The following is a 287,307-nucleotide window of genomic DNA, read 5'->3' as shown; positions in this document are numbered from 1 at the left end:
ACAGCTTTGGAAAATATCGATCTGTTCTGCTCCACTGAATTTTTTAAAAAGCATTTGAAGAGCTGTAGTTCTTCCACGCAAGGTAGTGAGACAGAAAGAAACTGGACTGAAGCATTTGCATCATTTGACCATGATTAATGGCTTCATATAGTTTATCTGATGGGGCTGGGGGGAAATACGTCAAATGAAAGGATTTGTCGTACAATGGGTGTCAGAAATCAAGCCTTCCCCTGGATTCTTAAAGAAGCTTGCAAGATACCAGCAGTACAGCTGTTGAAGAAATAACAGCAGATAAAGTAAACAGCAGAGCTGCTTAGAGATTATGGGAGCATTAGAAGGCTTTCAACTTTTGGCTGAAAACATACCTTTAATGATGCAATTTCCTGCACAGAAAAATGCATCGCATTTGTCATTGGCAACAGCAGAAGGGCTGACTCCAAAGTTTGGGATGGGGAGGCCTATTCAGAGGAAATGCAGCCCAGCTGATTTTCCTGGGAAAACCCGCCATTTAATGCTGACTAGGAGCAAACGTCCATTCACAGAAAAAGCAATTGACTGGCCCTTTTTGCTGTGATTAGAATGGGATTGGCAAATGACTGTATTTATGCTGCTTTTATTCTTATTCTTATTCTTATTCTTATTTATACCCCGCCCATCATCTATTCATAAGTTTTCCTTCTTTGTGTGGAACTTTCTTCAGTAAATAGAAGTCTTCCCCAAAAGCGACAAAATATCAAACATTAAAAACTGCCTTCAGATGTCTTCTAAAAGTCAGAGAGTTGTTTATTTCCTTGACATCTGATGGGAGGGTGCCACTACTGAGAAGATCCTCTGCCTGGTTCCCTGTAACCTCACTTCTTGCAGTGGGGGAACCACCTAAAGGCCCTCAGTGTTGGACCTCAGTGCTGAAGGATGGGGGCTTCAGGTAAACTGGGCCAAGGCCGTTTAGGGCTTTAAAGGTCAGCACCAACACTTTGAATTGTGCTTGGAAATGTACTGGGAGCCAATGTAGGTCTTTCAGGACCGGTGTTATGTGGTCTCGGTGGCCACTCTCAGTCACCAGTCTAGCTGCCACATTCTGGATTAGTTGTAGTTTCCAGGTCACCTTCAAAGGTGCACCACTTTTTTTCTTGATATTCTCTCTGTCTCTATCTCTCTCTGTCTCTGTCTCTGTCTCTTTCTTTCTCTCTCTCTACACACACACACACACACACACACACACACACACACACACACACAAAATAAAGAAGCATGAACTCAGTGGGACTTACTTCTAAGTATCCATGCATATGAATATGCTGAAATTGCAAATCGATAAAACAAGTAAGTCTCTGGGCAGGACACTAAGTGGCCAAAGTGTGCAAGGGAAGCTTTGTAGGCACCACAAAAAGAAAAAGATGAGCCCCTTCATGTGTTACTTGTATTAGGGAAGAGAAACTGTTGGGCAGAAATTCTACCAAAATGCACACATGTGGGAGAATAAGAGGGAAATGTCAGGGGCTCTAGCAGAGACATCCCCACCCACGCAAGTGAAGAACCAACTAGCCTGGAAACATCGTTTCAAATACTGCTTACACAAAGGGAATCCATTAGGTCATTTTTAAAAAGGGAACTGCGATGTCATTATTGAATATTGAATAATATTGAAAGAACGTGTTGCTTAACATGAAGATCTGGTGTACTGCTTCCTCAACAGGGCCATCTAACAACTTGCCTAAATGAGCAGAGCTAGCTCCAGGACCTGAGGCAATAGCATATGCTGGGATAGGGAAGAAGCATTTAGCTCACTGTCACTTACTGAAAGGAAGAGCGAGAGAAAACACAGCAGGGAGGTCAGCACTGGGCAAATGCAGTGGCAAGAGTGCCATACTAGCTCAGTGGTGGACCTTGAGGTCTCAGATTTCAGTAGCACGCCCCTCAAGTCTCCCAAGAAAATTAGGACACCTTGGTTTTTTGTGCGAGAGCATGGTGGCCATTTTGGGCGTCACAATCTCACACCACCATCTTGTCCTGAAAAAAGCACTTTTCCCAGGGCCACGATCCCATGTGGCACCCTCAAACGTGCATTTTTGGGTGGCAGGCCTTTAAAAAGCATGTATTTTGAGGCCGCAATTTCATGTGAGTCACTCACACAGGAATGCAGCCCCGTAAGACAGTGGCCTGGTTTTTTGCTTCACCATGTTGGAGGGTATGTACTCAGTTGTCCTAGCAGACACCTAAGCTAAGTAAAAAAGAAAATTATGAATCCATATCTAATTGGCTTCAACAGAGCTCCTTACACTCACACTTATGGAAATCCAATGCTTCATAAGTGTCACTGAGGACAATAGTTTGGCATAGATGATCTTCCTAATTTAGTATGATTATCAAACTGGAAAGAGCTCACTTTAACTAATTAAGCATGGGTGAATCAGCAGGGAGTGTATTTAAAATACAAGGAGATGTGCTCACACAACACACTGTGCCTTTTTCTACAGTGTTAATGGTTTCAGTGTTGCCTTTTAATATAAGACTCGTGAACCAAAACCCATTTTAGTGACTACTTTACGATGATGGTGGCAGGGAAACAATTAGACTTTCACCAGTGGTGTGTAGTCAGTAGGGGGACTAGGCTAGTCTCCTAAATGTTTTTGGTAAATTAGCATATTAAAGTATTAAAGCCTGGTGCCTCGTTCTCAAAGCCCAGGAAGCTTTTGCCTCGCTTCGGGAAGGAGGTGAAATGCTCATGGCAGGATGGCAGGACCTCACGCACGGGATGTTGCCCCCGCCCATCGCCCTTGCAAGTTGGCGCCTCTGACCCTAACTGGTCCCCTACGCACACAAAAATTCACTGCACACCACTGAATTCCACCGCCATTTCATATTCTCAGTATCTCCAACACAGCTGTTCCAAGTTACATGGGGACGTTCACATGTCCCTGGGAGGGACTGTGACTAGTTCGCAAAGCATTTTGTAGATTAAATTGCTTGCATCTTTTCCAAGTTGAACTGGTTGTCTGAGGTTACTGTGGAGGCATCTACTGCACCATCTTATCAGGTTGTTATGGATGCCTTTCAGTTTGTTCAGCCTTAGGATGTGGACACAGGAGCTCTGGAGGAACAAGACTGACCACATGCACCTGCAACTCCTGGCATTCTTCCCTAATTAAAAAATTACATGTTGCTATCTAAATATATGGTAGTTGTTAGTGCCTCTCTGCAAGATGGCCATAGTCTATTTATACTAAAGAAGGGATCTTTTTTTAAGGGGGGGCGGTATTTTAGCAAATAGTGTTTGCTATTCCACTCTTGTGTGAAGTATGAAGGTGCATGGTAGCAACCTCCTCAATGCTTTCCTGGAGAAAGTCAGTTACCGTATTTTTCGCTCTATAAGATGCACCAGACCACAAGATGCACCTAGTTTTTGGAGGAGGAAAACAAGAAAAAAAATATTCTGAATCTCAAAAGCCAGAACAGCAAGAGGGATCGCTGTGCAGTGAAAGCAGCAATCCCTCTTGCTGTTCTGGCTTCTGGGATAGCTGCACAGCCTGCATTCACTCCATAAGACGCACAAACATTTCCCCTTACTTTTTAGGAGGGGAAAAGTGAGTCTTATAGAGCAAAAAATACGGTATATTAATTCCTTTCATTCTTGCTTTCAGCATGGTTCAGAAACTGCCTTGGCTGCCCTAGCAGATAACTTATACTAGAAGACAGATTGGGAAGCAGCAATAAATCAGACATCAGACATCTCTTCTTCTCTTGTGAAAGTGACCACATATGAGCTACATATGCATTAGCTTCCTTACACTTGACATTCAATGTGGATCGGGTAAAAACAGGGCTTGGACAAATGGGGCGTTGTGGCACAACTGATCAGCTGATCAGTGGTGCCCACAAAGTCTTCCATGCAGCACTTCCCATCACTGACAATCAACAATGTTGGGAAGTGCTGCATTTCCACCATTGTCCAGGGCCAGTCCTCCCATGTAGCGGCATGAAGCAATTTGCTTTAGGCAGCACTTTAAATGGGGGTGGGTGAGAGAGATGAAAGCAGGAACTGATGTCTGAATGTTGCAGCAGACTTTTCCCTAGCAGGGAGCAAGCACCATTTGGACTCCATTTTGCTCTGCAAAATGTCTCGGACTGACACTTCCATTCTCTTAGGACACTACATCTTCCTGCTCCCTTACAGCCCCTTTCTTTCCATATCCAACTCATGCCAATACCTTGATCAGTGCAACTGTAGCTCTACAGCAATTGGGTGTTTGGCTGCACTGATTCTGCAACAGAATGGCATTATTATCATTGCCATTAGTCTTGTTTTGTTTTGTTTTGTTTTGTTTTGTTTTGTTTTGTTTTGTTTTGTTTTGTTTTGTTTAACAAAAAGCAAACTCAAAGCAGCTTACAATTGAAAAGTGCACAGGTACAAATGCCCTCACACCAGATCCTTTCTGACATTTTCCTTAACAAGCAAACTTTCCAGGGTTTCCTTTTTTACATATTTTTAAAGCAAACCATAGTAAGTAGATTCAAACCCGTTTTCTGATTTACCTATATCACACTATATTATGTGGCTATGAAACAACCCCTGGCTCTGTTTCCTTTTGCATATTTCCTTTATGGGCCTGTCAATCGAAACTACCTCATGGCCTTAATAAACAGAGAGAGGGTTTGGAAAGCATGTAATGTTCAGGTGACTCACCTGAAGAGGCGGCTACAGTAAATCTACGCATGGCAATTAATTGCTCATGCAAATTGCAAGATGGTAAGGTTAAAGAGTTCGTGTGTGCTAAAGCATGAAGAGAAGATTTATAGAGAAAAGTGGAGTATTTGTTCGTGTGTATAAATTTAAACATGAAACATGCAGTTCAGTTATGTGCCAAACTCCACCCACAGATTATAAAACCTAAATGCACCCTGAAAAGCAACTTTTGGGAATTTAACTAAAGCATTCCTTTCAAAGAAAAATATGTACCTGGAACCACTAAGCTGTTTGACATTCACAGGTCATCACTTGAAGTTGCAACTGTCAAATGATGAACATGCATGTACAGACATTGAATACTGGGAAGCAGATGCTTCTATGCACCATTTTCAGTCCCAAGTGGTGAAGCAAGAAAACTGCTAGCACATTTGCAAAGCTAAGCAGGGTCTGGTATGGTTTCAAATTGGATGGGGAACCACAAGTTGAGATTCCTGCAGTGCAAAGGGTTGATTGAACTTGATGACCCTCAGGGACCCTTCCAACTCTACAATTATATGATTCTAACTTCCATGTTTTGGTACAAATCAAGCCCCTACAGCACGGGAATAGAAATGTACTGGCTTCAATCATCCAAAACTGCCATTTCACTGAGTGGCAGTCAGGGGTGAGGCCAATGGATGCAATCCTAATCTGCTATATACATATTGCCTATCTCCCTTTTTGGTTGACTGAACACTATTATGGCTGAATAAATATTGAAGTTTTATTGTGTGAGTTGTTTCTTTAAATGTTGCAGTGGATGGATTTAAAAATGAGGCCCATGCATGTCCAAAAAATATGAATGAAATGTGAAAGGAAAGTTGTTGCCTGTTTGTCCACAGACTTTGCTTTTGATTGGAGAGATCCTGTGCACATCTGTTACTCTTCCAGACCAAGAATGATCCCATCTAAAAGCTCATATGGAGATCAAGATGAAGTTATTTTACCTTAAAGCTTCAGCAACAGAGCTGCTCCAGTGCAGATCTACACAAAACAGAAGTGTAACTTGTTTAGGACCACATTGAACTTCCTTTTACTGGGAACCATGACAGACTCATGTCACAGAATGTATTCAACTTTTCACATTTTAGTTCATGAGACTTTAATTAATCTTAAAACATGTTATTTCACTTTCCTAAAATCCATCCACAGTTTGTATTCAACTAGCTTTTATTCAGAGAATACCCACTGAAATTAATAAAAATAAAAGCCTAACAGAACTTCTCCAGCTTTTATTTACAAAATTATAGACAATCATTAATTTAGGACAGTCATAATGTGCTTTGGCATAATACACAATATTGTCTTTACATGGAAAGGCAATATTTGCAGTAACAAGTGCTAACAATATCTGAAAGATAAACATGCATGTATTAAAAATTATGGCACATGACAGACGTTTACATTTATTAGCATGTCAGATAAGAGTTATCTGGAGCCACTGCTCTATACTTTTCCCAGATGCACACGCAATCTTTTTTAGATTTGCCCAGAGGGAGAAGGTCAATAGAGAACAATTGAGTATGTGTGAAAGTCTGTCTGTCTCTAACTAACCCATGTAGCCGTAGAATTAATGAGAACAAAGGGCTGAGTCAGGCGTGCATCATTATTTGTGCATTTATTTAACAGATTTCTAACCCACCTCTCCTAACACACTTACCATCCAACTTCAAAGCTTCCTGCTCGAAGCAGGGATAGAAGAGTATGGCTGGTGTGCCCAGCTCTTTAGCCCATCCATTGGGGTAGAGGTGCCAACTTGTTCAGAGGTCTAAGGGGGCCGATGGCGCACGTGTGACATCGGGATGTGGCACGAGGCACATAAGAAGGAGCCAGGGGGTGGCGCCAAATGCAGTGGCAGCATGGCCTCAATGCAGTGGCGTAGCGTGGGTTGTCAGCACCCGGGGCAAGGCAAGTAATTTGCGCCCCCTAACCCGTGGATTTGCGCCCCCTAACCCGTGGATTTGCGCCCCCTAACCTGTGGATTTGCCCTAACCCCAGATGTTGCGCCCGGTGCAGCCGGCCCCCCCTGCACTCCCCACGCTACGCCACTGCCTCAATGGCTGGTGGCTCCTCCTCTCTCTCGCTTGACTTCCTCTTCCTGCCACCGCCACCAGTTGGGGGCTGCTTTTCCCATCTTTCCCTTACACAGCAGGGGGAAGAGGAGGAGCTGCTGGCCACTGAAGCTGCACTGCACCACTCTTGGCTCCATAATCGGCCTCCTCTTCCTCCTCCTGACATTAACCAGGAACAGCTTCCTCTCTCAGTATAAGGCAGCTCCCTATGTTCCATGGAGCGAAGCTTTTTTTCAGCCAGAACCAGACGGAACTCAGTTCCGGCACCTCTCAGGTGGGCACCATCGCCATCAAAAGAGAACAAGAGAGGTGTTCATGGTGAGTTCCGGCGCCTCTTTTTCTAGAAAAATAGCACTGAGTTTAAGAACTCTTGAGGAGGTCACTTCTGGGGGAGTGCAAATTACAAATTATGGTAGGGATACAAATGGCACAGTGTGGAACTGAAATATGCCACATTCTGGTTTCCTCAAGGACAGCCACACAGAGTTTATGCAGAATAATATTGATCCTTTTTGATATTCTGTTACATGTGATCAGTGTGTCATGGGCCACAAGTAGGCTGTAGCTTTCACATCCTGAAACACAACACCTACATGGCTCCGTGACATGCAATGTTTTTGTGTAAGGTCCCCTGAGTAGAGTAGCTTGACAGATGCTTTTCAAACATGGAATATTCACAAGCCAATAGCGGCATAGCCTAGATTTCTCCTTTGCCTTCTGCAGACCCTCCAAGTGTCCCTGTTTTCCAGGGATGTTCCTGATTTAGAGAAGCCGTACTGGTTTCTGATTTCATCCCAGAATGTCCTGCTTTTCCTTAGGATGTCCCTATTTTCATTGGAGAAGTGTTGGAGGGTATGGTAGGATGTCCCTGTTTTCATGGGAGAAATATTTGAGGGTATGGAGTTATCTGACCCCTAAGTCATCTGAAGACAATCCTGTATAGTGAAGGGTTTTTTTTTTAATGTTTAATGTTTTATTATGTTTTTTATATGGTGGAAGCTGCCTTGAGTGGCTGAGTTCCGAATGTGTGGTGTGTAAATGGTAAAATTATCATGATGGAATGGGATGTCCCTATTTTCATCAGACAAATGTTGGAGGGCATGCTTCCAATGAAATCTGCCCTTGAACAGTGTAGTCAGATAATCTATGTGTTCTTTGGGGCGGGAGAGAGGAGACTCAAATCAAGGATCAAAGGGAGGAAGCTCTCCTGCTGCTATTACATCATAATGAGTACGAGAACCTTGCATGATTGACCACAATGAACTACAGTTCTGTAAATCCTTTAGCTGCATGTTAAAGAAACAGAGGATGTGGTCAGGAGGTGGAGAGGGAACTGAAATAGAACAGAAGAACTGGGGCCTTGATTGCTCACTTGAGATGATAAACCTGTGTGAGAGGTGAAAACTTTTGGTAATTACGGGTTGGTGGTGTTCATTTAAGCTCTGAAACCTGGAGGTGATGGGGGGGCGTCGAAAATAGTTTGAAAATTTTCACCCAGGCAGGGGATTTATGTGACAGCAGCTGATGCTAGTGGTGTCCTCTGTCTTTTTCTATATTAAACGAAGCCTTTACTTACAATTTACTTTGGGATCTGCATAGCCATACACAAGCTGTTTTCTATAAAACAATTTTCTATAAAACTCTTACAGGATAGGCTGATAGGATGGGACTCTAATAACCTTACCTGACAATCACGAAGGGGTTCTTTTTTATTAAATGCACCCAGGGGAGGAATCAGTGGAGAGTACATTTCCCTTTCCTAATCCTCTTGCTACAGCAATTAAGTAAACAGTCCCATATCTAGAGAGCTACCAGATTGTCACTATTTTTTGAGTGGGGTTGAAACATGTATCAGCAAATTCAGAATGCACAATTATAATTGAGCATTATTGCATAACAAATATGCTTCCCCAAACGATTGGACTTTTTGAGATAAGGAAAGTGCGGGATACCACTTGCAATGTCACCTATCTTCTCTGCAAACAAATCAGAATAAATGCTCATTAAGTAGCCAACTGTTGTCTAATCTTCCTGCAAATAAATCAGAGCAAATGTTCAATAAACAGATCATGTGGAATCACTCAGAGCCTTGCATATTCCGAGCATGTATGAGACAAGAGGAAGAAAGGAGAGGACAAAGAGCAGAAGGCCAAACTCCATTGCAACGTCACTGCAATATGAGCTCTCAGAGCTATCAGTGTCACACAGCTCCTGAAAGAAATGATTGATTGCATCCTAGAGATTGTAAATCTAGAGCTTTGTGGCTGTATTGGGTGCTATCGGGATTTCTGCTTGAAGTGTTAGATTAATAGGAGGCAATTGCTTGATCAAGGATGATACAGGGTGTTATTTCAAAACATGGTGTTTTCACTTTGGACTCAGGAAATTAATATAAATAAGGGTTCAACTACAGGCAATGAACCTGATGCCACTGTATAAATCACTTGGCCAATCAACTGGAAATGGGCAAAACAAAAAGGCTTTGAACAGGGCATCTAAGATAAAGAGAATGTGCCAGGGGAGGCAATTCCATAGATGAAGTCCAATCACAGAAAAGGAACAATCCCTAGCAGGCATCACTTCACCATCTCCACACCATATATTTAAAGCACATGACTTCTCCCAAAGAATCCTGGGAACTGTAGTTTGTTGAGGGTGTTAGGAATTATAGCTCTGTCAGAGATAAACTACAATTCCCAGGTTTCTTTGAGGAAAACCATGTGCTTTAAATATATGGTGTGGGTGTGACTTCACACTTAATGATGGAGGGTCTCAGCAGAAGAACTTAACATATGTCTGTGTGGACATAATGCCATGCTAAGAACTCTAGAAATCTGGCAGCTTGAGAATTAGACTACAAGTAGGAAATTATGGTTGTAACTCCATTTTAGCAAGCTTCCCTGCCCCTGGGGACTTCGTTACCTTTCAACCTCAGTTCTCCGTGTATAGAGAACCCGGAAGATTAGCCTCGCTCAGACTTTGTAAGTATGAATGAGATAAGAACGGCAATAAAGTTCAGGTACTAAAACGTTTGCTTTTATTTGTAATGATCACCTTGCGTGAGAGCAAGGCAAAATGGAGGGATACACAAAGCACGCCTCGGAGGGCAAAACAAGCTGAGCCTCGTTGCAGAGAACTTTTGGCGTTTAGGTTGCTTTCCTCATGGCACTGCTGGCAAAGCGAGCTCCACCAAAAAACGATCCCACGGCGGTGGAGAAAGAGATCCAAAGCGAAGAAAAACTTCCCTCGGCCCTTTCCTCATCGCACGCACAACATGCCAAGGCAGAGAAAGGCATTGGGCTACATCCAAGCTTTGCATACTTCACCCATCTCCTCTGTTCTCTGGCCAGCACTCCACCTTAGTGACTCACTGTGCCAGTCTATGCTGCTTCACAACCTCCTTTCTTCCACCTCCGCATGCAATAGAAGAGTGATTCATAGGCGTTTTGGCATACGTGAAGAGTCTTTGGGTTTTGATCTGATGGGCCACCAAATGGAGAACGTGATTGAAATATACCAGGCGTATAGTGCAAGGGGGCACAATTTATGCATTTGTTGAGTAAGAACTCTCATTGTGTTAATTAACGTACTGATGGTAATACAGTAATGGGTTTTAGAACATTCAAGGCACTTCCTGCGACACATTATCTTGGTAAACCTTACAAGAACTCTAACAAAGAAATAAATCAGTATTGTAGTTGGGGACTAAGGCACACAAGTTAGTAAAGTGAGGGTTTTTATTTTTCTAGTGGGGTAGGCTGTATTCCTGAGTCCCTTCTAATTTCCGAATCCAACAAGGATTCAAGTGTTGAACTAGCCAGGCAAGTTTCGTGATAATGGCCTAAGTAGGAGCCAATGATTAAGGTAACAAAGGAAGTGGCTGTGTGCAGGAGACAAATGGGTGGGCCTTCCTCAACTCTCTGGTAGTTAGAAAGACAAAAGCCAGAGTCAAGATGTGTGAGCTAGAAGCTAGACGCTGGAAGAAGGCTGGGCAGCTGGGAGACAGAGCCGTGCCTGATTTCTTTTGGAAAGTAAGGCTGTGGCTATGGGAAAAGCAAGACCCTCTTGGAGTGTTAATGGTGTGAGCCGCTACAGCATAGGCTCAGGTTGTATATATGTGTAAATAAACCATATATAAAAGACACCACAGTCTCTGCTTTCCCTCCTTCCAAGGAAATTGAACCCTGGGTAGGCACCTGGATCCCTTGGAAACTTGCACCACTCAGAGATTGTGGTGGCATGCAACATTATCTCTTTCAAAATTTGATTCTGGAAGAACATAAAATGCTGCAGGCAATGGAATTGTATTTACTTAGAGAATAAGCCTACCAGAGTTCTGATCATTGCCTTAGCCTTGAGGAAGCATCTTAAGAGGAAACAGTTTTGTTCATAGTCAGCCTTTGAGCTCTTCGCCAAAGATGATGTCAACTGTTTAGAAAACTGAAATGAGGCCACCACACATTCAAAGAGATTGTGTGATGTTTGTCATTCTGGGCAACATTTGTAGCCGTTATCTACTCCTGCAAATAAATAAGTTTCAACAGTTATGTCGGAAATGGTCTGTTTTCTTTCACTCATTTAAAGATGTAGTTGTTACAAAAGACAACTTTTAAGCCATACTGAATAAATCAATGATAATATGAGTGCCATTACTGTATCACCTTGCCAAAGATTTCCAAATGGTCTTCAGAGAAGGCTTTGAAGAGATTTTAAAAGTCCATAGGCTTAGGTGATAGCTAAATATGTAAATATGTAATTCATGCCAAGTCTCTTGATTTTGACAAGTTCAATCACAGGGATACTTTGAATTCTACTTTGTGTATTTCTTGTTGAATATGTAGACCTGGGCTGATGAACCTCTGCTCCTCAACGTGCTGCTGGACTTCAAGTCTGATCATTATTGACCATCTGTCATGCTGGCTGGGACTGGTGGGAGCTGGAGTCCAAAGACCGCTGGAAGGCAGCAAATTAGCCAACTGTGATATAGTTAATGTTGGTCTTCAAATAAAAGAGTATGTAAAAGTTGGAGACATGCTATTTTGAGGGAAGATTTAAATTGTGGTGTATGCAACAAAACCATGAGCATTCCACATCATAAAGCAGCAAAAATGGGTAACTTGTGGCATGCCAGATGTTGCTGGAGTCTGCTTCCATCAGCCCCACCCACATGGACAATGGTCAAGGATGATGAGAGATGTAACCCAACAACATTTGGAATGCCATAGGTTCCATTCCTGACATAAAGGCTTCATCTTCTAAGCAGTTGGACAAGCACTGAAATATGATGTGGAGATTAGAATCAAAGGGAGGAGACAGTCTGCAAGAGTACAAGTTGTAGAAGATATTGTTTCTCCTGAGGATCCAGACACTGACGATTAATGGAGCATAACTCCAAGACCCTTGTCCATAATCCACATGGGCCCTGAACTGAGCCATGCCTGTTGCAACTCTCAACACTTTTAAAAAGAAACTTGACCTTTTGCAGTTAGGAAAGTAATGGGGAACTGTATTGAGAAGTGCAGAATGAATGAACAAATGATTAAAGGGAATACATCGAAACACCCCACAAGCAAATTAGGATGAATGTTAACCTAATCAGAACAAATGCTCAATAAATATTGTATATAATATAACCTCCATGTAAGTTGCGTGCAAACAAATCAGGTTGAACACTCAATAAATAGGTCATTTGGAGGAGTCATAAACTAATCCAACTGCATTTAAGTTTTGCCTTTTAGGTACCACTGAAGCAATAGCATCAGTGGGTGTTGGTTCCTCTTGCTTTCTAAGTTAATTAAGCTATCACTTCGTTTGATCATAGCTCATGTGCCATGTTCTTTAGCTGCAATCCTTAGCATACTTGCTTATTTGAAAGTTAAGACACTGAAATCAATGGAAAATCAATGGGACTTCAGAGTAACCTTATTAAGTGATAGGGTGTAACACAGGGATTTATTGAGTATTATAGATGCTAACTACAAAGACTTGGATAAGATCAGCTGTACCATACTCTGATGGGCCATATAAAGAATAATCATGAGAGAAGATAATAGCAGATAATGACTGTTCCAACAGAGGAATTGACCAATCTAAAGAGAAGAGTGGGAGAAGAAATTGACTGGGGTGGCAAGCGCTAGGAAAACTGCCAGTTAATTAAAGAGCTGTAAGTGGCTATAATTAAGGATGACAAGAAGGGGAGAGGTAATTTGCAGGCAGTAAACTAGGCCATAACTAGCAAAGAGCCTGGGGGCCCTTTAAATGAAATATGACATCAACACGAACATTGAATCAACCAAAACAGATGCCATCAATTTTACATGTTCACGGATCTTTAGCATAGCTACATCTTTAGCAATGGACATTAATTATTTTCCTGTGGTGCTTTAGACATAGGAATTGATTTCTAATGAGAATTTATTTCCCATTAGAGTAGATAACCACACTCAAAGTACCCTTGGCATATACATAAAAGTATTTTCCTTTATGCTTTACCAAATACATTGGCTCTCGCAAAACGAATAGGCTCAAACTAGGGTGGTATCCAAGTGGACGTTTTGAAATCAGTAGATAAGTTACTTAAGTCCATGAGGACAAGTGGGTTTACCACGAATATGACTACCATTTGGATATCACTCCTAAAACTTTCGTTTAAGCTTTAGGGGTGACTGAACTTCCAATTAAAGCCTGCAGCTCTCACATTAATCTTTTCCATGTGAGATGTAAAAATATGGGAAGGACTTGAAGTAATATTCCCAGATTGTGAAATTATAGTGCAAAAGTGATTTCATGATTCAAAATCAAAACAATCATGTGAATTTTAGAGCTATCAACCTATTAAAAAGAATTATGATCAATCATTTCCATTTTAGTCAATCAATGTTGAAGTGTTTAAAATAATAATTGTAAGACAAATAAAATTAACTTACAATTTTAATAAAAATATTCTCACTCGTTGTTAGAAGGAAATGTCATCCTTAATATTTCCTTTCTAAGCTTCCTATTACATTAGCACCCTAGAACCAAAACCATAAAGTATGCTTATTTCTAGTTCCTCTAGATATGCCAATACCAGAAAAGAACTATTAATTTTCTGACTTTTCAGTCAGTTCCCAGAATGCTTTGAGTATGAGACAGAATGTAGGACGGGTTGTCAAAATTTTAACTTGCGCCCGCAGCATTTTAACTCAAAGTGCACACTTACATGTTCCCAAATTTTGCCTCAGAGTGCCATTTCACGTGCTAATGCATTGTGGGCAGAGGCCACATTTACACCATACAGTTAAAGCACTCTTATACTACTTTAAACATTCATTGCTTCCCTCAAAGAATCTTGGGGACTGTAGCTTGTTGAGAGTTGTTAGGAGACCCCTATTCCCCACATATAGCTATGGTTCTCAAAGTAGCTTAACCAGTCCTTTTTTATTGGGGGGTAGATGACAGGGGTACGCATACCCCTAAACATTTTATGAATTTAGGTTTGGCCTCACTGAGGGGCAGAATTTCAATATGAGTAGAAAAACGAGAGTGCCGCTAAACATTTTTTTCAGAGGAAAAAAAAGCACTGAACTGAACTTAACAACCAATCCCTCTTCCCGGGGAATTCTGAGACCCATAGCTCTGTGAGGGGGATAGGGGTCTCCTAAGAATTGTAAGCACCCTTAACTATTGTTCCCAGGATTCTTTGGAGGAAGCCTTGACTGTTCAAACTCATATAAGAGTGATTTAGATGTATGGTGCAGATATGGTGTGTGTGCAGAAAGGTGCTTCCTCCATACTTGTCCCACACAAGCTTCATTGGGCAAGGCGGGTGATGTGGAAATTCTGTGGTGGCGGTGGTGGGAATACCTGTGAGAATTGCCGGAACACCCATGTCTCTGTGGAGCTCTTTTGCCCTCTGTGAGGGAATACAAGCACTGGGTCCACCCATGGTTTTTTCCGCTGCCATGAGCTTAGGAACACATAATAGTTCTGCCTCTGCTGGAGTTCAACTGGGGTCTGCTCCTGGCCCATTCTTCACCCTACCTTCTGGTCCTCCAAAACACTATGATCTTCAGTTTGGGGAATTCAATCCTGACAGTATTTTCTACCACTGATTAAAACGGGCCTGCCTTTGGCTTTCCGGTTCCGGTCTTCCTTAAGGGAGGCAGCTCCCACGACAGCAGATTGTTGGCGAAGGAAAAACAAGGATGATTAAGGGTCATTATCCTTGCTAGTCCCAGCCCTCCAGGGACAGGGGGCAATGGGCTTCACTTGCGGTTCATCTCGATACCTGGCTTTCGCTCCAGCATGAAATGTGGGAGGCAGGGAGGCGCTGAGTGCAAAAGCACTTCGCCTACTGATAACCCTCCTATGCCGCCACTAAGAAGCAGAGGTACTCCTGTTAATTAGAGCTTAATTTGGACTAATGTACAGGCACGTGCTAGAAAAGATGAGATCACAAGCTGCGGAATGGATCCAACTGCAAGGTTGTTAAGGTTTGAACTTGAGAGAAGACTTAATTCAGTGTAAAAGATGTGGGGGGGAGCCTACTGTTTCTCTATACAAGGTTTTTTTCTTTACATTTATGATTCAGCAACCTTCCCTGGAATGTTAGTTCAATTTATGTATGTGCAAGTGAGGAAAGAGGGCACAGGATTGCAGATACAGATTTTATACATTAAATGGAACTTGTGTGTGCAAAAAAAAAAAAAAAGGAAAAAGGGAGAGATACTTTATTTTGCAAAAGACATATATACAGTGGTTACATACGCTTCAGGTTACATACGCTTCAGCTTACACACTCCGCTAACCCAGAAATAGTGCTTCAGGTTAAGAACTTTGCTTCAGGATGAGAACAGAAATCGTGCTCCAACGGCGGCACAGCAGCAGGAGGCCCCATTAGCTAAAGTGGTGCTTCAGGTTAAGAACAGTTTCAGGACCTCCGGAACAAATTAAGTACTTAACCCGAGGTACCACTGTATATATTTGTTCACATCTATTACTATTACTACACAATGGAATAAACAGCAGTGCCTGTAGAATTTCCAGGTGGCCTGCCATTTGGTCACTGACATCCAATCTGCACAATTTTTCTTCAGGCCATGTCCTGATGCTCATAATTTGGGAAATTGTCATATTATTATTTATTACATTTCTTACCCACCCAGAGGACAGGCAAGAAATCTAATAAATAAGATCAAAAGCTGCTGTTTCCTTATAGGGCTCAGCCTGCTCTGCCACACCTGAAGACATCAGAATCTGAAACAATTTACCAGAATAATATTATGAACAAGGTATGGAACTATAACAGGTAGATAGACAGCTCTAACAAGGTTCCACTGTGAAAAACTATTCAAATTGTGCTTTCGCATCCATATCATACATTTAAAGCACTTATCCCGGGGGGCCCAAGCATGGAATCCTGGGAACTCTAGTTTGTTAAGAATGCTGGGAATTGTAGTTCTGCAAGGGGAACTGCTTGCAGGTTTCCCACAGACATCTGGTTGGCCATTGTGAAAATGGAACACTAAACAAGATGGACCATTAGCATGATCCAGAAGGCTCTTCTTAGGTTCTTTTGTTCAAGTATTTTAGTTTAACTGGGACATAGGTCAGAAGTGAATTAAGCCTACAGAAATAAAGATTAAAGGGAGGCATAATAAGAGTGTAAATATTTAAACAGTTGCTTTCCAGATGAAATGTTTTGTGCTCTGTTGCCACAAAGAATAGGGTAAGAGGTTTTTATTATAGGAAAGTATCTTTATGTTAGACATTAGGGAAACTTTTAAATCCTATTTTATCCTTAGACAATGGGACAAAGGGTCATTGTAGCATTTTCTTCATGGGAAGGTTTTCCCAGAAAGGTCAGCTGGATACATATTCCGGTATTGGTGTGGTAAATATTTTTTCAGGGATCTGACAATGCTTAACGATAACTTCCTGTGTATGATGAGAAAAATGCTGCATGGTAAGAATAGCCAAATGGTAGGAAGGTGCCTCTTTGGTGGAAGAGGGACCGAAGTCTCCAGCCTGAGATCAAAACAATGGACCTGTGCAATAGTATAAAACAGTTGTCGCACTGCCAGTTAAATGGCACTAAAGGAGCTTCTCTAGTTATTGAAACAGTGCAAAGCTGTTGTAAATTGATATGATTGAAATATGTTCATCAAACTGAACAACTGTATATGTACTTACCGCTTTTGCAGAATTCATCCTGTTAATCATGCAAAGAGACAAATGTCTGCATATATACAATAACTCTGCCGACTAGCCGGCAGGAATCATGCTTGGCAACCATGGGTTTTTAAGATTTTGTGAAGCATTGACTACATATTTTCAAGAGACATCCTCAAGGACTACAATTTTGGAATTTAAGAAGGGGAAGGTGGGGGAACACTGAGACTCTCAAGGTCCTGTTCTGTACCAATTCCTAAATGTTCTGTTCATCTACCAGATTATAGACAACCTTTGTTATCACTTGGAAAAGGAAAAGTTATTTGTTCAATGTTATGTCAAAAAGCCCAGATTATTGAACTTGTACCTTTAAGAAGGCCTGGATATCAGCAAAACAGTCAGCCAAATCATGAGACGCCAATGCTATTGATTAAACAACTTTATTCCAAAATGTGTATCAGATATTACAAGAATAAGCTCTGCTTTGGAGATAACATTGCTCCAATTATTTGTCTACAAGACATACTTGGTCAAACAATATGATCAGAATAACTATGGAAAAGATATGCAATGCAGAATAGTCACTCAGGAAACAGTAAATGTACAGAGGGAGTAGACTTAAAAGCATGCTGCATAATTGTATAAGCAAATAACTATATAAATGTATTTAATATGTTTTATCTACATTATCTGAAATACTAATTTGAAAATTGTCAACAACAACAAAAATAGTTACTACCATTCTTAAAACATTAATACTTGACTGCCTACGATACCTATGAGGTAAAAACAATACAATAGAATTAAATTTCTGCAAAGCCCTGAGAAATACTTTTCTCAATTCAAAAACAGAGAGACAAATTCAGCATATGAACTTAAGACAAACCCTGATGGATCTTCCCAAGGGTTCATGTAGTCCAGCACCCTATTTCTAACCATCGTCAGACATATGCCTCTGGGAATGTCATATGCAGGGCATGAAGCAATGATACCCACACCCTGTTTCTTTCCAGGCAACTGACATTCTGAAGATGAGGTTTCCACCTCCCATCATCCCTGACCACTGGACATGGTGTCTGCAAAGGCTGATGGGACATTTTTATTGAGCTATCCATCACAATGCCAAGACTTCCTTTACAATTTACTCTGAGGTGAGCTAGTTTAGATCCCATCAGGGTATATGTGAAATGGGATCTTTTTTTGCCCAAGTGTAAATCACTTGACAATTACACTGAATCTCATTTGTCATTTTCTTGCCTGTTTGGAGCTCTTTATTCAAACTAATTTGGTGTCATTTGCCAACCCAATTACTAATATACTCAAGAACACGCTTAATCCCTTATCTGAAATGCACAGATGAAGAACCAACTTTAACCTCTCTATAAATGCTTCTTATTAAGTTAGAAACTCTGAAATAACTCTGAAATAAGAAGTGGAAAATATATAATGGTGTGAAAATCAAATGTTATTCCAATTAAATGTAAAGAGAATAACTTAAAATGGGGGGGGCAGTCCAAAATGTTTTCTTTTCTTTTTTTAGTTTTCATAAACTGTTGCTGGAAAACTGGAGATGATAAATGTTCCCTTCATAAATTAGTCTGCAAGGTGACTACACAGGTATTAACTGCCTCAACAAAAACATACCTATAAAAGCCATTAAATGCTTATAAAAACTTTACTGAATTCTACACAGAATTCTCAAATTTAAAAGATAAAAAATTGTTTTTTCCTGTATCAAACTGCAACAAACTATTACAATTCGAAAATCACAAAGCATCCTATACATAGTACTGCATAAAATAAAACACGTATGATATAAATGTTTACTTGCAAAATGTTATGTTAGTATTCTTAAAAAGCTTATGTTTCATGTAATGAACAACAGCTCTAGAGTGTTTAAGTTTCTTTTTGAAAAGTAACAATTATTCTTGCCTGATATTTGTTACACTACTGTTGTAAAGTCAGTTAAATGGACCAGCTCAGACTGATCCAAACTACCTGGGTATGAAACATTCCCATCTGGTTCAGAAGTGTTGCCATTAACCCACTATATAATAGTAAACAAGATATTTTTGTTTCATAGAAACAACTAACATTTGCCTCCACTGGACAAATGGTCTATTTACAGTAACATCGGCTGCCTAACTGACAGCGAGCATAGGTCATCGTTCACTCATGGAGCTTAATAGACTGGTGATCTCTGCTGAGTCGTTTTTCCTTTCAAGACCCGTCTTATCTGAAGAACGAAAGAGAAGCAATGGGTTATCAACGTTCACCAATTCTGACGTTATGAAAAAATACATTACAGTTCCAAATGCATCTACTAACACCTAACTCTCATTGAACGTGAGGAGACTTAACTTCCAAGGAAACCTGCCTAGTACAGTGGTACCTCTGGATGCGAACGGGATCCATTCCAGAGCCCCGTTCACATCCTGAAGCAAACATAAGACGCGTCTGTGTGGGTCGCGTTTCGCCGCTTCCGCGCATGACATCATTTTTAGCGTCTGCGCATGCGCGAGCGGTGAAACCCAGAAGTAACGCGCTCTATTACTTCCAGGTCGCCGCGGAGCGCAACCCGAAAATATTTAAGCTGAAGCGTATTCACCACTGTACCAGGCTGACAGTTACACATCAACTGAAATTAACAAAGCTATCTATCCAACTAGGTTTCCAGATAAATTCTGATAGTATAAAAGCCAGATTTCATCACCACAGCTGTACAGTCAGTCAAGTCAACAGGATTGCGATAGTTTAGCTGTTTACTGACCTGCCCATGACGCAGTTTCTAAGAAACGTACAGGGCATCAAGGATTATTCAGGTAAAGGATTATTAAGGTAAATAATCAACCCAAGCTCAAAAGACTGATGTTTACATCCGTAGCTTTACAGACTGGAATAGCTCAGTCAGTAGAGCATGAGACTCTTAATCTAAAGGTCACGGGTTTGAGCCCCACACTGGACAAAAGATTCCTGCACTACAGGGGGTTGGACTAGATGACCCTCATACTCCCTTCCAACTACGCGATTCTATGATTCTATGTGAATAATTATGTTGATACCACACATATTTTAATTTTTAGTTGCTCAACATCTTTTTAGCAGTCTGCTAAAATTACCCATGCTCTGTAACTTGAAAGAAAAAAATGTTCACTTTCAAAAGTTGCATATTTGGCGTTTAGGGAAATAAGCAACAGAACTCAATAATTAGAAAGTTTCAGATTTTAATATGAACCTACCTAATTTGCAGTGTGCAAATTGAAACACGGTTATCCTTTGAAATTCATAAAATGCATGCATTGGCGAAAAAAATATATAAATATATATTATACCAGGAAAAGTTCATTGCACAAATGTTCATATTAGGAGAAATTTGCACTAAAATGGTGATGAGTTTTGATGCAGATTTTTATTTTTGTAAGGCAAACAGATATGGAAATGTGACAACTGAACTTAAGACTGGGAGGAAAAAGAGAAACTGAAAGATGCCAAAACTGACAGAGCTGTCCATCCTGATTACCACCCACTACACTTCAAAAGAGCTCCAGCTAGTTGGATCTCTTACCTCAACTCCTACAGGGCCATCAGGTACTAGGTGAACCGGCTGCTCATTTTCCAAGTTCCTGGCACTGGGATCAGCTCCCTTCCGCATCAGCAAGCGAACTGCATCCAGCTGACTCACCCGATGCTGCAAGCTGGCAGCTACATGGAGTGCGGTATTACCATTATACGCCTGGATGAGGTATGAAAGAAACACCATTATTCTTTTTTTAAAATGTATACGCAGGATGCTTTGTTCCTTCAAGCAGCTACATGCTGAATTAGACATAGTGCTTTATGCTCTACTGCTGGCTCAACAGTAACATACCTTGGCATTGATAAAGGAAAGGCAAGTAGGCAACTCTAAAAACAAACGAAGGAGTTCCACATTTGCTTCTTCCGCTGCTAAGTGAAGGGCAGAACGACCACTTTTACGATCCTGTCCAAGGGGATGGGGAGAAGCCCAGTTAATTTTGCACAATAAGCACTGAACCACTTACAAAATGCCAAAAATAATAATAAATTGCATGAAAACATAAACTGCCCTACATAGTTTCTTTTATTTGTCCCTACAACTTCGGAGGTCGCCACTAATATTTCCATTTTACAGACAGGAGATGAATCTAGGGGATAACAGGGGCACCTAACGATTCAAGGCTGGGGTGGTCTTTGAAGTTTGGAACCTTTATTTCCTCTTGTCCGAGTCTAACAGTGGTATCTATTGGGACACAATGACTCTAGAATAATTAAGACCAAGTAATTCAAGCTTCGACTCCCAAGAGAACCTAGCTTTCAGTCTACTGCTGGATTTATCAGTGTTTGCACAACCCAGCAAGAGTCACCCATGATGAAATCCCAATTAAATTAATGAGACGCAAAACAATTCAAGCATGTTTACTCAGAAATAAGCCCCAGTGATTTCAATGTGGTTTACTTCCAAGTATGCTTAGAATTGCTGCTTCAGTTCAATGTTAGTTCCATTAAATTTAGTGGAATGTATACCCCCATCCTACAGACATGTCTACTGGCAAGGGCTGATAATAGTCCAAAACATCTGGAGGCTGAGGAAGACTGTCTGAAGCTGGTGCAGATCAACTGTTAAATGTGACACTGAAACAGATGCTAAAAAATAGTATGTGACTCAACTCACTGACACAAATCTGGGCTTGTTATCATGATTTTCTTGCCGTACTTACTCTGGCTTCAACAGAGGCCCGCATCTCAATGAGAAATTTGATGGTGTCTGCCAACCTCTTGCCTTTCAACCTTAATTCCTGGACCTCAGGAGTGTGAGGTGACTGCTGGCTCTCTATGTCATGTACCACCGCATTATGGGCCACCACTGCACAGTGCAATGCTGTCAAACCTAATAATGAAACACAACAAGTGAGCAATTTTTAAAAACAACAACAACACTGTTTTGAATGACTCCCTTCTCCAATGACTGACTCAGAAACTTTAGTCAACCCAAATACCAGTAAGCCAGGTTTCAACTGCTGTTTGTTTGTTTTCAATGCAAACCCTTAAAGGATTTTTAACCTGTTTCCTACATCACTTTAGAGAAAGAACTAAGGTAAAGTTGCTTGGCAACTGGAAGATGTAAAATTAAGTATACATATTTTTGAAAAGCCTTTCCATGTTTAGATACCCTTAACAAAAATATAGTTCAGGTTTAGAAGATACCGCTGTCCCAAATAAGAAAAGAATAAAAGATATCCACAGGTTTCAATGGGTAGTTATGATTTTTTATTCCTCTCCTGGCAGTGGCACACCAAATTTTTGACTTAAGTTACATGGGGCAGTCATCCTGCTACCATCATGTCCAGCTGCCTTGCATTCTCAACGCAGTGGAGCAGGCTCTGATTTGTATATCGATGAACTGGAGAGCATCAAGTGTAGGATGAAATATGAATGAGTATTTCACCAGCTTAAAAGTATTTAGTAGAGGCCCTGATTGCCTTCCCCTGCTCCAAATGTTGCTTTGCATTTTTCTATTTTGAAGTGGATGTCAATAATAAAATATTCCTGTAACATATTCCATATGAAATCCAAGGGCCGAAGCAGCAGCAGCAACAACAAATTCAGCATGTTTTTATTAGGTTCTTTGCCTAACACAACACAGAAAAGGGACTCTTGGCTACTCACCATCATAATTTGTTGCCTCCCAGTCTACGTATTGGTTGCTCACAATGGCTCCTTTCTCAATTGCCTGTAGGTGCGAAATGAGAGCATACGTTAATCCTGTACAACTACGCACAATGGTAACTGAAACCTCCACATATTATTCTAGATTATTTAGATTATTTTAACCAATATTATTCACTCACTAAATCTACTGAGATGGCGTTCCACAGTCATGCAGAATATTAGAACTAAGGCTCACAGATTTTTAAAAAATATTCAGTCTTTTTGTAAACGGTATTAGTTATAGTGAAGCCTAAATCTTTCTTAGCATTCTGCAGAAACAGCTACCTCCAATTAAATTTCTTGAATGCTCTTTCTTTGCTCAATTTCCTTACTTTTGGGGTGTGGACAGAACTGTGCTACAGAATCCACATAGTATTACCACACACAGTCACTTCTAGGGGTAAAAACTACCCTTCTGCGTTCAGCTACACTCCTCCTATTGTGGGGAGAACAGGATGTGGTGAGAACTTAGCTGCCGTGTGAGTTGGGGAGTGGCATGTTCCACAGGTCATAACATGTAATGGAATACTAGCTCCTTAGCAGTCATTTACAAGATTCCAAAGCATTAGTATTAGTATAACCCCCAAGTACTAGAGGCACCAAAGGAAAGGCATATTTTTTTTGGATCTTTACTGTACATGCTACATGTCAGGAGAAAGGGAGATAGTTGGAAGATTCAGCTCTGGCCGCTTACCTGAAGGACTTGTGCATGCCCCTTTTCAGCGCACACATGCAAAGGCGTCCTACCCCAGCAATCTGTTGTATTCACTTGCGCCCCAAGGCTAACCAAGTCCTGTACAATGAGGTGCTGGTTTGCAGCCACAGCCACCTGCAGGGCACTCTATAAGAATGAAAAACAAGATGTTTGCCAAAATCCTACCAGAAAATAGCAATCACCAAAGTAGAATGAAATATTCCCAATAAGCTACAACCATTTCAGAGTGCAGCTTGCCCACTGTACTTCTAAGGCCACCGTTATAAATTAGCCGCCATGTTAACCTTCGACGTTAATATTAACAGGCATTCAAAGGTGTTTTGCATTAAGTCTTGGAGTCGTGCAGTGGGAGCCAGTTACGCTGAGAGCCTCACCTGGCCATTGTGTTCTTTAATATCCAGCATGTGTAGGGCTACCATCTTTCTTGCCAACACATAGGAAACTGCTCGGCGCCCCTGGGCAACTGCAATGTGGAGAAACCTGTGGGGAATAAATACTGTGTTTGTTTCCTTTTTAATACTGAAAAAGCACATGTGTTTAAGGTGTTATGAAAATCCCTTCCCTTAAAAATATCCCAAACCCCAAACAACTTATGGAACTTGTAGACTGCAAGGGATACCACAAATCATTACACTGTTGAATGCACACCTCAATTTAATCCCATTTTGAAGGGCAGCCATAGAAGTCTGTGTGACATATTATTTTTAATGCACAATACAATAATTGACAATTAACGAGAGAGGTGTCTTATTGCAAGCATATTATCTCCATTTTAGTACTGGTTAACAATATGAACAATACTCACGTGTCACCATCAGCATCTTTGGCAAGAATTTGATCTTGAGAGATGTTGGCCAGTTTGCTTTCTTCCTGTTCCACTTGCCACTGGAAGAAGGATTTGCCCAGCTGTGCTGTGTTCCTGGCGATACCCTGATGTTGCACAGACATATTTGAAGTAGCCAATGGTAAGCCATGTTCTTCAAGAGCGCCACAGAAATTACTGGGTAGCTGACTGAAATTCTGAGGGTGGCTGCTGACATCAGTTTGCTGAGGAAGTGCTTGAGGGAGGGGGGCAGAGATGTCCGACCCTTCTGAATCACTTAAGAGAGAAGCAAAGCTTTGAGTAGGGCAGTACTGCAGTTCTTGGCTTTCAAAAACATGCTGATAGTCAGAGGACTGGCTGCTAGTGGAGTGTGGCCTGCAATCCATAATTGGATTGTAATGCTGAGACAAGTTCTGGGTCTGTGTGGAAGAAAACTGATAATTCTGGGGTAGCTCCATCATCTGTGAGGGGCTGCTTGCTTGAAATGCTTGGTACCTTTGAGGAGGTGACAAAGCTTGTGCTCCAACCATCTCTTGATACTGTTCCCCTGGAGAGTTAGGATCAGTCATGGTGTGAAGCCAGCTCACTTGCACTGTGTTCAAAGAAACTGGGCAGGATTCATTCTTAATATTCATAATGTTCTGCAGCATATCACAACTGCTGTCTTGTTTGGGATCATTCATATGGGCGTCCTCCATGTTGCTATCCATCGATGTTGGTGTCTGTGGAGGTGTCTGTAAAATAAGAGCATGCAGATTTTGAATGATCCTGCGCAGGTGAGAAATGTGTCTCAATGTGAGCAATGACTATAAAAATACATACCAGGAGGTGAGGTTGGAAAGGAGCTGTTCTTTTATAACAGGATACATCTGAAAAGGAGTCCTGAGCTTTTCTTTTTCGACCATTAGTTAATATGTTCTTCAACTCTAATGAAATAAAGGGGGGAAAATGCTAAGTTTCAGTTTGTACCCTGCTTTTCAAGTATGCTTTTCTAAATACTAACACATCTAAAGTACTTAAAGGATATAAGTAAAACACAGTACCTGTGTATGGGTCATAATTTGGTAATCCTCCTTGTACCTGTTTTTTAAAATTAAAAAATGGAATTATTTATACTATAGTGAAAACATTCTCTCCAAATCTTAAGGCAGCTCTAATGACAAGAGGAACCATGCTAACTTTTTCTAATGTTATATTAATTAAGTTCTAAAATCACATTAAAATGTTCTGAAAAAATCAGTACACTCTAGATATTTTCGGGAATGTTTTCAGAAGAAGCCCATCAGATGCAGACTGCAATCCTTTACAACTTTACCTGGAAGTAAGACCCATGGAACTCAATGAGCTGAGTAGATATGCATAGGACTGCACTGTCCTAAAACTCCATTATTAGTTACAGCTTTTACAATGTATTCTGCTTCATCCAAACAAAGCCAAGCAAACTCACTAGGAGTTTCAACCAGCTATGTTATCTACTACTCCAGTATGGTACAGGATAATTTTAACAAAAGAAAATGTGGCGGGAAAATAGCTTTTACAGTTAATCTTCCAAGCATTTCAACATATTACTCATAAATGTGAAAAATTTGCATGTGTGCAGGCAATTTCTGAAAATATTGTTATTCAAACTGATCTCTGATTCTTACTTTGTTTGGAAAGCATTACCTCTGTGAACGAGCCAGTAATATCACAAAAGTATATGCATTTTCAGAATCTTAAATATTTCCAGATGATGTTGTTTTGTCATTATAGCTTAATCATACAGTTATATATTTGCAAGACAATTCAAGGAATGTATGAATAAGTTTGTAGAACTTGCGAATTCTAAAATCCGTAGCACCTGCAGACACATGCTTAAACTGGTACACAGAACTGCTGTATCAAGAGGACCCTAAATAATGAAATTTTTATATTGCTGTTTTCTAAAGCTTTTTTCTTATATATCAATAATGAATTTACTGTGCAACTGCTAGTCCTTATGTAGCTAAAACAGCACAAGCCATAACAACAACAACAACAACAACAACAACAACAAGCAGCATTTATATGCTGACTTTCTCCCAAGGCTGATTTACAATTTTAAAGGACTAAAACAAATGATATAAAAGGGGTAAAGTTCTCAGGGAAAACAGAACACAGAATCGCTGATTATGAAAATAAGAATTGCCATTTTAGATCAGACCAAAGCTTTACCAAGCAGAACACTTGCTCTCCAACAGACTATACACTGCAGAAAGTGCTAGTTTTATGATTCCAGCATCTGCCATACTTCTTTGAAATTATGAAAATTCCATTATTAGCTATCAAATCTCATATTCACTGACAAATCGAGGTGCAACAAATTTCTTTTTTTCAAAGGCAGGCAAGTTAGCTGCCGTGAATTACCCTACCTAACAGGAATGAATTCCATATGCTAATTATGCCCTGTATACAGTTGTACGCTACTGATATTTTAAAAGATGAGAGACTGTGCCATTTATGATTCTGAATAAAATTATTTTAAAAGAAAAGTAATGTTCCGCACCTTTAATTCATCTGCACCATGGTCTGAGGACATCTGCTTGCTGTTTCTAAGGTGCAGCAACAGCTCTTTCACCGAGTTTTTCACACGAACACCTTGAAAAGGTCCTCTTTGTTGCTTTCCTCCCCCCATACGTTGCTCAACTGTTGAGACACAAACAATGAGAAATAAAATAAAAACACTGATAACAATTAAACAGAATATTGAGTTTTTTAAGAGAGGGTGGATTTGTACATAATTTTAGCCAAGAAACATAGCTAATCCTAAATTAATTACACAAAACCTTAAAAGTATGTACAAAGGATATTTTGTCAACTTTGTTGACAAAAGAAACTTCTCTCCCCCCCCCCCCCCAATTTGAAAGGAAGGTTAGAAGCGGGAAGACACCAGTCCCATATAAAGGATATGTTAGCATTAACATGGCTTTACGTGAATGAATTTTCAGAATTACTTGTGCCTGTCACCTCCATAATGAATCCACTTGTCCAAGAAAATGTGCAACCAAAGAGATGAACTGCAAATATTACATTCATTCTCTTATGTCATCATTCCTTTTAACATAGTCTACTCTGAAGGTGAAAAAACAGAAGTGAAAAGAGGAAACAACAATGTACTGTAATACTATCCAAGAGAGAAGTTGTGACTTCATTTTAAAAAGTACAAACCCTTCCAAGTTTATATATAGAAGCACTGAGGTTTACACTACATTTAAATAATCTGAAAAACCAATTGCTGGAGAACTGGAATTTCTGTCTAGAAAAAAAAACCCAACCCAATTTATGGGCAAATGATTTCCTCTTTACAGGTATGCCTAGTTAAAGCAATTAATTGCCCTTCATTAAATTGCCTTATATTGTATCCTTCAAGACAGAACTGGTGTCTACTTGAGAAAATATTGTGAAAGCAATAAAAAACAAAACAAAATATTTCAATTAATGAGCTACTTCAGATTATTACTTGTAGAAAATACAAACCAATGTAAAATAAAAAAAAATATAGTACAACAATCGTTTTCTTATGGAAAAAGATCAAACTGGCCAGAGAAATAAAATCATCACACTATTTTAATATTATGAAGATACACACAACCGATATTGTTTTGCTACCTTTTAAGATAATTCCTGAAAGAAAGAAAATTTGTGGAAGCAACTTCAGCACTAAAAACACCATGAAATAAAGACAACTGAGGTTCTTAACGGTGTACCATTTCAACTGCACCAGGTGCATAAAAAAACAAAAGCCATTTCAGCTATAAGAAGCACTATTTGGAAATAAAAAATATTACATTGTTTAAATAAATTGTGCCTCTCTGCCTATTTATATTTGGTATAGATAGCTTTGTCCTTGTTCACACCACACAACATGTTGTACAAAAAATAAAAGTGAAATCTTTCTACATAATGAATTGTGTTAGCAAATCAATACAAAACTTTCAACTTTCATGAAGTGTTGTAAGATTCAAAAGCCCGATTATGAGTCATTTCATTTCAGAAAAGTTACCAGACTTAGCCATTTTCTTTTCCAGTTAAATTGGGAGAACCACACTAATCTATTTTATCTTCCAGTACCTGCAATTTTAATTGAACTTTATTTGCAAATCACACTAATGTGCTTAACAAATTATTTGATTTCTCCCTCAGCAATACGGCAAATATTATTGAGATTTAAACAACTATAACGAAAAGTCAATACAAGCCAGAATTTTGCAAATTTGCACTTCCTGAACACAAACACACACGAGAAATAATTGACAGAAGATTCTAACTCACTGGAAAGGGTCAATAGGATAAACTCCCAACATTAATTGGCGTGACTGTAGTATCCTGCTTACACACTGCTTAATTCTACCTAAAAGCTTAAGGACATTTCATACCTGGAAATGCTGGTGAATTCCAAACTAACTGATATAAGGCGCCTTAACTACAATTTTTCAGTTTCTTCACGAAATGGATACAAACTGCTGGCACTTCAGCAGCCTGCTGTGTTGTGCACTTGGGGAAAGAGGGAAAGAGTGCTTTTTGAGGCGGCTTTTACAACTGCATCACTCAGATATTGCAAACGGGTTGATGGCAACAAGTTTCTTTCATTTATTGGGATATTCCATGCAAAGGGTGAATCTAGACCAATGGGGGGGGGAGTTGCATTTTGATGCCCATGCACTCAAAAATGAGCGGGACTGATCTCACAATAAGCACCCAAAGCAACTTCCACAACCTTCATAAAACCCTTTCACCAACAGAGCAGCACTGGGGGATGTGCAGGTGCAAAGTGTATTGCAACTTGAGATAGGAAACTCAAGGTGACTTTGGACATATGTTTACCATACTGTACTAAAAATCCACAGACCTTTTTCATTATGGAGCCGAGAACACATTCAATGCACTTGGTGGAGGCTAGGCTGGTTTACAGTAATGGTCACTTCCCACGTTATACTTGGGCATACTGAAATACTTGTGTGTATTTCACCTTTTCAGCCACTGATGTGCTTTCTCTTTGTGGGTGTGTCTGTGTGCACACTCGCGTGCAAAGCGCTCCCCTTGCCTACCAATAACAAACAACTCTGCACTAACTTGCAAATCGGCATGAGGCACTTTGAGCTGTGCGGCTGCATATGTTCATAGCTGTCAATCTTCCCTTTTTTTCTTGGAAATTCCCTTATTCCAGTGCCATTTCCCGCTGCTATCCTGGATTGTTAGATATCCCGTAGACTGTCCCCGGGACAGGTGAGGCTGCTGATCCCTTATTTTCAAATCTGAAAGTTGACAGCTATGGCATATGTTGCAGCAACATACAAACAGGAACCCATGCAGTTCGGAAGGGCGAATTAGTGCCTAACCAAAGAAGCCATCCTTTTCAACAACGCTGAGAGTAAAGCTACACGGTGGCAGGGAAAAGAACTCAGAAGAAAGCCCCCTGAAGGAGACTATGATCCTGGGTTTCCAGACAGGCGTGCACTGCAGGATCCGAGCTCATACAATCATAGAACTGTATAGTTGGAATGACCCTGGAACCCGAGGGCCATCTAGTCCAACCCCCTGCAATGCTGGAAACTCAACTGTTCCAAGTTTTCCAAAGCGGCCACGCAACGCAATTGGCATCAACATCTATACAGTTTTGAGGGTGGAATTGTATTTTTTTTGTAACAGTCTTTGTTTTATTGGGACCTGGTGCGATATGCATGCATACGCATACGCATACATACAAACTCTCGTCCGTCATTTAATCCGGATTCACCCTTTCCAAGAAATATTTGTCAATCTTTAAAAGAGCATGCTGTTGCCAGAGTCCCGTGGGTGGTACCTGAACGACCCTTCTGGGATTTTAAGTGCCGCCGGGACCGACCCCCCGCCCCCCGTCGTCTCTCACTGACAGCAGCAGCCCCCTTATCCTCTCCTTGCCCAAAACCTATCCAAACAACCGAAGTGCCGCGGAGCGTGAGCGCGCTCTCACCGCCCAGAGCGGCTTGCCAAGGCGCAAAGGAGACTTTATATACCACATTAAAAAAAAAGAAAGGAAAAGCGGCGGAACACTAAACGCGACGGGCCGGCGACACCACCCTCCGAACGGCCCCCTCGCCTCAGACCGCTTCGTAGAAGAAGCGGCGTAGAAATCCCTCCGCCCCGAGGTTTTGTTTTTGAGGCTGCGCGCGCGACGGATGTATGAAATCTGTATACCTTCCCCGGCTGAGCGCGCGCCGCGCCGGGAATAGCGCCTCGCGCCGAAGTCGCCGCCGCCTCCGCCGCCTCCGCTACTATGGCCCGAGTCGGACCCCGGGGACCCCGGCGAGGAGTGCGTGGGCGAGCAGCTCCCCTCGCTGGAGTGGGGAGAAGCTCCGTAAAAAAAGGCCAGGTTAAAAGGGCTGCTGATGGAACCGTCGACGCCGCCGCCGTCCGGCAGCTCGTCGCGGCTGCTGTCCACAATCATGAGGGCTGGTGTCGCGCGGATGGCGAGGAAGAGGCAGGCGGCTGCTTGGGCTCAGCCGGTGCGCTGACGGGGACGGGAAAGGGCTCGGCAGGCGGAGGCGGTTGCGAGGGCTCTTATAGCGCCTCCACGCCCCGGCGACGAGGCGGGGGGAGGAGGCGGGGCGGGGCGCGGCTGCGCCTCTGCAAGCGGCACTTCCAGTAAGTAGGTCGCCGGCCTCTGTCAACAGCCCTCCCGGCTCTCTCGTGACTCGCCGCCTGACTGCATGGCAGGAGGGGAGGGCTCAGGAGTTGCCTCCAAGCAACCCGAAGGAGCCTCGCCCGCCGTGGCGCGCCATTGGGCACCTGGCGGCGGCTGCTGCAGAGGGAGCATGGAAAGGGAACGGTTTGGAGGATTTACCCGGCGCTCAGAGAGAGGCGGCTTGCCGCCGCTTCGTCTTCATCGTCGCCGTATTCCGCTGGGGAGATGGGCCACTGGGGAAGACCTCGGCAGCTAGGGTGGTCTCTCTTCACATATACCCTGTGCGTGACCAGGCGGCCAGGCGGACGCAACTCTGTCCGATGAAGTTGGTGGTGATACCTGTGTCCCTGTTGCTCCAGTTAAAATTTTCTTAAACCAAGAGATATGACCGAGACGTATGAAAATTAAGCGTGGCTGCTTCTGCCTCTAGATCAGTGGTGGCCAAACTTGGCCCTCCAGCTGTTTTTGGACTACAACTCCCATCATCCCTAGCCAACAGGACCAGTGGTCAGGGATGATGGGAATTGTAGTCCCAAAACAGCTGGATGGCCAAGTTTGGCCACCACTGCTCTAGATCCGTGCTAACATTTGGGAGTGTTCCTACAAAGCTGAACAGTGGGAAATTAAGGACAAAGAATGTACCTCTCGTAGTCGAACTATGGAATTTATTTCCGCAAGATGGATGGCAATGAGATTAGCCATCCCATTTGCATTGGTATGGTCTGAGCTGGGAATTAATCTGTCTTCATAGAAGGCGTGACTACTTCCACTTGTCTGCAATTCCTACCTGCATTTATTGTTAATAATAATAATAATAATAAATTAGCACTATTAACCCAAGCAATCCCATTCAGATGATGAAACTCCACCACAGCTCTCACTCTCAATCCTTAGCTTGGTTATCTGTTATCACCCTGTTTCCAAATATATTATGGCATAAACCAGGCTTCTCCAACTTGGTGGCCTCCAGATATTGTTGGCCTACAACTCCCATCAATCCCAACCATCAAGGCCAAAGGCCATGGGTGATGGGATTTGAAGTCCAGGAACGTCTTGAGGGCCACAGGCTCCCCATCCCTGACATGCCATAATTAAAAGGGTACAAGATTGCCCCTTTAGCGAAGGTAACAAAAAAAGCCTCCACCATTACAAGCTTCCAAACGCTATACCTTATAAATAAATATTCAGTTTATTAAGCTAATAAATTGAAACATGATGTACATGTTCTATCTAATGAGGGTTATGAATGTTCCTCACTGATAAAATATAAATTGCCAAAGGTACACCAAATTTTAAAATGCTGAAAACTGATACATTATCCCTTTTATACAGGCATGCATTTTCCTAAATTTTGTTTAAAACAAACAAACTGCATATATATATTATTCAAGGTTGTTGAATAAGGCACGTTTTCATTGGTTTGCTAAAGTTCTGGGCAGCATTCTAAAGGTTAGCAAGATCTTCCTGCTTCACAGTTGTGCATTATTCATTTTAGCAACTAAAATAAAACTATGTTCATGCAGTTTAAATTTTGAAGCAAGAATTTTGCCACTGCATGAACATTTGTGGAGGGGACAACCTAGTGGATACTATGTGCAACACCTTTTCCATATGGGGAATATAGAGTACCTGGGACCATCAAATATTCTTTGCATTGTCCTGGTCCTCTCTCCTTATGCAGTATCTGAGCCTTACTATATTATTAGATGAATCCTTCTGTGAGTTGGCCCATGTGTGTTTGTTGTTTCCATCAGTGGCTGGCAGACGCATTAAACACTGGGAAGGATCCCTCTTCTAGCACTTTTAATCATCGTTATGCTGGTTCACCACATTTTTTAAAAGAAGTGTTTTGTTTTCCATTACAACGATAATAAACCAACAGTTTTAAGAAACACTGGAGTACTAGTATTCTTACCACATTACCCAATTTCCTCTCTGATTTCGCACTTCCGCTGCAAGACATTAAAACATTGCCAAATCTACAGCTCTATGTCTCCCCATGCAGCAAAAGCAGGATTGATGCTGGAGTACTTTATGTACTTTATGAAAAGCACCCAAGAATCTCTGAATTTGTCCTTCACTCTAGGTCCTCTGCTAAAACTGTGGTGTTCCATAAGTTTCTCTAGTAACAAGAGCTGCGAGACCTTGGGAAACCAATCCTTATACGTACTGATATTTCTACCCAAGCAGCAACCAATACAAACATAATAAGATTCTTATGTGCTTGTTCCCCTTTGGAGTTTCTGAAAGCAACAGCAGAGCTTGTGTTGTATCCTGAACTTGTGGGATTTCACAACATCATTGCTGATCAGAGGCTGTTGTTGCAGCATAGGTGGTCTTCTGGAAACCAGAGAAAGAGCAAGATGGAACCGTCTTACTCCACTGTGGGGATTTTTAAACATGGATGTGTTTCTGAAGAAGTGATTCTACTTTGTGCATTCTGGTGTGCTGCTGTCATAGAAAGGCCTTTAGTAGCCTTTCCAGGAACAAGAATTGTTTAACATTCCTTCATAAGGTCTACACAAGCCAAGATTTCTTTTACTTGTGCACTGCTCTCTCAGACTCCTACAGCTGAGAATTTATTTGAAGGGAATGAAGAGGCAAGACAGTCCCTCCTCCAGGAGAGCCTAAAGTGATCACCTAATTAACATATCCTACAGTCACATGCAGAAACCCCTCTAAAATGTAAAACTCTTCATCTGGACAGAAAAAATGTAAATGAAGTCTAAAAAAATTGAGTAGGAGGGAATATCCTGAAATGAATGCTCCATTTCTTGCTACAGTTACGAATAGAAATTCGTGTGGCATGGACATCTTCAGCAGAACTATAAGTAGTACTCAAATACCACTGAAGTGCTACCAAATGAAGACCAGTGTATCACAGAAACAGGCTCTTCCACCCTGAAGTCCTAAACACCCCAACTCAAACCCACCAGTATGCTCAACATTTACTTCACAATTCAAATCTATTGAGGCCAAACTTCTGTTATTGAGTTTTTTTGTGGGGAGGATGAGCCAAAGTCATTGAGCTCTTGGGGGGGACCATCAGCCAAAGTTGTTGAGGTTTTTTTGACGGGGGGAGATAGGGGTCTTGCGATCGACCAGTAGATCACGAGATACTCTGGGTAAAAAGCAGCACTGTAGTAGTAGTATCAATATCAGTAGTAGTAGTATCAGTTGAAATTACACATAGTATCTGTGCACATAGCTTACTGTGTCAAATAGTATGCTCTTTTTCTGTTTTCCTTTCGTTCCATAAATTCATAAACTTGAAACACAAAATGGAGGAGTTTTTAAAAGTGAAAGTGTTTTCCAAGTGTGAGGAAACTAAACAGTCATGCTCTAAAGGTTTTAATCTGCATCATGATTTGTCAGTTAATTGCACAACTTTTTGAGCTTTGAAACTGATGGCACTAAGCAGAGAATCCCCCCCACACACACACCAAAACTTTAGGTATTGTCATTGACATTCCAGATCTATGGGCCTCTATATGGAAATTTTTTCAAGCTAAATGACAACTTTCTGAAGGAAATCCTCCAGCTGTCCCATTTTGACAAGGAACACCAGCTTAATTAAATAGTACTGGTGATTCGGTCATGCAGACACACAGACAGCATAGTCCAGCCAAAGATAGGAATATTAAAGTTCCGTGATTTCCAAGGTAGAGTTAAAAGAACTTTTAAATCTCATTAACTTTGAGGTATACATAAATGTGGATCGTGGAATGCAGTGTCTTGGTAATTTGATTGTTCTGTCAGTGCAAGCTTGCCAGACAGAACAGTCTCCCCTCTTGTCCCATTGCATGATGTTCTGACACTACACAGTGGATGGGGGGGGGGGGTCTGACTTCCCCACCACTCCCGGAAATAGCACACAGCACTTGCCTGGAGGAAAGGCAGAGAGGTTTAAAGCTCTCTTCTTGCAAGGTCCACTTTGGGTTTTCAGCTTCCTCCTACCTCTGACCAGCTGCCTTATAGAAGGTGGGCTGGCTGTACAGTGGTGCCTTGGTTCTCAAACACCTTGGTACTCAAACAACTTGGAACCCAAACAACTTGGAACCCAAACACTGCAAACCCTGAAGTAAGTGTACCACTTCGCAAACTTTTTTCGGAAGTCGAACGTGCTCCATTTTGAGGGCTACGCTTCCAATTTGAGTGCCACACTTCCATTTTGAGTGTTACGCTGAGGTGAGGTCTGTCTGTTTTTGCTATTTATTTTGCGTTTTTGTGGCTCTTTTTTTGTGACTCTGTGGAACCCAGTTCAGCTACTGATTGATTGATTGATTGATTGATTGTGTGACTGCAGTACATTGTTTACTGCTTTCATTTTAGGGATCAATGGTCTCGTTAGATAGTAAAATTCATGTTAAATTGCTGTTTTAGGGTTTGTTTTTAAAGGTCTGGAACAGATTAATCCATTTTGTATTACTTTCTATGGGAAAGTGCACCTTGGTTTTGGAACGCTTTGGTTTTGGAACAGACTTCCAGAACGGATTAAGTTTTAGAACCAAGGTACCAGAGTGACTGCCCAGAGTAGCTGGGGAAACCCAGCCAGATGGGTGAGATATAAATAAATTATTATTATTATTATTATTATTATTATTATTATTATTATTATTATTATTACCACTGTACATGGTTTTTGCTTATATGCATAACTCTTGCAACCAAACCCTCACATAAAATGTGATTAATCTCTACTTAAAAACAGAGTCACATCAGAGGAAGTACAGATCAAAACAATGGAAGGATAGAGATCTACTCCCAAGACCAAAGTGCACATCTGGGGATACAAGCCAAGTGATTCTATCAGTATCATAATTCCAAACTTTTGCTTCCCCCCCCCCTTTCATTTTGATGTTTTAATCTAGTAACCTTAACACCCATTGGGAATGGATCAACCAATTCTCTTTTTCCAGTTTAAGGAGATGAGAAGCTAGGTTGTCCCCCCTGCCACCTGCTTCTTGGACAAAACCTATTTCCTCTTCAACAGTTGGGCCTAGTGGACATTAGCAAGGTTTCCAAAGCACTTCTGAATTTGCTTTATTAATCAGGTTCTTAACATGATGTGAGATGAGTGGGAGGGATTACAGGGCTGGGCAAGTCAGAGTAGGTGACTCAACCTTAGATTGAAAAGGTGGAGATCCGTCTCCACGTGGTTTGCCAAAATAATATGGCCCTACAGTGTTTCATCAGAACTCTAATAGGATTGTTTTACCTGATTATTCTACCAGAAATCTCAGCTACCATCTAAATTTTAAAGCTCTCCGGGATTTCTTCCTTTCTTTCTCCTAATGCCACTGCTAGCACCAAATAAGTTGTTATGTACTAGATTCTAAAATACTTTATTTCATTGTGGATGGCACATAAGCAAATATATTCCTGCTGTGTGTGAATGCTTGTGTGGTTAATTACAAAAAAATTAGTTATGGATATCATCATAAACTGGAATTTTGCTGTTTTTCCCATCCCTATGTAACATGTAGTTATTCCCACTGAGTCATTCAGAGGAATGGAACTGTAGTAGTTGAAGCATGAGCTGGAAGTCCCCAGTTGAAATCACAGCATGTACTCATTCATTGGTGCCTAGCCAAAGACCAGTTTCCCAGCCTTAACACTTCATTTTGCCATCAAGATAAACGGGTGGCGCTGTGGTCCAAACCACTGAGCTTCTTGGGCTTGCCGATCAGAAGGTCGGTAGTTCGAATCTGGGGTGAGGTCCTGCTGCTCTGTCCCAGCTCCTGCTAACCTAGCAATTTGAAAGCACACCAGCACAAGTAAATAAATAGGTACCACTGCAGCAGGAAGGTAAATGGCGTTTCCATGTGCTGTGACTTCTGTCATGGTGTTCTATTGTGCCTGTTTAGTCATGCTAGCCACATGACCTGGAAAGCTGTCTGGACAAACGCCGGCTCCCTTAGCCTGAAAGCGAGACGAGTGCTGCAACCCCATAGTCGCCTTTGACTGGACTTAACCATCCAGGAGTCCTTTACCTTACCTTTACCTTTACCTTTACCTCTGCCATCTGTACTATGGACATGAGTTAATGATCCTGGCCACTATAGCAAGGTTGCTGTGAGGAATACTCAGATAATATATATGAAACACATGTAGCTTCTAGAAAAAGTTCTGTATAAATACCAGACATTGTTATCTAAAGGAACTGAGTGATATTATTTCATTGAGCGTCCTGCAAATATCCAAACAGCATTGCATGTGCTGGTTATGAGGTGGGCGGGGGGGGGTTCTCTTTGGCCAGGGTTGTTGCTGTTGTTTTTTAATCAAAGCCTTCTTCAGGCAGCCAAATAGCATGTCATCATATGAGAGGAGCCAAGGGACAAGCACAGTAGTATAACTATTCCACTCACCCCAAGATTCTGATTTTAAAACCCTGATGTGGTTCTCATGTGCAGGGAGCCTCTGTGAGTACAGGAGCCCGCCCCCCCCCCACTTCAGTATTCAGTAGGTCCCCCACCATGAATTGGGTGGCTTAAATGGTGATGAAGGGGGAGCACACTCATCTACCCACACACCCCTCTTAAGGCATTAACAGAATGCCTGGTGCTTAGCTGCTAATCTGTCCAGCTCTGTATGCTGGTTTGCCAAAGAGGAATTAATTAAAGCCACACATTGAGCCAAAGTGTTGTAGTGGATAAAGCAATGGGGCTTTGCCCAGGGAGAACTGCTGAGTTTAAATCCAAACTTAGCAAGGAAGTTCCCAGATGACAACAGGCCAGTCCCTGTCTCTCAGCCCCGACCTGCCAAATAGGGCAGAGGTATGATGTTTATGTCACACAAAACTTCTTCAAGAAAGGAAAACAATATAAACAGATTTTTGTTCAAATCAGTCCTCGGAGCTTTTTGCACATTTCACTAGCTATAAGTGTGGCTGGCAAAAAACATACAGCAGTCACTAATCATTCTTGTTTAAAAAGGAATAACTATGACCAACTGAGGCCTAGAAAACAAAGGCTGTCATATTGTGCAGTTATGTGCCTGTGGGTCCTATGAAAGTGTCGTAACTGTGCTGCTCATATCACAAATGCAGCCCATTAGCATGAATGGGGAGAGTATTGTTGCTTTCATGCCCTGCTTATCAGGAACCCATAAACATTTGGTTAGCCACTGTGAAAACAGGATGCTGGAGTAGATGAGGATTTGATGTGATCCAGCAGGGCTCTTCTTAATGGAACTTAGGGTTGTATCCAGTGTCGGCTTTGGAAGCAGAAAGTACTTGCACTTGTGCAAGGTGGAGCATCCTTTTTTTACCAATCCTAGCCCCTGCTACAGCCTTCTGCGCATACTGTTTTGGAGGGTCTCCCAACCATCAGGGGGTTGCAATGGATGAAAGCCAGGTGCCCAGCCCTGTATGCATACAAAGCACAAAACCACCTTTGATACAAGCAGATATCCACAAAAACTGGTAAAGAAAAGAAATCATCTGCACAAGAGAAAGTGAAACTTAAAATCACTATAGCTGTGCCTCTCAAGTTAACCATTCATTTCTTGTATTACAAAATAACTTTTAAAAGTGCCAATTAAACATTTTTTGACCATCAACATTTTATAGATTCTCTAAGGCCAGGAGAAAATTCCCAGAGCGGAAAAACCTGGCATTAATAGATCACCGTACATAACGCAGCAAGGAATCAAAGGTGACAGTTGTTTGTGGAAATGATTAATGATTAATCAAGGCCATAACTTAAAAGGACATTTGCCTGTAAATTTTAAGTCTTACTGAAATGGGAGCATCACAAAAATGACCATGCTTGCAATACACATTTGTCCAATAAAAAATGGCACCTTTTCAATTTCGTGAGCAGAACAGCATAGGAGGTTCCCATGATCACCACTGTACACTTTAGTGCTCGTCCAGGTGTGAGGGAGAGCACAGAAGAGAAAGAGAGCTTGAGACAGTTGTGCAGGTGATGCTGTTCATGCTAAACCATTGTTTGATATGTAAATGGAGAAGGGACCAGTAACTGTGAAACAGCAATGCTGTGTGGCCCCTAGGGTTTAGGTTCTTAGAAAAGTGTCCATGCAGAAGCAGCTGAGCAGCCTGATCAGATTTGTTTTTATTTAATAAAACAATTGTGTGTGCTTACATCCAGATAGGATGTAACTAAAACGTGTCATCACAGCCAAATCTGCAGTTTTCAGGAATGGGTGTAACTGGCACATAAGTCTAATTTGGGCAAAGATGCATTGGATAACAGCCATTAGCTGAACAGCCAAGGATAATGTTCAGTCCAGAAAACTACAAACTTGTGTTTCTATGGGGACTGTTATAGCTCAGATGTCAACAGGATTTTCTCTCTGTGCCTGCTGCAGAAGGAATGTCGAGAGCAGAAATGCCCCTTCATAGACCTTGACCTCGTCAGCAGAAATAGACTCTTCACACTGCTCAACAAGATAGGATGCTCAGCTTGTGTGCTGAGCATGCTGCTTTATGGAAGTAAGACCGAGGCAACTTACACCTGCCAGGAACAACACCTCAATGCCTTCCGTATGTCCTGCATCAAGACAGTCTCAAAGATGTGCTCGTCCAAGCCCACATTCCCAGCATGTCTCCAGCGATTATTATGCTGGCTTGGTCATGTACATAGAATGGATGGTGATGAAGAAGAAGATGCTGATATGGCAGGATCCCCAAGAATGTGGGTGGAGAGGCAAAGTTCAACTATTTCTCTCTTTGCCGGGTTCCCAGTAAAATACCCCTTTGAAGTTATTATTTTCATTTCAAGGGAAGCTCCCATTGGTGCCAATGGAAGCTTCACTTGAATTGCAGATAGCCTTGAAGAGGGAGGGGTTTCCTCAAGAACCTGGCAAAGAGAAAAATAGAGAAACAACTGTCTCTCCTTACCACCCACTATGGAGATAGTTCAGATTGTTATTCATACGACTCCCAAAAATATATGTACATTAACAAAGATCCACATAGTTAAAGCTATGGTTTTCCCAGTAGTGATGTATTGAAGTGAGAGCTGGACCATAAAGAAGGCTGATCGCCAAAGAATTGATGCTTTTGAATTATGGTGCTGGAGGAGACTCTTGAGAGTCCCATGGACTGCAAGAAGATCAAACCTTTCCATTCTTAAGGAAATCAGCCCTGAGTGCTCACTCCAATACTTTGGCCACCTCATGAGAAGAGAAGACTCCCTGGAAAAGACCCTGATGTTGAGAAAGATGGAAGGCACAAGGAGAAGGGGACGACAGAGGACGAGATGGTTGGACAGTGTTCTCGAAGCTACCAACATGAGTTTGACCAAACTGCGGGAGGCAGTGGAAGACAGGAGTGCCTGGCGTGCTCTGGTCCATGGGGTCACGAAGAGTCGGACACGACTAAATGACTAAACAACAACAACAAACTGCATCTAGAGGACTAACATCACATCTAGCTGCAACACAAGTAGCTGCATAGGATTGCAACCTTGGTGTCAAAGAGGCACAGCAGAAGGATAAAAGTTAACTTTACTCAGTCTGCCCCTTTGAACAGCATGTGCTGCATTTCCTCTCCTCAATGAAGGTTGTCATAGAATCAAAGAACTGTTGATTTGGAAGAGACCCCAAGGGCCATCTAGTCCAACCCTCTGCAATGCAATAATTTCAACTGAAGCATCCATGACATCTGGCTATCCAACCTCTACTTTAAAAATTCAAATGAAGAAGAATCCATCACCTTCTAAAGAAGTCTGTTCCAATGTTGAAACGCTCTTAGTGTCAGAAAGTTCTTCCAGATGTTTAGTCAGAATGCCCCTTGGTTTCTTTGGCTTGGTTGGAAGCCATTGGTTCGGGTCCTACCCTTTGAAGCAGGAGAAAACAAACTTGCTCCATCTTCCATGTGACAGCCCTTTAGATATTTGAAGATGACTATCACTGAACTAACAGAAAAAGAGCTAAATAAATTAACTGATAAGACTCTTTTATTGACACCATACAGGAAGCTGGTTGCAAGAACATTCTCAAAGTAGACCGTTTATAATTAGCAAACATTGCATTATCTACACAAATATTTGCTGTACCAAAGTGATTGCCACTGATGTCAATCCGCTCTCCCCTGCTCCACAAACAGGAGTAAAGTAACATTGTAGAAGTCCAGGTTAATTTAGAACAAAAGCAGCTGCCCTATCCTTATCACTAGAGAATGGCCTCAGTGCCGACTAATAATAAAAGTGATGTTGTTGATTTGTTGTTTCCGTTCTTTGCCTTTCCTCCTTTGAGAACTTAAGGCAGCTAACATGAAAAATTCACACACACAAATGAAACCACAGCACAAAACACCATACAGTATAAGGTAAAATATAAGAGCCAACTTTAAATTATGCATGTTGACTCTCCCTTTATGATCAAAAGGCTTGCTGGAACAAATGAATCTTAAGGTGTAGCATGAGTGAAAATAATGTGGAGGAACGTGTCCGTGATCTCAACAGGGAGGGATTTCCAAAGTCAGGGTGTCACCATTATGAAGGCCTTGCCTTGTATAGCAGCTCCCATGCTGTGTTGACCGGGTGTCAACTTCACTTCTTAAAATCCAAGTTGGTTGGTACTGGGGAAGGCACTCCTTCAGGTAATTGTGTCCTCCTGAGCCATTTGCAGCCTTGTAGATCAGTACCAACATCTTGAATTGGGCCTGGTAGCTCGCTGGCAGCCAGTGCATTGCTTTCAGGACTGGTGTTCTGGGGTTCCATTTAGATGACCTATTCAGAAATTGGGCAGCAGCATTCTGTACTGCTGCCGCTTCCAGGCAGTATTCAAAGAAAGTTCCCCATAGAGTGAATTGCAATAATCCAATCAGGAAGTTATCAGAGCATACACTACTGCAACCAAGTTATCCCAGTCCAAGACTGGTTTTAGCAGATGAACCAGCAGAAGCTGGATATAGACTTCTTGCCACTGAGGCCACATGCACTTCCTGTGGCAATTTGAAATCTAGGAGTACTCCTAGACTATGCACCTGTTCTCCGAGGGAAACTGCCTCCCTGTTATTAATATGTCATATATCTAATTCTAAGACCTGGGAATCACTAACCCATAAAGCTGCTACCTTTATTAGGATTCAGCTTCTGTTTAAGGACCTTGATCCTGCCAATCACTCCCTCCAGACAGCAGCTGAGGACTTGCACAGGCTCTCCTGAATCGGACGGTGTGGAGCAAGAGAGTTGAGCATAATACACATACTGGTAATGCCACACTTTGAATTACCAGATGACACCTCCCAGTGGTTTCATGTGGATATCAAATAACATGGGAGACAGGATAGAACCTTCTATAACTGTTATAGGGCCTAGTGCTCTTTTCATCTCTCTTCCAAAAAAGTGAGGATAGTTTTTTTATTGGAATTAGCATCCATTGGCTAGTGAGATTGCCAGTATGAAATACAAAAAGTCCTTTTTTGCACATCAAATACTAATTTTTGTTCTGTCACAAGTTCTCATGGACTTGAGCTACAAAACCCAATGCAAGAAGAGAACAGATGGGACTCTCCCACAGGGGTAACATGGGCAACAATATGGGGGCAATTTGCCCTATCAGGGAGAACAGGCTATTTAAGCCCACTCCACCCCCCACACTCCCCTCTTCTCATTGAGGTTAATGTTGGCCAATGGAACCATGGTGTACATGTCAGGTTCATATACCCAAACAGCACACATTGAGGAGGAAGGAGTTTCTTTGAGCCTTGCTGCATAATCTCAAGTGTGTGGCTGGCAGTTGGCTTAGGAGATGGGATAGTTGAAATCATCCCATCAATCCACCTAACCACCCAGACCTCATCAGTTTTGGTTAATTTGGTTTAATTGCCCTGATTGGGAGATTCTTTCGTTGTTATATTTTAATAAATATAACCTGTTACTCTTCTTTATTGTCTCAAGTCTTCTCGCGTGTGTTGGCGATAAAACTACTAGACTTTAAAGTGTCCCAAGATGCTTTTGGGGATTTTTGTCGTCATCAATACTACTACTCTGTGGAACTTTGAAATATGAATATGATGGTGATCCTTTTTCTGTACGGCTTGATTTTACAAGGATGGCGCCATATATCAAACTGCAGTTTTGTAGGTAGCATTTCTAGAGGACAGTTTAAGGATGTTTTCTAAGGGAAGAGCACAGCAACAGTTGCAAGCAAGAGGCCCCAAGGAGACCTAGCATATCTCCTCAGTTCATCCCTACTGTAGGAGCAAATAAGTAACCCCACATCAAATCCATTGCTATAGAAGAAGAAGAAGAAGAAGAAGAAGAAGAAGAAGAAGAAGAAGAAGAAGAAGAAGAAGAAGAAGAAGATCAGCTTTTAAAATGAATTCCAATTCAGTTTGAGGGAAGCCACCAGTTGCCCTAGCAAACACTGTAATACATGCTAATGGTCACATCTGCCTCAAGCCACCTGCCTAGGGCAGCCAAAACTATTGCAACAACCGGAACAGATTCATGCCAACAGCAGGCTTCCTTCTAGGAAGGAGAATCGAATCAGTAAATGATAAGCAACAAATCAACACCCACATGATTCATAGCATGTCTGGGAAAAGAATGGAGAGGCTTTGAGGGCATTCACCTATGTGTAATGTGCTTCCAATGATAAACTAACATTACCGGGTCTACATGGCATCTACCCAAGTGTTCTAATGTGAAATGACTGATATGGAACTTATCCCTAGAGTTGTCCTCCATGCCTAAGAATTAGAAAGGGGCTAATGTAAAACCAATTTTTTTAAAAAAAGGAACCCAGGAAATTATAAGCCACAAACCTAAATGGTTTTTAAACAGTTTAGAGATTCGTGGAGTATAAGTCTGTCTATGGCTACTAGCCATGATGGCTGTGAATTACCTCCAGTACTGAGGGAGTTTGTCTCCAAATACCGGTGCAAGAGGGGTGAGTGCTGCTGGACTTAAATACGGCTTGTGGGCTTCCCAAAGACATCTGGCTGGCTACTGTGAGAACAGAATGGTGGAACAGATGGCTTTAGCCTAATCCATCAGGCTCTTCTTATGGTATTCAGAGGCATATGGCATTAGGCCATCATAAAGCTGGCTGTGATTCTGCACAAGTGTCACGGGGGGGGGGGGCAGTGATTGTGAAGGGACTGTTCTGTCATGATAGCAGTGTTTCATTGCAACCATGTCTTGGCTCTGGGGCTTTTTCCAGTGCCACTTTCTATCCTGCATGATGTGAAATAGCACCAACACAGAAGACCTTTGGGCAGGGACACGATGAATTTCCCTCACCATTAAATAACCATGGTGAATCTCTAATGTCTAGGCTTGATGACATTAGAACTCAACTTTGAGTTCTGGTATCTAACCTGCATGGATGAAGACATCCTCTGGGGCATAAAGGGACTGTGGAATATGGGCAAAAAAATGACCTACTGTGCTGTTCTAGACAAAATGGCGGGCCCATCTTTGTGCCATCTACCAGCCTTCTGAGTTGACCTCAAGGCGTGTCACACAAATATATTGAATTGGTGTAAGATTGGAAGTTTGTACAGAATAGAGTTAATGGAGCAGAAGATACTGCTGGCTACTCCCTTAAAAGTTCTGGGAAAGTTGTCAGGCACATTTTTTGTTCAGGAAATTACAGGTGATGTCTGTCTCTATGGGAGCTGACTGTTGACTGATAAATGGCCCAGGAAGGCTAAGAGAAGATTGAAGAAGATGACTTATCCTTGTTCCCTTTAATCAGGGCAAGGAGGAAAGCTGGCCAATTTTCTGCAGATTCCAAGTGTGACACAGACTAAGAGAAAAAGCAGATTTTTTTTCCTGGCTCTTTAAGCCAGCAACATTTTGAGGTACTGGCTACCTTCCACCAGAGATCTGATATGAGGCAGTGGATTTGGCTGTTCGTTGGAATATTTAATCTACTCAATATGTATATTTGAAAATAAACTCAAATATTATACAACACTATAAGTCTCCAGTGATCTCCTCCCCCTAAAAAACAATCCTGGGTGAGTACTGCACCCCAGAAATTTGTTGTTGAGAGTGAGCATAACAATATGCACTAAGGACTAAGTCTCCCAGGACTCACTGGGACTTGCTTCTGAATAAACACAGGGTTGCACTGGCAGACATTTACAGATAGCCCCCTTGGCCCTCCAAACTAAAATGGCTACTCATCAGGAAGAGCAGGCCAATTCTGTCTCCATGTCTATTCTGGCAGCACTGTTACAGGACCTAATATCACCCACAACATCAGGGGTTCGTGCAACTGTAGAAATGGACTGTAGTCCACAAAAACGTATGCCATACAACATTAGTCATCAGTCTTCTAGGTGCCACAAGTGTCTCTGTTGTTTATGTTGATAAAACTGCATTTATAATGGAGATTTTGTGATGTATTGAACTATTGTATATTTGCTTGGAAAACTTTTTATGATACCCCAGGCTTATCGTTTAAGAAATTAAAATAATTTCCTAGTTAAAAAGCTAGTTTCCCCATGGCAACATCAACACTTCCCTAAACAATGCAATGACTGGATCTTTGTTTCTCTTTTTCGTTTTGGGAAATCAGGAAGTTTCATTGTCAATTACAGCATTTTGATGCAAACAGTACAACGCCATAGCAGAACAGCTGATTTATTTCATCTTTACAGAGCTTTGTATGGCACATCATACTGTGTATGACATTTCATCTCAATAAGAGCATTATTGGTATGCATCTGTCTCAAGAGACAATGGAGTGCGCCTCCAGGGGTGAGGTCAAACAGCTGCGTTAGCAACACCAAAATGACCTCCCAGGGGTGCAAGCCTGGGTGGTGTCTATGGAGGTCCTGGGCTGCCCAGACAACAAGTCCCCCCTCTACGACTCCCTGATGTGGTCCAAAGGAAAGCAGAGCAATATGTTTGGCACCAGCTTGGCTGCAGGAGTTGCCAGAAAGAGGCAAACAAGTCACCATCTAACTGTCCAGATTTGTGTAGGATTTACTCCTTAGCCTTTTCTTCTCCTGAAGATATCCCACAAGGCAGCAGATGTTTAGGATCAGAGTTTTCCTTCTCTTAGATGGGCTACTTTCCCAAGTTGGAGAACCCTATCTGCCCTCACTTTCCCTCTATAGCACATGCAGAAACCGCCTTCTTGACCATTGGACCCACAATTGGTCTCGTCTGCTCATTCTGCTGGAGCCTGACTTTGCATGCAGAGGAAGACCCTAACTTACCAAGTGTTTGAGACATATCATTGAGCTATGGGGACAATCAGAGCATTAGTTTCAGAGAAATTTACCCCCCCCCCCAAAAAAAAACCCCTCCAAAATTATCTTAATAAACACCCCCACCACCTTTGCCCACTGTGTCTTTTCTGCCAAAAATGAAGTTGCTTTTCCTTCTCCTACACACCAAACTGAGTTAAAATCTTTTAACTCCATCTTGAGCTATCATGTCCACATGACACACATTTTTAGAACTATCAAAATGCCAGGCCATTTTATCCTCTTCAAAATAACATCTTATTCAACAAGAAATCAATACATTACTTTTTATTATTTCATGTGCATGGAATTACTCAAGAGCCTAATGTGCATGAACTAACATATGTTCATTAGAAGCAAAAAAAAAAAAAAACCAAAACAAAACCAAAACAAAACAGGAAAAGACATTGATTTAATCTCCTGGGCGATAATAGACAAGACTGCTCAAGCATGCCATGTCAAATGCCAGCTCTTCTCAAAATCCATGCCAGGTTTTCCTTTAAGACTATGGGTTTATTTTAGTCTGTGTGCAATACACTGTAACATTATTACCTCACAGCCCATTCATCTCCTGCAATGAAATGAAACCTCAAATTTACATGTAATGAGAAAAAACAAAACTTCCTCCTCTTTCTTCTCCTCTCATTGCAAGGAAGGTGACAGTGGGAGGAAAATCTCCCTAAGTACACCATGTAATTCAATTGTAATAATATCCCCATGCAGATTACACAGTGAAGTTTAAACTAGTGGCTGTTTAAACTACACTCCAAGGAGGCTAATCAGGAGTTCTTCACAGACAAGATCAAGAGTGTTGAACAAGTTCTTCTGAAAAACATTCATGCCTTAGGATTGCCAGGTCATCTGCAGCTCAGACCCTGAGACTCAAAGGACACATCTACCACCTCATTCTGCTTAACTGCAGGAGTTCTCTGCACCCTGATGAGCTAGTATTTGTGGTTTTTGCAAGTTTACTGCCACCAAGCCATTCCATCCACAGACTGGGCCAGTCCTAGACTAAAAGGTACCCGGGGAAAGAAACAGATTTGGTGTGCCTTTCTGAATACCTTCTTTCAATGCATTTGTTGCCTGTTTAATAAATTTGATGCACCATTTGTAGACATCATTTATCATTGACAATAAATTTGCAAAACAAAAAAAATTCCTTCCAGTAGCACCTTAAAGACCAACTAAGTTAGTTCTTGGTATGAGCTTTCGTGTGCATGCAGATACCTGAAGAAGTGTGCATGCACACGAAAGTTCATACCAAGAACTAACTTAGTTGGTCTTTAAGGTGCTACTGGAAGGATTTTTTTTTTGTTTTGACTATGGCAGACCAACATGGCTACCTATCTGTAATAAATTTGCAGGAAAGGATCTGATCACAGATGACTCACACAGGTTTTTTTTAATGTGCACAGATGTACATTTCTCATGGATTGAAACAAAAAAGAGTTGTAATGAAATCATGACCATGCAGGTTTGTGTTGCCAGCTTTATAACAGTGATTATGAACTGTCTGTATTATTGTTTCAGCATTGAGTGCACTCCTACAGCTAATGCTTAAAGCTGCATTCACACAATGTTAGCCACAATCCATACTGATCCTGCAGTTTCTTGACAAATACTGCTATTTCCCCCCTCAAACCAGGTTCACTCCGATTAGAAAACTTGGATGCAGTGTAAGCAGCAAAGTGAACATACCCAGCAGCCATCACACAGGCACAGAGTACAGTTTAATGAGTAGAAGTTTGTGGGGCTGCAGAGGTAGGGAAACAAAAATGTCCTGTGCATCAGGTAGAGAAATCCCTGTCCCCTATCTGATGTGAAATGACTCCATGCAAATGCAACCTGCAATGAAAGGGGGGGGGGGTCACCTCGCTGCACTAATAGGCCACTATTAGTAGCCACTAATAGGAACCCTTCGTTTCTGTTTGAAAATGATTCTGTCCATGGGTTGCATTGTTACATGCCACCCAAATCTCCAAGCAGTGCAAGATTTCAGGGGTCCAGGCACTTACCCAGGATTCATGCTTTCCTTGGAAATGAGGCACAGTGGAGACTGTGGTATCTTTATGATATAGGGTTTATTTACACACACACACATATATAACCTGAGCCTAGTATAGAGAGGTTCCTTTCATTACACTCTGTGTGGGTCCTGTTTGTCGCATGGAGTCGAACTGTCAGCCCACATTGTGTTGTGACCATCTCCACCCCTCCCGGTTCTCCATCCTGCTGTGTTTAACAGACCAAAACAATTTTCCTCCAGCCCACATCAGGCAAACTTCAATCCTAAAACTAAACTCTCCTTGTCTCTGCCAACTATCTCCTTCTGAGCTCAGGCAGGGGCTGCTCCCAAGAGCCATCTAGTTTAATGGCCCATCATCCTGCCATTTGTTAGGTCAGCAACTTGGCCATTACTAAGTAATGACCTCATGAAGAAGCTGGTCTGTGTTATTTCTGACACCAAGAATTCAGAGGTATGCTTAAATTCTAATGCTTTATTGAATCCAGAGATTTAGCGGAGTCTGACCCCCCCCTCCAAAAAACCCAACAACCTCATAACAATATGCTTGATATCAGGCACATCCCCACATAGCGCAACACAACCAAGGCCACAATTCTGCTACAATCTAAAAACAGGACATAACCAGCATGCAGAACAAATAACTCAATTGTCAATCACAAATATAGGGCTGGTACAACCAAAGGACCCACACAAACACAAACAATGGATAAGATAATCACTCACTTTTTCCCTACTTCCCTACTACAACCAGTGTGGTACAGTATAGTGGTGTGTGGTGGGGAGTGAGACACCATGTCAATGACCTTGAGCTCTTTGGAAGAAAGATTGGATATAAATGTAAAAAATTAAACAAAACAAAACCATACATAACATACACCCTTTCCCCTGCGATCTTTCTCTCAGTGCAAGATGATGGAGGGGAAAACAACACAAAAACACTGTTGATGTGTCCTCAACTTCTAAGGTTTCCAAAGGCATTTAGCTGGCCATTTTTCCAAACAAAGCCTTGACTAGCTGGTGACATGACATATGATGTCTCCAATTTCAAAAAATTTGCGAAAGACAAGAAAATGTGTATGAAATAAAGCAGGCACATTATGATTTTCAATACTGATTTTCACTTTTCTCTTATTGATTCTAAATGTGCAGCAAAGAAGTTCAAGAATTAAACGCAATCAAGAATTCATTTCTTGAAACTGAACTATTATCTCGAATTCATTTCTTAAAACTGAACTGAACTCATCAAACAGCAGAAAATAAGTTAGGTAGCAATCCTATAGGCATTTACCTGGGAGTAAGTCCCACTGAACTCAATTGGGCTTTTTTCTAAACAGGTATAGGATTGCATTATTTGACTTTGTTCCTAGATTGACTACACTGGATTGACTACACTGTAGTCAATGCACTGCTATTTTTAAACCCCACAAAAAGCAATGGGAATGCTCAGTTTAAAATTTAGGTTCAGAGGAATGAAATGAATCTCAGCAGGAAATGCAGCACATCGTTTCTGCTGAAGTAATATAAAGCTGAGAATAAAATCAACATTCAATAATCCTTTGTTGAATATAGTGCTGGTCAGAATGGTAATACAAAAGCCCATAAGCAGTTAATTATTTTCTTCTAGAATAACTAAAGTTATACACAAAGTAGTTTTCAAAACTGGAAAATTTTAACTTTGTTACTATTTCTCAAAACCTCTGACATTTTAAGTTGATTTCAGTGACAGCCTGCTGTCTCCCTTTGTACAGTAAAGAGGATTTTTCGTGTTCTGAATATGTTTATTGGTTTGGTAAAAGAAGGAGAAGCAAAAAAGAAATTGAAAGCGAAAGACACAGAGTAACCCTCTCATTCATATTCATAAGACATATATAAAAGAAAGCACACAGAAAAACAGACCCTTTCTTTGGAGAGATAGCAAAGCATGACAACTTACTGATGGCAACAGAGACCACCAAATTTCTATCAGCTCTATCTATATTCTGTCCAAATTCCTATCAGCTCTATAACTCACCCCATGGTGCCGATGCCAGCTCTGCAGCTGCAACAAAACTCAGAACTCTCTGATTTTGCCACTCCACCCCATGCCATACTGATTCTTACTACAGGGAAGCAAGTATGAGCTCAAGCTTCCTGGTTTGTCTCTCTCCAAGCAAAACAGGAATGGCAAGTTGGTTATGTTGGTGTCAGCAGAAGCAAAGTCAACTTTCTCCAGGACCCTCTCAGCATTAAGCATTGTGTGGACTGGGATGCAGGAGGAAGATGGCACCTACTCCCCCAAGCTCCAGTATCTCTCTCCAATAAGGATAGCTCACAGGAACCCAGAGATGGAAGTGGGCCCTCAACCCATTAACTGGTCCAGTGGTGTGCTTGCCCATGTGCAGTATATAGACTTTTCTCCCCTGTTGCTATCCTGGGGTGCTAGTAGAGTTATGGTGTGGCACAGTCTTTGCTAGCCTGATGGAAGCTGCAGTATAAAACATCTGGAGGGTACCAGCTTCCTGAAGACTGGTGTGACAAGAGCCAGCAGAACAGTTCCCAGAATTCTCTGAAACAGAGGCTCCAAGGTAGCAAACAAGTTCATACAGAAAGTGTCTTCTGAGCCCTGTAAATTAGCTAGTGGGTTATTACGTGGATGTTTGTGTTATCAACGTAGATTTAGGGTGGTCACTGTAATCATTTACATTTTACATACATTTAAGCTTTCCACATGATTATTAGAGCCTGTGTTTGTTGCATCCATTTCCTCCTGACCTCACTTCTTGCCTGTGTGTGTGTGTGTGTGTATTTATTTACAGATAGAGATTTATTTCAAACACACACACCTGCCAGCTTAGGATAACACTTCCTGCGTCTGATCTGATAATATGGACTCTAGAATACAAAAGCTTGTGCCACAATAAACATGTTTGCTTTAAAACAACCACACTCCATGTTGGGTTTGTTTTAAGCCAGAAGTAGCTGCTTGTCCACACTACCTTGCCATCTCAACTGTCCATCATTCCCATTCATACTTAGAGACCCTAATCCAGCTCCATTGACTGACACTGAAGTTCCTGTCAGTTCAAGACGACTTGTCAGTCAGGACCAACTCATCTAATGATTTTTACTGGCAGTTAAGCACAACTAATTCTATTTGGAGCCAGCAGGTGCGCATGTGCAGCCAGCCACATCTCTCTCTGTGTGTGTGTGTGTGTGTGTGTGTGTGTGTGTGTGTTTCCTTAAAAGTTGGCTTTCAATAACCAGAGAGGCAACAAACCCCCTTTCCCCTCCCTGCCCCACAAACCTCAGATTTCCCACGCGCAAATAAAAGAATAATGAAATTGCATAGTTGGAAGGGACCCCGAAGGCCATCTGGTCCAACAGGAATAATGATAACAACATGAAATAAGTTTCCAAAGCTTAAACCAGGCTTGCTGTTTGTTTGTTGACAGAACCTCTGTGTTTTTAACAGAACGAACGAACGAATGAATCTTTATTTGCGTCAGCCATCAGCCATAGCAATAAAACAGCAATACGATATACAAAGAATAGAAATAAAAAGTCAATTATATAAAATACATTTTAGGGTTTTGAATCAATAGACAAATAGTGGATCTTATTCTGATTGCCCCAGCTAAAAACCTTGCAACCTTTGCTGTCACCTGCTCATCTTGAACTGCCAAGAGAAAGGACACTGTGGTAGTGGTTGGGCGACCCGGAATGGACAATAAAAGTGTTTTAGATAGAAATTCAGCTGGTGAAAACCTCCATGCCAAGTCTGTCTGCCATGCACCTTTAAGGAAGCCTCTTCCTCTCTCCCCCACACCCCAATAGAAATGGCTCTTGGGTGAAAAGCACACGGTTTCGCCTTTTTAGAGGATAAGGAAACATACATATTTATATACCTTCATGTCTCGGGAGTGAAGCTAGGGTTCAGGGAACGAGCTAGATGGTTTTCCCGGCTGCTTAACGGGTCCTCAGCTGCTTATGTGCTCCGTCTCTATGGCAAAGCGAACATTTCCCTCGGAGGCTTAAAATTTCTGCCGGCAGAAGCTCCCCCCGCCCCAAACCCGTCACCGCCACGCGCTGCCTCTCCAGCCAAAAGGGAAAGTTTCACAACGAAGCTCGAGGTCTTCGGGGATTCTTCCCTCCCCTCCCCCACCCCCCGCACGCCCCGATATCATTATCGCCGTGATTCAGTCCTGAGTTGCCTGGTTGGTGTTGCAATGGTTAAAAGGGGGAGGGGTGAAAGGGGAATGTCGTGACGTGGGAGAGGAAGTCGGGGTGGAGGGACGAGAGTTGCAGCTCGGACTTTTTCGGCATGGAGGAAATTCCCTCGCTGGGCGAGCCGGTCACCGGGACGTTCCCCACCCCGCTGAGTTGCCGGAAAACCCGGACCGGTGCCCGGACGACGGAGAGGACTAGTAGTCAAGGCTCCAGGGGTGCTTTTGTTGTTGTCCTCAATGCAAATAGCGCTGCACACCGTTCGTTAAGGGCAGTCAAAAGATCTGTTTGTTTTTAGAGACCTGCACGAAGTTCTTTATGAAAACCGGAGTCCTTTCGCTTTCCGTTTTGGATGGACTTTTGCTTTCTGTGGGAATGGTAACTTTCCTAGGCCAGGCATGTGTGTGTGTGTCAGCAAGGATCCACTGTGTCTTTAGGAATGTTTAGTCTCTCCTCTCCAGCCAAGGTTGTCAACATGGTCAATAGGCTGGTCAGAGTGAGCAAAATAAAGAGAAGCGAGGGCATTTACTGGTTTTGAGAATATGCTTCCAGAGCAAGGAGTAAATATCCTGTAAATATTCTGTTTGATTTTTGAAACTAAAATAAAGTAACTCTGACTTTGGCAGTGACAAAACCTGGCCCAACAGGAAATAAAGTTGTGATCATTTTCTTCAGGGAAATTGCCTCTATCTATCTATCTTATCTATCTAAAGCAATGTTTCCCAACCTTGGGTTTCCAGCTGTTTTTGGACTACAACTCTCATCACCCCCTAGCTAGGAAGACCAGTGGTCAGGGATGATGGGAACTATAGTCCGAAAACAGCTGGAGACTCAAGGTTGGGAAACACAGATCTAAAGCCACCTACATGTAGTGTGGTCAAGTATTGCTTTGGAGTACCTTGTGACAAATGGTGCTCTCTCATTCATACCTTTACACTTCTGTATAAAATTTAGCACATCTCTACGACCCACTGGGCTTTTGATTTAAGGAGTCCCCCTCTCTCCTTTAAGGGTTCGTAACACTGAGAAGCCTTGTACAGAAGCGGACAGATAGCCAGCCAGGACTGGAGATGAGGACGTGGCAGGAGAAATAATGGAACCAATTCCCTCAGATTATAGCAGGAAAGACCAGTGCACTATGAAGTTACTACCAAAACAGGAAGAGGGACAGGTGTGGATGGGCCCAGTTCCTGTACCACAAGACTCAGGCCCAGCCCTACTCGTCCGCTGACTGAGAGGACTGACGGTCATCCCCAATCTCAGTACGGCAGCAATGATGTCCTGGGGTGCTTTGCTCACTTCTCTTAACTGGACAGTGACATGCGGGCAACCATAAAGGCCCTTCACGTCACAGGGCTCAGATAAACAGCGCAAGAAACACGAGCCCTTTCTTAAAAGTTCAGCCGTTGAAGGCACCTGCATGGCTTAGGGGAGCTGACTCATTTTGAGTTGGTGGATATCACTAATCTATCTCCAACTTAGCTCTCTAGATTCCAGAGCAGTTACCAAGCAGGATGTTCTGCCCCAGGGAGGCCAGGTCTGCCTGCATTTCCATCTGCAGTTCTGTAGCTCTGGGAAGATATTCATGAGCGCTGGATTGGAGCCAGTAGGTTTGAATGGATGAAAATGTCTGATGAGTGTGCTAGAGAGCCGGGGAAATGGATACACTCATTTAATTTTATTTATTAAGTATATTTATATCTCACCTTATCCATCACATGTCATTTCAAGATGGGTTTAAGCAGTAGTCAGTGATGGGGAAAGGATTGGCATATTAGACTCGCTCAACCAAGCACTTGCCAGTGACTGAAATCTTCAACCAGTTTACATTAAAGCTAGAGTTAAAAGTATGAAGATTTTCAGCAACATGGTTTTCAAAGCATACTGGATAAAATACCCATGGCAACTGGGGTATACGTGTGCATAATCACACTTACGTCAGGGTGTACCATACCAGCTTGAGAAAGCAGCCACAGAATTTTACAGCCTACTAGCATCTACACAGGCTTGCATACATCTCCTGAGCCTGTTTTTGCAGAAACGAGCACCAACGCCAGGTGCCAGAGGCAGAGGCATGAATTCATTGCGGATCCTCTTCCCCGGGACTTCCCTCCGCCTCCTGCCTCAGCACTGCCTACAGCAGATACTGTGGGCATGAAGCAAGCATGTGTGAACCTCTGCCCTCTCCTGTCTGAGTAAGCGGAAAGATGCCCAAGATTGCTGCTACCCCTTCACAAAGATGATCGTTTTGAAACTTTCCACGTAGCCAGGAAATGCTGAGTGGGTGAAGCCTTCCCGTTCTCTCGAGAGATGCTGTATAATTACCTCATCAGATTGTGTCGATGCACAACACCGCCGGCCTTAATCGCTTTAAGCTACTTGTTCCAAGGAGCAGATACATTTCATCATTTGCAGTCCAGTCCTATGCAGCTAGGTGTGCCTGTCCACTGAAGTCAGCTGCCTTAGGGATGCCTTGCTCTACACAGGATTAAAATGTTCAAGACAATCCTGCACACATTGTTGTGGGAGTAAAGGAAATACAGAAAGGATTAAACTAAAAGATTACATTACACATGTTAAAGGCAGATCCTGAAATAAGTGCATTTGCGATGGCCACCAATTTGGATGGCTTTAAAGGGGGATTAGACCAATTCAGGGAGGATAAGACTATCAATGACTATTTGCCACGATGGCTGCCTCCATGGTAAGAGGCAGCAATGCTTCTGAATACCAGTTGCTAGAAACCACAGGATGGATAGGGCTCTTATGCTCATGTCCTGCTTGTGAGCTTTCCATTGGCTTCTGGTTGGCCGCTGTGAGAACAGGATGCAGGACTAGACGGACCATTGGCCTGATCCATCAGGATCTCCTTACATTCTTACGAGCCAGGAAGGCTCTAAAATGACTACCCATTGAGTATTGATCAATACAGTGACTGGGAAGAATATGTGTTGGGGGACTGTGAATCAAATTCTGAGAGCAGAACACAATGCGCCCAGTTGGGCAGTTCCAAACCATTAAAGGCTCCTCCAGGTGATCTGTTTATTGAGCATTCATCACATGCTTGCACAAGGTTTGATTGAATATGGTTGTGATTGACTATTCATTCTGATACTTCTTCTGGGAAGTTGCATAACAATGAGCATTTGTTATGCTCAAGCATGCTGACTTGCTTGTGGGCTGTTGATATATCTCCCCATTAATCTTTCGTTCATTCCACACTTGAATGCATTTCGCTGTTCCTTTCCAAACCATAAAAAAGTCTAGTAAAAACAAACAACTGAGCTAAAGCAACAGGGCACTTTAATCCACTTTCATTGTGCAAACCTAAATATGTTGGTATGCACTTGAATCCCTCCTGCAAAAAACCTGACGGTCTGGAGGCACCCTAAAATTCCATAACCTATCAAAACAGTCATTTTGTTGTATGCATTTGCCCTGGCATATCCAGATGCACCAAAGGTAACGCACAACAGAACCTTGCTTTTAAATGCGTTGAGAAAACTGGCTATCATGTTAGCTTTTGTATGCATTGGATTTCAAAGATGAAGTGGGCAAGTAGTGTTCTCCTTTTCTCCTCCCATCAGCCCCAGCCAGTATAGGCAATGGGAGCTGACATCTCAACAACACCTGAGGAAGCACAGGTTGCCCAGCCTGCCTTTATCTGTGGTGGAGTAGCAACAGTCCACAGTGTCAAATGATACAGCCCTTGCCTCAGCTGTCTGGTTGCATAGCTTAGCCTTGGTGCTCTCATTGGCATTTTAGCTGTCAGCCTTCAAACTCAGATCCCTGCCTCATGTTCTGTGAAGTTAAAATGCTAGGGAGAGGACATAGCTTAGGGGTCTTGCAGATACCTTATATGCAGAAGGTCCCAGGTATCTCTGATTCAAAGGAGCTTTAGGAGCAGGGATGGGAAGGCCTCTGTCTGAAGAGCTGCTGTCAGTTGTAATAGTAGGCAATAGTATTGTGCTCACTCAATGGACCGATGATGTGGCTCCATGTGTTATGTTTTACTGAGTACTAAGGCCCACCAATTTCAGTGCAACTCACACCCAAGAAGGTGGCGCTGTGGGTTAAACCACAGAGCCTAGGACTTGCCGATCAGAAGGTCCGCGGTTTGAATCCCTGTGATGGGGTGAGCTCCCATTGCTCAGTCCCTGCTCCTGCCCACCTAGCAGTTCGAAAGCACGTCAAAGTGCAAGTAGATAAATATGTACCGCTCCGGCGGGAAGGTAAACGGCATTTCCGTGCGCTGCTCTGGTTCGCCAGAAGCGGCTTAGTCATGCTGGCCACATGATCCGGAAGCTGTAAACTGGCTCCCTTGGCCAATAAAGCAAGATGAGCGCCGCAACCCCAGAGTCAGCCATGACTAGACCTAATGGTCAGGGGTCCCTTTACCTTTACCATACCCAAGGTAAGTGTCCATAGGATTGCAGTCTTAAAAAAAAACTTCACTCTGCTCCACGGGTAGCCAATATGGTGCCCTCCATATATTGCTGGACTCCCAACTCCCATCAGTCCCAGCTAGCATGGCCAATGGCCAGGGATGATTGGGACTTGTAGTCCACCCACATCTGAAGGGCACCATGTTAACTGCTCTACTCTGTGCTAAGCAGGAGGCAGAGTCGCAGCACAAGGTGGCAGAACTATTTGGAATGATGCTTTCTACGGAGCAAGGAAAGTTCTTGAGAAAGAACTGAGGGGAAAGAGCACACTCAAAGTCATGAAAGCAGCACAGTGGCAGAGCCATAACTCCTCGATCCAACTCCACCTGAGTGCTTGCAGCAGTGGAAAACTCTTCCTTATTTCAAGTGGTAAGAATTCGTTAAGTATGACAAAGTACCTGACCTGTAAGACAAAAGCACCTTTCATACGTAGCTGCAAAATTTGGCAAGAGTGGTGCTAACGTTGCTAATCTTTCTGGATTTCTCTCCTGCCTGTCAATGTGTGAGTATAAGAGTTACCCATTTATGCCTCCTAATTGACGCTTTTAAAAATCCTTCATACTTCATGTCTGTGAACGGCTGCTTCAAAATTACTTATACTTTCTCCTTTCACACTTCCGGCGCCAAGAGAAACATAATGAAAATAGCGCAAGAGCTTTTGTGTGAAAAGCACCAGTCAGGAAAAAATGACAGAAACTGGGAGGGGGGGGGGAGAGAAGACCAGCAGCTAATTTCTCTTCGTAAAGCTGAACCAGGCAGAAAGAAAGGGCATGCAAAAGACAAGGATGATTCACGCTAATGAAGAAATTTAGAACAGAGATAGTTGGGATTAGATGAGTGGGTGCGAGGGCGATGTTCTGCCGAGTTCAGACATGCAAAACTTTCTCCTTGGCGCTAACTACTTAAAGCCGATTTAAGCTCAACCAGATATGAACGAGCCCTAAAAATGAATGCATAATACTGTGTATTCATGTCGGTGGTTCAAATCCAAAATAGAAGGAGGAAAGGGAACATTGTTTGACCTGTGATGATAATATTGCTGCAGTTATTAGGAGAACCACACAACAAATGTTGCTGGAATAGACTGCTTGCTTTTTAACAAGGTTAATCTCGGATTTATCCACTCATGGGCATCCCAGGTTTGCTTGCTGTAAATCTTAAATCTCTTGGGAGCCCTCACCCCCCCACACACACACCCCTCATAAGCAGAAATACTACTCTCGGTAGTGCACTGAATGTAGTACTGCCAGCCTAAGATCAATCAATAAAAGACCTACAGTAACATAACTGGTTTGTGATTCATGAGACTCATGACTCATGAAAGTTTTTCTCACAGGTGGAGAGGGTGCTGTTGCACTCATGTTCCGCTTGCGGGCTTCCCATGAGCATCTAGTTGGTTGTTGTAAAGAACAGGAAACTGGATTAGATGGGCTGTGGGCCTGAACCAGCAGTCCTCTTAGGTTTCTATTTCACCTGTTAATAATACTCTGTCAGACTTTTTATTACTTGTGTGTGGCCCCTGATTTATTTTTGGACCCTCCACATCATCTGCAAAAGAGGATACACATCTGCATAAGACATGCTGTATGCATTGATTGATTGATTGAAGATTGGATCCTCTTTTGTTAATAGAGTGGAGGGTCCAATCCACATATTGCGTACTGAGCATTGGAAGTTCTGTTGACACACCTGATGGGGAAAAGTTAAGAACCTCCCCCCTCCCGCCCCCTTGCCATACAAACATACAAATTTCAGATTCAGTAGCTTCCTTTTGTAAAACAAAAGTGGTCTTCAGAAAGAATCAGAGCAACATGTAATGGGTTAGAACTTGACTAACTACGCATCTTTACTCATAATTAAGCCCCAATGAGTTCAATGGGACTTACAAGTATGCATGTATATCATTACAACCTAAGGCGACTGAACATAAATCACCTTGTGAAAAGTTCCTGCTGAAATCAATATTGTCTGGATTCAGTCTGATCCGAGGAAGGATTCTTTTTTTTAAAAAAAAATATTCATTAGAATTTTACAAAATGGAAAACGAAAAAATAAAAATACAAAATAAAAATAGTTAAAAAACAATTCCATCTTTCAATCACTTATCTTTCATTTGCTTGTTTCCCGGACCTCCTCACACCTCCCTTTCTGTATTCCCGTTCAATTTGTTAGTTCAGCAAATCCTTTCCCTCTTTGTTTATCTTAATCTTTAATCTTAAAATAATGTAACATTAAATTTTTGCGTGTTAATAATCCATTTTTCCCTACTCCTTATAGCCTTATAGTGTACCGTTCTTCGGTCAAGGGTATACGATAGCTGCGCTCCCCTGCTAGAACCTCCAAACAAGGATTCTTAAAATATTCTAGAGGAGTAGCAGCATTACGCAGCAGCAACAACAACAACAACAACAAGCCTTGAAGCTCCCTAAAGACTAAGAAATGTGTTATAGGATAAACTTTCATAGACTACAGTCCATTTCATCAAACATATACAGCGTTATCCTCATTGATCAGCCTGTATAACTTGTGTTTGCAAATGTCAGGATTGACAGGGAGGTGTAAATTGGAAATACTATATCCTTCAAACTTTGGCCACTTCCTTTCATCACTGACCGATTGCTGGGTGACTCTTAAATGAACATAGGTTTGATTTTATCTATACAGTACAAAAATGTTGTCAAGAAAGCACCAAGAAATAAAAAAAGATTGCCATACCATACCATCTAGTGGCTAATGTTAGGTATTGCAAGTACTTTTGAGATACTTTTTTCCCCTCCTCCTTGCTTGGAACTCTCTGAAGGGGGAACTATAATGTCTAGAATTCTTCAAGGGAAATCCATTGAAGGACCACAATACCTCAAGGACTGCCTCTTTCCATATGAACCTAGCCAGACCCTGAGATCATCTTCTGAGGCCCTCCTCTGTGTGCCTCCTCCACGAAAGGTCTGGAGGGTGGCAACACAAGAACAGGCCTTCTCTGCAGTGGCTCCCCATCTGGCGAATGCTCTCCCCAGGGAAGTTTGCCTGGCACCTTCATTATACACCTTTAGGCTCCAGGCAAAAACGTTCCTTTTAAACCAGGCCTTTGGTTGATCTGATTTACATCCTATGGCCATTTAAAATCCTTTTTTTGGGGGGGGGGTATTGTTTCTATTTTGATTATGTATTTTGCGGTTTTATATTTTGATTTTATTTTGTGAACTGCCTTGAGACCTCTGGGTATAGGGCAGTATATTAAGCAAACAAAAAAAACCAATAAATAAATCTGAATGTGGTTTGAAGATATAGTGTGCGTGCAACCTGTATAGAACTTCCTGGAGGCTTTTCCTGTCAGTTCATAGCTGTCAACTTTTCCCTTTTTTTAAGGGAAATCCTATTCAGAATAAGGGGATTTCCCTTAAAAAAGGGAAAACGTTGACAGCTATGTGTCAGTTCCTTTAATCATCATTTTTCATTCATGCGTATCTTCTTTTGTACTATCTTAAAAGGTAAAGGTACCCCTGCCTGTACGGGCCAGTCTTGACAGACTCTAGGGTTGTGCGCCCATCTCACTCTATAGGCCGGGGGCCAGCGCTGTCCGGAGACACTTCCGGGTCACGTGGCCAGCGTGACAAGCTGCATCTGGCGAGCCAGCGCAGCACACGGAAACGCCGTTAACCTTCCCGCTAGAAAGCGGTCCCTATTTATCTACTTGCACCCGGGGGTGCTTTCAAACTGCTAGGTTGGCAGGCGCTGGGACCGAGCAACGGGAGCGCACCCTGCCGCGGGGATTCGAACCGCCGACCTTCTGATCAGCAAGTCCTAGGCACTGAGGCTTTTACCCACAGCGCCACCCGCATCCCCTTGTACTATCTTAGAGCCACATAAAATTGTGTCTCAGCAGGCTGCATGGTGCACAGATGCACAGCAACAAAGAAGAATGTGCAATCATTGTTATCACCATCACCACAAGCCAGGTAGAAAACAAGCATATCTGGGTATGAGCATCATATATTGTGCTGGAGGATGGAGAAAAGCAGGAGGGCACAGGCGAAACCAAACATAAACATGGGAAATTTGAGGACAAACAGCACTTGAATAAATGTACAGTGGTACCTCAGGTTAAGTACTTAATTCGTTCCGGAGGTCCGTACTTAGCCTGAAACTGTTCTTAACCTGAAGCACCACTTTAGCTAATGGGGCCTCCTGCTGCTGCCGCGCTGTCAGAGCACGATTTCTGTTCTCAACCTGAAGCAAAGTTCTTAACCTGAAGACCATTTCTGGGTTAGCGGAGTCTGTAACCTGAAGCGTATGTAACCCGAGGTACCACTGTAATGGTTTAAGTTAGTGGTTTTCAATCAGTGTGTTGTGGTACCCTGGGTTGCCTTGAATAATGGTCAGGGCTGCCACAGGTAACACTGGCCTGTATCCTTTCCTTCCCTCCCTCCTCTGATGCCTTTTTCCATGTCTGCTACCCAAAAGCTTGCACAGCTGTTTGTTGCAGCAGCCCTGGCTGCAAGCTCAGCTGTCAAATGGTGCCTGTGGGGCTGGTCAGGGGATGCTGGTTGCCAGCAGCTGAGGTGGCTTCAGAATAAACAAGCAAATGGGTGAGGGAGCCCAGCCAGCCAGCCCTCCAGCCCTTGCTGTTGGGAATGGAGAGATAAATCCCAGGTTCCTGTGGGGCAGTGTGAGGTGGGACCTCTCTTTGGGGCAGGGGGTGCAGCTCAGAGACCAGGGGTGGCACCAGTGGCTGCCTAGAGGACTCCCAAGGAGAATGGAGAGGAGAGGGGACTGAGGGAACACTCCCCAAGGGAGGGTGTTCGAAAAAGCTGAGAGGCTGCCAGCTTGGCAGGCAAGGGACAACATAACTGGGCTCCTGAGCCCCACAAGGGAGCTGCAGAAAGAACGGAGTTGGTCAAGGAAGTCGTGGACCCAAAAAGGCTGAAAACCTCTGGTTTAAATGATTGTAATAATATAAGAATTTATTATTTATACCCCGCGCATCTGGCTGGGCTTCCCCAGCCACTCTGGGTGGCTTCCAACAAAATATTAAAACACCGTAATACATTAAACATTAAAAGCTTCCCTAAACAGGGCTGCCTTCAGATGTCTTCTAAAAGTCTGGTAGTTGTTGTTCTCTTTGACATCTAGTGGGTGGCGTTCCACAGGGAGGGCGCCACTACCGTGAAGGCCCTCTGCCTGGTTCCTTGTAACTTGGCTTCTCGCAGTGAGGGAACCAACAGAAGGCCCTCGGCGCTGGACCTCAGTGTCTGGGTAGAACGATGGGGTGGAGACGCTCCTTCAGATATACCGTATTACACGGTATCAGATTAAAATGTCCAAGAGTATTCAGGGCCAAACCCTTGGTTACAAAATTGGAAGGCAATGATTGGATCGCTCTGCCACTTTTGAAATTTGCATCACTCACCTTTCCGGTTACGGGAATCACTTTCAGCAAATGATCAAACTTTCAAAACAAGTTAATTGCTAGGGACTGTGGCGTTCTGCATCCTGGTAATCGATGGAGAGGAGAACAAGGTGTGTCTCTTGCAATATTAAGCATTGTAAAATTATGGTAGTGTGAATCTGGAGAGGTAGTAAAGATTGCAGGTAATTGCTTGATATCCACATTGCAGCTGGATCTTAAACTATGCCCAAAGCAATACTGACAGTTTTCTTTTAAAAAAGGGGTTCCATTTTTACAGCAAACCTTGTAAAGTAAATCTACATGTTAAGAGAAAAAAATAATAGCCTTCCGATTTCAACCTTTTAATTCTTTGCCTGCATAACTTATGTTCATTTGTGTACATTTTTTTAACTGCTAGATTGTTCTTATATCTCATTTCAAAAGAATATTCAGACTGCTAACATTGACCCCAGTTCAAGATATTGTCATTCATTTGGACATCTGATTTCTGTGTCTAGGCCTTTGGCTGGAGAACTAATGAATAGGCAAAAAATCTAGTTGTTTTCTCTTTAAGAGCCTAGAATCTCTACTCAGACTTCTGAAGTGGGGTGGCCACATCAAAACTGCATAGGACTCCTACAAAGTTTGTTTTTTTAATATCTTTAAAGTATTTATAATCTGCTTTTGTAGACTGAGGTGGCCAACAGAAATATAGCAATAAAATTCATATAAGGGATATAAGGCAGTGGTTCCCAGTTGTTTAAGTACTGCAGACTTATTTCTGGGTCACTATTTGGTTATTACAGTATTTTACAAAAAGGGAAGCTCTACCTCCAGATTTTACAGTATCATGATATGGCGTCTTCTAGTTAATTTTTCATGGATGCTGTCCAGATTACTGTTTACAGGTTATTTGGAGAAGTGGGGTCAACTGTGTGCATGTTTGATACTTTCCCATTTGGGCTGTTTCAATGCTTCATGCTAGATTTTTAATTTTTCCTTTATCACCTTGTGAGACTCAGACTCCACTCTCCCATTTTAGATATTTCCTCTCTATTACTACCTGAACTAATTTTCCATTTGGCTCCTCCTGGATTCATCTTTCTTGCTTTCCACCCTAAATCCACAGAAACCTGTTCATCGGATCCCAGCTTTCGATTGATAGCTATAATTCTTTCCCTCACCTGTTTAATCATTAAATTAAATTGCTGAATAGGTAGGAAACTCCCATGATTTTTTTTTAAAAAAACAGTTTAGACTAGTGAGAATTTTAGAGAAATGATGCAATTTAGGGATCAGAAATAAATGTGCTCTATTGGAAGTTATCAAACTGGTTCTGTTAGCTAATTGTTCTTGTGTGAATTTCTGCTGCCTTGTATCTCCTTTGTATTATATTGTCCTTCAGATTAATTTTCAATTGTTTCTTTATTTACAGGATTTTTTCCACATTTCCATAGCTACCCATATGTTGTCTCAAATTCTTTTTTACAATTTATTTTTATGCTGCCATTTTATATTTCACTTGTACATTCCTTTCATTCCTACTAGTTCAGTTATTACTGAGTATATATGTTTTCACTGGATCCTTGCTGTGATTTAAAATTTATATTTCCTTTGAGCCAACTCTGGTTTTTTCTAGTTTCTACTTAGAAATGGAATTTTCTGAAAATCTTGATCTTGACAAAATGCAGATACTTTTTACTGGTTCTGCTAAAAGTAAAAATCATTACTGCATCTTATACATTTAATATACACATATTATATGTTTATACTGTACACTCCAAGTTTCCTAAAGTGATCAGCAGAGAAACAGATACATACATCAATGCATAAAGTTGTATAAAAATACAGTATAGGTAAAGGTAAAGGTACCCCTGCCCGTACGGGCCAGTCTTGCCAGACTCTAGGGTTGTGCGCTCATCTCACTCTATAGGCCGGGAGCCAGCGCTGTCCGGAGACACTTCCGGGTCACGTGGCCAGCGTGACAAGCTGCATCTGGCGAGCCAGCGCAGCACACGGAACGCCGTTTACCTTCCCGCTGGTAAGCGGTCCCTATTTATCTACTTGCACCCGAAGGTGCTTTCGAACTGCTAGGTTGGCAGGTGCTGGGACCGAACAACAGGAGCACACCCCGCCGCGGGGATTCGAACCGCCGACCTTTCGATTGGCAAGTCCTAGACGCTGAGGCTTTAACCCACAGCGCCACCTGCGTCCTAAAAATACAGTATACTTGTATATTAATTTATAAAATTATGCTACGGAAATAGAGCAACTAATGGGACTTGACTCCTTTATAAGTACATTGTACATAGTTTTTGCATATAATAAATCAGGCTTCCTTTTTTAAAATAAAAAAAGGTTGCCAATGCACCTGTGTGCTCAATGCAAGTGTCTGGCTGATGTGAGGAAAACATGATTTGGTTGGAATTGCCAAATTTTATGTATAAATGTGTTCCAAGTTATTACCACTAGCTGTCCTGACTAAGCTCAATAAGTCTACATTTAAGAACCTATTTTTAGCATGGAATTCCTTACTGTTGTCAGTCAACAACAACCAAAATTGGCATTTCGGTCCTGAATACATTTGCCAGCACCCAGCCAGAAACATTGTAAGCCATGTTCAAAGTCTGGCCCGCAGGCCAATTGCGGCCCAGTTTAAAATGGCCCCACAGGCAATTTGGAGAAATCAATCTGTTGCGGCCCCTGAGCGCCTGCTGCTCTGCTTGCTCTCCCCTGGAGCCAACGCTCCACCAAGGAAGGTTAGAGGCGGGCAAGGCGGGCTGCGATTGGTGCATCTCCGGCAGTGGCGCTGCATGATTGGTCGCTTGGCCGATGCTGCTCTTGCAGTGGGTGCTTTTAAAATGTGTTGCGGAAGGGGGTGGGACGATTGGGTTGCTCTTGTTTTTATTTCTATTTTCATTATGTGTTGTGTTTTTATGCTGCAAAACACCCAGTCGTGTGCATATTTATAGTATTCAAATGTTCTTCCTGCCCCATGTGTTTGTGTGTGTACACACACACACACACACACACATACACAACTATTCATATCTTCCTTCCTTTCAGAAGTTTGAAAGCCCTTGTGAGGTAGTGGTTAAAGGCCTGGGGGGAGAACCAGCTTCAAATGGCCACTCTTACTTAAAACTCACTGCTGTGGTTTAGGGGGAAGTCACTTTTTCCCGGTCTAACCCACCTCACAGGGCTGCTGTGAGAGTTAAAGTGAAGGCAGGGGAGAAGAACCACATAGACTGCCTTGAGCTCCTTGGAGACAGGTGGGACAAAAATGGAAAGATGGGTGGATGGATAACGCTGGGATAGCAGACTTTATTTCATAACCCCATCTTCCTGAACATGAAGTCCCATAGATTTCTGAAAGCCTACATTTGCATTTCTTGCAAACTTGTGGGTTCAATAGCTATTTCCTCATATGTATTTTGGGAGCTGTAGCTGTTTGGTGCAATAGGTGCTAGCACATGGTACCTTTGGTTGTTCTAACACAGATAACATCTGGTTTCGTTGTGCCATCAGGGAAAATAGCAGTCCTATCCATGCAGCCTCCTCAAGCTGTCGACTGTGGAAAAGATCTATGCTCTGACAAATCAACTCCTGAGACCTTCTTCTTTCATTTGCAGGGCAAATATTTTCTACCTGGTGGGAATGAGCTGGCCAAATCTGTTGGCAAATGTTTTATTGAGGATTCATTTGAGCTTGGGCGAACACACTTGGACCAAAACCTCTGGCACTGCGCTCACATGATCTCTTCCCTTCTGGCCAATTTTTAAAATGGCGACTGTAAATAAGAGAAGGAAAGTTGACAGTGAGGGCTGCTGCTTCCAGGACAGGTGGAAAGTGGAATATTTCTTCACTGAAGTACGGAATCACTGTTGTCTGATATGCCAAGAGACTGTGGCTGTTTATAAAGAATTTAACAAGAACCGTGTGAGGACAAGACTTAGCGACTTTCACCTGTGTGACATTTTGCGAATCAAAACCACTACCTTTGAACCAGACCTAGCCTATGTGCTGCAGTCCAAATCTCTGTTTCACCCTTCACACTAGTGCAGGCAAGTTTTGTTTTGTTTTGAATTGAGATGAATACATTGTCAAATCTCAGTTAATGTCAGTTGGTCTAAATCAGGTATAAATATATTTGGACACAATATGTGTATCTGGTGCTATGTTGCTGTTCATATTTTTTGAACTTAAAAGTTGACAGACAACCTTTATTACCAATAATATGTAATCCACTTTACAATCTTCCTGACATATATTTCAGCTTCCTGGTTTTGTTTTTTTATCTGGCCTTCAGATATGAAAACATAGACAACTGGTTTAACACCTGTTTAGATTTGTCATCCATGTGACGAAATGAAAAGTATGTCGTGTGCAATGAACTTTGCATAAAATAGTTAATTTGTATTTGATTTACTTTGCATATAATTTGCATTTAATTTTAATGGTTCAAAGAACGTCAAGCAAAATGGTCGGCCCTCACACATGTTCACTTCATCAAATCTGGCCCCCTTTGAAAAAAGTTTGGGCACCGCTGATTGGAAGGTGTCATAGTAAACAGCTAATCATGTCCCAAGTTTCCTAGATGCCTGACCACTCAGTTGCATTTTACTTGTACTGTAGTAGTAAAGTCTTGGTCCAAACACCAGCCTATGTGGATGCATGAATCTGTTAGTCAGAGTGTGAGATGAAATGTTGGGAAATTGTAAATAGATGCCACTTGTCAGTATCAGAAGTAGGATGAACAAACAACAGAAACATCAGAGGTGACAAATCCAACAGTCAAGTCCTTCCCTTCTTTATAGTCTGCCATCCTTTATGTACTGCCATCCTTTCAGCTGGCCATGAAAAGAAAGAGGTGGCGATAGATTTGGTGATTTTAAAAAGCTGTCACAGTAACAGCACCAAACATACACACAAGAAGGGATTGTGGATAGAGAAATAGTTTAATTGCAGGTATTGGTGCAGACTTATTTAATATCAACAGAAACAGGTTCCGAGTAAACGAAATTCAGTTTCTTTATGGTTCAACGGGTAAGATGTTCTGTGCCTACTTTACACACAACAGTTTTTAAAGGACTGGATAATTTCTGTACATTCTTTGTGGGCTTGCAGGAGCTTAGACAACTGGTAGACATGCTTGTTTCCCAAATGTCTTTTAGCCTCCTTCCCATCTCTTATGCCTGATGCCATGCCTTCTTCTGATGAAACCTCTATCTCCTGCAAGACAGGTTCCCTTGAACCATCCCACCCCTTACTCAAACCACCTTTACTTTCCTGCCCCTCCATCTCTCCCCTGGCCTACTGCCAATACATCTTTGGCTTCATCCAAATCCATGTCTTGCTCCAGCTACTGTAATCTACAAGTCCCCTCTAGGTGAGGACCATGTCAAGTCTGCCTTCTGTACCCAGGCACATCACTGAAGTGAACCAAAATGTTAAATAGCAACAGTTTATCTTCAAAACAGCTCTTACAGACTTTTATTTAAAAAGGAAAAAAATCAGGAATCAATGACATTTCAGACTTGTTTGTTGCGATCTCAAGCATCATTTTTTGCTACCTGCAGTTCAGATGTCAGCTACCGAAAAGCCCCTTGAAAACATGCAGTTCACAGAGAAAGCTAATCAGTCTTAAGATCTTAAAACTTCTACCAGTGTAGGTGACATTTATATTTTTCCCTTGGAAAGTATTGAATAACTAAGGAGGTAGCCACCGAGCCATACAAAATGTTTAATTTATTAAAACACTCCAACTATTAGTAAAGTGGGTGTCCTGCATGCAGATGTCTTGGGCACCAAAACAGGGGGAGATAAAGAGATGGGGTGGTAGGGGTGTGCACCGGGGAAATGGTTACTTTTCTTCTTTTAGATTTACAAATATTTTGGTAATTCCTTTCTTTTGTAAAACTTTCATTAGTATTCAGTTAATTTGGATTTAGTTCCTCCCTTTTTTCATATTTCAATTATGATTATTTTTTTGAAATAATTGTCTTCAGATTCAATCCCCAGCATCTCCAGTTAAAAGAATTTCAAGCAGCAGAGCTAGCAAATATGGAGGTAAATGTGCATTAAGGGCATGCACACACTTCTTCATGCCACGCAGAGTTAAACTATGGAACTCAATCCTGCAGGGGGCAGTGGCGGCCACCAACTTAGATGGATTATACAAATTCAGTAAGGCTATCAATGTGTACTAGTCGCAATTGCTATGCTCTGCCTTCGCAGTTGGAGGCAAGTACCACTTGTCAGCTGCTGCAAACCACTGGAGGGGAGAGTGCTCTTGTGCTCAAATCCTGCTTGCTAGTTTCCAACAAGCAACTGCTCACCCTCTGAGAGAACAGGATGCTGGACTAGATGGGCCATTGGCCTTACCCAGAAGGCTCTTCTTATGTATGTTGTGCATTCAGTGCAGGATGTAAGCACCTTTGGGGAGTGCTGGACAAATGACATCACCCCATGTTGTCCCTGCTCCACACTATTTGTCCAATTAAAGCCCATTCTGCTGGACCCTCTCTTTGGAAAGATTGCAGTATATATATATTGTTTTGCAAAAACTCAGCGGAACCACTAACTGAATGGAAGGCAATGGAGGACACTATTGTGTACTAGTTTGAAAATAAGCCCACCTGTGTGTACAGACATCCCTCGTAGTAGCTGCTGGTTTAGATGCTGTTATTGTGCGTAGGTGTGTGTACACTGTAAAAACAACTCCTGCCCATTTCAGAGGCTGCCTGTGTACATAGCCTAAATCAAACTATCTAGGGCAGTATTGTGTGACTTGAAGCAGTTCTCTCTTAAGGTCTCAGGAAAGGTTTTCTTCCAGCTCTCCTACGTGAGAAAAACTCTGCTGGAGCTAGCCAAATGGCCATTTAGTCCATCACCCTGTTCTCACAGTGGCCAACCAGTTTGTTGTTTTCCTGTTTTTGGCAGGTCCATATCTATATATACCTGTAAGTTGCCTTGAGTCCCATCAGGGGTATGAATAAATTTATAACAATAGTAATACAGGGGGACCCACAAGCTAGACATTCACGGCATTCTTTTAACCAGTATATCTGAAGGAGCATCTCCACCCCCATCGTTTTACCCGGACACTGAGGTCCAGCACCGAGGGCCTTCTGGCAGTTCCCTCACTGTGAGAAGCCAAGTTACAGGGAACCAGGCAGAGGGCCTTCTCGGTAGTGGCGCCCTCCCTGTGGAATGCCCTCCCACCAGATGTCAAAGAGAACAACAACTACCAGACTTTTAGAAGACATCTGAAGGCAGCTCTGTTTAGGGAAGCTTTTAATGTTTGATGTATTGCAGTGTTTTAGTATTTTTTTGGAAGCCGCCCGGAGTGGCTGGGGAAGCCCAGCCAGATGGGCGGGGTATAAATAATAAATTATTATTATTATTATGAAAACGTTGACAACTGAACCTGGAATTTTCAGTATCTCGAACTTGTGCTCTGGCATTGTGCTGTGGCTTCTCTCCCTAGCTCCAAGCTGAAGGAGGCGGCTGCTGCTGCGAATACTTTCATTATCTTACCAGATGGTGGCAGAACATTTATTGTAGTGAGAATGGCAAGTGGAGTTGTGGACACCTTCATTCTCAGGTGTGCATTGTAAAGAGGTATCCACACATATAGTCTTACTTTTTTTAAAATTAAAACAACCAGTCCCCAGACATTCCAAGTATGAATTATGTATGCTACAGTGCAGGCTTGGAGAATCAGATGCAGGTTAGGGACACCCCAAATCAGCAACAACCAACTAGTGCAGAACGTGTCCGTAAGTGAACTACAGAAACAGAGACCACAATTGATTATGGATTCCTTTTACGAGGCTGTAGTGCGTTTCCACCGGACACACAAAAGACAAGAAAGCATCTAACTGGTTTTTGACAATAACATCTTCTGGGTGCAATTTGTGTGGCAAATGGTGTGCCAGCGACATCTCCCAAGCATCCACAAAGTGCACTCCAATTCCTGAGAACATCTTCCTCATGATTGTGTCAAGCTGATACGAATACCAGTCGCTGTTGAAAAGGCTAACCTCCGGCCCCAGCTCCTGAACGTTGGCGGTTTTGATGACTATCCGTGTCTTGGGACTCCGATCCAGAAGCCGAACGATGGACTTGCGAATGTTCCTCAGTCTCCTGATGTACACTTCTACAGGGAAAGTGCTGAAGTGAGACCAAATAGTTATGGCTATCACAGTGTTCCTCCCGCCTACAATGCGATTCAGTTCGTTGGCAATGTAATGCAGCTCACTGCTAAACACGGTGGAGAAGCGAATAGGGGGCCCGTGGCAGCGGAAGTTTAGTAGGATGTTATGCACCGAGTCCACAGCCATGAAGGGCCCAACATTTTTAGGGCTGCCAAGGTTTAATTCCACGAGATCTGAAACAAACAAGCAAACAAAAAAGGGTTACCGAGTGACTGCCTGTTGCAACTCTCTGAAGAGGAAAACAATAATTGTTAGGGTCCTCTATATAACATTCACACAGGACAGGAAAAAAAGGAAACACACAAGACTTTTCATGAGTATCAGTTCCAACCATTTCAACTGGCACAGCTTGGAGGATCAATATAAAGCCAAGAAGAAGCATCAGGGTCAAACGCTTCTCCTCTTACCCATCCCAGTGCACTTTGGCAAGAAGATAATGCCTTGTATTGAGTCAGAATTGCCCTAATGTCAGCTAATAAAAGCAAGAAAATAAGCAAGGTGTGAGGAAGGAGAAAAGAGTCGCGTGGAGCAGCGTTCAGCCTGACTCACTCCCAGCTTCATGAAGCCTGCAGTAATGAACTGGGCCCAAATCTTAAAACAGTGTTTGACAAAGATACTCAACTAGAAACACCTTCTTTGCAGAAGGGAAAGTCTGTTACATTAATTGAACCATCTAAACAGCTATCCCTCATTAAAACAGTCCACTTTGGCCCTTTACTCAGCGTTGGTGCCTCTCTTTTGTTCCCCTTATTTGATCTGCCACCAAATCATTACCTTTTCTTGCTATACACTGTTTCTAAACATCTACCCCTTCCTTTTGCTACAACACAAAATCACTCCCTCTTCATCCCCCACCTTTATTACCGGCTCTTTCCTCCCGCCTTTCCTGCGCTACTCCTGAGCTATCCTATCTCTGTCCACAGCTCTGCAACCAAGGTAATTTGACTTCTTTTCTTGTCAATCGAACCCAGGGCTGGAGCACAACGTTTTGCTGCCTGATGAAAAGGACAAAATGGCACATGCAAGCACTCGCCACCCGGTCAATATAAAAAAACAACTGATTGGACTTGCAAGTGAATCTTACTTCAAAACTGGCAACAGTATTGTACCCTCCATTCTACCTGAAGCAGCAGCTTACTTTAGGGGCCCAAGACAGGCTTACACAGTTCTGTCCTCCCAGAGGGGAGCAACTGGGGGCTCAGGAGGAATAGCCGACAACTACCCTATCAACTGCTGCCTGCGGGAGGTGCCTGACTTTGCCTAATGGTAGAGTTGCCCTGCTCAGGTCATCCAATTCGCCTTCTTCCACATCCAACGCTGTCATCCCATCGCTTTCTACACCCTTAACAAACAACTCCTTCAGAAATCTTTCCATGCCCTTGCATCACCTCTCAACTTCTCCTTTGCAAATCACACACAGAAAGACACGCATATTCCCTATTAGATCATCCAGTAATGTTGCAGAACTCTATTCTTTTTCATCGCTGCTCAAATATCCATCTCTTCTACAGTGGTGCCTCGCAAGACGAAAATAATCCGTTCCGCGAGTCTCTTCGTCTAGCGGTTTTTTCGTCTAGCGAAGCAACCCTATTAGCGGATTAGCGCTATTAGCGGCTATTAAAGGCTTAGCGGCTTAGCGGCTAAAAGGCTATTAGCGGCTTAGAAAAAGGGGGGGGGAGCGAAAAAAAAATCACAAGACTCGCAAGACGTTTTCGTCTTGCGAAGCAAGCCTATAGGGAAAATCGTCTTGCGAAGCAACTCAAAAACGGAAAACCCTTTCGTCTAGCGGGTTTGTCGTCTTGCGAGGCATTCGTTTTGCGGGGCACCACTGTATAAGACTTTTGGCTCAATCCTGGATTCCTCACTACCAATGCAAGCATGTATTTGTATGTATTTGTATGTGTGTATTTGTATGTATTTGTATGTGTGTATTTGCACGTGTCCATCCTATTATTACTGTTTCTCCTATTTTTTCCTTTTCTTTAGCAATAGCTCTCCCACTACTATTAACATATGCCGTAAGAAAGAGAAGGGCACTTTATTTCCTAAAAAGAAGCATTTTGGTGAGGGAGGGGTGAGGCTTGAAAGAGTAATCCTGAGGCACATGAAAAGGGCATTCTTAGCCAACTCTTAGGGTGACACAGAATTAAGAGAGATTTAAAGTAAATGCCAAAACTTTGCAGTTGTAGCTCTTCCAAATCCCAGAAACACAATCAGCGAAATTAAAATCACTTACAAAGTGATGACCGATATCCCACAATCTCTACATCAAGAGTATTAGCATTAACATTTTCTCATATTTCTGTATGTATATCTGAAACACCTGCAAAGGCAAGGCAAAAATAGTGACCTGGAACAAATGTTGTCAGATATTCAAACCACTGCCTGATTGTAGAGTCTCCAAACAAGTGGATAAGTTTCCCTTGTAAACATTCGGTAATATCTGATGACTTGTTAAAATGCCGAATCCACTGTGTTCTTGCTCGCCATTCATCTTCATAATAGTAACCAGAAGGAAATACATCAGGGCTTTGAGATCTTTCCAGATTGTCCATCTCTGAAAGAGAATTTTGAATTGCTAGTTAGAAATGAAAAGTTGTGTGTTATAATTATATAAGTAAATCAAATAGGAGCATAACATCAAGCCTGCTAAAATGCTGGTAATTAAGTTCATGAAGTTTGAAAACATTTAATAACTGAGATTTAATAAGCACACTGTACTAAGTTTCCATATTTTGCAAAGCAATCAATGACATTCACTTTGGTAGACAAATCCTTTTATCTGCAGGTGAATTCCCCCCAAAAATTCAGAGACCCAAGGCTTTTCCAGGCACGTGTGTGTGCAAGAGAGAGAATAGGCTGTTATTACTTGCCTATCATGGAGACTCTAGATATCTTTCTTCAAGAAAGTATTTTTGTTGTAGGTAGATTGCATTTCCCCAGCAATCAATGGCCACAGTCGAATGGAAACTTAAAGCACACAGCACTCACTTTCCTGTTGGATTGTGATCGATATTTTGTTGCTAGGATAATCCAGTATTCCTTTCCACCTGCATGCCTAATGCAAATCATGGTTGTGGGGAGTGAAAAGGCAACTACAGTGGTACCTTGGTTCATGCACTTAATCCATTCTGGAAGTCTGTTCTTAATCCGAAACTGTTCTTAAACCAAGGCGCACTTTCCCTAATGAGGCCTCGCGCTGTGGGAAAATGATTGCTTGTACATGAGAGCATGAGCAAAGTTCTTATTGTTACAGGGTGATTTCATAGCTAGAAGCATCCTTGGAGCATGAACAGCGCGTGAACAGCTCGTGCTGTCCTATAATTGGCTAACGTGGCATGGCCTGATCGCGTGCGTGGTCTAGTGCGAAGGTCCTTATCTGCTTGCTAGAACAAATTGTTGGCTTGTACTTTGTATCTTTCTGATTTCACACAATAAAAGCTGTGCTGCTTTAGCCCTAAGAGCAGCCATATTTCGGAACCTATTAAGGTGTGAGACTGATTTTTCTTTGGATGCCGAGCTGCAACTCGACAATTGGTGCCCCGTGTGAGTGACTTCGGATTTCACGTTGCTTCTCATCGTTCAGCGCTCACCACGCGTCTTTCATCCGCTTCGGATCCCGGTGAGTGCTCCCTTGCTACCCCGTGTGACTGCCTTCGGACTTCACAATGTTTTTCATTATTCAGCACTCACCAACACGTCGTTCATCCACGTAGTGGATCCCTGGTGAGTGCTCCCGTGTGATTTCTTTCGGACTTCATGCTGTTTTGCAACGTTCAGCCTCACCTCGCCCGGCAGGGCTGCAGACGCGTCGTTCATCCACGTAGTGGATCCCCGGTGAGAGCTCCCGTGTGAATGTGATTCTGGACTACGTTACGGACTTATCAGCACTTACCTCGCCCGGCAAGGGCTTCAGGCGCCATTCATCCTTCCGAGGATCCCTGGTAAGTTGCTCCCTGCTCTTTTTGCAACTCTTGCAATCATGGGAAAGTCTCTCTCTGCACCACAGAAAAATTTTTTTTAAAGACCTTAAATTCCTTTTGGCCAGTAACAACCTTGCTGTTTGGAAAGCTGACCTTAAGTCCCTTATAAAAGCCCTGGACACTCACTGTCCCTGGTTCCCCCAGGACGGAAATTGGGAGTTAGACGATTGGAAAAAAATTGGACACTTCTTTCAAAATCATCCTCAGATTGATGTCAAGGTTTTGCATGCCTGGGGTAACGTCTACAAAGCTATGTCGTGCTTAACTCCTTCAAACATTCTTCTGGCTGCTGCAACAGCTTCTTCGCCCGCCCTCCAAGCTCCCGCTTTGCCTGCCTCAAACCTACCTCCTAAACCGCCGGACATTCTCCCTTCGCCTCCTCCTGTCTCTCCCCTGCATTCTTCAAATTCTGCAGCACCCCCCGCTCTTCCACCTCCTCCGCCCAAGGCATTTGGCACTGCTTCTACCACTCCACTTCAAGAATCTCTCCGTGCCGCCGCTCCGTTGTTGGCTTTTGATTCTACAACTCCTAATCTTTTTCCTGTGAATGTTCCTGCCGCCCCAGGGGGAGGCCCAGCCCGGCACGAACAGTTTGATTTGAGATTCATAAAGGAACTGTATTCTTCTGTCAAGGACAATGGCCCTGCACCCCCAGCCCCCATTATGCTGAACCAAACTGATGTTCTTGATGGCTTAACTGGCGAAGGCAATTTTCTTACTATTGCCCAACAGTTGGCCCTTGATTCCATGTATTGGACAGCTACTACTGCTGCCGCCCAAGAAGCCCTGTCCTCTGTTCCTGATGACAAGAATGAGCGCGGTGGCAGCATCAGACAAGGTCCTACAAAGCCCTATGGACAATTTGTCGATCGCTTGGATAACACTCTTAAGCGGCAAGTTCAGGACGTAGCAGCCCAAGAACTGATTGTCCGCCAGCTTGCGTTTGAGGACTGTAAGCAAACGCTGCGCCCTTTGATGACAACGCCAAATATAGCCATTGCAGATGTGCTTAAAGCCTGCCAGTCAGTGGACACTGAGACACATAAAGCTTGCCTGCTAGCCACAGCTTTGTCTTCCACCGTGTCCCAGACTCCTGCAAAGGATAAAACCTGCTTTGGATGTGGCAAAGTGGACTATTTTCGTGCGCAGTGCAGATCTACCGCACAGCAATGTCACTCCAGCACAAAGTGCCCCATCTTTGATACAGGCCAGGACTTGTCAATTTTCTGAAGCACATCTTAGATTGGTCACCCTGGTTATTTGGCAAAAAGAATTTTACGCCTGCTGAACTTCATTTCTGGAAGGAAGAAATATTGCAGCGTCCTTTAGTGTCTTACAGGTTGCTTCCAGATCCACAGTGGAAGGGTCCAACTCCCTTGATTTCCTGAGGACCTCCCACTTAATCTCAACCTGCATTGCAGTTGGAGACATCGCCATATTGATGTGCCCTGGATAACGTCACCTTCCATAGCTGTTCCAGTGTTTCCTGGCACGTTGAAAGGCCATCTTCAACCCTATCGCGTTGGCCCCCCTTCCCCCTGGGAAGCCACCGTTTCTACCACTTATCGTTACAGTTTTGCCGCCTCTTGTTTGGGAAATGATCCTGGCTTTGAAGGATGCCCTCGCCGGACCGGCATCGCTTGGATTTTACCCCACAGATCTCTTCTTCTTTTTCTCCCCCCTCAGGATTCCTGCCCTATGATGTATTCCCCTGAGCATGTACAGAAAGCTGTTTTGGAACTATTGTGGACTCTTGGCAGGGGAGGGGGTGAGGGGATTTCAGTGTGTTCCAGTTGTTTCATTCTTGTGCTTTGGCATGGTTCCCGGACAGAAAGCAAGTTGCAATATGGTTCTTTAGCAAGGTCTGCGAGGACAATGGGCTCCTGTATCTGCAGAAATGGCTGTGTGGCTTCTCCTGGATTGTGGTTTTTACATGCCAATAATCGAGCCACGAAATATCACGCAGGTTGCTCGGAAACAGCTATTGGAATAATTTACCATTCTCACCCTTATTGCCCCCCCGAGCAACCAATATGGCATCGTCCTGAGTGGCCCCACAATTCCACTTCACACGGATGGAGCCTCTCCGTGAACTTTGTGAAACGCCGCTTTCGTCGTGCTGCCTTTTTGCAGAAGGCCAGGAGGCCTGAACCTTATCATCAGATTTGGACTAACAATACTTACGTTAGAGACATTAATCATTTTGCTTCTATGCTTAACCTTTCTGATTGTTGGATGTGTATGCATATTCCTCCTCAATCAAAAAGATCTGGCATTTTATTACATGGTATTCCTATAAATGCTTCATATAAGATTAGCAATAATATGAAGGACAATCGCATAAGTTTACCTCCTGTATTTCTATCGCTTGTAGAATTAGCTCCTTATTGTTTTCATTTTAATCACAGTAGCAAAAAATTTTTAGGTCATTATCCATATTGTAATTGGACACATGAATACATTAATGGATCTTCTTGTTTTCTTAATGTTACAACCATGAGTGGCAGACCAAAGGTTTTAATTAATAATGTCCCAACTTACATGACCTATGAACAACAAGCTGCGTGTAGAGACTTTTATGTTTGGTTCGACTGGATGAGAAAGAGCAGCAGAACTACATGTTTGCTTCAATCTGATTTATGGTTATTTTGTGGCACACGTGCCTACAAAGAAATCCCCTCTGCCTTTTCTGGTACCTGCACGTTAGGTATAGTAGTACCCTTGGTATATAAAATAGATAAGCTCCCAGCGGTCCGCTTGCGTAACAGAAGGGAAGTACTATCACCTATTTCTCAATATACAGGGACAGCCATCTCTAGGTCCCTTCTGCCTTCTTTAGGTGCAGCCATGAATTACCGTGATTTGCATAAATTGGCAAACTGGACAGAAAATTTGTTTAATTCCACCATTTTGGCTTTAAAAATGATTAACAAAGAAATATCAGAAATAAGAAATGTAGTTCTTCAACATCATTATGCTTTAGATGTGATCCTTGCTTCTAAAGGTGGAATTTGTGCCTTAATTCATTCTCATTGCTGCATGTATATAACTGATCAATCGACCAATATCTCTGCTACTATTGATCATATGGAACAAATGATAGCCCATAATCCTTTGAATCCACCTGAAGGTTTTGATCCATGGGAGTGGTTGTCTTCTTGGCTACCTAATGGATTATGGTTAAGAAAAATATTATTGATTGTAATTGCATGTATTGCTGGCTTCATTATAGTGTGTTGTTGCATTCAATGCATACCCTCTTTGATTTCCCAATGCACTGCATGGTGGTACCGACCACGGCCCACCACAGGGGTTACAAGAGGAATTTATGTTGCAAAGTGTAGACGCTTAGGCAATGAAGTGTACGATTTGGACTAATGGTCCCTCTTTTCCTCTAATAATATAAACAAGAAAAGGGGATATGTGGGGAAATGATTGCTTGTACATGAGAGCATGAGCAAAGTTCTTATTGTTACAGGGTGATTTCATAGCTAGAAGCATCCTTGGAGCATGAACAGCGCGTGAACAGCTCGTGCTGTCCTATAATTGGCTAACGTGGCATGGCCTGATCGCGTGCGTGGTCTAGTGCGAAGGTCCTTATCTGCTTGCTAGAACAAATTGTTGGCTTGTACTTTGTATCTTTCTGATTTCACACAATAAAAGCTGTGCTGCTTTAGCCCTAAGAGCAGCCATATTTCGGAACCTATTAAGGTGTGAGACTGATTTTTCTTTGGATGCCGAGCTGCAACTCGACATCGCGCCACCAGTGCCCTTCCACCATTGGATTCCATTCTTAGACTGAGGTAAAGTTCTCAAATCGGGACACTATTTCCGGTTTTGCAGTTTATAAACCGAATCGTTCTTAAACCGGACTGTTCTTAAACCGAGGTACCACTGTACTGGCTCATACCCATTGAGATCATTTGTAAGGAGCTACATACTTTCCTCATGACCGGTACCATTTTGTGACTTTTTACAAAAATAACGGATTCTTAAATTTACGTAGGTGCACCACAAAATCACGGGAACTTAACATGACGTCTGAGCAAATCCATATGACTGGCTGAGTTGGTGTTTATCTAATTTAATTTGGCAGTTACTGAGTGCTTGCGTTTAACAATGTTGTCAATAATGTATGCTTGGCAGTCCTTGGTTCAAAACTCATTTCAGCCACAAAGTCATGATTCACTCAGCCTCCTCATCAGCAGTGTAAGGGTAACAATACGGACCTACAGTACAGGATTGTTGGAAGAATTACCAAGATAATGTACACGATGCACTTTTCAATGTAAAGTGATATGTTACTGCCACTAATAAAAATTCTCCCACAGCTTCTGATCAGCAATACATTGCCACACTGAATCAAACTGTCACTTGCCGGATGCATTCGCAGTTTCCTCTGATTAAATCTAACATGTGCAAAAGACTTTTGTGGTGTAAAATAAATTAAGGCTTTTTGTGGTTTGAAACAAAGTCTTTCAAATGTTTAACTTTACCTGCATGCCTTAAGGGCCTTACGAGCACAGTATCAGGGCCACTGGAGGATATTGGCACTTTGATATTCACATCACTAAATAAACAAAAACAAAACAAAACGAAATTCAGTGATAAAAAGTCACATTTGCCTAAGGTCAAATACCCAAGGCCAAACTGGTACATCACTGTCATAGTTATAACACTCCTCTTTTGATTTTAGCTCTGCATGTCAATGTAGATTCCCCAGCTATTATTAGTTCAGGCACACAGTGTCCCCAGAAGTCTCTTATTTGCAAGTGGGTGGGTGTATGTGGACTACAAAGCAGAATACAGGGATCCCTCCCTCCCCCTCCAGCCTCTTTCCCTATTCCTCAAACTTCATCTTATTACACTTTGAGGAACACAGGTGGTGAATTACAGGTTTGTGAAATGTGTTATTGAATTTAATGTGACTGCTTTTTAAAAATAAAAAAAGAGAGAGGCATTCAGGATTGGGGTCATGGAAGGCTAGGAGGGAGAGTTTAACCATTTCCCATCTTGCTGTGGTCTTGACAAAAAATCCCCCACCCCAGTTTTTAAAAGTTGCTATTTACACTTGGAGGGAAGCTGCAACTGGTATAAATGGAATCTTCACTCCTGATGCAAAAGGGAGGATTGCAGCAAGAGGATGAAACAGGTAAAATTCCTCTCCCTGTTTGTTGTGGACCTGATCCCAACTTGGCTTTTTTAAAAACAGTTCTGGCACATTAAATTATTGCAGTCGACATATGTAGGAAATCCCTACATAGAGATGCACATCCACAGTCAAAAGAGGGCTTAACTGTGCCATTAATATACCAATGGTAACTCTTCTTTGCAAAATGTATATATTACTAGGGGTTATGGCCAGAACATATACAGTCAAACCTCAGTTCTTGAATGGCTGTTTTTTAATGTTTCAGCTCCTGAATACCAAAAACCTGGAAGTAAACCCGGAACCCGAACGTCCGACGCGGCTTCCGCTTGAGTGCAAGAAGCTCTTGCAACCAAACCAATCAGAAGCCGCGACCGGGTTGTTGAACGTTTTGGAAGTTGAACCGTCTTCCGGAATGGATTACTTTTGGCAACCGAGGTTTGACTGTACATATTGACATACATATACATATTGGTCCCAATATACATATTGGACAGAAGTCCCAAGGTAAGGGGTCCCTGAAAACTATGGACCTTTCCTCAACAATACAAGTATTTTAAAATGAAATGAAAATATCAGAGAACCAACATAAAGCAGTCCCAAACAGAAGCAACAGTGGGGTATGAGAGAGCATGTACCTTTGGAAAAGGCGACTCTCTTCTGAGGTCAGAAGGCCCTTTTGATACCCCCCTTTGTAATGGCTGATCCTCGTGGCACAAGAGAGCTTTCTTGGCTTGTAGCAAAACCATGGCTCACCGGTGTAAAGATCCGTAAAGTTACACACCGGCATATCTCCTGGCAAACAGACATTGCACACAGTCGCTTCTGAAATTCTCCCTGATTTGAATAGGCTTTTAAAATAGACCCTGTCTGGTCTCTCTTCTCGTAAACGCTGAAGTACTTGGATCCCTTCGCTAGGGTGGACCAGCGCCACAGATACTGTGACCTCCCCTGGCCAGAGTAAAGTGAAAAAAATTCTGTAAGATCCATTCTGGTAATCTACAACTCTTCCTGTGGCTCCAGCCTTCAGGTGAGCGGAGTGGATTCTTGTCTGAAGGTAGTCCCCACCGTAACGCTTTGGCTTGCCTTCATAGTCTTTCATGTGGACCAGCACCTCCAGCTGATCGCCAACCTTGAAATGTGTACGGGTGTTCAGGATCACAAAGTTGCTATGGGAGGGGTCAGTGCTCCTCACAAATGGGGTTTTGTCCTCCGGAGGTTTGGGCCACTGTACAGCAGCAAATAAGGACTCCTCTTCCCCTTGTTCTCTCTTGGACAAGACTTGGCGCTCATATCCACAGTACAGCTTTCTGGGTATTTTAGTCATCTGTAACGATGGCTGTTGGTCATCATCTTCTACCAACCACTTTAAACCTGCTTCGTTCAGATTCTGCAATAGAAGGAAGCTATTAGAAGCAGGCCTATTCACAGCACAGATAAAGAGATGTGAAGTGTTCTTTCTAACAGCGTTTATATACCACTCATGGGCTACACAAGCAGTTTGCAGCCAACGAAAAGCATGATAAGAAAGATCCCCCAAACAGCAAAATGTAACAAGCTTCCTCATACAGAGAGTCAGACCCTTGAGCTGTCAAGCTCAGCATGGTGTACAATGACTTGTCAGCAGGGCTAGAGTATTTCAGATCAGGAGGTATTTCCCAGCAGTACCAGCAGTACCTGGAGCTGCTGTGGACTGAATTTGGGACCTTCCCATTAAACTGCAAGAATACATGGGGTTGCATGATGCAGATGTGCATGAGAAAGTATTCCATTGTGATGCCCTGGAATGTCCTGCCCCTCATAGGCGCCTGGCAGGCAACCATGTTGAGGGTAGTTCAGTATCTGACCTGTTTGTTGGCATTATTGAAGATTTTATGCTGAACATGGTTATTATGGGTTGTATTCAGTGTTAGTCCTACGTAAAGAAGACACATTGCAATTAATGTAAGTGAATTGCTTAGGTTCGTTAAAATTCAGTAGGTTTACTCTAAGTAAAATTTAGGGATACTTCCCTTGTGTTTTTGTGGATTTGGGTGTTCCTTTATTATTGTATACTACCCTATGGTTGACCAACACAGAGGAGTTCATAAATATTTTAATAAATAAAAAATAGTGTAGAAAGTTCTGCCCAAGATGAGGCTCTAATACAGTAGAATTTTCAAATGGAAGCAATACTGGGAGTTCAGCTGGATGGTTTTTTAATGATAATAAAACTCTGCATGAGATGCTTGTTTTAACTATTTGTAAGCCTTTTTAAAAAACAAAAACAGGAGGGGCCCAAGAAGAAGGCCCCAACTCATTTAGGGCTTTCAAAGTTAAGGGGAAGATATTGAATTGACAAAGTAGTATATAAGCAACCAGTGCAAACCCTTCAGAATCAACATACTGTAATAGGATTTCACCTGGTTAAATCAGTGAAGACCCTGACAGCTGTATTCCACATAAGCTGCAGCTTCCAAACCATCTCCAAGCAAATTTCCCATGGAAGGTGACTAGAACACAGATTACATGCCTATCTATCACTGTCCAGGAATGGCTGCGGCTGGCAAAACAGCTGGAACTCCAAGCCACTGAGGCCACCAGAGCCTCTGGTGATAAAGCTGGATCAAGGTGTGTTTTTTTAAAGAAGTGGACTAATATTATATTCGAAAATCACTGATGCCTGGGGCAATCCCAGCAACAATAAATACGACCACACTCTGCCATGCATTTCCCAGTGATATGTTGCACATGTTGGTTGCACATGCAAGTCAGTTTGTGCTGCTACCTGTGTACCAGAGTTTAAAGGACAGCTCTCTACTACAGACAGATGTAAAATTAAGGTATGAAAGAGCACATTCCAAAATGAACACATTCCAGGTTCTTTTTGGGTATAGGTCTAAATCCTTCTTCCATCTTTTAACACAGGGCTGAGGAACCCCCCCCCCCCCCCGCTGAGGGCCACATTCCTGTCATACACATTCCTCCCACCCTATCCCCACCCTTCCATGCTATTTTATTGGTATGCCCTTTTCACGATGTACCTAAGAATAAAATATGGTGCAGTCACATGTATATAATCTGGCATGGGGAAAGCTCTGGTGAACAGGAAGAATGCTGCCCAACTTACTTGCCCTGCCCCAGGAGGAGGTGAGTCACTCACCTCTAATTCGTAAAAGTTGTGTAGTAAAGCCAGAATCGCCAACACTGCCAGAATGAGGCACAAAATCTGTATTTTGGAAAAATTGGGCCACATGATCCCTTCATCTCTCTCTCACCCACGTAAGATGCTGCCATGTTGCCCATATCCCACAGGCGCCAGTGTCATTGTTACTCAGTATTACACAGGAAATCTCATCCGGAGGTTTCTGCTGCATTTCCTCTTCCTGCAAATGTATTTTTAAAAGCTTCCAGTTAGATCTTAAAATACAGCTAAAGTAATAAAAAATGGGTTTCCCACATGACATTTAGGAGTGTTAGAAGCATAAATTAAGCAATTAAAAATAATTTTAAAAAGGAACCAGAAAGAAAAACAGATAATGGCATGGCAAATCCTCATTATATCTCAGCTGAGGCAGAATGGTTGTTTAGCATTACAGATACCTTTTCAATGCTGCTTTTGGCTACACCAATAGTAAAACAAACAGATAATAAGCCTTGCACCAGAATTTGTTATCTGTAACCTATCCCCAGTGAAATTTATTCATTTACCTCAGGGGTGTCAAACTCAAATTCATCAGGGGCCGCATCAGCAGTTTGGTCACCCTCAAGGGGCCGGTTGTATCTGTAGGACTATGTGTCCACTCTTTATTATCATAAATTATTGTCACTGCATTCAATTATTACTGTTTTTTGTAATAATGTAAGTAATAACTAGCTCTGAAAGCAGAAACATAGTCAGAATAATGGCAAGTAGATATTCAAATGTACAATTATTGTACAATTTATTGGAAAATGATTTTTGGTAACAGACAGTAATTTATTTATTTTTTAAACATACAAATATTGCTAAACAATTTTAAACAACTCTTGTTGAGACATTTCATTCTGAATCTGCTACCCAGAGCCAGGCAGAGGATGATGGCAGGTGGGTGTCCTGCCCGCCACCAACATAAATCCATGACGTCGTGGATCACCCTTGAGTTTAGAATCGCTCCCCAAGCCCTCCTCCCCGCCCCAACCGCCTCCAGCCCGCCTGCCGATGGCGGGGAGCCCCGATGGTTCCCTCTCCGCCCGCCCGGAGCCCCGGCAGCCTTACGTGAACCCCGCCTCAGCAGGAGCAGCGGCGGCGGCAGCAGAGCCACCGAGCTTTGTGCTGGCGGCGGCGGCAACAACGGGAGGGGGCCTGCCAGTGGCTCGGATTGCGCCCGCCCGCATCCCAGGTGGACCTCTCTCCCTCCGCAGTATACGGACACAATACCAGAAGACCTATTTTTATTTCCTCCTTTTCTTCACTCTTTTCATAGTTTTCCCTCAGCCCAATGCCTATTATTTCAAGCTCCCTCTACACCTCAGCCTTCTTCTCATCCTTCTTCCCTGCACTTCCCAACTGCCTGACATCCCCATTTCTTCTTTTCCACCTCCCTGCTGATAGCTTCTCTTGTCCTTAAGCCCTATGTGAAGATGTGTTAAGACTCAAACTAACATTTCACTTCCCTTTCTGTAGCGAAACAGGCAATAAACTAATTGCTGAGTTTGCCAGAGCAGTTAGAATATCTGTGAGCATTCTAGAACGTCAGCACAGCTCAGCTAATGGATGGCCAACAGCACGCAATTCTTAGCCTTTCAGCATCACTTTGAAATCTCCTGTTTCAAGAAAGCTACATGAATTTCAAGATCCTAGATTTAATTTAGGAAACATCCTAATGCTAAAGTAAATTATTCTTTTTCCTCTCTCGGTTCTTTCTGAACACTACAGTTGGTAATGCAGCCCAACACATACAATATATTGCTAGCTAGGCAATATAGAATCTACTCAGCGGAAGATGGTTGTGAAATTCTATTTAAGAATACACTGAAATAAACAAATTAAAAGAGAGAGAGACTTACTCTGAATAAACTTTGCAGTTTTAAGACTCAGTCGGTGCTTGCATTGTACGGCACTGAATATTTAACAATGATCATCCGAAGGCTGCTGCTTCCATTGACCTTTGCCTTCTTTCAGGGTCTGTAAATTGATTCAATTATTCCTGTTTATGCTCCAGAAAACTATTCCAGGGACACATTATGAAACAAGCTGCATTTTGTTAACTATTCCAGTAAGGATGGGTTTCTGTTAATGTGCTTTCACTTCATTCCATTATGTAAGAGAATGAATTCTAATTAGCTAGCGAATCCTAATAACACAGTAAGCACTTAGAAAATTAATGCTATGAAGCAGAACATGGCCACACAGATACATATTTAAAAATAATCTGTGCTCCTGCAGTGCAGAGACCACGTGTTAATCATTGCACAGATTATATAAAGGGATTACAGAGATCATATGAAATTCTAAAAGATGACTCCACATTATAAGGGGGAACACATGCTTGAGAATAGATTAATAAGAGTAAAAGGGAAAATCCTACTGTTTTATTTGTATGAATAAACAAGCTGCAAGGTCCAAGAAGGGTGGTCATTTCAGATCCAGGCACTCTTGGTTATAGAGATGTGTTCAGCCTGCTGTGCAAGAACAAAAACAACGGTAGCCAGGAACAGCACGCCACTACAGGTGCTATTTGTTCCATCTGCAGCTGGCTTTCTTCTTCTTCCCTCCTGCAAAACACATAATGCCTTGCTTCAGATTTATGTCAAATAGTGCAAGGCCAGTCTGTATTAAAGACCACTTAGTGGAATCTTTCCACAGGGGCCTCCTGCACTCAGACAACATGACCTACTTTCTACTATCATCGAGAGGCAGATAGGGTTTTCACTGTGGCAAAACCCTTTTATTGGAACATGCTCCCTCCTCTGCCCCCACCCTTTAAAACATGTCTGGTTTATTTAGAGCAGTGGTTTCCACATACGAACAGCCTGTGTCCCACATGAACATTTATGAGGATGGCTCACTTAATTTTTTCTTTCTTCTGCCTGTTGTAGCAATTGTAATGCACTGTGTTAGATGTTCTGTTGTTTTTAATTGCATTTTTACAAATCACAAGTAGCCAGGAGCATCTAACTGCCAACCACAATTTGGGAACCCCAGATTTGGAGCCAATCAGTAAACCTAACTTTCCCATGGGTGGGTTTCAAATTAGCAAGTGATACTAAACACTCCACCCTCAAAGGCCTCAAGTCTCAAAGCAAAATTCCAATTCTCAAAGTGCTTGTTTGGGGGGGGGGGGGGAGAGAAGCCAAGACTTTTCCTTGGAGGCGGATTCAGAAACCTCCAACTTGCTACGTCCCCTTGAACTCTGAAGTTACTAGGCTAGTAACTGTATGTGGATTTTCATATTCTACCATGGTTCTGATCTAGTTGTGTGTGAATACTGAGAACCACATACAGATATTTCCTTATGGCTACTCCATGGAGTAATCCCACTGACTACTTAAGTTCATAAATTTCCATGGATCCAACCCCTAGTAACTTTCTAAGTTCCAACCAGCAAACTACCATCAGTACGGAACTAGCAGAGAGAAATTAAAAACAATCTTTTCGGCGGGTTTCTTTTCTGAATTGCCTATAGTTTTGGATGCCTTTAACTCTGTGGGAATCCAAATGGGATAGTTCTGCATGTTCAATAACAACTCTGCATGCCTAAAATGCCAGTTAAATTAGCAGTCTGAAGAACGAGGCTGAAGCTAGAAAGAGCCCCATATAAAGTGTTTGGAGTGGGGTCCTCAGACCTGCTCTTGGGATATAGCATTCTAAGAGCTCTATCTAAATGCAGTTCCTAATTTGGAGTAGAAATAAATAATTAGGATCTGCTAGCAGGAAAAAACAACAACTCTTCAGTGAACCCCCGAGCCATAAATTCTAGTCAGAATTTGCAAGATCCAGTGTAAAAAGGGGTGGCCAAACCTACCCAGGCCAGCAAGTTTGTGAAAACAACTTCAAATGATTCCATAGCTGGACCCCACATGCTTTACTATTCTTACTCAGATACTATAGGTTCTTCATCATAGGTTCTATTCAATCACCATAAGCCATAAACTATGGCTTACCATGACATGCAAAGACAGTATGTGCCAGCTATGAAAAATGCAAGTTCCCTGTGAGAGATCATTAGCAAAGGGATCAAAAACTGCCTTTATCCAAATCTATGGTGCGACCACACTTGGAATACCATTTACAGTTCTGGTAGCTGTATTTCAAAAAGAGATATTGCAGAATTTTAAAAGATGCAGCCAAACTGATAAGGGAGTGGAGCGAGTGGGAAAAGGGTAGGGTAGAGTAGGGTATGGGACATAATAAAGGTGTAGAAAATTACTCAAGGTATGGAGATAGTAGATAAACATGAGGTTTTCTCCCTTTCTTATAATACTAGAATCTGGGATCATCCAATGAAGCTGAAAAGTGAGGGATTCAGGACAGCCAAAATGAAGTACACACACACAGTTATACCATGGCATTCACTACCACAAGATCTGGTGATGGCCCCTAGTTTAGGTGGTTTTAAAGGGGGCTGGACAAGCTCATGAAGGCTATCAGCAACTCCTCACCATCATAGCTATACTACCTCCACATGGGTGGTGCTGTGGTCTAAACCAGTGTTTCCCAACCTTGGGCCTCCAGCTGTTTTTGAACTACAATTCCCATCATCCCTGACCACTGGTCTTGCTAGCTAGGGATGATGGGAGTTGTAGTCCAAAAACAGCTGGAGGCCCAAGGTTGGGAAACACTGGTCTAAACTACTGAGCCTCTTGGGCTTGCTGATCAGGAGGTTGGTAGTTTGAATCCCCGCGACGGAGTGAGCTCCCGTTGCTCTGTCCCAGCTCCTGCCAACCCAGCAGTTTGAAAGCACACCAGTGCAAGTAAATAAGAAGGTAAACAGCAGGAAGGTAAACATCGTTTCTGTGCACTCTGGCACTCCTCACAGTGTCTAGTTGTGCCAGAAGCAGTTTAGTCAGGCTGGCCACGTGACCTGAAAAGCTGTCTGTGGACAAACGCCAGCTCCCTCGGCCTGAAAGCGAGATGAGTGCCACACCCCATAGTCACCTTTGACTGGACTTAACCCTCATGGGGTCCTTTACCTTCTTCTTTTTTTACTACCTCCAGCACCAGAGACACCATGGCTCTGAATACTAATTGCTGTGGAAGGACAGCTATAGCCCTCATACTCTGCTTGGTGAACCTCTCATAGGCATCTGAGTGACAGCTGTGGGAAAGAGACACTGGGATAGATCAAGCAAGATTCTCTCAGGGTCTGCCTTAGCCAGGATTTAGCTGCAGAAGAAGCTGATATAAAATGAAGAGTACTATAGCCCCCAAAACTTTAGAATCCTCTTTACAATCTTTGTGTATCCACCTGGGGACATTAAAAAAACAGGGTCTGCAACAAGGATACACATACCCTCTGTATCCCACCACCACCACAGCTTTATGGGTTACAGCTGCTAGGAGGGGGTAGCACAGAGAAAGAGCTAAAGACCCCAGGACTACAAGTTCAGAGCCCCCAAAAGACCTACATTAAAGGGCAAAACAGAAAGGTATGATCCAATAAGAGATTCCCATGGAAGGTGCCCTAGACCATTCAAGAACTTGTGAAGGAATGGATCAAATTCCAGAAGCTGTACAAAAAACCCTTCGCACGTCAACAAGATCTAAAACAGAAAAGGTGAACTCAGGGGAAAGAAAGAACCTGCAGTCATATATTGCTGAACCTTCAGTTATCAGGTTCAAATCCCAGCTCAGCCATGAAGCTTTAGCAAAGTCATTGCATCAATTCCTTTTCTTCTTTATTTTAATGCATTGCAAGTTCCTACTATTTTAGATGTTATCTGGAAATGTCAGTAAGACAATAACAAGGGAGGGGGAGTGAAGCACTATCTTGCAGGAATGACGCGAGGGTAAAAAAAAAAAAGAAGATGATCTATTTGCTATATAAAGCTGACACCTTGGGATAAAGCTTTCAAGAAATCCTAACGCTGCAGCCCGACTAACGGTCCCGCCCGAAGTGATAAAGTGCCTCCTTCCCTTCCCGCGCCGCTGGGCCGAATATGTTATACCGACGCTGGATCCAAGCTTCTCCCATGCAGGGACTCCATTCCCCTCCAAGCTCAGTCAACGAGCAGAAACCGACCCTCCTTAGCAAGCGAAGGAACCCCTCGGAGAGCATACGCAGAGCGCTCTTCCCTCGTGAAATAAAGAGCCCCGAGCAAGAGGGGCTTCGGGGTCACAGCAGGTCTTGAGTCCTTCGCGGGCCCCCCATCCCTTTTAAGCGCTGCGCCCCCAAATAGGAAAAGCCCCCCGCGCCGGGGCGACTCGGCTCCCCACTCACCAGGGCCCTCGTGCCTCGCGGCGACCCAGCCCCTCCGACCCTCCCGAGCGACGGAAGGCGACTGCGAGGGAAGCCTCCCCTCCCGCGTCGCCCACCTCCTCTTTCGGGTGCTCAGCAGCCGCCCATTGGCTGCCCTCCGCTCGGAGGAGGGTTTGGCGGGCGAGACCACCGCGGAAAGGGGAATTCCTCACGAAGCGCCGGCGCCGCCTCCGCCCGCTGCTTCGCGGGGGTCGCTTGCAGATAGCGGCGCGCTCCCCTCCTCGCGCCCGGGAGGAAAGTCGTCCGCCCAGCCCCGACCGCGGCGGGCGGCGAGGTTCCTTTCGCTGGCTTGGCGCGCTGCCCGCCTTGCCTCGGCTCCTGTGCGCGCGCAGGGAGACTGGCATCTGGCGAGCAGCAGCGTCTCTTATCTTTGCTGCATCCTCGCTGTTGCGGGGCGGTGCACTCCCCGCACTGCGGTCTGGCCTCGGCGCCTGTCTCCTGCCTGGCCTGCTGCGGTTCTTTCGCACCCCGCTCGCTGCGTTGCTTTGCTCCTCCAGGGCAAGGGCCTGGGGCTCGGGGTGGGTTGGTTTTATGGGAGAATCTGGGGCGGGGTCCCTTCGACGCCGTCAGGTCACTAGGAAGCAACGTGACGAGCGGAAAGCGCTCGCAATTTGGGAGCAGCGAAGCGAAGTGCGCTAAGCACACTCCCCGTTAGAATTAAATTAAATGTACGAGACTGCTGCTTCCTGTAATTTAAAAGCGCTGTTAAAATTGAATTGTATTTTAATCGGATTATATTTGCCCAGAGTTGGGCTAGAGGAGCCAGGTACAAAAGGAGAGCAATTCGTTATTCTTAGAATCACATTGTAGAGTTGGAAGACAAATTGGAGTGGATCTGGAGCAGATTTTTGAGGCTGCACAGAGAGCTTGCAAGGGTGGGGGAAAGTTCCATTGTCTTAGCATCTGTCTCTTGCATTAGTGGAACAGCAGCTTGGATACAACCTTTATTCGTTTTAGAGCAGTGTTTGACCACGTGCTCTCAAGATTGCAGGCTTGTATCCAATGCTGTACTGTACAAGCAGAGTTCCATAGCATGGCTTCAACCTTCCTCTCCTCGCTTGCCCCCAATATCTCCAAAGGGTCCCCCAACACAATGGAATAGATTTTGGAGGATGTCTGTTGTACAAGTGGAACAGCAGAGGTGGATATAACCTACTTTGTTTATGACTGACCTATGATTACCAATAGGCCATATTCTCAGATTCTCTCCTTCACCAGTTGTACTACTAGCTTCCTTCCTGCTGCTGTGCATCACAATTCCCTTTTCCTCCTTTACAATTATAGTAATTCACAAGAAAGCAGAGCAGCTGCAGAACTAGAAAAAAGTTGCTCTTCCTGTTTCATCTCCCAGTTCTCAGTCTGACATCCTGCAACAAACACCACACTGATACAACCAGCCTCGTAATTAAGTGAACCAGCTAATGCAAAGATGGCATTTGACTTTATTAAAGTTTAACTCAGGCTTTTACATATTTGACAGCTGTTCATATAAATGTAACACATCTTTTAAGGATGCAGTGATAGAAAAGGAACCAGATTGTTATGTAAATTTGAGTACTTTTAACACTTACTCTTCCTTCCCCATGACAAAACAAGAAGTTTTGTGATCCTGTTTAGTCTACATAATGCCACAATTTTTCTGCATATATATATTCCAAAGGACCCATAACCCTGCAGACTAGTCCCCCTGCCCCAAATGCTCATAATTAGCTTTTATGCTCTATGTAAGCAAAACATACTGGTATAAATTGTTCAGTATGGCAAAGCTCTGAAAGTTTACACACTGGTATATACTGTGAATGTCTTTACATGCTAAAAGCCTTTTCATTGTTACATGTCGACATCAACATACAAGCAAAATTAAATCTAAATGTATTTAATACAGTTAACTGAAAAGTGTTTGTGCATATGATTTTCAAGCTCCACTGTCAGATAAACTATCAAAATTCTGAGGATTCTCTGAAAATGTGATTTTCTGTGGCATCAGCTCTCTTACAAAATGTACCTTACATTTTGCACCTACAAAATGTATTGTCTTCCTCAGGATGCTTTTGAACAGCCTGTTGCAACCCAGTCTGGTCAGGCATTTCACCAGATTACAAGCAGAGAAAGAGTTCTCATGTTTCAAGCTGGACACGGCCAACCCATTTCACTGTCAATGAGACCGTTAGATTGCATCCAGACAATACTCCATTGTAGCATGAAAGCACTCCAGAGTAACTATTGGGCAGCCAGTGAGGCACTTGTCAAAATGTCATGACACAGGCCAGACTTTAGTAAGTGATCACAATAGCTTTGGGCAGCAACCAGTGCTGTCCATGTCCAAGCAGAACGGACTTCAAGCCATTATGTGGGGCTTACTTTTTTCTCTCTTCCCCCCCTGCAGTTCCCCCGAAAGTCCCCCCCCCCCAACCTGCTCCAGAGGTTTGGAGGTCCTCTGGGACAGATCAGGTGGGCATATGGGAAGAGAAAGCTGTATTTTACAAGCAAAGCCTGCTGAAGCGGCATTTGATTTCACCTTTGCTTTTCAGATACATGCTTTGTTAATTTAACATTCTCTTTTGAGAGAGGGGTCATTCCAGCACATCTCATGGAATTTTTTTGGACATAGAAGGAAATAGTTTAAAAATTCTAGGTATACTACAATGTTCTGTGAGAATTTTTACTTAACTGAGGCAAGGTTGCAACACTCCAAGCTTCTAAAGTGTTGAGTCATTGAACACTTGCAGCTTTCTAATGGAAGACACATTTCATTAAGCCAGCTGGAAGGCAGATGTGCTTTATTCCTTTATTCATTATAATATGCAGATATTATAATTCACAAAGATAGCTAAAAAAATGTTCAAAATTAAGCTAACTGATTTAAAAGGGTGAAGTTCAAGTGCATGCTTAAAATTATCCCATTAAAACTAAGGGGACCTAAAATACATAACTATTTGAATTGTGCCTAGTGTTTTTAGACCTCTCTCTCTCTTGCACAAAACAGGCATTTAGCCAATTAACTACTTGCCTGCAGCCCTTCTTAAGTGATGCATTGGTCCTGTGCCTACAGGAATTAATTTAATCTAATGACCTACAATCAAAACAGACAATATAAATTCCTATGGGGGGGTTATAAAATGAAAAGCAGTTATGTGGCTGTGATGTCAGTTCAAGACCCCTTAAGCAAATGCTCAAATGAAATCTATTAGATCTTACATTGCATTGCGTATCACTCCATTCTTGCATTCTAAAATACATGATGGTACACCTTGAACCGATAGGCATTTACTTTTATAAAATGTCTATCCATATGTATGTGGCAAAATAATTCCTCCATTTTTGAAGTTGACATCATTTTTCAGACAGCCACATTTGACATCATTTTTCAGACAGCAGGAGTGGCATACTGGATCCTGACCTCACCCACGGGCCACTCTGACACGTCAGCACAGCTGTGCACCAGTCAGTCACCAGTCATCATGACGACATCAGATGACATCATCAAAGTTATTGATTTGAATCCAAACCACGCCTACAAACAGACAAAGTGGGACTGTCTGTTGGCACCCATCACCTGATTAGGACTGTCCGCTTACCAAGGAACAATTGGGAATGTTCTCAAGTGTTCCTACCATCAGAAGTGGATCAGGTAGGTGTGGTTTTGTGGGAGGGAACAGCCTCATAGGCCAAATTAGGGGGCCATACCAGGCCTCCTTAGGCTCACAAGCCAGAGGTTCCCCACCACTATGCACAATCTTTGTTTAGGAATTAAACAATATTGCTTGGGTAGTGGTGGTACAAATCACTATCTCATCTGAATTCTTCCAAGTCTTATGAATAAAAATACCTATTTACCACTCATGGCCGTAACTATTCATAATAATTTTGAAAACCTGTCAAGGAGTTCACACCTGTAGAAACCAGTAAGCTCTGTGTGGGGAGAAGAGCTGTCAATCTCTTGACAGTTGCAACTGGAAAAGGGAGAGTTTCCAAGTCTCCATTAATGCAGGAAACTCCTAGATCCCATGTAGCCAATTCCCCTTCAGCAGTGAACAATTCCAACCACTGGTTTCTTACGTCCCAACCACCAATGTCTTAGGTCCCAGCTAGGGTGCAGATAATGATTTGAACCAAGACACCTCCTAAGATAAAGTGGCAAACCCTAAACTTCAGATGTTGCAGCACCAAGACATGCTTGTGCTAAAATAGCTATAGTATCCTATAAACAGTTAATAACCATGGTCATATAACCCTCACATGTTAAAAAGAATGTCTCAGCCACCTTTATTTAAGAAATTCCCCAGAATGTGCACTGGTGAAAGAGGAACAATTCTGTTATTTTGACCTTCGGAATGCACTGCTAGAAGCACTGCAACTTCCTTTCCAAGAATACTGTAGCCCTTGAAAGCTCCTAGCAAGCTCTGTGGTATCATACAGAAACTCCCCATCATGGCAAATCCTCTTAGATAAAAGACCCCTATGATAAAGGACTCTCTGATAAATGGACCTCAAGCAGCCATGTTTCTAAACTGATATTCAACTATTTCATCTTTCTTTTCTTTTTTTTAAAAAAGATGACTTATAAATGAAAAAAGGCTGGCGAATAAAATATCCAAGCTATGGCTTAGTACCTGAGTTTAAGCATACATTTTCAAACTGTTGGTCAAAATACTTAAAAATTATTGACAGTGAATGTCTTAACCTTGTATAGCCATCAGATTATAAGTACTCAATGTAACTATTTCAATTACTCCCATTGGTTTATTAAAATGAAGATAATAACACACATGTATGCTTAGTATTTTGGGGAAAGAGAACTGCTTAGTTCACGTAGTAAGGTAATAAGAAAAGTAGTTAGAGTTTTCAAAATTATATTTCATAAAAACCTGTTCAGATCACATAAAAAGTTAAGTGCATCATGTCCACTGTAGTGAAACATACTTATTACAGATTAACACAGTGTCAGTCAGAGGTTAGATTATTAGCAAAACTATTCACAACCTAAGATGCTTTAACAGCACAGGAGCACAAGTCTCCAAAAATGTATAAAAATCTCATACAAACAACAATAACAAAAACATATTAATGTGGCTTTTCTAACGGAATACCTGCTACACAGTTATGCTAACAGGAAGTGCCTGGAAAGAAGAGTCACAGTCTGTCTGTTTTCCTTCTGCCCTTTCTGCATTCAAATTGCAGATTTCTGGCTGACCAGTTCCACCTTGTCCCGATGCAAGCACCTCTTGGGAGCCTGATGTAGCATTGCATAACACATCCGGGTCTTCTGATGAGGCAGCTGTATTCGGCCTACAACTGCCTGTTCCATTGCTGCAACTTGTCTTGTCATCATTATCTAGCTGCTCAACCGATTTTAAATACTGCTGGATAAGACTACTGCTGTCTTGCTCACTGTTGAAACTCTCTTTACAACATTCCTCGTGGCCCAGTTCAATCTCCTCAGCTGCTGCAGGGCACTCGGAAAGCGAATCTTCACATGGTTTGACTGTTTTGAAAGAATTCTCTAGAGAGCCGTCACCATTTACTTCTGCCACATTTTCTCCACGGCACTGAGATTCATGAAGGCAGTTCTGGTCAGTCACACAGGAATGGAACCCAGAGTCAGGAAATTCTGGCAAGCATTTCTGATGACAAGCCTCAGTAGCTGAAACGAACCAGGTTGAACTGCCGACAGGAGAAGGTACTTGGTTTCGACCAGGCGAGTCTATATGGACCTTGAAGGGACCCAAAATGCTTGATGAAGGAGTATTCTGCTGCCGGAAAGTAGTGAGATGTGAGTTCACTGAAAGTTGCCACTCCTGGATGCATCTAACCTGCAAATACCACACAAAAGGAAATGTTATCATTTCAATTAGACTTATATGCACATCATGTGCCACCATATTTATAGTTTCATATGAAAGAGCAATATTAAGAACTGCATCCTGTGTGAGGTGACCCTTAAGCTACAATCCTATTGACACTTCCTTGAGAATAAGTCCCACTAAACTCAACAAAACTTGCTTCTGAGTAGATAGGCACTATAAATCATGTAAACTATCCAACATGGTACATATATCTCTTCAGCTTATTTGCTTAGTGAGCCATGGTTTTTATTAACACAAAGTCAAAAAATGATTTAGAAATGATATTTTTACCTGGTCCCAAAGGAATTTTACAGCTTCCTCTTGCACAAGTCTTTGAAGTTTCTCCTCATCTTTTTCCTTTCTTAATCTACATTTGGTAAACATATAAATATATATGATTTTATAAATAAATTTAAACAATTTGCTGCAGTACTTGTTATGCATTTATCAGCAGTTTGGTGGACTCTGCATGGGATCTGTATGGGTGAACTTTTCAATCTTCTGACCACAGTAAAACCCTTATTTTTAACTAATATTTTTTTGAAGAGAATTACTCTTTCTGTATATAATTATATTAATGTAATTCTTCAGAGCAGATTGTACCTTCTATTACTTCTAAGACCTTCTGAAGCTGATGGGTTATTCAATTTTCTCCCACCTTGCTCCAAACACAGAATTAGAGACATTAGAGAATTAGAGTCCCCATCAACTGAGGGCAGACGCTACACCTCCTAAACACTCCTACTGTGTTACATCGTTAGCAGTTAGATAAGTCAATATTTCTATTTAGCCTCAAAATTGTAATTACTTCCGATTTGAAGACAGCTGCCAACTTACTTGTCTACTTCTTCAGTTAAATGTATAATGTGTTCCTGCATTCTACCAAGTCGAATTTCATAACGCACTTCCTTGGCTCTGGGATGGTAGTTCCTTGTGTAAAATCCTCTCCAACAGGCTTGAATCTTGGTGGCTGCTTTGTTCATTTCTTCAAGCATATCTGACTTTTGGATTAAAGTAGCAGTTGCGCTAGAAGGCAATTCTTCTGGATATTTGGCAGGGAAAACAGTTTTGATAACACCCTCTTCTGGAGTATGTGATCGCTTGAGGTCACTGTGCTCAACATGGTCTTCAGAGGATACTTGACAACTGCTAATGCTAGCAGAAAGAGTAGCGGTGGCTGCTGACAAACTAGAAGTGGACGATAGTCCTTCCTCTTGATCTTCCTTTTGAGTTTCCACAGCCTCTGCTGATTTGATGGCACATTCCCCAAGAATCACAGAAGTCATCTCCTGCGTTCCCTTTTTATTAACCTCTTTTATAAATTCAAAGTCAGCATCCTCCATACCTTCTGTCTCAATATTAATTCTGTGTAGTCTCAGTTCTGCAGTAGTAGGAGACACTGGAGAGAGGCCAGACGCAACAGGCATAAAAGTAGACTCTGAGGATAGAAGACTACTGTTCAACTTGTCCTCGTCAGTTTGCATGTCATCCAGGTAGAGATCTCTAGAAATACTTATTTCAGTTTGCTGTGATGAGGGGAAAACATTTTTAACTGCATAGGAATGATCATCATTTGACTTTGTTGCTACCCATGTATTCTTTTTGATAACAGGTTCTGGAAAAGGGTAAGAAGACAAACACTTAACTAGACAGTAACATAACCATTTAGGTCTCCCCTGTATACCTGAGGAACCTCTGTAGAGCATGACTGAGTGACCCCCCACTTCCTGCTAGCCATCACCTTAGTATGCAACATGTCTGTCCATTCCATTAATTGGATGAAAGGTGGGATTGTCAGTACCATGAGCATCTGCAGGGATGCAGAGGTGGGGAAAGAGCTTAACACTGTCTGATGGGAGTCTTCTCTTGTGCTATGGGCAATAGAGCATCTTGGAAGCCTGCTTCCAACATGCCACCACACACTAATATGACCAAGGGCCATATAAATCAACAGGCTTGATGAAATGGCTAGGGTCACCAAGGAATAGGCCAGGGATTGGCAAGGCTTACTGGGCATGGGCTCGATCACTCCTGCGGAGAACCTCCGTGGGCCGGGCCGGTGCAGCGTGACACTGGAAATTGCGCCTGTGCAGAAGCGATTTTCAGCTTCTGGGCACGCACAGAAATTATTTCCGGCACCGCAGACATGCGTAGATGCGATTTCCGGAGCCGCAGAAGAAAGTCCGGCGCCGCACCGGTTTAGCGCAGCATGCGGGGACTCACCAAATGGGCGGCTCAGTTTGGGGGCGGCTCATGTGCCGGTTAAGCGACTCTTATGGGCCACTTAGGTTGCCGACCTCTGGAATAGGCTAAACTCTCACCTCAAGAGGTGTCTTTGATTGTCGTTCTTTAGGCTTTCACCCGTAAAAATGCATGGTTGCCAATGAAATTAAAGTTCATCCACCCTACCTTTCTCCAACAAATGTGTGGAGAATGCATGGAGAATACCCATGCATTGGTGGGTATAAAGCCAAGGCTGCATTAAGCAGGAAGGAGTTAGGAGTTACTTATTACTGCATAGCTGCAGAACAGAACTGTATACAGTGGAACCTCGGGTTGCGAACGTGATCATTGTGGGAGGCACGTTAGCAACACGCAGTGTTCAAAACCCGCAGCATTGCGTCTGCACACACACGGGTCGCAATTCTGCGTGATTTAGCACTTCTGTGCATGCACTGAAAGCTGGAAGTAACCCGTTCCAGTACTTCCGGGTTCGGCGCAATGCGCAACCAGAAAACGCATAACCTGAAGCGTCTTTAACCCAAGGTATCACTGTAGTATTGAGCTGAAGTAAGTGAATGGATCTCTCTGTCTATTTGGATCTACAGTTTAACCTGTAAGATCAGATAATAGTTCATGATGCACTAGGATCCCTTAAGTTTATGTAGATAGTGTGTTTGACTTATCTTGTATTTTGATACAATAAACACTCTACACTCTGGAAAGGCTGACAACGGGAGAGCAAGAAGAGTCCAATGCTCTGCAGGACTACCCTGCTAGAGCTGAGCATGCTCTGCTGATCACATTGGTCAAGGTGTGATATCATAAACACTATCTCTGTCTAACCCAGAATCCCGGTCTTTAGAACCCTTTCCCCTTTCAATTTCAACTCCTAGTTCCCTAGTTTCATTATTTCAAGTCATAAGGTTCTGCCATCCTCTCTCTCCACCAGCTCCTGCTGGATATCAGTATATTAGACAATGGGCTCATCATCACAAATAGTATTACAGAAACACATGAATCTTACCACTTTCAGTCATTATTTGTGGCCTGTGAACAGGGCTGTTTGGCTCACTGGTAGCAGGCTGCCCTTTATGCAAAGTTGAAGATACAGGTGGCTCATCAGCTTGGCTTTGGTACATCAGTTGCCTCTGGTGCAACCTAAAGACAAGGAGTTGAGACTGGTTTCGTTAAAACATCAATGCCAGAGTGGCTCTAAACCAACAACAAAATATCAGCCAAGAGCCTGGTGCACAAGTCTTTCTGCAAACCAGTTCCTTTGAGTCCAAAACAACAACAATTAGGGTTGATAGTGCCGGGTCTGAAGCTGTCAAGATTAACTAGTTATCCTTTTATTCTTTCTGCCACAAAATAACAATTACTTTGTTAAAATTCCCAACTGTTGACAACAGATAATGTTCTTACCTTTGCTTATGTAGTATTTTTTCCAGTTTAGCATCCTCTGCAGTTTGGAGCCCAAACATACTAGTAAGAGGACAAACACTGGCAAGATACTGTACTAATTGAATGTGCTGGCCTGGCCGAAATGATCTTCCCTTTCCTTGACTGTAAAGCCATTCTGCTTTCAAGCTAGAGGGAAGAACAATCACCTTGAAAAGAAATATTCTTGGTGAACATTTATAAAATGCTTTTGCACAAAACACTGTGCAATAAAAATAAAGAAAGAGTTTAACCAAAATTGATAAGAAACACCATGCCCAAATGATCAGGGTGCCAAAACAGAGTCTCACAACATCACTTTCTGAAATTGACCATTGTGAAAGGACTGGAACCACCACAAAACAGTGTCTGCCAGCCCAGAATGATGGTATCAATCGCCACAGAGAGGTTTAGCAAACCAAGGAAAAACTACTCCCCTTTTCTGTCTCCTTGCACAGCAGTTGCCTGCCAAAGTGATCCAAGCTGACTCAGTTTCAACTCCAGGTCCAAAACTGGTTTGAACGTATGTAAAATTGAAGCCTATGTAATCCATTTCCTCCAAGGACCCCTGGAGCTAAGAAGCCACCACACACTTAAGAACCTTGCCCAATAATGGCATATTGGAGTCTTGGAGGAAATTATCCAGTGGGATCCAGAGGGGGGTCCCCCTACCCTGACCAAGGTCCCACAACAGCTATTCTAAGTCTGGATGGTAATCACTCCGTACTCCAATAAGTCATTTACCACTCTTACGCTGCCAACCAGACCTCATCTGGCTTCTTTAATCAATCAAGGTGGGCAAAGATCCAGTGCACTAGTGGACAATTTCTTACTATTTTTATTATTATTAATTATTATTATTGTTATTATTATTTGAATTTATATACCGCCCTATACCCAGGGGTCTCAAGGCAGTTCACAGAATATTACAAAGATGTTGTCTACATTCTACGGTTGTATAAATTTATCAAAACAGGAGATACCAAAGCTACATCACTAGGATCTACTATTCCACTGACATCTAAGACAGAATGGATGATAGTGATTTTATTCTCAGTGTCTAACAAAGTTGACACAGCAGCAGATGGGTAATCCAACTCAAAATAGACTCACAATAACTCTGCTGGATGATTGTAGATGCAATGGGGGTGGAATAAAATAACAGCAATAGCAAATGTGGTTTTTTTACACCGTAAGCAAAAGTAGCCAGTAATGAAATTAAATTTAATAATATACAAACATACAGAATAATATGCTACTTCCATTTAATCAGATTCAATCCAGTGACCTTCAGTTTCTTACCTTTCTTTCTGAGATATCACATAGCCATCAAGGACTTTAAGATTGAGACACCAACTGACAATATATGGCCTATAATCAAATCCTGGGATGGAAGGTGTGGCCATCACACAGGGATTGTTCATTATTGACAGTTGCTCTAGCTCAGTAAAGGAAGCCAAGAACGAAATCTGAAAGCAAACAATAGCTTTGTTGATTAATTGAAATTTTCCTGTGCTCAGCAATTTGCTTTCATGGGATAAACAACAGCATGGCACATTCAGCCACATTTTTCATACACAATGAGCTATTTGAGGGAGGAAAGAAGAAAAAAATGACTTGCTCCTTTCCATTCAGAGCAGCTCTTTTCTTTTTGTTCTGTGTCTCAAAACTTACATTGTTTGTAATGGATTTTTTCCCAGAGATTAGCTTAGCAGTACATAAATTAATGCTACTACTCACCAATATGCAACCTACAGCCCTAATCTAGTTCAATTCCCTGTCCTCAAACAGAATAGCACGTACCTAAGATTTTCTCAATAGATACCAATCAAAGCTTTTTAACCTATTGAATGGGACTATGCATGGTCATAATCATATTGACGTCCCAAAGCATAAAAGATTTTGCTTAATTACAAAACATTCACAATATATAGGAATCAAAATTTCAGAATACTTTAGAGTTCAGACACTGACAACCCTTGTCTAGACCTGAAATTGACATTGGTTAAGGGGAGAGGGCATGAAAAATATTTGGAGAGAGAGAAAAAGGTTTAAATATTTTCATAAGGACATCTGATGGCTTCAGATAATGAGGAGATTCAGGAAGTTAGCATTCCGTTTGGTTGCTGTTGCAGGAGAGCAATAATTAATAAGGGGCAGCAGAGTCCAACTGCTGTTTGACACTTCTTACCCTCAAATCATCTTTTAGTTGTAGGAGGCAGTTATGAGTTACCGGTCTCTGCAGCCACAGCAGGTGCTATGATACTCCCATGGTTTGACTTTACCCCTGGAGGTGCTCTCCACTGTCTCTCGAGACAGACGGATGCCAGAAACCACATGGAGGGAGAAGTGGAACAGAAAGGTTCACTTGATCTATTCACCTGGGAGACTGGCTGCCATTTGGGTCCTTTCCTACCTGAACCATTTGCATTCATGCTGCCAATTATGAGAGCTATCTAATGTTAGGAAATGGGGCCTCTACCATTTCACCTCCTCCTTTGCTTTTGGGTTGGATCTATGTGGCTTTCAGCCTGCAGACAGGAGCTTTTTAGTCTTTGTACAGTGCTTTATACATTTTATGTACTTTAACACTGATTTGTTGTTGTTGTTGTTATCAACAGATTCAGGCAGGGACACTGTACAACAGGCATAGGCAAACTCGGCCCTCCAAATGTTTTGGGACTACAACTCCCATCATACCTAGCTAACAGGACCAGTAGTCAGGGATGATGGGAATTGTAGTCTCAGAAACATCTGGAGAGCCGAGTTTGCCTATGCCTGCTGTACAACAAAGAAACTTAATGTGAATTACTACCAAAAGAGAATGTGTCCCTCATAATGCCTTTTGTCTTTCTGGAGTAAATGTTTAATAATGGCTAATTATTATTGTTTATTTGCTTTAGTAGCTGACACTGCGCTACCACCAGCTACTTTGTATGGAGTCCCATATTGTTATGGATACAAGTAGGAGACTAAAATTGTAGTGAAGGAAACTTAGCTGAATATAAGACAAAGTTGCAAGTAAAGCATTCTCAAAATATGTACAGAATTCAGTTTTGTAGGCAAATGGTATTCTTACCTCATTCAAGTCTCTGATTTCATTTTCTGCCAATGAAAGAATACCCAGGCTTTGAGGCAAGCAAGCAGGTGCTGTACGCAAGGATGTTATGATATTTCCATGCAGTAACAGAGTCTTAAGAGACAGAACAGGAGAAAGATGCAACATGTACTCATTTGTTTAAATAACATATAAGAATTCCTTCAAACACTCAAAAAGGTCTGTGTAATATCATTACTAAATATGCCTTTGTTAAATAGTGCAAACATAAAATTTAAAATGACTGGCAATATAGGCTTAAAAAAATATTAAAGGAAATGTTTTAGCAAAAAGGCATTTGCCTTTGGTTTAAGTGGAAGCTAGTTTACACCTTAATTCTAGTGAAACTAACTGACAAATTAGCCATGACTTTCCCTTAATTTCAGTGGGTCTAAAATGTGACTAACTTCCTTCAGTTTTAAAGGGATTGATAGCTCAGAACTTTAGCATTACACTTGAAAGAGCTGTACAGCACAATCCTGTTCATGTTTACCCAGAAGTAAATCCCACTGAATTCAGTGGAACCTAATTCCAGACAAGTGGTTGTAGGACTGCAGCCTTAATGAAAAACAGCCCTCTACTCTCAAGCAAAGAAAATAATTCAATCCAACCAGCAACTGAACAGCATTCACCTTTAACAATAATAGCTTGGAGATATCTCCTATCTGGGATATATTGTTGTCCGACAAATCAAGATGTTGAAGAGATGTGCAGGTATTGATCTGGTCTATAGTCTACAGGAAGAGAAAATATTTTGTAGCATTATGAAACATCATAAATTATGCATGTTTCTGAACAAACCATCCACAGAAAGAGATTGCATCAGCCATAGAACTTCCTCCTAAAAGTGAACACTGTCTTAAACTAACACCTATTTTTTAAAGCAGGATTGGGGCAATAAAGGAGGAGAAATGTGATGGCTATGGGGGCAGGAGAAGTATAGAGAAATAAAGTAAAAGGGACACACAGGTAGGATGAGGATGTGATGCAGACTGCTCTGCCAACAGCAGAAAGACAACATTTAGTTTTTGAAACCACTGAAAGACAACACATTTTACTTTTTTTTAGGGAAGCAAACACATTCTGGTTTTAAAATATGACACCTATTTAAAACATTTGCACCTTGCTTTTCCCTATAAATGTTCAAGGTGGTTCACAACAAGAACCATAAGATATCACAAAAATTAAAGATAAAACATAGTAACTAAACAAAATAGCAAGCCAAGAGATTAAAAACAGTTAAGACGGTAACAATGAAATTTCATATACCCCCCCCCATAAAAGCCCTCCCCTTTCCAAGAGCAGCATATATCTTTTAAAAATGAAAACTTTTTACATCGCAGCAGGTGGTCAATGAGAAGGAGAACCAAAGAAGATTGTGGGATTGTGGGAGAAAATGGAAAAAAAATCCGGTCTGGGTGTGACAGCAGAAAAGGTCATTTCCCCTTTTCCACTGAAATGTGAGTTCAGAACTGACAGGAGGACCTCTTAGTGTGGTGGGAAACTCATAAGAGGAAGCAGTTCTTCAGAATTATGGTATTAAGTTTACCTTCAAGTTATTTCCGGCCAGGTTCAGCCATTCCAAATGCACCAGATCCTTCAGTCCCTCTACACAGCCAATACTGTTGTGAGGCAAGTTTAATACTCGAAGCTGAGTCAGCTTTGCTACACCCATCATCCGCACCAACCGATTGTTGGCTACTGACAACTGCAAAATAACAGAGCAAAGAAAGGCCTCACTGAGGTAGGACTCCTAAAATATTTTTCTGGGAGGAAGGCCCATTAAACTCAAAGCAGCTTAGTTCTGCATATAGGATTGAGCTATTCAGTCAGCAGAATGTAAGACAGTAATGATATGGGTTCTGACTTCACAGTCTAATTACAACCTTTTCTATACTATTCGCATGTAGGTCTTAGAATGTTCAAATTAAAAACAATGAAAGAACACAGAAGAATTTACAGAAACAATATAAAAAGCAATGAGAAGGGGTTAAAAGTCATTTAAGGCATGAGAGGATGGACCTCCCCTGTTTCCTTGAAGAATAAAGGCAGTACAGTGGTGCCCCGCAAGACGAATGCCTCGCAAGACGGAAAACCCGCTAGACGAAAGGGTTTTCCGTTTTGGAGGTGCTTCGCAAAACGAATTTCCTATGGGCTTGCTTCGCAAGACGAAAATGTCTTGCGAGTTCCTGCAGGGTTTTTTTCCTCCCCCCCCCTTCCCCAAGCCGCTAAGCCGCTTATCAGCTGATCCGCTAAGCCGCTTATCAGCTGATCCGCTAAGCCGCTTATCAGCTGATCCGCTAAGCCGCTTATCAGCTGATCCGCTAAGCCGCTTATCAGCTGATCCGCTAAGCCGCTTATCAGCTGATCTGCTAAGCCGCTAAACACCTGATCGCTAAGCCGCTTAACAGCTGATCCGCTAAGGCGCTTAACAGCTGATCCGCTAAGCTGCTAAACCGCTTATCAGCTGATCCGCTAAGCCCGCTAATCCGCTAATAGCGCTAATCCGCTAATGGGCTTGCTTCGCAAGACGAAAAAACTGCAAGACGAAGAGACTCGCGGGACGGATTCTTTTCGTCTTGCGAGGCACCACTGTATCAGGTTTAAATGTCTGGAGAGGATGTTCCACAGGAACTCATCTCCGAGAGCTACCCATATTGTCAGTAGGCCAGGTCCTCAGAACAGGGCCTTTAAAGCAGATGTTAGCTGGCAGCCAGGTTTGTGGAAGTTCAGGAGGTTCATTAAATAACTACCTCCCAAGCCACTAAAGGCACCAGAGGACAGACCTCTTTTGTTGCTTAAGAGAGTAAAGGCAGCACCAAGTGTATATGGTTGGAGAAGAAGTTGCATAGTGCTCTGAAGCTAAACAGAAGAGAATGGACTTTAAATATATATTTAACTTCACCCAAAATTATTTTCCTATGCTTTTTCCTTTGAGTATAAAGCAAGGATAACCTAACAAGCACAGAACTGTATCACAGACACATGGAACTAACCTGCATCAGGTTCTTGAAGCTCTCCAAGTGCTCCAATTTAATTAGCTGGTTTTTATCCAAAATCAAAGTATGTGTATCTGCATCACAAGCCAAAGTTGAACCCAATTTCTGTAAACCCTGGCCTGACCAATTAATTAATGAACCTAAGAGAAAAGAAAAAAATGGAAGTTTTAAAAAATGCAAAACTGGGGAAAGGTACATAGTAGTCAGGTTTGAATTTCATTTTAAACAAGTGTTTAAAATTAAACTGCAGTTTCATGTGAGCACATTCTTTACTCCTCCCCATTCCTGATGCTGCCACTAGAGAGGAAGCCCATCAGAGGCTGGCTTCCTGTTACATGCAACCAGTGTTTCAGGTTCATTTCCTTCAATTATTGGGAAGCCAAGGTGATGTGGAGGCAGTGGCAACCAGACTGGGAGAGTATTGACTCATGAACAAGCACATTGTACAAACACACTGCTTGTTTGCATTAAGCCATAGTTAAAGTATGATTTGATGTGATGCACAAACCAGCTAAAGCTTGGAAAATTCAATTTTTTTATATATTTGGAAAAAGGTTTAAGAGAACGTTCACCATAAGCAACATATTTAGCAATAATGTCAAAGTACTCTAATCTTAGAAGCCACTGTGAATTCTCTCTCAATTCTGTATATTTATATTTAAATGTAAAAGTGATAATAGAAAAAAAATGAAACTTTATCCAATTATTTTTTTAAACAGAGCATTAGTATCAAAAATCAAGTTTTATCAGTATACAAAGGCTGCTATGGAAAGCCACCACTTAAATGGGTGTGGGTGGTCTGGCTCATTCATCCGGCTGCATTTCCGTAAGGCCAATCTGCTTTGGTGGAATCTAGAAAATACATCCTACTAAAGGGCTGTTTTGAAATGTGAACTCCCACTTCCCAAGGAGGACTTATATGTTCAAAATGTGCCAGGAATCAGCTTGCTAATAAGATACATTCTACATATGTTAATTTCCTTCTACTTCTAATTACAGGATATTTCTGCAAACTTAAAATAATAGTATGTTAATCCCTTTCCTTGTGTGAAAAAAATGCTGTGCAGTATTGTGTTCTTTCTTGGGTGATAAAAATGTGTCATGTTATTATAGCTAGTTGTTGTTTTTTTCCTGAGAAAGCCTTATAATGTAACTCGGGAATCTAAGTTTCAGCAAACTCTTTCACGGTGGAATCGTTCTCTGACTCTGAGCGATGCTGGCAACTAATACCAGAGCACCCTTCAAAATGCTAGCCAGATAACATGGGATTATTCCATGACAGCAGCACCCTGCATGCCAACCATTGTCCTGTGTGTTTTATATGGCAGGCTGCACCTGCCCATTAGGCGCCTGCTTATGGATCGGGAATAGGAGAAGATAGGTTTGGACGCGCGTCCCTTTCCCTTCTGCAGGTTTTCGTGCCAACGAAGGGACAGCAGAGCTTCTAGCCTCTCCTCTGACCGGCCCTGCAAGGTTTCAAAAAGCACCCACTCCCCACAATAGAGAAAAAGAGAACTGTGTTACGCAGGGCCCTCTGGGATTTAGAGTCCAAGGCAAAACAAACTCGGGACGTTAACAAAGATACGCGGCGAGGAAAAAACTACGGCCCCCACAAGGCACCGCGCGGCAGCCCCGCAACGGTCCAAGCCTTGAACAGAGTCTTCCCAACTTGGATAAAACACACACAATGAGGCGGGGAGGGACAGGGGACGCCTTTAGGCACCGCGACCCGCTCCGTACCTTCCCTGACGCCCATGGCTGGCTTAGGCGCCTCCGTTTTCGCCGCCGCCGCTGGTGCCGCCGCCATACTTCCCGCTTGCTCGCAACGCTAGGCAACCGGGCGGGCTCTGGACGCTGATTGGACGGTGAAAACCACTGAGGGAAAAAACAATTTTCAGAAATAGCAGGTGGCAATAGAAGGCTCTGAAGGGGCCGCGGCGTCGCGAAGAGTGATTTTTTCGAGCATTTTAGGAAATAGACGAGCCTCCGGAGAAAGCGCACCGCTTCCCATCATGCACCGGCGCAGCTCCCAGGGTGCCCCGCGCGAGTATAGAATCCGGTTTCCCATGATCCTCTCTTTCTCTTCGCCGCTGGAGTTGCCTGTGAGGGAGCTCCCGCAGCCGCCATTATGAAGTAAGGACCGGTGCCCGGCTCTAATCCGGTGCCATCCTTCGCTTGGAGAGCCTGGAGTGGGTTGGGTGGCGGGGGATGCTGGCCTCGCTAATCTTTTTCCCCGTTTCGCGTTCTCTTTCTCGCAATGCAGGGTCGAGTTGTGCAGCTTCAGCGGGTACAAGATCTACCCAGGCCATGGCCGTCGCTATGCGCGTACGGACGGCAAGGTAAAGAGGAAATAAGGGGCAGAGGAATTGGGAGTAGCAGCGGGCTTGGCTAAGCCCTGGAAGTAGTCAAGTGGGAACTAATGGTGTCCCAGATTCTTTATGGTATAATGTGATATTTCATGAGGGAGAGGAGCTGCTGTTGACTCGAGGACTTGCAAACTGATCTAAAACTGTCTTAACCTACGAGACTGATATTTTTGTGTTACGGGAGGATTATAATGGTTTCTAAATGCTGTAAGTTTCCTTTTTCTATTCCTGAAGTGAAATTGGAGAATAAATAAGAATAAATAACAAGAACAACTAAAGTCCGAATAACAATCTGATTCATTCTATTTGCGTGAAAGTATTTGGCGATGTTATAAATAGAATTGAGTCCATTTGGCCAGTATGTGTGTGACTTTTTACACCTTATGGTAGTTAAAATGTTGGTGGCTTAGCATTTGAATAGGATAAATAGTACATGGCAGTATCGTATATTTCTATTCGCTCAGTAGGGCTGAGAAGGTCTGGAAAGGGGTTAATTTAACCTACGATTTGCTATTAAAACTGAATTACTGTTTCGTGAATTCATGCACGTCTAAAAAGTGTGTCACCAACATGAAAAGTTTGGAAAGCTTGTGAGCCTACATCTGGTACATAGTACTGTATGTGTGGCATGTAAAGTAAACACTTAAAATGAACTCAATGTTTCAGGTTTTCCAGTTTTTGAATGCAAAATGTGAGTCTGCATTCCTTTCCAAGAGAAACCCCCGTCAGATCAACTGGACTGTTTTGTACAGGCGGAAGCACAAGAAAGGACAGTCGGTAAGTATGTTGTGCCTCATAAATGGACAAGGGGTTATATATATTTAAATGCGCTTATGTAGCAGCTTAGCATGTAGCATGATCTGCTCAGTTAGTCTACGGTGTTTTGTGGTAGTGTCTGGTTTTCACATAAGAGCTCTTTTGTGATGACTGAAAAGTGAATATTGTTTTGAGATAGATGGTGATAAAAAATAATACAGTATTAGGACATTGCTTTAGAGGAAAGAGGCTGATCTATTAATTGAAGTTGGTGACTACGGTTGGAAATGGTTCTTTTTAAGTTTTTTGCCTCCTGTAGCAAATGTTTTCAATAATGAACTCTTGTGGCTAGTTCATTGAAAAAGCAGAGAACTGCTTGGTAGCACAATCCTGTACATATATATTCTGAAGTATGTTCAGTCTTAAAGTCAGAGAAAAATAACCAACATAACTCGGTGTTATTTAGAGAATATGTGAGCTTTTATGCATTCTTTGTGACAGATTTATATTGGAATCACCCTTTGATATATCCATATTTTGTCTGAAATAATTAGATGATAAAGCAGTGTCCATTAAGCACTCCTCTGGGAACGTGAAATAGACCTTAAATCTAGAAAAATTCAATGTGATTTTTTATTTATATTAAAAGATTTGCACCTTGCCTTTCAAGTTGGATAACAAATATAGCAACAGAATAGAAATGATGCCATATAAAAATGAATTGCAACATCAATACCCTGAGTTCAAATGATTGATTCCACAAGCTGTACTTTTTTTAGAGGTGGATGCATTTGAAGCTTAAACTGGGAGAGAATAGGTCAAAATATGTCAATGACTAATAGCAAAGAAATCGTAGCAGTTATTTAGAAGTGTAGTGTATGGACTTACGTTATCAGGCTCTTCAGAGGTTTATGAAAAAGGTGTGTTCCCAATAGTGAATAGATTTTTTTAGTAGAGTAAGCCCTCAATTTTGGGTGTAACGGCGGGTGGGATTGCCAAAATTCCCAGATAGAGCACCCCTCTTTTTTGCCAAGTGTGTAAAGCTGAATGTGCACAAGTTGCAGGCTCTTACTGTATTTCTCTTTCTTCATTGCTTAGGAAGAGGTACAAAAGAAACGTACCCGCCGTGCTGTCAAGTGCCATAGGGCAATTACAGGTGCCTCTTTGGCTGAAATAATGGCCAAGAGAAATCAAAAGCCTGAAGTGCGAAAAGCCCAAAGGGAACAGGCCATTAGGTGAGTAATTATAACATTTTATTGGTTTCTATTTTTACAAGAATGCCATTATTCTAAAATTTGTTTATTTTACTTAAAAAGTATGCTTTTAATACATAGATATTTTGTGGGGATGGGGTGGAAACAAAAGATAAACAAACCATGCAATATTAAAACAAGTTCACTGACACAAAGGCAATTAAACCACCAGCGAATTCAGCCAAAAAACCTATTTTCTGTTTTCATTGTGATCATTGTTTCAATGTAAACAGGAGACACCTCGTAGAATATCCATTTTTGACAATTGGGTTAAATATTGGTTAGCCTGCATTAAAAAAATGGGATTGCCAGGATCTTGTTCACTCCCTAACGATGAGTACTTGTCTCCAATACCATGCTGAAGTATGGAGACATTCCCAATTCCTTGCCCCAACCTCGAGCAGGGCTGGGGTTCATCCATTCTACACCAGTTTCAAAACATTTGGAGCCCTCACAATGGACAATGCAACACAGGCTATCTTTAGTTCTCCTCCCATGTTTAGGGTCTTGGATAATCCCCAAAGCCGTCTATATCATTTTCGAGTGTCAGATGTAAAAGTAGTGCAGTGAAGTAATTAGCCTTGTTTTAATTTTTGTGTATTTATTTTATAAAATGAATATACTTATTGATGATAAGAAAAATAAGTCAAAGCAGTTATTATGCTTTGTGTAAAATGGTACAATAAGAAGTAATTCATTTTATGACCTGGTCTTTGCATTTAGGAGATGGGGTAGGCAGTTTCAGATTTCAATGCTCCACTTTTTTTTTTTAAAGAAACTGTAAAGAGAGCTAAACAGAGCTGGGAAAGTTTCTTCCCTCAGTTTGCAAGGAAGTGCTCAAAAATGGGGTTGCCTACCTATAGTCAGGAATAGTCTTGCCCAGAGGTTTTCCACCTTTGAGTCCATGGCTCCCTTACCCAACTACCTTCTTTCTGCAGCACCCCTGTGGGGCTCAGGAGCCCAGTTATGTCACCCCTTGCCTGCAGAGCTGGCAGGCTCTCAACCTTTTTCGAACACCCTCCCTTGTGGAGTGTTCCTTTAGCCTCCTCTCCTTGAGAGTCCTCTGGGCAGCCGCTGCTGCTGCTGCCCCTGGTCTCTGAACACATACACACACACACTGCCCAAAGAGAGGTGCTTCCTCACACTGCCTCACAAGGGCCTGGGGAAGAGGATGCCCTCAGCCTTTGTGGCCCAGTGGAGACTGGCCAGAGGTGAATGTGAGGCTAGCGGGGGCTGCCAGACCTGCATGGCGGAAAGGCTCCCCTTCAGCACTGGGCACTCAGCTCCCAGGCAGGCCTTGCACACAGCAAGCACAAGAAAAGCTAGCGTGGGACCTGCCTGGCCTTCCAACATTCCCAACAGCAAGGGCTGGCTGGGCTTGCTCCTAGCAACCAGCATCCCCTGGCCAGACCCAGAGGCATCATTTGCCTGGGGAGATTGTAGCCAGGGCTGCTGCAACAGTCAGCCATCTAAGCCTTGGGGAGGCAGAGACACAAGAGGGCATCAGAGAAGGAAGGGAAGGAAAGAGGGATAGGCCAGTGTTCCTCATGGCATGCCTTAACATCCTTCAAGGCACCCCAGGGTGCCACGGCATACTGGTTGAAAACCACTGGCCAATACTGCCACCTCATTCTGCTGTATTTGAAGATGAAGCCTATTTCTTAATCCATTCTGGAATGTGAAAGCAATGAATAATAATAATATAAATTTATTTATTTATTTATACCCCGCCCATCTGGCTGGGTTTCCCCAGCCACTCTGGGCGGCTTCCAACCAAATATTAAAAACAATACAGCATCAAACATCAAAAACTTCCCTAAACAGGGCTGCCTTCAGTTGTCTTTTAAAAGTAAAATACTTGCTTATTGCCTTGACATCTGATGGGAGGGCGTTCCACAGGGCAGGTGCCATTACCGAGAAGGCCCTCTGCCTGGTTTCCTATAACCTCGCTTTTCGCAGCAAGGGAACCGCCAGAAGGCCCTCGGCACTGGACCTCGGTGTCCAGGCTGGATGATGGGGGTGGGGATGCTCCTTCAGGTATAAAGGACCCATGCCGTTTAGGGCTTTAAAGGTCAGCACCAACACTTTGAATTGTGAATTGTGTATTTATTCTTAACACAAAGTCTGTTCCTGTAAATATCATTTACAGAGCTGCCAAGGAAGCAAAGAAGGCTAAGCAGGCTACTAAGAAAACTGTACCCTCCACAACAAAGGTAATGTTTACCCAAAGAATGGCTAAAGATGAGAAGTTGTGTGTGCTTTCTGAGTTTCCTCCTAATAGTTCTTTAAAACTCCAAAAGCAAGATATGACCTTTAAATTTAGCATTTTTCTGTGTTGCATAATAATCCCATGAAAATATCTGTTCCAATTAATTTGCTGAATCCCTTGCACCATCCCATTTTTTATTATTTCCTGCCTTTCAGGATTTTGTACATTGGGGTTCCTTCTGTTATCCTTTGAGAAGCCCTGTTAGCTAAGGCACAAAAGATGACACAAGTAGTCCTTCTAAGCCCAGAATTCTAACCATTACATCATGTTGGGGCTCTGTTCCGTGTAAACATGCATAGGAGTAGACTATTAAGAAACCATTTGGCTGTCCTATTTTTACCTAAATTTATTTATTAAGCATATTTGTAATTGTCCTGCATCATGTCTATCAGGGCACAAACATAATCGAAAAATAGTAGTTCATTAATTGCTGTGAAGCAGGTAAGTGTCATATAGCCATGAGTATTGGTAGCACATGGGTCTCATTCCTATCTCTAGCTATGCAAAGTCAACACTTGAGTGATCCTTTCCATACAGGGAACAGCCACAGTAAGCTTTAAAAGAATTAAAGTGAAAGTTAGACTGTTGTCTGGTTGATCCTCAGGTCTGCCAGTTTATTCAAGGGGTATAGCCCACATTCTCCTATGTTACTTCCATTGGTTGGGAATAATATAATAGTGTGGGGTTGCCTTCCTTTATTGTCCCTGTTAAACAGCAGGCATGAATTTGTATTTTCACTTTAAACCTGATATTTCCCTTTGTGCATTCACAATTATTGACCTAATTTACAGTGATAAATAACCAAGTAGCATATTCTCATTCATTCTTTTTTCTGTTCATAGGCACCTACAAAGGCTGCTCCAAAGCAAAAAATCATGAAGCCGGTAAAAGTTTCTGCTCCTCGTGTTGGTGGAAAACGCTAACTTTTTTGACTGCTTTGGTTACATGAAATAAACATTTGACATGTAAACTCTGTTTCTTGGTCACTTCTGGGGATTTTGTGTAATTTTCTTACCTTAAATATTAAAAGTTATTTATACGTCATTAATGACTAGAAAGGTGGGCATAATGGCTAGAATGATAGGCAAGGATTTTTGTGGGGGGAAGCTAAAAATGCCTTTTGTAAGACAGTTAAGAAATGCTAGTGTTTATTTTGTTACAATGCAAAAAGATGTTGGGGAACATTTATTTAAGAAAAATAAAAGAAAAACATTTAAATTATCAATTTAATAACTGGTATTTAAAAACATTCAAAAGATGAGTAAAATCCAATGGTAGCTAGAAAGAAAACAAGTAACATTCCATTTGTATTCAAACACACCTTGATTGATTCACCTTAAATTCTACTCCACTTTACGTTCTCCCTGTTATCTCTGCCTTCCTTCAGTGTTTCATGTGAATCTAAAATCCACTGCAGAATTGATAAATTTAACTCAGATTTGCTGTCCATACTGCTTCATGTTTTCTAAACAATGGTGCAAATTTGACCACAAAACAAGTATTCTAAAAACAGACAACCTCTCAAGTGGTGGGAGTACTGGTAGAGGATCCCCTTGAGCCTGGAGCGCATGGTGGAGCTGACAGGCAGCCTGGACTGGAAACAGCAGGAGAGCAGGCTCCCCTGGAGAAACCCCATCTTGGAGCTCCCTGGCGCCTTGAAGACTGGGTGTGCAAGGTTCACTTCTTGCAGTGAGGGAACCACCAGAAGGTGCTGAATGATGGGTTGGAGATGCTCCTTTAGGTATACAGGGCCGAGGCCGTTTAGGGCTTTCAAGGTCAGCACCAACACTTTCAGTGCTTGGAAACATACTGGGAACCAATGTAGGTCTTTCAGGACGGGTTAAGATTCCTATACACAGTTTTTCTCAACTATTCAGAAATCAGACTCATTGAGTTGAAAGGGACTTAAACCCAGGCAAGTATGTTTAGGATTGCAGTCCATTACTGCAAGCCTATATTCCAGACACACTGCACCCTACCCACTACCTTGACTGATTCCATTAGGTGATCCTGCCTGATAAAACCATATAGCCTGATACTAGATGGGTTTATAAGAGACAATTCTATGCATACACAAAGTTGCATCAAAATTTGAGAGCTGAATAAAAAATGTATAGGATTTTGCTGTTCTGTTTATCTGCATATGAGCAGAACCTTAACAGTACTCCAGATTTCACAGAAATCTGAGATGGGCACTTGACTGGCATGTTACTAGATTTTATACTGTATATCAATGACATACAGTACAGAAAGGTAATTTCATTTTCCATATTCTCCATTGTTTGGCCTTATTTTAAGGAGTGGAGAGAAAGTTCTGAAGAGCAGCGGTAAAGCACATGCCGGGCATTCAAATTTTTTAACATAGGAATGGAGTCGTTTGTAAGTAGACGAAACTGAGGTAGACTCTCCAAAGTTGTCCCTATGTAATGACTTCAGAGTTGTATCATCGAATAGAACAAGAAATCTAAAACCAAAGATTCAGCAATCTTCAAACGAGGCAATTTAATAAATTAGCTATTGTCCTTTCAATAAATTATTTTACATTGAGTTCACAATTTATTATGCAGCCATACGAGTAAAAAGAACAGTTAAGTACACTGGAACGTTTGGATGGGATATTTTGCCTGCTTTAAAGATGGCGGCGGCAGCCGAAACACCGAGCTCTAGTATCGCCTGCGCTTAAGCAGCCACTAACCCGAGCCGAAGCAGGCATCACTTGCCCGCTCCAAACATGGCGGCATTTCCCCCGCCCCCAAACCCCTTCCCTCATCTCCGTTGAGGGCTAGGCGACATCTATCCCTGACCTCACTTCCGCTTGTGCAGCAGCCATTTTGTCTTTCCGTTGATCCTGCTGCCCGAGCTTCTTCCTCCCACCCGTCGCCGCGGACCGCGAAACTCCAGTTCCACCCCCTGGGGCCTGACTAGTCTAGACCCGACGGCTTGCTTTTTACCCCGCCAGGCAACTTGCTTTCCCCCCGACCACTCTCGCCGCCACCCCCCTGCTCCCCGTTCTTGCTTTTCCCACCCAGCCACCCCGGTCCCGTCTCCTTCGTGGCAACCTGTGACAGGAGACGCTTCCCCCACCCCAACCTCCCCGTCCGCCTTCGCCTCCCTCAGAAGGCTCGGCTGTCCCGATCCTCCCTCCGCCGCCGTGGGGGCAAGAGAAAGAAGCGAGCCTCGGGAAAGCGAGTGAGGAGGAGGAGGAGGGCAAGGTCCGGGCCGGCGGGCGTCCCTCCCTCGCGCGCCCGGCCATGTCGAGCGAGGAGAGCTACCTGGCCATCCTGCGCTACCTGACCAACGAGCGCGAGCCTTACGCGCCGGGCACCGAGGGCAACGCCAAGCGCAAGATCCGCAAGGCGGCCGCCTGCTACGTGGTGCGCGGCGGGACCCTCTACTACCAGCGCCGGCAGCGGGACCAGCAGCGCTTCGCCGAGCTCGAGGTGGTGCTGCAGGCCGAGCGACGCGCCCGGCTCATCCGGGCGGCGCATCTGGAGCCCGACGGCGCCCACCGGACGCGCCTGCAGACCTGGCAGCGCCTCTCCAAGCGCTACTGGTGGCGAGGTGAGCGGGGAAAGGGGGGGGGGGAGCGACGGGTCTCCGGGCCCGAGCCAGCCAAACGCCACACGCGCCACTCGCCCGCCACACCTCCTGCTCCGGGCTTGGAGCGAGGAGCGCCGCCCCTGGTCTAGGCGGACGGAGCTCGCCGCCTCCTCCTCGGAGCTGCTGCAAGACGGGTCGGAGGGGAGCGAGGGGTTGGCTGTGTCCTAGGACGAACTCGGAGGAGGAGGGGTTCCGCTTAAAAACACACACACACAAATAATCCCCCACCAAATGCACCCGAGTCTCGTACCTTAGTGAGCATGTGCTCGCCTGTCCGGCCCCAATGCAGCACCCCTTGCAGTCAGAGGGCGATGGTGCCAAGAAGGGTGGTGGGCTGCTTTGTGGATTTTGGCTGTGGCACCGAGTCTTAAAGTGAAAAAGGTGAATCAGTCACTAACCTGATTTTCAGGTGTCTTCAGCTCAGTGTCCGACCCCCCAATACATTTTGAAACTTAGGTAGATGCCTCCTTTTTGTTTTAACGTTTATCATTTTACATAGCTCACCTGTGTTCAGAGGGCTTTGCCCTGATCTGGTTCTCACAAGGAGACTCCCAAGTAAGACACCCCAGCCACTTGTCCTCCCTGTTTGTTTTCCTATTTGTCATGTTGAACTAAGCCATAGTTTGGCTTAGCATGTTGGCCAAACCCAAGGCTCACGGTTTGGCTCTATCCAAGGTTTATCCTGTAACCAAGCAATATCATGATTTGACTGGGAGACCTAAACCATGATTTAGGAGCAGGACGGTGGCTGAGGTCTCCTCTCCAGGAGCCTTCATGTTCGTTCTAAGCCATGATTTGGCTCGGTGTGGCAAGCACTATCTTACTAAGTATTATAATAGTCAAGTGGTCAGTAGTGTGCCTAGATGGGAAGTCTAGTTTCAACTGTGCTCATTGGGAAACAAGTTCTGCTGATTTCAGCAGATCTTCAAGTAAGTTCCTATTTCCAGACAAAAAAATTCTATTTCAACCAACCGGATTAATTTCTGAGTAAACAGGTTGACTGCAAGTTGTTGTTTTTTAATCTTGGAAACGCACTTTGTTTTTGCAAAAATAAGAGCAGACATTAACAGGGTTAAGTGGATAGTTCAGCTGTATAGAATGTGCTAATGTGTTCATTAGATAATATAACTGATTCAGAGAAGATCTAATACCGTGGACCTGCAGAGACATTAATGGTTTAAAAACAATTATTAAGAATATTTTAATTCAAAATATGAGGTTTTCCTGTATATCTAGCACAGTATCTTATTTGGGGTTTGTTTTTAAAAGCCTGTAATGGGAGAACCACACAGAAACAAGACTAGCAACTCACTGCTGTGTAGGCAGAGGACCAACTTGGTAGGGATTGTAGACTCTAAACATTGTCTACAAAGGACAAAAAAAAGCCTTTAGCAGCATTATGCACAGGCTTGCTTGTGAACCAGGAGCATTTCTCAGAGGGTCAAATAATGTGACTTGGCAATCGGTCTAACAAAGACATATCTGCTGAGGAACTTCCTGTGCTGTTGGTTCCAAAGTGTGGGGATTGCAAAAGAAAAAAAGCGGTGGGCAGGCCCATCTTGCATGGAAATGTGTGCAGCTTTCAGCAAGTGCATCATTACCATGATTTGGCACATGGATCAGGAGGAAGGGTCAAGTAAGCAACATGGAGATGCAGCTTGAAGGAGTGGATGTCTTGAATTAATGCATGCAACTCTGATTTGCACTAAGTCACACAAGGAGGTCTGGTAGAAGGTAGAATTGTTGATTCTTGTTGATTTTGTTTCCATACAGTCTGAGTGGAATTATCATCAAAATGAAAGACAAATATTATTTTCTAGAATTCTAGAATTACATGCTGAATATTACCTGAAAGGACAAAGGTGAATACATCCTTTTTTGCATCAATGAGATAATATTTACAATGATTTATTTTATTTTTTTTGCATGCCTTTCTTTAGGTATTCTGAAGCAAGTTAAAGATTATATTAAGGAATGTAGCAAATGCCAGGAAAAATTGGATCGTTCCAGATCTTTGTCTGATCCTTCTGAAATGCTGGAAGAACTAGGTTTAGACACAATATCTCACGAAGATAGTAATGAAACAGATGATGAATTAAGTAACTCAGCGTCGCTTCCAGCAGCTTTGCCAAAACCTGTGAAAAAGAAGCCAATAGCTAAACATGAGCTTGTTTTTGTAAGTAACTTTTTATACAACCTGGTACCAAGGTTTATTTTATATTTGTATTACTTAATGATGTAAATAAAAGATTTAAGCTAGGATTTACAAGTGAACAAAGTTTAAACACACTGCTTGTTACTTTTTCTTTTTAAAAAAAAATCCCAGGTTGATAGTAAAGGTCTTGTGAAACAAACTTCTCCAAAGCATTCTCTGTCAGTCTTAAACCAACTGAATCAGCAGCGGCTTTCCAGTCAGTTTTGTGATGTTACTTTGCTTATTGAAGGTGAAGTGCACAAAGCACACAAATCTATATTGGCAGCGAACAGTGAGTACTTCAGAGAACTTTTCATCGAAAAAGGAGCTATTTCCAGTCATGAAGCTGTGGTGGATCTTTCAGGTAAACTGATCTAAGCAAAAACAACAACCCATAAATAATGGGGGGGTTTTTTGGGGGGGACTATTCAGAATTTGTTTGATCAAATAGAAAAGATGTTGAAAACCTGTAGGGTGTCTTGTCCCGTCCCCCCACCCCCAACACCATCAAAGAGGACTGAATGATTTCATTTTGTCTGTTTGCATACTCTGCTTAGATTGATAGGTAGTTGATTTAGTCAGACAAATTTCCCCAGCTGGTTTATTTATTTAATAGATCTTTACCCTGCCCTTTCAGGACAAGAAACTCCCCCAAGGCTTACAGTAATACTTTATTAAGTATATTAATTACAGATCAAAAGTATTGAAATAACCAGATAAAAGCAGCAGAGAGCACATTAAAAATTAATAAAACTCTGAACAAAACAGAAGTTTTTAAAGATATGCTGAAAGACAGATAGCAACAAGGCCATATATACTTCCCTACAAAGAAAATTCCACAAGATGTTGGGTCACCGCTGAAAAGAGCCTGTTTGATGCTTGCCATATTATAAACCGCCCTGTGATCTTTGAATGAAGGGTGGTATAGAAATTATACATATGAATGATCGACCTCGATGGAAGGCCAGAAAGCTGTTTGTGAGCAGGATGCAGGTCTATATACATGGCCTGATCCAGCAGGGCTGCCCTTCAAGACATGCATACCATTCAGTATGATATGCTGTCTCCAGAACTAAGTCCCACAGTTTCTTTGTTTCTGCTGGCATTTCATATGCACAAACAGGAGGAGCTAACAGGGTGTGGTAGTAGAGGATGGAGATGACAGGGACACAGAACTACTGCTGCTGATATGTGAGTAAGGAAGTTAGGTCTCTGCTGTCCAGATTGTATGGGAGAAGTTGCATTAGATCCTAAATACAGGGAATAATATACTGCTATACTGGCCATATTTAAAAATCACGCAGCCAGAAACATAAGACATTAAAACAAAGTGAACTTAAAGAAACTAGAGAGTGTTACATTTTGCTGCAGAAAAGCCTCTTAAGCATGTTTCAGACAAATGGAACCTCTCTCTTTCTGCTTGTATAGTTTCTCCAGAAAATATGTTAGGGGTTCCTATTCAATAGAGACCAGAGCAGGCAACCTTTACTTTGAGAGAGCTTCTGGGACTGTCATATGGATAGGCCACACAGTGTCTGATTTCTAAAATCCTTCAGCTGCACTTCTAAGGTATTCCTCCCAAATTTGCCTAATTTGTCCTGGCAGTATTCATTTTCTCTTCAGAACTCCAAGAATGTGGTCATACAAATCAAAAATTATCCCTGAGGACTTTGTTCATATGGTTTGAGACTGTTATTATAGTTAGCTGGTAGTGAACAAAAACAGCAATTTATTTCTAAATAGTGATCATCTCTTAAAACCCTTTTGTCACCTTCTTCCTTATTTGTTGCAGGCTTTCGCAAGGCCAGCTTCCTCCCTTTGCTAGAATTTGCTTATACCTCTGAGCTGACGTTTGATTTCTGCAATATGGCAGCAGTAGCTGAGCTGGCCCAACATCTCGTCATGACAGAAGTCCTGGAAATCTGCGAAAATGTGCACAAGCAAATGGAAGATAAGCAAATCACAGTGTACCAAAAAGGAGATGTTCAGATAGTCGAGGTAGCGCAAACTCTTTTAGAGCAGAACGAAAGTGAGGTAGCTCAGAATCTTTCTGAGCAGAACGAAAGCCCATTGAACCCAGCGGACAGCGTGGAGCAGCCTTTACCTACAGAAGATGCTGTAGCAACTGTGAATGGAACATGTTCGAGTACTGATGTGGAAGAAATGGCTACGCCTGAGGCTGCACCGCAAACTGCTTCAGAGCCTCTCGTGGACAATCCTCCAGAGCCTCTGGTGCAATCTACTTGTGTAGAAATGACCGAAACTGAAGAAAAAACCCAAATTGTAGAATGTACCACAAGTCAGACTGTTTCTGTAGTGCAGTCAGAGCCTCCAGCAGCAGAACAAGTCATTATCAGCACTCGGGCAGAAAGCGATACCGATCAGAACGATGGAAGTGAACAAAACGTGATCAGCGAAGCAAATGCAGATGCTGCCTCTGAAGATAATCGGGAAGGACTTAAGCGAAAACGTGGCAGGCCATGTAAAATGCAGAGCACTCCTCAGTCTCAGTCAGAGACCTCAGTTTCCGGTCAAGATGACACCTACAAAAGCAAGCTACGTCAGCGTTCTGTGAGTGAGGGAGGCTATATCAAGTTGCACAAGGGCATTGAGAAAAAACTACAAAATAGAAAGCCGGCAGCCAAATCAGCCATTCAGCAGGTATGCTCAAAATCTTACCACCCAAAAAACTTTATTTGTGTCCACTGAGCTATTTGTTTGCTTGTTTGTTTGTTCGTAGTAATAAGGATATATCTTTGCTTCCCTTTCTTGCATTTCAATCCCAGCAAGGCTTCCAAGGTGGTTTACAATAAAAAATAATTTTAAAAGATGTAATGTATACAAAATCGAAACATCATCAGATGTAATGATTAAAACAGTCAACAAAAGTAAATTCAACAGTACAAGAAAACAATTCCAGTTCCACTGTCCGTTTGCGATCTCGCTGCTTCCTGCTGTACCCTTAATATCAGGGGCAGACATAACAGGGCCTTGCCAGAGCATGTGAATTCACTAGAAAGATATGCAGGAGATATTCAAGGACCGCTTTTCCCCATATCAAGGTCTAGAGGGTGGCAACCTGAGTGCAGGCCTTTTCTCTGGTGACTCCTTGTTTGTAGAATGCTCCCCCCCAGGGAGGCTAGCCTGTTGCCATCATTATATATCTTTAGGCACCAAGCAAACAAAACCTTTCCTTTATAACCAGGACTTTGCCTTCAGCTATCTTTGGCCTTTTAGAAGTGGTTGGGATGTTTTTAATATATTTCTGTTTCCTCTTCATTGAAATATATCTGTGTGGGGTTTATTGTCTATTTGTTTGGTTGTAAGTTGCTTTGGCCTGGGCGAGATAAAGCGACAGACAAATTTAATAAATGATGATGATTTCACTGTGAATATGCCCTAACTTGTTCCTTCCTTTCAGGAGGCTTATTGCAACATTTGAGAACCTATGAATTAATGTGTAGAAGCCTTGAGTAAGCACAGCCTATATGTAAACTACTTGTACAGTGGTACCTCGGGTTACATACGCTACCGGTTACATACGCTTCAGTTTATAGACTCCGCTAACCCAGAAATAGTACCCCAGGTTAAGAATTTAGCTTCAGGATGAGAACAGAAATAGTGCTCCGGCGGCAGTAGGAGGCCCCATTAGCTAAATTGGTGCTTCAGGTTAAGAACAGTTTCAGGTTAAGAACGGACTTCTAGAATGAATTAAGTACTTAACCCGAGGTACCACTGTAGAGTGGTTTGGTAATGTGTAAGCAGAAAACTGTAATCACAACTTCACCATGACATGCCTCTTAATTCAAAAGTAGATTTGTGCTCCATTATTGAACACTTTAGGGGGACGCGGGTGGCGCTGTGGGTAAAAGCCTCAGCGCCTAGGGCTTGCCGATCGAAAGGTCGGCGGTTCGAATCCCCGCGGCGGGGTGCGCTCCCGCTGCTCGGTCCCAGCGCCTGCCAACCTAGCAGTTCGAAAGCACCCCCGGGTGCAAGTAGATAAATAGGGACCGCTTTCTAGCGGGAAGGTAAACGGCGTTTCTGTGTGCGGCTCTGGCTCGCCAGAGCAGCGATGTCACGCTGGCCATGTGACCCGGAAGTGTCTCCGGACAGCGCTGGCCCCCGGCCTCTTGAGTGAGATGGGCGCACAACCCCAGAGTCTGGCAAGATTGGCCCGTACGGGCAGGGGTACCTTTACCTTTACCTATTGAACACTTTGATCATTGCAGCTCCTACGTTGCTCTATATAGAGGTGAGCATGCACCAAATAGCGTCACTCCTTGGAGTCTACATGTACAGCATGAACATCTGTAGCAAAGGATATGGCAGACATACAGCTGTACAAGTGAAGACTTCAGTGTAACCTGGGTCCCCAGTCACGTAGAATTCTACCTATACACACAAACGCTTTGGTGTTAACATACATTGGTGCTGTACACACAGAAAACAGGTGCTGGAATAACCTGGTACGCTTCTGCTCCTGTAGAGAGGGCTCACATGTCTGAAGAGGACTCACATGTTGTTGAATTCTGAGCTAATACGAGCATGTAGGTTTTATGGGGAATATCACATATATCTTCCTCATGTCCCTTTGCTAAAATTGCTGAGATATTTTAAAAGAAAACTTCCTTTGCTATTCCACTCGGGTTGTTGATTTTACAGTCCCTCCCTCCCCCTATGTAATGTTAATTGTAACCAATCCTTTTCAATTAGGTTGCCATGAAGCTAGTTCAAAGAGGCAAGAAGATGAAGCAGCCCAAGAGAGACACTTCAGAGCACAGTGAGACAGAAGCTCAGCACAAATGTGGTGAATGTGGAATGGTTTTTCAGAGGCGTTATGCTCTCATAATGCACACGCTGAAGCATGAAAGGACAAAGAATTTTAAATGTCCAGTAAGTTTCCCCTTAAAATTACTCTAAACTGGCACTTCTGTAGCAATGCTTGTTCATGCATTTATTACTTAACTTTATTTTTTTTTTAATTGTACAAACTACCATTTAATACAGAGTTTAAAAACGGCTCAAGTGTTATGTAAATGTTAACAATAAATTAAAAGCACCATGCGATTGAACGTTCCCTGAGATTTGTCATTCAATAATTTAAGAAATATAGATCTTTCAATAAATTTGTTGGTTTTGTTAATCTGTGTTGTCCTAGAATATATTAATTTAAACAGTCTTTCAGTAAACCATAATTTCTCAAACCAATATACAGTATTGTTAGAGGAGCATTGTTTCCCCTTGTTGTTTTTTGCTAAAATTGTTTGGTTGCTTCTAGCAAATTGACATATGGAACTGTGTTTTTTAGATAACCCCAGTAGTATCTTAGGATACCAAAGCTTAGGTTACCCAAGTGTTTTTGTAACTGATTATATTACAAAAGTTCTGAAAGATAGGAAATTCCCAATATATGTGCAAAAATATCTGCCTGTGTCATCCCACAGCTCCAGCAATTGTCCTGTCCTTTTCTATAAATCAGGTTTAATGTGTATGGTGTTAAATTCCATTGCTATTAGATTTTAAAATTTCCCTTTAAATTTGCTGAAATTAGCCTGGCTAGGGAACGAGTACATAAGCATTTCCATTCATCAGTTCTCGTTTCATGTCCAACATCTCTCTATTCTTTAAATGCTAGATTAATTGAGTTGTGTACAGCCTACCACTTCCCTTTGATTTGGCATTTAACATTACAATAATCTCCCAGTGTAGTTTCTCAAAAGATAACAATTCCAACTTAAACTCTCATCACTGCTCTTAAATATGTTTCAGCTCTCCAGTCAGGTAGCTTAGATTCATAGTCTTGGAGTGTTACAAGGCAAATGTCGCCATTCCTGTCTGCAATTTGTAATATGCATAAAGTGGAACAGACTTTTAGAATGAGTTGTCACAGATCTCTTAGTCAGATCTATGCATTGCTATTTATACATTACTTTTATCTGTAAGGTATGCAAGCCTAGAAGTAAGTCCCTTATCTAGTAGATGGAGAGAACTCTTCCAGCTACAAAACTGTTACATGAATCTCTGATTCTTAGTGTTAAGATTTCAAGTGACATATCAAAACAATTTTATGTTTCTCAGCTGTGCAAAAAAGAGTTTCAGTATGGTGCCTCTCTGCGAGCCCACCTTGTTCGCCATACCCGAAAAAACGAAGTGACTGTTGCAACTGCCAGTATAGAGGAGAGTGGTGCAGCTATGAAGGGCAGAACTAAACGGGAGTTTATCTGTGATATATGTGGAAGAAGTTTGCCTAAACTCTACTCTCTGAGAATCCATATGTTGAAACATACAGGTGTAAAGCCACATGCATGTAAGGTAAAAGTAATGCTTTATGGTCTCACATTTTTGATGTATTTCTTCTTGTGATATTTTAGCCATGTGGTTAAAAGCTTATACGAAGTTCAATTGCTATCTGAAAGCAACAGAATTCATAACAATGAATACTGCTGAAATGAAGGAAAAGTGGATGGGAACTTTGTGTTAAGTTTTAATGTAGCCTAGAAAAACCTTGAAAAACTTCAGTATTAGGCTGTGAAATTATAAACCATAGTTAAAATCTTGATTCTGTATTACTTCAAAAAGCTGGATGCTATGGCCACCATGTTTCATTTACTTAATCCCAAAGGCCTAGATTTCAGTTAGAACTCGCATTGGCTCCAATGATACCTAAATAATATTTAGCTAAGTCATACCTAGAGTAGACATGTACAGAGTACAGTTGAAATCAGTTGAGGTAAGTTACCGAAGCCTATTGATTTCATTATGTCTGCTCCGCAACTAATGTTGATATCACCCAGCCAGTTTGGCTTTTATATGTATTGGGTGAAATCCAATGCTGCCATTCCACTGGCAGAACAGCTTTTGATCCAGCAGTGGTGTCTGAGCGCTTCTGAAATATTCTGAGCCTTCAAAACCTCCCAACAACCCACCGGAGGGTTGTGAGGGCTGCAGAGGGAATGGACCTGGGAGAAAATGGCCTTTTCTTATGTTAGCTGATGCCTCCACTGGATCAAAAGCTATTATGTGAGCAGAACAGTAGCGATTGATTTCATTGATTATAAAAACATCTAATTACATTTGCAGGTGTACCATAGGTGTTGGGAGTTTAGTAGGCAGACTTGCTACGTTTATTTTCTGTTTTGCAATTTTCAAGATTGAAATTTGAATTGGTCATGCTAGGTTTCTAAGATCATCAATTATTATCTCAGTTTGCACTGTCATTAAAGGGTATGCATTACCTAAAAAAGATTTCTCAGGTGCTCTCTGTCTCTCTGGAGCTTTGAGTTTTACTGGAATAAGTTTTTTCTTCATCACTGAAATGCTAAACTACTTCTTCAGGTACAAATTGTGGGCTGTATCCAACTAAGTAGCTCTGCTAGCCCAAGGATGTCTGCTTTCACACGGGAGGTTTGCCACCCTCTCTTCTCCCACATGTCCACTCTGTACTCCCCAAATCTGCTCCAGAGGATTGGGAAGCCCCCCAGAACAGATTTAAGGGGGCACAGGAAGAGGAGAGGAGAGGGAGATGAAGTCCCTTCAGCAGCCAAAGGTAGTTGCACTAGTGGATCTGTTTAGTTGGATACTAAATCCCTTTGTCTTCTTGTCTCCTAGTTTTGCCATAAAACTCCTCTTACTTTACCATCTAATGCTTCCTTTATCGTAGGCAGTTGCTGTCTGTTTGGAGGGATGGTAACATTTGCTGACCATTTGATCTCTTGCAGATTTGTGGAAAGTCGTTTACTTACAAACACGGTTTAAAGATGCACCTCGCGCTCCATGAGGCACAGAAGCAGTTTAAATGTGAATTGTGTGATAAGTCTTTTGTCACAAAAAGAAGTCTTCAGGAGCATATAAGCATTCACACAGGTAAATGAGAGACCCTTTCTTATTAATGAAAAAGTAACACCTGCACTATGCTTTCATGGGGGTGTATAAACTGAATGCACTCAAACCACAAATATTTAGCTAGTGGTTTCAGTTCAGTGAAATTCAGCATTCCAGCCATATGTGATGAGGGAGCTGAGAAACTAGAGCTCTCCTGTTTCAATTTTCAACTGGCAGCTTTGAATCGGTATATTAAATTCAGCTTTATTTTATGTGCTGGTCCCGGGGGGAAGCTTACTGTGACTGTAGTCAAAGTTCAGTCCTGAGTCACTAGCCTGGTAATAGTCCACAAGGTGCGAGGTGAGGTCCGAAGCAGGGAGCCGGGCGGGGACAGGGACACTCGAAGATCAGAAGCAGGAAGCTAGGCGGGGAACAGGAACGCTGGAAGGTCAGAAGCAGGAAGCCGGGCGGGGAACAGGAACACTGGAGGAACAGGACTGGATGCTGGCCGAAACAGCTCTTCAATAACGACGTTGCTCCCGCAACCTGGGACCGGGCTGACTGGCCTTTATCTTCTCTGAGGCCAGGGGCGGTCCCGGCCCCCAGGAGCCCCGCCTCTCCTGGCCTTAAGGCGAGCACTCCTGCTGGGAGAAACCAGTTCCCTTCGCCTCTCTGCCCTAAGCCTCTGCAGTTCAGGAGAGGCTGAAGGGTTACTGGGCCCAGGGGGAGATTCACCTGTACGCACTGAGTCCTCAACCACCTCTGGAGCCAGAATGGATTCACCTGATGCCTGCTCCTGAGGATCCGGCACAGGTGCAGGCTCCTCAGAATCAAGGCCCTGCCCCAGTTCAGCCGGCCCTGGAGGCGGGGACTCCTGTGCAGGCTGGGATTCCTCCAATTCACTTTCTGAATCGGATTCCCAGGCCATCACATTTTATATTAATTGCTTATTTTATGAACATTGTTTCTGATTCATGGTGTTAACAGTTGAATCAGCTAAAAAACAATCACCAGGCCAAAACAATTCTTGACCCTGTTGTACTCATTCTTTTCTTCTGCCTTAGCTGGCTTCCTCTAAAGAATATTTGAATTATTGGTCAGTTGAATTATTCGTCAATTATTCAATGCCTAAATATTTTTCCTACATGTGTAAAAACACTGGAGTGCCTTAGCTGTCCCTGTGCCATAATTGTCAACAGCATACCTACCTACTCTCACCTTCCTTTCATCCCATTTGCTGCCTCTACTCCCTTTCCTAGTGAATATTCTTCTTTTTCTTCTTTGTTAAACTTGTATACCACCTTTCACCTGAAGATCACAGTGCAGAACACAGCATAAAAATACAAAACGAGAACAAAAAATACATAATTAAAAAACATAGCATTTTGCTGACAATGGACTCCAAAACTCCGGTCTTGTTATAACCTACACTCCCTGGTAGATTGAGCCTAGTTGGGCTCTCAGTCAGTCAGTCAGCAGAGACTGGAGTGGGAAAGGATTCCTTCTGAGGACCAAAGATGCAAAAAAGGCTGGCTTCCTCAAGAGGAGGAATTCCAGCAGCTGTGGAGGAGGGCCAGATGAACAGCTCACTTCTTCCACTGATGGTCTCTAGCTGCTACTACCTCTGAGAGCAAAGTATCTATTTTCCTCAACTAACCTCCTTCCTGTTATATTTGCTCGCATTGTCTTCTCTCATATTTTAGTCAAAACCATGAAAGGAAATGCATTTCAAAAGCATTTTTAATGTTAAAAATAATTTTGTTTTTTTGCCTTAAGTTGAATACGATAGCATCTATTAAAGCCATTGCCGCTATTATTTTGTCAGGAGAATCAAAATACTTTTGTTCACACTGTGGAAAGTCTTTCCATAGAGCTTCGGGACTTAGCAAGCATCTAAAGAAACACCAGCCAAAACCTGAAATTCGGGGATATCAGTGTACTCAGTAAGTATGAATAGAATTGCAAGCCTTTAAATGTTTTAAGTATATTTTTGCCAATTTCAGTGGGTATCAAAATGAACTCCCATGTTACTTTTACAGAAATCTGCCAGGCTGTTTCAGGCAAGCCATGTCCGCTCCACAATATATGATGTGTGTGGGGCAGATAAGGGTGAGACTTGTCTCCCTGCTTCCCAGACACCTGACATTGAGACATCTCAGTTGGTAGAGCATGAGACTCTTAATCTCAGGGTTGTGGGTCCTGCGTTGCAGGAGGGTTTGGACTATATAATCCTTGTGGTCCCTTTCCAAAGCAACGGTTCTATAGCCACCAGCTGGCTGTTGGGCGCATCAGAAGTGCCATACAAAGCACTTTGCAAGTGCTTTCTGCACTTCACTTCTCAAGTGCCCAACAACCAGCTCATTGTGAGGCATTTGGGAAGCGCTGCATGGAGTGCTTTGCAAACCTTTGCAAAAGCTTGGCACTTCCCAAGCACTGAGCACCAGGCTTCCAAAGCTTGCTCGCTGTGCGCAGGCAGCTCTTTCCAAACATCTGACAATTAGCTTGGTTGTCAGGTGTTTGGGAAGGGTGGCACACAAGGCTGAGCAAGCCCTTCAAACTGCTTCTCCCCCCTGGACCAACTTTTACAGGTGTCAATTGCTCAAAGCCACTTTGATTTCAGACACGTGGTTGGTCCTGCCCATCTGTCAAAGGTGGGCTACAGTGGTGGTTGGGAGATGAAGACCTGGCCCACCAGGCCAAAACTGTTCTCCACCCCTGGTCTCGATTATATGTGGTTTTAATGTGAAAACAGAGTTTTGCTCTTATCACACTTCATTTCTTAATACAGAGTACACATGTTCCACGGGGCATCTTTTAAAAGACTCACCCAGTACAATGTAACTTGTGATAGCATAGGGGTGAGTGAGTGGCTGTGGGTTTCTTAGGGAAGGAAAGTTGATTTGTCTTTAAAAGGCATGGGAACAATTTTTCAATAGAAAATTTGGGCTTCAAAATCAGACTCTTTTCTTTTTTACAAAAAAAATTATGTTATATTACACTTTGTAGCTAGAAAATTTGGGCTTCAAAATCAGACTTTTCTTTTTTACAAAAAAAAGTATGTTATATTACACTTTGTAGCTAAGACCACTATAAATCAAACAAGCTTGCTTGTCAAGAAAAGAAAGAAAGAAAGTGAATAAAAAGGGAGGGAGGGGAATCAAACTGTTTTCTATAAGGGTAGAGGATTAGCCCGTCATCAGACTTTTGTAGCATAGCAAGTTGGGCCATACTTTTGTGAAGTATTAGACGCCTGTTAATGGGGATTATTTTATAGGTTTTAATTTTTTTGACTAACATTAATTTCAGTGTATCTATTCTAACCTGCCACCCTGGGCTCCTTTGGGAGGGAAAGCAGGACAGAAATCTAATAAATAAAAATAAGCAACTCTCCAGATCCATCCCATAGTTACATTAACATGAAATAACAGTCTGGTTGGGCATGCAGCTTATAGCTGTACCTCAAATACCTTTCCCAGTAGGTTCCTTTAACCAAATGTGTACAATTGTGTACTGTTTCAGATGTGAGAAAAGTTTCTATGAACCCCGAGATCTCCGACAGCACATGAACAAGCATCTTGGGGTGAAACCATTCCAGTGCCAATCCTGTGGAAAGTGCTATAGTTGGAAAAAAGATTGGTATTCTCATGTGAAGTCCCATTCTGTTACTGAGCCTTACAGGTAAATCAAGTAAACTAGTCTAAGCTTTGAATAAATAGTCTAAGCTTTGATGATAAAGACCTGTAGCCAAGTCAGTGTGTACTTTGTAATTCTGCTTGTGCATAATGGAATGCCTTTTGGATGAATATTTTAAAATTCTGTGTCACAGCCATCAGGAATTATATTAAATTATTTTGATTATCGCCTCAACTTAGTCACTAGACTTCCTACAGCTCCTTAAAAGTTTCTTAATATGTTAAAAGGCAGCTTGCTACATTTGTTGTGACCTGGAGGTACTCCAGCCTCCTTCACAACACAGGGTGGTGGTGGTGGTGGTGGTTTTCAAAAGTTGTTTAACAGATTAGCCCATATAGAATCTAGCCTGTGGTTATCCATTTTACAGTGCGTGTCCTATTGGAGTTCCAGAAAAAAGCTGTATAATGCAATTGTAGCATGAGGAATAAAGAGTACAGTGCACTTGCAACTCATGCCACACAGGGACTTTGTACTCCCCAAGTAATCTGATTGGGGTAAAAATGACTTCTCAGCCCAAATACATATTATTGTAAGAGTTATAAATACTTTTAGGACTTTTCTATATTGCTCTAAACGTCTTCTCTCGTTTTTTTAGGTGCAATGTGTGTGGCAAAGAATTCTATGAGAAAGCTTTGTACAGAAGGCATGTCAAGAAAGCAACTCATGGGAAAAAAGGAAGAGCAAAGCAAAATTTGGAACGTATTTGTGAGCACTGTGGGAGAAAATTTACCCAGCTTCGGGAGTACAGAAGACACATGAACAACCATGAGGGTAAATCTGACAAGTTTAATCTTAAGAATAGTGCCATGTTTCAATAAATGAACACAAATTGGGACTTAGAAAACATTAAATTTAAGGGGGAAATGGTTCCAGTCAGCACTGCTTTGAGATGGGCTAAAAATAATGGACTGGGTATAAATAAATGGTGCATTTATGAAATGACGAAAAAATTAATGAACGAATGAGACTATCATGCAGTAGCCAGACTGCCATGATTTTCTTAGCTTGCTATAATTTTTCTACATAAATATTTGTAGCGAACTTCAGTGACTTTCAAGTATGCTTTATGAATCCAGCCCATGGACCTGATTAGACCCACCAGAGCTCCCCATTGGGCCTGCAATGCCATTTTGGAAATGCCCAGTGTCTCCAGGTGTGGGGCAGGAAGAAACCTTGCTCAGCTGAAAGGGCATTTGCAGACCAAGCAGCTGATCAGTGTTGCATGGCAAGCCTTAAGCAAAGCACTGAGTAAGGTATCAGTCAGCTGATTGTTGGCTCTTCAGAAGCACTTTTCAAAGCATTGTGCAAGAGCACTTTGAAAGGGGCTCCTGAAGACGCCTGCGGGCAAAAGGTGACTGGGTTTCATGTGCCAAAGTTTGCCCACAATACAGGAGGGTAACCATTTGACCCACTGGCCAGATCCAGTCACCCACCCATGCAGTAAATCATTAAGGAAAGTATTGTAATGTTAATAAAAACACTATTTCAACAAAGGTTCAAATGCAGAAAACGCTCCAAGTGGCTGGTAGCAATATATTGTAACATGGGCAGATGAAAAAAGAGTGAGTACTCTATTGTAATTTGGGGGTCTGAATTGATACAGGAGTATTTCTTAATTACTCTTTTGGTAACCAGTAGGTTTTCCTTAGCTTTTCAAATGTTGTTACCTCCTTTCTTTCTTCTTTTGTTAAATAGGTGTTAAACCCTTTGAATGTCTGACCTGTGGAGTGGCTTGGGCTGATGCACGTTCTTTAAAGCGCCATGTACGGTCACACACTGGAGAGAGGCCTTATGTTTGTCCAGTATGCAATGAAGCCTACATAGATGCCCGCACCTTAAGGAAGCACATGACCAAGTTCCACCGGGATTATGTACCTTGTAAAATTATGCTGGAAAAGGACACACTTCAGTTTCATAATCAGGGAACCCAAGTAGAACATGCCATCAGCATTCTAACATCTGATGTGCCAGAACAAGAAACAGAGGTTTGCAGTGAAGAGATTGAAACAGTAGTAGTGACTGAAGAAACACTGGAAACAGGTGCAACTGCTGAAGACTGTACAACAGTTTCCACACTTTCTGACCAAAGTATCATGCAGGTTGTCAATTATGTGTTGGCACAACAAGGACAGAAAATGACTGAGGTCACAGAAGCCATTCAAACTGTAGAAGTGGAGGTAGAACATGTTTCTGATCCAGACTGAATACAAAAGTTCACGAATAAGGAAGGTGACCTGGGTGAAGCGGCATGCAATTATCAAAGTATTAACCATCGTACTGGTTGGATTTTTACAGTAATAGCTCCAGAACACTGCCCAGAGTTTCTTGAATGTGTAATACCAACCTCTGTAATAAAACGCAAAATCAAAGACTTTCCATATAAGCCATGGACATGTACTAAGACTACTGATCAGTTGTAAGCACTTAGTAAAATCTCAAAAATAAAGTCATTGGTGTGGTAGTGTTAGGTATGTTGTAGTTTTTGTTTTCCCCTCTGCAGTTTGCTTTTACAGTGGTACCATGGGTTAAGAACTTAATTCATTCTGGAGGGCCACTTTAGCTAATGGGGCTAAGTTCTTAACACAAGGTACTATTTCTGGGTTAGCGGAGTCTGTAACCTGAAGCGTCTGTAACCAGAGGTACCACTGTATACTGCTGTTTTGGCTTTGTTGGGCAGTTTGGTATGCTATGGAGTTGTGCCAGTTACTTAAAAACCCAGCTATGTTTGAAATTCACTGAAAAGCAGGATAGGAGTTTGATCTGCAAGTTTACCTATGAACCTGTTATCGATATAGATGAATATTCTGATCATGGGAAGGACTGAGGCGGTGAGTTGTACTCCAGTGTGTATGTTGGGGCAAATCTCTGCTGCATTGTACATTCCTGCACTTTTTCAGTTTTGTCTCTTGCATAACCTGTAAAAGTACTTTTAAGATTGCATGTCCTACAACTAGCAAACATATTTGTATACTTTATATATATATGCTGGTGCAATTATGCTTCATTAAGAGCAGTGTAAACAAAGAAAAACTAAGGAATGTGCTGTGTATATGAAAGCCAAGAGTGGTTATTTTATTTTGTTGTACATTTCAACATCCATGAAACCTAACTTTTGTATATGCAGTTTTGAGAGGTAAGGAATTAAAGCCTAGTTGCCAAGATTAATAATTTTAAAAAGAAAAACTTGACCCGTTAAGAGTTAGATGCAAAAGAGCACCATAGGGTTCCAATTGAGTTGTTTATCAAACCATAACGGATGAAATCTATATCCATAGCAGTGATATTGAGCTACTGTCGGTAAACTCTAATCAAGCCAATTACTATTTATTATAGAGGCTTGAAGTTTGTATTTGTAAAGAAATTAATTTCTGAATCAATTAGGAGCTAAGCTGTTACCTGTTCTCTGTAAAAACAGACCAACAGAACCAATGCCTTATATGAAGGACAGCATCTCCTCCCATAATGGGGATATTGAGTCTTTGTTTTCTGCAGATTGTAAGTGGTGATTGTCTGTTGTAAAGCTACCAGTAACAATTTACTGAAGCAGAAAGCAAAATTGTTTAGTGTCTGTAAATTATGTATACCTTGATTAGTCATATATTCAAGAAAACTATTCACAAGGACTATAGAACTCAGTATGCTTGTTAAAAAAACAAAATGTAACCATGTGAAACATGAAGGCAAGGGACGTGTAATGGGAGCAGACTTGGCTACAGGTTCTAGTCCCCCCCCCCCCCGCTACTTTAAAAATACAGTCAAGCCAGCGATTGAATGGGTATAAGCACAACCATGTGGATCCAGTATGGCAACATCTGTGTCAGTGGCAACGCGGCTTCATCTCAAAAGTTGTTTAAAATATTATAGTGTCAGTAATGTCTGCTTCTAAACATTCTAAATTGTTTACTGTACACATAACTAGTTCAGGCTTTCACCTATCTTAAAAGAATCATGAAATTCCAGTTGAAATTCTGATACCTGGCAACAGTAGTTAACTTACAGGGGTCCAAGTTTTCATCTGTCTCACTTTGTTTTCATTAAACAAAGGATAGCCAGTTAAAGAATACTGTTGTGTTATGTTGCTAGTTGGTGTGAGAAAAGATGTGAAGTTGTTTGTTGTTCAGTCGTGATGTATTTGAAACATTGCTTCCTCCAGTGACAGCAAGAAGCCCTGATATTGCAGAAATTTAAATTCTCAGGATTATATCAATCTACAGTATAGGTATTTTAGTCTTGACCTTAAATCCAAACACAAATTTTAATAGTAGAAACAAACTAGAGCTTGTTTAAAACTGGAAAAGTATTCCTGTATTATATTAGTATGCATGTACATGGTACTATATAAAGAAGGTATCTACAGCAAGGGACCTACAAGCAAGAAAAAGAGAAAAGAGCTACTGGGAGAGCTACTTTCTCTGTTCAAAGGATAGGAGAGGCTATTCTTTCACAAAGTGGTTACATTGTAGGTAATGAACTGGAAGGGGTAGGACCTCTGGAAGGCGCACATTATGCTCTTTCTGGAGTAATTTGTCCACCTTTGGTCTCCACCCTGCACACAGCTCTCACCAGTGGCTACTAGAAGCTGTCAGCCTGAAACAGTGACCATACCCGGGAAATGGCTTCAACTGACCAGCTAAAGCAGGTGAAGGTTGGTGATGGGTCTCAAACCCTCAGTAAGATTGGGGCTTCCCCTGCATGTGAATACAGGCTCTGGCAGATTTAGTGGACAAGACCAATAGTGGGTCCAATAGTCAAGGTGGTGGTTTCTGCGTGTGCTGTAGACAGACGTGAGGGGCAGATGGCGCTTTTCAACCTGAGAAGGTAGCCCATCTAGGAGAAGGAAAACTGATTTTAAACCTCTGCTGCCCTGTAGGAGAAGAAAAGGCTAAGGAGTAAACCCTCAAGAGTGGAGTCCCTAAGATGGTTGGATGGCACCCTCAATGCCTCCTTCCAGCAACTCCTGCAGCCAAGCTCTGCTTTCCTTTGAACCACATCAGCAAGGGGTCTTGTAATGTGTAGGCAGCTCAGAACCTCCATACGCACTGCCCAGACTTGAGCCCGAAGGAGGTCACTTCAATGCTGCTAAAGCAGCGATTTGACTTCACCCCTGGAGGTGCATTCCATTGTCTCTCGAGACAGATGCCAACAACGCAGAAGGGGAGAGAAATGGAAGGATAAACAGGCTAGAATATGCAACTGGCTTGGTTACAGAAAAGCAACCACCTTGCATGCAGGTTCCCCATCAGATTTTTAGACTACAGCTCCCATAATCTCGAAGCATTGGCCATGATGAGCTGCAGTCCAGAACATCTGAAGGGTTGGGGAAGGTTGCAGTATAGTATTGGAGTCTAAGGTATTGTCAAAATATTAACTCTTCAGAGCAAGGAGGAAATATCCATTACCCTGGTGCTGCAGCAGACTACATCACCATTGCTCTAATAGTCCCGAAGCTGTACTCCCTTCTTAACTACCACTAACAATGGCAAGAGGTAGCACTAGCAGTTGGTGTCATGCCTGACAGATATCCTCCACTGGACAAACCCAGGTTCATCATAGGCTTTGACAGCTACTGAAGTTAATAGGGAGTTTTGACTAGAGCGGAAATCTTGCAGCCAGTAGTCTTCCTCTGCTAGGTTAAAAACCTCATCCCAGACACCCATACTGGTACCCAGTGGGAGTGGTGGGGTATTAGAAGCTAGGATCTGTTGCCCATACTCCAAGCAGCTCTAGAAAATATCACAATGCCTTACAACCCACTCTGTAAGCAAAACTCGTCACCCTGGAATGCCCAATTACAAGACGTTCTCTTGAACCAAGAAAGAAGCAGTAATGACTAATATCATTCCCTGCACCCCTAATTTCCTAGTGCCTGTTTTACATTATCTTTTCAAAATGGTTTACTTATTGCTGCATCGTCTCATGTTTTTCTATAATTCATTAAAACAGGTTTACTGCTATTCTAACAAAAGGCCTCAAACCAGCTTAGTGGCACATAAATATACAAATGACAGTAAGACAACAAAACTTAAACAGCAACAGATTCCCTGATATATTTTCATTCTTCCTGAACCCACAATGTGGGTCCTCCGAAAAAGGAGCTCCACAATTATAAAGATGCACTGGTATGTCTTAAAAGTCAGCACCTGCTCTTATTTCTTGCAGTTGATTTGATTCATTTTGACAGCTTCTGAGATGTGTATACAATATTGAACTTTTTTATAAAAAAAAAACTTTTTTAGGATTCAATAGTGCTGGCACAAAATAGTATGCAAGCTTTTGAGTTTCCCAGAATTCTTGCAAGCCAGATATTAAGCAAAGGTGGCGAAAGTATGATAGTGTGTTCTCTAGGGAACTTAAGCTTGATCCCGATTTTGAAATACTACCTGTAATTTGATTAAATAGTGTAATAAACATGTTGCTACGCTCCAATCGTTACACCTGTGATGACAACATTTTATTAAAATCAACAGAATTGAAGTACCTCTAACTGGCTTGCCACAGGTGCATGAACTGGAACTGCTCCGATGCCTGAAAACCAGCAGCTGGCACTTAGGAATTTTACATATCTTGAGCCACATAAAAATATTGTGCCAGGAGATGGGACTATTGTAGAACATGCTCACAATTTGCGTGTAGTGAGGAATTTGTGTTTTTGTACTTCAGTTTCAGTCGAGCTAAGTCAAATACTGTAAGTGATCTCATGAAACAACTAGAAATGGGATGGGTAGCAGAAAACTGTGCTTTCTTTTTGTTGGTAGGAATGGTAGGTCCAGCTCTTAGTGATGCTCCTATCCCTTTAAAGTTCATTCAAACCAAAATTTTCATCTGCATAACATTTCTTGCCACTGCAACTGCATGTACATGAAATTTTAGCTTTGGGTGAAATCATTTTCTGAGCAGCTCTTAGAAATACAGGAGCCCTCTCAGCTTGGTAACCTCTTGCTACCCATTTAAAAGTACAATTTTAATACCCTTGTTAATGTATCACAAGCAATAAAACAACAGCAAACACCAAGATGAAGTACTCATTACTATTTAGTTCAGCAAAAAGAAGCTGGTTAGATTTGTGTTTTTGCCTCACACTTTTGACATTTGACTTTGGGGGCAATACCAGCCTTATTGTATAATACCAACTATAGTATGATAGTGCTAGATTTATAGAGTAACAGCCTGGTCATACGCTTATTTGTAATGCTTCATATTTTATACTGAGCTCTATATATGTACACACAAATGTTCTGGCCCTCTGCTGTTTATTTCACATTTTACTTCTGTATAAGCAGACCAACATTTTGGCATTTTTAATTTAGTTCCAATTGCTGGAATTGAGCAGCAAGTTTATAGCAACTTGTTAGCTGTTAAACAAATATTCCATATTCTTCTCTCCAATTACTAATTCTGCCTAGATACCATTTCACTATTAGGGCAGATTCAGAAATCTCCGTGAGTGCAGCTTTATTACCATAACTTGAAATTTTGCCAAATTCAGCCTGCTAAAGAGTAATAAATCAAGGTGAAGGCTGCTGAGCTGGCAGCATGTACCCCAGTTCCGATCTGGAGATAAGCAGACAAAGCAAAGGAGCAGGAATAGCACACCGAGATTCCTGAAAAAGGCAGTTGACAGCAAGCTGCTTTTTTAAAAAGCATCCTGAAAAACAGGGTTAATGCTCTAGACACCCATTCCTGACCTCTATTTTACAAACAAGCAATGACAAATATTTTGTTTGCAGAGAGGTTAGCATGCAAACATATCAAATCCTCTAAAGTAGTGGCTTTCAGACCTTCACAAAGCCCTGTCCAAACCCATCATGGAACCCGCAGAGCAGCAGGAGACTGGAAAAGGTTTACACCGAGTTTACAGAGGGTAGTAACCATGCCTGTTGGGCATCATCACCAGAAATGAAAGTGCCCCCAGACTTCTCCAATGGCTGCACAGACTAAAGATCAGCAACAGAAAACATGCAGTTTTTCCAAATACATTTGTCACTACTGATCTCACTGGGAAATCCTAGGAATCATGAGAACCCACTTTGAAAAATTCTTTTCTACACCAAAAGAAATATGTGATAAGAAAACAAATTGAAAAAGCAACTCCTGCCTTTTGTAGAAGTAATGCAGTCACTTCAGTGGTCAGTATTCCAAATCAGAAAAATGAAGGGCTGATAGCTTAAGCTAAACATACTACTTACAGGTGCTTCATTAAAGGATGGTAAATTATTAACTGGAGCACATCTTATATCTTGCTCTCTTCAAAATAGTTTCCAAGTCTGATTCATAATTTGTTGAAATTCATGGTGGCCTTGAGAAGCTCCTTTAATCTGGAAATATTCTTTATCTTAAATAAATTCTCCACTTTGAGAAGTCTGGCTAGTCAGATGTAGCAGGGAGAAAAAATTGTGTACACACAAATAAGACAGTGACGTTAGCCAAGGGTTTTTGTAAAAAAAGAAGGTTGCGTTCATACTTGCCTTGGTAAATTTAAGCATATATACCACTTCCTTTGTTTATAATACATGAAATTGACATGGAATTTAGTTTTACTTGACAAGTTTTTATACTTAAAAACACTAGCCTCAGCAGCTAGAGTCCATGGCTAAAGATTATACAGCATCAGCACAAGCAAAGCTCAAAGAAGAATAAGTTACAGCTTTTGGTTCCCACCATTTCTTCCCCAACTTGGAAATAAATCATGACAAATACTCCAGACTTTTCCTTCCTCCTTCAAAGAGTTCTTGTGAAACTTCAAGAGGTTAGCATATCATAAGCCCGAGGTAAAGGATTTGTGAACTTTTTCATTGCTTTGATGGTGGGGAGGGTATTGAAAACAAGCACACATTAAGATTATTATTTAGAATGGGGCTAAAGCTGACCATGGCATTGGTCACCCAAAGGCTATAAATGAATTAATAAATTGAAGGGCTGTGTGTGTGTGGGTGGGTGGGTGGGTGGTGAGTTTAGGTACATAAATGGTTAAAAGTGCCATCTTTCCTTTTCCCTGATTAATGGTTAGTTAAGGGCTAATTGTGCCATTGGCTTCAATAATAAGGAGCCAAGATAAATCATCTTTTTTTAAAGCCTTGAACTTTCACAAGTAATTCAACAACTGCAGCTCTAGAGAAATAACTTGTTTACATCTCTTATGTTTATAACAAAGCCTTTAAAGAAAATATACGTTACAGATTTTTTAACTGCAAACAAAAATTCACATACAAATACAAAACTGCTTAGATCTTACACACAGATGTCTACATGGTCAAAGCTCTTCTAAATTGTAAAAAGAAAACTTGGATGCCTATTTCCCCCACCAGATAATCTCGTTGTGCTGAAGTGAGAGTGACTAACATACAGTAGGTGATCTATAATATGATCATGATATTCACACTACATATGAAAACTAGTAATTTAGACCCATATACTGCTTCTGAAGTGTTTTATCTATTTCAGCTACGCCGGTCAATTGTGACTGCTGATATTACCTAACCCCAGACTACTTACACAACTTAAATCCTGCTGAAAAGTCCTCAAGTGTTTTAGGTATTTGTCCAGGTAGATTAGGGAAATAAGAATTGACAGGAAACTCTATTGCTAAAAGAAATTAAGTCTCAACAGTGTTCCAGCAATACAAAATGTAAAACAGCTGGGGGGAAAAGTGTAAAGTTATGTTGTACAGATTGCTTTAATAACAAAACTAAAGTGGATTAAAATGCTGTCTGAAAATCCAAGAGTGTCCCTTACTTAAAAATACAACATGAAGGTCTTCTAGCATTTAAAGTAAAGCTTTAAACCAAAATATGGATTAATGCTTCTAACGGTTGGTTGGTTGGTTGGTTGGTTGGTTTGTGTGTGGCTTTCTTTTCCTCTTAAGGGATTATGGGAAATACTGAAAACAAAACTAAAGCAGGATAAAAGTACAATCATCATTTTGATAATGCCTTTTTCTGCTGATATTCTTTATCGGTCTCAAATTGACAAAGGAACATTAACAAGCACTGGTCAAGACTCATGATTAAGAAAACAATCAAAATACTGATCTACCTTTTTCCTAATATTTATACACATGTAAGACCGATGTCTAAGAGTGGAACAGGCCACAGAGAAATTACACAAAGTTTCTAAACAGGACTATAGAGCTAAACTACCACAGCCAGAAGTCTGAGTTTATGGATGTTTAAAATACTAAATGACTTTTTGCAGTAGTCTTTTCAGGTTCTATGCTGACCAGAAAGCCAGAGTCTATCAAACTCAATGTATAGCAAGTTACTCCCCTTCTATAAAAGTAGCCTTAAGGAGACAAACAATCTATTACAAAGTAGGAGCTGGAATTCTTGAGCGCAGCAGCATTTAATTTAAATGGATTAAAGAGACAGTAACCTTTCCTCTGTCTTCATATAAGAATAGTTGTAAAAGAAAATTCTTAAAAAGGTACCACTTCCAATGTCTTTATTTTCCATAACCTTGTGAAATTAATTGCACGAAGCTACAAAATTAGCAAATGCTTTGAAATCTGTATACAAAACATAAATTACCTCTACTTTTAAACTCAGTTTTTTTGTGCACCACTTAGAAACTTTTAAAAGTGGCACCCAAAATAGCCATACACCACTCTAAAAAAGGAAACTGTTCCTTTAATATCATACCCTCCCATTTCTCCCAACACTCAGATCTCAATACACAGCTAGTCATCATGTTCACGGACATTTCCAAGGTGAGATTTCATGTTCCGTTCCCATAACTTCTGGTTGTCAGAAAACCCATGCTTTCCTTTGTTGAAAGAATTTGGTCCTGCTGAAGTTGGAGTATCCCTGTGATAACAGAAAAAAAAGCATGTAGCCAACTTTATCAGTTTCATATTAATAGTTTAGAAGTCCAGGTACACATGCTAACCTGCTAACATGCAGTAGGTACCTTCTTAAGTTTGCTGTTCAGAAAAATTTAACACCATCATCTCTTTCATTGTGAGGCAATGAAAGATGCCTCTCTAGAACTACTCTCACACAATGGAAAAAATAATAGTGCAGAAATCTCTTCTATGCAGCTACAAAGCAGCAGTTAGTGACAATGCCCACAATATTAAACCTGGGAATACTATGCAGTGCGCATACACACACGCACACACACTTTGAATATGTTGAATATTAAAACCCCAATATATTAATATTGCTTGTCTGCCTAGAGCTAGATGGACCATGACCTTAAAGTCAGTTTATAATAAAAGTTGTATCTGCATAATGAACAGTCACAGACTGTTCAATGTGCTAAAATACTTTTTCCAGATTAGCTTCCATAAACTCTCAGGCTTTGGGTCATTATGATTCAGAGATATTACATAACTTTCAAAAATACTGTACTGAAAGACATAACCTAAGCGGGGTGGAAAGTGGGTATGAGACAGAAGAGACAAGACAGGATGGGATGAGAAGATCTCATATAGTTTTGGCCATAACAAGAAAAACTGTGAAAGGTTTTGAAATGATGTTGTTGCAGAAAGCAAAACTACAAAAGCTACTATGTAGAACATATTTCTGTCACCCCACATTTTCCTAAAATAACAAGCAAGTGCAACTCTACCTTCCAATGTTCTTCATGCGCATTTTAGCTTCTGGTGGCATCTCTTCAGGTTCACTCTATTTTCAAAGAAAAGATGAACATAAGAAAATAGTTACAAATTCTAATCAGTAGGAGTAAAATTGTGGCATATGAAATAATGAACACATTACAAGCCTCTTCTAAATTCATGTTTACACTTAATAACTTTATATTTACATTCAGAACAAAGCAGGCAGTTGCAGCTCTATATCTAGAGGGATCAGATCTGAGCCAGGGAGAAGTATGCACGTTTTTCTGACACATGCCCCCTTCCATGAACCTTTTTTTATTCTCAAATTAAAATTCAAGGTTCTATCACCAATACTGCCAAAGACAAAAACCAAAACAGATCCAAATTCCCCACCCAAAGAACACATAGCATTTACATTTCTCTCATCTGCCTACTGCCAGTTCTATTAAGAAGCAAAGATAACAGACTCAAATTCAAGTCAGAGGGACGATTGGTTTCACACACCAGGGGGCAGTAGTAATGTGTTTTAGAAACACAGGAATAAAAAAAAACACTCCAAGTCTGAAAAAAGCAAAGGCTGGAAAAATACTTTAGATTTGTACCGTATATCAGCCTTGTGCAGAAACGGGGAAAATGTCAACTGTCAAATTTTAAAGACAGCTTGGCAACAGAGTGATACCCAACTATGGTGCCTGCTGGCACAGCTGGCTTCTGCTCTCACAAATGGGCTTGCCCCTTCTGTTCTCTGCAAGCCCCCTGCTGTGTCCCAAAATGTGTCCCCTCCAGAGCAAACAGGAGGTGGGGCAGGGCTTCAGGAAGAAGGGGAAATCACTGACACAATATTGGACCTCATGCCAAAGTGTTTAAATTATTTGAAATTCAAATTTCAAAGGGCATTTACACATTTCAGATTTTAGCAGAATCCCATGCCAGTTTGTTGTATTGGACTAGTAGCATATGATACTTTCTCTTTCCTGTACCCATACTCGTCCTGGTCAGAGAATACCATACTTCTCTATTCTAAGAAAATATATTTACTTACATCTTCATCTTCGTTGAAGATTGCTGCTACAGAAAGCGTTTTTGGAGCTAGGGTTGGAGTAGGCTCTTTAGGTTTCTGAAAGAGAACAAAGACAGCACTTGTTTTTTGTCCTATGTTGTGAGGGTTTTTTGTTTTGTTATACGTATTTGTGGTTCTTGTGGTATTTCCCAAATCTACCTGGAAATCCCCATTAGCCACTGAAAGGTGGAATATTTTAGAAAACAACAATAAGCCCCTTAAGTTCTTTAGATGCTTGTCAATGGATATTTGTACCTTTAACCAAGGCTCATGCATTATATTTATTGATATAAGAATATATTAGTGCAGCTATCTTTTACCAGTGTAGCTAAACAATACCACCAGTATTATACTATGTACTCAGTACTGCATAACACCTAAGTCAGAACAAAAATCACCAACTTCAAAAGAATTTTTTCAAGTAAACACCACACCCACCAATAGCTTCCAGAATTTCATTCCCTTGCAGCAGTGTATTATTATAAATGTTTATGGATCAATGAATATTGAAATAAATAGCTTTATGTTTTTTTATGCTTAACTAGCATCCTACCCCAAAAACACCTTTATACAACTTTATAATTCACAAGAAATTGTGAATAGGTATATGTCAATCTGAACTTTTTCTACAGTTTATTACTGCTGATCATGGCATGCGTAAGAAGGTTAGCATAACCTCATCTCAAATGTGTCCTGGAAAGCATTAGGAGACATACTGCGCTCCTAATTCCTTGTGTAAAGATCATCATATGTAAATCTAATGAAAATATTATTAAGCAAATAAGCAAAATAGGAAATAGACACATTAGCACATTAGAATGTTTGGAATTATAGGAAAGCCTCAAAGCCCACCTTCCTCCTCCATTAGAATTCATTGCCTAAAATTAATACAAAACCCTTAGATTTTCAATTGTTAAGTTAGCTTTTGAAGCCCCAACCAAGAACTTACTCAGCATTCTTAAAGAGACAACACATGCTCCAATTGTGTATACCTGGACAGGCATAATCTACCACACTTCCATTTCCTGACTTGCTACTAGTGTGGGTTCTGTGGCAAAATTGCCACACTCACTTTCTGTAGATTTTTGAGACTAGTTAGGGATTCTTTCACTCTTTAGACTAAAGTGTGTCGGTACTGTAGGTTTGCTGCCTGTATATCTATTCTGTCACCTTCATTTCATATAATAAACCAAGCTTTTTTTAATCCTTTTGTGTAAGAACTTCCTTTGGGCATAAGATTAAGTGTTGACATAGTCATAACAGATGTACACCATAACTCTCGCAAAAGATCCTAAAACTCTTGGCAGTGTGTGTATGAATACACGTGCATGCTAGACATACATAGTTTGTAACAGTTACAATATTTTAAATGTTTATTGATCAATGAATAATGAAATAAAAAGCTTTGTTTTTTTACTACTTAACTAGCATGCTACCACAAAAAATACATTGCAACTTTATAATTCACAATAAAACATTCCAATAACTTACAGTTGCTCCAAGCTTGATGGATATTGCAGGTGGTTTCTTTGCAACCTGTGTGCCAATGGCAAACCCAAACTTGGACATTTTGGCAGGAGCAGGCTTTGTGTCGGGGTCGTCAGTTTCTTCATCAGTTGCCGGCTTCTCCACACTGTGACTCGAACTTTCCCCTCCATTACTGGAAGAAACAGTCTTAGTTTTCACAGGTTTTTCTGCCTCTTCTTCAGGTCCTGGTGAAGTCGAAACAACTTACCAAGATGAGCTATTTTTACTGAGTGGACTGATGGGAGCAGCAACCTCATAAAGCACTGTTATGCAGAGGAGACTTTTGCACTTACAGTGTCAGCACCTCCACAACTGTTTATACAGAGCACACTGTAAGAACATAGACATATAGTGAAGGGAGCTCCAATCACGTGACTAATGCAGAACAAAATTCTTCAGTTACACAAAAAGAAATCAAAGTAAGTCTTTAAAGCCACAGGGCACCACTATTACTACTGCCAAGGGCAATTCAGATCAAGGTACAGCAAATTATTAAAGCACACGTCTTGATTGAATAATTTTAGAGGTCTTGCTTTGAACAGCCCCCATTTATACTCATTACTGTATCCATCTTAGATGTAACATTGATATTTAAAGCACAAATGCTTACATCACAATAAAGTTCTTAAGGTGGAATCTAATTGGTGTATTTGCACTCATGGAACAGCTTTTGATCTAGCAGATCACAGATGCCTCTGCTAAGGAACAACAGTGTCCATTGTTTCTCCCTACAACAGTGCCCAGAAAAACTGGACACAGAGAATTGGGAGTCCTGCTGAATAGCAAGGAAGGTGGTACAGGAAGAAATCAGCAAGAAATGCCTCCCCTCTAATTTGCAGAGGCATCTGCTGGAACAAAAGCCCTTCTGCAAGTGCAAAGGCACTAATTGAATTCCATCCTTTGACTTTAAGAAGTTCAGTGAAAAAAGCTTGACATCTTTTAAGAATATAGCACTTGTATTTATATAGCACTTTGTGGGTTCAAAGAAGGAAATCAGGATTAAAAATATGTGACCACCATAAAAAGTCTAAAATGACACATGACTTAAGTTTTGATGCTGAGGGCAGGGAAAAAGAAGAGGAAATGGCTCCAGTCGTTGAAAAATTCACAACCAGTGTGCAACTGTACTCAAATTACAGGGATTGTTACTCAAATTAGAGTTGTTTTAACCAGCAAAAAAAGGGAAGTCTGTCCATCTCTTATTATTCAATTCAATTCATTCATTATACTTAGTTAATCCCAAAATGTTACCTGGCCTAGTCTACAGTGGGAATTGTATAATACTGCGGGTGGGTAGCACCAAGATTGTATCTCTTCATGTGCACTGGCTAACTTTATACAGATTTACAGGGCACCTTCCTACATTCTTAGAAAAGGATTAGACAAATTCATGGAAGCTTATGAATGCTACTAGCCACAATGGCTATGTTCTTCCACAACACTTGGAAGCAACATGCCTCTGAATATCAGTTGCTGGGAATTGCAGGTGGTCAGAGCACTGTTGCATTCAGGTCCTGCTTACAGTCTTCTCATAAGCATCTGGATAGTCATTGAGAGACTAGGATACTGGACTAGATGGGCCTTTGGACTGATCCAGCAGGGTTCTTTTATATTCTTAAGACATTAAAAGTTATAACAATACATAGAGAAGATGGGTTTTAACACCTGCTTAACACTGTTCTGTCTCCCCAGGCATTTTTCAGAACATTGATATCAGCTGTATGCAAACGTGCCTCTGTTCATTGCGTAATTTTACTGGATTCATTTTTATTTTATGGTACACTCCTCTGACTTTTTAAAAAAAATTTGAAAGTCAATAAACATCCTTAAAAATACTGAAAACTGTAATGCCAAATTGAGAATATGGGCATATGGTTGAACGCATTTAGTTGGAAACGTAACTTTTATTCCTAAAAAATGACACAACGAAGTTTCAGAAGAAAGCAACTACTGTAGCATTATCCCTGTAAAGGAATAGTGTGTGTTTGTAGTCAAACCCTGCCCATGTCCAGCTACACGAAAGCCCCTGAGAGTCCAGTGTGGCGTCTATAGAGGACTGCAGCCTTGGGCCAATGTTGCGCTAAATTTTGAAGGGACTGGGATTATTTACACGGGCGCCCATCTGCTTTACGAAACAGCTGCACTTCAGCAGCGCAATGTTTCAGGCCAAGCGGCTCTTTGCAATCCTTGCCCTGCCACAGGGCGTGATATACTGTATATTAGGCACTACGACGTCTTCCACGAGGGGTTCGCACTCCCGCCCAGCCACAGGGACGGGGAAGAAGCGGAATTGTGAAGGATACAGAAAGCCGAGGCACCGGGAAATGCAGCATTCAGGCAGCCCGGGGGGGGGGGAGGGGAGGGGATTTTGGTGAGTCTGCAGAACGACCTTCACCCACGGAGGCCACGGGGCGTCAGAAGCCGCGCGAAAGACGAGGCTGCGACTTGTCTCCCGTCAGAGGCAGCGAACTCGCCTCCGGTAAGCAGCCAAATCTCTCAAGGGCTCTTGAGGGAAGAAGGTGGTACCTGGAGCCCGCCGCCGCTCCCCCCCTCCGAAACCAGCCCTCGACCCTCTCCCGCCCAAACCCAGCCACAAGCGGGGCCCCCCACACACACTCCCGACCAGAGCCTCGCATAGCAACGCAGCGTGTTTACCTCCGTCAAGAAGCGGCCGCTTCAGCTTCACGTCGCCTCCTTTGCCGTCCGCCATTTTGCCCCACCTCCTCCTCCCCGCGGCTGCGTCCACGGACTATGCGCAGCGGCGCCGCTCAAGCCCGCCCACGCCTCGCGCCGTCAGCGGGAGCAGAGAAGCTGCGGCTAGAGAGGCTCCTGCGTTCTCTCTGCTCGCTCCGCTTCCGGGCGGAAGTGGTCGCAACTTCCGGCTTGGAGCGGCCGCTTCTTTTCTAGCAGTAGACGCAAGGGGATTGGTGTTCCTCGAACGCCTGTTGATTGGTCGTGACGTCATCCCTCGCGCTTCGCTCCTCCCCCCCCGCACCCAGCCACCCTCCATCGTTCAGGTCTAAGGAGCGCTGTCATTTTCGGAGAATCGTCGTTGGAAGGGAGCACGAGGGTCATCTACTCCAACCCCCTGCAATGCAGGAATCTTTTTTTGCCCGCTGCGGGTCTCAAGCGCTGAGGTTAAAGAGTCTCATGCTCTAGCGACTAAGCTGAATTAGGGCGAGGGAGTCTCCTTGACTCAAGAGCTCGAGGCCATCCAGTGAAATTGGCAGCGCATTCCGGAGGGATAAAAGTCCTCGCCCGCGCGCTAGTAATACGTGGGGAGGAGCTGCCAAAATATGGCTGAAGGTGGCTTTAAGGGGGGGCTCTCCACAGTGATCCATGCGACAGTGTCTCATAGGATATATAATAATAATAATAATAATAATAATAATAATAATAATAATAATAATTTTATTTATATCCCGCCCTCCCCAGCCGAAGCCGGGCTCAGGGCGGCTAACAACAATAAAACAGTACAAAAGTACAGCATAAACAACACTCTCAAATCATTCATTATAAAATTAATTAATTCAAGCCACAGGCAACCTTTGGGCCAGAGCTCCGCGAAGATTGCCGAGGGAGGGAGTCAGGCTGTGCCCTGGCCAAAGGCCTGGTGGAACAGCTCTGTCTTGCAGGCCCTGCGGAAAGATGCCAAGTCCCGCAGGGCCCTGGTCTCTTGTGACAGAGTGTTCCACCAGATCGGAGCCACAGCCGAAAAAGCCCTGGCTCTAGTTGAGGCCAGCCTAACTTCTCTGTGGCCTGGGACCTTCAAGATGTTTTTATTTGAAGACCGTAAGTTTCTCTGTGGGGCATACCAGGAGAGGCGGTCCCGTAGGTACGAGGGTCCTAGGCCGTATAGAGCTTTAAAGGTTAAAACCAGCACCTTAAACCCGATCCTGTACTCCACCGGGAGCCAATGCAGCTGGTATAGCACCGGGTGAATGTGATCTCGCAGTGAAGACCTCGTAAGGTGTCTCGCTGCAGCATTCTGCATATAAGATATATTCGGAGGAGTTGCTGTGCTCACTAAGCCTGGCCTCCTGAGTCGACTGTTTCCTTGAGTAAAGAGTTAACTTCACTTATCCTCCTACACCAAAGAGTCCCAAGTAAGCTTAGCAGTCATGGGATAATGGGCCATGTGTTCTTCTGGATCAATAATTGTTTAAGGAGCAGCAAGTAGAAACAAATGGACAGTTTTCACAGAGGGTTATAACAAATGGGCCCCCTCAAGCATCTATGTGTGACTGATGCTTTTTAACTGGTTCATAATGATCTGGAATTCAGGGTGAGAAGTGAAGTAGTCACATCTGCTGGTGACATCAAATAGTTCAGGATGATAAAAGCAAAAACAGGATTTTGAGTTCCAAAAATGATCTCTCCAAACTGGGTGAATGGGTATCAAGAAAAACAATTCAATGTATGCAAGTCTAAAGTGATGCACATTAGGACAAAAAAACCCTTGACATATATGCTAATAAGAGTGAATTGGTAAGCAAAGGTTTGGGGACAGCATAATGAAAATGTTGATTCATGCACAGCAGCTGTGAAAAATGTGAATTCTGTATTAGGAGTCATTAGGAAAGAAACTGAAAAGATGTATAAATTATGCAAGTTGTAGAAAGGTTTTGTCCCTGTCAAAATACCTGGAGTAATCTGATGAAACTGAATATGGGAAGATTCAGCAAAACAAAAGGAAGTACTTCTTCATACAGCACATAAACTGGAATTTGCTGTCAGACAATGTATTGATGGCCACCAATTTGGATGGAGTTGATGGAGAATAAGGCCACAGTGGTACCTCGGGTTAAGAACTTAATTCGTTCTGGAGGTCCGTTCTTACCCTGAAACTGTTCTTAACCTGAGGTACCACTTTAGCTAATGGGGCCTCCTGCTGCCGCCGCACAATTTCTGTTCTCATCCTGAAGCAAAGTTCTTAACCCAAGGTACTATTTCTGGGTTGGCAGTCTGTAACCTGAGGTGCCAATGGTGGCTAGTCAGGTGGATGTATACTACCTCTGTATGCCTCTGAACACCAGATACTAGGGAACATGAATGGGGAGAGCTGCATTCATATTCTGCTTTTGGGCTTTCCATAGACATGTACTTGACTATTGATGGGTCATGAATCTGATCCTGCAGGATCTTCTTATGTTCTTAGAATTGTTTTTTCTATTGTATCTTTTGCTGTAATTATCAGTTGTTCAATGCTTGGGTGGCCCTTGGGCCAAAAAGCACCACATAAGCCACAATAATGATGATGGATCCAATTTGTTATTAACATTAAATATCTAGCTATTTCCTTGTAAAAAAAAGGCCACATAACTAACATAAATCGAATAAATTTCCATTTATTTTTCAATGCTACCACAGCTAAGCTCGTATTTACATACGTAATACCTGAATACAATGGGCATATTTGCAATTTACCAGAAAATGTAGGTTCCTTCTTGTCCAACAACTTTATAAAGCAGGTAAAATTCATTGTGCTGCCCTAGCATTCAGAAATTGTTCCTAGTACAGCAACAGCAGCATGCTGCTGAACTCTCAGTTGCTTCACGTCTGACCAAACAGTGGGGGCTGAAGAAATCTATTCTGCTTTACCAAGTATGGGCACTGACACCCTGGACATAATCGTCTGTGGATCTTTAGAAGCCAAGGGTGCTTGTTAATGATATAAACCTTCATGACCTCATCTTATAGTTAAGTATTGTGAGGGAAGTTCATTTGGCATCCACAGCTTGAAAGCCAATTCCCTTACTAGAATAGGGTAGTGAAGGGGTGAAGGTTACAACATGCACTGTCACATTTTGATATTATTGGGCTCTTGAATAACTTCTGGAACTTATGACTGAATATTGAATAACAGGCAATAAATATGTCACATTCATTTTTGTAGAAAAGCAGGTTCTTGTGTCACTTTGGCTGACACCCATGCAACTCAAGAGCTAGAGAAAAGTTTAAGCAGTTAAATTTTTAAGGTTAAATCTTGATTTAATTCAAACTTACAATCAGTCAAACACTGGGTGGCTAACATGCTATTAAGACACATCTTCCCACCAGTTTTTCTGTGTTTGCCGCCTGGAGAAATTTTGTGCAAACTGCTTGTGTGCCTTTCTTTGACCAGCCATTTTTTCATGCAACTTTGTTTTCTTCCATGTGTCAATTTGCTGCTTTGACCAGGAAGACATATCCACAAAGCCTTCGTGTTTTCTTTGTGGAACAAACTGCAGAGCTTCCTTCCAATTCCCAGTATCTTTCAGTGTTAATAAGATGCGCATCATTTGATCCAGAGTGAGATTTTTGGCACCCTCCGCCCATTGCAAGCACCTATCCAAAGGAAGGCGTGCTGTTGCCAAGTCCAGCCGTTTTGCATTAGCAAGGGAGAGTCCAGTCTTCATTGATTTATCAACTATTGACCCAATTATATAGATCTTATCATGCTCAAATGTTTTCATCACATTGGGAGAATCAGCAGTTAAGTAGACAAGTTGATCTTTTGGAAAGACTTCAACATAAGACTTTTCTGTCACAGTCACAAACAACTTGTCCCATGCTTCTCCGTAACGTTTGACAAATTCTTTGTGATACGGACCACCTGCTTGGAGATTACAATAATGCAAGTGAAATGGGTCCAAAGCTCTACGATTGGCCCCTTCAGATTCCATCAGCTGTTTCACTGTATTCTCCATTTCTCTGCGTGACATATAATTTTCGTAGTTCATATCATACACCAGAGGCTGACCAAAGATCATAGACTGGGCTGCTCTCCAGTTGTACACGGCATCCTGTGACCTAGTCCAAAACTTAGGGAGAAATGTATTTGGTAGCTCACCACCAGCATTTTCCTGAGTGTTTAGCATTCGTTCCTTGTTTGCTTCGTTTCGTTTTTCTTTCTTTTCTCTGTCAGCTTTCTTCCTGTTTTCTTTTATAGCCAAGAATTTTAAGTACTTCCTTATGGAACTCTTGGTGGGACATTCATTTAAAGTCTTGAAATCTTCTTCGCTAATATTTTCTGGAACAAGTCTGCCCGATAGTCTCCACATCTCAATAAGTTCCCTAGTAACCGCTAAAGGAGAATCTTCTTCACTCTGTGATGTTCTTTCAGTGGCTTCTTCTTGCTGTGCAGACCGCATTACATGTTTCCATCCATCCAAATCTAGTTTCTCAGTAGCACTTGGGGAGGAGTCCTTGTTCAACCAAGCCGACAAAACCAAAGTTCTACAAGTTATGACTCTGCTGGGCATTATTAAAAATAATCTCCTTTTTGTCCCATCTGATGCTGCTAATTGGAAGACAGATCTTCTAATAATATTAAATAGATGCATATTTTAGAAGTTTGTAATTGGAAATGTGATGTTCGGCTGTTATCTGCAATTATACATAGAAAACAGAAGATAATTCAGTATTAGCAAGCTGAAGCTGCTCCTAATCTTAACTATCTTAAAATACTGCTCACTTTGTATGTCAGTAAAAACATGCATTCTAGTCTTGTAATAGAGCAAGGGAGAATTGATGAAGCTGTCTAAAGGTGCCGTTCTGTACCTCTTTACCTAGAAGTAAACTCAATGGGACTTTCTTCAGGGTAAAGATTTAAAGGAGTGGGGGAACCATGGCTAAAAGGCAGCCTTCTGAGTGTTTCTTCTGACCGACAGGACCCTTCCTATGCAATGCCACACCCCCTCACTAGCCCTCCTTCATGCCCTGCTTGAGTGTATCTGGAATGTGCCACTGAACTGTAATAATGTCATTTACTTCCTAGAAGAGGAGGAGGGGTATTGTAGAAATGGCTGGTTTTGGGGTGGCTACAATCCACTGCTCCACCCTCTTTTGCCCCTGACCCTGCCCTCCACTTGCATACAGCCCCTGGAAGTCTCCTCATAAGGGAATGCAACCCTAAAACTAAAACAAGCTCCCCGAGCCCTGATGAATAGGATTGTACTGTGGAAATTAAGAGACTTTAGGCAACTGAAAATGCCAGTTGGAGAAATGAATGTGATAGATACTGAGAAATAAAAGGCTGGACATAAAAGGAAGAGCTGGGGTGGGACAAAGCTGTGGGATGCTTCAAAGGGAGGGATAAGTTTGTGTCTTATAAATAACTTGTATGGATTTAAGGAGGAGCATCAGAGTTCCTCAGTTCAATAACCCTGCCCTCTATCATAGCTCCATGCATTGATATTTTAACAACAAATAACACTGAAGAACCAATAGAATTATCAGCCTTTTCTCCTTTCACCCTCATAGGCCCTTCACTTACATCAGCAACAAAGTCATCCAATTTCAAAGCATAATGCAAAAGTCTTCCTAACTGGGGAAAATAGATATGCACTTTACATTAGACATTTATTAAAAACTCAATATTTTGAAATAAAATGTTTAGAAATTCATATGAGAAAATACATTCAAAATGTATTTTTAAAAACCCAAATATTAATGTGGAAACAGCATGTACAAGACTTGTAAATGAACTCATGTGAAAATCTCACAGACCAGAAACTTTTTGATATACCCATCTTTACATGGGCCCCACTAATTTCAGTAAAGCTTTCAAATGAGCTCCATCTGCATTACCATCTTGATGCAAAATAACTTTATATATAACTAATTTTATTGCTGGTGGCGAAATTCAATAAACACAATTTGCATTCCTAAAAAGAGGAGAGGACTAGGAGCAATTGGGCCTCGGTCGAGAAATCTCTATGAAATAAGAAGATTGGTTTTATAGAAATATTTAGTTACCTTTCCTTTTGTCAAATATGCAGTTACTTGCTACTATGCTTTGAAGCCCACAGGTTCTGGAAGAAAACATAGGTTTGAGAATATTAAAACTGGTTTCCACATGGTTAAAGTGCTTTAAGAAATAAGAAGTTTGACAACTTTCCTCCACCAATGATCAGCTACAGCATCATAGGGAATTGTATTCTAAGCTGCACAAAAGCTACGTGTTATATAGAACTCTTTTGAAGACTTCAGATAACTCTTTTAAGGGTTGTTTTTCCCCCAGGTCAGGCTTCTCACCCCTGTGTGTCCTTTATCAGGACACCTCCCTTTCACCATCCACACCACTGGGGAAGAGAAACCGAAGAGCCATAGTTCAGTTGTGGAGTACTGTGCAGACGGTCCCAGATTCAATCTCCAGGTAGGCTTTCCTGTTTGAAACCCTAAGAGAGCTGCAGAAAATTCTAAAACAGATGGACCGCTGATCTAGCTTGGTATAAAGCAGCTTCCTATGATCTTTTAACTCCAGACAAGGAAATCAATTGCCTTTTTTATAAAAGGAGAAGCAGGAAAAAGAGGGAGCTATCTGTTTCTCTATGGCAGCGGTTTTCAACCTGTGGGTCCCCAGATGTTGGAGTACAACTCCCATCATCCCTGAGCTGTGGCCTTGCTAGCTAGGGGTGTGGGAGTTGTAGTTCAACAACATCTGGGGACCCACAGATTGAGAAAGGCTGATCTATGGAATCAACATTCACTGTCTTGTGCACTTTTAACACCCATCTTCCAGCTCCGCACACATTCGTTCAAGTGTCTTCCTCACAGCAGCCACAGTAAAACACAGCTAAGTGCACTTAAGCCCATTATAGTTGCAACTAGATGGAGGCTACAAACCTATAGGATACAGCAGGCATGGCCAAACTTGGCCCTCCAGCTGTTTTGGGACTACAACTCCCATCATCCCTAGCTAACAGGACCAGTGGTCAGGGGTGATGGGAATTGTAGTCCCAAAACAGCTGGAGGGCCAAGTTTGGCCATGCCTGGCATACTGGTTTACCTAGGAGTAACTCTTAGCTGGACTCGAGGGGACTTACTTCTGAGTAGGTACACCCAGAAATCCAACGTGCGCCAACGCAACTTTATGTATTTGAAGGTCCGTAATGCCGTTCACATTCTGCTATCCGAGCACTACACCCGCTCAGAAAATATTTTCGGCGCCATCCTAAACAATCACCTCAAACTGAAGCTCCGCGCGCTCCACTCCTCCGCACATGCCCGGTCCGGCTCCAATCACCTTCCCGCCGGAAGTGGGTATGCGGATGCTCCCTTCTCCCCCCTTCGAATAGTTCCGCTAACGTCACTAGGCCATTTATCCATTTCGGAAGGAGCTGAGCAATAGTTGCCACTGGTTGGCCGGTTTCCGAGCCAATCACGGGGCGCTGCAAGGAGAGAAGTAAGAGCTTCGCGACTGCCCGCTTTCTGGGTGAAAGAAGCTTGTGCGCATGCGCTCCGCATGGGTCGGTGGCCGCGCTGCAGCAGCTTGTCTGAGCCTCCCACCTCTCTCAATCGCCATGAGCTTCTTGCTGCCCAAGCTCGGCAGCAAAAAGGAGGTGGATGAGGCAATCAAGAGCGTGGCCGAGAAAGTCCTGGTCCTCCGCTTTGGTAGAGATGAAGATCGTGTCTGCATGCAGCTGGACGATATTGTGAGCAGGCGAATTTTGCTCCTTGCAATCGCATTTCCCCCCCGCACTCCCAGTAGGAATTTGTTGTCTGGGGCAACCAAGTCAGACACTTTTTCCCCACACACACCCACTGCTGTGAACAAAAGAGGACATTTTACTGCCAAATTTCATATGAACGTATTCAGTGTTAATAAGAAGTAATTTAATAATAAATGTTTTATTAATAAAGTAGCATCTGCGTACATTGTGATTTACAAAGAACGGGTCCCATGCAGAGGCTTAAGTATAAAAATATAATAAGGGAAGTCAGGAGGGCAAGGGAGGGAAAAGGAGACACTGGGTAAAATATCAAACACTCTTTGGAAGACTTAAATTTCATTTTTACTGGTTTATTTTCCTTCCCCCTTTAAAATATTTACATTACATAGAACTGTATGGCAAGAGATAGTGCTTTGGTATCCTGGTCCTAACCCAGATTACCAACACTTCAGCCCTACTGATATTTTGACAGCACAAAGTTGTGCTGCTGTTGGCCCCAGAATTAAACTGGCATTAGCTACTCCTTCATGTCATTCCCGCCCCCACCCCCCCGCAAAAAAAGAAAACCCCACATGCACTGGTGCTTCAGTTATCAATCTGTTCTCAAAATGTGTTAAATTTAATTCAATACTTTATTTCTTGCCCTCTCATATTGGGCAGTATAACTTATAACCTTTTCTCTACAGCTTGCAAAAACATCTCATGACTTAAGTAAAATGGCTGCAATTTACTTGGTGGATGTAAACAAAGTGCCAGTGTACACCCAATATTTTGACATCAGCTATATTCCATCAACTGTTTTCTTTTTCAACGGGCAGCATATGAAAGTGGATTATGGGTAAGTTGGTTTGCATGTAACCCAAGTACAAGCTATTCTTGGAATGATATTTGTTTGTGACCATTTGTGATGTTAGCAAGCATCAACAATGCACAAAAGACCTAATAAATATTATTGTCAGATTTATCATAATATGACCAAGTCCTTATGTTCATTTTATGTTCTGATTTTTATTCCATCCTTCTACATTACTGTAGAAATTAGTGTGGGTGCCACAAGAAACTACTTCCCCCCAGTAATTTTAAACATCTATAGCCTTTCCCTAACCCTTAATATTATTAATACTGGCTTCCAAGGTCCTTGGTCATTAATTGATTTTATTGATAAATATTGTACTGAATATTGTTTTGTTTTATTACTGTGGACATAATTGGTATTTTTTTGTAAATGAAAAGTGGTACAGAAATCTTTTAACAATATAGGTAGTTATTTAACACTAAGGAGAGTGGCTGCTTAACTGCAACATAAATTTTTAAATGCATGTATCAAATGTACTATGGAAATTCCCATTACTACGAATCAGGATCTCTATAATAAAGGCCTAACATCTTTTAATTCTTAGTTTTGCTTTGACACTGGAGCACAGAGCATTCATATGTAAACAAATGGACATACATGTGTGCGTATATAGCCAGATGGGATAAAAATCAAATTTGGTATCTTGTCTATAGAACCTATTTGTTAATATTGGAGGCAAGAAGGCATTGAGAGGTGTCTATTCTGAGAGGTAAAACCATTATTATTAATAATAATAATACCTTTATTGTCAATGTACAAACTGTGTACAATGAAATTAACCGAGTCTCCCTCCCCCCCACAAAAACACTCAATCTTATTGCACTCTGTGTGCTTGTTGCACAACACACCAACCCCGAAAGTTAGTTGCTCTATATTATTTTCCGTTCAGCAGCCTAACAGCCCACGGATAGAAACTGTTTTTTAGCCTGTTGGTACGTCTGATTATACTTCTATATCTCCTGCCCAAGGGTAGAAGATTAAAGAGGTGCTGGCCAGGGTGTGAATCGTCCCTGAGAATTTTTCTCGCTCTCCTAAGGCATCGATCCCTTGCGATGTCATCTAGCTGGCTCAGGGGACAGCCCATGATATCACGTGCTGTGTTCACCACCCTCTGTAAATACTTTCTGTGCACAGAAGTCATATCAAATCTAGAGTTGCAAAGGATTTACTCCTTAATTCCAAATGTATCCCACTATATTTTACACAGAGTAGACTCATTAAAATCAATAGACCTAAATTATTCATGTCCATTAATGGGTTTGGTGTGAATATTGTTTTAACATTGGATACAACCCACAAGAGCCACAGTGAACGTAACAGCCACAGGCTCAGGTTGCTTTAAAGGGGGATGAGACAAAGTTCAAGGAGAAAACAATTGCAGCTGAATAAAACATCCATGTTCAGAGGAGGCCTGCCCTTGAAGCTGCTGCCTTGAATTCCTTGTGGGCTTCCTGGAACCATCTCTCTGGAAAACAGAATGCTGGACTACGTTGATCTTTGATCTGATCTTGCAAGTTTCACGTAGGCATTCTGTTACTTTAAAGCAGGGGCTGGGAACTTTGTTTAGCAGGAAGGTTGCAGTTTGTCCCGGACAACCTCGTGGGCAGAGACAAGCAAAAGTGGAAGTGAAGGATGCAGCTCTTACGTTTGTGTAATAAGCTACATTTCAACCACACAAAAACCAAAGGTTTCTACAGTGGTACCTTCAGGTTACAGACGCTTCAGGTTACAGACTCCGCTAACCCAGAAATAGTGCTTCAGGTTAAGAACTTTGCTTCAGGATAACAGAAATTGTGCTCCGGCGGCGTGGCAGCAGCAGGAGGCCCCATTAGCTAAAGTGGTGCTTCAGGTTAAGCACAGTTTCAGGTTAAGAAGGGACCTCCGGAACGAATTAAGTTCTTAACCCGAGATACCACTGTATACCACATTTAACAGGATATATATACCTTTTAATCATCAACGCCTCTAAGCCAGGGGTAGGGAGTCTCTGGCCCACCAGGCCTCCTTATTTGGTCAGCCAGGCTGTTTCATGCAAAACTATCCAGCCCACCTGTCAAAATTGGCCCATGGGAGTGGGGCCATAGGGTTCCCCAGCCTGCTGTTAAGTGGCTTGCATCTCTCCATCCAGGTAAGCAAAATGCAACATCACAGTTAAGAACATGTTCCAGCCTGGCCAAGGTACTTGAGGAAGAGTCTCAAAGCCTCAGGTAGAGACTCAAAAAGCTACACTTGGCCCCTAATGTTTCTCATCCCTGCTTTAAAGACTAAATGATTTGTGCATGAGTTTTTTTAGGGTTCATACTTGGAAATATAACTGTTTCAGAATTTAAGCTTGTATGTTGTTTTTCCAGCTTTCATTTACTTTGTTCCCTTTTGCTTTCCTACTTAGATCTCCAGATCACACTAAATTTGTGGGAAGTTTCAAAACAAAACAAGACTTCATAGATTTGATTGAGGTGATTTACCGTGGAGCAATGCGTGGAAAACTCATCGTACGAAGCCCGATTGATCCAAAGAATATTCCCAAGTATGACCTTCTGTATCAAGGCATTTAATGCCCCACTGGGAGAGGAGTGACAGGTGGAATATGAACTGCTTAAAGCTGATGATTCCACGTCTTCTGCAAACATATGCCAATTGCATTTTGAAAGCGAATGGAAGAAAGGAGCCGAGACTGGTCTTTTGTACACAGGATCATATTGGTCAGCCTCAGAGACAGACATTCATTAATTCATTTTTCAATGGAATTGACTGGAATTGCTTAGGCTGCAACTTATTTAATTCTAATATGTCAAAGAAGCTGCAGTAGAATAATATGTTCTTGTTCTAAATAAATGCTTTCGGGCTATATAAGGATATAATTAACATGAATCATTCTAGAGCTGTAGAAGCATCCTGAAGAAAAGGTAAAAGTAATGACTGGGTTTTTATTCTGAAATGTTATAACTACTCCCAATATCTGTCCTAACTTCCCAGCCATCAGCTGAACACTACATCTTCAGAAATATAAGGTATTTCTAGTTTCACAACCCAAAATGGGAAATTCTCTTTTGGAAAAGGATGGGGGTGGGAGTTTAAATGTTAAAATTGGTTTATTTAAAAAAATAAATATTTTAAGGTATTAAGAATTAAACTCAACTGTATTGTGTCAAAGTATGATGATGCAATAGGAAGGATGCATGAGTAAACCCATCTTTCAAGCAAAGTTTTCTCATTCTTTTTGCTATGCACTGAAGTTTCCACTCAAAATTGCAATGTATACAGTGATTTATTCAGATTAAACCCCAGACTTTTCAAAGGAAGGAAGGAAGTTTTGCCAGAAACAAGGAACAGTTGTTACATTTACATTCACATAAAGCTTCAGAAATGGAAATGGGACAACAAATATTAGACTGGTAATGGTATGCTCCATATTTAGATAAAGTACTTTTACCTCAACGATAAGCTTAAGCATCAAAGCTAGTACAAAACTTCTATTAGAAGAAAAAATGGGTATGAATAACAGATGCTTAACTTGTTTTCATTGATTTGCTCCTTGTAAGAATAGGTGAACGATTGAACGGTTGTTTGGTGAAGATTTTCAGTGCATTCTTAAGATAATTGAAAATGGACTGTAGACTAGAGGAAGGAGCCAGGCTATAATTTTCAGTTCCTGTGGAGACTGTAGGGCAATCCACTTTCACCATAAAGCCTATTGACTTATCTAAAGGTTCACTGTGTGATACCCATTCTCGGCAATGTTTCCATATCCAGGCCTGCACCTGGGAAATGCCTTGTGTCTGGTGCGGTGTGTGGTGTGTGGAGTCAATAAGTGCAACTGCACCTACTTTGTTCATTACCTCTGAAGTTCTCTGCATGAGGAGGTCGATGAAAACCAAACCTCCATAGCCATGGGCAATGAAAGCCACCTTTTCCGCTTTGCTCTTTGAAATGAAATGGTCCCAAACGTAACTTGTATGCTCTTCAGGACTACTGCTCTCTCTCTTTGGGACTGTCAAGGGTAATTGTAGTGGACATGTGGAGTCTTTTTTCTCAGACAGGCTTAAGCATTCTTGTTCTGTCTTCAGTTCAATGAAGTTATCATTGGGATTTAAAACAATCACTCCCCAAGAACACTGCAGAGCCTTTATGATGAATGGTATTTGAGATCCGTGTTGGAGGCCTTCATGAACGATGACTTTTCGTCCCCACTGACCTGCACGAAAAGGTCCCTTGTCTTGAAGGAGGACGACCAGAGTTGAGCAATTAGTTAAGGCATCCTCACTCCTGAAAAAAAAACTGCAACGTTCATTGTCTGGAGCATCTGTTGGGATGTAAACCTTTTGCAGTTTGCATGTCTTTTCCAGGAGCTCGAAAACATACTGAGTAATTAAGTATCCAAGAGATTGATAATGTCGGTGATTAGCATTATGTGAATCTTGATAATCATAAACAAAAGGTTCATTGGTATCCATATGCCTAAGCTCCCCGTTTTTATTAAAGTCATATTTGAGAGTTTCTGGACATTCTGAACTATTTATTAGTTTTCTGAAGCTCAAATCTTCATTCATCTGTGACCACTACAAATAAAACATGCAGATCATGACATAAACAAAAAACCATACATTTCTTAAACATCTGTATTCAAGTTCTTGTAAAAATATTGTAGAAAATCTTAAAATATCACTGTTCAGGTGGGGATGGCAGTAAAAATTACTTTAACTTAAATCAGTGCAACTTAAAAAGTGACAAATATTTCTGTTTGTTGCATTTGTATCCTGTTCCATTTTCAAAGTAGCACAGAATGATGAGAGGTTTATTAGACGTTTTAAAGTGCTGGTGAGGCCCAAACCCACTAAACTTCAGTGTAAAACCCAGGATATATTTCTAGTATACTTCTACTTGACTTTTGCCAGTATCCAGTGAAGTGGTTCTATTGGTGCCAAGACTTCTGACTGTGAAGCAGACCTTTCCCTCCATCTCCTCTCCCCTTATGCCCCCTGCACAGACACCCCTAAATACAGAACATACTTACATTCATGTTGCTTGAGAATAACAGCAAAGGCTTCTAGATACTTCTGGATATTTTGCTTCAGAGATCTGCCTGAACAGAGTACAACTATTAAGATGTTGTAGTTCGGGGCTTATTGTTTCCTAATCAAGTATAGTTATGGTGCCAAATTTAAGGGCAAACAATATACAAACTCAGTTGTGCACCACATGCTAAAGATAGGCATGAAAACTGATAATGTAGGAAAGCACTTCCTAATCTTTGTTGTATTGAGGTTTCCTTGTTTTTTGCATTTCATCCAGTTCTTTAATTCTGTAAACACCATACTGAATTGCTCCCAAGTTAAAACTGCCATACATGGCCAAAACACATACAACATTACACCTATGCAATCCACACAACTTGAAATGTGCACTATGTAGAATATTGTAGGCCTACTCCTTATGAATGTGATGTATGAAACTAACCTTGATACCTAGGGGGTTGTAAACCTACATATGCCCACAATACACATCTAGACATCTACTTGTGCATCGCAATTTCTACTATTCAACAGAAGTTATTTTCAAAGAAGCATTATAGGGCTGCACCCTTATTTATTTATATTAAGAAAATTACCGTACATGCAGAAAGATATAACCAAAATCATATACACACACGAAGAAAAGGAAGCAGCAAACTCAGGTTTCCAGTTTTATGGAACTCCCAGATAAATGTAGACCCTGTCCCTGCCTTTCCTCCTCCTCCTCCCTCCTTCTCAGGAGCCTCCTGGCTATTATCAAGACCTGAGAAAACCAGACATAGGGAAACTCCTTCACACCTTCTTATAATTCAGGCCCCTTATCTGTTACATTCCTTTGGCTAGCACAGAAAGAAAAGGCCATTAGTGGCAAAACAAAGCAGGGACTGAATTACTTCAAGCACTTGATGGATTGCAGGATACAAAAACAGGGAGGAGCTTCAAAGGGTATCTGAAAACTTTCCACTAACTTCCTTTGACACATATGAAAAAGCAGGCAATATCTTTCAGCAAGCATTTCTGTTTACAGAAGCAAATGGCATTACAGTGGACGCTCGGGTTGCAAACGTGATCCGTGCGGCAGGCACGTTCGCAACCTGCAGCGTTCGCAACCCGTAGTGCCACGTCTGCGCACGCGCGGGTTGAGATTCAGCACTTTTCAGCAAAGTGAGATTTAGCGCTTCTGCGCATGCGCGACTGCCGGAACCTGGAAGTAACCCGTTCCAGTACTTCCGGGTTTTGGCGCACCCGTAACCCAAAAAAACGCAACCTGAAGCATCTGTAACCCGAGGTATGACTGTAGTTATGTTACATACAGACTAGAAATACATTTCTAAGATTCTACACCCTCTCTTTTGAATTTCTGGTGAATGCTTAAGACATTTTTTATCCCAGCAGACAGTTTAACTGTATTCTAATTTTATAGTTTTAACTGATTTTTATCTCTCTTGTATTCAGTTACTTAGCGATTATTGTAATTAGGTAGTATATAAATTATCAATAAAAAAAGCCCACAAGATACACAAGATGAGAAAAAAACTGCTCCTTTTCCCTTATGGGGTACCCAAGAGCCCATATAGAGTCCTTTTGTAGGTTCTCTATTGGTAGGAGAAAATAACAGACCAACCAGAGAATATTGAGAATAAAAGCAACTAGGAAGCCTGATCTTTATTAAAGCTTGGACGCTTGGGTTGCGAATGTGGGCAGTGCTGGATGCACGTTCACAACCCGCAGCGGCGCATCTGCACACGCGCAGCTTGCAATTCGCTGCTTCTGCACATGCGCAACCGTCAAAACCTGGAAGTAACCCGTTCCGGTACTTCCAGGTTTCGGCAGGTCCGTAACCCGAAGAAATGCAACCTGAAGCATCTGTAACCCAAGGTATGACTGTGTGTGTGTGTATAGATAGATAGATAGATGATATAAAAAGACCTTAAAATTCATATAACAGTAATCTCCTCATGCCTAGCTGTTTCTAGAGACAGAAGTGAAGATTTTAATATTGCTGGGATTGAGCACGACTGTGTCTACACCTCCAAGCAGAAAGAAAGTGTAAGCCAAATCATATGAACAATACTGTAGTTGAAATGGGTGAGAGTGCATCTTTAGGAAGAGAAAATGAAAGGAAAACATGATAGCAGTTAGAGCTATGCTTAATTAGCACAAAAGGGCAAGCAACAGGAATCAGGTGGCTGGAACCCAGCCCAGAAAGATATCTCCTTGCAGGGCGTCACTTCATCTCTCATACTGTATTCCGTTTTTTCCAAGGGGCAAACCAGTAACCTTTTTCTCCCTTCGCTTTTCTCCCTCACTGTGTGAAAAGGCAGGCAAGCGCGCTGCAAAGCTCACTCGAGAGTGGCTTACTATTTTTCTTCCTTTAAATGAACCAACGCAACCACCCCCCCCCCATGTTAACTTTTTAAAGCTTTGTTTTCCCGTTGCAGTTTCGAAACAAGACCATGAAGGGATGGCGGGGGGGGGGGGGGAGAGGCGTGAGTGCATGCGAGGGGAGGGCCTCCTCAGCCAGCCCCGGAGAGGCAAAGTGGGGCGGAGAGAGGCCCGAAAGCCGAGGAGGCTGATGCGCAACGCCCGGCACGTGGCCGCCTGGCTCGGCTTCCCCACCGAAGAGAAAGCGGCGGGGCGGCGCCTGTGCCGGAAGTGCGCAGGGCAGAGCAAGCGGCTCCCGGCGCCACTCCGGATCAACAAAGCCGAGCGCGCTCGGAGGGGTGCCGTGGCGTTTCCGCGGCCAGGTGAGAGGAGAGAGGGGCGGGTGGTGAAGGGGCCGGACCTACCCCGGGTTTGTTTTCTTTCCCCCGGAACACGCCCGGATCCGCTTCCTTTCTGAGGGATGCTGGTCCTGCGGTCGTGATTGCATTTTAAATACTCCCAGGCACCATAAATAATGCGCTGTTTGTCCCATCAGAGGCGAGCGGGTGGGATCGGGGGAGGCTCATCTGTGTTTTTAATAGGAGTTGACGGCGTCGCTCTTTTGCCAGTGTGCCTTTCTTACTCCCATGTAAACGCGTTTAGGATTGCAGTCTCAGTCCCTGTGCATGCTTGCTCGGAAGGAAGCCGGGCTGCTTTCGGTTGGCGTCCACGTCCTAGTTAAACGTACACAGGGGGTTTTAAATCCCCAGGTTTTTTATATTATGCGTATCGCGAAGTGTCCTAAACGACTAAACAACAACAACGAAGCCCTTGCCCACCTGTCTTACAGAAAGGAGTCCTTGTTGCTGCCGCAGCGAAAACAACCGAGAGCCTTTTATTGCCTTGGAAATTAACGGATTTTTATGCCATCAGCATTTGGGGGCTCGGGCCATTTCATCAGATGCATGGTGTGTTATCCCCGGTTCACCCAGTCATTAATAATAACAGGAATAGATAAAATACTGTAAACATTGAGGCAATGCAGTCTAGATGTACAGATGTTTCCTTGCAAGGTTAAAGTTCACAAAAAGACATTGATTTAGCTATGAAGCTTTTCTTATTACTTCGTCTCTAGACCAAGAAAAGGTTTGACTGTGGCATTTTGTCATGTCAAGCATCTAGCTGTTAAATACAAATGTCTTGCTGAAAGAAGGGTGAGACTCTTGTTGTCAGGTGATTTTTAGAGAACAACCTTTTTTTACAGTGACATGCAGCTTTTGGTTTTTGTCCCCCCCCCCCCCCAATTGTTCATTGATACAGTCATACCTCGGGATAAACACGCTTCAGGTTGAGCGCTTTCAGGTTGCGCTCTGCAGCGACCTGGAAGTAACGGAGTGTGTTACTTCCAGGTTTCGCCACTCGTGCATGTGCAGACAGTCAAAATGACATCACGCGCATGTGCGGAAGTGGCGAAACGTGACATGCGCAGACGCACTGTCGCGTCTTACGTTCTATTCGGGATGCGAACGGGGCTCTGGAACGGATCCCGTTCGCATCCCGAGGTACCACTGTATTGTATTGTGTTCTTGTTGCTGTCATGGTGGGTTAATATCTCTACTTCACACACGTGTATGTGTTATAGGGGGAGATGTATCATTTTTAATCTCCCAATTAGAAATGCAACACTAATAGTTAACTAGCACTAACTTGGGCGGTGTGTGTATGTGTCAAAAGTGGCTCCTTCCAGACATCACTGACTGGCCTTCAGAACACTTCCAAGGCTGCATTCCAGCTGGTTCCGCTTTGCACATTGCATATTTTTGCTTGGTTGGGATGTGTCCTTGAACTCTGATAATGCCTCTTGCTTAACTGGATGAAGGACAGGGGGAGAGATATGTGTGTGTGTGTGTGTGTAGGAACTTGCTTCTTTTACAGACATAACATTTACCCTTGTTGCTCTGTCTGGTCAGCCTATCGCTGGCCTCTCTGAAGGTTTCCCAGGAGAGAATGTGACTCTCACGCTAAAAAATAGGTTCCCCAACCCTGCTGCAGATGATGTCTCACACTACCACTTTCCCAGCATCTCTTTCCAAACCAAGCCTTATGGACCACTACATGTCAACCCACAAGGAGATATGCTAACATTACTAGTGATTCACTGAGTGTGCACCAATTATAAAGAGGAGCACGACTCAAAATCCAGACAGAACACAGTACCTATTTGATCTGGGCTATTGATGTTGTAGTCAAATCTGCCAAAAACCACTCAGAAATTTAAACCCAATGGGTCTATTTAGACTCATTTACACATAATGTTCAGTATAGCTAGTGCAGAAAGGGGTGCGGAATAAAGGGGGAAAGGAAGGAACATGCCCGGAGGAGGAAGAAGAGGGAGGAACATGCCAGTCCATGGGGCATTTTCAATTTCCTCTCCATTGTACCATTACATTTGTACAAGGCCTATGTCAGAATTGTTTTAATAGTCTAAATCTGTGATGCAGAAGATGCTGTACCAATTAGACCTTTTTCTTTCAAAGTAGCGCTTAGCATAGAAAAGGCTCCTGGATTGGTGGATGTTCTGTTTCCCAATCAACTTGGAACTCGCCAAATGAAACGGCAGAGACCAGCTTTTTATCAGTTAATGTCCTTGGCAGTAGCAGAAATGAAAACAATAGGCGAGTCGTTAATGCCGCCTCCTTATGATTTGACATCCTTGGGATCAGCAGTTGCCTTGGAGCTGTATACAGATTTTGGAGAAAGCAATCACCAGAGAAACATTTTTATTCACCCGGGATGTGCCTACCTTTAACATCTGGGAAATATGCATTGCCTCCTGATGATACTTTAATTAGCTACTTTTGGAAATGCTGATTATAACATCATTCACAATACTGCTACTTTCTGTCTGCCTTTTACAGCAGCAACTATGGAGGGGCATGGAAAAAATTCATCATCAAGTCAGCCTAAAGTAAGTTGTCCTTGATCTACATCCATTATTTTGGGAGTGTAGCTCATAATATTTGGTAGCTTTTCTAAAATGTCACCATTTGGATGGATCGGAATAACATTTGCATGTGAACAAATGTATGCCACACTCTTAGAAATGAAAAATACATGAGCATAACTACAATGACCGTAAGATTGACCTGTTTGGCAAATTAAAATTCTTACGTATAAGGAACATTGCTTTGATTTACGTAACATTGATACGTGTTTGTACTGTTACTGCATTATACATGGGGCTGAATCTGAAGACAGTTTGGAAACTTCAGCTAGTGCATAATTTGGTGGTCAGGTTTGTCACCTGGACAAGACGGTGTGAACATATTGCACTGATCCTGGTCCAACTGCACTGATTACCAGTTAGTTTCCTGGCCCAATTCACAGTGCTGGTTTAGACTTAAAAAGCCTTAAATGGCTCTCATGAACCAACCCAGACCTTGTGAACATCATCTAAGCCCCTTCTTCTTGTGTCTCCTCCATGAGGAGGGTGGCAATACAAGAGTGGCCCTTTTCTGTGAGCGGTAGTCTCGTAATCTGGGGAACCGGGTTCGTGTCTCCGCTCCTCCACATGCAGCTGCTGGGTGACCTTGGGCCAGTCACACTTCTCTGGAGTCTCTCAGCCCCACTCATCCCACAGAGTGTTTGCTGTGGGGGAGGAAGGGAAAGGAGAATGTTAGCCGCTTTGAGACTCCTTCGGGTAGTGATAAAGCAGGATATCAAATCCAAACTCTTCTTCTTGTGGAATGCTTGCCTGATGCCTTCTCTACCCATCTAGGCACCAGGTGAATATGTTCCTCTTTGAGTAGGCCTGATTAACATTCTATAGTCTGTTAAATGTGTTTGTGGGGGAAGGGTTATTGGTTTTTGCTGTATTATGTATTTTGTGTTCTCATTTTATATGTTTATGTCATGAACCGCCCTGTGATCTTTGGATGAAGGGCGGTATACAAATTTAATTGTTGTTGTTGTTGTTAAATGCTGCTGAGCATGCTGTCTTTAACAGTATTCAGAATAAAAGCAAACTAAAACCAGAACAGTCTGCAGAGTTCACAGATAAGTAACCTTACTTGTTGCCATCTTCACTGGAAGTCTCACAAGTTCAGTGCCCAGAGTTCCAAATGCGAATATCATAATTTACTAGTTTCTGTACCTTACCTCTTTTTTCCTTGAATGTTAGTGTGGGGAGTTCAATGTTGTTTTGTTGTTTTCTTTTCCATTCTTTTGCTGCAAAAAATGCAAATGTAATGTTTCATTCCAGTTTCGAATACCAAAGAAGAAATCCTCACAGTCAGATGATGTCCATGTTCAGTCCCCACTGTCTAGACTTCCCCACCCGTGGGATCGCACACTGCAAGAGGTAAACAGAAGTTTATTGTTTTCTGCACTGCTATGAAGGGCTTGGGAAGAGCTATTTTAGGGCAAGCATTATTCGTGTTTTGAAAATTAAATATTCTGTAATTACAGTGGTATCCCACAAGATGTTGTGTACTAGAGTGGTACCTCGGGTTAAGAACTTAATTCGTTCTGGAGGTCCGTTCTTAACCTCAAACTGTTCTTAACCTGTAGCACCACTTTAGCTAATGGGGCCTCCCGCTGCTGCTGCGCGATTTCTGTTCTCATCCTGAAGCCAAGTTCTTAACCCGAGGTACTATTTCTGGGTTAGTGGCGTCAGTAACCTGAAGTGTATGTAACCCGAGGTACCACTGTATTTAAATATCTAGTTTTGCACTTTATGATAAATAACACATTGAGCTGACACTTTATGAAAAATGAAGAAGGACGAAACTATTTAACACCTTTCATTTCTTCATTTTGACTGCAGTTTTCTATGCAATAAAAGTAAGATACGGAGGAGGGGTCTCTCATAAGAAGCACTTATGTCCTCTCTTTCCCACGTGCTTGTTGCAAGGACACTGCATCTCAGCAAGCCCATCCATTTAAATGGGCAGGTCTGAAGCAGAGAGACAGACACACAGACAGACAGACAGACAGACAGACAGACATCTCATACACACCCCTTTCTCTCTCATTCAGACACAGACAAAAAGGCAGCAAGTGCCCAGAGAGAAAGAGAGCATCTCGGTGCTATGTACTGAAAGGGGGTTTCCTTTCTCAGTGTACGCCACAGAAAGAATAGCAGGACTCAGTCATGCTTCCTCTTCCCTGCTGCTGAGCTGTTCCCTACTTGTGGTGGTGGCAAATTGTACAGGGGAAACCTCCCCACCCTGCAATCTTGTCCCCCCTCTCTGCCATGCTCAGCTGATCAGAGGGAACCAGCAGGACAAAAGGGGCTTGAGAGAGGGGGTGGCATGGGGAGAGGCCTGCTGGCTGCATCCAGCCCATGGACTGGAGGATGCCTTGGCTCATCTAGCAGCCTGCTCCTCCTCACATGCATGACTTTGCTTCTGCTGGGAGCATCTGTGCGCTGAAGGCTTGACTAAGGAACCTACTGCTATAAGGAGAGGCCTCCACTTAGAGCAGAGGTGGGGAACCTGTGGTCTTCCAGAGTTACAGGGCTCCCATCAACCCCAAAGAGTATGACCAGTGGTCAGAGGTGATGGAAGTTAACAGTCCAGCAATATCTGGAGGATCATAGTTTTCCAATCCTTTATTGAGAAGGGCAGGTTGGCCAAGCTTCCACAGTGTTTTTGCTCAGTGGTGGTGCACAAAGCACAGAGACCTGATGGGAGAAGGGAGGCTATGCTTAAAAGAGATCATTCTGCGCCCTGCACTACGCATGTGCAAGGTCTGAGATCACAGCCTTTGGCTACACGTGCAGATTGCTAGTTTTCAGGAATGCAATATGCCAAATCGTGTATATAGTGGTACCTCAGGTTACATACGCTTCAGGTTACAGACGCTTCAGGTTACAGACTCCGCTAACCCAGAAATAGTACCTTGGGTTAAGAACTTTGCTTCAGGATGAGAACAGAAATCGCGTGGTGGTGGCACGGCAGCAGCGGGAGGCCCCATTAGCTAAAGTGGTGCTTCAGGTTAAGAACAGTTTCAGGTTAAGAACGGACCTCTGGAACGAATTAAGTACGTAACCAGAGGTACTACTGTAATTGGAACCCATTGAAAAAGCCTGCAAATACCCCGCTCCACCCCTTCCCCGGTTCCATCCTTTCAGAGATGTTTCAGTGACGTCTTTATTATGATTCTGTGTCACTTCCTGGTTTGGAGCGATTTGTGTTTACATGGTCGCACACGTATTGAAAGTGTGTAGGGGGGGGTCTGCCTGTATAGCATTCCATTTCCATAATTTCCATAGATTTGTGGGACATGGAGCAGATTGAATTATACTAGCGAGATAAGAGAGTTAGAGGAGTTCCATCCACTGTGAAACTGGCTTCATTTGCTGAATGCTTGTGCAGCCCTTTGGGTAAAGTCTAAGGAGTGAGAAGGACCACAGACTCAAGACTGTAACTGAAATAAATGAAATTGTTTGGGAATCTGCTTTATATTGCATCCAACGGTTGGTCCATCTAGCCCATTATTGTCAATACTTGCTGGCAGTGGCTTTCCTTAATTTTTTTCTGTCCTCTTTTCACACCTCTCCCACCCCCTTGTTCAAACACCCTGCCGCCTGACCCTCAACTTCAGTGGACATCAAGGTCTAAAAATAACAATTTTAAACCAAACTGGAGGAGAAAAAGACCTTTTGAGAAACGTTACATCGATGATGAAGGACCAGCATTTGGGTAAGTGGAGGATGCTTCAGAATTCAAGGCCACAGTGCTGAGTATTTTGGGTACTGCAAGCCTATGATGTAGGACAGCAATGTTTAGCTAATTAAACAGTTAGATTGATCAATTAAGGGGGGAAATTAAAAAAGTGCTCCTGATTAATCGGGTAGTAGGTTTTTAATTTTTTTGTAAATTATCAACGCTAGATGGCAAGTGCCTTCCTAGAAGAATTCTGTTTTCTTTCACATAGGAGTGAGTATATTTTCTAAGGTGATTCCTGCTATGGTACTGTGTGTACAATCTAAAAACAAAGAAAAAGAAAGAGAGTTTTTATTCATATGCATATGTATGCAGATTTAATCTAGTAGAATGTAGTTGAATCCTGTATCTGTCTGCTCAGAGGAGGTCATTGGGACTTAACTTCCAGGGAAGTGGAATTGCAGCCTACAAGTCATATGCTTGTTCAAGCATCTTTAATCAGAAGACAGCCTGACTAGGAAGCCATAGTCTTCAAAGTTGAATTTTTAGGGGATTTAGGTTTCTGACCTCACCAATCTTGAGGTGATCTGTATTAAAAATAAGCAATGAAACCAGCAAAATATAAAATTGTCTATACCACAACAAAAATATTCATAGAAGTTTAATCTCCACCAGTTTGGGTTTGAATTCCAGTACAAAGAAACAAATCTTGCAACACTTGTGGGAAATTATTGGCTCACTTTGATGAATCTCCAAGAGGAGAATACCATGACTGTATGTCATTGAATAATCCACTGAGAGTGCTCCTCTGTTTGCTCTCAAGGCAAGGGGTGACTTCTAATTTATACAGGAACATACATGAGATTAAACTCATGGGAGATAGATTATTACAATGACTAATACTGACATACATTCATAGTCAAGTTATTTGTAAGTTGTGTTTGTAACAATTCACACAGCCTTGAATGTTATAAACTTTTAATGGCTTGTTGCACATCTAAAACCTCAATATCAAGCATATTTACATGGATATCCAAATGATTTTCAGGTGAGTTTCCACATATACATGGTCTAAGCATAAATATAATCAGAAGTTCTATGTATTGCTTAGACAGACCCGTAACAATTTATGTGACAGTAAAAATGATTATTCCATATTATAATATAGAATGCAATGAAAATCTTATACCAATTATTAGACCATAATGGGTGGAAGCAGATGCCTGGTCCTGCTATTTGCTAAAGGATTATTCCAGATTTTCTGTTATTTCTCTTACATATTGTTATAAGACTATTTCTTGTCTCTCTTAGTAAAATCAGACTGATGGTTGGACACCTCAGAGAGTTCATTGTGGGTACCTCCTTGATTTCCATTAGTTCGAATGAAGTGGTGAGCAGTGAGGCTGTATGCTAGGCAAAACTACGAGTGGTCAACCTCATGGCAACAGAAGGTGGAGGGGAACTTTGCCCTTACATTTCAACACTGCATAGCAGGGGAGGGTGGTAATGCTGCCACAGTCAAGAGATGTGAAAGTGTATTGTTGCTATGTTGGATAGATGTGCCAGCATTGATGCAGGTTGCTGACATCAGTAGGAGCAACAATATCCCCAGCCATCATGTCCCTGTACAATGTTGGCTTCAGCACTCTAACCTCTACTGCTGCCTCTCAGCACAGGAAGGCAATGGAAGGAATCCCTGGTCCATTTCTATCACAACACAGCAGATACTAGCAGTTTTGCCAAGCATACCAGCTCACCCATCACTACTGTGATACTGGAGGTCCAGCTCCGAGGCCTTCTGGCGGTTCCCTCACTGCGAGAAGCGAAGTTACAGGGAACCAGGCAGAGGGCCTTCCCGGTAGTGGCGCCCGCCCTGCGGAACACCCTCCCATTAGATGTCAAGGAAATAAACAACTATCTGACTTTTAGAAGACATCTGAAGGCAGCCCTGTTTAGGGAAGTTTTTAATGTTTGAAGTTTTATTGTATTTTTTATATTTTGTTGGAAGCCGCCCAGAATGGCTGGGGGAACCCAGCCAGATGAGCAGGGTATAAACAAATAAATTATGATGATTATTATTATTATTATTACTACTACTACTATTATTATTATTATTTTATTATTATTATTAATTCCCCAGTATTTTTTTTGTTCTTGGTGTGTGGGTGTACACACACACACACAGTCATGGGAAAAAGAAAGCACACCCTCATTTGAATTCTGTCATTCACATGACACAGTGTAATATGTCATGTGTTTCTGTTCATCTGAGGTTGTATTTTAAGACCTGCTAAGGAACAGATGATTGTTATTATGTCCTGATATTTAAAACCACAGAATTCAAAGAGGTTTCTGGTGTGGGATGGGGGGAGCTCAAGTTCCCCACCCCAGCTCTAAAAGGTGACAAACAAACGTTCTTTGGGATTGCACTGGTTTGACTGTTGATATGCCCCATGGCAAGCAATTATGTGCTGGAGCAGTGGGTTTTAGGACCGGGCTGTGTCTCATGCTCCCTGCTGTGTCTCATGGACTCAGTACATGTTACAGTATATATTTGTCTCATTTTACCCATGGAACAACTCTTAGAGGCTAAAAAAGGTTGGCATTGGTGCTTCATCCTTATTTAATGATGCTACTTGGTTGTTATAGAAACTTCTCTACCTGGCTAGTGCTATGCCTATAATTATGAGGGGTAAGGGAAGCTGAGGAGAGGACTTGTATTGTAGCCTTTCAGGCCTTGGCCACGGGTGGGAAGAGCATTGCTCCCGGGGAGGGAAGAAGGAGCCAGTACAGACACCGAGGGGTTAATTCAGAGAAAGAGCTTTTATTCTGCCATCCGGGTAGCAGAAGGAACCTGCGTGATAATTCACAAGCAAGTACAACTTTTTTCAGCCATTGCACACAGCATATTTTCCCTCCAGCCCCCCCCCCCCCCCCCGGGAGCCCTTCCTCATGAGTTTCCCTGAGCATGAACAGAAACTCCTGTCTTGGGAGTTTCCCAGGAAAAGGGGGTTGAGAAGCCTGCATGTCAGCGTGTCCAAGATTTGTTGCACCTGGGTAAGATAAGCTGGATGCGCGCTGGCAAGGCCACTGGAGGCCTGAGAAGCAAAAATCATTGTTTTCTGAGCCTTTTTGTTACAGCGAAGCTAATGCTAGCTAATGCTTTTCTAGCTACTGAATCCTCAGAGAAAGTAATTTAAAAAGTCTTGAGGTCTGGTTGGGGGGGGGGTGGACTACACAGGTTTTTGGGTAACCTAACCTGTCCTAACCTGTCCCCTTCAGTATGTAATTGGGGGCCCTTGAAGATTTGCTTAGGGTTCTGCTTCTTGACTTCAAGTCAGTGCAGTGGAGCCTTCAAAGCCTGTGACAAAGCAGATATTATTTTTAATGGCCACTTATTCAGATCATAGGTAAAGTAAAGGTAAAGGTACCCCTGCCCGTACGGGCCAGACAGACTCTAGGGTTGTGCGCCCATCTCACTCAAGAGGCCGGGGGCCAGCGCTGTCCAGAGACATTTCCGGGTCACGTGGCCAGCGTGACATCGCTGCTCTGGCGAGCCAGAGCCACACACGGAAATGCCGTTTACCTTCCCGCTAGTAAGCGGTCCCTATTTATCTACTTGCACCCGGAGTGCTTTTGAACTGCTAGGTTGGCAGGAGCTGGGACCGAGCAATGGGAGCGCACCCCGCCGCGGGGATTCGAACCGCCGACCTTTCGATTGGCAAGCCCTAGGCACTGAGGCTTTTACCCACAGCGCCACCCGCGTCCCCTCAGAACATAGGTATAACTATGTAAAGCAAAGAATGTTTCCATAAATGTACTGATTTTATTTTGTGCAGCCCAGCTTGCGCTGCTTTCATTTTACTTTCACTTTAGGCTTGAGTCAATAATCTTATAAAATAGATACCGTTGTCTCTGTTGCCAGCAGTAGTAAAAGAAACAGGCCGGTTCTTAAATGTGAAGTGAATACATGTCTACATCACTGTGACTATTAGCGTTTCTCAGGCAACAGAACTAGCAGCTGTTCTATAGGAGATGCAACTTGTTTAAAAATGCATGTAGCTGTGACTTTAAGTAAACTAAAGTAAATGCAACTTCCTTTATTTGGTGCTTGTGTTTTATATAGGCACACATTTGTGGAAAATATCTAAGAAGTATCTTGAATACATTAGCATGTGACAGTTTTCTCTGTGCAGACTTGAATCCGGTGCAGCCATATATAATCTCTCTGAGGCCATGTTTACATGCTGCGTTTGCGATAAAGGCATGATAGCCTCCAGGGAAGCCTCTTTATTGTTCTGTGCAGCGTTCATGTCTCTTCTTTGGTTTATGGTTGGCCAGCGTAGCAGCTGCTGGTTTGTACAGTTCTAAAGTTTCTTTTAAAAAAAAGACATTTCAACACTGCTAAACAGTCCTGGACTCCAGCTGATTTTCTGAAGTGACCTTGGAAGGAACAAGAAGAGACTGCTCCAATTTCCTGGCATCTCTGAACCCAGTGGAAGACGTTACACAGCTGTGAGGCACTTCTAGCCAGGATTTTGAATTGGCTGGTTCTCTTCTAGTACAGCTATTTCTTTTCTAGGTTGAAGTCCTGATTTCTCTGGCTTCCTTAGGATTATTCTGTATCAGAAAATTTCCAACCTTGGCTTTTGCAGAGTTTTACATTGCCATTCATAATCTTTCAGTGAAGTCATCTAATTTTCATTTGTCACTTCTGAAGACATAAATTAGTGCACTGCAAGTGCCTCTGAAACAAGCATTGGTAAACTTTTAAGGCATGATTCACTAGGTTCCCTTTAAAGAAGGCTTCAGTGGCCAAGCACACAATATATAGTAAGCAAAGCTTTCTCAATGAAGAATATGTAAAAAGATTAGGTGTGGAAAGAACATTTACTTCCATCTCTCTAAAATAAAAGACAATATACATTCTTGGCTGAGGGCATCTAAAATGAAAATACAATGTTGGGATTATTACATCCTCGGAAGAATCTTAGTTGAACTCGTGTATCTTATTTAGACTTTAGTTACCTTATTTATCATCATCATTATTATTATATGTATGACAGGCAACCCAAAGTTATCTTGACGAATGTCCTGAAGACGGAAATAGGAAGAAAATACATAAAGACACAGCTTATAACTGATATAACTCATGGTGTCCAGTTGCAGTCAGATCAACAAACCTCACCATCTGTTGACAGTGTAGAGATACGGGAAATATTAAGTCTTCTTCAGCAAAACCTTTTTATATCTAGAAGGTATGTTTTGTTAAGTCTGGCTGTCTCAGACATAATACAGCTTTGCCTACATATTATTAAAATAAATTGCATGCGATTGTATTCCCTGTTACGTTAGCCATTTCTCACTTTTCAATGCATCATTATGAAGCACCCTTGTGACTTCCATTTTGGGATTGTTTAGAATGAGATTAAATATGTCTACATATGTCTCTTGTAAAACTTCAGCTAGTTGCTTTCTAACAGTGGGACTAATTCTAGCTAGGCTATTTGGATTATTCAATAGTGAGATATTCTCGTAATGCTTAACTTTTGTTTAGCATCATTAACATCTGCAGGAGACATGAATTTCCATTCTTGCCTCTTCCTCCCCCTCAGAAAAGAGTGAGTTGCAGTTTTTCCTCTATTCCCCTCCCCACCCCACCCCTGCACATGCTGAATCTTCTTTGGACTATTTTCTCAGTCCTTCTCTTTGCAATGAAAACATAATTATGTTACCAATAGCAACTTGTCCATTCCTTTGTGAGCCCCTTGGCTTTCCCATAGGACTTTTTATACTCCTCTCAACCAAACGCTGTGTTTTGCATTGAAAATACCCTTTGACATGAAAAATAATTGATTGATAGATAAGGCACGTGGAGAGGTAATAGTTTAACTTTACCTATAGTTCAGTGCAGCTATACTGAACATGAAGAAAAAAGCATTCATCTCTGAATTGTCCCTGATTGACTTATATGTCAGTGACATGCAAGATGTAAGAACCTGGCTTAAGCCAAATATTTTAAATAAGCAGGAAACCTAATACTGTAGTGTCTACTTGATGATTAGCAAAGCTACACTTTTCCCTTCTCTTCATCTGCTACAGATGCATTAGAATGCAGAAGGAATTGAATTTTAATTCAGAAGCCTGCATGCAGGCCATAACATAAGATGCAGTGACATAAAAAAGTAGACAAATTGGAGCCATCAACCATAATACAATAAAGTTTTAAAAGATCTAGCCTGGATCATCACCATAGGAAGGCAGTGCCTGCCATATTCAGTAGCATGTTCATAGTTTGCACCATTACTCATGCATACAAAGTTGGTTGAAAAATAATTTTGCAATAGTCTTGTACTTTTGAACAGATAGCCATCTCTAGGTAGGTCTATTTTTGCTGCTCCTTCTCTTCAGTGTCAGCAGATATGATTGGCACATCCAAGAATATCAGCCAGTGGCTTCTGAAATGATGGCAAAAGACCACAATTAATCAGGGTTTTGTCATTCATTTTTGTATATGTAGCTTGTCAGCTTATGGCTATTTAAATAGTAAGATCTGCTATAGTTGATCATTTTTTCTTCTGTTGAGAGCGGATTTACATTTTTTGCATGACATTTAATAAAACAGTGCCAAGATGCCAACAGGAGCTTAAAATTATCGGTAACACTTCTTCTGATAGATCTTATCTGAATCTGTCCTTTGGGACCCTTCACTTATTTGCCATCATCTGTTTTTCTTCAGTTTTATTGTAAACGTCTTGATAGTTATGTTTAATAAAACTCGGGATTACTTAAACAGTTTCAATACAATAATTCAACCAAACATTCATTTGATGGGTTTCAGAATGCTAATTATTATATGTATGGCAGGCAACCCAAAGTTACCTTGACAGATGTTCTGAAGACGAAAACAGGAAGAAAATACATTCAAAGGCACCTTTTAACTGATCCTAGTCTATCTGATGCTAACAAGTTGCAATCAGATGAAAAGACCTCCTCAACCATTGCCAGTCTAGAGTCATGTCAAAAAATAAGCTCTCAAGAAAGCCGTATTTTACCTAAAAGGTACGTCATTCAGCAATTTATTGATTTTATTTTATTTTTTTATTTATTTTTTGGTCCTTAATTTATCACTAAAACGATGATTTGGTTGAAAACAATACATACAGGAATGTACGTAATCACCATTGGTCACAATCCGGTCAAAGTTAATTACTTTTAAATGCCATTGATTTCAGCTGGAGAGCTACGCACATGCTTAATTCACTAATTGAAATCAGTAGGATTTTGAATAACTTTGACACTTTGTTTTTGTGCAAGCTTATGTTTTGTTTTCATTCATAGACATGATTTGCAATGATTGCCATGGAGGTAACACTACCTGTAGAATAATGCCTTTCACCTCTATTCCTCCAAAAAGACTATTACGGAGGAAAGCATTTTTTCATAATTTTTAGTCTGCCGACATGGAAATAAATCAGAAGCCAGCATAATATCCCTACATACTACCTAAAATATAAAACTTGAAGCTTAGAGGTTCTTTTTAAAGCATGATGGAAGCTATACTGTATTTGGAATTCAACTCTTTCCATCATAGTACTTAATATAAAACTGTAGCTATATGCTGGAGCTGTCATACTAAAGACCTGGAACTCATTTCGTCCCTTTGTGTTAAGCTAGTGCAGAAGTTGTGCATCTGGGCAGCCCACTTCCAGCAGTGGTCAACTTCTGGGCAGCCCTCAGGCCCCTCTTCCCAACTGATTCCCCCCACCTCTGCTGCCCAGCTGCTTAGCCATAGAGATAGTGTTCAAAATCCCCCAGGCACATTTTGTGATTGGCGCGAGTCCAACTGTGACCAAGTGAAGATGTCTTGTTGCCAGGTTGTGCAACTGACATCTCCACCACCTGGCTGGCAGGCAGCAGCGTTTTCTGCTGCTGCATGCATCCCAGCAACAAAATACACTGCTGCCGGCCAGCCAATCTGTGGTGTCTTGTCGCTGTTTTATTCTGGCTTGTTTTACTTGCTATTTTAATGTGTTGTAAACCACTTGGACATTTTTTTCTTTAAAATGTAAAGTGGCATAAAATGAAATGAATAATGAAAACATTAATAAGCTCCATTGTAAAAAAGAAATGACGACTAGACCATTGGTTGTGGCAACCGTAGCCTAGCTTTCAGGTGCTTATATATCTGAGTTTCTAACAGAGAAGGCTCTCTAGCTATTCCTTGTGCTTATTAGCTGGGCAGCAGAAGGAGGTACATGATGGGGTCACTGCAATCCCTTTACACGCCTCCTCACTTTATGTGGGATGCCTTTGAAGTGGCAATGAATTTGGTGCAAAATGTGACTGCTAGGATGCTGACTGGAACTGGTAAATTGGAGCACATTACCACAATCATGTTTTATCTAAGCTGGCTATCTGTTTTCAACCTTTATTCAAGGTGCTAGCTTTGCCCTTGAAAGTTGTAAACAGTTTTCTTAAGAGTCCTCTCTCCCCTCCTCCAAAAGAAGATGGCGGCTTATATGGGCCACTTTAAGAGGCCTTTCTTCAGGTTCCTCTGTTGTCAGACGTGTGATGAGTTTGTACATCAAATGGTCTGCTCTGCAGTGGTGTTCAGAATTTAGGACAAATTTCCTAGGGAGCTTCCATCCCAGGTGACAAAGACTTATTTCAGCAGACTTTTTGTGGGGTACTAGATTAATTTGCAACTACTGCTGCTTCCAATTCTGCTTTGCTTTGTTTATTTCAATAATGTTACACTAAATGTACGTTTGGTTTTTGTAAGCCATCTTGACTATGGAAGGGTGGGGTACGGCTACTGGAAATCCATAAGTTTATGACATAGTATGTGACAAGCCGGTGCTATGCAAACAAGCCAGTAGTTATTTTAAAATGGAGGAAAAATATGGTTTACTTTAAAGCAGAAACACTCAAACTCAGTATGGGTTGTTTGGCATTTCTTCATTTCTTTTACTAGAAAACAGAAGGGGGGACAAACAATAATAGAGGGAACAGACAGTATTTGTTATTGCGTCTTCAGAATACAGGCATACCTCAGAGATATTCCGGGTTCAGTTCCAGACCACTGCAATCAAGCAAATGCCACAGTAAAGGGAGTCACACCATTTATACTGTTTCCCAGTGCATATACAGTGGTACCCCGCAAGACGAACGCCTCGCAAGACGGAAAACCCGCTAGACGAAAGGGTTTTCCGTTTTGGAGGCGCTTCGCAAGACGAAGTTCCCTATGGGCTTGCTTCGCAAGACGAAAGCCCATAGGGAAATCTCCGGGACAGCGGGGAAGCGCCTCCGCTGTCGCCCGCCAGCATTTTAAAAAGCCCCGGGACAGCGGGGGACTTCTCCGCTGCTGGGGCGATCTTAAAATGCTGGCGGGCGGGAGCGAAGCCTCCGCTGTCGCCCGCCAGCATTTTAAAAAGCCCCGGGACAGCGGGGGACTTCTCCGCTGTTCTGGGGCAATTTAAAAGCCCCGGACCATGCCCCGATGCCGGGCGGTGGGGCGGGAACGCCTCCCCCCGCCGCCCGCCATCAGGACCATGCCCCGATGCCGGTGGACGGGCCGGAACGCCTCCCCCCGCCGCCCGCCATCAGGACCATGCCCCTATGCCGGTGGACGGGCGGGAATGCCTCCCCCCGCCGCCCGCCATCGGGACCATGTCCCGATGCCGGGGGCGGGGCCGCGAAGCCTGGGCGCGCTGATCTCGGCGCGCCCAGGCTTCAGGATGCTGGCATCTCTCCGCAAGCAGCGGCAGCGCTGCCGCTTTTTGCGGAGAGGTCCGCGAAGCCTGGGCGTGCTGATCTCGGCGCGCCCAGGCTTCAGCATGCCGGCATCTCTCCGCAAGCAGCGGCAGCGCTGCCGCTTTTTGCGGAGAGGTCCGCGAAGCCTGGGCGCGCTGATCTCGGCGCGCCCAGGCTTCAGCATGCCGGCATCTCTCCGCAAGCAGCGGCAGCGCTGCCGCTTTTTGCGGAGAGGTCCGCGAAGCCTGGGCGCGCTGATCTCGGCGCGCCCAGGCTTCAGCATGCCGGCATCTCTCCGCAAGCAGCGGCAGCGCTGCCGCTTTTTGCGGAGAGGTCCGCGAAGCCTGGGCGCGCTGATCTCGGCGCGCCCAGGCTTCAGCATGCCGGCATCTGTCCGCAAGCAGCGGCAGCGCTGCCGCTTTTTGCGGAGAGGTCCGCGAAGCCTGGGCGCGCTGATCTCGGCGCGCCCAGGCTTCAGGATGCCGGCATCTCTCCGCAAGCAGCGGCAGCGCTGCCGCTTTTTGCGGAGAGGTCCGCGAAGCCTGGGCGCGCTGATCTCGGCGCGCCCAGGCTTCAGGATGCCGGCATCTCTCCGCAAGCAGCGGCAGCGCTGCCGCTTTTTGCGGAGAGGTCCGCGAAGCCTGGGCGCGCTGATCTCGGCGCGCCCAGGCTTCAGCATGCCGGCATCTCTCCGCAAGCAGCGGCAGCGCTGCCGCTTTTTGCGGAGAGGTCCGCGAAGCCTGGGCGCGCTGATCTCGGCGCGCCCAAGCTTCAGCATGCCGGCATCTCTCCGCAAGCAGCGGCAGCGCTGCCGCTTTTTGCGGAGAGGTCCGCGAAGCCTGGGCGCGCTGATCTCGGCGCGCCCAGGCTTCAGCATGCCGGCATCTCTCCGCAAGCAGCGGCAGCGCTGCCGCTTTTTGCGGAGAGGTCCGCGAAGCCTGGGCGCGCTGATCTCGGCGCGCCCAGGCTTCGGCATGCCGGCAACTCTCCGCAAGCAGCGGCAGCGCTGCCGCTGCTTGCGGAGAGGTCCGCGAAGCCTGGGCGGACAGCTTTTGAAGGCAGGGGGGGAGCAAAGACTTTCGCCCCCCGCCAGCCTTCAGAAGAGGTCCTGGACCTCTTCTGAAGGCCAGCGGGGGGCAAAAGTCTTTGCTCCCCCCTGCCTGCCTTCCCGGGAGAGCGGAGAAACGCAGCGCGTCCCGGAGGGATTTTGAATGCAGGCGGGGGGGGGGGCAAAGACTTCCCCCCCCCCCCAGCCTTCAGAAGAGGTCGGGGGACAGACTGTCCCCGGACCTGGTCTGAAGGCGGTTTCCCTAGGAACACATTAATTGATTTTCAATGCATTCCTATGGGAAACCGTGCATCGCAAGACGAAAAACTCGCAAGACGAAGAGACTTGCAGAACGAATTAATTTCGTCTTGCGAGGCACCACTGTACTATACTGTGGTCTATTAAGCCAGGCCTCCCCGCCCCCCCCCGGCTGAAGGGGCAGGAGGGGGAAAACCCAGCTGCAGCCCTAGCCAGCTCCACTTCAGTGGCCAGAAGAGGGGCAGTGGGGACTTGGCTGCCTGCAGCTGCACCCACATCCTCATGAGGAGCAATATCTGCAGAGCACAGCAAAATGAAGTATGCCTATATATAGCACTTGGGCTTGAAATATTTGTATGTGATTGCTTGAAATGGGGGACTTCTGGGTATGGAAAACCAACAGATTAAGCTTTATAGGGAGTAAGTACAGTGGTACCTCGGGTTACAGATGCTTCAGGTTACAGACAGACTACGCTAACCCAGAAATAGTACCTCGGGTTAAGAACTTTGCTTCAGGATGAGAACAGAAATCGTGCTCTGGCAGCGCAGCGGCAGCAGGAGGCCCCATTAGCTAAAGTGGTGTTTCATGTTAAGAACAGTTTCAGGTTAAGAACAGACCTCCAGAATGAATTAAGTTATTAACCCGAGGTACCACTGTACAGGTAACCAACTTTAAAAATTACTTTAGCAGTAGTTTTTGCATTTTACACTCTTGCGAAATGCGTGAAGACTGATACCGGAGATGATAGAGGGGAAATGTGGGTCTTTGATACTTGCACTTGGTTTAACTTTCAAAATTCAGTGTGTTTGAGTTGAATCAACATAACATTATTTCCTGTTTCTTTCTTTTATTTCACTGAAAATATCCCAGCAAGTCAAAGCCAATAAATATTTTTTTGGCCACATTTCAAAGGGCTGTTGTTTGTCAATGAGTTCATTTCCTTGGCACAAGGTTTGGACATAAGACTATGAGAGCCAATGTGGTGTGGTGGTTATAGTGCTGGGCTAGGACCTGGGAGACCTGGGTTCAAAATCCCAAGTGGCCACAAAGCTCACTGGGTGACCTTGGGCCAGTCACTGCCTCTCAGGCTAACCTACCTGACAGGGTTCTTGTGGGCATTAAAGAGGGGGGAGGGGGGAGAACTACGTATGCCACCTTGAGCAGCAGAACACTGTATGCTAAAGAACGGAGGTTACGGAAAATACCATCTGTAAAAGGATGATTAGGAAAGGTGTTCTAACTGGCCAAACAGACATTTATGAGTATAAGGAAAAATAATAATTTCATACTAAACTGGAAGTCTTTTCCTGAGTATTGCTAAATAAATACAGTGGTACCTCCAGTTGTGAACGGGATCTGTTCCAGAGGTCCGGCCGCATCCCAATTTGGAACTGGAGAACCGCTTCTGCGCATGTGTGCGGCGCAGTTTAGCGCTTCTGCACATGCGTGCGGTGTAGTGAAACCCAGAAAAATGCTTCCGGGTTTGCTGCGCTTGCACTCCAAAGTTTACGTATCCAGAGGGATACGTAAGTGGAGGTATGACTATACATTACTTTCTTAGTCACAGGGAAGTCTCAAAGTACTTTAAGGTATATTTATATCACAGGAAAATGCATCATAGGAATATATAGTGTATTAATAGTAAAATTGTTATCCTTGAACAATGTCTGTTGATTTTTGTATTTCTTTTTCTGTGGGCTGTGTCTAACGCTGTGCATGCGGGTCTAACACTCACACAACAGAGTGTCTTCTCTCCCTGCTCACCCTTTGAAGCAGATTGTGAGGGTTCGCAAGGGGCTGTGGAGGAGGAGAAGAGAAAGTTCCATTCTGCAAGCAGAAGTCTGCTGTGCTAGTGGAAAATCAGGATTGGATATGTCCAACTCATTGTTACTGTTAATGGAAATATAATCACAGAAGATGGAGATGGATAGATAGATCTCATTTATATTCCTTTAATTTGCTAAAGCAGTGAAAATATAGTGAGATTGTCTGCTGGCTTCTTTCTGATTGATATGCTAAATCAATAGCAATTTATTATATTTGTATTTTTCCCCCAAATAATTTTTTATTGTTTTCAACATGTAATTCTTTTTCCAACAATCCTTATTGTCACATTATAATCCCTTTGACTCTGCCGAGCCCTGACTTCCCTCCCTCCCTCCCGACCGCTGGTATATACATCATTTATATTTGTATTTTTTAATATGCCTGCATGTAACGCCCATTACTTGATACATAAGTCTAGTTAACTTGTTTAATAACAGCACAATCTTGTACATGGTTTTACCCAGGAGTAAGTTCCATTGTGTGCAGTAGGGCTTACATCCTATTAAGTGCATTTAGGAAGGTAGGGTTGCAGCCCCTGTGTATGTAAACATATTTCTGATTACATATATCAGGGGAAATGGAACATGTTTCTTTTCCCCAACCTTCCTTTTCCTCCCTTCTTATAGTACAGAAGGAAGTAGGGACAGAGTGAGCCTAACTTGAAACCATACGTTGTCACAGATATGACGTGACAAAAGGACTTAGACTAAGATTATTTGCCAGAGATGGACTATGAGTCTTGTTGAGATCTGTTTGAAGGAGCATGAATTGGTTTTATTTTTAGTGACCATTGTGAAGGTTATAAACCAGGTAAGCAGTTGTAGCATCGTGAAATATACCTAAACAGTACTCATTGTTCTTGAAAACATATAGGTGATTAATGTTTTGGTGTATTTTTTCCCACAGGCATGGGACATCTCAACGAAGGCTGAATGACCAGAAACCATATAAAGGTGCAGAAACTCATAGCACTTTTTTGCCTTTAAAAAGATGTGACGTGATTCTAGAAGGTTAGTATTTTAGAAATTATGTAATATATTTTAATATTTGGATATGGCATTTGAACTAATGGGGTTTGCTGAGATAGGGTTCTCCTTCGTCCAAACTTAAGACATGGTTCTCCATCTCTGAAACTTTATGCAGTACAGTTTATGAAAGTTTTCTTATCTCCACAAAATAGAAATCCAAGCTCTTTGATCATTTCATCCTTGAAATAAGTTTGACAGATTTCAGGGCATGAAATCTGTTTTGTGCCTTAATGCAAATTTTGTAAGCATGCTAATTCCATTAAACTTGATGAAACTTATTTCTGTGTAACGAGTTTAGGGTTAGGGTCTTGGAAATTCAAGGTTGCCCTAATGTTTAGCACAGTTAACTACTCCTTCATAAATTCAGTTAATGAATGATATAGCATGGATATATTTTTCCTGTATATATGAATGAGTGGTAATTCCAATTTGTTGAATAACTGAATACAGAAGGTGCCAATTATTTCAGATGCTTAGATTCTTCAATAAGGGATAAAAGGGGCTTTTTTAGAGGAACAAGGCAAGTTTTAAATATTTCTTACCATGATTGTGAAACATAGAGAACATATATATAAAGAGAGGGAGGAATAGTTTCCAGAGTCAGAATTTAGCTTGGAACATGTGAGGTTGCAGAAAATTTTGGACTCCAGTCTTATCGAGGCTTAGCAGACACAGTAAGTCTTATCTCTGAGCAACATTCATAGGGTTCCCCTGTTAATATCCCCTTTAATGTAAGGTTTTCTGCTTATGTCTAAAGCAGTAAAATATGCATGCATGGCTAAGAGTATGCCTATATTAATTTGCTAATTCCTTTATTTTTTTAAAAAAGACTGTAACATAAAGAATAAAGAAAGAGATTGGCCAGAGAAAACAAGAAAAGATTCCAAGAATCTCTATCCGAGATTGAGGGAAGCAACCTTTCAAATCAATGAGAGCAGAAAAAGAAGGAGTGATGTTTTCTCAAATCAATGGAACATATATTCCTCACCGAAATCACCACTACCAAGTGTAAGTAACTTTTGCATGTTTTGGTAGCAGTAAAGATTGAGAAATTGTGCCAGTGGCTTATAAGTCATTTTACATTTAATGCATACATACGTCAGTATAAAGTAAGATATAAATCCCTATAGTGTTTGTACCAAGCTCTGAAAATAATAAGGCTTAGATACATAAGCAAGGCGATCTGTTTTCGAGTCTTATGTGAAAAGCTTTGCACTCAAAAATGGGGTTGTAAAGGTTTAGAAGAATCTAGATTTTCCGGAGGCCTCTAGGCTCAAGGCCATGTTGAGATCTAGATGTTTCTGAGCTTCCCACCTCTGGTGGAGCTCATGTTCCTCCCATAGCGGTCCGGGTTTACTCGATGAGAGTGGCAGGTTTTGCAGGAAGGAGGTACTTGATTTTATGAGGAGGAGAACAGCTGGGAGGCCCGTAGCAGTGACTGTCTCCGTGGTCTCATTCGAGGCAATCTGAGGCTCAGGAGCTTCCGTGCAACTTTTTCCACTCCTAACCTTAATCGGGTTCTTCCCACTGTTCCTTTGAGTTCACGCAGTGGTGGACTTAATTGAAAGCTTATTTGTAAATTTCCATGTGTGAAGAAACTTCACTTTTACTGCCCAGAGTCATCCTGAATTTTTCATTTCATTTTAATTTTGCAGAAAGAACAGAGAACAGAACCAATTCAGTCACCTGGCTGCAGGAGCTCAGATGAGAATTGCCAGAGTCATACGCACAGCCCTCAGCAGGAAAATATTCCCCAACCATTGGAAACGGACTGTAGTGAAGCATTTGCCAGCACTAATGAGAACACTGCTGCTCACTGTCCAGGGGAAAAATGGTCCTACTCTTCTCCCAAGAGAAAGCAGCCTTCTGTCACCAGCAAGGATGAGCAGGTTTCCCCACTCCTCAGCTCTCCTCAGAAGAAGAAAGCGAATACAACTCTACCTCCCAAAGAGCCATTGAATAGATCTGAAAGGAATAAAAAGTCGGCTGATTCAGCTGAACCAAGTATGTAACTGTAACTCCCTTCCCTTGTTTCCAGTCACTTGGAGTTAGAGCCTTACACCACTTTCATTTTGCTTTAGTTGTGCTTTCTAGCGATGAAGAAGAGGGACACGCAGAGACAGAAGATCCAGAGGGAGACCTGCAGACTGGGAAAAGCCTCAAACCTGAGAAGAAGGAAGTGGAACAGGAAGCTGTGTTACCTTTGTCAGAAGGGCAGCTATCACAGGTTGCAGCTGAAGGTGAAACAGAACAGGTAAACAATCAGCTCTATAGGAGCTTTTCCCTCCCTTTATCATGCTAGAAGCCATATCATGTATCACTCCTGTATGATCTGGTCACCCCCGTAGATATCAAAAGGATAGCGCACACCACTCTAACCAAATTTTCAGTGGAGCTTACTTCTCGAAGCTCTTCTTAGAATTACGGTCTCACAATGAATTCTATTCCTTTGGTAATAGCTGCATAAATGGCACCACCGTGTGGCAAAAAATGATTACCAGGGATTCAGTACATTATCAGCCTGGTACATTCAGTATGGTACCTTATCATTTGCTTCAAGCAGTAGAAACTTGATTGTTATCATTATCTGTGCATGACACATGTAAAACTGGGGATATGGAATGTCTACTTTAAAAACTCTTTAAAAAAATTTAAGAATTTAAAAATTCTTAGAGGTTTGAAATTTGGAGGAGTGGGGAGAGGAGACAGCCTCAACATGTGTGTGTTGTTTGTGTTATAGGTTTCAGCTGAACCACTTAAACCGTGCTCCTCTGCAGATCATAGCACCTTCGGCGATCAGATGGGTCTTGCCTTAGATATAAATTTTGAAATAATTTATATTGGAAAATATAAAGGAAAAGCAACAGGTTGTGCCAGAGTAAGTTTAATGCTACTGACCCATGGCGGTCAGGAGCTTTTCCATAAAGTTCTTGAACTTGCCTTTCTTGAACAACAGCCTCCCCTCATTCTGAGCCAGAAACGGGGGGCAGAAGGCACCAGAATAATTTTTTTTAATATAGCACTGGAGTCTGCTATCCAAAGGAAAAAAGTGAAAAGATTCCACTGAGCTTTCAATAGTAGCCCCTAATGTGTGCCTAAGCAGCTCTTTGGCTCATGAGCTTTGTCTCTGGCCAGCATCCAGCCTTCAATTGCAAGTATATATATCCTGCTGAGATGTAGTGAGATGTAGACATGCTGGAAAAAAAGGTGCAAAAACTGCAGCCTAAGTGTTATACATTAGCTTGCTTCATTGTATGTTAATGCGATCTTATTTTGAAAGTCCCTCAGTTTAAAAAAGGGTTTGTGGCACGAAGTGGGGGTGCTGCTATTTACCTTAAAAATAAGCTACTTTCTTAAAAATAAGTTTATTAAATGTTCACCTTTTGAGTAGAACATACTGTGAGGTGAATGCACTTAAGATTGCCAGGCAAGTGTTAATTTTAAATTCAAAATTTGCAACATAAAGTTTGGTCAAAACACTCACTTATTTACTTTCCTCTGATTTAATTTCTAATGTATTAGCAGAATGTGTTTCCAAACAGTACTGTTGAAAATACTTTTTTTCTCTCTCTGTTTTCTTTTTAAGTTTACCGTCAGCTATATCCAGATCCCATTTGAAGGTAAGTCTCTATGATATTTTATTGCAGTTTGGTCAGCCATTTATATAAATAACAGTTATGTTTAGAAGATTGAAGTACGCTATGTTTTTACAGTGTTGCATGTCACGGTTCTCTCTTATTTAGACCAGGAGTGAGGACAAGAGCTCGGAATATGAGGAAAGGGGAGTGAGACTGTACAGCACAGCCTTCTTGATAACCCACCCACCCCCACCCCCCGGCCACCAATTAACCCCCAACTGACATGGTGGGAGTCCCAGGGGCTGTCCCTTCCCAGCCTGTGGACGATGAACAGGATTCAGAGGCACAATAAGCTGGGACAGAGTGGGAGAGTTCAGAGGAGGAGGCTCGCCCAGCGATCTCTCTTGCGGAGAGATGGTGCCTCAAAGGAAAATTGGAGTCTTGTCCCCCTGGAAGAAGTGTCTGACTTCAGGTCAGGAATTCCTACAGACATAGGGATTCTTGCCAGTAGTTAAGCTTTCTCTGTCTCTGCTTAACAGCTAGGCAGGCCAGCAGAGGAACTTGTTGGAACAACTTCACAGCTCCCATCCAGTCTTGCAACTTAGTGAAAAATCTTGGACTCCTGAACTTTGGCCCTTCCTGTTGGCCTCTATTGTTGCTATTCTTTTGCCTTGCAGAAACACCTGGACTAGATTCTGCTCTTTGCTGACCACTGAATTTGTACTGTTAGACTGCTGTAATAAATGTTCACTTTGTTACTTACAAGTAAACACACCAGTGGTTTCGTCTTGGGCAGGAGCCAGGGCATTGCCTATTGCTAATAATAATAATAAAGTCTAATACCCCCTCAGCTTTTTCAGAAGTGTCTAATATCTACATGTATTGGGGCAGGATGGCAATTTTGAATACAATTCACAATTCCAGCAAAAAGAGTAGTAGAGTAACCCAGGTTCAGGTTTAAAACATCTCCAGTTTTAAAAAGATGATAGCAAACAACTGTAAGAACTCTGCCTTAAAGACCCTTGTAGACTGCTTCCAGTCAGAATGGACAGTACTGAATTAAATGGACAAAGAAATTGACCTAGTATAAGTCAGTCTCCCTTCAATTTCACATAATAGGTTGTTTTGGAAATAAGTGTTGACTGCTAGAGATAATGAGTCAAGCTTAGGATATCTGATATACCAGAAGCATGACAAGTTTTGAATGAATGACTGTTCACATTTTTCAGAAATCCTTTCATGTTCTTGAGAATCATGGTTTTGCATCTTGCTTAGTGATTATTTCCTTGAAAAATGGTAATGTGAAGCTGTGGTTGCTGGTGCAAGTCAATCCTGTATATCATCCTGTGTATTTCAAATTCTTTTCCCTGCAGTGGCTCATAAGAAGATTGAACTGTCAGTGGATTCCGTGCACTTAAGAAAGTTCGGGCTGTGGATGAATAAAGATTCTTCAACTTCAAGGAGCTGCAATACCATTTTTCTTTGGCTGTCATCGGATTATGTGGAGCAGATTGAAAAACAAATTGGAACCCTTATATTAAACAAGCAAGGTAGTTGGGAAATAATGAAATAATTTGATTCATACCCAGAAATGGAGGGAGAGAGCTGGAGAGTCCTTGTGGCTCGTGAGCCCGAAGAGGACGTTGGTGAGAGCGGAGAAGGGACTGAAGGCGCAGTGGGGCTTTGTTCAGCTGCTCAGACTCCCCGTCTAATAGCTGGTGTGCATGGTGGCGCAACAGCCACTGCCATTGCCTCTCTGTGCAGCCTCCAGCCGGTCCCAGAGCTTCTATTCCAGCTGTGGATATTTTTGGTACAGTATTTTTGATCTGGATAGGAGAGCCGCAGAGAGGGCATTTAAATGGCGCTTAGGGGGTGCTTTTCCCTTAACACTTGCGGAGCACCGGAACGTAACCCCCAAATAAGTGGGGAGTCACCTGTAGGCAGCTTCCAGTGTGAACCAGGTCCTCCATGGGAGCAAAGAGTCATGCTGAAGTGCACAGTCCTGACCTTGACGCCCCTACTCCCACTTCCTATCCGTGTAAGCTACAGTGTTGGGAGAGCAACCCCATCACCACCACTACCGAGCCCAAGTTCAGTAGGTGGCAACTGATGGCAACCAGCTGTAATCCCAATTTGTGGATGGCCTCCTAGCAGTCACCCTCGTGCATCAGCCGGATATCTTTTTAGGCTCTCAGAACTTCTGCCACTTGGTTGCTCTTCTTTTTCACCTGCAGTGCTTTTATGTCCTGTTTGCGTCTGCTACTTGTATATTTTCAGTTTTCTACATTTTGTTCTGTTCTTAATTTTTGTTGTTGTTTCCCACCCTGAGAGCAGTATTAAACAAATGAATAAGCAAAGAAAGAAAATATTTTAAATCTACTGTTTCAGTGGAAGATAACAGTTTAAAAAGACATCGCAATATGTTGTTGTTGTCATGTTTGCACTTCTGTTTGCAAGCTGCTTTGATCGACTCATTTTTGTGAAGAGGGAAAGTGGGCACACCTTTAAATTAATTAGATTTTGTCTCATAGGCTTGTTTTGTATTCTTTCTGCTCTCCCTTCTGCCTAAGCTACTGACTGAATTGCATAGATAAGTGAATAATTGCAGCCCCATAGTGCTTCCTGTAAGTCGCTGCTAACACATTGCTTTTTCATCTCTTACAGCTAAGAGTCTTGAGTTTATTTTTATTAAGCTGCCTCAGCTGCTCACAGAAGATGATCAGGTCATACTGAAAAAAATAATTGTGGAAGTGAGCAAGAAGAATGCCTCTCCAGACCTCTGTGACTACTTACTGTGGGAGGACGCTGTTGAGTTTCTTAAAGAAATCCCACGTGAGGAAAACGCCTTCCTTGATCAGTGCTATGAAGCATCCCAGCAGCACTTACAGAAGGACAGCACTTCAGTTCTGATGGAGCCACCCCCTCGGGTAAATCAGTTATTCTCAAATGAATTATTTGGAGTTACCAGAGCTGGGAAGGAAAACAAGAGTTTCCTGGAGAGAACACTGTGCATTTAAAGCTCAGAACCTTTAACATTAATTTTAACACTTTCCAGAGGTGTAGCTGTGTTAGTCTTCTGCAGTAGAAACAACAGAATCTTGCGGCACCTTGAAAGACCTTGAAAGTGGAATCCAGAGACGCTTGAGAAGACTTCAACAACCTCTCCTCCCCACTGCAGCCTCATGCATGCTCCCCCCCCCACCCACAAATGACAGAATTGTAGGTTTGGAAGGGACCCTCAGGATCATCTAGTCCAGCGGTTCTCAACCTGTGGGTCCCCAGATGTTGTTGGACTACAACTCCCATCACCCCTAGCTGGCAAGGCCAGAGCTCAGGAATGGTGGGAGTTGTAGTCCAACAACATCTGGGGACCCACAGGTTGAGAACCGCTGATTCTAGAACAACACTGCAGTGCAGGAATCCAGGCCCATACAGAGCTCATCTGAGGCCCTGGGAAGGAGCCTTGTTAAAGTTATAAACCCAAACAAAAAAGCAGCTGGTCCCTGGTGGAGCCCCCCCGCCCCGCCCCGCCCCGCCCAGCTAGCTGTTCCCTCAGAGGCCCGGGGCAATTGTACCTGACTGCCGCCCCTCACCCTCTGCACGGGCCTGCAGGAATCTCCACTAGACCATATAGGATTGTCATATATTATCACATATTATGAAGAAGAAGAAGAAGAAGAAGAAGAGTTTGGATTTGATATCCCGCTTTATCAAAGGAGTCTCAAAGCGGCTTACATTCTCCTTTCCCTTCCTCCCCCACAGCAAACACTCTGTGAGGTGAGTGGGGCTGAGAGACTTCAGAGAAGTGTGACTAGCCCAAGGTCACCCAGCAGCTGCATGTGGAGGAGCGGAGACGCGAACCGGGTTCCCCAGATTACGAGACTACTGCTCTTAACCACTACACCACACTGGCTCCCTTTATGAAGCCTTTACTATTGCTATAAGGTCTTTAACCCTCCCTTGCCTTCTATACCTAGGCACCCGTATATCTTCAGAGCACCAGTTCAGAGCTCTTACTATGATCAGACACATTAATCAGTTTAGAGTCAGGGGTGTTGCCATCCAGCATACCTTGTACGTTCTTCCGTAATTGCACTGTTTTGTTGATGTTCCCTTGACTTACCACCAGTGAGACAGAACAACAGACCTGACGTGTGTTACCTCTCTACAGATTTCCTTCTAGGCAGAATCTACCAAACTTTCTCATTAGCCATTCCTTTGAGCTGCAGGTGCTTCATTGCATCCCTCGTCTTTCCTCTACCCCCCCCCCCGCTCATTTGCCCTTCCCCTCCCCTCCATTTGCTCTGTCATTTGCCCAGCCCTATTCTCTCAAGCATTCGCACGCCTTCTCACTTCCCTCTCTCCTATAGTGCCAGGCTTCTTTTCCTCTCGCCAACTCAGACACTTGCTTGGACACCTTCTTTCATTCACTCCCTTACTCTTGTTAGTCCTTCCTGGATGGTCTCTCCCTCCCTTGCCTGCCCAGGACGCCACCAGCACCTCCTTTGCCACCAGCTGCTGTTTTATCTTCCAGCTACTAGGGTATCTTCTAAGCCACTTCTGCACTTCCGGGTTGCCAAGCTTTGCGTTTATGTGTTCTTCTCATCTCCAGCAATGGCCACTTCCCCGCTCTATTTTACCATTCCCTTCTATATTGTGCAAAATGTGAGGGTCTCACTGGCCTTGGGGCATTCATATTTTTCAGAATTATAGGATTAGTTCCTGGGTCTAGAGCTGATTTGAAGAGAGAGCCCTCATGCTTGCTTGTTGGCAATTCAAGGGTTCCCCCAGGTGGAGTTCACCACAATCAAAGTGAGATAAACATCCATAGCTCGCTCCCTTGATGTCAGCTCCTAGAGACCAATACCTGTATCATCCGCCCTGCCTCCCTGTTGCAGACCAGCTTCTGCTTCCAGTATCAGGAGAGAGGGAGCAGGGGTTAGATTTCTCAGCTGGTCACTGCAGCAGCCAAATAAAATTTCACATTGACCAGGAACAGGGGAAGTTAGTGTAACTTGGTGTGGTGTACTCACATAATTGGGACGCGGGTGGCGCTGTGGGTAAAAGCCTCAGCGCCTAGTGCTTGCCGATCGAAAGGTCGGCGGTTCGAATCCCCGTGGCGGGGTGCGCTCCTGTTGTTTGGTCCCAGCGCCTGCCAACCTAGCAGTTCGAAAGCACCCCCGGGTGCAAGTAGATAAATAGGGACCGCTTACTAGCGGGAAGGTAAACGGCGTTTCCGTGTGCGGCTCTGGCTCGCCAGAGCAGCGATGTCACGCTGGCCACGTGACCCGGAAGTGTCTCCGGACAGCGCTGGCCCCCGGCCTATAGAGTGAGATGGGCGCACAACCCCAGAGTCTGTCTGGCCCGTACGGGCAGGGGTACCTTTACCTTTTTTTTACTCACATAATTAACTGGTCCCAATATATTACTGAGAGAAATGTATGCAGTAAAAGCATTTTTATGGATTATATCATTTGTTTAGGGGTGGCATAGTCCAGTCAATGAGATAGCTGGACATTGGTTTCATTTGAATGTGATGCTGGGCACTAGGAACTCCCAACTATGCTTTTATCTCTTTGTCCCCAGGCATGTCTCTAGAGGCCAGGTTTTCCGCGGTACGAAGTACCCACGGCTTCTATGCAAGCTGTTTGGGGCCCTAACACTTGGCAGTTCATCCTTGTACACCTCTGTTCCATTTTCTGTAAATTGATGATGATAACCATCTCCATTGGGTGGCTGGTCAAGGCAGCAACCTTTATAAAACATTCCCAAGAGGAAGTGCCATGTAAAGGCAAGAAACTATATCCTTATGGGGTTTCTCAGTCTTTGTGTAAAAATTTTGTTTGACTGGAATCAGCTTTTATGTAACAAGTCGGCATCATTAGTTTAGAACCTGTCCCCTGAATATGTATTTAATGGAACATATTCTAACGCTGTCTGATATTGCTCTTGTAACAATTCTGTGTTGAATATACTTCAATAGGAATAGGGTAACATTTCAAGGTGCTGAAGGAGAAGGTCTTTTCTGTGTAGAAGTTGTCCCTATACACAGGAGAATCAGTTTTCTAAGGAGATTTCTATTCTCAATTGACGATTTCCTATATCTTACATGCCAAATAACAGATTTGGTGATGGGGGATGGGAAAGTGTATTTTAAGTCGCCATATGTGATTTCTTGAAGCCAACTTTCACGTTTCAGCTGACCTACTTGCAACTTTCTTATCCTTATTGGAGCCTTTAACAAAGACAAAGAAAGATGATGTTGCCTTTCTCTCTGGCAGGAATCAAAACCAAGCCTCAACAAGCCCAGTTACATGCTACTGAAGAAGCCAAATAATGGTCATTATTCCTTTTCCATCACTTCCGTGCAGAAGAACGAGTGGAAAGAGTTGCGAGCGACTGGACCCGTTCGGAAGTATGTATGGTTGGTTACATGATACTGACATGTCCAGAAGTAAATTATATAGGGAAACACCCACTGGCTTCATTAGTTGTTAAGAATTACCTTGAAAGACTGAAATGAAATACATTGCAGAAATATAAAGTTGTTGGTGAAGATGTGTTTCATTCGTCATTCTAGCTCCAAACCAGGAAAGCATTGTAGACAAAGCAGGAGATAAATGATGGTCTTTTGAGTTCGTTTGATTTTTGGTTAGCATGGAATGCTGAGTCAGCAGTGGCTTAGCATGAATACACGGGCTCCCAGAGAGGAGATTGTGGCTGCTTTGCTCCTGTGGCCTGTTGCCATGGTGCTGCTGTGAGCTAAGCTGTGGTTTGGCTGAGCAGGTCATCCAAACCTTTGTTCATGGTTTTATCCCCAGACAAAGCATGAGGTATAGCCAAGATTTGTTCTATGGCTTAGCACATGCTATGTTCTGGCTTAGCTTGGTGTTACTTGTGAACAGAGCCATTTATCTCTTGTCCACCTTTATAGATAAATGATAAAACAGCTTGTTGTACTCTCCTGTCATTCGTTATAACTTAATAAGAACTAGATCTGCTTTTCATTGAATTATCAGAAGGTATTTAATGTCTCTTTTGCTTTCTAGCTTGATCGTTTACCCTCCCCCACCTGCCAAAGGGGGACTGGGTGTCACAAGAGAAGATTTGGAGTGTTTAGAGTATGGAGAATTCCTCAATGATGTGATCATTGACTTCTACCTTAAGTAAGTGTAGTAGAGTAAAATAAGTATAGTATATAATTTGTTCCACTCTGGTTACGTGGTGCTAACGCCTGGGGGGAGACTCATTTTCACCCCTGCCTTTGTACATGAATGAATACCAAGATAAATTTACACATGCATAATATTTGCACATCTTTTGTGTTTTTGGTAGGTATCTGTTGTTGGAAAAAGCCCCCAAAGAACTTGCTGAGCGGTCCCATATATTTAGCAGCTTCTTCTATAAGTGCCTGACAAGGACAGAGGCAAGCACTGAAGAAAACCCAAATCTTTCGTAAGTTATCTTTCAGTTTTTTCTGGTCTGCCTTGCAGTCACATCCTTCTGGAAAAAGGAGTTTCCTAATACCTGGCGTGGGCCAGCTAATACTCTATAATGGATTTGCCTATTTTGCATATTAAGGATCAATATGAACAATTTATATCCTCCTTTGCTGGATTTGGAGGGACTGAAGAAAATGCTTCTTCTGGGTCTGACAGACAGAATTAACTGGTTTGTTATCCACACAGGATAGCACAAAGAAGACACGGAAGAGTAAAAAGATGGACTCGACATGTAAACATTTTTAGTAAAGACTACATTTTTGTGCCTGTGAATGAAGAGTAAGTTTGCTGCATTAATTGAAATCTAAGTCTTTTCTCAACTTGTAACTTCAATTGCAGAACATTTAGATTGTATTTATACTCTGCACACTCAAAGAGTTGCCTGTGTATATAGAAGCCTATATCTGTTTAGTTTCCTAACTGATAAGCACTAAGTTGCCCAAGTTTGCTATTGGGGGAATTATGATGTTGCTTACAGATTTAAAATAGAAATGGTCTACGTACTTGGTGTATGTGCAGTTGATATCTAGAGTTTGGGTAGGTGTTTCTAAAAGTGCGTATAAAGCCTGAAATTGTTTAATGTCTGCATGCATCCTCTATTGTAATTTAGTTTTTATTTAGGCGCGATGCAGAAAGAGGGAAGCACTCTTTTGATTGTATTGAGCATAGTTGTTATCAGATCTTAATGGATATCACAGTGGGAAAAGGCACTCATAGTCTCAATTTTCTCTCTCTCTCTCTCTCTTTTCTTTTAAAGTATCAGTTACTGACTTTCTCTTCCTTTCCAGGTCTCATTGGTACATTGCAGTTATTTGCTTCCCTTGGCTGGAGGAAGTTGTATATGAGGATTGTCCAGATCAAGGTTCACTGCAGTCATGCACCCAGCAATCTCCACGTCAGCCAGAAATTAAACATGGCACTATTAGAACAGAATCAGTTTTGGTCTTTAATGATACCAGGAGTGATAAAGAGCAGCAAGACTTAAATAGCAACCTACAGCCCAAAGGTAATGTTTTAAGAACATATGCTAGATGATGATATATGGTTTAGAAATATAATTATATACAAACCTCTTGGACGAATGAATTTGCAGGTAAGCTAATTGGCTCCAGAGAACAATTTGTAGACTACTTACCCATGCAAGAATCAGTTAACAAACTTAAGAGTACACCAGTGTTCTATGAATCGCTCACTGATAAAATTATGTCTGAATGGCAACACAAGGCATACAGTCTCAGCGCTTGTGTTAACGTAGTGGAAGTGTTGGTAACCAGCTGGCAAAGATGAAATAATATTCTTTTACATATTATTCTGTCACTGAGAATTACCTTGCTGCAGAAGATTTGCTTCAGTTTATGACCAGGGCTTTTGAGGATGTTGTCAAGATTCTCAACAGTAGAATTCAGATCAAAATAGGCAAGGAAAGCTATACCATAATTTTCAGTACCTATAAGCAAATTTTTAGAGTTGTTGTAGATACTGTCTAACAGACAGAGCTCCAAACCAGGAAGTTTAACCCTTTTCTCTGCCATAAACTCTCTAGAGCAGAGGTTCCCAAATTTCCCTTGTGAACCACGTGAAAATTGCTGGGGGTCTTGGAAGACCACTTAATGGTTTTCCGCCTATTGTAGCAATTGTAACGCACTGCGTTAGATGCTGTATTATTTTTAATTGTCTTTTTATTGCCATATTCTCCATATAGTTTCTCAGGTAGTGCATCTCAAGTGTAGGATTGCATCCTGATAGATGTGTTAAATTGTTTTTATTGGTGGCTCGTATGTGTGTGTGTGTGGTTGTTGCTTTTATCATGATTGCTTTTATCATCCAGTATTCTTGTAATACATAAAAAATAGTTCTGATTCATGCCTCACGTTTTCATGCATGCCATACATTTTCAGTATAAGCCCCCCTTCTCCAATGTCATTGTTATTTTAAACTATATTCTGTTGTCTTTGGCATATTAGATAATGTTCAGCAAGCAACTGTGTCCCCAGGATTGGATCACAAATCTCTCAAAGTAAGTGACTTTGGCCATGTTTGGATGATCATATCTCAGCTTAACAAGCTGTGATGTAAATGAGCCTTTTGCTCACACCTGCAGCCCCCTCCTTTCTTGGCAATGTGACCAGTCAAAGCAGGAAGCTTACAGTGAACTGTGGTTTGGAAAGGCAGGATATACATTAATTAAACTGAACAAGAAGTGCTTTTGTTTAACTGCTAATATATTGGGTAAGGGTCATATTTGCTTATTTAGTCTTGCTTCTTCTGATCATAGTTTGTGAATGTGTTTTTCAGAGCTCCTCAAGCACTTCTAAAATGAAGAAAATTTGCAAAAGGTAGGCATTTACATTTGTAATAATACTACAATATGGGGCCATATTCACTTTTTCTACACATACTAATAATAGTCATTAGTTTTTCCTAGTGGTACGAAACTATTTTATTGAAATTTCTCCTAAAATTCTTAAAACAAGCATTGATCCTTTGCGTAATGGAAAATGAACATAATTTTTTTTCTTTTGTATAGGCCATGTATCCTCATCTTAGATTCCCTAAAGGCAAGTTCTGTGCAGAATACAGTTCAGGTCTTGAGAGAGTGAGTAATGCTGTGTTTCATTTGATTCTGCTTTTTAACGGATAATTGTGTTTAAAGTGATATTGAACTAAGTCTGTTTTTATTGTATATACTGTGAGCAACCTGGTGCTCTTGTATTTTGAAGGAATAATATGCTATTAAAAGGTATGTAATATAGAGTGTTGCTCTAATATTTTAGTATGTTCATTTCTATTTCTTATAGCCTTACTCTTATAGATCCCTGCAACCGAATCAATAAATGCTTGCATGTAATTTTGCTTTGTAAATCAAGACGAGAGACTGCATGTTTTGAACATTTTAAGTTGCACATCTCAACTGAAAATTACATTGCCAATAAGCAGCAGTGGACAGCCAACACAAGCTGCTCCAGAACCAACATTGAGTAGACCCAAAGACCTGGATAGCCCCCAGAATATCACATAATAAATAGTGTGCTAGCTTTCAAGTTCAATCAAGCCAGATGGAAAGGTGGGTGGGAAGCTCATGGAGTCTGATAACAAATAGGATTCATCTTAAGACCATGGCCAGATGGAGACTCCATGGCTTCAACTTCAGTCAGGTTTTTCCCCTCTATGCCCCCTACGTAGCTCTGTTTGCCATCTAACCTAAAGAAGAGTTCTGGAGAACTCAATAGCTTGCATACTATTTTGTGATACTGTATTTAAGGTAAAGGTAAAGATACCCCTGCCCGTACGGGCCAGTCTTGACAGACTCTAGGGTTGTGCGCTCATCTCACTCTAGAGGCCGGGAGCCAGCGCTGTCCGCAGACACTTTCCGGGTCACGTGGCCAGCGTGACGAAGCTGCTCTGGCGAGCCAGCGCAGCACACGGAAACACCGTTTACCTTCCCGCTAGTAAGCGGTCCCTTTTTATCTACTTGCACCCGGGGGTGCTTTTGAACTGCTAGGTTGGCAGGCGCTGGGACCGAGCAACGGGCGCGCACCCCGCCGCGGGGATTCAAACCGCCGACCATTCGATCGGCAAGTCCTAGGCACTGAGGTTTTACCCACAGCGCCACCCGCGTCCCTTCGATACTGTATTTAGTTAGACCTAATAAAGATACTAGGGACGCGGGTGGCACTGTGGTCTAAACCACTGAGTCTTGGGCTTGCCGATCGGAAGGTTGGTGGTTCGAATCCCCGCGACGGGGTGAGCTCCCGTTGCTCGGTCCCTGCTCCTGCCAACCTAGCAGTTCGAAAGCATGTCAAAGTGCAAGTAGATAAATAGGTACCGCTCTGGTAGGAAGGTAAACGCCGTTTCCGTGCGCTGCTCTGGTTCGCCAGAAGCGGCTTAGTCATGCTGGCCACATGACCCGGAAGCTGTACACCGGCTCCCTCGGCCAATAAAGCGAGATGAGCGCCGCAACCCCAGAGTCGGCCACGACTGGACCTTATGGTCAGGGGTCCCTTTACCTTTACCTAATAAAGATACTGCCCTAATATTAAAATCAGTGTGACAAATTAACGATGGTTAGCGTTCCACGTTGACAATGCAGCTAACTTAGGTTACAACTTACCTGGAAGTAATCCTCGTTGGAACCTTTAGGGCTTACTTTAGCGTAGACATGTTTAGGATTGCAGTCTTAACCTGCATCCACCCACCGTATCTTTCTCTGTTTTTATTTCAGATATCTAGAAGCAGAGTGCGAAGCAAAACGCACATTTCGTGTGTTCGACAAATCAACAATGGTGGATTTCTGTCCGCGAGTCCCCAAGCAGCATAACAATAGCGACTGTGGGGTATATTTACTCCAATACGTGGAAACTTTTTTCCAGGTGCAAAGCATTTCAGTGGTCCTTTGGGATGCTATTTTAAATTTTCTGGATAGAACTTTCAAATCCTTGCTTCCATAGGCAACTTGAGGAATGGGAAGGCCGATTTGATAGCTTCCAGTGCCTGCTTGGGGCGGGGGGGGGGGGGAGTGTAGTATTCTCATTCTTAGGTATTTTTGTTACTGCTTCTCGATTTACTTTATGTTCAGTATCTGGTGCAGGATGACCTATCTACTTGGTAGTAACGATTTATTCTAATGCAGGCGGATTTAACCTTTGATTAAATTTGCAAACAACCTAAGTTTATTCCTGTTTCAGGAATATGTGTGGGGTTTTGTGATTTCTTGTCTCTTTGCAGGGGACTCTGATTATTCTGAATCCCCTTCCTGGTCTGCAGTCCTGGCATTCTATGAGAAAACTCTGAGCGAGCAACCCTTTTATTCATCTTACTTTAAATACTTATCTGTATGGATATGGATATAGATTCCAAAAGGATCCAAAGAGGCTTAAGAATAATAAAAAGAACAGTAATAGAAATTAACATATTTTAGTGTCATAACACTAAAACAACAACAAAAGGAAATCAAGGAAATAATCAGCACAGACCTTTGCACCCAAGTTTTTATTAGCTTCATATTACAATAAGAGGACAAGGCTTGGGGAATCTTAAGAGGCAGAGCGTAAACAGAACATTAAGTATCCATAATGTTTAGCAGTAGTTGGATTGGTGAGGACATCTCACCCCATAACCTACCAATCTGGGCTTGCACTTGTTCTAGGCCAGGCATAGGCAAACTCGGCCCTCCAGATGTTTTGGGACTACAACTCCCATCATCCCTAGCTAACAGGACCAGGGATGATGGGAGTTGTAGTGCCAAAACATCTGGAGGGCTGAGTTTGCCTATGCCTGTTCTAGGCAGCTCCTGAAAGTGCAGTTCTATCCAGCATTGTGCCACAGTTATCAGAACAGCAGCAATGCACAAACTTCAAGGAACTTCAGTAATAGTTGCAAGGTAGATATACGAAATTAGATATATTAAGAATAAGTTTAATTATGATAAAAGTGTGTATTGGCAATAAGTATTATGAAATCGAAATATGGAGTAGATGGGAGGTTGGGTCTTTAGTGTTAAGACCAATTTATGTTATATTGTTTGCTAAGAAAATTATGTGCCTATAGTTATTCCTGTGTGTAATTTGGTATTTGAGTTTTTTTGTTTTTTTTCTTGTTGTATCAATAAAAAATCTTTAAAAAACAAAAAAAATGCACAAACTCATTCCATACACCCCCCATTTGGGGGGGGGGCTCCAACTCGTTGACAATGTATGTTTGTCTTAATTATAGTTTGTTTAATACGAAGTGAACAGTGGGATTTTTTGCCAGGAGAGCAGGATATTTTGTGTCTTTGTGCCTTTTTAAATTAATGTAACACTACCCTTTTCTCTCTCTTTTTTAATCACCAGAATCCTATTGTCAACTTTGAACTTCCAATGCACCTGGAGCGGTGGTTCCCTCGCCAGATGGTGAGAAGCAAGCGGGAAGAAATTAGAGACTTAGTCTTGCAGCTTCACTTGCAGCAGCAGAGTGGCACCAAAAGCTAGCCTGAATTTCCTTCCGATTTTGCAAAAGAACTATGTCCCAGACGTCCTGGAAATCCGATCGGCAGCGTTTGTGCTTCTATTCTTGCAGAGAAGAAAAACTGCAGATAAAATTGTGTGCGTTTTATATCCGAGTTGATCTGTAGGTCATTGTGAGAAAACGGAACTGCAAAATAGCAATTATGTAACTTAAAGTAAATATTTGTGACATCGACCAATTTTATTTGGAATATAGAAGCAGCATAACTGGAATGTGCTGCAGAGATGGGAAAACATTTTAGCCCTAAAGGGTTCATTCCTAGTTTCCAGATACATCTGGAACTGTGTGAAACTACACAAAAGGGAGACATTAACAACCCATTTTAGGTAGGGATTCTTCCCTTGTGATGTCTTAAAGTCATAGTGTGTGCTCTTGCAGACATCTCTCCCATGTCAAAAATGGTGTTGTTGAACAGATGTTTATTCTGGTTGCTTTGAATAGGTCACAAATGCTACTGGTCTCAGTGTTTTTTTTTTATTATTATTCTGACATACCTTGCTCTTACTTAGAAGTTGACATGCCTAAAACCTTGCTCTGTTACATTTTTGGAATTCAAGAGTGGAATGTAAAAACCATTCCTGAAATTTAGAAAGAGATGTTCATTCCCCCCCCCCCTGTGTCTGACTTGATCACTTAAACCAGATTCAGAGCTGTAATCGTTCTCTGCTGTGCAGCAGTTAAACGAATGCTATGAATACTATGTATTTCACTATATAATAATATAAGGCCATATGGTCTTCGCTGTACTGGGTACAGTTGTAGCTTACATCTGACAGGGCATCACCCTGGCAGGAGTTGTTTTAGTGTTTCAGTAATTGTATTTGTTTGTGGGGAGTGGGGAGAGAAATGTGATTGTTAATCACTTGGGCTAAAGTCCTATTTTCACTTAGGGTGAAGCCCATGCAGCATGAGCAGGCATTTACTTGTGCAAAGGGGCTTCTCCCTCTTCTGCTTCCCCAGCCGCCCACTCTGGGACTCTGTGGAAGAATTTGTGGTATGTGGGTGGCAGGAACTGAAGGAGAAGAGAAACGGGAAGCCCCACTGCATTTCCATTGCACAATTAGGTGGGCACCATTGGTTGTCACCCTTACCTGCAAGTTAAGTCCCACAGGACACAATGGGACGTAGAACCAGGTAAGCATGCGCAGGGTTACGTTGCGAATAATGTAACCAAATTTTGTGGAAGGGAAAATGGCTGGTTTTAAAACAGGCACTGCTTTAGTCGAAAGACTCAGTTACTTCAGAGATATAACATACTTTGAAAAGCTGAATGCTTGTGATTCCCCCAAGTACCTATACTTGCAGGAGGAGCTAATCATGGAAGAGGTTCAGCTGAAGTAAAAGTCATTTGTGTTACATTGTCATATATTTAAATCTGGATTGATCATGTATTTGATAAGCTACAAGCACTGACTGAATAAATATAGTTCCTTTTTTCAGAAAGATGTGAGTTTGCTCACGGACATGCTTCTGCCATAATTCATAACAGAAGGAATAAGAGACCTGTTAGAGGAGGGGTTGTATATCATTACTGTGTTTGAAAATTGTGTTTCAAACAACAGCGACCCAGAACTCCTATATTATAAACTAGAACCACCACTAATGACTTGGGACAAGCAAGACAAAGCCCGGAAACTTGAAGTGAAAATTTCTTTGACGCACAGAAATACTTGTTTCTTGCATTCACTACTGAAATTGTAATGGCTATCAAGTACAAATACTTTTGAAGACTCGCGTTGCATACCCTTTTTCCTGCATGAGATAAGGGGGGGCGGGGGAGAGACTACATACACTGCCAGTTGTGAACATGGTAAGATTGTGTATTTCGCTCTGATTACATGTATTGGAAATTTTGTTTCGAAATATCTGGAATCACAGCAAAATAGACATTTGATGTTGCCCTCAAATGTACATTTTCTGTATGCACATAGTAACTATCTTTTTTTAAAGTATGTGTGAAGTGTGTCACTGTGCCAGAACAAGTGTCACAGAAAGAAGAAAAAGTTGCTTAGAAATTACTTTGCTAAGTATTTTCACTACAGCCAGTGGTTCCTAGCAGGGGCACTTGACACATATATTTCTTGGCCTATGGCTGTTTAATTGGATTTTCTGCTCACATTTCTGTTGAAAATACTCCCATGTCCTTTGCCATTCGAATGTGAATCGTCTTGGTGTAACTTTCATGGGGCTTACATGTTTCGTGTTCAGCCAGATCTTCATTTTTTCTCATATGAGCTCCATGCTGTCTTTCTCTCATGTATCATTGACTTGCTTCATATCGATGAGAATACCAGAGGAAAGAAGATCCATCTCAGCCCTAGTATATATAGAGTACAAGGTGATAAATCTTGCAGGGCCGGCTTCCCCCAGAATCTAAAGCATCTCAGTAAGAACCCAGCAGCAATAAATGCCTCCAAACTTATTTATTAATTAAGAATGGTCACATTGTTTATATTGAATGGCATATTGGAGTGGATGGGTGTTTAATTCTTATAAATTGTAATGTCTGTTTTGAGTTTCTTCGATAAAATTGCCTGCCTGTTTTGGATCTTGAGTTCATTTGTATGTTTTTTTCAAATTAAAAGAAGCAGCAACTTTGTTAGATCATAATTGTTTGTTGCATTTTTTTTACCCTTCCATTCGCTCAGGATCATATACAGGGTTCCCTACCTCCTTTCTTCACAACAATCCTGTGAGGTAATAATTTGGCCAGCTTCACATGACTAAACCTAGGTGTCCCTGGCTGTCCAGTTTGTCTCGTGAGACAATGGAAGAGTGTGCCTTCAGGGATGAAGATAAACTGTTGGAGAGTTACAGCGCCTGCTGTGGCTGTTGAGACCAATACAAGAGAGGCATGCTTTGTTACAGCTGGGGCAGATGAAGGCGTGCAGTTGTGCTGATGCATGTCTACCAAGACATTATACCATATTGGCCACTTATCTTAAAGGTAAAGGGACCCCTGACCATTAGGTCCAGTCGTGACTGACTCTGGGGTTGCGGCGCTCATCTCGCTTTATTGGCTGAGGGAGCCGGCATACAGCTTCCGGGTCATGTGGCCAGCATGACTAAGCCGCTTTTGGCGAACCAGGGCAGCACACGGAAACACTGTTTACCTTCCTGCCAGAGCAGTACCTATTTATCTACTTGCACTTTGACGTGCTTTCAAACTGCTAGGTTGGCAGGAGCAGGGACCGAGCAACGGGAGCTCACCCTGTTGCGGGGATTCGAACCACCAACCTTCTGATTGGCAAGTCCTAGGCTCAGTGGTTTAACCCGCAGCGCCACCCGCGTCCCACCACATATCTTACATGCATACAATTAAGGGGTGTTTTTTTTCAGTTTTAAGTTCAGTTTGCCCCATTTTCCACACCAGTATGCAAACTTTAAAGTTCTGCATTCAATTGTCTAGAAGGATTGTATGGACAGGCAGCAGCTCTCCAGAGTTTCAGGTGGGAATCTTTCCTAGCCTTACCTGGAAATGTTGGGGGAATTGAACTGGGCATCTTCTCCATGCAAATCATTGAGTTATGGCCCTTCTCCAAAATCATTCAATGTCCTAAAGGCTACAAGCTGATGCTAAGAAATGTACAGCCTCTAGTTTAGGAGCCCTTGTGGAAAGCAGAATATAGACTTTTATTTGCTACTCGGTTGTACAGTTGTTTTTGTTACAACACATTCAGCCTCTGCTTTCATGGCTAACCAGTGCTAGAGAGCTGTGCCAATACCTTTCCTGTAACAAAATGCAGAGGTTGGGCAATATAAAGGCTGGACTTTCTCTCCAACCTGTGATATCTTTTGTGCTGGTAGTTCCAGGGTGTGAGTTTGGTGGGAGGTATTCTAGGTCAAGAATAGCCAACACAGTGCCTTCCTTATGTTGGACCATTGACTCCTATCATCCGTGACCACTGACAATTTTGGCTGAGGCTGATGGGACTTGGGATTCCAACTCCATCTAAAATGCACCATGTTGGCTACTATTCCAGCTGGATTCAATGGGGCCCATAAGCATTACATTGTCTGTCCCTGATATTGTGCAATTTAGTATGCTGTGTATTCTGTGTTCTGGTTATTTTTCATTTCCAGTATAGGCGGCAACCATTTTAGGCACATCCAATTGATATGCAGGCCTTTTGGGACCCGGACGAGGGCACAACAGAAGTGGGGTGGGCCATGCTTATACGTGCTCTGCTGACCCATGGAACCCCCTGCCAAATGGTTGCCGCTTGTATGCACAATATGTGCATGTATAAAATAACACTTTTTTTTTTTGGTTAGTGCAATTATGCAAAATGGAAAGGATGAGAATCACTGTTTCTACTACCTAATACAGCAACAATAATTTTATTATTTATATGTTGCCCATCTGACTGGGTTTCCCCAGCCACTCTGGGCGGCTCCCAACAAAATCATAAAAACTCAACAAAACCTCAAACATTAAAAACTTCCCAGTACAGGGCTGCTTTCAGGTGTCTTCTAAAAGTCTTATAGTTGTTTTTCTGTTTGACACCTGATGGGGGTGTATTCTTTTTGTTCTGTCTCCTCAAAACGGGTAGGGGTGGAGAAATTGCCAGGAAGAACAATAGACAGGACCTTGCATCAGCATACCTGAGGGTTGTCACACGGCTAAAATGGATCAGTCTCTTATGACAATAGCAAAAGCACCCTCGAAAGAGACTCTCCAAGCAATGACCATGATGCTAACATAAGTTATTGTTTGGACAGCAAGCTGCTGCTGCTTTTCTTTTAAGACAGTCAATGAAAATTGTTCTTAATTAAGTGTGAAAGGTACTGTCCTTGTGTGGACTGCCAGTTAACGACATGACAAGCTCTGGTAAATCTGGCTTAGCTGGCCAGCTTAAAACTGAAAAATTATCTCTCTGGTCTATTGGCTAACATCAAGGAGCCTCTTCTTCGCCGCCTCTTGTGATGCCCCAAATGAAAATGGAATAATTTCTTTTAACAAAACAATTGTAGACATTTGGGACTCACTTTTGTTGCAGAAATCAATCCTTTTTTTAATCCAAGACAATTACCAGTGACACCAGACCTTCTCTAAGAACAGACTGTTACTGGATGGTTAACACGTTCAGGTCAGCCAGCACTGCTAAAAAGGAACTTGGTTATTTTCCCTTTGCCTTTAAAAAAAAATTCCGAAAGAAATATGTGTGACTTTTCTTGGAAGATCTACTTAGGAGTCTGGATATTCATATTGATTGAAGGGGAATTTCAAGCATTTGCAGGTAAGAAAATACTCCTGTTTTCTGCCATCCTCTGAACTGTCTTTGAATCTTATGTTTACAAAAAAAAAAAAAAAGTTTTAGAGTGAGAGAAAATAGGGTTACATGTATACAGAGTCAGACCAATTTCAACAAGGTTTGTAGCTGGAAATTAGTAATGGGCCATTATATGTCCACATCTAGCATATTTCACTGAAATATATACATGCTGAGGTAATTGAAAAACTGAGTATCTGTTTTGCATTAATGTTAATGTAGCAACTTTTGTCGCAATAGGGCTTCACTCTACAATTAATAATGTTTCCCATCTCCCATACCATCTGCCTATAGATTTTCACCCACAAGGCTGCTATATAGTCTTTTAAGCAGTTACAGTTATCTGTTCAGTTTGATATCACATAACACTTTGATATTGGCTGTAGTTGCTGTCTTTCATTTACTGGACTGCTCAACTGTTTAGATATCTCCCCCTACCTAATTTTCCAACTTAAAATGATTATTCCTGCACTTGTAGAAGCAAGTTATTTGAGGTGCATCACATGAATGAAAAAAATATGTGATTGGTTCCCAGATACAAAATTTAATACAACATGACTTGAACACATCAGCCGTCCACTTGATAATAACTCCTTTATGAAATTAGATACATAAATGGTGGCAGGTTTAATGTGTTTTTGTCTTCTGCTAGTTGCAGGATGTTGTAAACGGGTTTAAAATAAATTGCTGCAAGCCCTGTAACATGGAGTAATTCTGTCTTACAATGTGTGAGATGTGACACTTGATCACTGGTCTTCAACTGTTGGGTTGGGACCCACTTCAGAGTCACATCCTGATCTAAGATGGGTCACAGCAGCTGTGCTACCATCTTACCAATATATAGTAAAGAAGAAAGAAAGAAAGAAAGAAAGAAATGGCCCATCAAATGCATGTTTGTATTAAAGGTGGGTCCTCCTGGGCCTGCAAAAATTGAAGGCTACTGCACTAGTCCATGTCTCTGTGAGAAAGGGCTTGGCAGAACATGATGTATCTACACCTAAGGAATGATATAATGTCTTTGCACTAGGGTAAAGCAGTTGCATTTATGTCTTCCTGGTCCTTGTGCAAGCAGAAATCCTTGTTTTCCTTAGCATTCACTCATTACAACCAATATAACCTTAAAATATAGTTGGGGAAATGTAGAAAACAAACTTAGTGAAGATAGCCTCCTTTGAAATATAGACCATTATTTGGTGTTGTCCATTATATTGGTGTGCTAAGTGAAAACAATAATGAGCGAGTTAGATTTCTTTAGCTAGGCTTACACTGAAGATTTACTTTTTTATTTGCAACCACCTTAGAGTGACATAGTAAGAACAAGAGAATAATGGTGCATGTTGGATAGTTATTAAAATATAGCACTGAACAGGAAGGGCAGGAGCCAGAACCTTCTGTCTTTATTAGCACCTATGTTACTTGAATGAATACAGAAATAAGCATACACAAAACAAATTAGTTTGGTTAAATGTTATGGATCGGATCCATACAAAGTTAATTGAACTTATGTCCATTTAAATTATTGGGGCTTAAGCTGAGTCAGGATTGATTTGTGCCATTAATTTCAATGGGACTTTAGTTCAACTTATTGAGGATGGTGTCCAGTGTTCATCATACTCAGAGTAGACCCATTAATCTCAATGGGTCTGCTCTTGAGTACGATTAACAACTTTAGTCTAGATCCATCTCTGCATCTATTTATTTAACTGAAACTCAGTGGTATTGTGCAATATATGTGCAGCTACTTAAAGAGATTTGTTTGTGATGTAATTTTGCAGAAGAAACCTATTCAGCTACAGAGGACATAGAAGCCAAGGAGCCTACATCAGATCTTCCACCAAATGGCTGGCGATCAGTTAGAAGCTTTCCCCAGTTTCCAGATTCTAAGCATCTTCTTGATTTCAGGGAATCTGAGAAATTCAGCAGACGCTTGTTGCGAAGAAAGAGATCAATTTTCTTTCCTACTGGAGTTAAAGTGTGTCCAGATGAGTCTGTTGAGCAGGCTATTGCTAACCATCTGAAATACTTCAAACTCAGAGGTAAGTGAGTGTTGTAAGGCTGAGACCAACTTTCTTGCAAATCAGTGCATTTCGTAGGGAGGCGAACCCTAGATGTCTGGTGAATAACTGATCAAAAAACTGAATTAAAAGTTTCATGAGACTTCTGATCAATTAGATACATGTGCAAACCTATTTGTCTCCGAGAATTGTAAGCTTACTAAAAGAGGCCCATGCATGCTTATCAAGGAAATGATGTCATAAAATATGTAGAGATAGTGAGTTTAGACCCATCCCTGCAAGGAGAAGATGGAGATAGAAAAGATCGTAGATACAGACAGAAACTGTACAAGCATTGGAAATGTTCAGACTAGGCTCAAAGTCTTTATGTGGGTGTTTAAGGTTAACATGTCTGCTACGGCTAGAGGTGTAACCAGTTTGGAGGTGGTTTGTGATCATACTGTTGCTGTAAAGTGTACAAAATGTCAGGGTCCACTGTGAAAGGCCTTTGCAAGACTAAGAAAGCTGTCTTTACGTGGCAAACATCAGGCATGCAACAGCACTTTTGAAGTTCCCTTTGCTAAAATCAAACCCCTCACCATGCCACCCAGTATTCACTTGTACAGATCAGAGAAGCAACCCATAATGCACTGCCAGCTGTTGAGCGGGTAAAATGCAATTGAGTACACATTGAAATATGAGAACAGACCTCAACAAGGTTTATTTTAGCTCACATCTCAGTGACAATTGGTCTTCTGCGCCTGCCTGTGTGAAATTGCTCTAAATATTTGTTCCCTGATAGCCTCACAGCTGGAACCAATTTCAGGCCACATAGCATTATTTGTCAAGAGCCCCTATTTGCAGGGTTATTTCCCTCTAACATTTCGGATATCAAATTATGGACACTCCCATGTACTTACGGTTAGCATGTTTAAGATATGTGTTCTTTGCAAAATTCTAGTATGAAATGGCATGATCTAAACCTCCTGCCCTCATACATTGGGATGTATTCATGAGGTCCCATGCTTCTCTAGATTTTGCAGTGCAGTTCTGGACACAAAAAGCATACCAAAATGTGCTTTAAAACTCATGTTTTGAAAAATGCGTATTTTGTGGGGAATGCATTCAAAATGGGTAACATAAACAAAACCACAAGGAATCACTATGTCTGTAGGAAAGTATATTGAACAAAGTTCCTCACTCAACATTGGGTTTTTAATCGAAGGAGGATTGTACAGTCTAGTATTTGAACTATGCACCTTTCACCTCCTATCAGTCCTCTTTCTCTGCCACTACTATTAGATAAGCTTAAGGATGCTGACAAGGTTTTCCTTTCTTGCGTAGAGGAATGCCTTGCTATGGGTGGGGAAGGTTAGAGGGAGGCTCCTTTAAGAGCCTTTCTGCATCAGGCCTAAAGCCCATTTAGTCCAGCATCTTGTTCTCACAGTGACCAATCAAGATGCCTGCAAGACCTGAGCAGAGCAGCATTCTCCTCACTTGTGAGTACCAGGCAACTGGTACTGCATCTGATATTGGAGGTAGAATGTAGCCAATGTGGCTAGCAGCCATTGACAGCCGTATCCTCCCATTAATTCGCCTATTCCTCTTTTAAAGCCATCCTAGCTGGTGGCTGGCACTACCACTTTATGGGAGCAAATTCCATAGTTCTAGTTTTGCGCTGTATGATGCGGTGCTTTATTTTGTCTGACTGAAATCTTACAGCATTCAGCTTCACTCGATGCCCTCATTTTCTAGAACTAAGAGGGAGTAAAAACTGTTTATGCACTCCTCTTACCTTAACTTTTCATCTTAGGTGAATTATTCCATCCCCTTCTCCTTCTGCGTACACTCTGTACCTTTAAAGTATCTCTCATTCTTTCCCTCAAAGAATTCCAGGCACTGTTGTCTACCCCTCACAGAGTTACAGTTCCCGGCATTCTTTAACATCCACCCACACACGCAGTCAAGAGCTGGAGGATTCATATGTGCTGCCAGAAAAGTTAATCTTATTGGTTTAAAATTTCTAATTTAAGCAACCCACCCCCTTAAAGCTGGCAATTGTAGAGGCATCCCGCATTAATTTTTTCACTACCCTCTTGAGTAACCAACAATTGCACATTTGTCTGTGGGGTTTTAAAAGAAGATAGTTTGCCTGAGTCAATATACTACTAGTTGCCGTACATGATTCAACCCTTAAGAAGTACAAATGGGATTATGGCTGGATTACATCTGAGCACTGCTCATTTACACAAATGACCAAGCAAGCTACGCCACCCCCCTTGTAAGCATCCCATACCTGTCATGTGCTGTCCCTCCAGTTAACCTAGCAAATCCCTTTCTATAGAATGAGACGTAATAGGCTAAATCACTCTTACTGCTGGGAAAGATAAATAGCTCTTGGAACAATAAAACCCATGCCAAACGAGCGCTTCCTGAAAAGAATCATGCCTCTTGTAAGAAACAAAATCTTGTGAGAATTTTTCAGTCGTACAGTTTCAGAAAGAGAATGTAATACAGTAAAAGCATTTGGTAGAAACAACAATATTTATAACAGAAAACTATTCTCAAATAAGGTACTCATAGATGTAAAGATAAAAAGGAACAGGTCACAGAAGGGTTCAGGATCGATGAGAGGGAGTTGTATTATACATCCTTGGTGAGTGTCATGGGCACTGTCCAATAGGTGCTTGTGATTCTTGCAGAAACGTATTTCAAATAGTACTCCAATTTTTGATTGCCTTAATAGCTGGGGCGGGGGGAATCATATTTTCCTATTGACTATACTGAGGTTTGAGTAATGGGCAAAATGTAGTATCTGAAACAGAAGCTTGTCATGCCAATGAAAAACAACTTCACATTTCCCACGTGAAAGTCCTCATCTACTGTAGTAGATGTACAGTAGACTTTAGACTGTTTATTTCAGCCCAACAAAGTCAATTTATATAGCTTGTACCAACATGTTGACTTTTGCATTGCTAACTTTTTTGTAAACTGCTTTGAGGTCTTATTACAATCAAGCAGTATATAAATTTTGTTAAGGAGATAAATAAATACTGAAAATCTAGGCTGTTCAAAGGGATCCAGTGGCAATAGATGCTTTAGCTATCCATTATTAGCCAATATGTGAGACAAGTTGCTGCAAAACCAGCTTTAGGGTTTACTAATCCTGGCCAGGGTTTGTGCATGTGTGGGTGGTGTGGGTGTTGCTTTTGGACCAGCTGCTGACAGAGGAAGATGCAAAGCCAGCTCCTTTTCTTCCTCTGCTGTTTTTCAAGCTTTACATCAGATATGAGGAATCCAAGGCCTCTCCAAATATTGTTGGACTCCAACTCACATCAACTCCAGCCACTATGGCCGGCGGTCAGGGGTGATGGAAGCAGAAGTCTAACGACATTTGGAGGGTCGCAATCTCCCAAACCCTGCTTTAGGTGCACAGAAAGAGTATGAGCTAGGCTTGAACCCCTGAACCACTGAAACCCACCGGTTTTTCCCTCAGAGCTGCTCAAATGCATTCTGTGGCCTGGAGGCCCTACTCGGGCACCAGTATGTTTTATTTCAACAGCTGATAGTGCTGATTGATACCTACCTCTTGTTGACTATATACAGTGGTACCTCAGGTTACATACGCTTCAGGTTACATGCGCTTCAGGTTACAGACTCCGCTAACCCAGAAATACTACCTCCGTTTAAGAACTTTGCTTCAGGATGAGAACAGAAATCGTGCTCCAGCGGCACGGTGGCAGCGGGAGGCCCCATAAGCTAAAGTGGTGCTTCAGATTAAGAACAGTTTCAGGTTAAGAACGAATTAAGTCCACTGTATGTCCAACCACCCAAGTAGAATGCTACAGAAGTTTACTCAGCAGCTTAGGTTCAAAATATGCTTCTGTGTTGAACTGGTCGTGGTTTTCATGATACCACACAACTCTCTTTAAGGTGGGGTTCAGTGGTTTGCAAAATCACAGACTGCTGGTAAGCAAGGAAGTGGCTAATTGCACCTCTTTCAACTATGCTAATGCTTTAAACATCCTTAGAGTAATAAGATTCTCTTTCATATTTCAATATTGCTCAGTGTGCACAATAAGAATTTCTATCGATAACGTGTTTCGTTTTCCCGTGTGGTGGAAGCATATAAGTCTGGTTTTTGTGGGCTTCCCTGGCACAGCAGAAGGTGCACTGACTTCCTGAAGCTTTATCCTTTCTGTCCACCAGAGAGGACATACCTTGCTAAGTTCATGTTTGGCTAATGCAATAAGAACCTACAGATGGTGCCGAGCTTTTGAGACTGGACTCAGTGGGGTGGCTGCTGTCACACTAACTAACTGGAAGGACGGATATTAAATCCCTAAGCTAGCAAGAGCTGATTGAGGCAGTTAAAAGGAAGAACAGCTTGCATTCAGATACCGTAGCCTTGCCTAATTCATTTTTTAAATGAAACCTCAATTAAAAGGGGATGAGGCATCGTAATCAAGAGGACTAGGAGCATGAAACTATTAAAGAAAACAACAGGGGTCCTTAGCAAGAAAACTGGCCTGTGTTAAATAAAATTGCCATTAATTAACATTTGCAATTACTGCAAGTGTCAGAGTAGCCAGACCATTGTCTGTTGGCATTTGAAAACTTAGTAGAAGCAGACACCAGTCCTTTACCACAGTCTTCTCTTCACCTCCGTATCATTCCCTTTTTCCTGCACTCAGTGCCCTGTTTGTCCATATTGCTCCCTCCCCGCAAGACGAACTGGATCGCTTGCTAGAATTGTAAACAGATGAAGCCAAATATTATTTAGTGTTCTTATATTGTTCTTTCTCCAAACCTTTATTAGGCATTGCAGATATAAACCACCTTAAAGCATCCATATACAAAAAAAATTAAAATATATACAAAGAAACAGCCATATAAGACATGCTGTTGTTGTTTAGTCGTGTCTGACTCTTCGTGACCCCATGGACCAGAGCACGCCAGGCACTCCTGTCTTCCACTGCCTCCCGCAGTTTGGTCAGACTCATGCTGGTAGCTTCGAGAACACTGTCGAACCATCTCGTCCTCTGTCGTCCCCTTCTCCTTGTGCCCTCCATCTTTCCCAACCTCAGGGTCTTTTCCAGGGAGTCTTCTCTTCTCATGAGGTGGCCAAAGTATTGGAGCTTCAACTTCAGGATCTGTCCTTCCTGTGAGCACTCAGTGAGCACTCATATACTGTAGTAATTTCTGTTCTTGTTAGATGAGCTTTGGGCTGCATGCACATTACTGCCGTAAAATGCATTTTGTTGTTCTTTTTCTCAATTTGGATCAAAGCTGTTTGGGGGGGGGGGAAAGCCCATCAAAATGCAGTATTTCATAAGAAGCAAGAGGATAGATATTAGATGGATGTGGATTGTGGCTAATGTCATGCGTACATCGCTTCCCAAAACAGAAGTCAGAGTGCACTTGATGCAGAGTAAACAGGGGTGTGTTTAAAGCCTTGGTTTCCCAAACTTTTCTGGTGGACTATTCCCACACACTGAAGCCCTGTTCTCTACCTGTCTTTCTTTAATTATTGTCACAACATACTCCCCCCCCCCCCACCCCGATGATTGAAAATTGCCGCTGTTCAGTATAGAACCAAACATGAGACACCTTGGAAAGGAGGTGCTGGTGTTGAACAAGACTATTTCTTGAAGGTAGCGCTACTTCCGCTGTGAAGGTGAGCAGATCAGAGCCCCTGTACTTTTTAGGATTTGTGTAGTGGATGACATTATTTTAGGAGGTGCCTCATTATGCCGCTTGCTCTTCCCTTCCTTGGCCTTCAGCCCCAAATCTGGCCCTGATGGTATCGTTGCATCAGCATTAGCGCTGAAAGAAAATTTAGAGAATATAAAAATGTTCCTGAACATGTTACTTGCAAACTGTTGCATTTGTATTCTCCTCTACCATTAATGATATTGTTGGTTTGAGGGATATATATATATATGGGGGGGGGGTAATAATGATTTTATTAAGGTTTGGTTTCTGTGGTTTCATATTGCCACAGAGTTCAGCCACAAGAGTAATTTTTGAACAGTGTCCCGTGAAGTTAAATCCCCAAAGCAAGTTTTTTTAAAAAATAAGTGTTTAAAATGAAAAACCTCCAGTTTCTGAAATGCCAGATTTTGAAGTTGTATTTCAGTTCTACTCTTCAGCTATTGCAACTCAAATTTGCCTGTGATGTATCAGTCTCAGTGCGACAAAAATATAGCTTTCAAAGAGGAAGCCACAGTCCCTCCTCAAATGCCAATATAAAGAGGCAGATACCTTACAGCACCTATTTCAAACACTACTTCAATCTATAATCTCCTACAGGAAATTTATTGCAGTTGCCAAACCCATCTACAACAGGCCCAAGATATCTGTCTGGAGGTCGAGTTAATGAAAGCAGTCTGTTTATAACTGCTTAATAAGGAAGAAGAGTGTGGCATTTATCGACTCATCGTTATGTGAGCTACATTTAGCACATACCAAAGATTACAGAAATAACAATAAAAAATTACTAATACATGACTGACTTGATGCAGACAGTAAAGATGTAATGTAAATGTCTATGTTTATTTAAAATAAAATAAAATGGTATAAGCTAATTTCAAAAGCTCCTTATCTTTAGGGAAAATAGGAAGGAAAAGCACAATTGATGTAAATGAACATAAAAATATAGGCGGTATAATTTTTTGTGTTGAATAAAATTTGGGTTTTATGGTCGTTGATACTATAAAGGCTTGCACTGTCTTTGAAATTAAGTCCAGGGAGTATCCAGCATAGAGTTGTCCCAACCCCCACCTTTCTAAGCTGATTGACGAAAACCACTTTCCTGAGACTAGTTCAAGGTCATCCTTTTCTGCCAGGGCCTGCTTCTGCCTCTTAAGACTTTCACTGAAACAAACCCCATCCCACTTGTCCTCCCTTCTGTGTGTTACCTCGGAACAAGGTTGTGGCTAGCATGCTGGAATGTTGGTACAGTGGTACCTCGGGTTAAGAACTTAATTCGTTCTGGAGGTCCGTTCTTAACCTGAAACTTCTTAACCTGAGGTACCACTTTAGCTAACAGCGCCTCCCACTGCCACCGCGTGATTTCTGTTCTCATCCTGAAGCAAAGTTCTTAACCTGAGGTACTATTTCTGGGTTAGCAGAGTCTGTAACCTGAAGCATCTGTAACCTGAAGCATCTGTAACCCGAGGAACCACTATACTTGATTTTTGTAGGCTAAATCCTCTTCATTCTCCCCACCCTTCCAATTTCTCCCCCTCTTTCCCCTAAGCAACAAGAAAGAACCTTCCTCTTTCTTTTTTTAATCTTAGGTTGCAGAGCATAATGCGACCAACTATAATGTGCTCAGATGAATGGCAGGAGGGTTAGGCAGAGGTGGGGGAGAGAGAGCTTTGCAGTTACAAACTGCAGAGCTAACAAGAGCCTGCTAAGAGAGCATTTCAGTGCTGAGTGCTGCTGCAGTTTCATTCCCTTCTCACTATGCTCCTGTAGCCACTGGACAACTCTGATCCATTCTGCTGAGAAGTGCAAGAGGAATATTTCAATGGCTGTACCTGGAATCTATAGAGTAATTTTGCCCTCCCTTTCCCAAAAGGGATGTAGGAAGCATTCATGGGGCTCCCCATTTTATCCTTGCAACAGTTCTACTAGGTAAGTTAGGCAGAAATGCAGTGACTGGCCCAAGATCTGAATTAGACGATCTGCGCTCCCCAGTCCAAATCCTGCACACTGAATATAGCTCCTGGTGCTGGCAGTTGTTAATGTGAGAAAACAACTTTGCAGCCCCCCCCCCCCGTTTCCAGGGGCTGAGTGACCTTCTAGATTAGAATGGCAGGAAGTAGTAGCGAAGCTGTAGCAGGAAGGTGGAACCACTAAAAACCAGGGTTACCCCCTCACAAAAGTGATCCAACCCACCATTGGATTTGAAGCATGGTCTCTATGCTCAGAGGCAGTATACTGCTGCTCCGAAATGAATTTTTTATAATAAAAGTTAACAATTCAATGAATGAAGAGGTGTAAGACCTGGAGTGGGATTCAGCTGTGGCAACCCACCAGCGCAGCAGCTACACTGCTAGGAAGAGCCCTGTTCTAGCACAGGGCAATAAAATAAAAAAGGTAAAGGACCCCTGGACGGTTAAGTCCAGTCAAAGGCGACTATGGGGTTGCAGCGCTCATCTCGCTTTCAGGCTGAGGGAGCTGGCGTTTGTCCACAGACAGCTTTCCAGGTCATGTGGCCTAAACCACCATGACTAAACCACTTCTGGTGTAACGGAACACTGTGATAGAAACCAGAGCGCACAGAAATGCTGTTTACCTTCCCGCCACAGCGGTACCTATTTATCTACTTGCATTGGCGTGCTTTCGAACTGCTAGGTTGACAGGAGCTGGGACAGAGCAATGGGAGCTCACGCTGTCATGCGGATTTAAATCACCAACCTCCTGATCGGCAAGCCCAAGAGGCTCAGTGGTTTAGACTACAGCGCCACCCATGTCCTATAGGGCTATAACTGGATCCAACAGGCAGCTTGGGCCAGCTGAAGTGTTGTGCTGTTTTAACCGATCATGCACTGTTTTGTACTGTTATGCTACTTCTGCTTGCACAACAAACATATATTGCACAGCAGTGTCTGCTTTCCCACTTCTTGCAGTAAAAGACAATGGATTTTACCCCTGGACATCCCCCCCCCCAGCTGAAAACAGGATGTGAGACTAGATGAGTGGTCTGATCAAGCAGTTCAATCATAGAATTGGGAGTTGGGATAAATCTTAGACGTCTTCTTGTCCAGCCCTCCCTGCTCAGTGCAGGATCTGCAATGCATTATGGAACTTATGTTATCCCTGAGAGATGGTTGCCCAGCATCTACCTAAGTACCTCCAGTGAACGAGTGATCACTACCTCTCAAGGCTGTCTGTTTCATTGCTGAACAGTTTTTACCATTAGGAACTTTCTTCTAACGTTTGGGTGAACTGTTTCCTCGCAGTTTCTGCTCATTGGGGCTATTCTTGCCTCGCAGAGCAACCAAGTTCAAGTCTGTTTCATTGTCTGCATGACAACCTGTGATGGTAGTGCACAATAATAATACTTTTAATTTTTTCTTTTGCAGTGTGCCAGGAAGCAGTATGGGAAGTCTTCAAAACATTCTGGGATAGGCTCCCAGGACACGAAGAGTACCAAAATTGGCTGCATCTCTGTGAAGAAGAAACTATGAGTATATTTGAGATGGGCACCAACTTCAGCCAGTCTGAGGAGCATCAAAGCCTCATAATGAAGGTAGGTAAGGGAACAGATTAAAAATCTCTCAGCCAGAAGCCTTTGACTAGTAAGAAAGACCAAAATGTTATTTTGCTGGTTCGACTTTTATTTAATGCCTTGAAATGGAAGTAGTTCACACAATTAAATTCCAGTAACGCTTGCTTAGCTTTCTGAAGTTTTACAAAGATGTCTTTCCTCTTTAGCTTATTGCTTATTATTATTATTATTAGTAGTAGTAGTAGCAGTAGTATACCTCCCTATACACAAATCCCCCCCCCCAAAAAAAAACCTGGCTTCACAAATGCCAGGACTAACAATCCGCAAACTGGTCTGTTTCCATTCCCCAATGTTTTTATATTGATTTTTGTTATTTTTGTGCTGTTTCAATATTGATTTATGTATTAAAAATTATTGTTGCCAAAAGATACATAACCAAAGCAAAGGAGAAGATCCCCAATTATGGGGGTGAAGGAGCCCAAGCCATCTAATGGAGATTTTGGAGATACTGGGTAGAATTCAATGTTGCTTGTATATCGTATTTTATTGCATTACAATTTGAATTCCATAGAATTCACATTGTCATGCAGCATAAGAAGTAAAAGCAATAAAGTGCAATTAAAATCAATATGAGTATTTAGTGCAATGGATGTGCTCCCATCTTCAACCATCTTCAGCCATGCAGGGGACCACCTGAGTGATGTTCACAGTCAGTCCACTGATTTGTTTGCCACTCTGGGCAGCTTCTAACAAAGATTAAAAACTTTAAAAACTTCCCTGAACAGGGCTGCCTTCAGATGTCTTCTAAATGTCAGGTAGTTGTTTATCTCTTTGACATCTGATGGGAGGGTGTTCCACAGGGCGGGCGCCGCTACCAAAAAGGCCCTCTGCCTGGTTGCCTGTAGATTTGCTTCTCAGTGTGAGGGAACCACCAGAAGGCCCTTGGTGCTGAACCTCAGTGTCCGGGCAGAATGATGGGGGTGGAGACGCTCCTTCAGGTATACTGGGCCAAGGCCGTTTAGGGCTTTAAAGGTCAACACCAACACTTTGAATTGTGCTCGGAAACGTACTGGCTTAGCACTATGTGTGAACCTGGGTGGGGATAAATAATCCAAGCTGGTTTGAATCATCTGTACCTAATTTGCCTTTCAGGCACCTTCAGACAATAAGCTATTCTTGTTTTTTGGCATAGCATGCTTGGGTTGATCTATGGGGAATAGAGACAAATTGGTTTAGGGATTGTTGGTCCTGGCATTTAGACAAAGGTTCAAACTTAACAGGTTTTGTGGTTGCTTCCAACTCTGATTCCATGCTTTTGTTATTCCACTAAGTTTTTCCACTTTCTTCTTAGTGCTCAAAAAACAATAATTCTAAGTGCCTTGTGTGGCAAGGAAGTAAAGAAAAGGTAAAGCTTACCTTCCAGTCAGTTACATTTGTAAGAAAAATAATGTTATGACATTATCCGGATTTGCAAAGTGATAGCATGGCATGCAAAGGGGGATATTTTTTTTAATCAATTTTTGCATGTGTCCAAAAGCCTAACCAAAGAATTAGTAATATTTGGCAGTGATTTGAAGTTCTTCCAAAGGGCTATACTAACCAGCCCACTTTCTCATCAGCCAATGCAAAACTTGCTTCTATCCACCACCCAATCATTTTGTGCTAGCACAGAGCCCAGGAATGAAACTGGGTCTCAGCACCAAACTAAGATATGAGCATGCGGGCATTATACTAAATAGAAATATTCATTATTATGATAACACATCACTAACTACTGAAGAATTATTTTTCTTTTGCATTTTGAAAACAGTTAATATTTTTAATAGCATGATCGGTATGTATATTACAGCTCCTTTGATATTTGTAGCTCATAGAAATATTTAATCACGTATCTTCAATGTTCAGATGCCCAAGATTAAAGTAATACGGGATCAGAAAGGGGATTCCCTAATCCTTAGAGGATTTATTGTCAAAGAACATATTGCAGGAGGAGTTAGCAGCCAGCAGTTCTATTTAGCTGATTGCAGCCTCCGGGAGCTTGTGACCAGGGCCTGTAAATAGGGGTGTTTTGAAGGGGAGGCCCAGAGTGCTGTCTCATGTTGTACCTAGGACCAAGAGACATTGATGGCGAGGGAGCAGCTGCAGTGACTTGCAACATCTGTACAATATTTGTCTTCTTGCGTGAGAGTATGCAAATCCACACCTGCAATAAGTGCAAGCCTTCTTGGAAGAGAAAGTATGGCAACTTGAGGTCCACCTACCCACACTTTGAGCTGCTGGGCAAGACGAGGAAATTAGTGATAGAGCAGAGTGGACTGTCCCGAAACTGCGATGCATGTGGGGTGCCCCTAGAGAGGAGGGAGATAACCCATTGCAGGAGATAAATCCTCGGAGGAATGTGGCACACCGAAGTAGGACTGTCAAGAGCCATGTTACTGGAGCTGCAGAATTGATTCCATGCCCTCACCCCAGACACTGATTCTGGACCAATGGAGCAAGGACAGTGGTTGTAGACCTCAGAATACACCCAGGTGGCTGTGGAAGGTACAATGTACATATTGTACATACGATGATTCCTGCTACTCCCCTAAGAGGAAGAGAAATGTGGTGGTAGGTGACTCCCTACTGCCTGGCTGACAATTTCAAGGGGATTATCAATCTTGGAGCTGGTTCTCACCAACAGGGAGGAACTGATTGACGAAGTGGAAGTACTGGCAAATTTGGCAGGAAGTGATCATGTCCTCTTGGGCTTCATGATACAGAGGCAAGGGAAAGTTGAGTGTAGTCAGACATGCACTCTGGACTTTAATAAGGCTGATTTCAAAAAGCTTAAGGAACTACTGAGTGATGGTCAGAAATACAGTGGTACCTCGGCTTAAGAACTTAATCCATTCTGGAAGTCCGTTCTTAAACTGAAACTGTTCTTAAACCAAGGTGTGCTTTCCCTATTGAGGCCTCCTGCCACTAGGGCCCTTCCACCGTTCAGCTTCTGTTCTTAGACCGAGGTAAAGTTTGCAAACTGGGACACTACTGATTTTGCGGAGTTCGTAAACCGAATCGTTCATAAAAAGGGCTGTTCTTAAACTGAAGTACCATTGTACACAAAGAGGAAGGAGTTCAACATAGATGGGAATTTCTTAATGGTCTAATATTGTAGCTACGAAGGCAGAAAATTCCAACAAATAAAGAAAAGTGGGAGGCATCTAAAGAAGCCAGTGTGACTGCCTAAAGAGCTTACAGATGAGCTGAGATTTGAGAAGGGGATGTAAAAGAAATGGAAGAAAGGGGAAATCACAAAGGAAGACAATGCACAAGTTGCCAACAGTTATAGGGAGAAGGTCAGGTGGACCAAAGCTGAGAATGAGCTCAGACATGCAAGAGAGGTTAAAAATAATTTTAAAAGGTTTCTTTGGTTATTTTCAAAGCAAGAGGAAGAACAAGTAGGTGGTATGTCCTCTGTATAGAGAAGACAGAGAAATGCTATTGGGTGACAGAGAGAAGGTGGAATTGCTCAACACCTACTTTGCCTCTGTCTTCACCCAGTAGGAAAACAGTGCCCAACCTGGTGGTAACAGAATAAATGATACAAGGAGGGAGCTGCAGTCCAATATGGGAAAAGAGGGTAGTAAAGGAACACTTAGCTACTTTAAATGAATTCAAATCTCCAGGGCCTGATGAGCTGCACCCAAGGATACTAAAGGAGCTTGTGGATGTAATCTCAAAGCCTCTATAATCTTTGAGAATTCTTGGAGAACAGGTGAGGTCCCTGCAAACTGGAGGCAGGCAAATGTTGTGCCCAACTTCAAAGAGGAGAAAAAAGAAAACCCAGGTAACTCCTGAGCGGTCAGCTTGATGTCAATACCAGGAAAAGACCTAGAACAGATAATTAAATGGTTGGTATGTGAGCTCTTCAAAAAGGTTACTAAGACCCAGCATGGATTTCTCAAAAACAAGTAATGCAAAATGAATCTCATTTCTTTCTTTATTATTTTTAATAGAGTTACAAGCCTTGGAGGATCAGGGGAATACTGTGGATGTAGTACATCTTGATTTCATTAAGGCTTTTGACAAAATCCCCCATGATATTCTTGCAGATGAACTGGTAAAATGTGGAATGGACGAGTTACCTGTTAAGTGGATTTGTAGCTAGTTGACTGGCCCAAACCCAAAGTGTTCTCACTAATGGTTCCTCGTCATCCTGGAAAAAAATGACAAGTGGGGTGCTGCAGGGTTCTGTCCTGGGCCCCTTGTTGTTCAACATCTTTAAGAAGGATATTAACAAGCTGGAACATGTGCAGAGGAGAACAACCAATATGGTTCTGCAAGGTTCTGGAAACCAAGCTTTCTAGGGAACAGTTGAGGGAGTTGGGTATGTTTCACCTGGAAAAGAGGAGACTGGGAGGATGACTATTCAAACACCTAAAGGTCTGTCACCAGGAAGATGCAGCAAGCTTGGAAGGTGGTGGACTCTCCTTCACTGGAGGTTTTGAAGCAGAGGCTGGATGGCCATCATGGATGATTTAGCTGAGATTCCTGCATTGCGGAAGGTTGAACTAGACGGCCCTCAGGGTCCCTTCTAATTCCACACCTCTTTGGTGTGGCAGTTTTAAGTAAAGATCAAACCAAATTAATGTTAGTGTTTGGAATTTAACCCTTGATTATTAATATGTAGTCCCGGTACGGGTATTACCCACATGACTGCTGTGGGAAATGGCAGCCCTGTTTCTTGTTCCCTCCTTCGCCTACTAATATTGAGTTCAATTTCCCTTATGTTCTGGTATCATTATGCTGAGTGTGTCCCTACAGAAGCCTATGGAGAAAACCGGGGGAAGAGAAACAAACATTGTAGTGATGTCAGGGTATACGGTACATTGAATTAGACATTTCAAACAGAGATGCGGAGAATGCAATGTAGAGTTGGCAGTGGCGGTTTTTCATTTTTTTGTAATGTATAGTTCTATCCTTAGTTACGTACAGTTCCACCAGAACTTGAAATTAACTTGAGGTTAAGGGGTGATATGATAGCCATGTTCAAATATATAAAAGGATGTCATATAGAGGAGGGAGAAAGGTTGTTTTCTGCTGCTCCAGAGAAGCGGACACGGAGCAATGGATCCAAACTACAAGAAAGAAGATTCCACCTAAACATTAGGAAGAACTTCCTGACAGTAAGAGCTGTTCGACAGTGGAATTTGCTGCCAAGGAGTGTGGTGGAGTCTCCTTCTTTGGAGGTCTTTAAGCAGAGGCTTGACAACCATATGTCAGGAGTGCTCTGATGGTGTTTCCTGCTTGGCAGGGGGTTGGACTCGATGGCCCTTGTGGTCTATTCCAACTCTATGATTCTATGATTCTATGAAATAATCAAACAAAATAGCTTTTCTTCTCCATTCCATATGGTATCTTGGGTTTTATTGTGCCTCCTTAAAGAATGTGTGTTCTTGAACTATATTGTGTTTGGTTTCCTGGCTTGTCCACTCTCTGCCTAGTGATGCACACTCACTGCATTTTATTCATACACAGTACAATAAGTTTGGGTTTAATATCCTGAGACAAGAATTAACATGGTGGTTTTATTAATTAGCAGAAAACAACAGCCAGTTTTCTGCTGGAGTTTCTTCAAATCCACCTTCACACCATTCGAAAGGGATAATCTCTAAACTCTCTCCCTAATGTTTCTTGTCAGGAAATGTCTCTAAAGTACTCTAGTCACTGCACCCAGAATCTTCTGCCCCAGGATCAAACTCAGGGAAAACTATGTGTAATTGGGTCAGAAACTGGCAGAGCACAGTGCTGATTGGTTGGAGGCTCATGATGTCACAAGCCCATCTTCCCATCACCCTGGGAACAGTTTTTCAATTTTGTGTGCGTGTGTGCTAAAAGTAAATAAAGAAGGCACCAGATGAACAAATGAACAAACATACAAGCAATTCTTTAAAAAACAGCATAGTGGCTACTACCTCTGTCAAAAAAAAAACATTGTAAAATGGAGGGGAGAAGTGGTGCTTGCTCTGTGGGAGAGAGAAAAACAAGGATTCCTTTTTTTAAGGCACATTTGTGTGCACTTCAAGATTATCTTTAATTCCAGACTTTGGAGCAGAGGCCCAAGATTTTCCAGACATTTCCCTATAACTTTGAGCTTGTTATCACATTAGTATTGCAAGTGGCTTCTTTTGGAAGTCTTTGGCAAAGACTTTCAGACAAGTATGCCAAGGCTCAAGTTAGATATGAACAAGCACCACTTTATCCTTTCCCTCTTTTTAACTAACAACATGTGCAGATGTCTTGATGTTTATTCACAGTTATATTTACTTGGGATTCATCAACCCAAGCAGCTTAATTTGCCTCAACTTGCAACTCTAGTTTTCAGCCAGGCACTTAGTACTACATTATGCAGACACAGGTTTTCTAGATATGTCTTTTTCACTTTTACTAGTAAACCCTGTCCAATTTTGTTACAGCTTATGGTTGAAACATATTAGTGTATGTACTTACTGCATGCGTGATAATTGTGTAGCATTATCTGTTACTTGTTTATTAGTGAAGCACTTGATGTTACTTGGTTTTTTTTTAATATTAAAAAGCATAGACAGCCTTCCCTTTCTTTTAGGGGAGTCATAGGACTCAGCTATACAGCTGCAAATAAAACATTTTAAGTGTGTTTTAAATGCAATACACAATGTTACACTAGACAGTGATGGTGAGCCTTATGGAAAAATCCAATGTATTTTTAATTTTTTTTTAAAAAAAGCATTTTCAGAATGGTTTTTATATGTGTTGGAGAGTTGGAAGGCACCCCTAGGATTGTCTAGTCCAGCCCTCTGCAATACAGGAATGATAGCAGTTCCCTGTGAAGAGGGATTGATTATGATTTTAACAGGCCTGTTTAATAATAATAATAATAATAAATTTTATTTATATCCCGCCCTCCCCAGCCGAAGCTGGGCTCAGGGCGGCTAACAACAATCAAATAACCAAATAGTTGAATAATCACACATTCTAAAATATATCATTATAAAAATTAATTAAAATCAAATTGATGGCAACCAAAATACTGTGCAGGTTGCCAGAGGAGGGGGTCAGGCTGCGCCCCAACCAAAGGCCTGGTGGAACAACTCTGTCTTGCAGGCCCTGCGGAAAGATGTCAGGTCCCGCAGGGCCCTAGTCTCTTGTGACAGAGCATTCCACCAGATTGGAGCCACAGCCGAGAAGGCCCTGGCTCTAGTTGAGGCCAGCCTAACCTCTCTGAGGCCTGGGACCTTAAGGATGTTTTTATTTACCGACCGTAGGTTTCTCTGTGGGGCATACCAGGAGAGGCGGTCCCGTAGGTACGAGGGTCCCAGGCCGTATAGGGCTTTAAAGGTTAAAACCAGCACCTTAAACCTGATCCTATACTCCACCGGGAGCCAGTGCAGGTGGTATAGCACCGGGTGAATGTGATCTCGCAGCGAGGACCCCGTAAGGAGTCTCGCTGCGGCATTCTGTACCCGCTGGAGTTTCTGGGTCAGTCTCAAGGGCAGCCCCACGTAGAGCGAGTTACAATAATCCAGTCTGGAGGTGACCGTCGCATGGATCACAGTGGCTAGGTCAGGGCGAGAGAGATAAGGGGCCAACTGCTTAGCTTGGCGGAGATGAAAAAATGCCGCCTTTGTTATAGCTGTAATCTGCGCCTCCATAGAGAGGGAGGTATCGAAGATTACACCCAGACTCTTAACGGACGGTGCTGGCACCAATTGCACCCCCGCAAGAGATGGGAGTTGCCCCCCCGATCCCATATCGTCCCGCCCCAGCCAAAGGACCTCTGTCTTCGCAGGATTTAACTTCAACCGGCTCCCACGTAACCATCCAGCCACAGCCTCCAGACATCTGGTCAGTGTGTCTGGGGCCGAGTCAGGATGGCCATCCATCAACAGATAGAGTTGGGTGTCATCAGCATACTGATGGCAACCCAGCCCGAAGCTCCGGACAAGCTGGGCGAGGGGGCGCATAAAGATGTTAAAAAGCATCGGGGAGAGAATCGCACCCTGAGGCACTCCACACACCAAGGAGTGGCGCGATGACAATTCCCCCCCAAGCGCCACCCTCTGTCCCCGACCAGAGAGAAACGAGCGCAGCCATTGAAGGACAGTGCCCTGAATCCCCACGTCGGCAAGGCGGTGGTCCAGGAGTTCGTGATCGACCATGTCGAAGGCTGCTGACAGATCTAGAAGAATCAGCAGCCCCGACCCGCCTCGATCCAGCTGCCTGCGGAGATCATCTGTTAGGGCGACCAGAGCCGTCTCGGTTTAGACTGTGACCCTGAATATTTTATGGAATTAGACACAAGGCACTGGCAGGTCCAATGAAATAGTTGCAAGGTTACTTTAGTATTCTCGTTGCCAATTCAGAGCCACTGAGAAGCACACTAAGAACTCAGCCAGCCGGAATCTTTTCAGTGGAAAAGGAAGCTTCACACACAGAGACATAGGATTGCCTTAGACAAGAGAGAATTAGTCACCCCTACCCCATTACAAGGGACGCGGGTGGCGCTGTGCATTAAACCACTGAGCCTAGGGCTTGCCGATCAGAAGGTCGGTGGTTCAAATCCCCACGACGGGGTGAGCTCCCGTTTCTCGGTCCCTGCTCCTGCCAACCTAGCAGTTTGAAAGCACGTCAAAATGCAAGTAGATAAATAGGTACCACTCCAGTGGGAAGGTAAACGGCGTTTCTGTGCGCTGCTCTGGTTCGCCAGAAGCGGCTTAGTCATGCGGGCCACATGGCCTAGAAGCTGTACGCCGGCTCCCTTGGCCAATAAAGCGAGATGAGCGCCGCAACCCCAGAGTCGTCCGTGACTGGACCTAATGGTCAGGGGTCCCTTTACCTTTACCCCATTACACACCCAGAAACCAGTCAGACTGGCTATTGAGTTTTACTCTAACAGCAGCAACAGGACACCATCCTTGACTGCGCTTGAGGGCAACAGGCTAGCTTAGAGGGTATAGGGGCAAGGCCTCAAGCTTTCTTCTCCAGCACCTCACTAATATTCCATGCTCTCTCACTGCCTAAGGCACCTGCCTCACTCAGCCTAAAGGCAGAGCAGGTCCTGCACACACATATAAGCCTTTGCATGCAGCTGCTCCCACCACTGAATTGGGAATTCCTTGCAGGCAAGGAAGCTCTATGTGCATCTTGGGCCAAGGAAGGGAGCACAAAGCATCTTGTTACTGAGCTGGGAAAATGCCCTTAGATACCAAATCCCGAGTTTGCCTGAAACTCATGCACTGAGGGAGCAATGAAAATTGCTCGACTTGAAGGAAACTTTTGGAAGGCAGACATAATACAATTCATTTCTAACTGGTATGCTCTTGGCATCCGTCCATTTCGGGAGACAATGGAGGAGTGAGACTTAGGGGGTGAATGCAAACGGTTGGAAGGTTGCAGCACTTGCTGTGGCTGTAGAGACTGATGTGGGAGAGACATGTTTTGTTGCAGCTGGGGCAGATGAAGGCGTCCAGTTGTGCTGCTATGGAGGCACCACAGTGTTCCTTCTCTCTGTGCTCTTCCCAATGGTTATTCCTCCTCTGGTCACTGCTGTGAATACACTGCTATCTCCAGACACAGCAGTCGTCTGCCGTTGTTCTTATTTTAAATTGTATTGTTTTAACATTTTGATGTTTGCCACCTTGGGCTCCTGTGGGTAGGACATAAATTTAATGAATAGAATAAAAGAAAGCCAAGGGATGAGCACCAGTATTTCTGATCCCGTGGAGTGTGTTTCGTGCACTCTTTCAAAGCCACCTGCCCAGAGTCCTAAGCCCAGACAGCAGGAGTGAGTGCCTAATCCCACAATATCCAGGGTGACAGCACGCTTACATGTGCCATCAAACCGAAACACTTCTGGTAAGTGTTATTTTAAGCCTGCTGGTCTTGACCGGGTCACCTGCCTAAGCAATTTAGAGAGAGATGCGTTTTGGGGAAATAGTTATTTTCTTTATTCAAGTTTACTACTTAGAGGAATTGTATGGCCATGGAGCGGGAAAAAGGATCATTCCTAGTTGTTATTCAGGGAGCATATGGACTACTGATGCTTCGCTTTATTGGTAGTTTCAGAAAGGTGTCCAGAACGCAGCAATTTATTGTAATAATATTCTCTGGTCATCCAGAGTCATAGGACTAAGGTGTTATGAAGTCAGACAAACACTTTCAAAGTGTCCTTCATTCAAGGAATATTCCTGATTTTAACCTTTTATTGGATTTTATTAGCAAAGTCATAGGCATCATTTGCACAAAATTTCATGAGGGCGTGCACTCAGCAAATTTTATTCATTTACAGTATTTTAAAAGTGAACATTGAACACATAATTAAAATGGACATTAATTTTTGTTCATCAAAAAAAGAAACTAAAACTTAACTAAACAAATTTCCAACTATGTTACTTTAAAAATACAAACTTAAAAAATGAGGCACAAAATACCAATTTTTTGGTACTTATTTTAGCCTGTACACATGCCTATGATAAAAGTACAATTTTATATTGTACACTTGTCACTCCCTTGATAGCTTGCTTTTATGCTTCCCCTTTAATAATAATAATAATAATAATAATAATAATAATAATAATAATAATAATAAATTTTATTTATACCCCGCCCTCCCCAGCTGAGACCGGGCTCAGGGCGGCTAACACCAAATATATAATACATTAAAAACACAAAATGATATTGCGTGCACACACACACACACACACACACACACACACACACACACACACATATACACAGAGCAACCAAAATCTGTCATTCTATTCTTCTGAATTTGCCTGTAATATAATGGTTCTAGAGAACTGTAGTGATGAATGCCACACTAATTGTGGATGGCTTTCTGCATAGCTGTTCAACGGTTAAACAAATCAGATCCCTCCAGTTGTTTGCATTCAGTTTTGCTGGCAGTTCTCAGAAAGCTTGAATGGAGTTTGGTCACATTAACAAGACCACATAATTTTTCCGAAGCGACATAAAGAAAGTGGATTTCTATTTAACCTTTCCCTTCCCCCCTTGAATTTTCTGAATATAATATACAGTAGGCAATGTGGTAAAGCACCATTTAATATAAACAAAAAAACCTAGCAATGTGGTCATCTGATTTGAGTAATCCATCTGAAGTTTTCCTGTTCCCCTGAATAGATGTAGCCAAGAATCTATGCAAGGGGCTTTCACCCTGTAGGCTCACCTGCACTAGACAAGAATGGGAGTGGGATCACAGAGGGTGCAAAAATATAACTTTTAAATTTGCAAAATGCAAGTACTTACCTGGAATTTGGTTTTCTATTTTTCTAGAAACTGTCCTATGCTAAAGACGCAGTGGGTGGGTGAGTATCAACATTACCCTGCATTTTACAAATAGTGTATATCATTAGACATATGAAGTAGCATTTCAACCATTTGTGCTTCTTTTCTTTTGGTTTCTTGTCAGTCCCTGCAGCGATTGGGCGTGTGGGTAAGTCACTTCTACAATTTTAAGGCTTTAGTCTACTTCCTTTCCCGCTCTGCCTGGTGTTCAGTTTTATGAAAGCATCGTAAGACTATGCTTCATATAAATATCAAAAAGTGGCACTAGAGGCTTAAACAGACTGAAGGTCCCATGTGTAAACCTCAAAGCAGACTCACGACCCAATGCACCTTTGGCATGTGTCATTCATTCATATATATATATATATATATATATATATGCCTTCTCAGACTTTATGCCAGGCTTCATGCTGCCACATGAAAATGTATGTGTTAATTAGAATAGCTAGAAATGAACTTGTTGACATTGGCTTGTAGCCTAGCAATTTCATACCTATGAAGGGTTGACATTCAAACCCTAAAGCACTTTTCTGATAACCAGGGTTCCAAAAGATAACGAACAATTCAATTTGTTAATCAAAGAACTGTGTGCAACTGTTTCCTCACACTCAAGGGAGTTTTGCAGTTGTGCTTCTGGAATAGCAGCCGCTCATCCCATGTGACAAAAGTGCAGACACTTTTCAAAAGCAGTTTGTGATGTGGTATGGAGGCCTGCTATTCGTAGGAAAGCATTTTAAAAACCCTCCTGGGCTAGGCGGGTCTAAGGAACTATTTGGCTTCCTGTCAATATGTTGTGTATAAGGGCTAGAACTAACTGTGGCTGCCATTGGCCATCGTTGCAAATAAATTCTGCAGGTAGATTTGGGAATGCAAATGTAAGCAATGCACTCACTGGAAAGATAACATAAAATACTCTTAAACAGAATATAAATGCTCTTATAAAATGACTGCATAACTACAATAGCACTTTTTTTTTTAAAAAAATGACATTCTAAGAGTTTGACTAGTTTAGGTTCTAAACCAGGGATAGTAAACCTGTGGTCCTTCAGTGGTTATTGGACTCCCATCAGTCCTAGCCAGCATGGCCAATGTTAGGGGACGGTGGCAGTTGTGGTCGAACAACATTCAAAGGGCCATAGATATAAGTGCTGTGTGCTTTATTACCTATAATGTCTTTGGTATTTAAATACAGTGGTACCTCACAAGATGAATGCCTCGCAAGACAAAAAACTCGCAAGATGAAAGGGTTTTCGGTTTTTTGAGTTGCTTCGCAAGACGATTTTCTCTATGGGCTTGCTTCGCAAGACGGAAACGTCTTGCAAGTTTGTTTCCTTTTTCTTAACACTGTTAATACAGTTGCGACTTGACTTCGAGGAGCAACTCATAGAACGCAGTGTGGTAACCTTTTTTTGAGGTTTTTAAAGACTTTGGTATTTTTGAAGCTTTCCCAAAACTTTCCCGACACCGTGCTTCGCAAGACTAAAAAAATCGCAAGACGACAAAACTCGCGGAACGAATTAATTTCGTCTTGCGAGGCACCACTGTATCCAGAGACCATTTTCTTTCTTTTTTTCTCAAATCACCACAACTACTGAGATACCTTCTTGACTATGCTGTCCATGTAAAAAGTTTAAATAGCAAGGCTGGGGTTTGACCACATTTGTGGAATTCCCCATGAACAAAATCTGGGTTTGTGTGTTTTTTTCTGGAAGAGTAATTACAGTTGCATGCAACATCTGTCTCCAAGTTCAAGTTTGGACATATCAAGTTTTGAGATCCAAAACTCCTTTTATTTTAGATTTCTTCTGATTCTATATGGCACTAGTCTCTTTAATTTTGAACAGAATTTTCTGCAGTGTGTGTTTCGACACTGCATTGTTTTATATAAACCTGGCGTGTCTTTGGATGTGCTTTTAAATCTTGACCACAAAAGATCTGTCTAAGTTGAGGCCTGTCCTGGAGAGAACAAGAGCACTTCAAACACGGAGTTGTTTGAAACCAGCTATTTTTCTTGTGTGAGAAACAACTTCAACTAATTTTTAAAGGAATTTTTATAGTGTCATTATTTTTTGAAGTACTGGGACATGTGTACTCAAGTGCTGGGAGGTTGGACTCTGTTTGCAAGGCTGAAATTCCAATACGTGGTCCATCCCCACCCCCCGAAAATCAGGAGGCAGCCAAGGATGGCTTCCAAGCCCAGACATTCCATGGAGCAATAAACTGGCATTGTAACTAAGGAATCAGAACTGCATTTAGATGTCAAGAAATCATGCTGCTTTCTATTAAACATGACAGGAAAAGCTGCTCTTTTTCAAAGAGCAGCTAAGAGAAGAAAACAAATATGCCTGAAGTAGAATTAACTTCAGTATAGTTGCCATTCCAATAACTGAGATCGCAGTAGATTCACATGCTGTGTGGCAGCTGTATTGTGCGTCCAACATGCACCAAGTGTGAAGGGGATGCATGCATCTCCAAGCATGCTCAAGTGTTAGCAGATGTGTTGTTTTCACTTCTTACACCAGATGCTAGGCAGGTGCCAAATGTGGCTACCATACTCTCCAACATTTCATTGAAGAAAACAGAGATGCACTTGGTGTGCTTGTAACACATCTATTTTCACAAAAAGCTTCATTTCCTGTCTTACCTTACTCTGATGTATTTACTCAGCAGTAGCCTGTCCTGTAGTGGCTTTTGAAGCAGTTTATAAACACACTGACTATAACTGTTTCCTTTGGGGCAAGGAACCCCTTAAGAATATTTATAATTTCACAACTGATGCAATTTCCACAAGAATTTACTTTCGGGTGTATCCAACAGTGTTGCTCAGCTGACAGTCAGCAGAATGGGGAAAGAGGCTATTTTTTGAGATACCCCTCCCCACTGAAGCTCCCTCACACCCTTGAATCTGTTCTAGATGGTTGGAGGACCCTGAAGAGCACATTTGGGAAGCTTGGGGAAAACAGAACAGCTGGAAATTTATTCACCCCCTGTTCTGCTGACCCCTGTTCTGCTGACTCTGACCCTGTTCTGCTGTTCTGATTGTCAGCAGTGATACCATTGGATACAATCCTATGTGGATAGGCCATTGGGGAGATGGAATGGAAAGGAAGCAGTTCACTGGCATTTGATGTCCACATGAATGCATTTAGAAGTTTTCCAAAGAGAAGGTTTAACTAAAATATGGGGGTTACAAAGAGAAGGTGTCCAGTTATTGTGCACACTCCTTTTTCTGCCCTTTGAGAGTAGGTGCCAAAGAGATGCTCCAACAGCCATGCTCAAGAATGCCGATCACAGAGCAGAGATGGCCAACTGCACTCTTAAATACTATGAACATTCCAAGACTGATTGCTCCCTTACCACTCTCAGGGGGCAGACTATGGAGAGGACAAAGGGAAGAGGTCCTCCATTACCTGCCTGCTCTTCTCTTTCTCCAGTGGCAACATGGTGGTTGGACTAGTGACCTGAAATATAGTGGCAGAGCTCTCAGGCTGGCTTCAGATTTGGAAAGTGAGGATCTTGTGCATGGGCAAGTTGGCTTGGTGTTTTGTGTTTCTGTGAAGGGATGAGGACAGGCTCATGCAGAGCTTGTCTGAGGCCCGAGGCAGATGTCCCCAGTCGGCTGGAAGGTCCAGGGTGTTCTTTGCATGAGAGTGTAAGTCTGGCAGGCTCCTGGTGCCCACCCCCAGCCAGCTTAGCCCTCCAAGGCCTGGGGCAAATGTAACTGGCTGCCCCCACCCCACCCCGGCCTGGAGGCTGTGTGAGAGAGAGAGAGAATGGATGAATGGTTTATGTGCCTGAATGGATGGGTCTTGCTTGTGTGCTTTTGTGTCTCTCTGAATGGGTGGGTGATGTGTGAGAGGGAGATAAGGAGGGAAAGAGAGAAGGAGTGATAGTGGGAATGTGAGAAATCAGTTATTCACATGCAGTTTGGGCTCTGCTCACCATTTATATGGCCCCAATGACTTCCCCCCGACACAATGCAGTCCTCAATTTCGAAAAGGTTGCCCAGCCATGACATACATGCATGAGCAGGGCAGGCCCAAGATATTTTTATGCCTGATTCAAAGGACAAGATGGTGCACACACACCCTTTCAATGGCAGTTGAATTTTAGTTCAACACTGGTGGCCAGACAGCATCCTCCTCTGCACCCGAGAGCCATGGGAAGGGTTAGAAGGTGCAGTTTCAGGTTGTGTGGGGCACTCACAGATCTGTCCTCCAACTCCTTGCTGCCACACCCCACACACCAGTGTCTCCTGTTTAAGGTAGCCACTTCACTTTGCCTTGTGCATGAGAGTTGAGAGGTACCCAACCTGCCACTCAAATATTTAACTTCTAGAGATCAAAGGGAAGGGTTCAGACTTAAAGGACATATAAATTAAGGTGGCAAATCAACTTAAAATGCTTTGTTGGCAGCCTTTGTTTTCGCCTTGTTTTCATAGTCTTAAAACAGTTGTTCTACAAAAAAAGTCTGGCACAATGTTATAAAACTACAGCTTTGGCTATGTCTTCCCTAGCACCTCATAAAATCTCACCCGGACTTGGGAAAATAGTTGTGCATAGGTGATTTCAGCTAATTATTGTGTACTGGATAGTTTTGGAGTAGCTAGAAAATCAAAATGTTTTGTTTTTATTGCATAACTTACTTCCAGGAATAGCTCAGTTGGTTTTACTATTACGCAACACTAGGATGAAAGTATGTTCCAATATAACTGATGTTTCATGAATGTAGAAAGAGACTTGGCTCTTTAAAAGTTGTAGAAGACCAAGTCCTTAAATCAGTATTGATTATTTTTTTAAATTAGGCTTTGTATCCTTCTATACACATGTAAAATTTAAATGGGAAATGGTGTTCAGGGTAAAAAACCCCTTAAACTTAAAAGAAAAAATGGCAATATATGTATTCAGTACTGCACACCAAATCATAAACTTTGCCTTCATACCTTGATATATAATCTATGTCATAATGAAAGCTTGAAATTGTTATTGAAATCAAATAAGCACCTGTGGATTCTTGTGGGGAGTGGGAAGCAATTGACTTAATTTTTGTTTTTACTCCAAAGATCAAGAGTGCTGACTCATATGATGGTTGTCTAGCTTCTAACCGATCTGGCCCTGAGATACTTGAAGGCAGGGCTGGCCCACCTGTGAGGCAAGGTGAGGTTACTACCTCAGGCAGCAAAATCCACAGGGGCAGCAGATCCCAATGGAGATCTTTCTCTCCCCCATCCGTTGTTCCTGATATATCTCTTCACTCCCCCCTTCTTCCCTAGTGGGGAGGGAGGACCATTTTGTGCTTTGCCTCAGGCACCAAAATGTCTTGGTCCAGCCCTGCTTGAAAGAACACCTGCTTCCTCTTCAGTTAAGATCCTCAGAGCATCTCTGCTGTTGTCTGTGATGAAGAGCAGGGTTTTCTCTGCAGTGGCACATTCCACCTAGAATGCCCTACCTAGGAAGGTCCAGCCTTCCCTTTCCTCTTTTGTTGTTTACTCTGTGTTGAATTTTAGATGAAGAGTGATATTTAGCTCATGTCTTCCTGTGGGTTTCCTGCAGGCATCTGGTTAGCCACTGTGATCACCAACTAGATGGAACTTTGGTCTAATCCAGCAAGACTGCTCTGACATTTCTTGTTATAAGCTCCTTGGGGCAGGGACCTGCCCTTTTACACTGCATGAAACACCATGCACATTGAAGATGCTTAAATAAATAACAACATGGGCAGCTGATTATGACTTCTTTGTTCTGAAATGGATTTGCACTATAGGTGATTGTAGATGTTGTTGGGAAATAATTGGGGAATGCCAATTAACCCCAAAATCCCACTTATATAAGGAACTACAAAACAAAAAACAAACAAAAAACAGCTGACTGCCTGAATTCAGAAAGGCATATAGATCTTGACTCACTATTTAACCAAAACAGCAACCAGCAGCATTTAAAACACAGATCTATGCAGCATTTGCAAAGCGTGGGAAACAGGTTGTTAGCCCTCTAAATGTCGCATAATATCGCAAAATTGTGATTGTGGCCAGAATGGAAGAATTCTATTAAATACAACCCCACCCTCTGCAATTATAATTAGAAAAATCAGGTGTGGGATTTTAGAACGTCATGTATGGGTAATAAATGCTAGGAGGGTACATTTGTTTCAGAACAAATACTATGAAACTTTGGGAGGCGAAGGTTAAAATTGGGTCTTCCCTTGGACAATTCAGTGTCCTGGTTCTCATACCACATAAGCCAAACAAACATTAACAAACATTCACTCTTTCCTGATTTGCAAAACATAGGAAGTTGCCTTATACTGACTCAGACCAGTGGTCCACCTAGTTCAGTATTGTCCACAGCCCAACCAACTCATTGGGGTTTCAGACAGGAATTTTTGCATGTCGAGGTCCCCAGGGCCACCCCAATAACTCACACATCACACCAAAATTTTGTTTAAGGTTTTTGGCATAATTTTGGCCACAACTTTATTAAAATACAAACATGTGAGTGGTTGTTTAGGCATTGGTTGCGACTATCTGCCCCCACCATGGGGGACAGACTGACATTCCGCACGCCTGCAAAAGTCAGAAAAGGGGAATATACTTGGGGGTAGCGACGGAGCAGGGAAGCTGCCCTCAGCCCTCCCCCAAATGCAACCAGGAGCTCTTGCAGTGGCCCGAGCCCCCTTGACAGTGGACAAGCAATAGTTAGCCGCTGATTCCTATAACGGAATCCCTTGCAGCAGCAGCATTAGAGGGGCAGGCACAGCCAATCCATCCCCTCAACCAACCAAACCATAAACCAATGCCTAACCGCAACCTTACAGGTTGTGACGATTTGCTACGCAGTAGGCAAAAACCAAATGGCCCCAGCCAATCAGCCAGATGGACAAAATTCCTACTGGGCCCCTGCCCCAAGAGCAGACGACTCCATGACAGGCATAGCAAGGTCAAAGTGAACAACCCTAAATATAGGGGGGGGGCAGGCAATCTGATGCACGGGCGAAAAGAGGAAGCCCTAGCCTCGTGCAAGGAGTTTTAGCATTTCTGGCTGTCAGTCAACAAATGGCAACATTAACTTCTTCCCAACAACAAGGGAAGCCCAATCACATCAGTGGCCAATGATCAATTAGCCCGCCCCACAACTTTGGAGTGTCCTGGTGGCCCCCACCACAACACGTGCTCTCCATGAAGGAGAACACGCTTTCTCAGCCCCACATGTATATGTCAGGGGTTGAACCAACAATTTTCTGCATTCTAAGAATTTGCTCTACCATTGTGCTCTACCATCTGTTTCCCTTTGAAGTAACCTAGAGTACTATTGGCTTACTTGCAAATGACAAATAATTCCTTAACTTACAGCCTCCAATTTTCTTGGCGATCTTGAAATAGCAGTTGAGGATTTCCATCTCTTATTGTTATTGACGTGTGTTTAATGTGTATATGCTGAGGTATTTTTTACTTTATGCTCCAACACATAGCTTTTCAAATTTTGGCCTTATAATTTATATTATAGAATTTAGGCAGATAATAAAATGGCTGGTTTCTGCACTTGTGATTATTTTTGTACTATTTCTATGTCAGTTTTTCAGGGCAGCTAACAAAATCAAAAACAAAGTATTACAATAAATACATAAAAACAATATAAACCGGCATAAAAACCAGTAGCAGTAGAGGTAAAAAAACAGAAGGCAAGAATAATATTGAAACAATGCAAGACTCCACAGCAATAAAAGATTGGGTAAATAAGGAGAGCACCTTTCACCAACCTTCTTACCACAGTAGGTGGGGGAAACTGAAGAAATGCCTCTGCAGAAGAAATCCATTATTTGGCAGAATCATGTAGGAGAAGGGCAGTTCATATTGTACAGTCCTTTTAAAGATAAAAACTAGCTCCTTAACTTAGGCCTGGGAAAGGATTAGGAGCTAGACGGCTGTTCCAAGACTGACTAGATGTGCTCCGTACATCTGGCCTTGGTTAATAATTTAGCAGTTGTGTGCTAACTGCCAACTCTAATTTCTGAACTGTATTCAAGGGCAGCCCCACATGCAACACACGACCAAAACAGCAAACAAGATACGTTACCAGAGCAATAGAAACTGTAGCATGGCCCGACTAGTGCCCACTGTTTTGAGGTTTTGGCAAGCCTAAAACGGCTTTATTCACGTCAGATTTTAATGAATATACTGCTTCTGCTGTTGTTTTATTTGGTGTTTTGTTGATGCTGCTCATGTTATTGGTTGTAGTTGTTTTACTTGGAACTTTGTATGTTCTTTCATTGTTTTATAATTGTTTTCTTTATCTGCAATCCACCTTGTAAATTCATTGGATTAAATATGGAATATGAATGGCTAAAATAAGTGTGTGGAATCCAGAGTTAGTCATACTCAGACCTAAATCCTAACTAACACTGGATATCCCTCATTATAATTGAATGTAAACTTAAGAGAAGTATTGTCTAATCTTAAAAGAGGGGCTGGGGGCTCTTTTATTTATATCTCAGATTTTTGAAAGGTAATGTTTAATAGTTGATAAGCCCAATGCAAAAATGAGTTATTTCCCATTCATTTAATTACAAAGGATATCAGGTGCTTTAATGGTTGCCATATGTCTGGCATTTCCTGGACATACTCGGAATACTGTAGTCAGAAGCAGTGTCCGATCGCCAAAAAAATGTCTGGGGAAATCCAGATGTATGGCAAGCCGGTTTTTTGGAAATATGGCAACCTGGAACACACCTTATATTGCAAATTCAAAGTAGCTTACCACTTTTTGATAATAGGAGATACAAAGGCTAAAGGTAAAATTAAACATTGGGCTATGATGAATGCTTCGTCTGCACAAGCATTGCAGGTTGCCCAATGAAACAATCCCCCTCAGCTCACCTCCTCATTGTTCTGAGGGGTCTCCCGACACACACACCCAAGCAATTTTGGGGGTACAGGGGAAGGAGAGTGGGAAAAGCCCTGTTGCACAAGTGGCAGTCCTTGCACAGGCCTTCCGCTGATAGGGTGGGATTCAATAATGATCCCATGTCTTCTGTCTGACAATGTGCATCGCACATTACCAGTAATCCTGAGCAATTAGTAACCCTGCAGCACTGAACCAACTGAATTTAGAATTTCCAGCAGTGTGGGAGCTAAGGAATACAGTGGTACCTCGGGTTATGTACTTAATTCGTTCTGGAGGTCCGTTCTTAACCTGAAACTGTTCTTAACCTGAAGCACCACTTTAGCTAATGGGGCCTCCCACTGCTGCTGCCGCGCTGCCGGAGCACGATTTCTGTTCTCATCCTGAAGCAAAGTTCTTAACCTGAGGTAATATTTCAGGGTTAGCGGAGTCTGTAACCTCTAGTGTATGTAACCTGAAGCATATGTAACCCGAGGTACCACTGCATAAGAATCTGCTTTACACTGAGTGGCAACAACTGTCCAGGATTTCAGGCAGGGCTTTTCCCCAGACTATCTGGCAATGCCAGGGATTGGATCTGGAACCTTCTACATGCAGAGCAGATGCTGTACCACTGAGCCCTGGCAATTCCCCTATGCTTTTGACAGCTGTTTCCTCCATGAGAATCCAGAAACAGCCTAGAAATGCCTTTCTGGAAAACAAAGGTGTGAAGCCTTTCTGTGGCTTCCCAAAAATATTACACTGTGGCTCTGATCCACCTAAAGTTAGAACCTTGAAGTTCTATCACAACCTCCAGCATGTGTTTAATCTTACAGTGTTTACCCCAGGAGACTTCAGTTCAGATCCAAAATATGCTTCTAGCTTAAATACTTGTGTTTTTTCATGGTACAGTACATTCCTCTTTTAGAATCACAGAATTGTAGATTTGGATGGGATCCTGAGGACCATCTAGTCCAACTCCCTGCAATGCAGGAATCTCAACGGTGGACAATCAGTGGCAAGCAAAATTTTAGACTGACAGAGCAATCTTGTGTGCATCTTACTCAGAAGTAAGTCCCACTGAGTTCAATGGAACTTACTCCCAAGCACATGTGTTCTTAGGATTACAGCCTAATTTTGGATGAATTGGGGCCAGTGTGGGAAACAGCCCTTCCTGACCTGACTGGCATATCATAAAAATAAAACAATTATCTACTCTGAAAATAATTGTTGAGCAGAGTATAACTTCCATGCTAAATTTCTCTACTTTAAATAGCAGCAGGAGAAAAATCAAGATGGAGTCATGATGAAGGGGATTTTAGAAACAAAACAAAAACCTTTACCTTCATGATGTGATCCTAAGGAAAATCCCTCTTCAAAAGCTGCTTTTTGTGTTGTGAGGGAAGCTGCCAATACAAATAGCAGCTATTGGGGGCAGGATATTTGTCAGGATTTTGCTATGGGGTTGAAGTGTTAGAAGACCACTCTGCCCTCATGAAGGTCCCAGTCCCAGTTAGTTCCCCTCAAGGTGGTATGTAAAATAGAAATATTAAGCATGCTAATAGTCCAAACTATGCATTTACCTGAGTTGTTTCAGTAAAAGGGGTACAATGACATTGCAGCACAGTTTGCCTGTTTCCTTTTTGCAGAGAATATTTTTACCTCATAACTGGAAATCTCTGTAAAAATTAACATGCAGATTCCTTCAGGTTTTCAGTAGAAGCATGGCTACACTTACTATGGAATTTGTCTATTGGTGAGGTTGCCTGAGCTCCAAACCTTAACAGTGTTGCATACGCCTAGGTGACTGAAGTTCTCAGTTCTCTGTACTTAGGTCTCTATTGTTTACAAAAATCTGCTTATACATTTAATACATTTTTAATATTTTGCTTAATACTCAGCCAAGCTGATCCAGAGCTTCATTTATGCAGGTAGGCAATAGATATTATAGTATTGTTATGTATCATTTTATCTATAAGTAAGTTATGATAGGAACTCCATGGACCAAATTTTTCTCACCGAAGTTGTTGGGTTGGACAAGCATAACTGAAGGTAAAATCCACCTCACCAGTTTTGTGTTCTGCAGCAAGGGTAGAACAAAGGAAAAGAAAATATATGTTGATCCATATTTTAATTTAAACAGGTAGTAGATATTTTATTTTCAATATCTGGGGACCCCTGTACCTTGATCTGAGCTTTCACAAGAATTCCCATTCTGGAAGAGAAATAAAAGTTTGTGGTGTGTTATGTCCCTTCTGAACCAATAAAGTACCACTGTTTAATTTTGTAATATGGTTGAACTCTAAAGAGAAAAATTAGGCAATTAAACAGACCAGGTTTTGTCCAGAAGTTACATCATTGGCTTCAGGATGCATTTAGGGATAAATTTGTTACCTCTTACATTCCATGTGATTTCCCCCTTAACATTTTTTTTTACTTTAAATATAACAACATTACATTGTGTAATACTAAAAGTTACATAAACACTTCTAGTTGTTATTTTGTTGTTGATTTTTTTAAAACCCGACAGCTCTCTTCTCCTTCATTGTGAATTAAAACAAACAAGACTATTTGACTGTAAACATTTGTTTTTCTATATTATTTTCTGTGGAGAGATGGGATGGCTAATCAGGTCTTCTCAGTGCTGGTACCTTAGTTGTACCAATCAGTTTGCATAGTAACACCTTTAATGATGTGGGGTGGGGGGCAGCAGGTTTAAAAAAGTGTTTTCCTATGGTTTCAGTGGATTTCAGTGATTTGGTGGTTGTTAAATGGTTTGTGTAGGATCCATTGCTATTGGGAAAAGATGGTGTTCCTTCTACAGCTGCAGTTGTAATAAATTTTTGTTTTAAACTATATTGAAAGCCACCTTGGAAATTTTATTTGGAAAGGTGGGATAGGAATATTTAAAATATTTCATCAACATTAAAAGACCTTTTTAGCAAGAGTTCAGATAATGCCCTTAGCATAAGTTACCTCCTGGATTTCATTTTATATCATTTGTCTTTTACATATTGTGAGAAAAGGAAGTGTAGAACAAGGCTCAGGCCCCATTTGCTTCAGTAGCAGGGAAGTTATCATCACTCAATTTCTTCTCTGAGATTCCTGGTTCCCTCTCTGGCCATGAGGCGACATGGAGGGTGTTCCTTCTATGCTTTCCCCTTCCTTTTTATTTTATATGTGTCTGTCCTGTCAATTCCCTGTCTTTATTACTTCAATCACAAGCAGGCCACTACTCATGAGGAGGCCTCACTCAGGACCAGGAGAATAATTTTAGGCCTCCTAGTGAGAGAGTCTCACTCCCTCTGCCAAGAAAAGATGGCTGACTGGGCGAACCTACTTCCTTGGCAGGGTTGCTGTTTCCCTTCTCCCCTCTCTGCCCAGTATTCACCATTTTTGGTCTTCCCTCTCTGCATCATGGATCCAGCTCGTGCATCTAGGGGTCTTAGCAAGCTGGGGATACTCTAAAACCTCCATAAATTTGAAACTTCGGGAAAGCAGGAAACAAATGGCAGGAGAGAATGCACACTGTGGTGGTTCATTTTGTGCAAACATAACTATTTCCTCCCTCAAAAAGGGTTACTGTTTATGCAATGATATCCTAACTAAGCCTACTATCAAGCTCTTCCAGCTTGACTGCTGCATCGAAAAAGTTCCTAGTAATATAGCTATTATCATTCTTTCAAGAACCATACATAGCTTCTAATACTATCATTTAAAGATGAGAAGTAGCTAGTGGTGAATTATGGTTTTTCTCTCTGAAAAAGTGGTGGTGTGCATTTATTTTTTTAACCACAAGGCTATAATCATGTGGAAGAAAGAAAAAGATGTCTAAAAATATGAAGAATCCTCGGGTCAGAGGCATGGTGAAATTAGTTCAAAATTTCTATCTAGATTTGAAAATCCAAATGGCTTCCATGGTAGTAAAAATATAACAAGTGACAATTTGCTGCCTTTTAGTGGTTCTCCAAACTCTGAACTGGTCTATCTCTTTCTGCCTAATGGCTGGCCCTACTCTGTCACACTGGAAATTATACTTTGTTATTTAGTAGGTGTAAGCATGATTATATGGGAAATTAAAGCTCCTGTATTTAGAGGGTATTTTACCATTTCTTCTAGAAAAAGCTTTTCCAAACTATTAATGAGTCTACAATTGCTGTCATAATCTTTTCCTATCCAACATTCATCTATATAACTAATAGTGAAATTGCTAATAGAGAGAAAGCTGTAATTTGATCAAAACTATTCTTTAAATAGAAAATAGGTCGCTAGAATAAATGATTAGGTTTTGCAATGATATAATAATCGAAGCTAATGTATAAACAGCAGCAATATGACAGCCTGTGAACTTTGTAATAGCTTTGTCTTCTTGTCTTTTAGCCTGTTCTGGTCCTGCTTGAACCAGATATAGTGTGGTGCAGAGATGAAGATAGTGTTTGATTTAGACAAGAACAACACCATTCAAAATCACAGCTCAATCAGGAGTGCCTTGGTTGGTTTTAGGAGAGACAGAGGAAGTACCCATCCCTTGCATTTCCCCTCTGCATTCCTTTATAATGTATGAAGTAAAAAACCACTCATCTCTCCCCACAGTAAAATGTGAAAGGTGTTCCTTTATTTGGAGAAAGCACATCTCACTTAACCTATCTTGGTGTTCCCATAAGCTGTATCATACTGTCTCATGTATCAACATGTCCTAAATTTGTGCATCTTGGCGCAAAGCTGTTCTTTAGCATCCAACCTGGATAAACCACAAACAAGACTGGATTAGTTTGCCATATTTCATAGAATCATAGAATCATAGAGTTGGGAGAGACCACAAGGGCCATCGAGTCCAACCCCCTGCCAAGCAGGAAACACCATCAGAGCACTCCTGACCTATGGTTGTCAAGCCTCTGCTTAAAGACCTCCAAAGAAGGAGACTCCACCACACTCCTTGGCAGCAAATTCCACTGTCGAACAGCTCTTACTGTCAGGAAGTTCTTCCTAATGTTTAGGTGGAATCTTCTTTCTTGTAGTTTGGATCCATTGCTCCGTGTCCGCTTCTCTGGAGCAGCAGAAAACAACCTTTCTCCCTCCTCTATATGACATCCTTTGGATCCATTGCTCCGTGTCCGCTTCTCTGGAGCAGCAGAAAACAACCTTTCTCCCTCCTCTATATGACATCCTTTTATATATTTCTTAATTCTCCGTCTAGGAATTGGTTGAATATTTGCTTAATTTATTGCTGACAAAGAAAAAAGAATTACGGGGCTGCCATTAAGAAATGGCCCAACAACTATTATATTCTTATGCTATTTTAAAAACTCATGAAATAAATGTGCTTAAATTATGGCTGTTTAGATTTAATCTAATACATTAATATGGAAATAGGTCCTATTTCTATTAGGAATTCAGCAACAGAAAAGTTCCCTTAAAGAGGGAGGGATCACAACTCAATGGTACAGAATATCCTGTATAAAATCTCAGGTTCAGTTCCTGAAATCTCCAGTTAAAAGATGATCAGGCAGCAGGAATGACATTTGCCTGAGATGTTAGAGAGTCACTGGCAGTCAGAGAGTATTGGACTAGATGGACAAATAATGCGACACAGCTTCCTGTGTTCTTGGAGTTGTGCAATGTATTTTCTGGAAGAAGGTGCCAGATAAACATTTATGGGGAGTGGCTTTAGTACTGGATTCCTAAATTCAAACAGTTTTCTCCAAGTCCAAAATTCCATGATGACTATACATGACATTCCATAAATTTATTGCTGGAGTTGGCCTACATGTTGGCAAATCTAACCATCATTTGCACTAAGTGGGATTGGCCATGACAATATATATGCAGAACTGTAACGTAGACTTAAAGATGTCAGGAGACAATATGGTCAATTCCTGTTACTAGAGGGAAATATTGTGGCAACCATCTCTATCAAGCATATTTATTGCATGGACAAAATGCATCATGTTATTCTGTACGTGTGGTGTTCAGCGTGGGAAAAGGACCGTACCCCATCTTACAAAGAGGTGGGATTTATAGTCCCAATGTGAGAATATTAACTGGGTTTCTGTTGCTAGTGAATTCTTTCTTATGATTAATTCAAAGAACTATGGGCCCCTCCAGACGTCTGGTTGTTATTCCCTATTCAGATGCTGCCAGAGTGGTCATGTGCGGTCTTGCTTTCAATAAAGTTTGCACCTACAAAAGTTTTGGGACAATCACATTGCTTCATTTCCTTCCAGTCAGTTCATATCCTCTAACTCCCTGCTGAAATCCCATAACTTTTCATAACATAGATGTTCTGGTTCATTTTTGACCTGTTTATGTTGTACGATAGTCTCTCTGGGCAGAAATAATGTGGGTACCATTAGGGAAGCATCACATAATCAATTCAAGCAGAATAAATCCACCACTGATGCATTATTATTATTGTTGCGTAATATCTCACCAGCCACCATTCCATGGTGAGGTGTACAAGTTGCAGAGTACACCTCACCATGGAATGGTGGCTGGTGAGATATTATTGCACTAGGATAGTGAGAGGCCACTGCCTCTTTCACACTCAGTTTTGGGGCTGGAAAAGTACCAGAAACATTGTGGGAGATCACCAAACTCCGAACTCCTCATATTTTATCTGCACCCATCTCTCGTGTTTTATGGGGTCCACTGAATACAACCTACCAGTGATGCACATATACCCCCCCACACAACCTGAACCAGCAAAGTTTTGTGAGGATCTTATTGAGCAGTTCTCCTCAGCTTGTTAAAAGGTCCCTGAGGCTTACACATGTTAAGGGCAAGATTGTTTTTGAAAGAAAACTTAATCCAATTTTTACACTTAATCCTTTTGTTGTCTTTGGTTCTCAGTTTTGGGCTGCCAACACCTTCTCCGACTGGGGATGCTACCACATTGAGAGGTCTGTTCTCCTTTATTCATATGTTAATTTTGCAGTAAATGAGTAAGAAGACTTCAGGCTTTCAATTAGTGATGGACATCCTTATTCATAGGATTGCAGGGTCTCATCACTTTCCTTTCTTTGGTGTCTTGTGGGTACATGTTGACACTGAGCTGCTCTAGCCATATCAGAAATTAGAAGGGGCATATTTACGTGTGTCCAGAAAGTTATGATTAAGCTGCAGTAGGGCACGTCAGTATTTGTGTTGTTGTGGCTCAGGTTCGAGTCAGTGTTATTCCTGCCACATTGCCATGAAACAAACCATAAAAATAACACAAAATGTCTGATGTAGCTTTACTGAATCACAGTGACCACCATTTTTAAATTTTGCGAGCATTTCAAGACATTTCCCCCCCAGGTTAGCAGATTTCATTTTTTTCAACTTTGTTTATACCGTCTACCAATGAATTAATAGACTAAGGGTATATATTGCATGTTTTCCACCTTAGATGCAGCTGCCAATGTTCCACCACCTGATGTGGTCTCAGTTGAGAGTCCTTCAGAGAGTACCACTGACAAAATTGAAGACACAGAAGTATGTGTAATGAGCTCCTTGTTAGACTGGTTTTGGGGATAAGAAATTGTATTCACTTTTCATTCACTTTTCCTTTCTAGATTTGTCAAGCAGTTTATGTGGAAGAACAGCACACAAACTGAAATAACAAAACAAATAAGTAAATAACTCCAACCAATAAAAATGCTTCTTAGTAAAAATGTCTTTCATGTTTAAGGCACTCTCTAGAACAGGCTTTCTCAACCTCGGGCCCCCAGGTATTTTTTGGCCTACAACTCCCATGATTCCTAGCTAGCAGGACTATTGGTAAGGGATGATGGGAATTGTAGTCTCAAAACATCTGGAGGGCCGAGGTTGAGGAAGCCTGCTCTAGAAATTATAGTGAGCATATGACTCCCCTGTTACAACTGTTCCAATGGCTATCAGTCTGTTTCCAAGCACAATTCAAAGTGCTGGTTATGACCTATGGAGCCCTTTATGGCTTAGGTCAAGGTTATCTGAAAGACTGTATTGCCTCATACAAACCTGCCTGGGCTCTGAGACCTTCGGGGAGGTTCTATCTCTCTATCCCACCACCCTCACAGGCACACTTGGTAGGGACCTCGGAGAGGGCCTCCTTGGTGGCTGCTCCCATAATCTGGAACTTCCTCCCCACCTAGAGGAGTAAGACTGGCTCCTTGTTGTGTTCCTTGTTCCAACAGGCTTTGGGAAACTGACTGCTTTTAAGGCAAGAGTTGGTGCTGTGGTGATTTTATTGTAATTATCTTATGTGATCATTTTGTGTGTGTGTGTGTGTGTGTGTGTGTGTGTGTGTGTGTGTGTATGGGAGTGGTTGCTTTTTATATGTTTCTAAGCTGTTTCTATTTTAGCTTGTAACCTTGAGTCTCTGTTGTGGGGGGGGGGGAGGTGGGATCACAATGATGATGACAGAAGTGTAACCAAGATGATGTGCAACATATGTTTTTATTTCCAAATCCTTGAAGGCTGACACTTTTGAAAATCCAGCACTTTATTTAGAAAGAATTCTATTTATATTCAGGGTTTGATAGCATTTCATAGGATTAAAAGTCTAGAAGGGAGACAAAAGTCATCCAAATTGGTTGGTCCTTACGCCTACAAGACAAATAAGAGACGCAAATACCTTTTCTTTCTTCTCCCCTAACCCCGCCTCCCTCCCTTGATTTAGCCCCATCTCTCCTGATTCCTACTCCCCAATATGTCCTGACATCGCCACTCCCCAGTATCTTCCTTGCTTCACTTTCTATTCTGGTAAGCAGGTTTTGCAGAGTTTTGCATTGTTTCCAAACCTTATAAGAAGTGTTTGACTAGCAATGACAGCTGAATGAAATAAGTGAGTGTTAAGTCGTGGGTTGACATAGCAGCCGGCACAGCGATCTCTTCAAGTAGCTCTTTATTATGGTAAGCTGGAATAGAACTGACAGTGAACAGCTCAGCCGGCCTGTATTTATAGGCAGCCGGCTGTCACATTGTAACCACAACAGCCCAGAGTTCCCGCCTAAAATAACTGCCGCGGACCTGAGTGAAAACTATCTACAGACCTGAGTGAAAACTATAACAGTATCCCCCTGTTGGCCCAGGGTGAAACTACCCTACATAACACCCCTCCCCACCGAGATAAGGCGTTAGTTACAATCGTAATGGTTTCCTTATATACAGCACTACGCGTAATGGTTCAATTAGGTACAAAAGCATATCGGTTACATTTCCCATACTTAGACCAACAGTGATACCTGTCCAACAACATAGTCCTTTAAATGAGTTGGGCGCTTGGAAACTCTGCCAGACCGCCGGGGACTGGTAGCCAAGTCCGGAGGGCCACACAGTTCTCGCTGAGGCTGTGGTGCGACCCTAGGTGGCATTGGAACCAACTCCCCTGGATCCGCTGCTGTGAGTGGAGCCTCCGCAAGTGGAGTGGTCTGAGTCTGTTCTGAGACGGCTTGGTTCGGCTCCACGCTGGCAGTTTGCGAGGGAGGTGTAGGTGGGGCCTCGCCATCTGTACGTGCCTCTTCTGGAGCCGCAAGCGCAGTTGGGGGCACCTCGGTAGTGTCCAAGTCCCCAACCCTGCGCCTAAGTTGGTCTATGTGCCGTCGCCACAAGCGCCCGTCTTCGAGTGCCACCTGGTACGAGCGAGGTCCAGTGACTCCCACTACTGTGGCTGGCACCCAAGGGATGTCCCCCACATAGTTCCGGGCAAAGACCTGGTTTCCTGGGACAAATGACCGTGGTGCGTTGGCACAGCCTGGGGGTTCAGCCACGGCAAAGTCTGGGTGTAGCCGGTCGAGCGGTGACCTGAGGCGGCGGCCCATAAGCAGTTCCGCAGGACTCCTCCCTGTGGCCGCATGAGGGGTGATGTGTTGCGCGAACAAGTATTCGGCGACCCGCTCATGCCAGTCTCCCCGGTCCAGGCGCGCCAGTGCCTCTTTTGTCGAGCGCACCATTCTTTCCGCTTGCCCGTTGCTGGATGGATGAAAGGGTGCCGTTAGGGCATGGCGGATGCCCAGTCCCAAAAGATACCGCTCAAACGTGCCTGACGTGAACTGCGGTCCGTTGTCAGAGACAAGGACATCAGGACACCCATGCGTTGCAAACAGGCCTCGCAGCACCCGGATGACAGCTTCGGTAGTGGTGGAGGGCATCAGGGCGACCTCCAGCCATTTGGAATAGGCGTCCACCACTACCATAAAGGTCCGGCCGTGAAAGGGGCCAGCCAGATCGATGTGCACCCTCGACCAGGGTGTCTTTGGCGTCTCCCAGGTGTATCCCTTAGCTGCCGGTGGTGCAGGCCTCGACTCCTGGCACGCTTGACAGGCGGACACCCAGGCAGTGATGGCATCGTCCATATTAGGCCACCAGACGTAACACCGAGCCAACGCCTTCATTTTGACAATTCCCGGGTGGCCAACGTGCAGAGCCTCCAGGACGCGCTGACGGAGTCCCTGGGGAATCACGACGCGGTCTCCCCACAGCAGACAGCCGCGATGAGCTGAGAGTTCATGTTGTCTGGTTGCGAAGGGCTGGAACTCCGATGCAAAGGGCCCTTGTGGCCACCCCCTCCACACCCAGTTGAGCACCCGGCTGATGGTGCGATCCTGGGCAGATGCGGAGGCCACAGTGGCAGCCGACACAGGCGCTGCCGGAAGATCCTCAATCAGAAGGAGCGATGAAGCTGGAGCCGGGTCTTCCACAAATGCTGGAAGAGGGCAACGGCTGAGGGCGTCGGCATGGCCCATCGATTTCCCCGGGCGGTGGATGAGCCGGTAGTGGTAGGCAGCCAGGAAAACAGTCCATCGCAGCATGCGTGGTGAGAGGACCGGTGGAGTTGGACGATCACCGGCGAGGAGGCCCAGGAGTGGCTTGTGGTCAGTGATGAGGTCAAAAGTCCTGCCATAGAGGTATTCATGAAACCTCTTCACTCCAGCCACAAGTGCCAATGCCTCCTTGTCGAGCTGGCTGTAATTCCGTTCCGTCGGAGATAGTGTCCTGGAAAAGTAGGCGAGCGGTGCTTCTCTTCCATCTGGAAAACGGTGACTAAGGACAGCCCCGATGCCAAAAGGTGAGGCGTCGCAGGCAAGGACCAGCGGCCTGGCTTCACTGTACTGTACCAGCACACTGTCCGAAGAAAGGAGAGCCTTGACCGCGTTGAAGGCCGCCGTCTCCCGATGACCCCAGGCCCAAGGCGTCTTAGTGCTAAGGAGTCGGTGAAGAGGCTCAGCCACTGTGGCTTTGTGGGGCAGGAACATGTTATAAAAGTTCAGCAGCCCCAGGAACGCCTGCAACTCCGTTTTGTTCTTTGGAGTGGGGGCCTGCTGGATAGCGCGGATCTTGGATGTGGTTGGATGAAGACCGGAGGCATCGATAAGATAGCCCAGGAACTCTACCTGTGGAACGGCGATCTGGCACTTCTCCCTTTTTACCTTGAGCCCGGCCTCCTGGAACCTGGTCAGCACGGCACGGAGGCGCTCGAACAGCTGCTGGTGTGAGTCTGCAGACACCAAGACGTCATCAAAATATGGTACCACGCCCGGAAGCCCTTGCAGGAGACGCTCCATAAGGCTTTGGAAGATGCCAGGAGCCACACTCACCCCAAACTGCAACCGGCGGCAACGGAATGCCCCCCGGTGGGTGACGATCGTCTGGGCTTCAGCAGTGGCATCATCGACTGGCAGTTGTTGATAGGCTTGGGCAAGGTCCAGCTTAGCGAAGACCTTACCCTCACCCAGGGAATGCAGCAGGTGTTGGACAACAGGAACCGGATAAGCGTGCTGCTGAAGTGCCTTGTTGATCGTGCACTTGTAGTCAGCGCAGATTCTCACCGACCCATCTGGCTTGACAGGCGTGACGATGGGGGTTTCCCACTTTGCGTGGTCAACCGGCTCCAAAACTCCTTGGGCGATCAGTTTGTCCAGTTGTTCGTCCACCTTAGCCTTGAGAGCAAAGGGAACCCGGCGTGGCTTTAGCTTGATGGGGGCGACTTGTGGATCCAGGCTAAAGGAGATGGGCGTACCTGTATATTGGCCCAAGGTGCCGTCAAAAACCTCGGCAAAGTCTTTGACCAGACCCTCAGTCTCTGCGTTAGAGATGCAGTTGATGCCGGCGACTTCCAGGCCGAGGGCATCAAACCAGTCTAGCCCTAGGAGGCTTGGCCGCTGACCTTCGACCACCACCAACCGGAGCAGGCCCGAAAAATCCTTGAAGGCGATCCGGAACCGGCCAACGCCTACCACGGGAATGTCGTTTCCCTGGTAGTCTCTCAGGTGTACGCGGTGAGAGTCGAGTTGCCTTTTGGACACTCTGGGTACCAGTCTTTTGATGGTGCTCCATGACACGATGGACAGGGCAGACCCGGTGTCGATCTCCATGTCACATGGAGCTCCTTCAATGAGCACCGTGACGTTCAGCTTGCGTCGCGTAGGCGAGTCGGTTTGGCCAATCGTGGTTCCAGACGGGCAGCGGCAGTTGGTGAGAGCGAAACAACTTTCCTTGGCAGACTGGAGTGAAGACTTGGACTTGCGAGTCGATGAAGGGGGGGTGTCAGACGGAGCCGATCGGCAGACCTTAGCGATGTGGCCCCTTCTGGAACACCTCCTACAGATGGCGTCTCTGAATCGACACTTGGCACGGGAATGGTTGCCTCCGCAGCCAGCACATTCCGGTTGGCCCTTGGACTTCTGTTGGAACTTCCTGCGCTCCCGCTTTGTCTGGTGCACATCATCGTCTTCACTGGAGGATGCCTCCTCACTGCTGGCCTCTTCATGATGCACCGGAACGGGCTCCCTAGCAAGACGCAGGCTGCTGGACTTGCGGATCTCCTGAGCGGAGCGTTCAGCAGCTTCTGAGGCCACAGCCTCCTCAATGGCTTTCTGTAGCGTGAGGTCTGGCTTGGCTAGGAGACGCCGTTGCAGATGGATGTCCCGGACCCCGCAGACGATTCGATCCATCAGGGCATCGTCTAAGTCTCGGAACTCACAGTGCATTGCAGCCTGTCGCAGGGCGGTGGTGTAGTTGTTGATTGACTCCCCCTCTGCCTGGTTCCTGTGGTAGAACGCATGGCGGGCAGCAATCTTGGACGGCTTTGGTGCGTAGTGGTTGCGGAGCTTCTCTTGGATCGTGTCCCATGGTGATGCCTGGACTGCTTCAGGCGCAACCAACGCTCGGGCCGTCGCAAACACCTCAGGCCCACAGAGGCTGAGGAATAGGCCCCGCTTCCGATCCTGTGATACTGCTGTCAGTTCGTTGGCTTGGAGGTAGCAGTCGAACCGAGCGAGGTAGGAGTCCCATGATTCAGAGGCTGGCGCAAACGGCGGTAGAGGCACAAGTGAAGCCATGATTCCGATGCCGGCGTGAAGGGCGATGGATGGAACACAGTGCTCTAGCCAGAACAGTCAGCTCTGAACTGGTTCTGCCCAGTGATTTCGCTCAGTGATTTCGCTCTGTGATTCAGCTCAGTGATTCAGCTCAGTTCAGAGGCTGGCCGCATCTGGCTGTGCTCTGATGTCCATCCATCCCACCCTCGTCGCCAGTGTTAAGTCGTGGGTTGACATAGCAGCCGGCACAGCGATCTCTTCAAGTAGCTCTTTATTATGGTAAGCTGGAATAGAACTGACAGTGAACAGCTCAGCCGGCCTGTATTTATAGGCAGCCGGCTGTCACATTGTAACCACAACAGCCCAGAGTTCCCGCCTAAAATAACTGCCGCGGACCTGAGTGAAAACTATCTACAGACCTGAGTGAAAACTATAACAGTATCCCCCTGTTGGCCCAGGGTGAAACTACCCTACATAACAGTGAGTAAGTACATTATAGGAAACTATGACACTTCCATAGCACCTTTGACTCTTTTTAAGAAACTAGTGTTTGTTTCTAGTCGAGGTGCGGTGGAAACTGAGTCTTATCTTCAGCCACATTCCTATGCCTAAGAGGTAGAAATTTGTAAAGCATTGCACCAGAAACAAGTGGCACAATAGCGCCTTCCTATGTGAAAGGGTCCTTACTTAATTACTGCCCTGCTGGCTCCACCCTCAAGATCACATGACTTCTCTCCACTAACATCACTGAAATAGGTGGGGACCTCTCTTGAAGGACTGCCTATGTAAGTAGGCTTCCCCAGGAACTTGAATCCCGGTTTCCCAGGGGTTCAGCTCCTTGTGAAGCCTACTTGCATAGAGATCTATGCACATAGGTGTAACTGTATGCAGGTGAAAAGCCTAACATGGCAAGTTGGGGCTAGAGCTGATGGAAGCCACCCAGCCTTGAAGGTGGAGCCAGCAATTTAGCCTTGCTGCCCAGTAATGGCATGAGGAACCCTTTGCATGTATAATGAAGGAATAGCCTCCTTCATACTAATTTAAGTTGTTGTTTAACATGTACTGGTGAAAGGATGGTTTCTAACCACAATTCGCTAAGTAAAATTAATTTCTTTTTCATCAGATCAATAATGAGATAAAGAGAGATGAGAAACTGGTGACCCCAGCTCATGAACAGATGGTTGAGTTCAGCATTCTTCTTCCTGAGGAGAAATACACCACTGAGCTGAGCGACCCCTTTACTGAAGAATCCCAGCAACTCTCACGGCAGTTTATTTCTGAAGTAATTGCATTACTTGTACTTTTTTGATATGCTATATATGCCCAGAATTCTTTGAGAAGGGAAATGTGCTTTGAATGTGCTTTAATGGTTTAGTACAGTGGTCCCCAACCTTTTTTTGGCCATGCCCCACCTAATTTTTATTATTCAGAAATTAAACTCCTATTCACGTGGAGGAAGCCTAAAAGGCCATTAACTGTAAATAACTCATTCTCAAATTGCCCTCCTGAAAAATCAAATTGCCCCCCTGTGGGAACCACGGGCTTAGTATGTACATAGTCCAATATATGGAATGAAATATAAATACACTACAGACTACACTTCTCAAAATTTTTGTAGTTTAATTTTAAACTCAGAAAAGTACTAAAATGTATAATATATTACAATGAAATACATTTAGAAATGCATACACTGATATATGTAAATATGTATGTATGTACATGTTTACAAATTTTTGTATTCATGAGGAAATAGAGTGGAAAGGGGACTTAGGAATGTGGCATGCACCAATAGCAGACTAATCCTTCCAGCTCTTCAGTACTGAAACCTTTAGTAACATAGAAAGCTGCCTTATATTGAGTGAGACCATTGGTGCATCTTACTCTGTACTGTCTACACGGACTGGCAGTAGCTCTCCAGGCAAGTGTCTCTTCCTGGAGATGCTGGGGATTTAACCTGAGACCTTGTGCCTACCAAAGAGACGCTCTGCCCCTGAGCTTTGCGGTCACACCCATCCACACACCAACTACAGAAAGGTCTCTCATCCCTTCCTTCTACCTTCTGGTGAAGGAAGTTCTGTGAGCTGAGACTTGTTTTTCTCTGCATCTGGCATCCTTGCTGAAAGAGGTTGGCACTAGAGGAAAACAAACCCTCTGGAATCTGGAAATCTTCCTGACTTCCCCTGCTCTCACAGGATCTGAGCTCACAGATGCAGGTGTGTTCTTTGTGACCTCACATTATTACTGTAACCAAACCTTCCTCATCTCACAATTGTTGCCCTTTCTCATAACCTAACATCTGTTTATATTATAAGCGACATGAATGATTGGTTTTGATCTTTCCCTCCTTATAAAAGCATGTTGGTCTGGGTGACAGGATCATTTTAAGGCGCTCACATGCACGACTGGCCACCTTCCAAATGTCTCTTTAGCTTGGACCTGCCTTAAATTGCCAATAGTGCTTTTGATCACCACTGCCTCTCTAACAACCTTGGCCCAACCTTGTTATTGTGAGATCTGTGAAATAACAGCAACAATTACAGTACACCCCCCCCCCAACTCACCTGGATCATGCCTTGGCAAACCCTTTTGAATTCGATATACTGGGACTCATCTTCTGACAGATACTGTATCATATGGGGAATAGATAAATTCTATCCCACAGCCAAAGAGAACCACTGCAACTGTTATACATGGCCAGATTAGGAGAGACGTCTCAATTTTCCTACGTACGTGGCCAAGTAACGGTGCCATACTATAAACGAAAGAAATGTCTGATCGGACAAAGGCCACTTGGCATCTGAATGGCCCTTTCATCCTTTGCCTAGTTCTTTCTGTGCTTGGACAAAGACACCCTTCCTATTTTGCAGCACTTGGATGGTTTTGATTCTGGGCAAAGTGTGTTTCAAAAGAAGATTTTTTCAAAAATGGAAAGGAATTATTCTGTTGAGATGAAGGGTCAAATTGCTTTTCTGCTTTATTGTGAATGCACATGAAGCAGCCCTTTCCTTGTTCTTCGAGGTGTGGGATGCATTTCTACACTTCCTTTGCTTTTCATTTCTAAAGCTTAGCAGACTTTGCTTTTAGGATTCATAGCTGTGCATAACCTACATTCTATTTAAGTAAACCTGCCTTTTTTCTAAACTGTACTATATTGTTGCACACCTCTCAAATCTAGTGGTGCAGGATTTCCAGAGTTCGGTTTCCTCAGAATGAGGGGCAGCGGAGACTGTGGTATCTTATGAGATATTGTTTATTTGCACATATATACAACCCAAACCTACAATGGAGGGGCTCACAGCATTAACACCCCAAGAAGGTTTTACTTCTTCCATGGCCATGACCTTGGATCTCAGCAGGAATCAGGTATTGGCTCTGCCTCTCAGCTGCCCAGCCTGCTTCCTGCTTCTAGCTCACACACCTCAGCTTTGCCTTTTGTCTTTCCAACTGACACTTGACAGAGCAGGCCGCACCCATTTTTCCTCTGGCACAGAGACACTTCCTTTGTTACTTTGACGACCCATACTTAGCCTATTACCAAGAAACTTGCCTGGCTACTCCAACAATTGAATTCTTGTTGGATTCAGCAATTAGAAGGGAATCAGCCTAGCTGCCCTCTGCAAACTTACAACACTATGTACATAGGGAAGAAATAGCATTGGGTAGTATTAAACGACATTTTTGCACTAGCACAAGGATTAACAACCAAACAATTTCCCCCTCTCCTCCCCCGGTGCACCCCCATGCACATCCTAAATCTGCTCTGGAGAGTTGGGGAGTCCTTGGAACACATTTGGGGGGTTCATGGGGGGAGGAGAAGGGGGAATTGTTTGGTTGCACAACATTGAATACATCCCAGTATTTTAGCGTATTGAAGACCAACTGATAGCTTGATATCCCTTCACACAGTTTATACATTATCCTTTATTGCAGAGGTTATAGTCATTTGCTGCTTAAAAAAGAAAAGAAAAAAGGGGCAGATGTATACTCCAGCCCTCACATAAAGGAGGACACACTGTAAAAGGGAAAATGCTATATCTTTCATGCAACTATTCCTAGAGACTTAGCCTCCAGAACCTGCACTACAATGAGCAATAAGTGAATGTTTAGATGGAACAACAAGTGGAAAGGAGCTATAACCTCCCTCTTGTCTTTCAAATAGATTCAAAATGCATATGAAGGGCTGCCTGGATACAAGAATATCCATGTAACTGAGTTCAGGTATGATATCCTGTAATATAAAAACATTTTTATTCTATTAATGTTGCTGGTACAAAACTTCACATTTATACTGCTGCTGCTGACTTACTCATATGTTTTGTGTTGTGAGTTAGTTTGGTTTCCTTTGTTAGACTGAGGGTGTCTTCATATGTTACATTTTCCAACGTGTAGAAAAGTGACGCCCCATTTATGTCATTTCAAAAAACCCACAATTTTTATACGAGGGAAATGTTCCCTTTCTTCAGACTAGTACAGATTTCAGAACAGTAATTCTAATTATTTACACAGTCCTCCACTGGCCACTATCGAGCACAGCATTACGTGGACCTAAATGCACTTAAGTGGACCAACGATAGGCTGCATGCACATCATGTGTTTAAAGCACATGGCTTCCCTCAAAGAATTCTGGGAACAGTAGCTTACCCCTCTCAGAGCTATACTACACCCTTAACAACCAATAGTTCCTAGAATTCTTTGAGGAAAGTCATGTGCTTTAAATCATGCAAGTCCATTGCTTTATTTCTCTCTCCTCCTTCTAAAAATTATAAAAATGTTAGTGGATGGCATAATTCTGTCTACAGCAGAATGAATCATTCGCATGATCAATTGCTCTGGCCTTCGATACTGTGTTACATTGTTTTTCGGACTGGTTGTGATTGTAAACTGTTTTTAATGTTTTATTTTACACTGCTGTGACGTGGCCTGGAATCTTCTGGTGAAGGGGGGAATATAGTAATAATAATTCATGTTTGTATGATGTTGTGCCTTCTCCACAATCAGCATGTTAGTTTGGGAGATATCCAAACACCACGCTGAGAGTTTCAGGGCTACACTGAGCGTACTGTACACAGTCTAAATTAAAAATGTTCTGTATACCACAACATACTGTAGGCAAGGGCATAATTCTGACTTCACGTAAACCGATAAAAATGAACTGAAATGTATTTTAATTCAAGTTTGCTGCAGTATGGAAGTAGAATAATGATGAACCGTGAACAAATATTTTCAAATATGTGTTCTTTAGCTTATCAGGGGCTAGGGAGGTGCACTGAATGGTAATGCTTACATATGAAATATTTTTCCCCTCCTCACTTCATTTTAACTTCTTGTCTTCCCTTCTCCCCTCACTTTTAGATCTTCTCAGGATGAAAGGTACACAAAACCTTCAAATGCTTACTTGTGTGATAGCTAATTAATTTCCTTCCTTATATGCAGTAGCATCCCTTTCCAGTGAAAAGATGGAGCCAAACTATAGCAGCAGGATATTGTTTGAAAGCTGTTGAGATCAATGCATTTCCAGGTTCTTTATGTTTGTTCATGTGAACAAATCCACTTAGCCTGTGAAAGTTCAGTTCCCAAGTATTTAGCCATTATCAGATTTGGAGAGAAAGATCAGAATGAAATATAATTTGTGACTTGGGTATGGAATCTTTGAAAGAATAGAACAGCAGTAGTACCATTCATCCTTCTCTCTAACAGCTCCTTTCTTAAACATTTAGTGGTGTGGAGGCTCTGTACACTGTGGTTTTTGATGGGGAAGCCATCAGCAATGCCACCTGGGACCTGATTAACCTCCAGTCCAACAAAGTGGAAGACAACGCCTTTCTAGAGATGGAAGATAACCCCACCGTTGTTTACACAGTCAGTGACTTCAGAAATTACATTGCTGAAATCCTTCATAAGAATGCTTTACTTGAGAATGCCTCCTTGAACTTGGACCCCGACTCTCTCCAGCTCATTAATGGTGTGTATTAAATAAGTAATGTCATTTCTGTCCACTTTAAAAATGTGCAACGTCTGCCCCCAGGAATTTAATAGATTGTGACTTGTTATGGGTTTCCTCTTCAAGCTCTTAAACCAAAGCCACTATTTTGTCTCTCTAGATCAAGCCTCATGTATTTGAATTTATGGCCAAGTAGTCCTTGCCCATGTCCCCATTATATGCAGTCCATAGATTATGAGGATGGGTGGCTGAGAAGTGGGCTACAGAGTAAAAAACTGAGCAAGGGAAATGAATTCAGGATGCTAGCAAAGTGATTCATCAAAGAATCTTCTACAGCACTGCAGAGGAGCCTAACACGTCTTGCTTTTCTCTGCAGCCACTGCCCTTAGAACCAATCTGTATATGACATTAGATGTTTCTTTCCATTTCCAGGTTTCCTGATAATTAATCAGTCCTCTCAGTTGATGGATCCCTCAGTTGACACACTCATAGAAACACACTTTAGATGCAAATACACGTTTAACATCACTTCTAGTTTGGCTTTTAGGCAACTCATTATAGTGCAGGTTGCAAATGAACCAAATGTGTTCTAGTATAATTTGAAACCACAGTGGATCCTGGGAAATAAGCTAATTTGCATCCTGTGCTGCTTTCCTCAGTCTCTTCATGCCAGTGGATGTATCTATTCTGTTTGCTCCAGCCACAACTTGGGCATTACTCTAGCATTTCTGGCTCCCTTAGGACTAAGCAGGGTGGGTGTGTGTGTGTGTGTGTGTGTGTGTGTGTGTGTGTGTTTAATATACCCTATTAAGAAAGTACTACACATAAGTCTTAGGAAATATCCAGAACTTCTGTTCTGAAAATAACCTAATCCTTTGCCAGAGGAGACCACAATCTCAAGAAAAGTAAAACTGAAGTGTATGTAACCCGAGGTACCACTGTATTGTTGCTTAGAAGCATGCGTGTTTCTTCAGTGAGATAGGAAATGAAATCAGTGCACTTAAGATCACAAGCAATTTAGAACTCTGTATAAGGTACATGACTGTCTTCCTTGTTACTTGTCTTCACAGTAAAGGAAGTGTTCTCTTCTGTAACAGAAGACCCGACTCGAATTACTGCTAGGCCCATTGATGATGTAAGTTTGTTTTCTTGTATTGGCCTGGTTCAAACATCATGCTAAGCCAAACCTTGGCTTCGTGCAAACATACAAGTGCGCTGGCTGCTGAAGAGGAGACCACATCCCCTTTGCTCATCCCCAGTCACTTTGCTGCAGCCTGTGCTGAGCTAATCTGTAGTTTGGCCTAGCAGTTAGTTTAAACCTGAGCTCATGGTTTAACTCTCCTGTAAAAACCACATGACATAAACCATAGGACGAACCTTGATTGCAACTCGTGGTTCGTCTATAAACAGTTAAAGCATGAGCAGGAATTTGGTTGATATGCTGGACCAAACTATGGCTAAGCTCAGTGTGGTGCAGCAGCAAAATAACTGGGGAGGGTCAAAGGATGCACAATCTCTCTTCAGAAAGCCAAGAGGCTCAGCCATTTGCACTAAGCCATTTTTGTTCTAGCAGTTCTTTGCCCTTTAGCCACTTATGAAGTTAACTGAATAATTCAAGTACAATAAGGTAAAACTCAAATATTTTCTTGGGGGGGGGGGAATCAAAATATTCTCAAATCCTTCATGTAACAATAAGTACTTCATACAGGGTTTAGTCGTTTCTTAGTCATTTAAATTATTTTGGATATATCCATGAAACAGGTACAATATTAGACTGAATATGCTGTCTTGCTGGCAGAAAGCTTTGGAAAATAATTTGTTTTTGCAGAGTGGTATTTCTATCGTATTTTGTAGATTCTTCAAATAGCTTGTGCATAAAAATCCAAACTTGCCAGCATCATATTGCATTTCTTAATGTAGTGTACCATTCTGAGAATTGTTGAATAATATTAGATGCCACAGGAACATCTCTCTGAATTTAAGTAAGTGATGAAGTGTAATTCCTGGCAGACATATGCAAATGCTCCAAATGTTTCTATTGAAAAGTAATTGCTCCCAGTCTTTGTGTTTATTTTGCTACTTGTGTACATTTCTCTAGGTTACATAGTATTATCTTTTCATGGTTTTGCTCACATTCCTTTAAAATGTTAGTTACTCATATGACAGCCAATGAAGATTGGGAGAAGGGTGGGAGTCAGGCATTAAGACAGATCATCTTCTGTCTTCTACAGTGAAGCCCCACAGCTTTTTCAATGAAGAGCAGTGATATGATTGGGAAGTTCTGAGTAGAGGAGTGTGTGTAGGTGCTGAACCTTTTCCCCACTGGCTATTTTATTCTCTGAATTCCCCAGCTGCTTTTCCACTCCACAGAGCTCTGGGTGCATGATTGAAGTAAACATGCATCTATACACTTTTCTAATCATGGAAAATGAGCGATTTGAGCTGGAGCAATTGTGGGTAGGGGAAAGGGTTAAGCAACTTCCTGTAACTTCTCTGCACACTGTGGTTGCTTCTGGAGAGCACTTTACAAAAAAGAGGTGTTGGAGCTTTGTCTGATTACTGTGTAACATCTCTGCCACTAAGACAGCACAGGTTGTTGAAAATGGGAGATTGATTTAACTATATGCAGATCAGAAGCAGAGGCGGAGCTAGCTGCTCCAGCACCCGGAGTCGCACACATGCTGTGCACCCGGGGACAGGGCCAGGGGGGTGCCGCGGTGAGCATCCCAGGGGCAAGACACCCATGGGGTGGAGTGAGCCGCCCGTGGGGGTGGGGTGGAGTGAGCTGCCCATGGCAGGCTGCTTCCTGGGCGGGGGGTGGTGGTGTGAGAGAGGGAGCTACGCCGCTTTGCCAGCAGCCTTCCTTCCTTCCCTCTCCCTTTTGACAGATCAGGGGAGGCTTCACCCCCCCCCCAGGAAGCAGTCCAGGAGCGGGGGGCAATGGCACACTGCCTGCCCGCAACTCCCACGCCTCCCCTGAGCTGTGAAAATGAAGGGGGGAGGCCTCCGGCAAAGCAGCGCAGCTCCCCCCTTTCCCCTGACACCTCAGGGTAGCCGTGGGAGTCGCGGGCGGGCGGGCGGCACACCGAATGTCACCCCCCTCAGTGATGACACCTGGGGCGTTCCGTCCCCACTGCCCCCCTTCCTCCGCCCCTGATCAGAAGTATATTCTGCTCCCATCTCTAAGCTTGGTGGCCAGAGAATCTAGCACTTTCTCCTTCTAGTACTGCATCAACAATGCTCAATGGCATTCAACTAATGGCTACATGGAGATGGATGAATATAAATGAACAGAATGGTAATTAGACACAGTCTAATTAGTTGCCTGCAAAGTGGTACAGAGAATCCCCACCTGCCACACCTGCCACACCTGGTTCTCCAGATGGGACAACACAAATTTATAGATGGTGGCTACATGCATAGACTAGACCCATTGATGTTAATGGATATAAATTAGTCGTGTCCATTAATTTCAGTGAGTCTACTCTGAGTAAGACTAATGTTAGATACAACTTCTAATCAGTAATTTTGAAATTATTGTGTGGTAAACTTCATAGGTCACTTATGGTCTTGGTGTGTAGCTTATTGATGTGGTGGAATGTGGGACTAAGCCTTGGGGTTTATGCACTGTGATTTGTAAGGTAATATGGGCAATCATAATGGCTTATAACCATTATGGATCTGAATTTTAGGATCGTGTTGTGGTATCTGAATGGCCCTCTGCGGATGAGTCAACTGTAAGCAACATCTTGCCACTTGATTTTACCAAGCCAGGTTTCATCTTTGATATCGAGCAGTTCAATGGCAATGAAATCTGGTTAAGACCAGATGGATTTCTGGGCAACTTCAGTTCAACACCAAAAGATACTTTCCTCTCAAAATCTGATATCACCATTCCCCCAGACGATCTGCTCTTTGTGGATGAAAAGCAGAAATTGCATCCTGTCACGCCAACAGCATTAGAGATTGACTCACTTGTGGACTTAGAAAGCATTTCTGATTTGTCTTCATTAGAAGATGGTATGTTATTTTGTCTTGCTTGGTAGCAGCAGAGTTACATGTCTGATCTTAGAAAGCTTGGGGAGTTACTTCCTTTCCAGGGCCCCCTCCCTGTGTAAGCAAGAGTCATTGTAACCTGAAGAGATGATGGCATTTACTGGAGAAAGAATATAATAATAATCTGCCAGGGTGGGGCGGGGAAGAGAATTTGAGTAAATAAAATCCAATAAGCTAAATTTATAAGAACTACTTAACTTTGCATATGTTTATTTGTAGGGCTTGAGGATTCTAAAGAGTTGGAAGAGCTCCTTTTGCCTTCAAGTCCTGCCCCTCACATTGTGCCAAGTGACATCCCACCCACAAGTGATTCTGTGACTCCTCTTGCTCCTCTATCACCAGTGGCCTCTGTATCAGCCATAGAGCCTAGCACTAAAGAGCCATTACCGACAATTTTTGTAGAAAAGGAAACTCTGCAACCCACTGTATATATAGAAGACCACGTAGATGACTATGCTTCTGGTTCAGGACAAGAACCACAAACAAGCATATGGCCTTGGTATAGACCTACATTGGAGACAGAGGGATCGGGTATATATGACTACAAGGAAACAGATTATATATTGCCTTCCTTAAAGGACTACACATCTAAAGACCTCCCAGATGAAGTCGTATCTCTGTCATCTCTTGAAATAGAAGGCCCTACAGTAGAAAGCGTTATGGCAACATTGACTGAGACCTACAGCATAATACAACTGGAAGATTCCAGTGAAGATCGTGAAATCGTTTCTGAAATAACTGGAATTCAAGACCAAAGCATAACAGAACTGTCATTACAATACATTACAATAACACCACCTGATAGCTTCTCTCCATGGAGTGCGCTAGATAAACCAGAAATAATTTTAACAGCAAAACCTTCTGGGGAAAGCCCAGTGTTGGATAATTTTATAGTAGAACAGCAGATCCCTGACACAACGGCTCAAGAGGCCTCTGGATCAATTGCTCTGAAGCCTGTTGTTACTCCTTCTGCTGAAAGTTCTACCCATCAGCCTGCAGCTGAAGTCACAAGTTCAATAGCATCAACTTATTTTGAAATTTCAACCTTGGTACCTTATTTAAAAGACATGACAACTGACCCCAGTGACTTCACTGGAGAGTTTGGTACAGTCCTAATCACTAATACTCCTCCTAGCAGTTTTGACAGTGAAGTAAGCTCTTCCTCAACTCTGACTCTTACAGAGTATTCTGTCCATGCCCTCTCTGACAAGCCCACCACACAGCCAACTGTAGTTCAATCCACAGTTATCCTAGCAGAATTGGAAAAAGATTTGATTGCAAAAGATCTGGAAGTTACAGAACAGGACCAAGGAAGACATATGACTGAAAGTCATGTGGAGCTTTCTACAAGTGCCCATTCCACAGAGATGGCCAGTGTAGCTGGGGCAACTCATGAAAACCTCAGCAACGTTACTGTCCCTGCACGCGCATTAGTGGTATTCTTTAGTCTTCGAGTTACCAACATGATGTTTTCAGAGGACTTGTTTAATAAAAATTCCCCTGAATATAAGGCCCTTGAACAGAGATTCTTAGAGCTGGTAAGATATAGTCTCAAACTGAGTTTTTTTGCCAGGGCGCATTTAGCATGTGAGCAGCAGACCAGAGGCACAGGGTTGTTCGAAACACTTTTTGCACAAATGATTACAAGCCAGTCACATTACATTAGATTTTTGTTTACTACAGTGACTAAAATGCACCTTGATCTGCTGTGATAGTTTGCATTCAGCTACTTCTATTCAGATTTATTATTTCCTCTTTTAGACTACACCTATGTGGCAAAACAAAATATCAAATGAAATTGTTAAGAATACTTATTCCTGCCCATACTAATGGCAGAGTTGCAAGCTTCATTCCGCTTGCATGCTAACTAAACATTAAGGCATACACAGGAAAATTCAAACTTCAGGTTCAAATGAGTTCAACAGGATTAACATCACATATCTTATGCCTGTTTACTCAGAATTAAACCCAGCTAAATTAAACAACTGGGTTTATGTGCATACAAGTGCAGACATATAGATGGATAGGCACACAAACACAGAGAAAAATAGATGTAATCTTGTTATATTATTTCTCCTGTTTTGTAGCTGGTTCCTTATCTACAGTCCAATCTAACAGGCTTCCAGAATTTGGAAATTCTGAACTTCAGAAATGGTAGCATTGTGGTGAACAGCCGAATGAAGTTTGCAAGACCTGTGCCTCGCAACGTTACTAATGCTGTATACATGATTCTCGAAGACTTTTGCAACACTGCCTACCAGACCATGAACCTGGCTATTGACAAGTACTCCCTCGATGTGGAATCAGGTATGATAAGGAAGGAGTATTTGCTGCTTGGTCAGTGAGTCAGGAGTAAAGCCTTATTCTCACTGAAGTGACGAATCAGTTAATTTCACAAGCTAAAACACCCAGAATCATTTTGAAGGCTACACACACACAAAGAAGGTAATGGTAAAAGGACCCCTGACCGTTAAGTCCAGCCGTGAATGACTCTGGGGTTACGGCACTCATCTCGCTTTATTGGCTGAGGGAGCCGGTGTACAGCTTCCGGGTCATGTGGCCAGCATGACTAAGCCACTTCTGGCGAATCAGAGCAGCGCATGGAAACGCTGTTTACCTTCCCGCTGGAGTGGTACCTATGTATCTATTTGCACTTTGACGTGCTTTTGAACTGCTAGGTTGGCAGGAGCAGGGACCGAGCAACGGGAGCTCACCCCATCACGGGGATTTGAACCGCCGACCTTCTGATCGGCAAGCCCTAGGCTCTGTGGTTTAGACCACAGCGCCACCCGTGTACAATTATGCTTGGTGTGAAGAGAGTAGATAGGGATAGGTTTTTCTTGTGGCTGGAAGTGGCTTACTAGGTGGGGGGCAGAGCTGCTATGTTTGCTTCCAGGCAGATGAGTTGCTGTTTATTGGGGGGATAGAGGGCAAGGTGGTGGCAGGTCAGCATGGTACAAATTTAGTAGTAGGAGCACTTGGCTGTTTCCAGTGGTGTGTTTGCACTGTGGAGCCTCCCCTCTATCTTCCCCCTCCTCCTCTCTGCTGTTGTAAGCAAAAATGAGCCATCTATGGGGAAAATAGTGACTGTCTCACCCAGTGAGCTACTCCTGCTCATAATGTTGGAAGATTTGAGACAGACAAAATACAGCACTTCTTCACAAAGCACATAGTTAAACCATGGATTTTGCTCTCGCAAGATGCAGTAACGGCCACCAACTTAAGTGGCTTTTAAAAAGGGGTTAGACAAATTCATGGAGGATATGACTACCCATGGCTGCTAGCCATGGTGAATAAGCTGTGCCTCCACTGCTAGGAATCACAAGTGGGGAGAGTGCTGTTGCAATCCTGTCCTGCTAATCTGGTTGGCCACTGTGATAACAGAAGGCCTTTGGCCTCATCCAGCAAGACACACAGCTCTGTTTCTCCATATCTCTGTTTCTCCATAATATTGATGTTGGAAGGGGCTGTGCAATATCTGGATCATTGTCTGGGCACAATAGTGAACTGGATGAGTCCAGATAAACGGTATCTGAACACTGGGAAGATGGAGGCAGTGGGTGTAGGTGATTCCTGTGCCCAGGAGATTGAGCGAATGCCAAACAAATGACTGCCATTGAATCAAATTAATTCTCTAAAAATGCTTGGTGAAACAAAAATGTTTTCAGGAGGGGAAGAAATATACAAACTGCAGGTGTCTGTCTGAATTCAATAGGAATAGTTTCCCCAAATGCTGGTGCCACTGCAGTAAAAGTTCTCTTTTTGCTGGTGCCTCCAGGAGATCAAGCTGATCCTTGCAAGTTCCAGGCATGCAATGAGTTCTCTGAATGCCTTGTGAACCAGTGGAGTGGAGAGGCGGAATGTGTCTGTTATCCTGGCTATCTAAGCATTGAAGGATTGCCTTGTAATAGCATTTGTGATCTACAGCCTGACTTCTGTCAAAATGATGGCAAATGTGATATAATCCCAGGGCAAGGGGCAATATGCAGGTAAGTGAACATTTGTGAAACATTTCAAATGCAGAAGATCAGAGGCATAGGCCTATTTATGTGATAATCCAGTTTTAACATTGAATCTGGTTTCAAAACAAAAGAAACCTAGAATACTTCCCTGAAGAGTGACCCTCCCAAGATCAGGAAGAGGTGCAGCTATACAGATTTTTTCCCTGCTCAAACTTTGTGCCTTAAATGTCCCTACTAGCTTCTTCCATGCCTCTTCTCACATAATTCAATTTGACCCATTGCAGAATATTTTAGCATTTCACTCAGCTGCTATCTTAGACGGGTGAAGATTAGCATCCAATACGAGCTCCAGCCATTTCACGTTGACAATAGAATAACTATTTTCTTTATCACTTCCCTTTTGACATGGGTGGATCACAGATGTCGTGTGGGTGAGAACTGGTGGTACAGAGGAGAGCACTGCGAAGAGTACGTCTCGGAGCCATTAGTCGTGGGTATCGCAATTGCTTCGGTAGCTGGCTTCCTTCTCGTAGCATCTGCTGTTATTTTCTTCCTGGCTAGAACTCTTCGTGATCAGTACACAAAGAGCGAAATTGAAGACTCGTTAGGGTAACTATAACTTGTAGGTTATTTAATCTTGGAGACTCCATTAGCATTGAAGGGGAGCCAGATAACAGACAAATACTAGAGATGAACAAATCTGTTGATTTTTGGTTTCTCTCAGTATCTCATTTTTCCAATCTTAAATTCAGTTCTTTTTTGAATTGACTTACAGTTTGCTTCTTGTTAGGACTAAATGCCAAAAAAATCCTAGTGGGTAACTTTAGCTTGATAAGTGGGAGCTGGAAGTAGCAATAGGCAATATTAACCTGGTCATGGGAGGGAAGCATAGGAGCCTGAAGAGGAATGGGCACATACATTGTGACTGCTGCAAAGATCTAAAGTCAACTCCAGGGACGCGGGTGGCACTGTGGGTTAAACCACAGAGCCTAGGACTTGCTGATCAGAAGGTTGGCGGTTTGAATCCCCGTGACGGGGTTAGCTCCCGTTGCTTGGCCCCTGCTGCTGCCAACCTAGCAGTTTGAAAGCACGTCAAAGTGCAAGTAGATAAATAGGTACCACTCCTGTGGGAAGGTAAACGGCGTTTCCGTGCGCTGCTCTGGTTTGCCAGAAGCGGCTTAGTCATGCTGGCCACATGACCCGGAAGCTGTACGTCGGCTCCCTCGGCCAATAAAGCGAGATGAGCGCTGCAACCCCAGAGTCGGTCACAACTGGACCTAATGGTCAGGGGTCCCTTTACCTTTACCTTTACCTTTAAAGTCAACCCCCTCAGGCGGTTCAGACATGGAAGCTCTATTCATGTTAGACAAGTATCCCCAATAAGAGTTGAACACAGCTTCTGGAAGTGCACAACTGTCAGTTACCTGTTGGAGGTGTTGCTCCACTTTGCAGCATGAACATTGGTTATCGTCTAGCTTATTCCCTGGAATGTCAGAGATTGTCAGTTAAGCTTTGGGAAATATTTTGCAAAGAGAGGATTCCTGTGTTTGACATAAGTTCTTTTTACTTTCTTTACAGGCAAGGAGACAGCCTTTCATCTATTGAAAATGCAGTGAAATACAACCCAATGTATGAAAGTGACGCTACTGGACACAGCCACTATTATCGGAGATATCCACAGCTTACTTCCTATAGTTCAACAAGCAATGAGACATCCACTGAGTACAGCAGTGAAGAAATCAGGCATATTTATGAACACAGTGAGCTAACTAAGGAGGTGGGTAACTTTACTTGTTTTGATGTGACCTCTATCACATCAGAATGACTTGCTAATAGCACATCAGTGTGCAATTTCAGTGCTAAATATGGAAGACTAATTTGATGAAAGCATAGTCAAAAGTGCTGAAAATATAACATTTGTACATTATGCTGCTCTGTATTGTACTAAGTACAGAACACCTTCGTTGGGAACTGTTGTGTTTTATATAGGACAATTGTGTAATGTATTATTTTCTAACGTTCCAGGAAATTCAAGACAGAATTAGGATTCTGGAACTCTATGCCAAAGATCGGCAGTTTGCAGAATTTGTAAGGCAGCATCAAATGTGAGTTAAATGTTTCTTAACTACTTCTGTAGATTTTTTTTTCATTGAACCCTCATTGTGTTCAAGCAACAGTTGATTCATTCAGTGATCAGCTAAATTATCATATTGTAGGGTGCAAGGAAGAAAGTAGATACAAAACCTTCATGATTATACAGCATACTGAAAGTATAAAACTGTTCAAAAGAGCTAATTATTAGCCTTAGGTCAATAGCATTTATTTCCCTAATTATTAAAATTGAATTCCTCGCTGTTCCCCAGTTATTTATATTTCATAGTGGAAAATTAACACTGTAACTCTAAATCCCATATTGTAAGGACAACTGCAATTTCAGTGCCATTGCAACTTCAAATTATTGTTACTTTATCTCAACATATTACAAAAGCAGTTAAATGTTTAGGAGGTAGTAAAAGTGAGCCAGTCTAGAACCATGATTCGCTGCTGAAAAGCTTAAGGTTAAGCAGAATCAAATGGATATGAGAGAGAGATTATTTTCGGTATCTTTGTTTAAGACCAGATAATATTCAATAGTTTCTTCCCCTTTAAAATAGGAGTTTGAAAGCTGTCAGAAGCACAAATCCTACTACAAGTTAGTCCTGAGTTCTACACATTCAACAAGGTAATGACTAAGAATATTAGTAGTTATTAGTAGAATATGTAGTTATTAGTAGAATGTAATGTCTGCTACTGTGGGTTCCATGAGATTGCAAACTTGTCATGCTAAGTTATGTCATTACAAAGCTTGTTCGTAATATCATTTATATCATTTATATAATTACAAAGGTTGTGTCAGCTGGTGCCTAAAGCTCAACCATGTTTGGCATCTTTGATGGAAATTATGTAGAATTGATTCTGATTGTTCTATTATATTAGACCGTAAGATTTTGTCTGCAAACTTTCTGAGTTGCTCAGACTACTTTGCTATTACTAGGAGGGACATTAAAGTGCAATGTATTGCCAAAACCTTAATTGTCTATTGCTGCTCTCATCTTGAAGAAGCCAAATTGGGTAGATAATTTAACTGAGTATATGGTCAGTCGCCATGACATCTATTGGCATATCTAGCAGGGCAAGGTAAACTGTAACATTCAAATCTATTCTATGTTAGTATTTAGCAAAAGGCAGCAACCGAAAATCCACAGTGCTTATTTTATTTTAAATGCCTTTCTCTAACATAAACCGCACTAACCAGTGTTCTTGGAGTTAAGACATGAATGCCATACACAAGGAAGATTTTGTTACATAAAACATTTTTATTTACAAGAAATAAATATTTTATTTATTTGGAATGGATACAGTTCATGTGTTTCCTCAGTTTAGGATGATGTTTCACAGGTGCTGTGTACTGTTGCTCTGTCCCAGAACATGTTATTAAGGCCAGAAGTCTCAGACTGTTTTTTCAGCAGAAACAGAAAGGGTTCTTGTAGCATTTTGAAGACTATCATTTTAAATACCTTAGCCGTCATATGCAATGCATTTGATGAATGCTAGTCTATGGAAGATCATGCCACAATAAATGTGTTAGTCTTTGAGGCTCTTTATTGCTTCTGAAACATTAGGGGGAAATACTACAGGTTGCCCCTGAGCACATTCAGGGTGTCCATTCTTCAGCAACCAAGTAACCATGATTACTAAATTAAAGGAATGGAAAAGGAAGAGCCTCTCTGCAAGTGATGAAGTCTCTTTGTCTTCCTAGTTTCTCGTTGTAGCCACATTGTACAGTTTCATTAATTCGGAAGAAATTATGGGGCTGGTCTAGTCAATTTTGTTCCAAAAGGAAAACGAATTTTTGTAAAAATTGTACAGGCCTACATGAGTGTATGTGTAGATATGCAATCATCCTTTTTCCAATTAAAACACAATGTTTTTTTTTAAAGAAAAAAGAACCACACATATGTTTTAAACTACTTCAAAAATTTACTTTGTCTTTATCGGAGTTGTTTCAATCACATTCCAATCACATCAAAATTTTGCATTAGTTAATATTGTTGTTTTCTGGGGGCTCACCCCCATGATTCCAGGATGCTTCCTGGAAAACTTTTTTAAAATGGCAGGGCATAAAACATGAATTTGGTGCTATGAATAAGAACAACCTGTGCTCCAGGTGTTTTTGTAATCTGTACACAACCTTTGATAAGAACTTACATAATTATGGCAGACTTCTCTTTTTTTGTTTTCAGGAATTTGCTCTTAAAAGTGGATCCAGTACAAGAATCACATAAGATGAAGATGGATGGTGTTTGCTACAGGAACGAGGCACTGATGTGGCTTCAGAATTTCTTATAGTCTTTTCAGTGACGCATATGGATATTAATGGTTCATGAATGGATTCCTTTGACCTTGAAATGAATGGAAAAAAAATGTAAGAAAGGCTCTTTATCCTTGGATTTTCAAACGCAATGGATATCACTGAAGATGACTCAAAGCTGTAACAATCATGAAAGTTAGTTTGATTTATTTGCAAAAAGGGGCGGGTTTTAATTAAATGGGCTACTGGCCACCGTACACATGATTCTTTTCTTGTTTTGTAAATCTCTTTTCTCACATCTTCTTTTTGGCGGGGAGGGGCTATATAAATAAAAAATAAAATAAAGTGATGGCGTCTCCTGCTTTGGAGGGCTAATTTTTGCTGTTGAAAAAGTGTTAGTAGGGAGGAAAATGCTGTGTTGCATGTGACAGGTTTATAGGTAACGACTGTTTCTCCACAAGCATTTTTTTTTAAAAAGGAACTATTTGGTCCATTGACAGGAAGGTAAAAGAGAAGTTATCTAGCTGTTTTGCACGTAAGGCATATTTAGCCTTTCTTGTCCAATATAAAATTAGAAGAAAATCTATTATTAGAAACATACTAAATGAAGAATTTCAGATTGCAAGTTTCCTCATATTTTCAAAGTTGTCCTGACTGTTGGCTTTCATGCTACACTTATTAGATAAGATGGCCTGAATCATCTAGAAAGTTTTCTCTCCACCAAAAGAGATACGAGTGGCTGTGTACTCGGTGTTTTTTTTTACATATATCACAGGCACATGTTACTGAAGGCAAGAAGGGCTACAGTTAAATAAAGGATTTTTTAAACTAATAGGGGTTCCCCTTTGTCAGAAGCTTGATTAAGTGTATGGTTGTTGTTGCTGATTTTTTTAATTAAAAAAAATGTTTTGTTTTAATTTAGTGTATTTTCTGTGCATCTTGTTTTTTTCTCATTAATGGATTCATGATAATGGTTTTGTATGCTATGATTTGTACTGGGTTCAAATATCCCACTAGAGAGATACCAGTCAAGTTCTTAATTCTTTGGAATTGCTATGGATTTGCCCTCCCCACTATTTCTTGGCTGTATCTGCGTACTGTCTCTTCTTGGCTGAGATCATTCTGAACTGAAGAATAATTTTTGTCTTGCCCCTAACAAGGCAAGTACGAATAATTTTGGGTAGTAGGTAATTCCTGGAATTGCATTGTTTGGGTAACTCTTAATAAATAGCAGTAGGGGATAAATATTTCTCATGTGAATTCACATACACAATTTGTGTGTCTCTCTGGTGCTTAGCTTTTCTTAGTGACAGATATTCGCAGTTTTGATGCAGTTTTGCATGGTTTAGAGGTGATGACCCCAGGATTGGGGGGGGGGGGGCTGTGCTAAAGACAATGCTGGCTCAAATCCAGCACACCTTGTTACTCCTCTAGTTTGAGTCATACTGTTGATTCTAGTAATTCTGTTCCTTATGGAGGATCAAGGCAAATCCAAAACTATTACTCCAACCCATATGCTTGCCCTCTCTCCCAGAAGTAGCCTGTTTTAACTGTGATCAGTATTCATTGTCTCCACATGTACAATGCTACCCTGCAGCCTTAACATTCCTCCATGCAATTTATGCAAAGTTTGGGATTCCCAAGGCCATTGCAATCCATTTGAGGAGCAGAGGTCCAATAAGTGAAAGGATTGATCCTCCAGCTTCCATTTCTTTGCAGCTGGAGGTACATCCTAGGATCTAGCTCTGAAATGCATTGCTGTGTAACATGGTGCAAGAGGAACCACCTCTTCATGCTTCTTTCCTGCCTTCATACTCTACCAATAATTTGCCATTTAGGGCTGGTCTGCACTGCTGCTTTGCTGCACACAAATGTTCTCTTGGGGTGAATCCGAAGTGCCTTTTCCCTGCGGCTTCTGCAGGGAGCACAACTGGAGTCGAGGCACTAGTTAATCTTACTTAAAAATCATCCCAATATAAAAAGGGGCCATATTAGGTCATCTGAAGATACAGCTGAACAAAACACTGTCATCAAGGTTGTCACAGTTGGGTGGAGCTGAGTGCACACTTTTGTCTAATTAGCAGTTTTTCATATGACTTTTGCTATTGCTATGTGTGCGCTTGTGAAGAAATCCTTGCGATAATCCTCTACTCTTAAAACACAGCTCAGTTGCAACAACACAATATAATTAATGAAAACACGTGGAGAAAGGAAATTTAATTAATGGGTTCACAGGAAAAGAGATACTGCATAGACAAATGTCCCGAAAGCAATGAAAACTAAAGCAAGCAAACTAATCTGCAGTGCAGACACAGCTTCCGTTATAGAAATAAATAATATTTTAGTTATCATTAGAGATCGACAAGTAATATATCATGTAGTCTGAGAGAAAATTCTCTAGCGTGTAGGCAAACTCTGTGTGATGTGGCTCTGTGCACATCCTTCAACAACAGCTTCTGATTTCTTGAATGCTAGCCTTGAAGAGGTTCTGGTCATGCTGAAAATGAATATTTCATTGTGTATACAGGAAATGTTTTTCTTATTGTACATAATATTATCTGTTTATTTTTCACTGCAATAAAACTTTTTTGTTGTTTCAAGAATCCCTGAGTTATCATTTATATAGCAATGATGCCCATAGACAGTATAATTGTTGAGAAGCCCCAAAGGCTTGTAGGTTAGTTAATTTAGCTGACTGAATTTCTGAATTGCTTCACACAACAGAGTTCCGAAGTGATTTACAAAAATAAAATACAAAAAAATACAGTTGAAAATACAAGCACATATTAAAAATGTAACCAGAGTAAAAACATTCAGATGTTGGGGGCAACAAAGATACCTTTGCCTGGCATCAAAATGATGACAATGCTAACACAAGATGAGCCTTTCTCAGGAGAGCATTCTATAGAGGGGGAGCTATCACAGAAAAGGCTCATTCTTTCACCACAGCCCTCCAAACCTCTCTCACAGATGGCACCCAGCAAAGGGCCTCAGGGTCTGGGACAGGTTCATATGGGGAGCTGCTCCTTTAGGTTTAGGGTTCCTGAACTATATAAGGCTTGAAAAATCAAAAACAGGACTTGGAAATTGGCCTGGAAACAATTTGGTAGCCAGTGCAGTCAGGCCAGAACCAGTGCTACATGTTCATCTTGTCCCAGTTAATCGAGCCATCACATTCTGCACTCATTTTTGTTTCTGAACTATCATGAAAGACAGCCCCATGTGCAGTGCATTGGAGTAGTCTAGCCAACTGAAGCTATGCTTTCCCCATCCAGTTGGGGTTGCAGCTGGGCAACCAGTCAAAGCTGGTAGAAGAGATACTGTGCTGCTGAGGCCACTTGAGCTTCCAACGACAATGTTGGATCCAACACTGCAAGTGGAGTTCATCTAATTTGGACAGAATTGGGGGAGAGAGTGTTGACCAGGTATAACTTGGGGTCAGCTAATAAGTGTTCCTAAAGGTAAAGGTAAAGGGACCCCTGACCATTAGGTCCAGTGGTGGCCGACTCTGGGGTTGCGACACTCATCTCGCTTTATTGGCCAAGGAAGCCGGCGTACAGCTTCTGGGTCATGTGGCCAGCATGACTAAGCCGCTTCGGGTGAACCAGAGCAGCGCACAGAAACGCCGTTTACCTTCCCGCCTACTTGCACTTTGAGATGCTTTTGAACTGCTAGGTTGGCAGGAGGCTTGGGAGGGGGAATTTTCAGCAGGAAAACAGTATGGGAGGAAACAGAGGCGGAACTAGCTGCCCTGGCACCTGGAGCGGTACACATGCTGTGCACCCAGGGTGGGGCTAGCCACCTGTGGGGGCGGGGTGAGCATCCCAGGGGGCGCTGCCCTTGGCGATGTCACCCCCCTCAAGGATGACACCCGGGGTGGACCGCACCCACCGCACCCCTTTCCTCTGCCAGTGGGAGGAAAGGGTTAACTGACCCACTCATCCCAATTGGGGCACTGATCAGGATACCCACTCCCCATTCTCCATAGCTGCAATTAATTAAAAAAAGGAGAAAAATAGTCCAAGTCACGAGAGTCAAAAACCTGTTCAGCTTGATGCACTGTTTGAAAGACAGATTATAGTAAACCAAGTGTGGCATTCTGAGCTAAATGAACCAAGGCAGCAGCAGCTAGTTCTACTATGTGTAAAACTGGAGGAATACGACTGTGAAAAGGGGACTGCGGAATGTGCTCAATATGGACAAATGCCCAGTCCATGTAAAAGGTCCTGCAGTCTTACAGCAGCACAGTCTCGCAGAGGCAGTTACAAAAGAGCCCTCTCAGCTTGGATGAAAGAGGATTAGCTGAAAGAATATTGCAAAAGATTAGTGGCGTCTTGCAGAGAAAGAGGGCACCACAGAGCACTTCCTGAGGCAGCTCAAGCCTCGCAAAGGACTAAATGAAGGGGCTTTTCCTTGTTTGACCTGCAGGTAGTGGTTTCCTGCTACACATTGCATCCATCTATAATCATTTGTTGAGGAAGTGAGCACCTCCATTCTTCCATTCTGCTCTTTCCAGAAAGAGAGATAACGCTAATAGGTTTATATGACTAAACAGGAATGTTTATATATAACTCCAAAGTACACTCAAGACATCAAAGCTATCACACCTAAAAATAAAAAGACTATTCTATGGACTAAAGTTGAGAAAAACCGATCGCACCAACACCTATATGCATACATTCAAAGGTCATACTGTGACCAGTAATATTCCATTAAAAATATGTTATATGTCTAGAACTTTAGAAGTTTACACCCCCAAGATCCAATGGAGAACACGATTAACACAATCCATCAGGGGTGCATGAATTTTTCAGTTTCATTTTTTTTCTCAGTTTCTCCTTTTTCCCAATTTTAAGTTTAGGTCTCCCACATTTCCACATTAGTTTGTGAAGCATTATGTTTTAAAGTTCTCACTGGATTTTAGCGCAAACCTCTTCTAATATGCATCTTTGTGTATGCAATTTTGCCTACCTTACATATTTTTGCAAAGAAATTTTCCCCAATATAAGGCATTTCCAGATGTTATTTTCACTAATATGCACATGTCACCCTAGTGCAGGCATTTTTGTACACATTACCTGGCAGGAAAATTGCAACGTAAAATTCAGAGAAATGCGAATTTCAATGGATAGCAGTGTTTCAGTCCACATATTGGTTCCCAAAGTGTGACTTAAGGAGGTTCATCTTTAAATGTGAAGTGAATTGAGTTTCCTCTCCATTCCAACCAGGAAGTTCTTTCAGAGAAGCCATAATTGAACAAAAGTGCAGTAGATGCTGAGCTCCTATTCATTTCACTTGGACACGTGCATGAACATTTCCTAGAGAAGTTTGTTTTGTGTCTGTGCCTCCTCTGTGAATGAGAGAGAGAGAGAGAGAGAGAGAGAGAGAGAGAGAGAGAGAGAGAAATGATTCAATGGTGCTGTCTAGTGAAATTAATTCTGCATCATTTTGCAGTTTGGGGACATCAGCAACAGGAGTCAATTGCTTTTTCCAATGGGCTGTAAATAGGTCAGCATTCTTTCTACAGAGTTTATGACCAGCACGTTGAACATGGACAAATGTTGGAGCCACAAGTATTTTACCTGCCAACATGGAACAGTTTTGCAATTCCCTGTGTTACTAAAGGAAATATACAGTGTTGTGTATAGGGTTTTGTAATAACAGAGAATGTATTTTGCACAGCATTAAGCCAGATAGTCCATAAATGGGCCACAAATTGCCTCGTTACTCTTGCCACTCCCTTCATGTATTTTTTACAACATGCAATAAATGTGAATGTATTGTAATGTTAAATATTTAAAATTACAGTAATATGCAGTATTAAGTGGTAGTAGCATGGTTGTGAGGAATTACCAGGTGCACGGTGAAGCAGAGTGTGTTTTCTAGTCATAAGTGGGATCTCTGATGGCTTTCCTTGAGCCTCTTTATGGTTCAGGGCCCACTAGTTGTCAATTTCTACTTTTTCTGTATATAAAACACTAGATACAAAATAACAGAAGTGACAACAAAAATACACAATTAACTTTAAAAAGACTACCAATGCAAAACATTTGTATCATTTCAAGCCCATTTTATATTTCATAAAACTGATGTAGAGAGTCCAAGCTCTCTACGTCAGAAATGTCTGCATTTAGAGAGAGGGAGATTTAGATAAGTTTCATTGCAAACTTCCACTTTAAAATACTGAGTTATCAGCAACTCAAACCTTTTCTGAAGCATAGTCTAAACACATCTTGTGGGATAAAAAGCTGCCTGAATCAGCTTCCCCTTTGATCATTTCAATCTTCCAAAGTCGTGAAGAGTCCAAAACTAGCTAAAGTGAGGGAGACATTCCAGGCACAGACAGAACTAGATGACATTTGAAGTGTTAAGTTCTACTTCCTAGACAATTCTTGTAAGGGTGACTAAATACTGACATATTATTGCACTAATTCTTGAAGACTAAGAATTTTAGGAATTGTCCAGAATGCTAACAGGACCATAAGTACAAGCTCAATGATAAAAAGTAATGAATGCCCAAATAAATACATTTCTCATGGTAGAAGTCTTGCAAGTAAGGTTTTTGGTTGCTTAGCACAATATAGCACAGGAACAGATGGTAAGGATCTTTACTCCATAACGTTAAGCTGTATACCATATGCTTGTTATTTCAGTGTGCCTCCTTTTCGGCTCAGCAGGCTTGAAAAGATTTTTCCATAGTTCAAATTTTTCTTCCTACTTTGAGTTCATGTGTTGACTGGTTGCTTAGAATTCTTAAGCTGATACATTTCAAACGGTCTTACTTAACTTTAAAACGTTGCCACAATATCAGCAGCAATATAGATTTTCAAAGCTGATACAGCCCGTTTATGTGCCTATAACATAAATTCGGGAATTTAAAGGCATGTGACTCTAATTCCAGCCTTGTTGAAGCTTCGGTCCTAATTTCCCATTCGTGTTTCAGAATCAACAGTTCTATTGCGATCGTTCCTCCTTGCTGATTCCCAGATTGCTTCTGCCATGAGAACATAAGAAACAGCCCTGCTGAATCAGGCCAAAGGCCCATCTCATCTAGCAGCCTGTTCTCACTGTGGCCAACCAGATGCATATGGGAAGCCCTCAAACAGAGCCTGAAAGCAATAGGACTCTCCTCACTTGTGCTCCCCAGCTGGTACTGAGTCATACTGCATCCAGAAGTGAAGGTAGAAAATAGCCGCCATTTATTATTATTATTATTATTATTATTATTATTATTATTATTATTATTACCCCACCCATCTAGCTGGGTTTCCCCAGGCACTCTGGGTGGCTCCCAACAGAATATTAAAAACACGATTAAAAATTGAACTTCCCTGGACAGGGCTGCCTTCAGATGTCTTCTAAAAGTCAGAGAGTTGTTTATTTCCTCAACATCTGATGGGAGGGTGTTCCACAGGGTGGGCGCTACTCCCGAGAATGCCCTCTGCTTGGTTCCCTGTAACTTCACTTCTCAAAGTGAGGGAACTGCCAGAAGACCCTCAGAACTGGACCTCAGTGTCCGGGCTGCACGATGGGGGTGGAGATGCTCCTTCAGGTATACTGGGCCCAGGCCATTTAGGGCTTTAAAGGTCAGCACCAACACTTTGAATTGTGCTCAGAGACCTACTGGGATCCATCACACTTAGTAGCCATGAATAGCCTTTTCCTCTATGTTCAGGGAAAACCTGCATGCCATCATTCCTTAAGATGATGCAGTTGGCTCCCTTGTCAAACAGGGGACACACTGAGATGTTATTCTTTGTAGTATCTACAAAGTACAAGGCAGGGTCAGGAGAGGCTCTTTTGGTGGGACAGTGCCATGGAGCAGCCTCCTTTGCAGTGGCATCAATGCTGCTTACCTGGATGGCCTAGGTCCGTTCCCCCTGCCCCCCCGCCCCCCGCCCCCGTATTCACAAACTGTAATTCAGTGGCAAGGCCCATGAGTACATAGATTAGTAAGCAGGGCTTTTTTCAGCCAGAATTTGCTGGAACTCAGTTCTGGCACCTCTCAGGTGGGCGCCATTGCCATGATAAGAGAATAAGGGAGGCATTTGTGGTGAGTTCCGGCACCTCTTTTTCTAGAAAAACATTACTGCTAGTAAGAGAGAATAGAATGATAAATTCATGATGGAAAAAAAAGGTGTGCTAAGGGTCCTGGTGCTTCCGGAGATTAACATCAGCATATGGTTCCTTTCTCTTCCCAATTACCGGCTCAAATCCAGCTAGATCAGCATTTACCATCTGTTTTTGTTACCATCTGTTAATTTATTACCCCAGAGAAGTTAACTGGGGTACTCAATCCAGTTTAGAATGGACAGGTGGTCATAATGACAGCTCAACTCTGCAGTCATTAACGTGGAGATCTGGCTCAACTTCCTTGTGGGCAGCCAAAACTGACCACCTCAGCCAGGAGGACTTTTCCTTAATTACATTTCGCTTTCTCCTGAGAGGCATTTTCCAATGCGTTTTTCCAACTAAATAGACATTTTCCACTGAAGGAAAAAGTTGCCTCACAAATCTATTAAGCTCTGTTCTTCATCTCCAAATTTAGTACTTGTGTCTCCTAAACGCTTTTGCCCCTAAATGATTTGAAAAATGGCCAAAATCTTTATATTATCAGAAGTCTGTACTAAATAATACTAAACACAGACATGGTATTGTATGGAAAACAGAGTGAATCTGAATAGTTAGGAGTCGGGCTGAGTTGAAAGTGGGGAGCTCATATTGTGAAAATTGTCTTTGGGCTATTGTTCAAGCAGGAGTTTGCAAAATAAGCTAAAATTTCAAAAGAAGAAAAAGAAGCACTTATTTGGTTTTGTGTGATCATCATAAAGCATAATTCGATTGTTTACATGAGGCATCGAAGCAAGGCTTCCTATCCTCACTCCTGACTTTGTGAAGTTAGCATGTATCCAAAATTTTATTTGCTATTTAAAAAATTGCTGTTTAACTCCATGTTGCCCACATGACCCCTGGATTGGCTGGGATAACCTCAGGAGGACCCTCCTTCCCTCCAAGGCTTCCTTCGCACATGAAGTCAACAATAATTATGAGAGGAAAGTGTTTCTGAAAACAACATCATGTCTTCACAATAACTGGAAGCATTTGTATGGGAAGCCATGTGAAAAATCTTTCGATTTAAGTTCGCCCACCTGCTGCACTGTGCTATTTCCTCAGCCACAGCAGAGCACTTGCTTTTCACCTTTGCTGTTCACCTTTACGCCTAGGCATTTTACCTCAACTATACCTTATTAAGAGTGATGTCAAAGCCAGGTGTCCTGGATAGTGGAGTCATTACTGATCTTTGGCTTAAAACCAAACAACCACACAACAGTGCTAGATTTAAGAGAGAGAAAATGCATGCAAAATGCAATTGGGGGAAGGAACACCGCACTTCCTTTAGTTGAAAGGCATTTAAGGTTCCATTGGAAGAGATTAAAAAACACACCCAGTTGCCATGGTAACTGTGGAATAAAATCTCTGTTAAACTGACAGGCTCTGTCCCCTCCTCTCCCCTCCTGAGGCTGGGAAAATGTATGCTGTATGATTTCCCATAAGTCAGATGAGCTCCTTTATCTCAGCTGATGGCAAATGCTAGGTTAAATATAGGCTATTGCCATGCCAGCAGCTATCTAACTAATCAAGCATAAAATTCAATATGCATTTGCCACAAGTTGATTGATCCAAACATTAATCAGATGATGCGATCTCAGCAGTGATAAGTCCTAACAGAAATGTACAGCAACTCAACAAACACAACAACAAAGGGGGTTCAAATCCTGAAGACCTCATCCCACTACAACTGATATCATTAAACAATAAATAAATAAATAAATAGACTATTGTAAGAGGAAAGGAAGCATTGGGTGTGTGAAAATTGCCTAAAAGTGTGAGTGCTTATTTAGATATGAGCTTATGGTCCCCCCCCCTCAACTGTGGGACACTTCTATTTGGCTGTGGTTTTATATAAACCACACTTAGGATGATTGCAAACTGTTAAGGATTAATGGCTGATATTTATATACCTACACCAGTACAATTGGGCACCTTCATCTGCCCCAGCTGCAACAAAGCATGTCTCTTCCGTATTGGTTTCTACAGCCACAGCAGGCGCTATAACTCTCCAATGGTTTGGCTTCACCCCCAAAGGCACACACTTCCATTTTCTCCCGAACCAAATGGATGCCAACACCAGGGGGAGATTCCTTTTCTAGAAGGAGTTAACTGCAGGTTTCTGGACATCTGTTGCTGATGCAACGTGCTAAAGTCAGACTGTGTGGGACGGGCTAAATCATGAGCTCACAGACAGGCCTGCTTACCTTGTGTGACCACGGGCTCCTTTTTTGTCTCTCAGGTCCCCTGCCAAGAAGGAATTCCATCCAAATCCCACAATGGTTTATGTATGGTAGCACGGTCGAAAGTAAACTGGGATTATGTGAACTGTCTGACAGAGAACAATCAAAATTCACTTATGGTTTGAGACTCACAGAAGAACAGAAAGCTACAAATGTTTGCTGTTTATACTACAGTATATACTAAAGTACAGTGGTACCTCGGGTTACATACGCTTCAGGTTACATACGCTTCAGGTTACAGACTCTGCTAACCCAGAAATAGCACCTTGGGTTAAGAACTTTGCTTCAGGATGACAACAGAAATTGTGCTCTGGGGGCGCGGCAGCAGCAGGAGGCCCCATTAGCTAAAGTGGTGCTTCAGGTTAAGAACGGACCTCCGGAATGAATTAAGTTCTGAACCCGAGGTACCACTGTATGCTAAAGTTATACTAAAGTATATACTGATGCCCAGTAGTCATGGTCCATAAGCTAAGTAGTTGCCCAGGAGCCCAGTCCTATGCTTCAACTCTGATTTCTACATCAGTAATAGAGGCTTTTTAAAATTTCAGCTACAGCAGCATCCTGTGCTAATCAAGCAGGTTTAAGAGTTTTCTACTTCCCATTGGACCTCCTAAACTAGGTCTATACAACCCACTCGGTCCAAGACTCAGTCCACTGGTATGGCATATATGCGAATTATTCTAATAATTTATAGCCTTGCCATTTCAGGAGATTTTCTGGGGGCTGAGCACTGCAAATACTTACATACATATACATATATACATATATATATATATATATATATATATATATTCAAAATGTACAGAAAATGCAATGAATATCAACACAAATATCAATACAGGAGGGATCAAGAATTGAAGATTTAAGTACTTGGTAAAATGTCTTCAATTTACATTGAAAACTAAGATCAGCCAATATTGTGCAGCCAGGTTAGAGAAATGTGGGTGGGTGTCATGTCATACATCTCTAATTAGATATTACAGTGAGAAGAGGGGGAATGAGAAGCACGGCTGCCATTTTGAGTTGAGGCATCTGATCAAGGCCTGTATTTTAAAATGAGCTTAAAGATATATTTGCAAATGTTTGTATGTTTCATGCCAGGCAGAAACCAGCTGCCTAAGTACTTTGGCAGTTGTTTATCTTCCTGCTCTCCTGAACAAGGGCCCCCCTGATTTATAGCAGTAGCAGGAGACAAGTTTCTCAAAGTTGTAAAAGGAAATTACAGGCTGGGAGCAAATGTTACACTGACCCTACATATTACAGAATACAATCAAGCTGCAAAAACACTAATTAAGTGTTGGTAAATAGTAAGATCTATTGTTTAACAGAAAATAATACCACGTGCCTCCCATCAGACTCTAGCCATATTTTCCTAAGGTTTAAGGTATACTGAGAGAGTTAAAGGGCAATAAATTTTGGGAAGAGCTAATGGAAAAAGCAGCTGGCTGGGAAAGGAGGGTGTAAACTGAAGAGGCTTCTTTTGAAGCTGTTTTTACTGAGTTCCTTTTTTACTTTGCAAAGGCATTTTCTTCTAAAAAGCTATCTATGTTATGTATGAGATTTGTTGGCTTAATGTAATTATGCAAAGGATCTAGAAAGTAAGAAATGTTAGATTCTTATGTTAGATTCTTATTTCATTGATGGTGTTTGAGAATGTGAACCCAAGATTTCTGTTTAGATAGAATTTAATACCATGAGCCATTTGTTTTAGCCATTTGTTTTGGAATGCAGGGGCAACAGGGGCAAAAGGTGATCTGGTAATTAAGGTGCCTTGTCGAGGCAAATGTAAGATATATGGCTACTTGTCTGCCATTTATGGATAGAAGGAAATATAGCTCTTTGTCTCCCATAAAAGGTAATGGGAAATGGGTGTATCTTTTATGATTGGTTCTAGCAAACAGCCAATAGGAATTTCAACCAGGCTGATTGGACAGAGGCAGCCAAAGGAGGAGCAAGGGGGCTGGGCTGAGGAAATATAAGTGCTGGCCATCAGGGCTGGAAGAGGCAGAGCTTTGGTAACCATATACCACTGTGCGTATCATTTATTTGTCTGACAAATAAATTATTATTTTAATTTCTCTATTGCTGTGTTGAATATTTCATTCCAGCTAAGCGTTAACCACAAGCAGGGTGCTACAGAGTGACAAATTCATAGTTAACAGAATGTCTAGGTTCAGCCTGTTGAAGGACACAGACCCCATACAGATCTTTTGAAGACCTTCAGTGACTACATTCCTCCATTCAGCAAACTATGGTATCTTTCATATCATCATGATTAAATTAAATTTTCAGTCTGACCCACAATTAATACTTGGAGTAATCCTGGTTGGAAGTAGAGAGCCAGTGTGGTGTAGTGGTTAGATCAACGTGGGGAAGAAGCAGGGAGGGAAGATCAACATTGGTAAAGCGGCGACTTCGGTTTCTCTTCCTCCTCCAGCTGTCACTCTTCTCCTAACTCAGCAAAAAGAAGGCAGAGTTGCTGCACGGGGGTCTCTGGGCAAAAAGGAGTAAGAAGCTACTTCCAAAGCCAAGCTGGAAGGCAAGGCCAGAAGAAGAGAGGAGTGGGTGGCAGATCTTGCCTCCCAAGGTAGTCGCCTCACATGGCCTCACGGGCTGGCTGGCCCTGGACTTTGGCATGTTTTCTTGATCCAGCCACTGAAGGGAAACAGGAAAAAATATTACAGCTGGAAGAAAAACAAGTGGCTTAGAGGAACCTGCCTTTTCTTTTAAAAACCGCAGATTTCTGAACATGCCAGCTTGCCATTTACTAACATCTTCCAGTTTTCCATTGTAACACAACAATCAGTGGGAACTTTCCAACTGCATTGTCTTTTTTAAAAAGGGAGTACTTGTCAGGAAGCTGCTCCGGGTGGCAGATTGGCACAAGAGGTTGGCAGAATCCCTGTCTTGAAAATGAGATGCAATTTAAGTGGCATTCGCTTTTCTTGTTCCTGTCCTGTTATAAGTACCAGAGATGCCACTGGGCATTTGGAAGCAGTTCAGGGATCCTGAATTCAGTTGTTAAGTGCATATAAAGGTTCCTTAGAACTGTAGTACAGTTCTCCCGTCTCCATCAACACTGATTTATCTATAATGAAAACATTGTCATATTTCTTTCCCTTCTGTGTGTTCTATAAGAATAAATGCATGAACAAAACCTCACTGTTAAAGCTGAAAGAGAATAGAATGCAGGTGAAATGCTGAATTTATCGGCCACTGTTGGTTCAGCCCCTTTTGTCACTGAAAAACCTGCTGCTTTTCCATATGCCGTTTCTGCTTGGAAGTCAGCAAAGGTCCACTGATCCTATTTAGGGAGCTCTTGCAATCAAACTAGATTACAACTTGGGTGCTGATGGGACTAAAGGAATTGTATTGCCTAGTCTTAGTTAAGATAGTTGTACAATACTGAGAGCTACTTAAGAAGGAGGACAATTAATTCTGTTACTGCTTACACATCTTGGAAGCCACGGATAATGTAGCTGATAAAAGGTCCCTTCAGACTAGTGGGGGGGCGGTTTGGAGATGTATTCTGCAGCATGATATTGATGCAATTATTGTGCATTAGTGGTTGACTTAAATGTTACTGCATTATCGCTGTCTGGAGGGTATTCTTTCACTAAGGTAAAGGTAAAGGGACCCCTGACCATTAGGTCCAGTCGTGACCGACTCTGGGGTTGCGGCGCTCATCTCGCTTTATTGGCTGAGGGAGCCGGCGTACAGCTTCTGGGTCATGTGGCCAGCATGACTAAGCTGCTTCTGGCGAACCAGAGCAGCACACGGAAACGCCGTTTACCTTCCCGCCAGAGTGGTACCTATTTATCTACTTGCACTTTGATGTGCTTTCGAACTGCTAGGTTGGCAGGAGCTGGGACCGAGCAACGGGAGCTCACCCCGTTGCAGGGATTTGAACCGCCGACCTTCTGATCAGCAAGCCCTAGGCTCTGTGGTTTAACCTACAGCCCAACAAATGCAGGACAAAAACAAATAAACTTGGTACAAAAAGTTACAAGCTTTCATCAGGAACTTAGGGAACACGCACTGATGGGAAACAAAGCACAATGTCTGCTCTGAAACTTTTGCAGGCAAGAACAGCATTGAAAGGGATTGTGTATAAGTGTCCTGGTACCATCATGAGCACAAATAATCAAGAATGCACAATAAAAATGGCATCTGAAAGGCACCTGAAGGGCCATAACCCTAGATCAGGAATAAAGGCAGAAATATGCCTGTGTTGTGAGAACCTTCACCAGAGGAAGATGAAGCTTGCTTCTACTTCAGTTTGCCTAGAAACTGTACAATCTTATCAAGTCTCATTTTGTGGTGAGAAAGCTTACAGAGCAAAGACAAAAAAGAATTATGCATTTGGTACTCAGAATTTGGTACTCAGTAAATCCCCACTTTTTAAAAAGCATGCTGGTTGTGCTAGGGCAGCTGGGTGCTTAAATCTACTTTAATTGGGCAGAATTATATTTCCCGATATGCGTTTGATTCCATCCTGCAAAACAGTGACAGTTAGGAAGCACCCTTAGTCCCAATCCAAACTGACTGCAGCTGTTAAATATATTTCTGAATGCTCTTATTGCTGTGCCTTATAAATATTATTTTGCAGTGTCCACATGTTTAATGTTCTATGTAAACCTAAGACTTTTCTGAAAATCACAGCGTTGTTGGGGTTTTATATTAATTCTTTTTGGCATATGTTCTTTTTTGAATACATTCTTTTAACACAATAACATTTAACATTTTGCTCCCTTCAAACATCTGTCCTTTATTTACAGCAGCTCACTAGAGGGCAGTAGAAGCTCACAGTATTATATCATCTTGAACGCTCAAATCAAGAGATATGCAAAAGTGTTAGATTAAATGTATCCTTAGCATGGATCAGTAACTGATTCAGAAAAAGGAAACAGAGAGTAAAAATAAATGACAGATCTCTCAATGGAGATGTGGAAAGTAGAGTCTCCCAAAGATTGGTATTGGGACCAGTGCTTTTTAACTTGTAAATAAATGTCAACAGCTATTTCCATCCTGAACCCAGATAATGTGTTTCCTCAAAGAAGACGTGCAACTGGAACTGCATTGCCACAACCACCTCCAGTACTTTGCCCCAAAAGGAGGTTTTTGCAACTGGATTGTTAAATACTGTCAGATCCAGAATAGTACCTCCTACCCCAGAAATGGCCACAGTACTGCCTCCTTCAAAGTGGAAGGCTCCATCCCTTCACACAAAGACATGTTCACCAAACCCTGGACCCACCAGTCATGTTGGGTCTGACTACCATGTGAGTATGCGCACAGCAATGTTCCATCTTGACCTTCATAGCTGATTGGTCAGGGTGGAACATTGTGCGCATACTCACAAGCACCTGGTCAATGTTTAAATTCAGGCTACCTTATTAATAATTTTAATGAATACTTTATGTAAACTGCTTTGAGCTTTTGATGATGAAGCAGCATGTAAACACACACACACACACACACACACACACACACACGATAACACCAACAGGCTGCAAAAACATGAGGTCCCTGGCTTAGACATGGAGTCAATACATAACCAACCACCATAAGCCACAATTTCATTAGGCAACTCAACCATTTGATGAAAATAGAAGCAATGGGCCCTCCCTCAAAACTGGAAAGTCTATGATGAATCTTGATACAAGGTAAACAAAGACTTTATCAGCAAAATATGGCTCCTTTTCAAACTAAAACTCAGCTGCCTGTTTCCTGCTACTGCTCTTTTCTCCTAGGGGAAACCCTACTGCAGGCCTGTGTTAGGAGCCCTGCTAGCGAGCTGTCAATAAATCTGTGAAATTACTAACTTATTGGAGAAGCTTGTATTCCATTGTCAATTTTCAACAGACAAAACAAGTTTGCCTCTGGGAACCTCTCAGCCTCCGAGGGTCGGAGTATTGTTATCATCACAGCTTGCGTAAGGATATGGCAATGAGTACTGTTGAGGACTTGGGGATGAAAAGGAGGAAAAGTGCTAGTGCTGTCAAACCCTTTTAATCAAGCTCATTTTATTTTTGCGCAATGTGGTAACATCTGTACATATTTGCAAAGGGCACATCAGGACATTTTATACTTTGTCTCAGCTTGTGCTATATAAGAGTTCTGGGTCTCTGCCCCCTCCCCCCCCCCCCCCGTTTTAATATAATCATGCTATTATGGGAATGTTAACAAGTTAAGTCTCCAGGCTAAAAAAGAACAAGAAAATAAAAAGAAACTGCTCTAAATACCTTACTTATATGTAATGTTTCTTTCCATTCAGATACGATGGGTGAATGAAAAAAAGTCTCGCTCAAGTCTCATTTTAATCACGACACATTCTCTGGTTGTTCCAATATATCCTGGCAAAGAGTTTTATGACTTCACACTTTGCAGTTCTCACGCGCCTAGCAAGATGTTACGGAATTTTGAATTTGTTACTTGTGGAGAAGTACATAGAGGAATGTGCATTCCAGAATAAGCCTCTCTTTTCCAAATGGAGTTGAATCTTTTGCATCAATTATGCAGAGGTTTTCAACCTTTCTGAGTCTCTGCTCCCTTAACCAACTACGCTCTTGCTGCAGCTCCCTTGTGGGGCTCAGGTACCCAGTTATGTCACCCCTTGCCTGCAGAGCTGGCAGCCCCTCACCCCTTTTCGAACACCCTCCCTCTCCTTGAGAGTCCTCTGGGCAGCCGCCGCTGCAGCCCCTGGTCTCTGAGCTGCTGCCCCCCACCCCACCTCACCCCAAAGACAGATGCCTCACATAGGCACCATTCGCCTATGGAGCTTATAGCCTGGGCTGCCACAACAAACAGCTGTGCAAGCCTTTGGGAGGCAGAGACTTGAGAGGGCATCAGAGGAGGGAGGGAAGGAAAGAGGGACAGAGGCCAGTGTTGCCTGTGGCACCCCTGACCATCATTTAAGGCACCTCAGGGTGCCACGACACACTGGTTGAAAGCTACTGATGTAAGGAAATAAAAGGGCTGAGAATGGCACAGCAGTGGGTACTGGGAGCAATATAGAAAGATATGGGGAAAATATCAGTGAAGGGAAGGCCAGGTGGAGAAGATATTCAAATAACGATGTTGCCCACAGGCCCTTTATTGATGAAGGGGGATCTACAGCAGAATTTGAGATCCTCCTATAAGGAAATCTACTGAAGCAGAAACAGTTTCCCGTTTCTCTGACAGTGGAGGGAACTATGCGTTGCATTCCAGCCCAGTAAAGACGCACAAGGGGAAGGAAACAACAACAAGCCTTGCAGCATTTTGAGGACGAACATATTTACTACGACATCAAGTTTTATGGACTCCAGCCCGCCTCATTAGACAAATGAAGTGTTATCCTGAGTCATGTGGTTGAAAAGGGGGGTTGTAAATACTGAGGTCAGAAGCAAAGGAAATGTAGAAAGTGCTGTGATAATTGCATTGGCAATGCTGAATTTCCACGCACACAAATTGTTGATGAAACAGACATTCTAACATTGGTGAGCCACTTAACACATGTGGTGTGGCAAGCATAATTATAAAGATGGTTAATAGCACAGTCTTTGTACGTGATAGCACTGAACCTCTTGATTAATTGTAATTGTGCCGTTTTACTTTCCAGTCTCCCTTTAAAGTTCAAGAATTGGTGGTTTTGAGGTCCTTTTCAGGATGTACTACTAGGGGTTTTAAAAATTCCCCTACTAGCTTTTGCATATTCTCATTTCTGATGTCAGATATATGTCCATTCATTCTTTTGGGTAGAGACTGGCCTGTTTGCCTGAGGGAGAATGCAAAAGGGCATTGTTGGGAGATTTTGGCATAGATCCCACCAAAAGATGTGCAGCTGAATGAATCCCTGATGTTGCAGATGACATTATTGTATCCTGTAATAATCTTTCAGGATTAGGCATGGAGACAGAGTGGGCATCTGAGTCTGCTGCACGGTCTGGTCCCTGTGCCTCTTTCCATATATAAAACATCATTGTACTAAAACATCCAAGCGGTTTGCAATAAATATTAAAATTATCAATAAAACAGTCAAAAACATTTCAAACCAATCAACGTATTTTATTTAACAGAATTTAAAGCTTCACACTTTCTAAAACTAGTGGCCTAAAGCGAAACACCAGTCTTGCCCATAAGTGCTTATGTATAAAGCAGCTGCTACAGATGATTAAAACAAGTCCCATGCAGTATCCAAACAGGTGAAAAGGGAGGAAGCAGAAAATACTGAGTGGATGGAATCCCTGCCTGCCTACATGCCTAGATCACTTGCCTTAAATCTATCCTCAGGACAGTTGGATCCAAGCTGTATCTTCCATCAGTTGCAAATACAATGCAATACTTATTTCCAATGAACCGTCCAAAGTTTAGGACTTCGTCACTTGGCTAATACTTCGGTGCACTTGCCTTTTCAATTATTTGTGACTATCGGCAATTCTGATTGCAGTGTGCATAGCCCACAAGAGAAAACATCTGCCAGGATAGCCTTTCCAGCAAGAGATTTGTTCAGGCTCTTTCTTATTCCAGCAGGCGTGTTTGGGTTTCTGCTTGGTTTTATGATGAATTTTCATTCTATTTTCATTCTCTGTATGGTCATTTTTTAATGTACACCATTTGGAAATGCTCATGATTAAGCGGTAGATAAATGCCTTAAATAAATAAAAAATTAAAACAATCACCTGAACCATTTGAACTGCTATTCCCATTTCTTGCTATTGCTGCCTGTTCCCCTTTAAGTGAATGAGGAGTGACAAGAGCAAGGAGGAAGAGGAGGAGCTTCTACTTGCCATGCTCTCTCCCTCTGGGATTGGGCCCAGAAGAGCAAGGCAATTGAATGGGCACCAATGGAAGAGAGGAGGCGGGACTACTCAGGAGGCGGGTCATCTGAAGGCATCTTGCCCAAAGGACTCACAAAACATGGAATTAACATCACACTGCGTTCTTCCTGAAAGCCTTTAGGGCTTGAGACAGATGGTTGCTGGTTTACAGCACGCTGCAGGTGATGTGACATAGTTATTATTAGCCACTTTCTCCTATGCTAAGCAGGCATGACAGGAATTCACATACCTGCAAGTCTCTTTGAGCAGAAATGACAGTGCGGCCAAAGAAATGTATGTAGACTATGGGCAATGAAGCCTCTCTCATTCCATTTTCAACTCTCTTAAAATTATTAGTCTGTGTCCAGCCTAGATGGTAGCTAGCTGTTAAGCAGAAGTCTATCTTCTATCTATCCTTCTGTTTCTCTTTCACTTGGTACATCAATAGCAAGTCTACCCAATCATGGTTTGGCACCAAATCACCTTGGAATAGCGCCACACACAAGGGGGCATTCTTGGTAACTCATTGACGGACTCTATGATGGACCGTATCTCTTCTGTTTTGGTGAGACTCCACCTGGAGAACTGTGTCCAGTTCTGGACATCACAGTTTGAGAAGGATTTTGACAATCTGGAATTTGTGAAGGGGAGAGCAACCAAAATGATAAACGGGGGGGGGGGGGAGGTCCCATTGAACTCGTGGGACTTGTCGATTGTTATACGATTCAAGTAGTAATGGGTTTCTTTAGAAGTGAGTACTTTAGATGTATTGTAGACAGAGACTCAACATATCTGTGCTGTCTGTAAGATTTACTGGTTGCATAAATAAATTTTCTAGGAAGGCAAACCCCCCAAAAAAGCAAAAACCCAACCTAATTTTTATATTTATCTGCA

General features: G+C 42.5%; 12 protein-coding genes across 26 annotated transcripts; 6 read left to right on the top strand and 6 right to left on the bottom strand.

Annotated features, from left to right (window-relative positions):
• Nucleotides 1-17,371: 17,371 nt before the first annotated feature.
• On the bottom strand, nt 17,372-52,142 carry NFKBIZ (NFKB inhibitor zeta). 2 transcript variants are annotated; one of them, XM_028726691.2, is made up of 12 exons: nt 51,989-52,142; nt 26,740-26,879; nt 25,259-25,295; nt 25,038-25,141; nt 24,198-24,949; nt 23,767-23,872; nt 23,372-23,518; nt 22,636-22,699; nt 21,687-21,856; nt 20,819-20,929; nt 20,516-20,683; nt 17,372-19,186 (listed from the first exon to the last, which is right to left on the bottom strand). In XM_028726691.2, the coding sequence occupies exons 2-12, from the start codon at nt 26,866-26,868 to the stop codon at nt 19,133-19,135; spliced, it is 1,842 nt and encodes a 613-aa protein (XP_028582524.2). In that variant the 5' UTR covers nt 26,869-26,879; nt 51,989-52,142; the 3' UTR covers nt 17,372-19,132. The 2 variants fall into 2 exon arrangements, with proteins under 2 accessions (XP_028582524.2, XP_028582523.2); XM_028726690.2 differs by lacking the exon at nt 51,989-52,142 and adding an exon at nt 30,411-30,756.
• A 14,935-nt stretch (nt 52,143-67,077) lies between these two features.
• NXPE3 (neurexophilin and PC-esterase domain family member 3) lies at nt 67,078-89,225 on the bottom strand. Of its 5 annotated transcripts, XM_077927184.1 has the most exons (9): nt 88,891-89,224; nt 85,039-85,225; nt 84,518-84,635; nt 83,180-83,347; nt 82,632-82,854; nt 80,128-80,879; nt 78,837-78,910; nt 72,708-72,914; nt 67,078-70,530 (listed from the first exon to the last, which is right to left on the bottom strand). In XM_077927184.1, exons 5-9 carry the CDS (start codon nt 82,722-82,724, stop codon nt 69,929-69,931), a joined length of 1,728 nt encoding a protein of 575 aa, XP_077783310.1. In that variant the 5' UTR covers nt 82,725-82,854; nt 83,180-83,347; nt 84,518-84,635; nt 85,039-85,225; nt 88,891-89,224; the 3' UTR covers nt 67,078-69,928. The 5 variants fall into 5 exon arrangements, with proteins under 5 accessions (XP_077783310.1, XP_028582518.2, XP_028582519.2 ...); XM_028726685.2 differs by lacking the exon at nt 83,180-83,347; XM_028726686.2 differs by lacking the exons at nt 83,180-83,347; nt 85,039-85,225.
• On the top strand, nt 76,039-77,773 carry LOC144327490 (uncharacterized). The gene has a single exon (XM_077927186.1). It carries the CDS (start codon nt 76,039-76,041, stop codon nt 77,716-77,718), a length of 1,680 nt encoding a protein of 559 aa, XP_077783312.1. The 3' UTR covers nt 77,719-77,773.
• Nucleotides 89,226-93,646: 4,421 nt separating the features above from the next.
• CEP97 (centrosomal protein 97) lies at nt 93,647-106,408 on the bottom strand. 2 transcript variants are annotated; one of them, XM_028726682.2, is made up of 11 exons: nt 106,272-106,408; nt 104,529-104,671; nt 103,082-103,240; nt 102,165-102,266; nt 101,515-101,628; nt 99,738-99,904; nt 98,421-98,585; nt 98,023-98,156; nt 95,613-96,390; nt 95,067-95,142; nt 93,647-94,742 (listed from the first exon to the last, which is right to left on the bottom strand). In XM_028726682.2, exons 1-11 carry the CDS (start codon nt 106,336-106,338, stop codon nt 94,023-94,025), a joined length of 2,625 nt encoding a protein of 874 aa, XP_028582515.2. In that variant the 5' UTR covers nt 106,339-106,408; the 3' UTR covers nt 93,647-94,022. The 2 variants fall into 2 exon arrangements, with proteins under 2 accessions (XP_028582515.2, XP_028582516.2); XM_028726683.2 differs by lacking the exon at nt 104,529-104,671 and having other exon boundaries at nt 106,272-106,383.
• Nucleotides 106,409-106,528: 120 nt separating this feature from the next.
• On the top strand, nt 106,529-112,145 carry RPL24 (ribosomal protein L24). Its single transcript, XM_028726684.2, has 6 exons — nt 106,529-106,664; nt 106,795-106,870; nt 107,564-107,674; nt 108,752-108,888; nt 111,056-111,119; nt 112,018-112,145. The coding sequence occupies exons 1-6, from the start codon at nt 106,660-106,662 to the stop codon at nt 112,096-112,098; spliced, it is 474 nt and encodes a 157-aa protein (XP_028582517.1). The 5' UTR covers nt 106,529-106,659; the 3' UTR covers nt 112,099-112,145.
• A 1,817-nt stretch (nt 112,146-113,962) lies between these two features.
• On the top strand, nt 113,963-131,539 carry ZBTB11 (zinc finger and BTB domain containing 11). 2 transcript variants are annotated; one of them, XM_028726679.2, is made up of 11 exons: nt 113,963-114,736; nt 116,716-116,951; nt 117,102-117,333; nt 118,762-119,630; nt 121,683-121,862; nt 123,048-123,281; nt 124,688-124,832; nt 126,616-126,733; nt 128,310-128,468; nt 129,079-129,254; nt 130,179-131,539. In XM_028726679.2, exons 1-11 carry the CDS (start codon nt 114,427-114,429, stop codon nt 130,685-130,687), a joined length of 3,168 nt encoding a protein of 1,055 aa, XP_028582512.2. In that variant the 5' UTR covers nt 113,963-114,426; the 3' UTR covers nt 130,688-131,539. The 2 variants fall into 2 exon arrangements, with proteins under 2 accessions (XP_028582512.2, XP_028582513.2); XM_028726680.2 differs by lacking the exon at nt 113,963-114,736 and adding an exon at nt 115,075-115,704.
• A 5,471-nt stretch (nt 131,540-137,010) lies between these two features.
• Nucleotides 137,011-145,451, bottom strand: PCNP (PEST proteolytic signal containing nuclear protein). Its single transcript, XM_028726678.2, has 5 exons — nt 145,280-145,451; nt 142,589-142,809; nt 141,080-141,154; nt 140,049-140,104; nt 137,011-139,282 (listed from the first exon to the last, which is right to left on the bottom strand). Exons 1-5 carry the CDS (start codon nt 145,332-145,334, stop codon nt 139,156-139,158), a joined length of 534 nt encoding a protein of 177 aa, XP_028582511.1. The 5' UTR covers nt 145,335-145,451; the 3' UTR covers nt 137,011-139,155.
• Nucleotides 145,452-147,956: 2,505 nt separating this feature from the next.
• On the bottom strand, nt 147,957-152,683 carry TRMT10C (tRNA methyltransferase 10C, mitochondrial RNase P subunit). Of its 2 annotated transcripts, none has more exons than XM_028726670.2 (3): nt 152,574-152,683; nt 151,364-151,419; nt 147,957-149,992 (listed from the first exon to the last, which is right to left on the bottom strand). In XM_028726670.2, exon 3 carries the CDS (start codon nt 149,947-149,949, stop codon nt 148,663-148,665), a length of 1,287 nt encoding a protein of 428 aa, XP_028582503.2. In that variant the 5' UTR covers nt 149,950-149,992; nt 151,364-151,419; nt 152,574-152,683; the 3' UTR covers nt 147,957-148,662. The 2 variants fall into 2 exon arrangements, with proteins under 2 accessions (XP_028582503.2, XP_028582504.2); XM_028726671.2 differs by lacking the exon at nt 152,574-152,683 and adding an exon at nt 152,434-152,563.
• A 135-nt stretch (nt 152,684-152,818) lies between these two features.
• On the top strand, nt 152,819-156,777 carry TXNL4B (thioredoxin like 4B). Its single transcript, XM_028726677.2, has 3 exons — nt 152,819-153,042; nt 153,747-153,898; nt 156,306-156,777. Exons 1-3 carry the CDS (start codon nt 152,842-152,844, stop codon nt 156,469-156,471), a joined length of 519 nt encoding a protein of 172 aa, XP_028582510.2. The 5' UTR covers nt 152,819-152,841; the 3' UTR covers nt 156,472-156,777.
• Nucleotides 156,778-157,165: 388 nt separating this feature from the next.
• LOC114595881 (putative protein ARB2BP) lies at nt 157,166-162,091 on the bottom strand. 2 transcript variants are annotated; one of them, XM_028726674.2, is made up of 3 exons: nt 161,718-162,091; nt 158,931-158,995; nt 157,166-158,475 (listed from the first exon to the last, which is right to left on the bottom strand). In XM_028726674.2, exons 2-3 carry the CDS (start codon nt 158,934-158,936, stop codon nt 157,426-157,428), a joined length of 1,056 nt encoding a protein of 351 aa, XP_028582507.2. In that variant the 5' UTR covers nt 158,937-158,995; nt 161,718-162,091; the 3' UTR covers nt 157,166-157,425. The 2 variants fall into 2 exon arrangements, with proteins under 2 accessions (XP_028582507.2, XP_028582506.2); XM_028726673.2 differs by lacking the exon at nt 161,718-162,091 and having other exon boundaries at nt 158,931-159,229.
• On the top strand, nt 161,393-201,568 carry SENP7 (SUMO specific peptidase 7). 6 transcript variants are annotated; one of them, XM_028726666.2, is made up of 24 exons: nt 161,393-161,675; nt 164,211-164,260; nt 165,554-165,652; nt 167,899-167,996; nt 173,027-173,218; nt 174,828-175,022; nt 181,757-181,860; nt 182,708-182,886; nt 183,534-183,882; nt 183,960-184,132; nt 184,619-184,756; nt 185,465-185,498; nt 186,830-187,006; nt 188,121-188,383; nt 191,738-191,871; nt 192,506-192,622; nt 192,792-192,911; nt 193,145-193,237; nt 193,747-193,964; nt 194,923-194,975; nt 195,254-195,294; nt 195,486-195,554; nt 197,181-197,328; nt 198,790-201,568. In XM_028726666.2, the coding sequence occupies exons 1-24, from the start codon at nt 161,393-161,395 to the stop codon at nt 198,925-198,927; spliced, it is 3,465 nt and encodes a 1,154-aa protein (XP_028582499.2). In that variant the 3' UTR covers nt 198,928-201,568. The 6 variants fall into 6 exon arrangements, 5 of the variants coding, with proteins under 5 accessions (XP_028582499.2, XP_077783307.1, XP_028582501.2 ...); XR_003706367.2 differs by having other exon boundaries at nt 161,423-161,675; nt 195,486-195,516; nt 198,790-198,915; XM_077927182.1 differs by lacking the exon at nt 161,393-161,675 and adding an exon at nt 162,239-162,260.
• A 2,276-nt stretch (nt 201,569-203,844) lies between these two features.
• On the top strand, nt 203,845-267,757 carry IMPG2 (interphotoreceptor matrix proteoglycan 2). The gene is made up of 21 exons (XM_077927180.1): nt 203,845-204,204; nt 206,013-206,273; nt 215,327-215,493; nt 226,786-226,817; nt 226,922-226,945; nt 242,523-242,572; nt 243,061-243,146; nt 250,074-250,232; nt 253,110-253,168; nt 254,303-254,320; nt 254,668-254,912; nt 255,962-256,026; nt 258,584-258,911; nt 259,167-260,485; nt 261,035-261,254; nt 262,726-262,936; nt 263,330-263,518; nt 264,488-264,686; nt 264,935-265,014; nt 265,564-265,631; nt 267,193-267,757. Exons 1-20 carry the CDS (start codon nt 204,126-204,128, stop codon nt 265,604-265,606), a joined length of 3,834 nt encoding a protein of 1,277 aa, XP_077783306.1. The 5' UTR covers nt 203,845-204,125; the 3' UTR covers nt 265,607-265,631; nt 267,193-267,757.
• Nucleotides 267,758-287,307: the final 19,550 nt, after the last annotated feature.

The sequence above is a fragment of the Podarcis muralis genome, chromosome 4 (genome assembly GCF_964188315.1).
Source record: "Podarcis muralis chromosome 4, rPodMur119.hap1.1, whole genome shotgun sequence".
Classification (NCBI taxonomy): Eukaryota; Metazoa; Chordata; class Lepidosauria; order Squamata; family Lacertidae; genus Podarcis; species Podarcis muralis.
Note: the sequence above shows the minus strand (reverse complement) of the source record. Positions and strands in the feature narration are given on the sequence as shown.

Bases quoted from the DNA above. Each gene is read 5' to 3' on its own strand.
- PCNP (XM_028726678.2), bottom strand. From the start codon at position 145,334: ATGGCGGACGGCAAAGGAGGCGACGTGAAGCTGAAGCGGCCGCTTCTT. The intron at 141,155-142,588 runs GTAAGTTATTGG...GTTCTCTTTCAG, and splicing joins CCATCAAGCTTGGAGCAACT to AAACCTAAAGAGCCTACTCC. The intron at 139,283-140,048 runs GTAGAGTTGCAC...CTGTTATCACAG, and splicing joins CGCATGAAGAACATTGGAAG to GGATACTCCAACTTCAGCAG.
- ZBTB11 (XM_028726679.2), top strand. From the start codon at position 114,427: ATGTCGAGCGAGGAGAGCTACCTGGCCATCCTGCGCTACCTGACCAAC. The intron at 121,863-123,047 runs GTAAGTTTCCCC...TATGTTTCTCAG, and splicing joins CAAAGAATTTTAAATGTCCA to CTGTGCAAAAAAGAGTTTCA. The intron at 129,255-130,178 runs GTAAATCTGACA...TTTGTTAAATAG, and splicing joins ACACATGAACAACCATGAGG to GTGTTAAACCCTTTGAATGT.
- LOC144327490 (XM_077927186.1), top strand. From the start codon at position 76,039: ATGATGTATTCCCCTGAGCATGTACAGAAAGCTGTTTTGGAACTATTG.
- CEP97 (XM_028726682.2), bottom strand. From the start codon at position 106,338: ATGGCGGCGGCACCAGCGGCGGCGGCGAAAACGGAGGCGCCTAAGCCA. The intron at 102,267-103,081 runs GTAAACTTAATA...CTCTTCCTGTAG, and splicing joins TGGCCGGAAATAACTTGAAG to ACTATAGACCAGATCAATAC. The intron at 98,157-98,420 runs GTAAGAACATTA...CCTTGTCTTTAG, and splicing joins AAAATACTACATAAGCAAAG to GTTGCACCAGAGGCAACTGA.
- RPL24 (XM_028726684.2), top strand. The intron at 106,871-107,563 runs GTAAAGAGGAAA...TCAATGTTTCAG, and splicing joins ATGCGCGTACGGACGGCAAG to GTTTTCCAGTTTTTGAATGC. The intron at 111,120-112,017 runs GTAATGTTTACC...TTCTGTTCATAG, and splicing joins CTGTACCCTCCACAACAAAG to GCACCTACAAAGGCTGCTCC.
- TRMT10C (XM_028726670.2), bottom strand. From the start codon at position 149,949: ATGCATCTATTTAATATTATTAGAAGATCTGTCTTCCAATTAGCAGCA.
- SENP7 (XM_028726666.2), top strand. From the start codon at position 161,393: ATGGCGGGGGGGGGGGGGGAGAGGCGTGAGTGCATGCGAGGGGAGGGC. The intron at 181,861-182,707 runs GTTAGTATTTTA...TTTTTAAAAAAG, and splicing joins ATGTGACGTGATTCTAGAAG to ACTGTAACATAAAGAATAAA. The intron at 182,887-183,533 runs GTAAGTAACTTT...TTAATTTTGCAG, and splicing joins CGAAATCACCACTACCAAGT to AAAGAACAGAGAACAGAACC.
- NXPE3 (XM_077927184.1), bottom strand. From the start codon at position 82,724: ATGTGGCCCAATTTTTCCAAAATACAGATTTTGTGCCTCATTCTGGCA. The intron at 80,880-82,631 runs GTGAGTGACTCA...CTTCTATTGCAG, and splicing joins ACAACTTTTACGAATTAGAG to AATCTGAACGAAGCAGGTTT. The intron at 72,915-78,836 runs GTAAAGTTAAAC...ATTCTCTTTCAG, and splicing joins AAGGCCCTTAAGGCATGCAG to AGATGGACAATCTGGAAAGA.
- TXNL4B (XM_028726677.2), top strand. From the start codon at position 152,842: ATGCGCTCCGCATGGGTCGGTGGCCGCGCTGCAGCAGCTTGTCTGAGC. The intron at 153,043-153,746 runs GTGAGCAGGCGA...TTTTCTCTACAG, and splicing joins GCATGCAGCTGGACGATATT to CTTGCAAAAACATCTCATGA. The intron at 153,899-156,305 runs GTAAGTTGGTTT...TTTCCTACTTAG, and splicing joins CATATGAAAGTGGATTATGG to ATCTCCAGATCACACTAAAT.
- NFKBIZ (XM_028726690.2), bottom strand. From the start codon at position 30,660: ATGATTGTGGACAGCAGCCGCGACGAGCTGCCGGACGGCGGCGGCGTC. The intron at 25,296-26,739 runs GTGCGGAACATT...TTTAAAAAACAG, and splicing joins ATGGTGCAGATGAATTAAAG to GTACAAGGAGGATTACCAAA. The intron at 24,950-25,037 runs GTATGTATTTTT...CTTATTTTACAG, and splicing joins CTTTCCAACCTCACCTCCTG to ACACCTCCACAGACACCAAC.
- IMPG2 (XM_077927180.1), top strand. From the start codon at position 204,126: ATGTGTGACTTTTCTTGGAAGATCTACTTAGGAGTCTGGATATTCATA. The intron at 226,818-226,921 runs GTGAGTATCAAC...GTTTCTTGTCAG, and splicing joins GCTAAAGACGCAGTGGGTGG to TCCCTGCAGCGATTGGGCGT. The intron at 260,486-261,034 runs GTAAGATATAGT...CCTGTTTTGTAG, and splicing joins AACAGAGATTCTTAGAGCTG to CTGGTTCCTTATCTACAGTC.